The sequence below is a fragment of the Artemia franciscana genome, chromosome 19, assembly GCF_032884065.1.
Source record: "Artemia franciscana chromosome 19, ASM3288406v1, whole genome shotgun sequence".
Classification (NCBI taxonomy): Eukaryota; Metazoa; Arthropoda; class Branchiopoda; order Anostraca; family Artemiidae; genus Artemia; species Artemia franciscana.
In genome coordinates this window covers 30,323,253-30,598,428 of record NC_088881.1, presented here as the reverse complement: position 1 = coordinate 30,598,428, position 275,176 = coordinate 30,323,253, and the positions used below count along the sequence as shown (strand labels likewise).

General features: G+C 35.0%; 4 protein-coding genes and 1 long non-coding RNA gene across 8 annotated transcripts; 1 reads left to right on the top strand and 4 right to left on the bottom strand.

Annotated features, from left to right (window-relative positions):
- Window positions 1–53,748: 53,748 nt before the first annotated feature.
- LOC136039545 (uncharacterized) lies at window positions 53,749–109,654 on the bottom strand. 2 transcript variants are annotated; one of them, XM_065723370.1, is made up of 4 exons: window positions 109,558–109,654; window positions 77,234–80,284; window positions 62,220–62,430; window positions 53,749–56,151 (listed from the first exon to the last, which is right to left on the bottom strand). In XM_065723370.1, exons 2-4 carry the CDS (start codon window positions 80,061–80,063, stop codon window positions 55,806–55,808), a joined length of 3,387 nt encoding a protein of 1,128 aa, XP_065579442.1. In that variant the 5' UTR covers window positions 80,064–80,284; window positions 109,558–109,654; the 3' UTR covers window positions 53,749–55,805. The 2 variants fall into 2 exon arrangements, with proteins under 2 accessions (XP_065579442.1, XP_065579443.1); XM_065723371.1 differs by having other exon boundaries at window positions 109,597–109,649.
- LOC136039122 (craniofacial development protein 2-like) lies at window positions 103,952–104,512 on the bottom strand. Its single transcript, XM_065722606.1, has one exon. It carries the CDS (start codon window positions 104,510–104,512, stop codon window positions 103,952–103,954), a length of 561 nt encoding a protein of 186 aa, XP_065578678.1.
- A 5,951-nt stretch (window positions 109,655–115,605) lies between the features above and the next one.
- LOC136039544 (mutS protein homolog 5-like) lies at window positions 115,606–232,639 on the bottom strand. 3 transcript variants are annotated; one of them, XM_065723366.1, is made up of 20 exons: window positions 232,539–232,639; window positions 219,680–219,922; window positions 218,330–218,478; window positions 203,141–203,316; window positions 200,793–201,045; window positions 196,135–196,296; window positions 191,085–191,223; window positions 175,519–175,653; window positions 171,974–172,106; window positions 166,008–166,083; window positions 153,885–153,996; window positions 147,584–147,629; window positions 143,515–143,653; window positions 137,778–137,858; window positions 132,663–132,813; window positions 128,617–128,766; window positions 123,037–123,249; window positions 121,655–121,792; window positions 118,967–119,040; window positions 115,606–115,841 (listed from the first exon to the last, which is right to left on the bottom strand). In XM_065723366.1, the coding sequence occupies exons 2-20, from the start codon at window positions 219,866–219,868 to the stop codon at window positions 115,664–115,666; spliced, it is 2,694 nt and encodes an 897-aa protein (XP_065579438.1). In that variant the 5' UTR covers window positions 219,869–219,922; window positions 232,539–232,639; the 3' UTR covers window positions 115,606–115,663. The 3 variants fall into 3 exon arrangements, with proteins under 3 accessions (XP_065579438.1, XP_065579440.1, XP_065579439.1); XM_065723368.1 differs by having other exon boundaries at window positions 115,606–115,789; XM_065723367.1 differs by lacking the exon at window positions 232,539–232,639 and adding an exon at window positions 232,322–232,437.
- A 51-nt stretch (window positions 232,640–232,690) lies between these two features.
- On the top strand, window positions 232,691–257,075 carry LOC136039541 (ras-like protein). The gene is made up of 6 exons (XM_065723365.1): window positions 232,691–232,797; window positions 238,968–239,016; window positions 242,554–242,667; window positions 249,094–249,236; window positions 251,218–251,378; window positions 256,545–257,075. Exons 1-6 carry the CDS (start codon window positions 232,767–232,769, stop codon window positions 256,614–256,616), a joined length of 570 nt encoding a protein of 189 aa, XP_065579437.1. The 5' UTR covers window positions 232,691–232,766; the 3' UTR covers window positions 256,617–257,075.
- An 877-nt stretch (window positions 257,076–257,952) lies between these two features.
- On the bottom strand, window positions 257,953–258,874 carry LOC136039543 (uncharacterized). The gene is made up of 3 exons (XR_010620478.1): window positions 258,788–258,874; window positions 258,318–258,554; window positions 257,953–258,082 (listed from the first exon to the last, which is right to left on the bottom strand). It is a non-coding gene; the product is annotated as an uncharacterized LOC136039543 (long non-coding RNA).
- Between the last annotated feature and the right edge of the window lie 16,302 nt (window positions 258,875–275,176).

Sequence of the window (275,176 nt, the reverse complement as noted above, 5' to 3'; positions counted from 1 at the left end):
CAGGAAAAGTTAAACTTCCTCTATTGGCTGCACCACCAGAGCCATTGAAGACTTTCCTTACTGGAACTACGTCAGAATCTAAGCGTTTTTTTTATCACAAATCAGAAAACATAACTCATGTTTCCAAATGACGTCGTTTGGAGCCCAAATCGAAGATCCAGATCAATTTATGTCTACTGTCAAAGTAAAAGGGCAAATTTATTATAGAGCAGGGTCCCTTCTACCATTCTCAGGCGATAATCATAAATTTTTACAATTGTACTTCATCAGTGATAGAAATTCTGAATTGAATGCACGTTGCGAAATTTCTCCCAACGTTGAAAGGACAATCGTTTCCCAATTGCAACATCTTTTCCACGAAAATAATAGTTTAGTGCGTCTTTTCAAAACAGCCATCGATTTGATGCCTACTGATACGCATAAAATTGTTTTTTCCGCTGACAAAACGCGCCCTGGCCAACATGTGCGTAGATACAATGCTCCAAATATCGACAAAGTAGCAATCGTTATGGTCGGTGATCAGTTTTTACCTCTAGATATTATTCTTCATAAGCGAAACGCTCAGTTGTTAAGAATTGCTGAAACTCATCGATGCTACGATGCCCTACAACATCCTATCATTTTTTGGGATGGGGCCGATGGCTATCACTTTAATATTAAATTGATGAATCCAGCCACTAACAAAGAAATGAATAAGAAATGCAGTGCAATGCATTATTATTCCTATAGACTAATGATTCGGCAGGATGAAGAAAATTATATTTTAAAATGCCGTCAATTGTTTCACCAATACGTCGTTGATATGTATGCTAAAATTGAATCAGAACGTTTGCTATATATCCGCCTGAATGAGACCCAGCTCCGCTCTGATCAATACATTCATTTGCCAGATGCAGTTGTAAATGACGGTAATACCACAAACGTTGGAATATTAACAATTTTACCTTCGTCATATGCTGGCAGTCCCCGTCATATGCATGAATATGCTCAAGATGCTATTGCGTATGTTTGTCTCTATGGTCGTCCACATTTATTTATTACATTTACATGTAATCAATCTTGGGACGAGATACAGCAGCTTTTACTTCAAGGACAATCGGCGGTTCATAGACATGACATTACGGCCCGTGTCTTCCGGCAAAAGTTGAAATCACTGATAAACTACATAGTAAAATTTGAAGTGTTTGGGTCAGTGCAATGCTGGATGTACTCAGTGGAATGGCAAAAACGAGGTTTGCCACAAGCACATATACTAATCTGGCTACAGAAAAAAAATTACTTCGAACGAAATTGGTGATGTGATTTCCGCTGAAATACCTGATGAAAATGTCGATAAGGGGTTAAATGATATTATTGTAAAAAATATGATACATGGACCATGCGGTGCACTGAACGAAAATTCACCATGCATGGCCAAAGGAAGGTGCACAAAGCAATATCCTCGACTTTTAGTATCCAACACCATTTCTGGCAATGATGGTTACCCAAAATATAGAAGAAGATCTACTGAAGATGGCGGCAAAACAGCAATAATAAAGAAGCGTAACGGTACCACCATCGAAGTAGATAACCAGTGGGTTGTTCCATATTCCCCATTATTATCAAAAACATTTAATGCACACATAAACGTTGAATACTGCAACTCCGTAAAGGCAATCAAATACATATGTAAATACGTCAACAAAGGCAGTGACATGGCAGTTTTTGGCTTGCAGCCCGAAATCAAAGATATCGACGAAATCGTACAATATCAGGCTGGAAGATACATTAGCAGTAATGAAGCTGTTTGGCGAATTCTTTCATTTCCGATACATGAACGTAGTCCAGCTGTTGTTCACTTAGCGGTACATTTACAGAATGGTCAACGTGTTTATTTCTCGGAAACCAACGTGCAACAAAGAGCCCTGAATCCACCGGATACAAAGTTAACCGCTTTCTTTTCGCTTTGCAAAAATGATTCTTTTGCAAAAAAAAAACTGCTGTATACTGAAGTGCCTTTGTATTACACGTGGAATACTAAAAATAAAGTATTTGAACGTCCAAAACAGGGTAAGTCAGTCGACGGCCAACCTACCATCTTCAAAGATACCACGATAGGAAGACTCTACACCGTTCACCCCAATCAACATGAATACTTCTTTCTAAGCCTGCTTTTGGTGAATGTACCCGGTCCGACATCCTTTGAGTATTTGAGAACTGTAAACGGTACTATACATGACACTTACCGTAGTGCATGCCAAGCTCTGAATTTATTGGAGAATGACCAACACTGGGATAACTGCATCAATGACGCGTGCGAAACGTCAACCCCAAGTCAAATTCGTGCATTGTTTGGCATCATTTTAACAACTTGCTCTCCATAGCTCCTACAGAGTTATGGGAAAAATATAAGACAAAAACGTCCGAAGATATACTCCATCGAAAACAGTTAGAGACGTCAGATATGACTTTTGATTTTATATCAGAAATTTATAACTACACTTTAGTTATTATAGAAGATTTGTGCGTACGTATGGCAAACAAACCTCTTCAGGATTTGGGAATGCCTTCACCTAACCGTATCGCTGCTGTTTCGACATGTGTAGAATTGGATTGTAAACAAAGTTACAGTACGAGTGATCTATTGTCGTAGGTACAAAATAACATTTCCAAGTTAACGTCGGAACAAAAAGACATTTATGATACGATAATGCATTGTGTCGATAACAACGTTGGTGAAATTTTCTTTTTGGATGCGCCTGGAGGTACTGGTAAAACGTTTGTGATAAAACTGATTCTGGCATCAATTCGATCAAAAAATGATATAGCGTTGGCAACTGCGTCGTCCGGAATAGCCGCAATATTGCTGCCTGGTGGAAGAAATGGTCATTCCGCTTTGAAATTGCCTCTGAATTTGCATTCTACAGAAACTCCTACGTGCAATATTTCCAAATCATCTGGGATGGGTAAAGTATCGCAGCAATGCAAACTTATTATTTGGGATGAGTGCACAATGGCACACAAAAAATCGCTCGAGGCTCTGGATCAATGCTTGAAAGATTTGCGAGGGAAGTCGAAACCCTTTGGCAGCACATTAATATTGCTTGCGGGAGATTTCAGGCAAACATTACCTATAATACCTAGATCAACTCCTGCAGACGAAATGAATGCTTGCCTGAAAAATTCTAATTTATGGGCACACGTAAAAACATTAAAATTAACTACAAATATGCGTGTCCGATTGCAAAACGATGACTCTGGTCAAACATTTTCAGATTAATTGCTGGCAATTGGAAACGGAAAGCTCCCAGTAGACTCAATTTCAGGACGTATACAACTACCTGCTGATTTCTGTCATTTAGTGACGTCCAAAAATGAATTGATTGAAAAAGTATTTCCGAATATTCTAAAAAATTATAAAAATAATAAATGGCTAAGTGAAAGAGCGATTCTCGCACCCAAAAATATAGACGTCCACGAAATCAACAATATTGTTTTGACCAAGATTCGAGACCAGGCAGTCCTTTACAAGTCAGTCGACACAGTTTTGGAACCAAATGAAGCGGTTAATTATCCATCTGAATTTTTAAATTCCGTGGATCTTTCAGGGTTTCCACCACACGTGCTACAACTAAAAATAGGCGTACCAATAATACTTTTAAGAAATATCAACCCACCAAAGCTTTGCAATGGCATGCGACTTGCCGTAAAAAAAAAGCAATGGATAAGGAATGAGCAGTTCTTCCACCAGGCAGCAATGTTGCGGCTATTCCGGACGACGCAACTGCCAACGCTATATCATTTTTTAATCGAATTGATGCCAGAATCAGTTTTATCACACACGTTTTACCAGTACCTCCTGGCGCATCCAAAAAGAAAATTTCACCAGCGTTGTTATCGACACAATGCATTATCGTATCATAAATGTCTTTTTGTTCCGACGTTAACTTGGAAATGTTATTTTGTACATACGACAATAGATCACTCGTACTGTAACTTTGTTCACGATCCAATTCTACACATGTCGAAACAGCTGCGATACGGTTAGGTGAAGGCATTCCCAAATCCTGAAGAGGTTTGTTTGCCATACGTACGCACAAATCTTCTATAATAACTAAAGTGTAGTTATAAATTTCTGATGTAAAATCAAAAGTAATATCTGACGTCTCTAACTGTTTTCGATGGAGTATATCTTCGGACATTTTTGACTTATATTTTTCCCATAACTCTGTAGGAGCTGATGAAGAGCAAGTTGTTAAAATGATGCCAAACAATGCACGAATTTGACTTGGAGTTGATGTTTCGGACGCGTCATTGATGCAGTTATCCCAGTGTTGGTCATTCTCCAATAAATTCAGAGCTTGGCATGTACTACGGTAAGTGTCATGTATAGTACCGTTTACAGTTCTCAAATACTCAAATGATGTCGGACCGGGTACATTCACCAAAAGCAGGCGTAGAAAGAAGCATTCATGTTGATTGGGGTGAACGGTGTAGAGTCTTCCTATCGTGGTATCTTTGAAGATGGTAGGTTGGCCGTCGACTGACTTACCCTGTTTTCGACGTTCAAATACTTTATTTTTAGTATTCTACGTGTAATACGAAGGCACTTCAGTATACAGCAGTTTTTTTGCAAAAGAATCATTTTTGCAAAGCGAAAAGAAAGCGGTTAACTTTGTATCCGGTGGATTCAGGGCTCTTTGTTGCACGTTGGTTTCCGACAAATAAACACGTTGACCATTCTGTAAATGTACCGCTAAGTGAACAACAGCTGGACTACGTTCATGTATCGGAAATGAAATAATTCGCCAAACAGCTTCATTACTGCTTATGTATCTTCCAGCCTGATATTGTACGATTTCGTCGATATCTTTGATTTCGGGCTGCAAGCCAAAACTGCCATGTCACTGCCTTTGTTGACGTATTTACATATGTATTTGATTGCCTTTACGGAGTTACAGTATTCAACGTTTATGTGTGCATTAAATGTTTTTGATAATAACGGGGAATATGGAACAGCCCACTGGTTATCTACTTCGATGGTGGTACCGTTACGCTTCTTTATTATTGCTGTTTTACCGCCATCTTCAGTAGACCTTCTTCTATATTGTGAGTAACCATCATTGCCAGTAATTGTCTTTGATACTAAAAGTCGCGGATATTGCTTTGTGCACCTTTCTTTGGCCATGCATGGTGAATTTTCGTTCAGTGCACCGCAAGGTCCATGTATCGTATTTTTTACAATAATATCATGTAACCCCTTATCGACATTTTCATCAGGTATTTCAGCGGAAATCACATCATAAATTTCGTTCGAAGTAATTTTTTTATGTAGCCAGATTAGTATATAAGCGTGTGGCAAACCTCGTTTTTGCCATTCCACTGAGTACATCCAGCATCGCACTGACCCAAACACTTCAAGTTTTACTATGTAGTTTATCAGTGATTTCAACTTTTGCCGGAAGACACGGGCCGTAATGTCATGTCTATGAACCGCCGATTGTCCTTGAAGTAAAAGTTGCTGTATCTCGTCCCAAGATTGATTACATGTAAATGTAATAAATAAATCTGGACGACCATAGAGACGAACATACGCAATAGCATCTTGAGCATATTCATGCATATGACGGGGACTGCCAGCATTTGACGAAGGTAAAATTGTTAATCTTCCCACGTTTGTGGTATTACCGTCATTTACAACTGCATTTTGCAAATGCATGTATTGTTCAGAGCGGAGCTTGGTCTGATTCAGGCGGATATATAGCAAACGTTCTGATTCAATTTTAGCATACATATCAACGACGTATTGGTGAAACAATTGACGGCATTTTAAAATATAATTTTCTTCATCCTGCCGAATCATTAGTCTATAGGAATAATAATGCATTGCGCTGCATTTCTTATTCATTTCTTTGTTAGTGGCTGGATTCACCAATTTAATATTAAAGTGATAGCCGTCGGCTCCATCCCAAAAAATGATAGGATATTGTAGGGCATCGTAGCATCGATGAGTTTCAGCAATTCTTAACAACTGAGCGTTTCGCTTATGAAGAATAATATCTCGAGGTAAAAACTGATCACCGACCATAACGATTGCCACTTCGTCGATAGTTGGAGCATTGTATCTACGCACATGTTGGCCAGGAGGCGTTTTGTCAGCGGAAATAACAATTTTATGCGTATCAGTAGGCATCAAATCGATGGCTGTTTTGAACAGACGCACTAAATTATTATTTTCGTGGAAAAGATGTTGCAATTGGGAAACGATTGTCCTTTCAACTTTGGGAGAAATTTCGCAACGTGCATTCAATTCAGAATTTCTATCACTGATGAAGTACAATTGTAAAAATTTATGATTCTCGCCTGAGAATGGTAGAAGGGACCCTGCTCTATGATAAATTTGCCCTTTTACTTTGAAAGTAGACATAAATTGATCTGGATTTTCGATTTGGGCTCCAAACGACGTCATTTGGAAACATGAGTTATATTTTCTGATTTTTGACAAAAAACGCTTAGATTCTGACGTAGTTCCAGCAAGGAAAGTCTTCAATGGCTCTGGTGGTGCAGCCAATAGAGGAAGTTTAACTTTTCCTGAGGCGCAACACATTCCCATTGTTTCACCATTGAATTTCAAGGCCTTGCAATAGGGACAAATTTTAGACATAGTCCCGATTTGAACACATCTACTCAAGCTATAATCATCGACTGGGCTGTACCTGAATGCCAGGTGATAACTTTCAGGTTGCTGTGATTCCTCGGCACGCTTTATTTTCTTACTTTCTCTATCAGCAGCAAGCCTGATTTCTTGCTGTTCTTGTGATTCCTCGGCACGCCTTCTTTTTTCACTTTCTCTTTTAGCAGCAAGTCTGGTTTCATGTTGCTCTGGTAGTGCCTCGGCATGCCTTCTTTTTTCACTTTCTCTTTTAGCAGCAAGTCTGGTTTTGCGTTGCTCTGGTAGTTCCTCGGCACGCTTTCTGTTCTTTCTTTCTCTATCAGCCTCAAGCCTGTTTCCTTGCTGTTCTTTTGATTCCTCGGCACGCTTTCTTTTCTTACTTTCTCTATCAGCCTCAAGCCTGTTTCCTTGCTGTTCTTTTGATTCCTCGGCACGCTTTCTTTTCTTACTTTCTTTATCAGCAGCAAGTTTTTGGCATAGACTCTTTGAGCATCTTCCTCGGCTGTTGCCATTGTAAGTTCATCAGTCATTTTAAAGTTAAAAATTAATAGATTTCTACGTGAACGCATGTCTTAAATATCTTTAATGGCGTCACCGTCATAACAAAAATGACGACAACTAACTTCATGACGTCACCCGACAGACAGACACATCCACAGACAACTTATTTTTATATATATAGAAGATATATATATATATATATATATATATATATATATATATATTTCTGATATAAGCCCATGCTACCATTTTTTAAGGCCATTCTGAAGGCTTCTTAGCCCCTTCCCTTGCCTATAAAATGTCCTCTGTCATTCCTCTTTTGGAAATCTTAATCAAGAACCAGAATTTCTGTTTTATAGTTTTTAACCGTTTCCTTTGTTCGGCTGGTACACACCCAATGAAGTCCAAGAAAATAATCTTAACCAATTTTCCACGCAACGCCTTGAAAGGAAAAGACTATCAAAATATTTAAGTGCAGTCAAAAAACTCTTGATTGGATCAGACAGATCACATGACAGGATTAACAGACAGGAGAGTATTATACGTATATAATACTCTCATATGGCATGAGCTCTAGTAAAATTATAAGAATCAATAGATTAATTTAAAAGAAAAATCAGAGGCTTAATGTTGGTCGGCATTTAAAACAAGAACTTTGAGACACAAGGTCCTTTTAAATATCAAAATTCATAAGATCCGATGACCCACTCACAAGTTAAAAATACCTCGTTTTTCTAATTTTTCCTCTCCCTTCAGCCCCCCCCCCAGATGGTTGAATCGGGAAATCAACTTTATCAAGTCAATTTGTGCAGGTCCCTGACACGCCTACCAATATTCACTGTCCTAGCACGTCCAGAAATACCGAATTCCCCAAATCACTGGACCCCCCTAACTACCCAAAATAGAGTGGATCCAGTCCAGTTTCGTCAATCATGTATCTACGATATTTACTTATTCTACCCATCAAGTTTCATCCCGATATCTCCACTCTAAACGTTTTCCAAGATTAGCGGTTCCCCCCCCCCTCCAACTCTCAACCAGTGTCACCAGAACTGGTTTGGGTTTAAGATAAGAGATCTGAGACATGAGTTCCTTCTTAATATCAAATTCAAAATTCTTCACGAACTTTCATACGCTCTTAAGTTAAAAAACCTCAATTTATTCAGTTTTTCCGAATTAACACCCCCTCCAACTCCCCCAAAGAGAGAAAATCCATTTCGGCTATGTCAATCACGTATCTAGGGCTTGTGCTTATTCTTCCCACCAAGTTTCATCCTGATCACTCCACTCTAAGCGTTTTCCAAGATTTCCAGTCCCCCCCCCCCAAATCCACCTAATGACACTGGATCCGGTCGAGATTTAAAACGTGAGATCTGAGTTATGAGTTCCTTCTAATATGAAGTTTCATCCGATGACATTCTAGATCCGATCGCTCCTTCGTAAGTTAAAAATGCCTCATTTTTTCTAATTTTTCAGAATTAACCCTCCCCCCAATTCCCCAAAAGAGAGTGAATTCGTTCTGTTTATGTCAATCACGTATCTAGGACTTGTGCTTATTTTTCCCAGTAAGTTTCATCCCGATCCCTCCACTCTAAGCATTTTCCAAGATCCTAGGTTTCCCCCTCCAATGTCACCTGATCCGGTCGGAATTTAGTGTAAGAGCTCTGAGACATAATATCCTCCTAAATATTAAATTTTATTAAGATCCGATTTAATTTTTCAAAATTAACCGTCCTTCCCCCCCCCCCCACATGGTCGAGTAGCTGAAACAACTATTTCAAATTTAATCCGGTCTGGGCCCTGATACGCCTGCCAAATTTAATCGTCCTAGCTTGTCTGGAAGTGCCTAAACTAGCAAGACCGGGACTGACAGACCGACAGAATTTGCGATCACTGTATGTCACTTGGTAAATACCAAGTGCCATACAAAGTAATTTTTCTCTGGGAATGAAATATTTGGTTGAAGGTTGGCTTCAGTATGACTTATCAAACAGTTCGTGGTAACGAACTGTAGTAAGGAGCGACCCGGCTCAATAGTAAACGAAACTCTAAAAAACGGAGCATTTAGCATTTCGATGCTAAAAGATATATCAAAAGAATCGGATTTTTATGCTGATTTTAAAAATATAAGTTTCATCAAATTTAGTCTCTGTCATCAAAAGTTACGAGCCTGAGAAAATTTGCCTTATTTTGAAAAATAGGGGGAACACCCCCTAAAAGTCATAGGATCTTAACGAAAATCACACCATCGTATTCAGCGTATCAGAGAACCCTGTAGAACAAATTTAAAGGTCCAATTTACAAAAATGTGGGATTTCGTATTTTTTGCCAGAAAAGAAATCACGGGTGCGTGTTTATTTGTTGTTTTTTTCCAGGGGTCATCGTATCGACCAAGTGGTCCTAGAGTGTTGCAAGAGGGCTCATTCTAATGGAATTGAAAAGTTCTAGTGCCCTTTTTAAGTGACTAAAAAAACTGCAGGGCACCTAGGCTCCTACGCTAATTTTTTTCCCAAAGTCAACGGATCAAAATTTTGAGATAGCCATTTTGTTCTGCATAGTCGAAAACCGTAATAACTATGTCTTTGGGGATGACTTACCCCCCCCCCCCACAGTCCCTGGGGGAGGGGCTGCAAGTTACAAACTTTGACCAATGTTTACATATAGTAATGGTTATTGGGAAGTGTACCAACGTTTTCAGGGGGATTTTTTTGGTTTGGGTGTGGGGTTCAGGGGAGGGGGCTATATGGGAGGATCTTTCCTTGGAGGAATATTTCATGGGGGAAGAGAAATTCAATGATAAGGGCGCAGGATTTTCTAGCATTACTATTAAAAAAACAACAATGAAAATATAAACATGAAAAAGTTTTTTCAATTAAAAGTAAGGAGAAGCATTAAAACTTAAAACGAACAGAGATTATTACGCATATGAGGGGTTCTAAAAATACTTTAGCATAAAGAGCGAGGTATTTAGGAGGAGATAAATACTTCGCTCTTTATGCTAAATTATTTTTAGTAATTTCAACTATTTATTCTACGGCCTTTCTGTTTCAGGGGTTATTCTTAAAGAATTGAGACAAAACTTAAGATTTAGTGTGAAGACCGAGGTATTAACGAGGGGACAAACCCCCTCATATATATAATCAAAAATATAAGAATATAAAAGTTTGTTACGTAAGTTAATTCTTAAGCTACGTATATTTTTTACTAATAAAAACGTTCGTTAAAAATTAAAAGTTCTAGTTGCCTTTTTAAGTAACCGAAAAATTGGAGGGCAACTAGGCCTCCTTCCCCACCCCTTATTTCTCAAAATCGTCTGATTAAAACTAAGAGAAAGCCATTTAGCCAAAAAAGAATTAATATGCAAATTTCATTTTAATAATTTATGTACGGAGAGCCAAAATCAGACATGCATTAATTCAAAACTTTCAGAAATTAAATAAAAAAAACAAGTTTTTTGAAATGAAAGTAAGGAGCGACATTAAAACTTAAAACGAACAGAAATTACTCCGTATATGAAAGGGGCTTTTCCTCCTCGACACCCCGCTCCTTGCGCTAAAGTTTGATTCTTTCTCGTAAATCTACTTTTTAAAACAATTAAAAACTTTAGCGTAAAGAGCGGGGCGTCGAGAGGGAAAAGCCCCTTTCGTATACGGAGTAATTTCTGTTCGTTTTAAGTTTTAATTTCGCTCCTTACTTTCATTTCAAAAAACTTGTTTTTTTTATATTTAATTTTGGGAAAGGGTTATTTCCAGGTTTTGGGCAAGCCATGGGTGGAAGTATTTATAGGCCGTACTAAACTAAAGGAAAACTCGACTTTCTTAAAACTTGAGACTCCCCTCCCCCTAGCCCTATTTTAGGTATGGCTTGTGATATCAGAGCTCGATATGAGCCCTAATCCTTGTCATCCTTGGTCTTGCTTTCATTTGGATCCGTTGCTCCATTCACAAGTTATACTAAACTAAACTAAAAGCTTCACTGAGATCCATCAATCTCTCGCAAGCTACACTGAATTAAATGAAAAACTCAACTTTTAATTAAGCGTGGGTCTCCATCCCAGAACTCAATGCATACCATACTCCTAGGCATCTTTATTCAATTTTCATCGAATTCATCTCCATATGCAAGTTACAGTGAATTAAATAAAAAACTTGAATTTTTTTAACGCTTAAAGCCCCATCGCCCTAATTAAGCTCAATTATCCAAATAGTTCAATTTCAATACAAATCTGACTGGCGGTTCTCCCGCTATACTCGATTGCACAGACGGGAGGACAGACAGACAGATCTCAAAAACCTATCTTGATGGATATTTTCCACTATCCAAATAGATGATGATACCTGGATGATGATATGCCACTTTTTCCTTTTTTTGGATCCAATTAGCCAACATGGCTACCTAAGACGTTACAAAATCCGTCCGTCTGTCTGTCCGTCCGTCTGTGTAATCACGTATAGGGGGAGAAACGCTGGTCGGATTTGGATGAAAATTTTGATGGCCAGATTTGGTGCCAAGGATCATAAGACATATCAAGTTGAAAGATGAAGATCCTAGCTCAAATAAAACAGGGGGGAGAGAGCTTTATCTGCTAAAAACAGTTTTTCCTTTAATTCAGAGTAAATTGCGACTGGAGTGATGGATCTGAATGAGAATTGAACCAAAGAGACCTAAGACCATGACACATATCACGTTTTGAGATAAAGACCCTAGATCAAATTTAACAAGGGGGAATGGGTTTTAATTCCTGAAAAATTTAAGTTTTCTGTTTAATTTAGTATAACTTGCAAATTGAGTAAAGGATCAGAATGAAAACTAGACCAAAGATGCCAAGGATCTGGGCTCATATCAAGTTCTGGTATCACAAACCCTATCTCAAATAGGGCGAGGGGGGAGAGGGTTTCAAGTCTTAAGAAAGTTGAGTTTTCCTTTAATTTAGTAGGGCCTATAACTTATGAATGGAGTGACAAATCTGAAGTCAGATTCGTCTGAATACCTGAATTTGCTGGAACGAATTTGACAAAATACCATTGCATTGAATCCAGCTAGAATTGCCTAGACTTGTTTATTGCAGACAACATTTAAATGGGCAAAGATTCATAGCTTCAGTAGTTTTAGTTTTACCAATAATATGGTCCTGAAGATGATGAAATGGTAGAAATCTGGTTCAGTTGACGAGATGACAAAACTTAAACACTAATGTCAGAAATATAAGCCCAAATTGACTACAGTATGCAACATTTAGCACAAAACAAGGGATTTTAGCTCGCTGTCGACCAGTGAACTGTGAAATAATTTCAATTTTCTTTGTTCTATGACTTTTAAACAAAAATTAAACCAAGCGTTAATAATACTATAATCTTTTTTCGTCAAAAACAAATATCTTATTTCATATAATACCTTATTTCAGTTCGCATCTAGCATTCATTCAGTGCAGTCGCATTTCTCTAGCTCTGATAATTTATGACGTGTGATTTGACCAGTCAACAACTAATTGAATTTAAGCCAGATTAACTCTGTACCTGTTTGGAATAAATAACGAGTGAAATACTTTTGAACTTGTAATTGAAACTTGTTAGATAAATTTATAAACTTGTATATGGTTACGGCTTAAGGATTATTTATGGATTGTGGCTGTGAGTTAGTATTCAGCACTACTATCATCTGAGTCGTGCATTGAAATATTCGGATTACTTACAAATCACTGGATTACTAGCCCCACTCAAAGATAAGTTATTATTTATTCACATTGCATTCATTCAGCCAGAATCGATCATTTCATAATTGTACTTATTGAGAACTTCTCTGTGGATATACCTTTTTCACTTAATTGTTTTTGGACTGATGCCGAGCCGTGAGTGAAATTTACTTATCATGGACAATTGGAATACCAGTACGCTTTATTATTGCCCAGTTTTGAATTTTGCCCAGCACAATCTCGATGAGGGGTTGGACCATCAGTCTATTGTGAAATACGCTAGTGATTTTTTCCCGTATGAAGATGTTCTTGGAGCTAAGAAACTTTTATATAGCAATTGCTTCCCAGATGAGCCTATACCTCGTCGTTCGGGATCCAGTGCTAAGAATAGTTCATTGTCAGACCTTATCGCTACTCTTTCTCGCTGCTCTGCAGAAAATATTGATATTCCAGAGTTCGTGATCAAATCCCCCTCTGAAGTCCCTAGCATTCCGGCGTCAGCTTATTCTATCCTTACCGCCAAAGTCAACCAGTGCCTTGATCAGTTAAAATCGCTTGCTCACCTCAATAGTCCAACAACGTCTATTAATAGTTCTTTGGTCTCAGATAGTAAGGGTACCAATCACAAACCCTCGTACGCCGTTGTTCTTAAATATCCGCCTCCAGAACTAAGAGACCCCGTTTCTCGCAAGAAAAAGCTTGATTCTTTCGCCGGACATGACGGTATTGTGTCGGTAAAGTCCGATCCGGTAAGGAAAAGATGGGTTGTTGTTACGCGGGATAAAGTTTCCGCCAATTCTCTTGCCGCATCTGCTGTTGCGAGCTATCCAAATATTCTTGCTAAAGTGATTGATCGCAAACCTCTTGGAGTAATTAGGGGACTTCCCGATAGTGTTTCTAGCAGTATACTCATCTCCGTTATTCCTGGTCTTGTTGAGGCCAGCCAGATCGGCTCTTCTCATACATTCCGTTTAGAGTTCCTTGATTCCGCTGCACTAAAATCTGCCATCGCTACAGGTCTGCGCTTGGGTTACGAGTCTTTTAAAATATCGGAATACAAAGAATTGCCCAGACGGTGTCTCAGTTGCCAAAGTATCCATCATTCGTTAGCTCACTGCCCATGTGCCCCGAATGAGATGAAGTGCTCTAAATGTTCTGGATGCCATTCCAATACTAAAGACAATCCTTGCTTAGAGGCACCGAAATGTGCCAACTGCGGCGAAGCTCATGTTTCCTATAGTATGAATTGCCCAGTGATAAAACGCGCTCTGAACTCTGCTCCAAAATGAACCAAGCCACTATTTTAAGTTTTGCTTCTCTTAATATTAACGGCACAAAAGACAAAGACTTGTTAATTAATGAATTATTAGTCCATGACATAGTGTTCTTGCAAGAACATCTTTTGACCAAATCAAACGTTTCTAGCCTGAAGCGATCTTCTGTCCACCATTTCTTTTCGCAAGAGGCCAAGAAAACTAGAGGCCGCCCTTCCGGTGGCCTAGCAATTTTTTTCCGTTCCCCATCAAAGCCCTCTGTGATTCATTGTGATGATAGCATCTTAGCGATTCAATGTGACAGTACCGCCTTTATAAACGTTTACTTACCTTGCGATCGACGTTCTATAGCATCGTTCACATCTTTCGCTAAATGCTGCTCCAGTTTAAAGTCTCTACTCGAATGTTTACATTTGAAAGACCTAAATTGGGTTTTAGTACCTTAACTGTGACATTCTTGGTACCTCTGAAAGGCCAATCCTCTTGCTAGAATCACTTCCTAGCAGTTAAGAGCCTCCCATTCACGTATATTCATAACAGAGGCTGTTCAAAATCGAACCTGGATCACGTGATCTCTTCCAGTTCCAGCTTAATATCATCGATTGTCAGGGTGGACGAAGAGAAGATTGACGACAATCACCTTATTCTTAGCTGTAATTTGTCCTGTGAGCTACCTGGCAAAATACTTTCGGCTCAGCCGAAGTGGCATACGAAGTTGAATTGGGATCGTGCTAATGTCCCACTATACCTTGCTACGCTAACTGCTTTACTCTCGACCATAAAAGTGCCATATCACCTGCTGCAAACGTCAGTTTCCTCGCCTTCAAATAGAGTTGACCTAAATTTCTATTATTGTCAAATCGTCCATTGCCTTAAATCAGCTTCCAAAGCTGCAGTGCCTGTGGATAAAGTTAGGATTGGTACAAGAAAGCCTAATTGGAACGTTGATCCTGAAGTAAAACGTGCTAAGCAAAAAGCCAAATTTTGGCTACGTATGTGGATATCATGTGACCGACCATCTTCCGGAGCTGTTTTCTCTGTGAAACAAAAGTGTAAACTTGAATATAAGGCCAGTTTGAAGAGGGCACGCTTGAATGCATGGCCAGGCCCCACCGATAAGGCCTCCTGGAATAAGGTTATTAATAGTGAGAAATGTTCCCCATCTACCCTATCTTGTCTCCAGCTAGTTAATTTTGTTGATCATTATAAGCGTGTGTTCAGTGTATTTAATAGTTTTCTTCAGTCTTTTTATTATAAGTTGCTTAAACCGCTTTTACCATACCGTCTCCTGCAGGCTCATGTCCAGCCTGTAGCAATATCTGAAATTCGCCGGGCTTTAAGAAAAATTAAGCGTTCAAATAGCCTTGATGGTGACGGCCTTTCTTACCGATTTTTTGCTTATGATTGTCCTGCTCTACTTAACCATCTACAAATATTTTTCCAGTCTTGCTTAGCACAGTCGCTTGTTCCTGATAGTTTCCTTTGTGGCCGTGTAACGTCTATTCAAAAGCGAGGCAAGGACCCCACGTCATGTGTGAATTATCGTCCCATTACAGTATCGTGTTTCTTAAGTAAGTTGCTTGAACATTTGTTACTACCAGAAATTGAGTCGAATAGTGATTTTACGCCTTTTCAATTTGGTTTTCGGAAAAGTTTCGGTTGCTCCCATGCACATCATGTTTTAAGCCGACTCATGAAAGATGCCGTAAAAGCTAAAATGTCTTTATACTGTCTTAGTGTTGATATTTCTGGAGCTTTCGACAATATTTTGCACTCTCAGGCTCTATTTTCCCTTGCGTCTTCAGGTGTTAATCCTTCCGTACTAAATTTATTGTCCTCTTGGTATTCAAAGTCTAAAATTCAAGTCACCTGGAATGGCCAAATATCTGATCCGGTAAATATTAATAAGGGAGTTCGGCAAGGTGCCGTATTATCTCCTAGCATATTTAAATGCGTGCTTGCATCGTGCCTGCGTCCCCTTAGAAGTTCTGTTTTTTACGGTAATACTGGTTTGTCTTCTATTGCATATGCAGATGACGTTCTTCTTGTTGCCCGGGCTCGTCGTGGATTGCTTTCTAATTTTACTATATTAACCAATGAACTATCTAAGATTGGACTGTCAGTTAATGCGTCTAAATGCAAGTTTATTTGTTTTAATAGCCCTTATGCGGTCGCTCCATTCCTTACTGGGACTGCAGTTCTACCATGTTCTTCTTTCGTTAGTTGGCTTGGTCTGTGTTTCGGCCCAACACTTTCCGCTATCTGTTCATCCCTAGTGAATCAAGCCGTGAAAAACCTACGCGTCACTTACGGAAAAATATCCCCAAACAAAAGCCGTTACAACCGCAACGGTTTGTGCATGATTTATAACGCTTATTGCGCCCCTGTGCTTTTGTTTTTATCAGGCATGGCTCATCTGTTTCGTAAGAAAGATCGACATACTCTACGTACGGCTTATTTCAGATATTGCAAATTCCTCCTCGGGCTTTCTAGATGGCACCGAAACAAAAAAATAATTGCTCGATTTGGTTTAGTAGATGTGCCTTCTCGGATTCGGTCTTCCAGTGATGATTTATGTAAAAAGACTGTCAACTTTATTCACGTTTATGACCCTCTGCAGCCTTTTTTCCATATTGATACTGGTTGATTAGTCCATATTGTCTTTTGTTAGTTTGAATTTTGTTTTTCTTCGCTGTTTATCGTATTTGTTTTTGTTTATTTATTTATAATACTCCGTACTTTGTGTTTTTTATATTTTACGGGTAATAAAGTTCATTCATTCATTCATATCCAAAACTAGGGCATGGAGCTATATCTGAGTTTACTCTAAATCTAAAGGTGATGTTTTTTTTGTACATTACCAAAGCACACACACACAAAATTTTCGTGTCAAAGGTAAAGCATTTGAAAACAAGTACATTAAAAGTATCTTAAGTAATAAGTATTTCGTAATCTTACTTAAGTATCAAGTAATAAGTATACCCTAGAGTTTTTACTTAAGTACAAGTACAAGTAATGGAAAATTTTACTTAAGTAGTACTTCAAGTAAAAGTACTTCAAGTAAGTGACAGCACTGGTGTGGATGCGGCAGAGTATTATCTGTCAGAATAGTTTCCCCAGGATAGAAAGGAGGCAGCTTCTCCTCCAGTTATCGCACTACAATGCATCTCCTCTCTCGAAAAGCTTGATGAGTGTGTTTTTTCTCCATTTTTCAGGGACTTTCTCTGATTTCCTGATGTATGCAAAGAATGCGATCCACACCGTTATGCAAGTACCTTAGAGGTTTTGATCATTTCTCCTGATATCTTGTCGCTTCCTGGAGCTCTACCGTTCTTCATCTTGCGAACGGTTTGAACTATTTCTTCGGTCGATGGCTCTTCGGTATTGATTTGAAGGTCCAGGAAAGGGGTTGTGGGGATGTCTTCTATGTTCGGAGGACTATGTCTGTTGAGGATTTTCTCAAAATGTACAGCCCAAACTTCATAAATTTTGTCGGGGGCTGTGACCATCTTGCCATTTTCATCTTTAACTGGCCCGCTTATGTTTCGTCGTTTCCCAATGACTTCATTAGTAATTTTGTAAAAAGCTCTGGAATCAACGAGTTTTGCTGCTTCTTCTGCCGTAGCTGCCTTCTTTTCTAGAAGACCCGTTTATCACCCCTTGCGCTCTTCTTCACTAGCTTGTCTTGATGTCGGTATAAGTGATTTCTCAAGACCTTATCGCAGTCGTCTCCATCGTCTAGAAGATGTTTTAATTTCCGACGCTCTTCAATGAGGACCTATGTCTTATCGGATGACCATTCATCTTTGTGTCTTTTTTGTTTCCAAGCGTTTCTAGTGCTGTCTGGCTATAGGCATTTTTTAAGGAGTTCGAGAATGACTCCATAGTGCGTTCATTCTTGAAATCATGAGTGCATTTGAAAATGAGCAAATGAATACACAAATGAGTGAATTTGAAAATGAACAAATGAATACACAAATGAGTGAATATGAAAATGAGCAAATGAATACACAAATGAGTGAATTTGAAAATGAGCAAATGAATACACAAATGAGTGCATTTGAAAATGAGCAAATGAATACACAAATGAGTGAATTTGAAAATGAGCAAATGAATGCACAAATGAGTGAATTTGAAAATGAGCAAATGAATACACAAACGAGTGAATTTGAAAATGTGTAAATGAATTCACAAATGATTGAATTTGAAATTAGCAAATGAATAAACAAATGAGTGAATTTGAAAATGAGCAAATGAATACACAAATGAGTGAATTTGAAAATGAGCAAATGAATACACAAATGAGTGAATTTGAAAATGAGCAAATGAATACACAAATGAGTGAATTTGAAAATGAGCAAATGAATACACAAATGAGTGAATTTGAAAATGAGCAAATGAATACACAAATGAGTGAATTTGAAAATGAGCAAATGAATACACAAATGAGTGAAAGTGAAAATGATTTTTAGACGTCATATGCAAACCCTCAACACAAAAATACATACAACTTATTTTTATATATATAGAAGACTAGCTCTTAGGGTGGCTCTTCGCGCCACCCCAACACCTACTTGGTGGGGGCACTTCGCGCCCCCCAAGCCCCCCCCCCCGCGCACATAAGTCGTTATGTGCCATATTAGTTACGCACCATTGTAGCTGTGTCCCAACTGTGAATATAGATATATATATATATATATATATATATATATATATATATATATATATATATATATATATATATATATATATATATATATATATATATATATATATATATATATATATATATGTTTTTAACTACGTAAAACTTGCAAATATACAACATTCTTCGATGTCCCATTGTCTGTGCATATAAATAGATTGTCAGGTTTACCGACTCTTGAACATGTAACATAAAATTGTCCATGGGAAAAACAATCCGTATTCAGATCTATACCTCATTATTCTAATGATTGCCCTTGAGCTTTGTTGATGGTGATTGCTAATCGAACATTCCCTGTGTCCCCGTCGTCATTTATATATCCCCCTGTGCCCTCGGCGTCCCCGTTGTAGTTGTATCCCTGTGACCTGGTCATCATTTATATTCCCAGTATCCCGGTCGTCATTTGTGTTCCAGTGTCCCAGTCTGTAATTTATCTTTGAATGTCCCGGTCGTCATTTATATCTCCCGGTTGTTATTTGTGTCCTAGTCTGTAATTTCTCTTTGAGTGTCCCGGTCGTCATTTATATTCCATGTGTCCCGGTTTTTAGTTTTCTTTTTCTCCTTTATTTTTCAGTTGTTTTCCTTTTTTAGTTTTTTTTCTTTTTCAGTTTTTAGTTTTTTTTAGTTTTTTTAACACTTTTTGGTCTTTTTTTCTTTTTCTTTTTATTGTAGTTTTTACCTTTTTTAGTTTTTTTTTAGTTTTTAGTTTTTTACCTTTTTTTTATTTTTTTTTAGTTTTTTAGCTTTTTTGTTTTTTTTAGTATTTTAATTTTAATTTTTTTTGTAGTTTTTACCTTTTTTAGTTTTTTTCTTCTTTTGCATTAATACTAAAGCCAAGGTTCGAACCTGGAACCTCTCGTTCCTAGAACCTGGAACATAACGCTTTGCCAACTCAGCTACTTCGGCTTGAATACAATCTTTTTTGAATTGGTATATGATGAAATAATTCAGACGTCATATAATGACGTCACTCAACAGACAGACAGACAACTTATTTTTATATATATAGAAGAAGATATAATCTGGCGTAACAGACATAGTGTAACAGACATAACAGACAAACAACTTATTTATATATATATATAGATTTGCGCTTATGTATGACAAACAAACCTCTTCAGGATTAATTATCCATCTGAATTTTTAAATTCCCTGGATAGCCCAGGGTTTCCACCACACGTGCTACAACTAAATATAGGCGTACCAATAATACTGTTACGAAATATCAACCGCCCAAAGCTTTGCAATGGCACGCGACTTGCCGTAAAAAAAAACAAAAACAATGGAAAACATGATAGAGGCAACAATCTTGACAGGGCCTTTTGAGGGGGAGGCTGTTCTTATTCCTCGCATTCCCATGATTCCAAAGGATTTGCCTTTTTAATTTAAAAGATTATAATTCCCAATTCGATTAGCATTTGCAATCACCATCAACAAAGCTCAAGGGCAATAATTAGAAAAATGCAGTATAGATCTTAATACAGATTGTTCTTCCCATGGACAATTGTATGTTGCATGTTCGAGGGTCGGTAAACATGACAATCTATTTATATGCAGAGACAATGGGACAGCGAAGAACGTTGTATATTCGCACGTTTTACCTAGTTAATTTATATTGTATATGTATATCTACCTATCTATCTATCTATATAAAAATAATTTGTATGTATGTATGTTTGTTTGTTTGTAAAAAGAGCGTTTGCATATGACGTCATTATAAGTATATAAGGTTTTGTATATGCACAGACAATGGGAAAGTGAATACTGTTGTATATTCGCACGTTTTACGTAGTCAAAAACACATATATATCTATCTATATTCACAGGTGGGACACAGGGACACAACTACAATGGCGCGTAACGACTTGCGCGCGCGGGGGAGGGCCTTGGGGGGCGCGAAGCACCCCCCCCCCCCACCAGCTAGGTGTTAGTGTGGCGCGAAGCGCCAAACCAACAGCTAGTCTTCTATAGAAAACAGGACAAAAAACTATAAAATAGAGAAGAAAGAGGAAACTAAATAAAGAAGAAGAAAACTAAAAAAACTAAAAAAGGTAAAAAAACTAAAAAGAAAAAATTAAAGGTAAAAATAAACAGAGGAAAAAACTAAAAAAAAAACTAAGAGAAAAAAACTAAAAAAAGAAAAAAAACTAAAAAAGAAAAAAGCTAAAAAAGCTAAAAAAAAACTAAAAGAAAAAAAACAAAAAAAAGAAAACTAAAAAAAAATAAAAATAAAAAAAAGAAAAAACTAAAAGAGGAAAAAAAGAAAAATAAAGAAGAAAAAGAAAACTAAAAAAAGGAGAAAAAATAAAAAACATAAAAAACGGTAAAAAACTAAAAAGAAAAAAACTAAAAAAAGAAAAAAGAAAAAAAGAAAAAACTAAACAAGAAAAAAAAGAAAGAAACTAAAAAAGTAGTGTCAGATCAAAACAAGAAGTACACTATTAGAACCGCTTTCTCCTAAACCGCTATATAGGAAACTTACCTTCCCTTGGTTTGAAGAATGAGGAAAATCTATTAGCTTGGAAAAAGAAGAAGAAAATTTGCTTGAACTATGTTATCTGCATAAATACCGTCTTTTTTCTTTTCTTTTCCTTTACACCTAGCGAGGCACTTGAACATCGAAAAGGGCTTTTTAATGGCTCATTTAAAAGAAAATTGCCACATCTAGTGCGTTTTGTAATTAAGACAAATTGATCTTTAAAATATAATTCATTTTCTATGAATAATGCAGTTTTATGTACAAGATTGATGAATGACGTCATAATCTAAGATGTTAGCCAGATGGTCTATGACTATTCTAATTAAGAAAAAACCTAGGCTTTTTCCTGTTTTTTCTTATTAAATTACTAGCTGTTGGGGTGGCGCTTCGCGCCACCCCAACACCTAGTTGGTGGGGGCGCTTCGCGCCCCCCCCCCAAGCCCCCCCGCGCGCGTAAGTCGTTACGCGCCATAATAGTTACGCGCCATTGTAGTTGTGTCCCTATGTCCCACCTGTGAATATAGATAGATATATATATATATATATATATATATATATATATATATATATATATATATATATATATATATATATATATATATATATATGGTTTTAACTACGTAAAACTTGCGAATATACAACATTCTTTGCTGTCCCATTGTCTTTGCATATAAATAGATTGTCAGGTTTACCGACTCTTGAACATGCAACATATAATGGTCCATGGGAAAACAATCTGTATTCAGATCTATACCTCATGATTCTAATGATTGCCCTTGAGCTTTGTTGATGGTGATTGCTAATCGACCATTCCCTGTCCCGGTGTCCCGGTCGTCATTTATATCCCCCTGTTTCCCCCGGTGTCCCCGTTGTAGTTGTGTCCCTGTGTCCCGGTCGTCATTTATATTCCCTGTGTCCCGGTCGTCATTTGTATCCCGGTGTCCCGGTCTGTATATACATTCGTTTTTTAGTTTTGTTTTTCTCCTTTATTTTTTTCCTTTTTTTTTCTTTTTTAGTTTATTTAGATTTTTAGATTTTTTATTAGTTTTTAGTTTTTTTTTCTTTTTTTTGTAGTTTTTACCTTCTTTTTAGTTTTTTTTTTTTACTTATGTCCTGGTCGTCATTTATACTCCCTGTGTCCCGGTGCTTTGTTGATTGCTAATCGAACATTCCTTTTGTCCTGGTCGCTTTCTCTTTGAGTGTCGTCATTTATTTTTTTCTTTTTTAGTTCTTTTAGTTTTTACCTTTTTTAGTTTTTTTTAGTTTTTTAGATGAAAATTTTTTTTAGTTTTTTCCTTTTTTTTTTTTAGTTTTTTATTGGTTTTTACCTTTATTTTAGCTTATTTTTCAGTTTTTTCCTTTTTTTTAGTTTTTCTTTATTTTTTATTTTTTTTAGTTTTTTACCTTTTTTTAGTTTTTTTAGTTTTTTTAGTTTTTTTAGTTTTTTAGCTTTTTTACTTTTTTTATTAGTTTTTAGTTTTTTTTTGTAGTTTTTGCCTTTTTTTAGTTTTTTCAGTTTTTTTTGTAGTTTTTTATTGGTTTTTACCTTTATTTTAGCTTATTTTTCAGTTTTTTCCTTTTTTTTAGTTTTTTTTTAGTTTTTAGTTTTTTTAGTTTTTTACCTTTTTTTAGTTTTTTTAGTTTTTTTTAGTTTTTTAGCTTTTTTATTTTTTTTATTAGTTTTTAGTTTTTTTTTGTAGTTTTTGCCTTTTTTTAGTTTTTTTAGTTTTTTAGCTTTTTTATTAGTTTTTAGTTTTTTTTGTAGTTTTTGCCTTTTTTTAGTTTTTTTTCTTTTTAGTTTTTTTGTAGTTTTTACCTTCTTTTTAGTTTTGTTATTTTTGTTTTTACTTATGTCCTGGTCGTCATTTATACTCCCTGTGTCCCGGTGCTTTGTTGATTGCTAATCGAACATTCCTTTTGTCCTGGTCGCTTTCTCTTTGAGTGTCGTCATTTATTTTTTTCTTTTTTAGTTCTTTTAGTTTTTACCTTTTTTAGTTTTTTTTAGTTTTTTAGATGAAAATTTTTTTTAGTTTTTTCCTTTTTTTCTTTTTAGTTTTTTATTGGTTTTTACCTTTATTTTAGCTTATTTTTCAGTTTTTTCCTTTTTTTATTTTTTTTTATTTTTTTTTTTTTTAGTTTTTTACCTTTTTTTAGTTTTTTTAGTTTTTTTAGTTTTTTAGCTTTTTTACTTTTTTTATTAGTTTTTAGTTTTTTTTTGTAGTTTTTGCCTTTTTTTAGTTTTTTCAGTTTTTTTTTAGTTTTTTATTGGTTTTTACCTTTATTTTAGCTTATTTTTCAGTTTTTTCCTTTTTTTTAGTTTTTTTAGTTTTTAGTTTTTTTAGTTTTTTACCTTTTTTTAGTTTTTTTAGTTTTTTAGCTTTTTTATTTTTTTTATTAGTTTTTAGTTTTTTTTGTAGTTTTTGCCTTTTTTTAGTTTTTTTAGTTTTTTAGCTTTTTTATTAGTTTTTAGTTTTTTTTGTAGTTTTTGCCTTTTTTTAGTTTTTTTAGTTTTTTAGCTTTTTTATTTTTTTTATTAGTTTTTAGTTTTTTTTGTAGTTTTTGCCTTTTTTTAGTTTTTTTCAGTTTTCAGTTTTGTCACCTGATCCAGTTTTTTCAGGTGACGTCACCTGATCCATCCACAGATCCACACACAGACAACTTATTTTTATATATATATAGATTTGCAATGGTAAAGAACGAACTTTAAATAGTAAGAGAAAAAAAAACGATAAAAATTTTTAGAAAGGGCCATTAGCTTAATATCCACAGCATCCACACAAAGGATATATAATGAATTAATATTAAGGATATATAGAAGGATGTATAATTAATTGATATATAATATATATAATTAATTAATAAAAGGATATATAATTAATTAACATTATAATTAATATCCACAGCAAAGGTTTTGGCAGCCGTCAAAAAGTTTGCAATTAAACATCATTAAACAAGAAAAGGGTGCTTTAAATATCAGATACACACAGACGAATTCACAAAAGAATAAGAACCAGAACAGAAGTCGAATGTATCTCAATAAACATCTTATAGTAGGATTCGATACAAAAATTCATAATAAAACTTACATTCTTGCTATAGCTTTAATTACTAAATTACAAAATCAACAAGCTAATTTCTTCTACTCTCTGTCTCTTCTTCTTATATAGAAGAATACCAATTTCTTATGTCTGCAGTAAACCTGCTTTTAAGAAATACGAATTTTACAAACGTGGTTAAATAGAAAATTTGGGTTGCAGCGGTAGCTAGCAACCTAGTACAAGACAATCACGTCCCATTTTAAAAATAAAATTTTCCTTTACTCTTAAGACCAGAGTCAAATCAAAAGAAGAGCTACACAAATAAAACTGCCATTTACAATATCTCTCCATAGGAAACTCACTGTCTCTTGGGTTGAATAATGAAGAAACTTCACTAGCTTGAAAAACAAGAAAAGTGGCACCAAGCACGATATTCTGCATCGACTATAGTAAAGGACGAACTCTAACCCATAATGAATGAAAAATTATCATGGTCTCAGGTGTAGCTGCAATCTTATAGTAAAGAACCAACTGTAGCCTATAGTAACTTAGCTGCCATAGACTTTGCTACTTTATTCCCCGTGGTTAAACTTTATTTGTTCCAACGAGAAAAAGATGAAGGCTTTTTCAGGGTTGCAGGGGTAGCTAGTCTTGGTTGCAGTGGTAGCTAGTAACCTAGTATAAGACGATAGCCCATAGCTTCTAAAACTAGTCAGATCAAAAAAGAAGTACACTATTAGAACTGCCTTGTTCAATACCCTGATATACGAAAGAAACTTTCTAAGAAAGAAAGATATAAGAAAGAAAGCCAATAGAAGAAACTTTCTATTGGCTTGAATACCGAGGTTATAATACAAACCGAGCTCTAGCCCATTTTAATTGAAATTATGGTGGCAGTGGTAGCTGCAACCCAGTAAGAAATTAAACCATAGCAACAAAGCAAGCCATAGTAACAAAGATAATATACCCTAACTCCTAAAAAAAGGGTTACATCGAGAAACAAAGTAAACCACAAGAGCCGCCTGATCCAAAAACTCTATAAAAGATTGAAAGCGACCAAAATTAAGCCTTAGAAAATATGTACCATTTCCAAATATTCTAGAAATGGGAATTATTTCTCGCTTAACAGGTTTGTAAAACGTGTTAACACTTTCAACATACCTTTCAACTGCTTTGATTACAATGGCTGCCTAAAAATTTTGATGAAATGTTTTTCCAGATTGCTACCGGTAAAAACCATAAAAAAAGGCGAGGGAAACAGTTTGGTTGCTAACTTATCAAAACTTACGTTCTAAATTTATACGTCAATCCAGAGAGAATGTGTTATTAAATTTCTGGACTTTAGCCTATGTATCAACGAGTTTCCTCTGAGACATACAAATGCAGGCAAAATTATTTCCAATTTCCAACAGGAAAAGTCTGATGACTATTTTCATGGAAGAAATTGATTTTTCATTTTCAATGTCAACTGTTAAACATATGAGCCTTTTCGTCTATTTGTAGAAGCATCATTGTACAGGACATTGCCAATAATGTCAAATACTGCATTACTACAAATTCAACGTGACTTAGCAAATTTTAAAAAAGACCCAGTTCCGCACATCGAGGTAGAACTATTGGATTCGAACCTACTTGAATGTCATTTCATATTTAAAGGAACTGAAAATAGTTTGTATGCGGGTGGCTATTACCATGGAAAAATAGTTTTCCCACGTAATTATCCTTCCAAACCCCCAGCGATTTACATGATTACGCCAAATGGAAGGTTTTCAGTTAACCGAAGCATTTGTCTGGTGTCTATTAGTCACGAACATCCAAGTGAATGGTGGCCAAAATGGACACTTTCGTCTATGTTAGTGAGTATATTTAGTTTTATGCTGGATTATGATAACTGGATACATCTGGGGGGTCTTAGAACATCCAAAACGGAGAAAAAAAAATTTGCCGCCGCTAGTCTAGAGTTCAACCTGAATGATCCGGTAGTTAAAACTTTATTTCCAGATTTGTATGAAGAGATGGAAATAAAATTTGATGCACTACTACGAATTCAACGTGACTTAGAAAATTTCAAGAAAGACCCAGTTCTGCATATCGAGATAGAACGATTGGATTCGAACATACATGAATATCACTTCTTATTTAAAGGAACTGAAAATAGTTTGTATGCGGGTGGCTATTACCATGGAAAAATAATTTTTCCAAATGATTATCCTTTCAAACTCCCAGTGATTTACATGATTACACCAAATGGAAGGTTCTCAGTTAACCAAAGTATTTGTCTGATGTCTATTAGTCACGAACATCCAAGTGAAGGGTGGCAAAAATGGACGATTTCGTCTATGTTAATGAGTATATTTAGTTTTATGCTGGATTATAATAATACACGTCATGAAGGGGGTCTATGGACATCAGAAAGGGAGAAAAAGAAATTCGCTGCCGATAGCTTAAAGTTCAACCTGAATGATCCAGTAGTTAAAAAGTTATTCCCAGATTTGTGTAAGGAAATGAAGAAAATTGATGCAGCAAGAAGAAATAATGATACCTCCAAAAAGTTGACCATCAGATTTTTTGGTCGTAAGAACGGCCTGTCAGATACTTTCAAGAAAGATTCTTCCTATTTTTCTGGTATGTTTCGCTTAATTAAGCTATTTAAAACTAAGGAAAAATAAGTAAAAATACTAAAAAGCTCAAGTGAGGAAGAATCCCTACGTGCAGCTGATTAAGGAATGATGACAGTTATTTTGATCAATCTTAGTGATAAAAACTCTGTGAAAAGTAAATTGTAGCGATTTTAACAAGAGATTTTAGATATTTTGTCTTGGGTCCTAACGCAGCACCCTGTGTTTTCGTACAGGGCAATGATCAGGGATATCAGTCTCTCTGGAATGCTGTAGTGTCGGAGAATATTCCACAGCGACTCTCGGTGTATTGAGTCAAAGGCTTTTTCGAAATCCACACAGATAAGGTACATCCATTCGTTGCATTTCTCAATCGACATCCACAGGACATTACAAGGACTGAGCAGGAGCAAGATGGGCTGAAGGCGTGCTGCTCATCTCTCAAGTGATTATCTAGTGCTGTGTGGATACGGCAGAGTATTATCTGTGAGAATAGTTTCCCCAGGATAGAAAGGAGGCTGCTTCTCATCCAGTTATCGCACTTCAATGCATCTCCTTTCTTGAAAAGCTTGATGAGTGGGTTTATTCTCCATTCTTCAGGGACTTTCTCTGATTTCCTGATGTATACAAAGAATGCGATCCACACCGTTATGCAAGTACCTTAAGAGGTTTTGATCATTTCTCCTGATATCTTGTCGCTTCCTGGTGCCCTATCGTTCTTGATCTTGCGAAAGGCTTGAACTATTTCTTCGGTCGATGGCTCTTCTGTATTGGTTTGAAGGTCCAGAAAAGGGGTTGTGGGGATGTCTGCTATGTTCGGAGGACTATGTCTGTTGAGGATTTTCTCAAAATATACAGCCCAAACTTCATAAATTTTGTCGGGGGCTGTGACCATCTTGCCATTTTCATCTTTAACTGGCCCGCTTATGTTTCGTCGTTTCCCAATGACTTCATTAGGAATTTTGTAAAAAGCTCTGGAATCAACGAGTTTTGCTGTTTCTTCTGCCGTAGCTGCCTTCTTTTCTAGAAGACCCGTTTATCACCCCTTGCGCTCTTCTTCACTAGCTTGTCTTGACGTCGGTATACATGATTTCTCAAGACCTTATCGCAGTCGTCTCCATCGTCTAGAAGATGTTTTAATTTCCAACGCTCTTCAATGAGGACCTATGTTTTATCGGATGACCATTCATCTTTGGGTCGTTTTTGTTTCCAAGCGTTTCTAGTGCTGTCTGGCTATAGGTATTTTTTAATGTGTTCAAGAATGACTCCATAGTGCCTTCATTCTTGAAATCAAGAGACAATCTCTCAAACCTGTTTTTAAGCTGGATATTAAAGTTGTGACGAACCGTTGCATTTGATAGTTTTTCTGAATCGTAGACGGGCTTTTCTTTGTATTTTGACTTCTGTGTGGAATTCAGTTTGAGGAACCGTTTGCGATCACCATGGCATGGTCTGAGGCGACATTGGCTCCTCTGTGGGCCCTAACATCCTGGAGACCCGACTTCCACTTATTTTTTTTGTCAGTATATGGTCTATCTGATTATAAGTTCGACCATCCGACGAGTTCCATGAGTATTTGTGGATGTTTTTATGCTGAAAAAGAGTTCCACCGATGATGAGGTCATTAATTAGAGCAAAGTCAAATAACAGTAATCCATTCTCTTTGAATTTGCCAAGGCCTTGACTGCCAAAAACTTTAGGACAGTAGGACTTGTCGCTCCCCACTTTAGCAATGAAGTCGTCAAGAAAGCAAAAGAGATCATGGCTGGAGATGTCTTTGGCAACAGCTTGTAGGGTGTCGTAGAAACTGTCTTTTGTTCTAGCATCTGCGTCGTTAGTTGGTTGTACAGCATGCGACTACTGTTAGTTTTGCTTGTCGACCTGTGAACCGTGCCTCGATGATCTTCTCATTTATGGGTATCCATTTAGTTAGAACCTGGACGCAGATTAGAACAGCATTATGGCAACACCTGCTTCTTTTTTTTGTGCCACTGTGCAGGATTTTGAATCCATTTACCAGGGTTTAACTGCCTGCACCTGTCAAATGGACTTTTGACACAGCAAGGATGTCGAGGCCATATCTGTCCATCTCATTAATAACTTGTTCTGTTTTTGAAAGTTGGGTCATGGTCCTTTCGTTCCAAAAGCCAAGTTTCATTAGACAATTCGCTTTTAAAAATCGTGTTCGGGGGCGGTCCATAGTCGTCAGCTGGTTGCATATTCGGTATCATGTTGGCTCTAAAAAATAAATGGATCTATGGTAAATCTATTTTCCAGGGGAAGGCTACTAGTCTGCCGCCAAACCCTCCTTCTTTTTCCAGGCTTGAGACTGGCTGTATGATTACTGGTTAGATCCCGTAAAACGTATCCAGAGTAGAAACAGAGGGGCTCAAAATACACATTTTATTGATATGAAACTAAGGCATTTTGTTAAAAACTAAGTAAGAAGGGAAGTAAGGCTTTCAAGCCTTTCCTCTTTATATTCTTAAAAGAAGTATATTTTTGTAAAATCTTACATTCATTTTTAAACATTTAAAAAATTAGGTTAGGGGTGCTTCTGGAGGTTTTTAATCAGAAATATAGCGTTATCTTAGGAGTCTTTCATATAGAGGTTCATATAGGTAGTGAAAAAATTTCCTAACCAGTTATGAACGTTCTTACCTACTACAGCTTCTTTTCAGAGGCAATAAATAAACCACTGAAAATGTCTTCCTATGAAATCAAATCACTGAATCGACATTACAATCTACTAGAGAAATCTTTCTGGCTTAGAAGCTGACTTTGAAATTGTCCTAGATGCTTGAATTGTCTAGATGCTGAAATTGTCTAGCCCAATTAAAAAAAAGAAAAAAGTTTTTATTAACTGAAAGTAAGGAGCAACACGAACACTTAAAAAAACAGAGATTATTCATTGTGTTAGGGGGGCTACCCTCTTCTCCTCAACCCTCATTCTTTGTGCTAAAGTTTTAAGATTCTTTAAAAATACTTACCGTTCAAATCCAATGGCCTTGTGTTTGAGCAGTCTTATTAAAAAATTTTGACAAAACATTAAACTTCAGCGCAAAGAGCGAGGGTTGAGGATGGAGGAGCACTCTTAGCATAAAAAATAGTTTTCGCTCCTTTTAAATTTTCATGTTGCTTCTTACTTCAACAAAGTCATTTGTTGTTAGTGAATGCGACAAACCATGGATCTCTCCAGCTATGAAATCTATATATATAAAAATAAATTGTCTGTGTGTCTGTCTGACGTCACTGTCCGCATATGACGTCTGAATTATTTCATCACATACTAATTCAAAAACGAATGTATTCAAGCCGAAGTAGCTCAGTTATACAACTACCTGTGTTGGCGCAGTGGGTTTGACCTTAGCGTGGTAATACGGGACCCAGAGATCGAACCATGCTGCAGGAATGCACTACAGGGCCGAAGCAGGGACCTTAGTAGTCAAGAAGCGTCGTTAATCCGATACAAATACAAATACAGTAGCTCAGTTGGTAAAGCGTTATGTTCCAGGTTCTAGGTCCGAGAGGTTCCAGGTTCGAACCTTGGCTTTAGCATTAATACAAAAGAAGAAAAAAACTAAAAAAGGTAAAAAACTAAAAAAAAACTAAAAAAAAGGTAAAAACCTAAAAACTAAAAAAGTTAAAAAAAAATAAAAAAACTATAAAAAAGGTAAAAACTACAAAAAAACTAAAAAGAAAAAACTAAAAAGAAAAAAACTAAAAAAAAACTAAAAAAAACTAAAAGAAAAAAAACAAAAAAAAAGAAAACTAAAAAAAAAAAATAAAAAAAAACCAATAGAGGAAAAAATGAAAAATAAAGAAGAAAAGGAAAACTGAAAAAAGCAAATAAAAATTAAAAACATAAAAAACAGTAAAAAACTAAAAAGAAAAAACTAAAAAAGGAAAAAACTAAACAAGAAAAAAAAGAAAAAAAAGAAAAAACTAAAAAAAAGTAGTGTCAGATCAAAACAAGAAGTACACTATTAGAACCGTTTTCTCCTAAACCACTATATAGGAAACTTGCCTTCCCTTGCCTTGAAGAATGAGGAAAATCTATTAGCTTGGAAAAAAAAATTTGCTTGAACTATGTTATCTGCATAAATACCATCTTTTTTCTTTTCTTTTCCTTTACACCTAGCGAGGCACTTGAACATCGAAAAGGGCTTTTTAATGGCTCATTTAAAAGAAAATTGCCACATCTAGTGCGTTTTGTAATTAAGACAAATTGATCTTTAAAATATAATTGATTTTCTATGAATAATGCAGTTTTTATGTACAAGATTGATGAATGACGTCATAATCTAAGATGTTAGCCAGATGGTCTATGACTATTCTAATTAAGAAAAAACCTAGGCTTTTTCCTGTTTTTTCTTATTAAATCATTTGCAATGGTAAAGAACGAACTCTAAATAGTAAGAGAAAAAAAAACGATAAGAATTTTTAAAAAGGGCAATTAGCTTAATATCCACAGCATCCACACAAAGGATATATAAATAATTAATATGAAGGATATATAGAAGGATGTATAGTTAATTAATATATAATATATATAATCAATTAATAAAAGGATATATAATTAATTAACATTATAATTAATATCCACAGCAAAGGTTTTGGCAGCCGTTAAAAAGTTTGAAATTAAACAAAATTGAAGCAATTCCAATTTTAGTTAAATTTGCAATTAAACATTATTAAACAAGAAAAGGGTGCTTTAAATATTAGATACACACAGACGAATTCACAAAAGAATAAGAACCAGATGGAAGTCGAATGCATCTCAATAAACATCTTATAATAGGATTCGATACAGAAATTCATAATAAAGCTTACATTCTTGCTATAGCTTTAATTACTAAATTACAAAATCAACAAGCTAATTTCTTCTACTCTCTGTCTCTTCTTCTTATATAGAAGAATACCAATTTCTTATGTCTGCAGTAAACCTGCTTTTAAGAAATACGAATTTTACAAACGTGGTTAAATAGAAAATTTGGGTTGCAGCGGTAGCTAGCAACCTAGTACAAGACAATCACGTTCCATTTTAAAAATAAAATTTTCCTTTACTCCTAAGACCAGAGTCAAATCAAAAGAAGAGCTACACAAATAAAACCGCCATTTACAATATCTCTCCATAGGAAACTCACTGTCTCTTGGGTTGAATAATGAAGAAACTTCACTAGCTTGAAAAACAAGAAAAGTGGCACTGTAAACAAGAAAAGAACCAACTGTAGCCTATAGTAACATAGCTGCCATAGACTTTGCTACTTTATTCCCCGTGGTTAAACTTTTATTTGTTCCAACGAGAAAAAGATGAAGGCTTTTTCAGGGTTGCAGGGGTAGCTAGTCTTGGTTGCAGTGGTAGCTAGTAACCTAGTATAAGACGATAGCCCATAGCTTCTAAAACTAGTCAGATCAAAAAAGAAGTACACTATTAGAACTGCCTTGTTCAATACCCTGATATACGAAAGAAACTTTCTAAGAAAGAAAGATATAAGAAAGAAAGCCAATAGAAGAAACTTTCTATTGGCTTGAATACCGAGGTTATAATACAAACCGAGCTCTAGCCCATTTTAATTGAAATTATGGTGGCAGTGGTAGCTGCAACCCAGTAAGAAATTAAACCATAGCAACAAAGCAAGCCATAGTAACAAAGATAATATACCCTAACTCCTAAAAAAAGGGTTACATCGAGAAACAAAGTAAACCACAAGAGCCGCCTGATCCAAAAACTCTATAAAAGATTGAAAGCGACCAAAATTAAGCCTTAGAAAATATGTACCATTTCCAAATATTCTAGAAATGGGAATTATTTCTCGCTTAACAGGTTTGTAAAACGTGTTAACACTTTCAACATACCTTTCAACTGCTTTGAATACAATGGCTGCCTAAAAATATTGATGAAATGTTTTTCCAGATTGCTACCGGTAAAAACCATAAAAAAAGGCGAGGGAAACAGTTTGGTTGCTAACTTATCAAAACTTACGTTCTAAATTTATACGTCAATCCAGAGAGAATGTGTTATTAAATTTCTGGACTTTAGCCTATGTATCAACGAGTTTCCTCTGAGACATACAAATGCAGGCAAAATTATTTCCAATTTCCAACAGGAAAAGTCTGATGACTATTTTCATGGAAAGAATTGATTTTTCATTTTCAATGTCAACTGTTAAACATATGAGCCTTTTCGTCTATTTGTAGAAGCATCATTGTACAGGACATTGCCAATAATGTCAAATACTGCATTACTACAAATTCAACGTGACTTAGCAAATTTTAAAAAAGACCCAGTTCCGCACATCGAGGTAGAACTATTGGATTCGAACATACTTGAATGTCATTTCATATTTAAAGGAACTGAAAATAGTTTGTATGCGGGTGGCTATTACCATGGAAAAATAGTTTTCCCACGTAATTATCCTTCCAAACCCCCAGCGATTTACATGATTACGCCAAATGGAAGGTTTTCAGTTAACCGAAGCATTTGTCTGGTGTCTATTAGTCACGAACATCCAAGTGAATGGTGGCCAAAATGGACACTTTCGTCTATGTTAGTGAGTATATTTAGTTTTATGCTGGATTATGATAACTGGATACATCTGGGGGGTCTTAGGACATCCAAAACGGAGAAAAAAAAATTTGCCGCCGCTAGTCTAGAGTTCAACCTGAATGACCCGGTAGTTAAAACTTTATTTCCAGATTTGTATGAAGAGATGGAAATAAAATTTGATGCACTACTACGAATTCAACGTGACTTAGAAAATTTCAAGAAAGACCCAGTTCTGCATATCGAGATAGAACGATTGGATTCGAACATACATGAATATCACTTCTTATTTAAAGGAACTGAAAATAGTTTGTATGCGGGTGGCTATTACCATGGAAAAATAATTTTTCCAAATGATTATCCTTTCAAACTCCCAGTGATTTACATGATTACACCAAATGGAAGGTTCTCAGTTAACCAAAGTATTTGTCTGATGTCTATTAGTCACGAACATCCAAGTGAAGGGTGGCAAAAATGGACGATTTCGTCTATGTTAATGAGTATATTTAGTTTTATGCTGGATTATAATAATACACGTCATGAAGGGGGTCTATGGACATCAGAAAGGGAGAAAAAGAAATTCGCTGCCGATAGCTTAAAGTTCAACCTGAATGATCCAGTAGTTAAAAAGTTATTCCCAGATTTGTGTAAGGAAATGAAGAAAATTGATGCAGCAAGAAGAAATAATGGTACCTCCAAAAAGTTGACCATCAGATTTTTTGGTCGTAAGAACGGCCTGTCAGATACTTTCAAGAAAGATTCTTCCTATTTTTCTGGTATGTTTCGTTTAATTAAGCTATTTAAAATACTAAAAAGCTCAAGTGAGGAAGAATCCCCACGTGCAGCTGATTAAGGAATGATGACAGTTATTTTGATCAATCTTAGTGATAAAAACTCTGTGAAAAGTAAATTGTAGCGATTTTAACAAGAGATTTTAGATATTTTGTCTTGGGTCCTAACGCAGCACCCTGTGTTTTCGTACAGGGCAATGATCAGGGATATCAGTCTCTCTGGAATGCTGTAGTGTCGGAGAATATTCCACAGCAACTCTCGGTGTATTGAGTCAAAGGCTTTTTCGAAATCCACACAGATAAGGTACATCCATTCGTTGCATTTCTCAATCAACATCCACAGGACATTACAAGGACTGAGCAGGAGCAAGATGGCCTGAAGGCGTGCTGCTCATCTCTCAAGTGATTATCTAGTGCTGTGTGGATACGGCAGAGTATTATCTGTGAGAATAGTTTCCCCAGGATAGAAAGGAGGCTGCTTCTCATCCAGTTATCGCACTTCGATGCATCTCCTTTTTTGAAAAGCTTTATGAGTGTGTTTTTTCTCCATTCTTCAGGGACTTTCTCTGATTTCCATATGCATACGATCCACACCGTTATGCAAGCACCTAAAGAGGCTTTGATCATTTCTGCTGATATCTTGTCGCTTCCTGGTGCCCTATCGTTCTTGATCTTGCGAAAGGCTTGAACTATTTCTTCGGTCTATGGCTCTTCTGTATTGGTTTGAAGGTCCAGAAAAGGGGTTGTGGGGATGTCTGCTATGTTCGGAGGACTATGTCTGTTGAGGATTTTCTCAAAATATACAGCCCAAACTTCATAAATTTTGTCGGGGGCTGTGACCATCTTGCCATTTTCATCTTTAACTGGCCCGCTTATGTTTCGTCGTTTCCCAATGACTTCATTAGGAATTTTGTAAAAAGCTCTGGAATCAACGAGGTTTGCTGTTTCTTCTGCCGTAGCTGCCTTCTTTTCTAGAAGACCCGTTTATCACCCCTTGCGCTCTTCTTCACTAGCTTGTCTTGATGTCGGTATAAGTGATTTCTCAAGACCTTATCGCAGTCGTCTCCATCGTCTAGAAGATGTTTTAATTTCCGACGCTCTTCAATGAGGACCTATGTCTTATCGGATGACCATTCATCTTTGTGTCTTTTTTGTTTCCAAGCGTTTCTAGTGCTGTCTGGCTATAGGCATTTTTTAAGGAGTTCGAGAATGACTCCATAGTGCCTTCATTCTTGAAATCAAGAGACAATCTCTCAAACCTGTTTTTAAGCTGGATATTAAAGTTGTGACGAGCCGTTACATTTGATAGTTTTTCTGAATCGTAGACGGGCTTTTCCTTTGTATTTTGACTTCTGTGTGGAATTCAGTTTGAGGAACCGTTTGCGATCATCATGGCATGGTCTGAGGCGACATTGGCTCCTCTGTGGGCCCTAACATCCTGGAGACCCGACTTCCACGTTTTTTTTTGTCAGTATATGGTCTATCTGATTATAAGTTCGACCATCCGACGAGTTCCATGAGTATTTGTGGATGTTTTTATGCTGAAAAAGAGTTCCACCGATGATGAGGTCATTAATTAGAGCAAAGTCAAATAACAGCAATCCATTCTCTTTGAATTTGCCAAGGCCTTGACTGCCAAAAACTTTAGGACAGTAGGACTTGTCGCTCCCCACTTTAGCAATGAAGTCGTCAAGAAAGCAAAAGAGATCATGGCTGGAGATGTCTTTGGCAACAGCTTGTAGGGTGTCGTAGAAACTGTCTTTTGTTCTAGCATCTGCGTCGTTAGTTGGTTGTACAGCATGCGACTACTGTTAGTTTTGCTTGTCGACCTGTGAACCGCACCTCGATGATCCTCTCATTTATGGGTATCCATTTAGTTAGAACCTGGACGCAGATTAGAACAGCATTATGGCAACACCTGCTTCTTTTTTTTTGTGCCACTGTGCAGGATTTTGAATCCATTTACCAGGGTTTAACTGCCTGCACCTGTCAAATGGACTTTTGACACAGCAAGGATGTCGAGGCCATATCTGTCCATCTCATTAACAACTTGTTCTATTTTTGAAAGTTGGGTCATGGTCCTCACGTTCCAAAAGCCAAGTTTCATTAGACAATTCACTTGTAAAAATCCCGTCCAGGCACGGTCCAAATTCGTCGTCATGGTGTTCGGGGGCGGTCCATAGTCGTCAGCTGGTTGCATATTCGGTATCATGTTGGCTCTAAAAAATAAATGGATCTATGGTAAATCTATTTTCCAGGGGAAGGCTACTAGTCTGCCGCCAAACCCTCCTTCTTTTTCCAGGCTTGAGACTGGCTGTATGATTACTGGTTAGATCCCGTAAAACGTATCCAGAGTGGAAACAGAGGGGCTCAAAATACAGATTTTATTGATATGAAACTAAGGCATTGTGTTAAAAACTAAGTGAGACGGGAAATAAGGCTTTCAAGCCTTTCTTCTTTATATTCTTAAAAGAAGTATATTTTTGTAAAATCTTACATTCATTTTTAAACATTTAAAAAATTAGGTTAGGGGTGCTTCTGGAGGTTTTTAATCAGAAATATAGCGTTATCTTAGGAGTCTTTCACATAGGGGTTCATATAGGTAGTGAAAAAATTTCCTAACTAGTCATGAACGTTCTTCCCTACTACAGCTTCTTTTCAGAGGCAATAAATAAACCACTGAAAATGTCTTCCTATGAAATCAAATCACTGAATCGACATTACAATCTACTAGAGAAATCTTTCTGGCTTAGAAGCTGACTTTGAAATTGTCCTAGATGCTCCCGTTCGTTTCTAGCCCAATTAAAAAAAAGAAAAAAAGTTTTTATTAACTGAAAGTAAGGAGCAACACGAACACTTAAAAAAAACAGAGATTATTCATTGTGTTAAGGGGGCCACCCGCTTCTCCTCAACCCTCATTCTTTGTGCTAAAGTCTAAAGATTCTTTAAAAATACTTACCGTTCAAATCCAATGGCCTTGTGTTTGAGCAGTCTTATTAAAAAATTTTGACAAAACATTAAACTTCAGCGCAAAGAGCGAGGGTTGAGGATGGAGGAGCACTCTTAGCATAAAAAATAGTTTTCGCTCCTTTTAAATTTTCATGTTGCTTCTTACTTCAACAAAGTCATTTGTTGTTAGTGAATGCGACAAACCATGGATCTCTCCAGCTATGAAATCTATATATATAAAAATAAATTGTCTGTGTGTCTGTCTGACGTCACTGTCCGCATATGACGTCTGAATTATTTCATCACATACTAATTCAAAAACGAATGTATTCAAGCCGAAGTAGCTCAGTTATACAACTACCTGTGTTGGCGCAGTGGGTTTGACCTTAGCGTGGTAATACGGGACCCAGAGATCGAACCATGCTGCAGGAATGCACTACAGGGCCGAAGCAGGGACCTTAGTAGTCAAGAAGCGTCGTTAATCCGATACAAATACAAATACAGTAGCTCAGTTGGTAAAGCGTTATGTTCCAGGTTCTAGGTCCGAGAGGTTCCAGGTTCGAACCTTGGCTTTAGCATTAATACAAAAGAAGAAAAAAACTAAAAAAGCTAAAAAACTAAAAAAAAACTAAAAAAAAAGGTAAAAACCTAAAAACTAAAAAAGTAAAAAAAAAATAAAAAAACTAAAAAAAAGGTAAAAACTACAAAAAAACTAAAAAGAAAAAACTAAAAAGAAAAAAACTAAAAAAAAACTAAAAAAAACTAAAAGAAAAAAAACAAAAAAAAAGAAAACTAAAAAAAAAAATAAAAAAAAACCAAAAGAGGAAAAAATGAAAAATAAAGAAGAAAAGGAAAACTGAAAAAAGCAGAAAAAAATTAAAAACATAAAAAACAGTAAAAAACTAAAAAGAAAAAACTAAAAAAGGAAAAAACTAAACAAGAAAAAAAAGAAAAAAAAGAAAAAACTAAAAAAAAGTAGTGTCAGATCAAAACAAGAAGTACACTATTAGAACCGTTTTCTCCTAAACCACTATATAGGAAACTTGCCTTCCCTTGCCTTGAAGAATGAGGAAAATCTATTAGCTTGGAAAAAAAAATTTGCTTGAACTATGTTATCTGCATAAATACCATCTTTTTTCTTTTCTTTTCCTTTACACCTAGCGAGGCACTTGAACATCGAAAAGGGCTTTTTAATGGCTCATTTAAAAGAAAATTGCCACATCTAGTGCGTTTTGTAATTAAGACAAATTGATCTTTAAAATATAATTGATTTTCTATGAATAATGCAGTTTTTATGTACAAGATTGATGAATGACGTCATAATCTAAGATGTTAGCCAGATGGTCTATGACTATTCTAATTATGAAAAAACCTAGGCTTTTTCCTGTTTTTTCTTATTAAATCATTTGCAATGGTAAAGAACGAACTCTAAATAGTAAGAGAAAAAAAACGATAAGAATTTTTAAAAAGGGCAATTAGCTTAATATCCACAGTATCCACACAAAGGATATATAAATAATTAATATGAAGGATATATAGAAGGATGTATAGTTAATTAATATATAATATATATAATCAATTAATAAAAGGATATATAATTAATTAACATTATAATTAATATCCACAGCAAAGGTTTTGGCAGCCGTCAAAAAGTTTGAAATTAAACAAAATTGAAGCAATTCCAATTTTAGTTAAATTTGCAATTAAACATTATTAAACAAGAAAAGGGTGCTTTAAATATTAGATACACACAGACGAATTCACAAAAGAATAAGAACCAGATGGAAGTCGAATGCATCTCAATAAACATCTTATAATAGGATTCGATACAAAAATTCATAATAAAGCTTACATTCTTGCTATAGCTTTAATTACTAAATTACAAAATCAACAAGCTAATTTCTTCTACTCTCTGTCTCTTCTTCTTATATAGAAGAATACCAATTTCTTATGTCTGCAGTAAACCTGCTTTTAAGAAATACGAATTTTACAAACGTGGTTAAATAGAAAATTTGGGTTGCAGCGGTAGCTAGCAACCTAGTACAAGACAATCACGTCCCATTTTAAAAATAAAATTTTCCTTTACTCCTAAGACCAGAGTCAAATCAAAAGAAGAGCTACACAAATAAAACCGCCATTTACAATATCTCTCCATAGGAAACTCACTGTCTCTTGGGTTGAATAATGAAGAAACTTCACTAGCTTGAAAAACAAGAAAAGTGGCACTGTAAACAAGAAAAGAACCAACTGTAGCCTATAGTAACATAGCTGCCATAGACTTTGCTACTTTATTCCCCGTGGTTAAACTTTTATTTGTTCCAACGAGAAAAAGATGAAGGCTTTTTCAGGGTTGCAGGGGTAGCTAGTCTTGGTTGCAGTGGTAGCTAGTAACCTAGTATAAGACGATAGCCCATAGCTTCTAAAACTAGTCAGATCAAAAAAGAAGTACACTATTAGAACTGCCTTGTTCAATACCCTGATATACGAAAGAAACTTTCTAAGAAAGAAAGATATAAGAAAGAAAGCCAATAGAAGAAACTTTCTATTGGCTTGAATACCGAGGTTATAATACAAACCGAGCTCTAGCCCATTTTAATTGAAATTATGGTGGCAGTGGTAGCTGCAACCCAGTAAGAAATTAAACCATAGCAACAAAGCAAGCCATAGTAACAAAGATAATATACCCTAACTCCTAAAAAAAGGGTTACATCGAGAAACAAAGTAAACCACAAGAGCCGCCTGATCCAAAAACTCTATAAAAGATTGAAAGCGACCAAAATTAAGCCTTAGAAAATATGTACCATTTCCAAATATTCTAGAAATGGGAATTATTTCTCGCTTAACAGGTTTTTAAAACGTGTTAACACTTTCAACATACCTTTCAACTGCTTTGAATACAATGGCTGCCTAAAAATTTTGATGAAATGTTTTTCCAGATTGCTACCGGTAAAAACCATAAAAAAAGGCGAGGGAAACAGTTTGGTTGCTAACTTATCAAAACTTACGTTCTAAATTTATACGTCATCGCAGAGAGAATGTGTTATTAAATTTCTGGACTTTAGCCTATGTATCAACGAGTTTCCTCTGAGACATACAAATGCAGGCAAAATTATTTCCAATTTCCAACAGGAAAAGTCTGATGACTATTTTCATGGAAGAAATTGATTTTTCATTTTCAATGTCAACTGTTAAACATATGAGCCTTTTCGTCTATTTGTAGAAGCATCATTGTACAGGACATTGCCAATAATGTCAAATACTGCATTACTACAAATTCAACGTGACTTAGCAAATTTTAAAAAAGACCCAGTTCCGCACATCGAGGTAGAACTATTGGATTCGAACATACTTGAATGTCATTTCATATTTAAAGGAACTGAAAATAGTTTGTATGCGGGTGGCTATTACCATGGAAAAATAGTTTTCCCACGTAATTATCCTTCCAAACCCCCAGCGATTTACATGATTACGCCAAATGGAAGGTTTCCAGTTAACCGAAGCATTTGTCTGGTGTCTATTAGTCACGAACATCCAAGTGAATGGTGGCCAAAACGGACACTTTCGTCTATGTTAGTGAGTATATTTAGTTTTATGCTGGATTATGATAACTGGATACATCTGGGGGGTCTTAGGACATCCAAAACGGAGAAAAAAAAATTTGCCGCCGCTAGTCTAGAGTTCAACCTGAATGACCCGGTAGTTAAAACTTTATTTCCAGATTTGTATGAAGAGATGGAAATAAAATTTGATGCACTACTACGAATTCAACGTGACTTAGAAAATTTCAAGAAAGACCCAGTTCTGCATATCGAGATAGAACGATTGGATTCGAACATACATGAATATCACTTCTTATTTAAAGGAACTGAAAATAGTTTGTATGCGGGTGGCTATTACCATGGAAAAATAATTTTTCCAAATGATTATCCTTTCAAACTCCCAGTGATTTACATGATTACACCAAATGGAAGGTTCTCAGTTAACCAAAGTATTTGTCTGATGTCTATTAGTCACGAACATCCAAGTGAAGGGTGGCAAAAATGGACGATTTCGTCTATGTTAATGAGTATATTTAGTTTTATGCTGGATTATAATAATACACGTCATGAAGGGGGTCTATGGACATCAGAAAGGGAGAAAAAGAAATTCGCTGCCGATAGCTTAAAGTTCAACCTGAATGATCCAGTAGTTAAAAAGTTATTCCCAGATTTGTGTAAGGAAATGAAGAAAATTGATGCAGCAAGAAGAAATAATGGTACCTCCAAAAAGTTGACCATCAGATTTTTTGGTCGTAAGAACGGCCTGTCAGATACTTTCAAGAAAGATTCTTCCTATTTTTCTGGTATGTTTCGTTTAATTAAGCTATTTAAAATACTAAAAAGCTCAAGTGAGGAAGAATCCCCACGTGCAGCTGATTAAGGAATGATGACAGTTATTTTGATCAATCTTAGTGATAAAAACTCTGTGAAAAGTAAATTGTAGCGATTTTAACAAGAGATTTTAGATATTTTGTCTTGGGTCCTAACGCAGCACCCTGTGTTTTCGTACAGGGCAATGATCAGGGATATCAGTCTATCTGAAATGTCGGAGAATATTCCACAGCGACTCTCGGTGTATTGAGTCAAAGGCTTTTTCGAAATCCACACAGATAAGGTACATCCATTCGTTGCATTTCTCAATCGACATGCACAGGACATTACAAGGACTGAGCAGGAGCAAGATCGGCTGAAGCCGTGTTGGTCATCTCTCAAGTGATTATCTAGCGCTGTTTGGATCAGGAGTACTCCAAATTTTTACTTAAGTATCAAGTATTAAGTAGTCATTGTTTTTTTACTTAAATATCAAGTAATAAGTACTGTCCAAATTCTTACTTAAGTATCAAATATCAAGAACTTGCCAAAATTGTAATTAAGTAATACTTCAAGTATTTATTCCATGTATATATATATATATACATATATATATATATATATATATATATATATATATATATATATATATATATATATATATATATATATATTTCTGATTTAACCCCATGCTACCATTTTTTAAAGCCATTCTGAAGGCTTCTTAGCCCCTTCCCTTGCCTATAAAATGTCCTCTGTCATTCCTCTCTTGGAAATCTTAATCAAGAACCAGAATTTCTGTTTTATAGTTTTTAACCGTTTCCTTTGTTCGGCTGGTACACACCCAATGAAGTCCAAGAAAATAATCTTAACCAATTTTCCACACAACGGCTTGAAAGGAAAAGACTATCAAAATATTTAAGTGCAGTAAAAAAACTCTTGATTGGATCAGACAGATCACATGACAGGATTAACAGACAGGAGAGTATTATACGTATATAATACTCTCATATGGCATGAGCTCTAGCAAAATTATAAGAATCAATAGATTAATTTAAAAAGAAAAATCAGAGGCTTAATGTTGGTCGGCATTTAAAATAAGAGCTTTGAGACACAAGGTCCTTTTAAATATCAAAATTCATAAGATCCGATGACCCACTCACAAGTTAAAAATACCTCGTTTTTCTAATTTTTCCTGTCCCTTCAGCCCCCCCCCAGATGGTTGAATCGGAGAAATCAACTTTATCAAATCAATTTGTGCAGGCCCCTGACACGCCTACCAATATTCACTGTCCTAGCACGTCCAGAAGTACCGAATTCCCCAAATCACTGGACCCCCCCCCCTAACTACCCAAAATAGAGTGGATCCAGTCCAGTTTCGTCAATCAAGTATCTACGACATTTACTTATTCTACCCATCAAGTTTCATCCCGATCTCTCCACTCTAAACGTTTTCCAAGATTAGCGGTTCCCCCCCTCCAACTCTCACCCAGTGTCACCAGAACTGGTTTGGGTTTAAAATAAGAGATCTGAGACATGAGTTTCTTCTTAATATCAAATTCAAAATTCCTCACGAACGTTCATACGCTCTTAAGTTAAAATACCTCAATTTTTTCAGTTTTTCCGAATTAACACCCCCTCCAACTCCCCCAAAGAGAGAAAATCCATTTCGGCTATGTCAATCACGTATCTAGGACTTGTGCTTATTCTTCCCACCAAGTTTCATCCTGATCACTCCGCTCTAGGCGTTTTCCAAGATTTCCGGTCCCCCCCCCCAAATCCCCCTAATGACACTGGATCCAGTTGGGATTTCAAACGTGAGATCTGAGTTATGAGTTCCTTCTAATATGAAATTTCATCCGATGAAATTCAAGATCCGATCACTCCTCCGTAAGTTAAAAATCCCTCATTTTTTCTAATTTTTCAGAATTAACCCTCCCCCCAATTCCCCAAAAGAGAGTGAATTAGTTCTGTTTATGTCGATCACGTATCTACAACATGTGCTTATTTTTTCCCACTAAGTTTCATCCCGATCTCTCCGCTCTAAGCATTTTCCAAGATTTTAGGTTTCCCCCTCCAATGTCACCTGATCCGGTAGGAATTTAGTGTAAGAGCTCTGAGACATGATATTCTCCTAAATATCAAATTTTATTAAGATCCGATTTAATTTTTCCCAATTAACCGTCCTCCCCCCCCCCCCACATGGTCGAGTAGCGGAAACAACTATTTCAAATTTAATCCGGTCTGGGCCCTGATACGCCTGCCAGATTTCATCGTCCTAGCTTGTCTGGAAGTGCCTAAACTAGCAAGACCGGGACTGACAGACCGACAGAATTTGCGATCACTGTATGTCACTTGGTAAATACCAAGTGCCATACAAAGTAATTTTTCTCTGGGAATGGAATATTTGGTTGAAGGTTGGCTTCAGTATGACTTATCAAACAGTTCGTGGTAACGAACTGTAGTAAGGAGCGACCCGGCTCAATAGTAAACGAAACTCTAAAAAACGGAGCATTTAGCATTTCGATGCTAAAATATATATCAAAAGAATCGGATTTTTATGCTGATTTTAAATATATAAGTTTCATCAAATTTAGTCTCTGTCATCAAAAGTTACGAGCCTGAGAAAATTTGCCTTATTTTGAAAAATAGGGGGAACACCCCCTAAAAGTCATAGGATCTTAACGAAAATCACACCATCGCATTTAGCGTATCAGAGAACCCTGTAGAACAAATTTCAAGGTCCAATTTACAAAAATGTGGGATTTCGTATTTTTTGCCAGAAGACAAATCACGGGTGCGTGTTTATTTGTTTGATTTTTTTTCCCAGGGGTCATCGTATCGACCAAGTGGTCCTAGAGTGTTGCAAGAGGGCTCATTCTAACGGAATTGAAAAGTTCTAGTGCCCTTTTTAAGTGACTAAAAAAACTGCAGGGCACCTAGGCTCCTACGCTAATTTTTTTCCCAAAGTCATCAGATCAAAATTTTTAGATAGCCATTTTGTTCTGCATAGTCGAAAACCGTAATAACTACGTCTTTAGGGATGACTTACCCCCCCCCCCACAGTCCCTGGGGGAGGGGCTGCAAGTTACAAACTTTGACCAATGTTTACATACAGTAATGGTTATTGGGAAGTGTACCGACGTTTTCAGGGGGATTTTTTTGGTTTGGGTGTGGGGTTCAGGGGAGGGGACTATATGGGAGGATCTTTCCTTGGAGAAATATTTCATGGGGGAAGAGAAATTCAATGAAAAGGGTGCAGGATTTTCTAGCATTACTATTAAAAAAAAACAATGAAAATATAAACATGAAAAAGTTTCTTCAATTGAAATAAAGGAGTAGCATTAAAACTTAAAACGAACAGAGATTATTACGCATATGAGGGGTTCTAAAAATACTTTAGCATAAAGAGCGAGGTATTTAGGAGAAGATACATACTTCGCTCTTTATGCTAAAGTATTTTTAGTAATTTCAACTATTTATTCTACGGCCTTTCTGTTTCAGGGGTTATTCTTAAAGAATTGGGACACAACTTAAGATTTAGTGTGAAGAGCGAGGTAATAACGAGGGGACAAACCCCCTCATATATATAATCAAAAATATAAGAATATAAAAGTTTGTTACGTAAGTTAATTCTTAAGTTACGTATATTTTTTACAAATAAAAACGTTCGCAAAAAATTAAAAGTTCTAGTTGCCTTTTTAAGTAACCAAAAAATTGGAGGGCAACTAGGCCTCCTTCCCCACCCCTTATTTCTCAAAATCGTCTGATTAAAACTAAGAGAAAGCCATTTAGCCAAAAAAGAATTAATATGCAAATTTTATTTTAATAATTTATGTACGGAGAGCCAAAATCAGACATGCATTAATTCAAAAACTTTCAGAAATTAAATAAAAAAAAAAACAAGTTTTTTGAAATGAAAGTAAGGAGCGACATTAAAACTTAAAACGAACAGAAATTACTCCGTATATGAAAGGGGCTTTTCCTCCTCGACACCCCGCTCCTTGCGCTAAAGTTTGATTCTTTCTCGCAAATCTACTTTTTAAACAATAAAAAACTTTAGCGTAAAGAGCGGGGCGTCGAGAGGGAAAAGCCCCTTTCATATACGGAGTAATTTCTGTTCGTTTTAAGTTTTAATTTCGCTCCTTACTTTCATTTCAAAAAACTTGTTTTTTTTATATTTAATTTTGGGAAAGGGTTATTTCCAGGCTTTGGGCAAGCCATAGGTGGAAGTATTTATAGGCCGTACTAAACTGAAGGAAAACTCGACTTTCTTAAAACTTGAGACTACCCTCCCCCTAGCCCTATTTTAGGTATGGCTTGTGATATCAGAGCTTGATATGAGCCCTAATCCTTGTCATCCTTGGTCTTGCTTTCATTTGGATCCGTTGCTCCATTCACAAGTTATACTAAACTAAACCAAAAGCTTCACTGAGATCCATCAATCTCTCGCAAGCTACACTGAATTAAATGAAAAACTCAACTTTTAATTAAGCGTGGGTCTCCATCCCAGAACTCAATGCATACCATACTTCTAGGCATCTTTATTCAATTTTCATCAAATTCATCTCCATATGCAAGTTACAGTGAATTAAATAAAAAACTTGAATTTTTTTTAACGCTTAAAGCCCCATCGCCCTAATTAAGCTCAATTATCCAAATAGTTCAGTTTCAATACAAATCTGACTGGCGGTTCTCCCGCTATACTCGATTGCACAGACGGGAGGATAGACAGACAGATCTCAAAAACCTATCTTGATGGATATTTTCCACTATCCAAATAGATGATGATACCTGGATGATGATATGCCACTTTTTCCTTTTTTTGGATCCAATTAACCAACATGGCTACCTAAGACGTTGCAAAATCCGTCTGTCTGTCCGTCCGTCTGTGTAATCACGTATAGGGGGAGAAACGCTGGTTGGATTTGGATGAAAATTTTGATGGCCAGATTTGGTGCCAAGGATCATGAGACACATCAAGTTGAAAGATGAAGACCCTAGCTCAAATAAAACAGGGGGGAGAGGGCTTTACCTGCTAAAAACAGTTTTTCGTTTAATTCAGAGTAAATTGCGACTGGAGTGATGGATCTGAATGAGAATTGAACCAAAGAGACCTAAGACCATGACACATATCAAGTTTTGAGATAAAGACCCTAGCTCAAATTTAACAAGGGGGAATGGGTTTTAATTCCTGAAAAATTTAAGTTTTCTGTTTAATTTAGTATAACTTGCAAATGGAGTAACGGATCAGAATGAAAACTAGACCAAAGATGCCTAAGATCAGGGCTCATATCAAGTTCTGGTATCACAAACCCTATCTCAAATAGGGCGAGGGGGGAGAGGGTTTCAAGTCTTAAGAAAGTTGAGTTTTCCTTTAATTTAGTAGGGCCTATAACTTATGAATGGAGTGACAAATCTGAAGTCAGATTCGTCTGAATACCTGAATTTGCTGGAACGAATTTGACAAAATACCATTGCATTGAATCCAGCTAGAATTGTCTAGACTTGTTTATTGCAGACAACATTTAAATGGGCAAAGATTCATAGCTTCAGTAGTTTTACCAATAATATGGTCCTGAAGATGATGAAATGGTAGAAATCTGGTTCAGTTGACGAGATGACAAAGCTTAAACACTAATATCAGAAATATAAGCCCAAATTGACTACAGTATGCAACATTTAGCACAAAACAAGGGATTTTAGCTCGCTGTCGACCAGTGAACTGTGAAATAATTTCAATTTTCTTTGTTCTATGACTTTTAAACAAAAATTAAACCAAGCGTTAATCATACTATAATCTTTTTCCGTCAAAAACAAATACCTTATTTCATATCCAAAAATAGGGCATAGAGCTATATCTGAGTTTACTCTAAATCTAAAGGTGATGTTTTCTTGTACATTGCCAAAGCACACACACACACAATTTTCGTGTCAAAGGTAAAGTATCTGAAAACAAGTACATTAAAAGTATCTTAAGTAATAAGAATTTCGTAATCTTACTTAAGTATCAAGTAATAAGTATACCCTAGAGTTTTTACTTAAGTACAAGTAATGGAAAATTTTACTTAAGTAGTACTTCAAGTAAAAGTACTTCAAGTAAGTGACAGCACTGGTGTGGATGCGGCAGAGTATTATCTGTCAGAATAGTTTCCCCAGGATAGAAAGGAGGCAGCTTCTCCTCCAGTTATCGCACTACAATGCATCTCCTCTCTCGAAAAGCTTGATGAGTGTGTTTTTTCTCCATTTTTCAGGGACTTTCTCTGATTTCCTGATGTATGCAAAGAATGCGATCCACACCGTTATGCAAGTAACTCAAGAGGTTTTGATCATTTCTCCTGATATCTTGTCGCTTCCTGGAGCTCTACCGTTCTTCATCTTGCGAACGGTTTGAACTATTTCTTCGGTCGATGGCTCTTCTGTATTGATTTGAAGGTCCTGGAAAGGGGTTGTGGGGATGTCTGCTATGTTCGGAGGACTATGTCTGTTGAGGGTTTTCTCAAAATGTACAGCCCAAACCTCATAAATTTTGTCGGGAGCTGTGACCATCTTGCCATTTTCATCTTTAACTGGCCCGCTTATGTTTCGTCGTTTCCCAATGACTTCATTAGTAATTTTGTAAAAAGCTCTGGAATCAACGAGTTTTGCTGCTTCTTCTGCCGTAGCTGCCTTCTTTTCTAGAAGACCCGTTTATCACCCCTTCTGCTCTTCTTCACTAGCTTGTCTTGATGTCGGTATAAATGATTTCTCAAGACCTTATCGCAGTCGTCTCCATCATCTAGATGTTTTAATTTCCGACGCTCTTCAATGAGGACCTATGTGTTATCGGATGACCATTCATCTTTGGGTCTTTTTTTCCAAGCGTTTCTAGTGCTGTCTGGCTATAGGCATTTATTTAAGGAGTTTGAGAATGACTCCATAGTGCGTTCATTCTTGAAATCAAGAGACAATCTCTCAAACCAGTCTGTAAGCTGGATATTAAAGTTGTGACGAACCGTTGCATTTGATAGTTTTTTTGAATCGTAGACGGGCTTTCCTTTGTATTTTGACTTCTGTGTGGAATTCAGCTTGAGGAACCGTTTGCGATCATCATGGCATGGTCTGAGGCGACATTGGCGTTTTTATGCTGAAAAAGAGTTCCACCGATGATGAGGTCATTTATTAGATCAAAGTCAAATAACAGTGATCCATTCTCGTTGAATTTGCCATGGCCTTGACTGCCAAAACTTTAGGACAGTAGGACTTGTCGCTCCCCACTTTAGCAATGAAGTCGTCAAGAAAGCAAACGAGATCATGGCTGGGGATGTCTTTGGCAACAGCTTTTAGGGTGTTGTAGAAGCATGTGACTACTGTTAGTTTGGCTTGTCGACCTGTGAACAGTGCCTCGATGATCCTCTCATTTATGGGTGTCCATTTAGTTAGAGCTCTGGACGCAGATTTGGACAGCATTATGCCAACACCTGCATCTTTCTTTTTTTGGTGCCACTGTGCAGGATTTTGAATCCCATTACTAGGGTTTAACTACCTGCACCTGTCAAACGGAGTTTTGACACAGCAAGGATGTCGAGGCCATATCTGTCCATCTCATTAACAACTTGTTCTGTTTTTGAAAGTTGGGTCATGGTCCTTTCGTTCCAAAAGCCAAGTTTCATTAGACAATTCGCTTTTAAAAATCGTGTCCGGGGGCGGTACAAATTCGTCGTCATGGTGTTCGGGGGCGGTCCATAGTCGTCAGCTGGTTGCATATTCGGTATCATGTTCGCTCTAAAAAATAAATAGATCTATGGTAAATCTATTTTCCAGGGGAAGGCTGCTAGTCTGCCGCCAAACCCTCCTTCTTTTTCAAGGCTTGAGACTGGCTGTATGATTGATTACTGGTTAGATCCCGTAAAACGTATCCAGAGTGGAAATAGAGGGGCTCAAAATACAGATTTTATTGATGTGAAACTAAGGCATTGTGTTAAAAACTAAGTAAGAAGGTAAGTAAGGCTTTCAAGCCTTTCCTCTTTATATTCTTAAAAGAAGTATATTTTTGTAAAATCTTACATTCATTTTTAAACATTTCCAAAATTAGGTTAGGGGTGCTCCTGGAGGTTTTTAATCAGAAATATAGCGTTATCTTAGGAGTTTTTCATATAGGGGTTCATATAGGTAGTGAAAAAATCACTTAACCAGTCATGAACGTTCTTCCCTACTACAGCTTCTTTTCAGAGGCAATAAACAACCCTCATTCTTTGTGCTAAAGTCTTAAAGTTCTTTAAAAATACTTATCGTTCAAATGCAATGAGCTTTGTGTTTGAGCAGTCTTATTAAAGAATTGTGACAAAACATTAAACTTCAGCGCGAAGAGCGAGGGTTGAGGATGGAGGTGCACTCTTAGTATAGGAAATAGTTTTCACTCCTTTTAAACTTTCATATTGCTTCTAATTTCAACAAAATCCTTTATTGTTAGTGAATGCGACAAATCATGGATCTCTCCAGCTATGAAATCACTAATAAAAGAGGGGTCTCGCCTCTACTTCTGTGGAGATATTCCACGGCAAGTAATTGCAAAATTAAGCAGTCTCTTTGGTAAAGGAAGCTAAATCTCGCTACGATCGTGAAACCATACCTTACCAGTTACTTTCTTCAGACCCAAAAAACTGGCACAATGCTGTGAGAAAAAGTGGCCAGCCATGCTCCTGACAGCAGTGAAAAGATCAGCAATGAAGATGGGTCTTTAATTAGTGTATACTACCTATCCAACCCATTGCGGCTGATGAAAAGTCAGCGATACTTGAGAAATATGATCCTGAGAGCGACAAGATTGTCAGTGAGTTCAACGTTTGTAAGGAATAGTTTCCCCAGGATAGAAAGGAGGCAGCTTCTCCTCCAGTTATCGCACTACAATGCATCTCCTCTCTCGAAAAGCTTGATGAGTGTGTTTTTTCTCCATTTTTCAGGGACTTTCTCTGATTTCCTGATGTATGCAAAGAATGCGATCCACACCATTATGCAAGTACCTTAAGAGGTTTTGATCATTTCTCCTGATATCTTGTCGCTTCCTGGAGCTCTACCGTTCTTCATCTTGCGAACGGTTTGAACTATTTCTTCGGTCGATGGCTCTTCGGTATTTATTTGAAGGTCAAGGAAAGGGGTTGTGGGAATGTCTGCTGTGTTCGACAGACTAGGTCTGTTGAAGAATTTCTCAAAATGTACAGCCCAAACTTCATAAATTTTGTCGGGGGCTGTGACCACCTTGCCATTTTCATCTTTAACTGGCCCGCTTATGTTTCGTCGTTTCCCAATGACTTCATTAGTAATTTCATTAGCTTCTAATTTCAACAAAATCATTTGTTGTTAGTGAATGCGACAAACCATGGGTCTCTCCAGCTATGAAATCACTAATAAAAGAGGGGTCTCGCCTCTACTTCTGTGGAGATATTCCACGGCAAGTAATTGCAAAATTAAGCAGTCTCTTTGGTAAAGGAAGCTAAATCTCGCTACGATCGTGAAACCATACCTTACCAGTTACTTTCTTCAGACCCAAAAAACTGGCACAATGCTGGGGAAAAAGGGGCCAGCAATGCTCCTGACAGCAGTGTAAAGATCAGCAATGAAGATGAGTCTTTAATTAGTGTATACTACCTATCCAACCCATTGCGGCTGATGAAAAGTCAGCGATACTTGAGAAATATGATCCTGAGAGCGACAAGATTGTCAGTGAGTTCAACGTTTGTCAGAATAGTTTCCCCAGGATAGAAAGGAGGCAGCTTCTCCTCCAGTTATTGCACCACAATGCATCTCCTCTCTCGATACTTGAGAAATATGATCCTGAGACCGACAAGATTGTCAGTGAGTTCAACGTTTGCAAGGAATAGTTTCCCCAGGATAGAAAGGAGGCAGCTTCTCCTCCAGTTATCGCACTACAATGCATCTCCTCTCTCGAAAAGCTTGATGATTGTGTTTTTTCTCCATTTTTCAGGGACTTTCTGAGATATTCGACGGCAAGTAATTGCAAAATTAACTACGGAATTACGGAAGATTAAACCGAATACATCTTCATACCCTGGTGAATTACCTGTCAAATTGCTTCGTGAATAGGCACCTTTCATAGCATTACCACTGTCATCATCTTAAACGTGTGTTTTACTTCCGGCTATTTCCCGTCACAGTGGAAATGGGCCTATATCACAGTTATCCCTAAAAAGCGCCCCCTTATTGCATGCGACGATCTCAGCCTGTTCTGACTTACACCTTGTTTGGCGAAAGTAACGGAGGCCTTCATACTCAGGTTTTTTCTGAAGCAAATTCATGGGCGTATTGATAAATTCCAGTACCGTGGGCTCCCCAAGTGTAGCACTACAATCTACCTAGAAAGGATGTTTGACTGCGTCCTCCAATGGCTCGAAAAGGGTAGCTGTTTCGTCGACATTTGCGCAGTGGATTTCAGAAAGGCCTTTGACCTAATCCACCACCTGACTGCAGGCATGAATCTCCAGGAAATGGGTGCCAAACGACGCACCCTTGGCCTTCTACTCTACTTCTTAATTGGCCGAAAACAACAAGTTTTTGCACTCCACGAAAACGATTCGGATTCATCATGGTCAGATACTTCTTGCGGGGCCTCACGAGGCACAAAATTAGCTAGAATAATTTTCCTGGCTGTAATTAACTCCCTGCTTAGTTATCACGACCACTGTTACAAGTTTGTAGATGATCTTTCCATAGTGCTCGCTTACCTAGCCGAAAACACCATCATAACGAAGCAGTTTTCAGACCAGTTAACAGTTATCAGCTAAAGACCGAAAGCTCAAGTCATGACCTTACCATCAACGTATCCAAGTCGAAGATAATTCGTTTCAACCATCTGAAGCGGAACAGATATGCCTCTAGTCTCTTTCCCGATTGCGAACGAAATGAAAATCTTAGGAGTAACTTTCACTAGTGACTGTAGTTTCAGTGCCGATATTGACTCAACCGTCCGCAAGCCTTCAGATACTTACCAAAACGAGGCGTTTTGGGTGTGATACTGAACGGCTTCTCCATGCCTACTTGTCATGTTCGCCCGTTGCTCGAGTACGCGTGCCCGGTGTGGGGTCCATCTGCTATCCGCACGGGGTACCTATTACGCGACATAGTCCATCCAGAAAAGAGCAACAAGGATTATACTTCGAAACCACAACATACCCTATGATCAAGCCCTCGCGAAACTGAATTTATCTCCACTTGAAGTCTGGCTTGAACACGCGATTCTGCAATTTGGAAAATCCGTCCTAGCCAATACGAGCCACCGATCAGTATTACCCGAACCAGCCCCTCCTAACAGTCGAACTCGGTTACAAAATAGACTTCTACCCTCTAAAGTACGAACTAATTGTTACACCAACTCATTTGTGCCTATCTTCACATCGATTTTCAATGCTGACCTGTAGTGTGTGATTTTTGTTTATATGTATTCTCTGCGAAATCTCTCTAGAAGACCTTCCTTCCCATGGAAAATCCTCTTCCCTCCAAAAATTCCGTATATTTCCAAATAAAAAAAGTACATGTAAACAACAGAAAAATTGCACAACTTACAGCTCACTATCCAGGGACTGTGGGAGTCATGTCATCCCCAGGGGCATAATTAATGTTCCTTTCAACTATACTGAATCAAATGGCTAACTCCAAATTTTCATCGGATGTCTTTGGAGAAAATTTGGCGTGGGAGGCCGGCTGGATATCCTTTAATCTTTTTGGTCACTTAAAAAGGGCACTATAACATTTGAATTCCGTTTGCAAGAGCCCTCTCCCGATTTTCACGCATTCACGCTATTTTTTCTGGCAAAAAATACGAAATTTTACATTTTTGTACATAGGAGCTTGAAACCTCTACAATAGAGTTCTCTACTATACTGAATTTGATGATAGACTTTTCGGGGGTGTTTCCACCCTATTTCAAAAATGAAGCCTATAAGCCCATCCAAAGCAAGCAGTACTACCACCACATTTTTTTTTTTTTTAGAGGAGAGGGGGTAAGGATACCTGGTAGTGAGTAAGTAGGCTTTTCTAAATGGTGATAATTAAACCCTGTAAGTTTATAAGCTTCGGATTTGTTGTTAATTTACCAAAACCTTTTTCTATGAAAAACTTTTTTGGGAAGACTTACTTGACATCAAATTTAAGGAATACTACGATAACTAACACTTTATTCAAAATGCAAAAATAATCACTATGTTTTCCTGGCATATGTGAAGAAGGACTAAAGACTTTTTCCCGACACATCTATCTATAATTGAAATATCAAAACATTGCAATAAGAATTTAGTTTTAGTCTTAAAGGGAAAAGGCAGTTGCCCTTTCTCTTCATCTTATTGACGCCCTTTGGCACTTTCTAATTAAAATGAGAGCTTGGTACCACTGAAAACAAACTTTGCGAAGACAATAATAGAAATTATAATTTTATTCAAATTATTGATAGCTCTTAGAAGGGTCAGAATAGCTTTCTTGGAAAATCTTGTAAATTTTCTGAAGAAAATTGAAAATCTGGCGCTGTTCTTTTTTCTATTATAAGAATCAGAACGAATTTTTTGAAATTGAAATTTAGTTTTGTTATTATAAATTACATAAAAGTGCATAGAAAACAACTTAGAATAAATGAATTATTAGACAGACATACTTGAAAGGGAATAAAAAGTAAATCTTTTGCATAACAGATTTCAATATCTAGATAAAAAAAAAAAAACTATAAACCTAAAAAGCGAATATAAACGAAACTTAAAGCAAGCCTCGAATGAATCAGCTTTAAAATCGCTTCAAAAGTAAAAAAAGATAATCTTCATTTGACAAAAAGATGTAGAAAGAACTGTGAAAGCTAAAGAAATATATATATATATATATATATATATATATATAAACAAGATACATATAAACAAGACCATTGGGAGCCCAACTGGTGTGGGGCAGTAATGCTTCCCCTTCACCCCTATACAACATCTCTAAATCGAAAAAATAGTCTTAATTTTTAGATTTTTTTTTTGAAAAACAAAAAAAAACAAAAATCTTCATTAATATTCATTTATTTTTATCGTTTCTTGAAGAAAAAGTGCAGTTAATTCTCTCTTCTGAAATTTTTAGCTCATAGTTTTAAGGAAATCTAGGGGGTGGTAGAGAATGAGGGGGGGGGGGGGGGGGTTCTAGGATGCATTTCAAGTAGAAGATAGTCTCAAATTTAATAAACATGAATGTGATGCAAATTTTTTTTGTTATATGCGTTTAATTCAGAAGAGAGCTGTAATGTAAAAAAATATAAAAATAATTATAAATAATAAACTCGGCAAAATTAGTGTCTGGCATAGAGCCATATCCAGGAATTAGGGGGGGGGGATATATTCAAACTGAAAGCGAACATAATTTACAATATTAGTGCAAAACTCCTCTTCTAAACTAGCTATGATAACAGTACAATTCATCCCTTCTTATGAACATTTTAGTTCAAGCTTTATTTCTAATATCAATGCATTTTTTAGAGCAAAACTGTCAATTTTATTATTTGTTTTCGAAAGTGGAAGGCAATTCACAATCTTGATTTGAAAACAGTATTCAATTACGGTTTCAATATTGTACCATGCAAAAAAAGCCTCCCGTCTGTTAAAATTAAAAAAGAAGAACAATTCCTGCAAGATCTCAGGGCTCATGCCCCTGTTTGCTTAAATGCATAATATCATACGAGGCTGAAAATTTTTTACAAAATTATTCTAAAATTCATCATACTTTTTGTCAAGGTAATGCTATAAAAAAGTATTACTTTCAACTGGTATGTTTCAAAAAGCGATATATATATATATATATATATATATATATATATATATATATATATATATATATATATATATATATATATATATATTTAGCGATTTCACTTCCTATAGATTGCTTACAAGGTCACAGAAAAAAAAACTTCCTACCCCTTTGAAAATATCAATATCTACCACTAAATGCACTGGAATAAAAAAACGCAAAGTACTCCTTTTTCCCTAGAAAGAACATAAATTTTATTCAAATTCTTAAACAAGTTTTCTTTTCAAATTGTATATTTCACTGCACTCTTTTGTAAACAATTAATTTAAAGGTCAGAAACAAAGAAAAAAAGTAAAAAGTAACAAAAAAACGAAAAAAAAAACACTTTCTTTTACTCATACGTTTATTAGAAGGTACTTTTGATTGAAAACCAAATTCTACATAACCGATCACAGTTTACTATCCTTATGCTTAGTTGCCAAACTCAATTTCACAAATTCCTTAGGTTTCTTTTCTGCAAGTTTTACTTCGTTTAAATAAGGCACATTTAATACATTACCACTACTGACACTAGCTAATCCATCAGAATCATCATCTGAACTATCATCGTCCATAAAATTATACTCAAAATTCGGAATGTTTACAGGAGAACAAGAGGAGCTCTTTGAGAGAAGTTTTATCTTCTTCTTCTTAACTAAACTTTCAGAAAGCGATAAATCTTCCAATTTCTTTTTCATATTGGCTGTCTTGTTGGGATTTCCAAACTGATTTGTTCCTTTTTGGATTTGCTTGGAGCTAAATAAAAAGGAAGAAAATAAGTCACTGACTTTATGAACACCCCCTTTTTTCAGGTACAGAAAAATACCTCAAAATGGAGAAATTTCGGTATAATACAAAATAAAAATTCTAGAGAAAATATTTTAAAAACAGCAAGCTTAGAATTTAAATTGATCACTCTCTTTTTGAGCACAGTTTAATTTTGTCTCGTTTTCGCTTAAATTTACTAGAATCTTTTGAATGAAACGAAGGACTTGGGAGTTATGAGAACGCTAGCCTATGAATATGAAGATCAAATTAAGCTTGCACGACTTTTAGACATGTCCCCACCCCAAAAAAGGATTTCTAATTTATCCCTGTTTTGGTTAATAATAAGAAACAAAAACTTCTTGATAAGTTGAAATCCAGTTTCCTTAATAAAATAAAAAAAAATAAAGTAAAACAAGAGCTAAGAGCTCATAAGGCACTTGTGACGAGGTCGAAAGAGCCAAGAACCAAGAGCTCATATGGCATGAGCTCTAGCGAAATTCTAAGAATCAACAGATTGGTTTAAAAGGAAAATCAGAGGCTTAGTGCCGGTCAGGATTTAAAATAAGAGCTCTGAGACAAAAGGTCCTTCTAACTATCAAAATTCATTAAGATCTGATCATCCATTCGCAAGTTAAAAATGCCTTATTTTTTCTAATTTTTCCTCTCCCTTCAGCATCCCAGATGGTCGAATCCACGACCATGACAAGTCAATTTGTGCAGGTCCCTGATACGCCTACTAATGTTCATCGTCCTAGCACGTCCAGCAGCACCGAACTCGTGTAAGCACTGGGTCCCCCTAGCTCCCCCAAAGAGAGCGGATCCAGTCCAGTTACGTCAATCACGTATCTACGACATTTGCTTATTCAACCCACCAAATTTCATCCCGATCATTCCACTCTAAGCATTTTCCAAGATTTCCAGTTTCCCCCTCCAACTCCCCCCCCCCCAATTTCGCAAACTCTGATCGGGATTTCAAATTAGAGCTATGAGACATGAGCTCCTTCTAAATATTAAATTTAATTAAGATTCAGTCACCCGTTCTTAAGTTAAAATACCTAAATTTTTCAATTTTTCTGAATTAACCCCCCCCCCACACCCCCCAAAGAGAGAAGATTCAGTTCGTTTATTACAACCACGTATCTAGGACTTGTGGTTAATCTCCCCACCAAGTTTCATCCCGATCTCTCCACTCTAAGCGTTTACCAAGATTTCCCATTTGCCCCTCCAACTCCCCCTAATGTCACCAGATACGGTCTGGATTTAAAAAAGAGCTCTGAAACACGAGGTCCTTCTAAATGTCAAATTTCATTAAGATCCGATCAACCATTCGTAAGTTAAAAATGCCTCATTTTTTTAATTTTTCCAAATTAACCCCCCCCCCACTCCCCCAAAGAAAGCGGATCCATTTTGGTTATATCAATCACGTATCTAGGACTTGTGCTCATTTTTACCACCAAGTTTCATCCCGATCTCTCCACTCCAAGCGTTTTCCAAGATTTCCGGTCCTCCCCCACTCTCCCAATGACACTGGATCCGATGGGGATTTAAAATAAGAGATCTGGGTTACAAGTCCTTCTAAATATCAAATCTCATTAAGATCCGATCACTCCTTCTTAAGTTAAAAATACCTCATTTTTTCTAATTTTTCAGAATTAAGCCTCCCTCCCAACTTCCCCAAAGAGAGCAGATCCGTTCCAGTTATGTCAATCACGTATCTAGGACTTGTGCTTGTTTTTCAACCAAGTTTCATCCCGATCCCACCACTCTAAGCGTTTTTCTAGATTTCAGCTTTCCCCTCCAACTCCCCCCAATGTCACCAGATCCGGTCGGAATTTAAAATAAAAACTCTGAGACACGACATCCTTCTAAATATCAAATTTTATCAAGATCCGATCACCCGTTCGTAAGTTAAAAATACCTCATTTTTTCTAATTTTTCTGAATTAACCGTTCCCCCGCTCCACCCCCCTCCCCCAGATGGTCGAATCGGGGAACCGACTATTTCTAAATTTATCTGGTCTGGTCCCTGATACGCCTGCCAAATTTCATCGTCCTAGCTTATCTGGAAGTGACCAAACTAGCAAAACCGGGACAGACAGACCGACAAACCGACAGAAATTGTGATCGCTATTTGTCACTTGGTAAATATCAAGTGCCATAAAAAAGGCTATATGAAATGAGTTCAAAATTTCAAACCAAATAATGCAAAATGAGTATTACAAAGAAGAAGGAAGGTTGAAGGGAGATTCATTTATTTAACATACTAACTACGTGCAAAAGAAGGTTCTTCTACATCTATCTGCCAAAAAAAATAAAAATGGAGTAAATATAGAGTACAAAAAAGAGCAAAAAAAAATAAGTTAATAGAAAACAAAACTACAAAAAAGAACATCTAATCATATACATTTAATAATAATAACAAAGTATTAGAATATCTAATCATAAACAAAAGTCTGAAGACTAAAACTAGGGCGTCAAACAACATCACTCATCAACCACTAGACGTGCTCTAATCTGTCCCAGAAACCTCCACCTTATGGGGACGATAATAAATAACAAAAATAGCGATAAAGAAAAAAAAAACAACAAAATGATACAAACAAAGAAAGAAAATCTTACAATTACAGAATTAATGTTAAAGAGGGCAGTACCGAAACTTGGGCTCCCCATTGGTATTTTCCCTATTTACCCATTGACTCTGTAATAAGTGCAACTTTTGATTTTCTTTGGGGGGAGAGGAACGTGCCCAAAGCACAACCCCCTTGGATCTTCCCCTAGAACTACTTGAATTCAGATTGTTGATTAGTCATAATTACATGGTTTAAAATTGAACGTGATCTACATGGCGATGAAAAAAAAAATTGTATTGATAAGTAAAATAGGATTGACTCTTGAATCCAGAATATTTTTCAGCTCAGGTTTTATTGCAACAGCTTCAGGTTAATATGCAACAAAATTTTGTTGTTTTTTTTTCTTTTCTTTTTTAATCCCTGTAGACTGCAATGATTACAGCCAGCTGGTAATTGCCAGTATTTTACATACTGACATGTTTTTGCCCTTCAAAACATATATACATAAATGTTTTACCCTGTCATGTATTTGAATCAGAACTTTCGTCTATTTCAATTTCGTCTGTTTCGATTATCGTCTATCTCGATTATCTCAAAGTCTTGATCGGATGTCTTTGGGGCAGCTAAGAAGGGAGTAGGAGAGGGCTGGCTGCCCTCAATCGCTTCTAACTTTTTAAAGGACTTATTTGTACTTAGTTGCAGCAGGACCAGGCGTTCCCACCTCACCCGGCATCTAAACAAAGCTCCTAAATGGTGGTCTCCCATGATGACTGGTCGTGTGCTAGTTCTTCGGCGAACCTCAGCCAGTATTTGTCCCATCTGTGGCCAACTTTGGGAAAACCACCAATTTCTAAACTGCCTTCCTTTTCTTCTACACCATGTTGGTAGGGGTTCAGCGAGCAGTATTTGTTTAATGAGGCGACCGTAAGGGCGTCGTAAAGCGTGTCTGATCCACCAGAGCCAGCGGATTTCGTCATTAGAAATCTGGTCTGAGAACCGGGTGCGCAAGATTGATCGCAAGCAACGGTGGTCGAAGACTTCCAGAGCGCATCCCTGAGCTGCTTTGATGGGCCAGGATTTGACACCACAAAGAACTGCCGTCACTGTCGAACTATACAAGCTTAGCTTTGTTCTTAAGCTAATCTCTTGACGAGTCCAAAGATGTCGGTGGAGTTGAGAAAAGACAGCTTGAGCTCTAGATGTTCTTCTGTAGGCATCTTGATCACATCCTCCTTTCGAATCCATATCAAACCTTAGACGAAGCTGTGAACCTTTTCAAATGAACAAATACAACGTAGAGACAATAGGGAAAATTTCAAGACAGTGGAAATTATTTCTGTAGATATTTCGGCCCTATGTCCAAGGGCCGTCTTCAGCACAATACAAGAATAAGAGAGAAACTATATATATATATATATAAAAGAACTTACATCAAATTGTGAGGATTAAAAACTGAATAATTAAAAACACTTTTTAACACTTTTTTTAAAAATAGCCCTAGCATCCTTACTTCAACGAAGTTCAACCAGGACTGGCGAAAAGAATGAAATGAGAATATAAGCTCATTCAAACTGAAGAGAATAAAATGATTAGATGCAATTTCTTAAAGCTAATCTTGCTTGTTTAGCAGCCTGTCTCAAAGGCCTTTTCGTAGTTGGTTCAGTACTATTATAAATCGGTTTAGTAAAATATTTTGTTAGATCATTTTTAATTAAATTTGAGTATAAAGAATTTAGTGAGTATTCCCCCAAGTCCCTGTTCAAAGAAATATTATTATTTATTTTGAGATTAATTTCGATTGATTCTCGAACCACCTGTTGCATGATCAAACGAAGGGCAAAATCTGATCCGAGCATCCTCTGTCAGGCCAGAACCCGATCTGGTTTTCCCGTGTTCTCTTATTTCTCGCTGTTTTTAATCTCCGTAGTAGAATGATGGCGAATAATTTGGTTGCAATGTCGATAAGAGATATGCCTCTATAATTGGCACACTGCCTTATCGCCCTTTTTCTGTAAATGAGAAGTGAGATTTTCGAATCTTTTGGAAACCTCTTGGTTTTCCATATTTTCATAAATAGCAGCAGCAGCTGGCTTGCAAGTAAGCGGAAGGAAGCTTTGTACATTTTCTTCCGAAGTTTCTACGACAACTTGGGGTCGGGATGGCTTAATCTCATTAGAAGGCCGGAAAATACACGATATGGAAAACTTTTAAAACCTTAAAATTTTAAAAACTAATAAAACTTAGATAAAAACTTTGAAAGAAGCTTTTGTGTGATAGGCTAGCCTTTTTATTATAATGCTCTTGTGTTTAAACCTACCACTACTTAGGATAATTGTTGTTCTTTTTGTATATTTTTTAATAATAGAAAGAAAATTTTATTTACAGGATGTTCGTTTTTAATACATTATTTCGATCCGACACGATTTTCGAGGGATTCCAGGCTATCTTTCGAAATGCCCATAAATTTTTTTCCACAATAAATTTTTACCATTAAGATCAACCGAGATCATAGTTACCATTTCTGAATGAGCTTCACATAATATTTTTCCCTCACTTGACGGTTTTTTCCATCAAAAAAGCGTTTTAAAATTTTAGGTTTCTATGGAACGGGGTTCGTTCTTTACTAGGTTTCTGCAGTCACTGCACCCATGATACATGTTAATATTATTTTATAAGCGGATTAATATGGGGCCTTCAAGAGGCTAATTCAATTTAATGCTTACAACATCATGATGAAACTTTATTTCTAAAACTATTAGAAACTTCGAAACTTAAAAACCAACTAGAGTTAGATGAAGGTTTACAAAAATATATAAAAAACTAGGCTTTTTATCACAATTGTCTTCTTTCCAAACCGTTTGGGTTAATTTATGTTCCATTTGTATCTATTTTTATATGAAAAACCAACTCTACTTATTTCATGTTTGTTTTTAGAACTTGCTTACTTGTACTTACTGCAGGACCAGACGTGAACATCTGACCCAGCATCTTAAAGACACCACAGGGTTGGCTCCTATTTGTCGTGATCTTATGCCAGCTCTTCAGCAAACCGGAGCCAGCAAGTCTCCCACTTTACACCAAACTTTCAAAATCCACCAATGGTATTGAGGTTGTTCTTGACAGTTGCCCTATTGACCACCAGGAAGCCTGAGCAGATATGACAAAGGAGCAGCTAGCAGCACTCGCTTGATGATGCGGTCACTGTTAGATTGGCTTGATGACGTCATTGGTCATTGGCTTGATGACGCAATCTTCTTTTTTTGACAACCGTGACTGTAGGCTCGATGTTACAGCAGCGGTGACGCTTTTTTTTTAATATAAGACAACTATTGCAGGGGCTTCAAAAGGTTGAGCAAGATGTACTATATGTTTTCTCAACTATATGTTGAGAAAAACTCAACAAGGAAAAAAAGAAGAAAAATAAAAACTCAGTAAGAAAAAAAAAAGGAAAATAAAAAATCAGCAAGGAAAAAGGAAGGTGGCATACTCAGCTAAAAGTGCATCTGGAACAATTTTCTTTTCCAGTGAATGTCTTGATAAGTCCATCAGACTGTGCTGTAACGGCGGAGTTGCACTGGATAAATAAGATAGGCCAGAAACTTCACTTTCACTTGCATATGCCATATCACCTGAAGTAACACCGTTGCCAAATCGCCAAAGGTTTGCATCCATATCGCAAAAGGCATCGTTATCATCAACTGCAACATAGAAAATCATTAACACCCAAAATCAAAGGTGTCCTTAAAGATTGTTAATTGACAATCGTACTTAAGGATTGTTTTTGACTTGTGAAATGTTGATATATTGATACTTGGGAGATAACACTAGAAATATTCTGTAATTTTGAGTAAAATATTCGATAAAATTGTTGTGCAAGCAATTCAACGATTTTTTTGTGCCCGTGTCAAGACGACCCCATGTTCTCTATTTTTTTTTTTTACGTTTTTCTTTTACCAGTTTTTTTTCATCATCATCGTTATTGTCAAGATATTAATACGAGTTAATGTCGATATATCCAGCTTCACGGGCTCTGCTCCTCTTTGATGGTTAAAGTTTTTTGTTGTATTAAGTTGATCAAATAAAACAGTTTAAAAAACTCGAAGCGTAAGAAAAATTACATTGAGAAAAAGCGAAAACAGCGTACATCTTCCATGGACAGAATGCCCATGGAATTTTCTCTTCTAAGTTCCAAATACAAAGGTTTATTCTATAAGGCTTTCTAAGGGTATAGTGGAAAAGAGTTTAAGACGACATGGACACTTCCTGCGGAGGATGACAGATTACCAAAGATCATCCTTTCCGACCAACCATCTAGGGTCAAACGATAAGCAGGTCATTCCCGCATAGCATTGAAACAGGTCGTAAGAAAGGATTTGAGAGAAATTTGAACTTCTTTGGAGGGTGAAAAGAGGGGGCTTAAAATAGTTTGGGATGGAGCTGGAACATAAGCAGCTCTGTTGGCATCCAGCGCCTTTTTTCTGCAGTGAGTTGTAAGTAGCAGTAGTAACATATGACTCTAAACCAGATTTTTAGTGAGAAAAACGGTTATAATTGAAATAAAACAGTGGAACAAATAAAATAGTAAAGATCTGAATATTTCGACTTCATCTCCGGAAGCATTTATCAACAGGATAAAATTACGTTAAATTAAATGCAACATATAAATAAAAATACAAACAAAAACAGACACAGAAAAAAAATTCATCGAATCTAACTTCATCGAAGGTAGAGAACATCAGCTACAGCTACTGCAACAATGTTAAAGTACCAAGGAAAATAAATTAAAATCCTATTCCTGAAATTAGTTAAGTGGGAAGTTACACAACAATATTCATCTTTTAAAATTAAGGAAACCTGGGAATTTAATTTTTAAGAAAAAGAATTCCATATGCAGTTACGTAGTACACTTAGCGGACGCCAAGCTTAAAAATAAAGAAGATGTGTGAAAATCAACAGAAAATAAGCAAAAAAAACATATCATCATAGAACTCTAGAAACTGTAACTTTCCTGATTACTATAGTACTGATTGCAAAATATTTTCATTTTGATGACCTTGGTAATTCAGTATGCATTAAAGAATACTTGTAAGTCCATCAACATTGATTTATATAACGCTAATCCATAGAAGATATATCTGGTTGGCTAGTTCAGATAGAAAATTCTCATCATATATTTAAACTCCAACATATTTTTTTTTGGAGTCAACACAGTAGCATTGACTTTGTTAAGAGCACTATGCCTCTTATGTATTCTTTTATATTCTATCTCCTTTCCCCCTATTATTCGGTATTGAACGGATAATCGTGGAAATTTTAGAAAGGGTTCATTCGATCAGAAATTAAAAATTCTATTGTGACTGATAATACAAATTACAATTTTTGCTTTCTCTGATTCAAAATAAACGATTTTAAACTATTTTCTTCTTTGTAGTAGTAATTTTGCTTTTATACCTTTTCATCTTTTTTTCATCTATTTCTTTCACTTTTCAAGTGTAGAAAGTAGCACTTTCTAGTGATATATTTGATATAGTTGATAAGGGCCATAATATTCTGTTCCATTCTATTTATTTATATACTTAATTTCTTGTCTAACCATAATATATAGAGGATAGTAAGTTCAAAAAAACACAACTTAGGAACAATAAGGAGTTTTTTATTTATTCTTTTTCAAGACAGTGGAATTCAATTCAGTGGATATTTCGGCCCTACGTCCAAGGGCTGTCTTCAGCACAACATTAGAAAAAAATATGTATATATATTAAAACTTAAATGTGACAATTAAAACTAAAAAGTTTTTAAAAACTTTTTAAAACAGCCGTAGCATCCTTACTTCAACCAAGTTCAACCAGGACAGTGGAATTGAATTCCACTGTCTTGGAAAAATTTCCCTATTGTTCCCAAGTTGTGTTTGTTTGGTATGGAAAGGCAGTGTGGTCTTCGTCGCTATTTACGGATAGTAAATTTATTTACTTCGACATTTTAAAGCCCATATTAATTTCTCAAACATGAAAACAAATCTCCAAGTAGCAAATTCTACTTGAAAATCAATAAATTAATTAAAATAAAACGAAAAAAACAACAGAATGCGGGTTCAAATGTGAAAAAACAGCACCAAAAGAAATTAATATAGTCTTTCCCTAATACATTCAGAATGCCCTTGCAGTAAAAGTCTATTAGTATTCAGTAAAATCCAAGAACACAATAAGAAAATGTTTTCAAAATACAGAGGGCGGGGTGGGCAATACTCCAATGGTGATGCTATTGACAATTTGCGATTACATTTAGGTGCAACCCTAAGTATGTTAATAGGTAGCAATATTTTCATGAAATGAAAATAACCTGGCTGCAAATAGACTCAAGCACAGAGAGGGGTGGCTGAATACCAACAAGTTAAGTCCAGTGGCGGATCCAGGTGGGGAGAGCCCCCCCCCCTATACATAGTGATAGATTTGGGATTGGGGCTGCTTGTTTGGGTTGGCTGTAGGATGAAAGTTTTTTTGTAATTGGTTTTTAAAAGTTCAGTTATTTATGAGTTTTTAATTGTTAAGATTGTTTTTATTACAACCAAATTAGAAACAAAGTTTCAGTTACTTTGTGGAGTCTGTATCAGATTTTACTGATGACACATACTGCCTAAAAGTATTTGATTAAATTTAGATGTTACGATGGAATTTGTCCGTATTACCATAAAAGCCAACTGGGAGGCAAAAATCTTCATTTCGTAACAACAAAGAGGAGAGATTTTAAATCCTAACTTCTTTGAGCTATCGAAATGGTATTTCAGGATTGTTCTGTCACAACGAGGCGAGAAAAAAATCTTTAAACTACTTTTACTGTTAAGATTATTTTTCGAGTCTTTCTTTGGCAAAGAGGGGAAGAAATTGATATCTTTAATTGTTTTGCCGGTCATAAAATTTAGGTTTGCTTTTGTTTTGCGAAGCAGGGTGGTTTTAAAAACATTGTTCTTTTTCAGGGGATTTATGCAATAGAAAGTAAATGTATGACTTTAACTTTTTTGACTTGACTTTTATTAACATAATAAACAGAAATATAAAACAGAACAGTTATAATTCACTATGCTAGGGAAAATTTTAAGTTTTGCTAACGCGTAGCGATTAACTATAAAATCATTCCTAAATGCATCCTAAATAAACAATAATTATAATAATAATGATAAAAACTACATAAATATTTATAGAAGCATCCTGGACTAATTAAAATAATAATAATAAAAACAAAAAAAAAGACAATCACCTTCTCTCAAACACCCCCAGGGTAAAAACCACCATCAAAATACAACTCCATCCACCCCAACCCCTTCAATCCGCTCCTCCCTCCAGGCCTAATACCCACTTACGCCCCCCCCAAATACTCCTTTAACTTGTTTAAACTGTCGGAGATGATCAACCGCTCTAACGCTCACTGGAAGCGAATTCTATACGGAAGGGTCAAGATACTTCAAAGTAAAACCAGATCTCACACTACTTTCAATATCCACAACCAAGTTATTACATCTTCTTGTATCATGCTCATGAACAGAACTTCTGAGACAGTAAAACTCATTAAAGTTTCCGGGACCAATTTATGTAGAAAATATAACTAAAGAGAAGCACGTGAAGTGCAATATTAGAAGTGCGAAAACGTTATTAGTTTAAGTTTTGGATTTCGGCGAGCAAATGGTGACCACTTTACTGCCTATTTTTATCTAATTAAAGCTTTGCGTTATATGACATATCGCCTCCTCTGTTCATTCTAAAACATTAAAATAAAGACCAAAGTCTTTAGAAATATCTGAACTTTTATAAAATAAATGTCCACTTAAAACGAAGTATATGAGTCGAACTACTCCTTCAAAGGTCGGACTAGTCTTTTAAGATAAATAGATTTTTGAAAAATTGTTTATAAAAGAAGGCAAGCAGTTATGTGTTATTTTTTTATAAATCCGGTATACATGATTCTCTGAATTCTCAGTTTGAATCAGCAGAATCAAATTTTGTTTTAACATTCACAAACGAAATGATGAAAAAAAGTGGAAATTCACACCACTTGTATTAACCACTGAAACGGAATGCAACAAGAATATTACTTCAGAATTTCTCACTTTCTCAATACTAAACATTCACAAAATATAGCTATGTCTTTGTACAGAGGTTGCATATATTTGTCCATAGAATGGTATAAACTACTATATATATCAGGATGTTTATACTTATTTTGATACATGCCATCCAATCATGTTTCTACGAATAGTTGCTAATAAATCAAAATTTTTACAGGACAATTCTCTTACTTAATGCTAAATGCTAAAATAATTTCCAATGAAAGAATTTCTTTGTAGCGGAATTTCTTAATGCCTAATGCTAAAAGAAATTCAAATTTGTATTTTTCTGCAATAAATACAACGTTTGAATTGAATATCTGAAAATCTCAAGATTAAAACAAAATTAATTAGAAATCTACCACAGCTTGAAACCCTGAGAATTTAAATCACCCTCTATACCTATCAAATACAAAAATAACCAACATATAACTATTTGTTTTTTAAGGATACTTTGACTCATATGCTTAGTTTGAAGCACACACCAACATGCATCCTTCCTTCTTAGAGTTATATTTTCCTGAGATTTTTTTTCTTTATTCGAGTGTTTTAGGATGAATAAAAGAGAAAATACTAACGAAGAGCTCCAAACTACAGGAATAGACATTATAAACGTTCACCGAACTACTGAGGTAGACATCGAATGTGTAATAAATAGATATGGCAGCAGTGGAAATAAAGAAATAGACTTTTACTTTTAAAATTGTAATTTCTGTAATTTAAGAAAAATATATCAAGCTTTTAAAAGTGGAAAGAAACGCTACGTTTTTATGAAAAGGAAAATTTTGATTAGTAAATTTTTGAGATTTCGTCCAAGTTGACACTTGTTTATTATAACTCGATTAAAAAAAAATGGTTAGGGTTTTAAGTTAATGCTTTATTACCTATAGTTTAAACCTTCGTTTTAAATGAATTCTATGTATTTCTATCTCTTTGTTCAATTTTGTCGCTGCAAACCTTAACGAACTAGTACTTAATCTTTAATACACCTTTTACGAATATACAAGTTGTATCTCAATCCTCATTTCCTACTCTTCATTACTATCACAATACTAAGCGATGGGATGAGGTTAGGCGACATGCTAAATGGATTGACCTATACAAATAGTCATAATGAATAAATAACCCCAAAACATGGTTCAAGACTAATTTCTTTGACAATACAAAGATTAGCTCACTCGCTATAGTGATCAGAAGTGCAAAGGCGAAAAATCATGCAGAAATTATCACTTTTTTTTTTTACAGATGATGAACAGCTTTTTATTTTTCTATGGCGGGGTGGCTTTTATAACTTACTATTTTTGTATCAGTAATTTTCCATCATTTTAATTCCAATAGATTTATTAGAACTTTAACCCAGACCAGATTTTAGATTAAATTTACGACCATACTACCTATCTACAACGCATAATTGTCGAGGTTCCCTTTAAATCGCTTGTACTTGTTTGTTCGCAAGTTTACCGAAGCAGCCTATTATGAGCCCCCCCCCCCCCGCTAAGAAAAATCCTGGATCCACCCCTGCTTAATTCCTGCCTTTTGTATATGAATTAAATAAAAAAAAACAGGTTTTTTTTAACTGAAAGTAAGGAGCAATATTAAAACTTAAAACGAACAGAAATTACTCCGTATATAAAAGGGACTGTTCCCTCCTCAATGCCCCGCTCTTTACGCTAAAGTTTGACTCTTTCTCTCAACTCTACTTTTTAAAACAGTAAAAAACTTTAGCGTAAAGAGCGGGGCGTTGAGGAGGGAACAGCCCCTTTTATATACGGAGTAATTTCTGTTCGTTTTAAGTTTAGATATCGCTCCTTACTTTCAGTTAAAAAAACTTGTTTTTTTTAAATTTAATTTCTGAACGTTTTTAAATTAAGGTGTGTTTTGATTTTGGCTCTCTGCACATGAATAATTAAAACGAAATTTGCATATTAATTTATTTTTATGGCTAAATGGCTTTCTCATAGTTTTGATCGGACGATTTTGAGAAAAAAGAGCGGGGGAGTAGGCATAGTTACCCTCCAGCTTTTCGGTTATTTAAAAAAGCAACTAGAACATTAAATTTTTTACGAACGTTTTTATTAGTAAAAATACAAGTAACTTACGAATTAGCTTACGAAACGAACGTCTATATTTGTATGTTTTTATTGCGTATATGAGGGGGTTCACCACCTCGCTCTTTACACTAAAGCGAAAATTTTGTCCTAATTCCTTAAGAATGACCCCTGAATCACAGAGACCGTAGAATAAATGGTTGAAATTAATATAGTTACTATAGCGTAAAGAGCAAGGTATTAGGAGGAGGTGAACCGCTCATATGCGTAATAATTTCTGTTCTATTTAAATTTTAATGCTGCTCCTTACTTTCAGTTGAAAAAAACTTTTTCATATTTTTTTCTTTGTTCTTTAAAAAAATGCTAAAAAATCTTGCACCCCCTTCGTGGAATTTTCTTCCCCCATGCAAAATTCCTCCATGGAAAGATCCCCCCGGACAACCCCCTCCCCCCAACCAAAAAATCCCCCTGAAAGCATCTGTACAATTCCCAATAACCATTACTATGTGTAAACACTGGTCAAAGTTTGTAACTTGCAGCCCCTCCCACGGGGACTTTGGTGAAGTAAGTCGTCCCAAAGACATAGTTATTAGGTTTTTTCGACTATGCTGAAAAAAATGGCTATCTCAGAATTTTGATCCGGTGACTTTGGGAAAAAATGAGCGTGGGAGGGGGCCTAGGTGCCCCCCAATTTTTTGGTCACTTAAAAAGGGCACTAGAACTTTTCATTTCCGTTAGAATGAGCCCTCACACGACATTCTAGGACCAATGGGTCGATATGATCACCTCTGGGGAAAAAAACAACAACAAAAAAACAAACAAATAAACACGCATCCGTGATCTGTCTTGTGGCAAAAAGTGCGAAATTCCACATTTTTGTAGATAGATGCTTGAAACTTCTACTGTAGGGTTCTCTGATACGCTGAATCTAATGGTGTGATTTTCGTAAAGATGCAATGACTTTTAAGGGGTGTTTCCCCTATTTTCTAAAAGAAGGCAAATTTTCTCAGGCTCGTAACTTTTGATGGGTAAGTCTAAACTTAACCAAACTTATGTATTTAAAATCAGCATCAAAATGCGATTCTTTTGATGTAACTATTGTTATAAAAATTCCGTTTTTTAGAGTTTCGGTTACTATTAAGCCGGGTCGCTCCTTACTACAGTTCGTTACCACGAACCGTTTGATATGTTCTGATACTATAATCGCTTACAAGACGCCCAAAAAAGAGGAACAAAAAAAGTATTAAGAATAACACAAAACCAAACAACATTTTTTTTAACTAGAGATTTAGCCAGTTATCCACCTACTGATAGCTACCAACGTTTAGTTTAACCTTTTCTTTATAATTTATTTTTGTTCTTTGCTTTTTTTAAGCAAATTTTTATATTGCCTCTTGTTCTCAAGTTTAGGGCTATTCCCTCCTAGCCCCTCTCTAGTGGCACTCATGGTCAAGTTAGTTCCACATTGGGGAGAGGAAAGTGAAAAACAAAGTGAAACTCAGCCAAAGGCTCATTCATCATTTATGTCATCTCATTTTCGCAAAAGAACCTAAGAAAAATTGTCTTCTTTTCCTAAGGAAAAGCCATAAAATAACAGCTCTTCCATTTTTTTGTAACATCAATTTTAAATATTTGATTTGTTTAGATGTGAATCAGAAGAGATGTGGCCGAATTCTGACCTTATTTTCATGCCATCAAGTGTAGACGTTTGATCTTTTGTAAGACATGAAGACCAGAAATTATGTCTCCAAATTCTGACCAATGGTGTGAGGCCTTATTTTCATATAATCAATTTTAGATGTTTAATGTTTTGTTCGATGTTAACACCAGAAAGGGGTGCTCTAAATGTCGGCCAATGTTGTTAGGCCTTATTTTCGTATTATCAATTTTGGATGTTTAACCCTTTGATTGATGGGAACACTAGAGGGATGTGGACAAATGTTGACCAATGTCGTTTGGTCTTTTCTTCATAATACCGGTTTAAGATATTTCATCTTAAATTAGATGTGAACACCAGGAGGGATGTGGCCAGATTTTGGCCAATGTCGTTTGGCCTTAATGTCGCACTTTTTTATATGTGAATACCAAATGGCGCCTGGTATTGCCTGGCATGACCTGTTGCCAGGGTCATATGACCTGTTACAAGAGCTAAAAGGTCATATGGCACTTGTGACGAGGTCGGAAAATCCAAGAGCCGAGAGCTCATATGGAATGAGCTCTAGCAAAATTCTAAGAGCCAATAGAGGGACTTAAAAGAAAAATCAGAGGCTTAATGCCGGTCGAGAGTTAAAATAAGAGCTCTGAGACACTCAGAGCTCAGAGCTGAGAGCTCTTTCTCTCAGATTGATTTAAAAGGAGATTGATTTAAAAGGAAAATCAGAGGCTTAATACCGGTCGGGATTTAAAATAAGAGCTCTGAGACAGGAGGTCATTCTAAATATCAAAATTCATTAAGATCCAATCACCCACTTGTAAGTTAAAATTAATCATTTTTTCTAATTTTTCCTCTCCCTTCAGCCCCCCCCCCCCGATGGTCGAATCGACTTTATCAAGTCAATTTGTGCAGGTCCCTGACACGCCTACCAATTTTCATCGTCCTGGCACGTCCAGAAGCACCCAACTCGCCAAATCACTGGACCCCCAACTACCCCCACCCCAAAGAGAGCGGATTCAGTCCGGTTACGTCAATCACGTATCTACGATATCTGCTTATTTTACCCACCAAATTTCATCCCGATCACTCTAAGAGTTTTCCAAGATTTAAGGTTCCCCCTGCAACTTCCGTCAATGTCACCAGATCTAATAGGGATTTAAAATAAGAGCTCTGAGACATGAGTTCCTTCTAAATATCAAATTTAATTCAGATCCGGCCACCCTTAATAAAATTAAAAATACCTCAATTTTTCTAATTTTTCCGAATTAACACGCCCCCCCCCCTCAAAGAGAGCGGAATCAGTCCTGTTATGTCAATCACGTATCTAGGACTTGTGCTTATTCTTCCCACCAAGTTTCATCCCGATCTCTCCACTCTAAGCGTTTTCCAAGATTTCCCGTTTTCCCCTCCAACTCCCCCAATATCACCGGATACGTTCGAGATTTAAAATAAACGCTCTGAGACATGAGGTCCTTCTAAATATCAAATTTCACTAAGATCCGATCACCAATTCGTAAGTTAAAAATACATAATTTCTTCAATTTTTCCTCTCGCTCGACCCCCCCCCCAAGATGGTTGAATCGGGGAAATGACTGTTATCAGGTCAATCTGTGCAGGTCCCTGACACACCTATCAATTTTTATCGTCCTAGCACGTCCAGAAGCACCGAACTCGCCAAACCACTGGAAATTCCCCCAAGTTCCCCAAAGAGAGCGGATCCGCCATCAAGTTTCATCCAGATCTCTCCACTCTAGACGTTTTCCAATATTTCAGGTTTCCAAGATTTCTGCCCCCCCCCCCTCCAACCCCCTATATCACCGGATCTGACTTTGATCTTTCTAGATATCAAGTTTCATTAAGATCCAATCACCCATTCGTAAAATAAAGATACCTCAATTTTCACGTTTTCCAAGATTTACGGTTTCCCCCTCCAACTCCCCCAATGTCACCAGATCTGGTAGGGATTTAAAATAAGAGCTCTGAAGCAAAAGATCCTTCTAAATATCAAATTTCATTAAGATCTGATCACCCGTTCGTAAGTTATAAATAACTCATTTTTTCTAATTTTCTCGAATCCCCCCCAACTCCCCCAAAGAGAGCAGATCCGGTCCGGTTATGTCAGTCACGTATCTTGGAATTATACTTATTCTTTCCACCAAGTTTCATCCTGATCTCTCTACTCTAAGCGATTTCCAAGATTCCTCCCCCAAATGACACTGGATCCAGTCGAAATTTAAAATAACAGATCTGAGTTACGAGGTCCTTTTAAATATGAAATTTCATTAAGATCCAATCACTCCTTCGTAAGTTAAAAAAACCTCATTTTTTCTAATTTCTCAGAATTAACCCTGCCCCCAACTCTCCCAAAGAGAGAGGATCCGTTCCGGTTATGTCAATCACGTATCTAGGACTTGTGCTTATTTTTTCCACCGAGTTTCATTCGAATCCCTCCACTCTAAGCGTTTTCAAGATTTTAAGTTTCCCTCTCCGACTCCCCCCCATGTCACCAGATCCGGTCAGGGTTTAAAATAAGAGCTCTGATTTCAAATTTCATTAAGATCCGATCACCCGTTCGTAAGTTAAAAACACCTAATTTTCTGAATTAAAAACTTTTCTGAATTAACCGTCCCCCCACTCCCCCTCCCAGATGGTCGAGTCGGGGAAAAAACTATTTCTAATTTAATCTGGTCGGGTTCCTGATAAGCCTGCCAAACTTCATCGTCCTAGCTTATCTGGAAGTGCCTAAACTAGCAAAAGCGGGACAGACAGACCGACAGAATTTGCGATCGCTATATGTCATATGGTAAATACCAAGTGCCATAAAAATTACGAATTTATGGTAAAACTAAGACCCTAGTTACTCGTCAAAGAGTGGTGTATCGAATACCGTCTGATTAAGGTAATTATTTTGACAGAAGAACCACACAAATTTTGAAAAACGTCTGCAACAACATAAGGAACATGTAAAAAAAGGCTTTAAATTGCAATTCTACAAAGGCTTTAAATTCTTGTAATTCGGTTCTAAGCAGCCTTGCAATTTTGAAAACCTTACATATAACTACACCTTACATATATACATATATATGTAGGGTACATACATATATATATGTATATATATATGTATACATATATATGTATATATATATATATATATATATATATATATATATATATATGTATTAGTACCTGTAGGGTAATACATATAACTTTTTGAAAACACTGCCCTCATTAGTAATAATTTGGGTGGCCTATTAAACAAAATGTTCGGAGTGACAATAGAAACAAAAGTTAAGTTAAATAATAATACTTTTTAAAATAGAGATTTAGAAGAATACTTACCCAACAGATTATACAAAAGTTTAATGAAAAAAAAAATATCACATTATATAGCAAAAGCAATAGTTAATGACAATGAACTTGTATCAAAAATATTTTTTAGGTTAGTTGCCAAAAAAGCAAGGATTGCATTAAAAATATGCTCTTGATTTGTTTTATTGGAATAAATTGCCTTGTTTAGTGGTTTTGTTCGGTCGGTCTTGGTTGAACTTCCCTAAAGCGATGATGAAGATTCGCTGATGACTGCTCTTAGCTCTAGAGCCGAAATATCCATTTACAAAAGAAATTCACGGTTTTAAAATATTTTTTATTTGTTTTGCCTTTTGTTACTTGTGTTACCTGGATAAGGCACCAGTTGGCATGGTGCCAACATACCAGTGCGTTCAAATGTTGGCCAAATGAACGATCTATAAAAAGGTTACAGAAATATTCAATCTTTAGTAAATTAAATAAAAAAAAACAAGTTTTTTTACATGAAAGTAAGGAGCAACATTAAAACTTAAACGAACAGAAATTACTCCGTATATAAAAGGGGCTGTTCCCTCCTTAATGCCCCGCTCTTGACTCTATTTTTAAAAAGTAAGAAACTTTAGCGTAAAGAGCGGGGCGTTGAGGAGGAAAAGCTCCTTTCATATACGGAGTAATTTCTGTTCGTTTTAAGTTTTAATGTTGCTCCTTACTTTCATTAAAAAAAAACTTGTTTTTTATTTAATTTCTGGACGTTTTTGAATTAATACATGTTTTGGTCTTGGCTCTCCGTACATAAATAATTAAAACGAAATTTGCATATTAATTAATTGCAATTAATCGGAAGATTTTGAGAAAAAAGGAGCGAGGGAGGAGGCCTAGTTGCCATCCAATTTTTTGATTACTTAAAAAAGCAACTAGAACTTTTAATTTTTTACAAACGTTTCACTGGTAAAAAATATACGTAACTTACGAATTAAATTACGTAACGAACTTCTATATTCGTATGTTTTTGTTGCGTGTATGAGGGGGTTCAACCCTCGTCGATACCTCGGTCTTTACCCTAAAGCTTAAATTTTGTCCTAACCCCAAAGACATAGTTATAAGGTTTTTCGACTACGGTGAATAAAATCTCAGAATTTTGATCCAGTGACTTTTGGGAAAAAATGAGCGTGGGAGGGGGCCTAGGTGCCCTCCAATTGTTTGGTCACTTAAAAGGGGCAGTAGAAATTTTAATTTCCGTTAGAATGAGCTCTCTCACAAGATTCTAGGACCACTGGGTCGATACGATGACCCCTGGGAAAAAAAAACAAACAAAAAAACAAACAAATAAACATGCATCCGTGATCTGTGTTCTGGCAAAAAAAAAAAGCGAAATTCCACATTTTTGTACATAGGAGCTTGAAACTTCTACAATAAGGTTCTCTGATACGCTAAATCTGATGGTGTGATTTTCGTTAAGATTGTATGACTTTTAGAGGGTGTTTCCCCCAATTTTCTAAAATGATGCAAAGTTTCGCAGGCTCGTAGCTTTTAATGGGTATAACTGATCTTGATGAAACTTATATATTTAAAATCAGCATTAAAAGGCGATTCTTTTGATGTAACTATTGGTATCAAAATTCCATTTTTTAGAGTATCGGTTACTATTGAGCCGGGTCGCTCCTTACTACAGTTCGTTACCACGAACTGTTTGAAAAAATGATTTCAACAGAAGACGAGTTTATTATTTAGAAAAATTAAGAAAGTATTTATTGTATGTTATTACAGTAAGTAAGCTGTAGTCACTATAGCAGCAAATATTAAGTATGCCATAATAGCTCGTAGTAAGTTATGGTTTTTGGCTTAGAAGCGTACAAAGCTATTGCATAACGATACAGACGAATTGCTGGTGCATCAAAAGCCGGCTTGAAATGCAAACCTGGCATGATATAATATTGTCTGGCATTAGCGTGGTATTATGTGCCACAAAACACAAGTAAGGACTATCAAATTACTCTTAAATTCCTGAACAATGTTTATTATCCTATATATCCAAAAGCTAACTTTTTGATATTGATGAGTTTACTTTATCTCATAATGGATCCTCGATACAGTAATCATAATTCTGGTGCTTACCAGCCCCTGCAGCGGGACCAGCGTTTTCCGCCTTACCTGCCATCTGAAATTCAGATTTTTATCGGAATTTATTTAACCGCAAGCTCCTCACGCCCATGGCGGATGAGGTTGCAGTCACAATACTGCCCTCTATAAAAAAAGGATTGACGACAATAAGATTTGAGGCTCGTTCCAAAGGATACATAATTGCAAAAGCAGCACCTCATCCACTCAGCTAGGGTCATTCCAAAACTCTGATCACGTTACAAAACTAGGAGTTATGTATTGATTGTAGATACAAAGATTTGACCTAAATGAGGAGTTTGATTTGAACTCGTTATTAACTAAACTCAAAACATATAGAAAGTAAACTCTCCTTTTTCGCGGGCCAGGGAACGCAGACCACATTACCAATGCGCATCACGCTCTGGCATTATGAAATTATTAATGCAAAGCCAGGGAATTTTTAGACCCAAGTCCAAGAAAGTCAATCCCCTTAAAGTTCAGCTGAGCGCGATTTTTATACAGAAGAAACAAGACGTTTATAAGGTACCAAGCAAGTGACATACTATGTTATCCAACGTTTACCCTCCAACGAAACACACAAGAGCTTTATAAAGTGTTTAGTATTCAGTTCTACGTCAGTTCAGTCATTTGTTACTGTTCGTTTTAAGTTTTAATGTTGCTCCTTACTTTCATTTAAAAAAAAACTTTTTTTTTAATTTAAGTTCTGGACGTTTTAGAATTAATGCATGTTTTGGTCTTGGCTCTCCGAACATAAATAATTAAAACGAAATTTGCATATTAATTAATTGCAATGAATCGGAAGATTTTGAGAAAAAAAGGAGCGAGGGAGGAGGCCTAGTTGCCCTCCAATTTTTTGATTACTTAAAAAAGCAACTAGAACTTTTAATTTTTTACAAATGTTTTCATTGGTGAAAAATATACGTAACTTACCAATTAAATTACGTAACGAACTTCTATATTCGTATGTTTTTCTTGCGTGTATGAGGGGGTTTAACCCTCGTCGATACCTCACTCTTTACCCTAAAGACTAAATTTCGTCCCAATTCCTTAAGAATGACCTCCGAATCACAAAGGTCGTAGAATAAATAGCTGAAATTACTAAAAATACTTTAGCGTAAAGAGTGAGGTGTAACGAGGAAGTAAACCCCTCTTTGAACACTTTTGTTACTACAGTCACCACACCTTTACTACCAGCTATCATGACCTAGAGACAACATAATAATAGAAAAAATGGCAAATAAAATAGATAATATAGAATTAAAAGAAATACTTACATGTTCTATTTTTCACAACATCTAAGAGGCACCTCATATAATCTTGTTTTGCTTTCCCCTTCTTTGGCTTTTTCAAATTTTCTTTACCTATTTCTGGTTCAGGCTTTTTCCTGTTCTTTTTTTGAGTTGTAGCGCTTCTATTTGTTTTCTTATTTCTAGTAGGTTTTGGGTTCTCAGCTTTTGAAGATGTACTTTCCTGTTTTAAAGCTTTTTTTGAAGTTTTAGAAGTTGCCTTTTCAGAATTTGAACCAATTTTTGGGTTTTGCTTAACTATTTTACCCTTTTCCTTTTTAGAAATCTTGCTATTAAATTCTTTACTCTTTGCAATGGTTTTTCTAACTTTATTTAGTTTTATTCTCTTTACTTTATTTGTTTCTACCTTTTGGTTCAGTTCCTTTCGCTTTGCAAATACTATCAGCTCGTTTTCAACTTTTTTCCTCTCTGCTTCCTTTCTCAGCAGCTCTTTAGCAGATTTTGGTTGCCATGTAACATTTTGAGACACATCATTCCAGCAGGATATATCAACTTCTTCTTCTGGTTTTGACTTAACACTACCACAATAAACTGGAGGAAGGGGTGTGCATCCCAAAAATCCAAAGTCTTCAAAATCATCATTATCTGAAACACAACCAACAGCAATAGATGGCTCACTAACAGAAGAAGAAGAAGAAGGAGATAATGTACAGACCAATGGACTTTGAAAAGGCTTCAAAATAGGTTTTACTAAGACTCTTGCACTAGACATATGTGAAATCATTAAAGGTGAGAGTCCATTTGATTGCAATAATACTGACGATGTTGAATCATAAGTTGTTTTCTGCTCTTTTTCTGCTGTTTTTCTGCTTGTTGTTTTCTGCTGTTTAGTCTCTACAGAACTGAAGCGTGGCGTGGCCTTATTGCAGCTAGGTAATTTCTTTGTCGAACTTATACTTTCATTTGAAAAAGATTTTAATAACAAGTCGGATTTTTCTTTAATGGTGCTTTTTTTAACAGTTTTGATTTCAGACTTGGAGGGATTAGTGGAAATATTACGTCTTTTTCTAGGAGAAACTCTACACGTAGTTTGAAGTGAAGGCATTACTGACTTTTTCATCTTTACCTCCTTGTTAGTTCTACAAGAGGCATTTGAATTAACCTGTTTAGAAGTATTAACTGCAGAAATACTAACGGGAATGCAATTAGACAACCTTTTATAAGAAATAACTTTTGAGGGTGTCATTCCAAAAGAAGAAAATACAACTTGCACATATGGATTACGTGACCTTGTCTCCCTCACAAACGTCTGGGTATCACCCAAAGCACACAAAGGATCGGGCGCATGACTAGGTTTTGCAACTTTCTTAGAGTCTTGCTCAACGCTACGCTTTTGGGTTTGGCTAGTCCTTGTTTTTGCAATCCTTTTTGCAGCCGAACCTCCTATCTCCTTTTGTTGGTGAGTATCAGATGGCGTTTTCAAACTATCTAAATTCTCAACGATGTCTAAAATCGGGGAAACACTGGAGATATCAAGTTTGGAACTTTTTGTAGATTCTTTTCTGAAACTTCGGCTTTTTGTCTGGTTACATTTTGTTGCATATTTTTCTCTCGTTTTGATCTTGAGACTATCAGTGGATATTTTTAGGTTGTTAAGTCTTGTTAATGGTCTTCGAACAGCATTCGAAGTTAAAGAAGCACAGGGTGTATCAGACAGTTTTGAAGATTTCATTGGTTGTTGCTCGACACTCAAACTTTTAGTATGGCCAACATCGATTTTTACGACTTCTTTTAGAGTACGTCTTCCTCTCCCCTTTATCTTAGAGCTATCAGGAGACACTTTTAAACGATTTGATTCTTTAACGGTATCAAAAACGGAGAAGGGGTTAAGCGACTCACCAGATTTTGCACTTTTTGGTGCAAGACTGTGACTGGGTGTATCAGCCAATTTGGAAGTGTTCATCAGTTGTTGCTGGACATTAAAACATTTAGTGTGGCTGACATTCGTCTTTACAATATCTTTTAGAGCACGTCTTCCTGTCCCCTTTTTCCTAGGACTATCAGCTAATACTTTGAAACGATCTGATTCTCCAACAGCATCCAAAATGGAAGAGAAATTAGGTGTATCATCATATTTTGCATTTTCTGGTGCAAGACTATAACTGGGTGTACCAGAAAACTTGGAATTTTTCATCAGTTGTTGCTGAACATTCAAATTCTTAGTGTGGCTAACATTTGTCTTTACAATATCTTTTAAGTGTCTTCCTCTCCTCTTTGTTTTTTGACTGTCAGCTAACACTTTGACATGATTTGACCCTTTAATTGGACTTTCAGCATTATCTAAAATAGAAGAGATGTCAGGTGTGTCACCACATTTCGCATTTTCTGGTGATTTTGGTGCAAGAGTATCACTCTTATTTTGGTTGAGTTTTGCTTTTGCAATATCCACATATTTTCCTGTTCCACTTTTTTCATGATAATCAGTAGATATTTTCAAAATATTTGATTTTCTAATAGGACTTTCATATTCAATTTTGTCCGTAAAGGAATCTTCAGCTGAAATGCAAGTATCCAATAGTGTTTCATCATCAGAAGAAAACATCATATAATCTTCTTCTTGTCTAGGAAAATTATTTACAAATAATGTATCTAGGCAAATTCTTAGTTCTTCCTTCTTTCCCTGATATACATTTAGACAAGCCGTAGCACTGGAAACTCCTTTATCTTTAAGACCTTTTGATATGGGTGACTCATGACTCTTCTCTATCTTTTTGCATTTTTCAAACTTCTTTTTTGCCAAAGTCTTTGCTGCCCTACTCTGGCTTCCTCGAGACCTATTCTTTGAGATTTTATTCATTTTGGGAAACCTTGACGGACAAATTTATGCAACTAAAACTTGTAGCTTGACAAAAGCCTTTTCCAAGGCTTTCTGAAAGCCTTCTTGAAATTTATCTGAATAAAATCAACAGCTAAGGCTTCAAAGCTGAAGCAGGTAGCCTCTTTCTAGATGGAAAGAAATACAAGCATTTCTCAAGACCCTTTTCAGCAGAAGTCTGCAGAGGATTCATTCACCAATACCTGAAAAGAAAAGACAGAGCTCAAAAATAACACAGGGAGAGATAAAGCAACAGTCAAGAATATTCATACTTCAGCTAAATTTTGTGTTGAGGGGGAGGGTGCGTAAAAAAGACAGAAAGAGCAGATCAATTGTATAAAAATAGGAGAATATACATGAAAAAAAAACCAGAAAAATAGAAAAAAAAAGATCCTATGATATCCCCATTTATCATTTCCTTATCTTAGATCCACACATTACAATGGTAGCATCTTCCTGTGCTTATTCAGTTTCTATCTAATGAAATTCTACCCAGTTTTTTATAACTTTGGGTTGTGATGTTGTAATCCTATCAAACAAAATGCAAACTTTCATTTGGTGTTTTCTTTCCTCAGAATCATCTTCCCCCCCTCCCCGTCTTAAGGATCAGATTTACATTAGCCTATGTCACTAATCTATTCAAAAAGTAACTTGGTCTTATAAAGCAAAGCTTTAACTGAATGATTATATGGTCATTTTGGTTTGCTCAATAGAATAAAACCAGAAGAATGGTTTTTCTTATTATAATACACTAATCTTCCAAATTCTCAAGAAGATGGTAATTATAGTGATAAGCTTCAAATAACTTTTCATATTTCGTCTCTTTCATATTCAGCAAGCACTAGTGGCACTGATAAGGGCCCTAGAGAACCCACGGCACAGAAGAGACGACCCTCTGGAGGCCCAGTCCCTAGGAAAAATATTATCAATAATGATTTATGAAAACATAAACATAATAAATATTAAAGTAGCCTACCAAAGACACCAAAATGAAAATATTATTTAGTCTCCCTCTGGAGGCCCAGTCCCTAGGAAAAATATTATCGATAATGATTTATGAAAAAACAAACATAATAAATATTAAAGTAGCCTACCAAAGACACCAAAATGAAAATATTTTTTAGTCCCCCTCTGGAGGCCCAGTCCCTAGGAGAAATATTATCGATAATGATTTATGAAAAAAATAAACATAATAGCCTACCAAAGACACCAAAAAGAAAATATTATTTAGCCCCCCCCCCCAGCTCCATCATAGGTCTATTTATACACGAAAACCAGGATTTTGTGAGATTTTTCATTTTCTTTAAGATTTTTTTCATAGAGTAAAGTTTCTCCTTGTTGCCACAATGAATCGTGAAGAGAAACAAGTGGAACCATTTCCTGTTTCATAGGCAGCGCAATAGCACTGCCCAAGTACAGAGCAATGTGGCCACAAAATATATTTTTTGAAACCAGGGCTCTTGTATAAACTTCAAATAGGACTCATTCAATTGAAAATTGAAAGGCTAGTGCCCTTGAATAATCAAAAGTGATTGGAGGGTAACCAGACCCTGCCATGACCATCGTTTCCCTAAACAAATCCAATCAAAATTTTGAGGTAGCCATTTGTTCAGCATAGTTGAAAGGTCCGGAAATTATTTTTTGAGGATGACAACCCCCATAGCCCTCAGGAAAGCTCATTGGATTGATAATCAGAAGTTCTAGCAGCCTTTTTAAGAGTCAAAGTGATCAGAGGGCAGCTAACCCTCCACATCTTATTTTCCTGAATGCTTCTGATGGAAATTAGAGATAGCCATTTGTTCAAAAATAGTATAAAGATCACATACCAAGGCCTTTGGGGTTGACACGACCCCCCAGAGTACGGAGGGTTAAGGTTGTAAGTTATGTCCCAGGGGAAATAAGATTTTTGTAGAAGAGGCTGTCATGTGACCGTTAGAGAAGGATCATTTGATTGGGAATGTATAGTTCTAGTTCTCTTTCAAGAGTGAAACGTAATGGGGGACATCTATCCCCTCTCCCTGATATTCTCTTTTCCTCGAAGGCATTTCATCGAAATTGTGAGATAGATGATTTGGAACCAATAGTGCAAATAACAAAAATGGATGATTTTGGGGTTGACATAATCGCCCAAGGGAAAGGGTTGTATGTCATGCCCCAGGGCATATAAGACTTTTGTGGAACGGGTGGTCACATAAACTTTGGATCAGATAGGGCTCATTTTATTAGAAGTCGGAAGTTTTGTGCCCTTTTTAAGATTCAAAAGTGAATGTAGGGAAATAAGTCCCCCCAAGCTTATCATTCCCCAAAACATATGCAATGACAACTTTAAGAGAGCTATTTTGTTCAGCATTGTTGAAAGGTCCAGTGACTATGTCTTTGGGGATATCCCCCCCCCCCTGAGTCCTCAGGGCAAAGGCTGTAGGTTAGGTATTTTGTTCATTGTTTACATATAGTACATGTTATTGAGTATGTATATATGCAACTTTCTATCCAAGAAGATAAAGGGCATCCAGGTGAGCCTTTCATAGAATGTTGGGGGGGGGGGGGTATTGAACTAAATCATAACATTTTATGTGCATACACAATGTCAAAAGACCATATTTCCAGAATTGGTGTGGGTATTAAGTTGGAACTTTCAGGGAATGCTTAAAGTGGAAGATCATCTGATAAAAAAGCAATATGTGCACACTACTGTTAATACTGCTATCCATTCTAAATATATTGCTACTACTACTACTGCTACTTCAACTACTACTTCTTTTGCAACTCATTGTAATGGCTAAGAGCATTCAGATAAAAATTTCAAGAAGTATACGAATATACAGGTTATCATATCAGCAATATCATAGCAATGACTAATAGCATTAAGTTAAAACTTCCAGGACTTGATGAGAGGGATGTTCTACTGACCAAAGGTAATATATTAATACTACTGCTGCTACTAGTACTACCACTATTACTATTATTACTATTACCAGTAATAACAATACTACTACTGCGACTAGAATTACGACTATGCCTAAGGGTATGAATGTGAAATCTTCAAAAAAATTTGAGGAGGGAAGGTGAACTGAATCACAAAACGCTGTCTGTATGCAGGTCGTCAAATGGGTGTAAGAGCAATATCTTAGAAATAGTTTGGTGAATGAAGTTAAAACTAACAGGGCTTGTTGATGTAGAACTAACCAAAAGAAAGCATTTGCATCCTAATGCTTCTGCTCAGGCTACCACTACTGCTACTATTATTGCTAATTCTACTACTACTACTACTGCCACTAGAGCTAAGGCTACTATTAATTATACTGCTTTAATGCTACTACTACTAAAGGTATTAAGGCAAAAAATATAGGATATATTGAAACTGTATGGAACTAAATCAAAATGAACTATGTTCACACAGGTCATCAATAGAAAGTATCAGAAATACTAGCTGAATGAATTAAGTTGAGACTTTTAGCAGGTTTTGAAGGGGATTCTGAAGAAACCAAAGGTATGAAGAAACCAAAACTATGTGCATACTGCTACTAATGCTACTATAACTATTGTTACAATGCAAGCTACGGGTGTTAAGGTGAAGTTTTTAAGGAATACTTAGGCTCATGTTGAACTAAATCAAAACAAACTATGAGCATGTTGACTTTCAAAAATGTAACAAAGAATGGCTTACAGCGTTAAGTTAGACCTTTATGGGTAAGGTGTGCCAGATTTTATACTAGCCAGAAGGCACTGTGTATACTATTAATGCTACTACAACGGTTAATGTAACTAATGATGCTAAGGGTACTAAGGTGAAACTTTTAGGGAACGTTTAGGAGGAGTTTCAATTAAACAAAAATTATGTATGCATACAGGTCTTCAAAAGGGCATATAAGTAATATTATAAGCAGCGCCACTCTATAATAGCTATAATATTATTGAAACTTACGAAGGACCTAATTCGTTTCAAAATTAAAAGTTCTAGTGCCCTTTTAAAGAGTAAAAGAGATTGGAGGGCTAGCAGCCTTTATCTTTAAACGAAGTCCCTTCGTTTTCCAAACACACCAAGTCAAAATTTTGAAAAAGCAACTTTGTTCAGCGTAGTAGAACAGTCTAGCAACTATGACTCTAGGGATATTGGGCATGTCAATCCCACGCAATTATGCAATTGGCCCATTATGCTTTAAACTTAAATGTTGCATTAAAACTCAATCAAAAGGTATTGTGCATATGGCTGCCCATAAAACACCTCAGTAATATATAGAGACCAACTGGGGGTATTAAGATGAAACTTTTGGGGCTAATGCTACTACACTTCTACTTTTGCAATTTAAATACACAAAAAGGGTGTAAGTGTATTCAGGTTGTCAAATAGCGTAGATAGGATCTTTTGGAAATGGAATTGAGTTTTATTTTTTAGGTAAACCTGAGGAGGTATAAAATTAATTAAAAAGAAAAACTATTTATTTCAGCATTAAAAATTGTTGAAAAAGCTTCTCCAACATACAAATAGTAAGTCAAACAATGGATTCTTATAGAAAAAGACCAAAAAGATGTAAAATATTTTTTTTCCGTCAAAAAGGCTATGTCAAAAAAGATGAACAGAAATTACTTTAAGAAACTTTTCCCACAAAGCAAGTTTTTCAAAGAAAAGTAAAGAGCTCCATTATGCAAAAAATGAGCATAAACAAAGTCAAATGATCTTCCAAGAGCAAAATTATCACAAATCACTATCAATAAATAAATGAAACTCAAAACGAACAGAAATAAGAATAGATAGGCAAGTCAAACTCAAAACAAGCAAGAATTAACATGAGTAGGACTGATGACCATGCCTTTTCAAGACCAGAACATAGTTTGCACTGTGATGTATGTGAATCTTTCCCCTTGTGGTGTCTTTAAGTCCAATTCATGTGAGGAGTAACTCAGGACTGAAGAGAGGTAAAATATGAGAAGTGCAAAAATAACTGATCAAATGGTGGCCACTTTACTGTCTATTTTCATTGAATTATAGCTCTGAATTCTATGATATATCACCTCCTTTGTTCGTCCTAGAAAAATAAAATAAAGGCCAAACTCTTTAGAATTTTAATAAAGGTTCATATAAGTATATACTTAAAACTAAGTATATGAGTCAAAATACTCCTTCAAAGGTTGGAGTAATCATTTACAAGGAACAGATTTTTTGAAAACTATTTATAAAAGAAGGCAGATAATTATGTGTTGTTTTTTTTTTTTTTTTAGCTGGTATAGATGGGTCTCTGAATTCTCAGTTTGAATCATTGGAATGGCATCGGTTTTTTTTAAAGCATTTACTAATAAAATTTTGATGAAAAGTCAAAATTCACACAACTTGAGTTAATCACAGGAACAGCATGCAACTGCACTACGTCTTCAGAATTTCTCACCTTCTCAACATCGACCAGTCACAAAATATAGTTATGTTTTGTAAAGGGGTAGCATATATTTGTCCATAAAATTGTCTAAACTGCTATATATACTGCTGGGGATTTTGATATTTATTTTGATACATCCCATCAAATCATATTTCCACAATTAGTTGTCTGTAAATCAAAATTTTTACAGGACGATTCTCTTAATGCTAAATCTGAATTAAATTTCAAGTTTTATATTTCTGCTCAACAGACATATCGAAATTTAAACTTTGAATTGAAAATATGAAAATCTCAAGATTTAAAAAAAAAAAAAAATAATTAGAAATCTACCACAGCTTGAAACCCTGAGAATTGAAATCACCAATCTATACCTATCAAATACAAAAATAACAAACACATGATTATTGTTTTTTTAAGGAGCATTTTGACTCACATACTTAGTTTGAAGCACATACCTAGATGCATCTTTATTAGAGTTAATTTATTTTCTGACAATTTTGGTCTTTATTCAAATATTTTAGGAAGAATAGAAGAGGAAATACTAACAAAGGGCTCCAAACTGACAGGACTAGCCATTATAATATGGCATTCATATAGCCATATAGTCATATAGCCATTCATCAAAATATTGAGATAGACATCAACCATACAAAAAACAAAAAAAAATATGGCAGTTGTGGAAACACAAAAATAGACCTTTCTTATAAAATTGTGAATTCTGCAACTTAACCGAAATATATAGAACTTTACAAAGTGGAAAGATATGCTACGTTGTTATGAAAAGTAAAATTTAACTTATGAAAACTTTTACTTATGAAAAGTAAAAGTTGTTATGATTAGTAAATTTTTGAGATTTTGTCAGAGTTGACAATATTTATTAAAACACTATTTTTAAAAAGAAATAGTGATTAGTAAATGCTTTATTGCTTAAGCTTAAAACCCTTGTTTTAAACTTCTTTGCATTTCTATCTCTTCATTCAGTTTTTCTTGTTACACCCCCAAAAGAACTAGTATTTAATGTTTATTTATGTTTCATGAATATACAAGTTATATCTTTATCCTTATTTGCTACTCTTCATTACTATCATAGTTTTTAAGGGATGCCATAAAGATAAGGGGCATGCTAAATGGTTTGACGTATACAAATTGTCACAAAGAGTGCATGACCCCAAAAGATGGTTCAAGACTAATCTTTTTTTGACAATAAAAAGCTTAACTCACTTGCTAAAGCAGTCAGAAGTGCAAAGGCAAAAAATTATGCAGAAAATATTAAATATCATATTTTTTTTGGTAGATGGTGAACAGCTTTTATTTTATGGTGGGGTGTTTCTTATAAATTACTATTTTTTGTATCAGTATTCTTTTTTTACCATTTTAATTTGAATAGATCCATTAGAACTTTAACCCTCAACAGATTTTAGATTAAATTTACAACCATTTCTACTACCTACCTACAACACATGACTGTCCAGGTTCCTTTTAAATTGCAGGTATTTCTTTATTCATAAGTTTATCAAAGCAGCCTATTATGCACCCCCCTGCCCTAAAGAAAATCCTGGATCCATCTCTGTATCATTAAGAATTTGTGGTTTGACAAGTAAGAAGGGAGTAAGAATTGGTTGAAGTTTTCACATGAATGTATTAGAGTAAATGTTTTTGTCCAAAATGCCCTGTACCTTGATGAAGGGAAATAAAAAGAACAAGTTGGAGGTGATTTTAAATAAACTGGTAATTTTACGAAATGAGGTTATTTTGATTGAGGAAAATTTTATACATGGGCAGGATTTTTCTGAAGGGGGGCGTCTGAGCAGGGAATTAGCTGACACAGTAAATACTTATGCAACTAAAAGAAACTTTAGTTAAAAACCTAATTCGAAACTTGACTTTTCAACGAGTTTGCCATAATTGTTGAAAAATCAGATATGATTGAAAAATGGACTGAAGAGAGGTGGGGACAGAAATCAAATGAAATTTAAATATATTTACAGCTAAAATAAATGTAAGTTTTCAGGAAAGTTTGAAGAAAACACAATAAATTCATTCAGATTAGGCAGTTGATACTTTTAAATCAATGGAATATATAAAGATTAATGCTGAAATAGTTTTTTAGAAGCAAGGCCATATCCAGAGGTGGTCTAACTCCTCTGAAATTTTTGTCAGAGTTGTAAAAACACAACAAAAATGTGAATAGTCGGATTTTTTATGGGAGTTTTTCGTACCCCCCCCCCCTTGCAGATTGGGATAATATGTGGTACTTGTAAGCACCACAATGACTTTCAGAGCCTTGACTAAGCCCTAGACTTTATTTTCTTCTTTTGTGACAGAAGCAATTGTACTCCTTACAAAATCGCACATGCATGAATGGGTTAGAAAATTCATACACATGGGGTTCTCCTTTTATCTTTTGGTCCAGACTGATCTTCACAGTAAAAGGGAGTTTTTGTTAATTTTGAAGAAAATCTTACCATAGTTTTAGCATAAACTAGAGAGGGAAATTTCAATAGCAAGGACAGCTAACAAGCTAAGAACAAGGTAAAGCAAAAAATACTCCCCACAGAAAGAGTTCAGTTTTATTTGGTATATCTTTGCCTTAGTGCAACTTTGCAACCCTCATGGATTTTGACAAAACTATGACACTCCTATTGTACTATAAATCAAAGTTTAAAAAAAAGAAAAATTAAAAAAAAAGAAAAAAGAAAAAAAAAGAAAAAAAGTTAAAATTCTTGCAGCTCCTTAGCACCTTTTAAGAAGGGTTCTAACAATTTTTTTTTTTTTATTTATCCCTATAGATAAATACAACAAGAATTTGTGGTTTAGAAAAGAGCAAATTGCAGTTTCTGGAGCACACAACGGCATCAATTTAGGGGTAGTGGGGTGGGTATTGGCCTGCTGGATTTGAAATGTGCTTTTTTTTGTATTTTCATTGAAAAATGAAAAAAAAATTCTCCCTTCCTATATTTAAGTACCTAAAATCAAATATTTGCACAAGTACCTGAGTACCTAAAATAAAATATTTGCAGAACAAGAGATAACTAAAATACCAATGGCAAGTATCTAAAAACATTTTCCCATGTTTCAATTTGGGTTATACATTCCTGACTGTTTCATTCACTTAGACTAGCTTGATAAATTTACAAAGTAGATTAAAACCACTGGTTTTGCCTAGTGTTGTAATTATGGAATTTCAGTAGGCAATGTTCTAGCATTGCCTTTGGTAAAGGATAATAAGGTTACAACATATTCCATTTGTTTTGTTAAAGGGCATCCAGGTGAGCCTTTCATAGAATGTTGGGGGGGGGGGTTATTGAACTAAATCATAACATTTTATGTGCATACACAATGTCAAAAGACCATATTTCCAGAATTGGTGTGGGTATTAAGTTGGAACTTTCAGGGAATGCTTAAAGTGGAAGATCATCTGATAAAAAAGCAATATGTGCACACTACTGTTAATACTGCTATCCATTCTAAATATATTGCTACTACTACTACTGCTACTTCAACTACTACTTCTTTTGCAACTCATTGTAATGGCTAAGAGCATTCAGATAAAAATTTCAAGAAGTATACGAATATACAGGTTATCATATCAGCAATATCATAGCAATGACTAATAGCATTAAGTTAAAACTTCCAGGACTTGATGAGAGGGATGTTCTACTGACCAAAGGTAATATATTAATACTACTGCTGCTACTAGTACTACCACTATTACTATTATTACTATTACCAGTAATAACAATACTACTACTGCGACTAGAATTACGACTATGCCTAAGGGTATGAATGTGAAATCTTCAAAAAAATTTGAGGAGGGAAGGTGAACTGAATCACAAAACGCTGTCTGTATGCAGGTCGTCAAATGGGTGTAAGAGCAATATCTTAGAAATAGTTTGGTGAATGAAGTTAAAACTAACAGGGCTTGTTGATGTAGAACTAACCAAAAGAAAGCATTTGCATCCTAATGCTTCTGCTCAGGCTACCACTACTGCTACTATTATTGCTAATTCTACTACTACTACTACTGCCACTAGAGCTAAGGCTACTATTAATTATACTGCTTTAATGCTACTACTACTAAAGGTATTAAGGCAAAAAATATAGGATATATTGAAACTGTATGGAACTAAATCAAAATGAACTATGTTCACACAGGTCATCAATAGAAAGTATCAGAAATACTAGCTGAATGAATTAAGTTGAGACTTTTAGCAGGTTTTGAAGGGGATTCTGAAGAAACCAAAGGTATGAAGAAACCAAAACTATGTGCATACTGCTACTAATGCTACTATAACTATTGTTACAATGCAAGCTACGGGTGTTAAGGTGAAGTTTTTAAGGAATACTTAGGCTCATGTTGAACTAAATCAAAACAAACTATGAGCATGTTGACTTTCAAAAATGTAACAAAGAATGGCTTACAGCGTTAAGTTAGACCTTTATGGGTAAGGTGTGCTAGATTTTATACTAGCCAGAAGGCACTGTGTATACTATTAATGCTACAACAACGGTTAATGTAACTAATGATGCTAAGGGTACTAAGGTGAAACTTTTAGGGAACGTTTAGGAGGAGTTTCAATTAAACAAAAATTATGTATGCATACAGGTCTTCAAAAGGGCATATAAGTAATATTATAAGCAGCGCCACTCTATAATAGCTATAATATTATTGAAACTTACGAAGGACCTAATTCGTTTCAAAATTAAAAGTTCTAGTGCCCTTTTAAAGAGTAAAAGAGATTGGAGGGCAAGCAGCCTTTATCTTTAAACGAAGTCCCTTCGTTTTCCAAACACACCAAGTCAAAATTTTGAAAAAGCAACTTTGTTCAGCGTAGTAGAACAGTCTAGCAACTATGACTCTAGGGATATTGGGCATGTCAATCCCACACAATTATGCAATTGGCCCATTATGCTTTAAACTTAAATGTTGCATTAAAACTCAATCAAAAGGTATTGTGCATATGGCTGCCCATAAAACACCTCAGTAATATATAGAGACCAACTGGGGGTATTAAGATGAAACTTTTGGGGCTAATGCTACTACACTTCTACTTTTGCAATTTAAATACACAAAAAGGGTGTAAGTGTATTCAGGTTGTCAAATAGCGTAGATAGGATCTTTTGGAAATGGAATTAAGTTTTATTTTTTAGGTAAACCTGAGGAGGTATAAATTAATTAAAAAGAAAAACTATTTATTTCAGCATTAAAAATTGTTGAAAAAGCTTCTCCAACATACAAATAGTAAGTCAAACAATGGATTCTTATAGAAAAAGACCAAAAAGATGTAAAATATTTTTTTTCCGTCAAAAAGGCTATGTCAAAAAAGATGAACAGAAATTACTTTAAGAAGCTTTTCCCACAAAGCAAGTTTTTCAAAGAAAAGTAAAGAGCTCCATTATGCAAAAAATGAGCATAAACAAAGTCAAATGATCTTCCAAGAGCAAAATTATCACAAATCACTATCAATAAATAAATGAAACTCAAAACGAACAGAAATAACAATAGATAGGCAAGTCAAACTCTAAACAAGCAAGAATTAACACGAGTAGGACTGATGACCATGCCTTTTCAAGACCAGAACATAGTTTGCACTGTGATGTATGTGAATCTTTCCCCTTGTGGTGTCTTTAAGTCCAATTCATGTGAGGAGTAACTCAGGACTGAAGAGAGGTAAAATATGAGAAGTGCAAAAATAACTGATCAAATGGTGGCCACTTTACTGTCTATTTTCATTGAATTATAGCTCTGAATTCTATGATATATCACCTCCTTTGTTCGTCCTAGAAAAATAAAATAAAGGCCAAACTCTTTAGAATTTTAATAAAGGTTCATATAAGTATATACTTAAAACTAAGTATATGAGTCAAAATACTCCTTCAAAGGTTGGAGTAATCATTTACAAGGAACAGATTTTTTGAAAACTATTTATAAAAGAAGGCAGATAATTATGTGTTGTTTTTTTTTTTTTTTTTAGCTGGTATAGATGGGTCTCTGAATTCTCAGTTTGAATCAGTGGAATGGCATCGGTTTTTTTTAAAGCATTTACTAATAAAATTTTGATGAAAAGTCAAAATTCACACAACTTGAGTTAATCACAGGAACAGAATGCAACTGCACTACGTCTTCAGAATTTCTCACCTTCTCAACATCGACCAGTCACAAAATATAGTTATGTTTTGTAAAGGGGTAGCATATATTTGTCCATAAAATTGTCTAAACTGCTATATATACTGCTGGGGATTTTGATATTTATTTTGATACATCCCATCAAATCATATTTCCACAATTAGTTGTCTGTAAATCAAAATTTTTACAGGACGATTCTCTTACTTAATGCTAAATCTGAATTAAATTTCAAGTTTTATATTTCTGCTCAACAGACATATCGAAATTTAAACTTTGAATAGAAAATATGAAAATCTCAAGATTTAAAAAAAAAAAAAATAATTAGAAATCTACCACAGCTTGAAACCCTGAGAATTGAAATCACCAATCTATACCTATCAAATACAAAAATAACAAACACATGATTATTGTTTTTTTAAGGAGCATTTTGACTCACATACTTAGTTTGAAGCACATACCTAGATGCATCTTTATTAGAGTTAATTTATTTTCTGACAATTTTGGTCTTTATTCAAATATTTTAGGAAGAATAGAAGAGGAAATACTAACAAAGGGCTCCAAACTGACAGGACTAGCCATTATAATATGGCATTCATATAGCCATATAGTCATATAGCCATTCATCAAAATATTGAGATAGACATCAACCATACAAAAAACAAAAAAAAATATGGCAGTTGTGGAAACACAAAAATAGACCTTTCTTATAAAATTGTGAATTCTGCAACTTAACCGAAATATATAGAACTTTACAAAGTGGAAAGATATGCTACGTTGTTATGAAAAGTAAAATTTAACTTATGAAAACTTTTACTTATGAAAAGTAAAAGTTGTTATGATTAGTAAATTTTTGAGATTTTGTCAGAGTTGACAATATTTATTAAAACACTATTTTTAAAAAGAAATAGTGATTAGTAAATGCTTTATTGCTTAAGCTTAAAACCCTTGTTTTAAACTTCTTTGCATTTCTATCTCTTCATTCAGTTTTTCTTGTTACACCCCCAAAAGAACTAGTATTTAATGTTTATTTATGTTTCATGAATATACAAGTTATATCTTTATCCTTATTTGCTACTCTTCATTACTATCATAGTTTTTAAGGGATGCCATAAAGATAAGGGGCATGCTAAATGGTTTGACGTATACAAATTGTCACAAAGAGTGCATGACCCCAAAAGATGGTTCAAGACTAATCTTTTTTTGACAATAAAAAGCTTAACTCACTTGCTAAAGCAGTCAGAAGTGCAAAGGCAAAAAATTATGCAGAAAATATTAAATATCATATTTTTTTTGGTAGATGGTGAACAGCTTTTATTTTATGGTGGGGTGTTTCTTATAAATTACTATTTTTTGTATCAGTATTCTTTTTTTACCATTTTAATTTGAATAGATCCATTAGAACTTTAACCCTCAACAGATTTTAGATTAAATTTACAACCATTTCTACTACCTACCTACAACACATGACTGTCCAGGTTCCTTTTAAATTGCAGGTATTTCTTTATTCATAAGTTTATCAAAGCAGCCTATTATGCACCCCCCTGCCCTAAAGAAAATCCTGGATCCATCTCTGTATCATTAAGAATTTGTGGTTTGACAAGTAAGAAGGGAGTAAGAATTGGTTGAAGTTTTCACATGAATGTATTAGAGTAAATGTTTTTGTCCAAAATGCCCTGTACCTTGATGAAGGGAAATAAAAAGAACAAGTTGGAGGTGATTTTAAATAAACTGGTAATTTTACGAAATGAGGTTATTTTGATTGAGGAAAATTTTATACATGGGCAGGATTTTTCTGAAGGGGGGCGTCTGAGCAGGGAATTAGCTGACACAGTAAATACTTATGCAACTAAAAGAAACTTTAGTTAAAAACCTAATTCGAAACTTGACTTTTCAACGAGTTTGCCATAATTGTTGAAAAATCAGATATGATTGAAAAATGGACTGAAGAGAGGTGGGGACAGAAATCAAATGAAATTTAAATATATTTACAGCTAAAATAAATGTAAGTTTTCAGGAAAGTTTGAAGAAAACACAATAAATTCATTCAGATTAGGCAGTTGATACTTTTAAATCAATGGAATATATAAAGATTAATGCTGAAATAGTTTTTTAGAAGCAAGGCCATATCCAGAGGTGGTCTAACTCCTCTGAAATTTTTGTCAGAGTTGTAAAAACACAACAAAAATGTGAATAGTCGGATTTTTTATGGGAGTTTTTCGTACCCCCCCCCCCCTTGCAGATTGGGATAATATGTGGTACTTGTAAGCACGACAATGACTTTCAGAGCCTTGACTAAGCCCTAGACTTTATTTTCTTCTTTTGTGACAGAAGCAATTGTACTCCTTACAAAATCGCACATGCATGAATGGGTTAGAAAATTCATACACATGGGGTTCTCCTTTTATCTTTTGGTCCAGACTGATCTTCACAGTAAAAGGGAGTTTTTGTTAATTTTGAAGAAAATCTTACCATAGTTTTAGCATAAACTAGAGAGGGAAATTTCAATAGCAAGGACAGCTAACAAGCTAAGAACAAGGTAAAGCAAAAAATACTCCCCACAGAAAGAGTTCAGTTTTATTTGGTATATCTTTGCCTTAGTGCAACTTTGCAACCCTCATGGATTTTGACAAAACTATGACACTCCTATTGTACTATAAATCAAAGTTTAAAAAAAAGAAAAATTAAAAAAAAAGAAAAAAGAAAAAAAAAAGAAAAAAAGTTAAAATTCTTGCAGCTCCTTAGCACCTTTTAAGAAGGGTTCTAATTTTTTTTTTTTTTTATTTATCCCTATAGATAAATACAACAAGAATTTGTGGTTTAGAAAAGAGCAAATTGCAGTTTCTGGAGCACACAACGGCATCAATTTAGGGGTAGTGGGGTGGGTATTGGCCTGCTGGATTTGAAATGTGCTTTTTTTTGTATTTTCATTGAAAAATGAAAAAAAAATTCTCCCTTCCTATATTTAAGTACCTAAAATCAAATATTTGCACAAGTACCTGAGTACCTAAAATAAAATATTTGCAGAACAAGAGATAACTAAAATACCAATGGCAAGTATCTAAAAACATTTTCCCATGTTTCAATTTGGGTTATACATTCCTGACTGTTTCATTCACTTAGACTAGCTTGATAAATTTACAAAGTAGATTAAAACCACTGGTTTTGCCTAGTGTTGTAATTATGGAATTTCAGTAGGCAATGCTCTAGCATTGCCTTTGGTAAAGGATAATAAGGTTACAACATATTCCATTTGTTTTGTTAAAGGGCATCCAGGTGAGCCTTTCATAGAATGTTGGGGGGGGGGGGGTATTGAACTAAATCATAACATTTTATGTGCATACACAATGTCAAAAGACCATATTTCCAGAATTGGTGTGGGTATTAAGTTGGAACTTTCAGGGAATGCTTAAAGTGGAAGATCATCTGATAAAAAAGCAATATGTGCACACTACTGTTAATACTGCTATCCATTCTAAATATATTGCTACTACTACTACTGCTACTTCAACTACTACTTCTTTTGCAACTCATTGTAATGGCTAAGAGCATTCAGATAAAAATTTCAAGAAGTATACGAATATACAGGTTATCATATCAGCAATATCATAGCAATGACTAATAGCATTAAGTTAAAACTTCCAGGACTTGATGAGAGGGATGTTCTACTGACCAAAGGTAATATATTAATACTACTGCTGCTACTAGTACTACCACTATTACTATTATTACTATTACCAGTAATAACAATACTACTACTGCGACTAGAATTACGACTATGCCTAAGGGTATGAATGTGAAATCTTCAAAAAAATTTGAGGAGGGAAGGTGAACTGAATCACAAAACGCTGTCTGTATGCAGGTCGTCAAATGGGTGTAAGAGCAATATCTTAGAAATAGTTTGGTGAATGAAGTTAAAACTAACAGGGCTTGTTGATGTAGAACTAACCAAAAGAAAGCATTTGCATCCTAATGCTTCTGCTCAGGCTACCACTACTGCTACTATTATTGCTAATTCTACTACTACTACTACTGCCACTAGAGCTAAGGCTACTATTAATTATACTGCTTTAATGCTACTACTACTAAAGGTATTAAGGCAAAAAATATAGGATATATTGAAACTGTATGGAACTAAATCAAAATGAACTATGTTCACACAGGTCATCAATAGAAAGTATCAGAAATACTAGCTGAATGAATTAAATTGAGACTTTTAGCAGGTTTTGAAGGGGATTCTGAAGAAACCAAAGGTATGAAGAAACCAAAACTATGTGCATACTGCTACTAATGCTACTATAACTATTGTTACAATGCAAGCTACGGGTGTTAAGGTGAAGTTTTTAAGGAATACTTAGGCTCATGTTGAACTAAATCAAAACAAACTAATGTAACAAAGAATGGCTTACAGCGTTAAGTTAGACCTTTATGGGTAAGGTGTGCCAGATTTTATACTAGCCAGAAGGCACTGTGTATACTATTAATGCTACTACAACGGTTAATGTAACTAATGATGCTAAGGGTACTAAGGTGAAACTTTTAGGGAACGTTTAGGAGGAGTTTCAATTAAACAAAAATTATGTATGCATACAGGTCTTCAAAAGGGCATATAAGTAATATTATAAGCAGCGCCACTCTATAATAGCTATAATATTATTGAAACTTACGAAGGACCTAATTCGTTTCAAAATTAAAAGTTCTAGTGCCCTTTTAAAGAGTAAAAGAGATTGGAGGGCAAGCAGCCTTTATCTTTAAACGAAGTCCCTTCATTTTCCAAACACACCAAGTCAAAATTTTGAAAAAGCAACTTTGTTCAGCGTAGTAGAACAGTCTAGCAACTATGACTCTAGGGATATTGGGCATGTCAATCCCACACAATTATGCAATTGGCCCATTATGCTTTAAACTTAAATGTTGCATTAAAACTCAATCAAAAGGTATTGTGCATATGGCTGCCCATAAAACACCTCAGTAATATATAGAGACCAACTGGGGGTATTAAGATGAAACTTTTGGGGCTAATGCTACTACACTTCTACTTTTGCAATTTAAATACACAAAAAGGGTGTAAGTGTATTCAGGTTGTCAAATAGCGTAGATAGGATCTTTTGGAAATGGAATTAAGTTTTATTTTTTAGGTAAACCTGAGGAGGTATAAATTAATTAAAAAGAAAAACTATTTATTTCAGCATTAAAAATTGTTGAAAAAGCTTCTCCAACATACAAATAGTAAGTCAAACAATGGATTCTTATAGAAAAAGACCAAAAAGATGTAAAATATTTTTTTTCCGTCAAAAAGGCTATGTCAAAAAAGATGAACAGAAATTACTTTAAGAAGCTTTTCCCACAAAGCAAGTTTTTCAAAGAAAAGTAAAGAGCTCCATTATGCAAAAAATGAGCATAAACAAAGTCAAATGATCTTCCAAGAGCAAAATTATCACAAATCACTATCAATAAATAAATGAAACTCAAAACGAACAGAAATAACAATAGATAGGCAAGTCAAACTCAAAACAAGCAAGAATTAACACGAGTAGGACTGATGACCATGCCTTTTCAAGACCAGAACATAGTTTGCACTGTGATGTATGTGAATCTTTCCCCTTGTGGTGTCTTTAAGTCCAATTCATGTGAGGAGTAACTCAGGACTGAAGAGAGGTAAAATATGAGAAGTGCAAAAATAACTGATCAAATGGTGGCCACTTTACTGTCTATTTTCATTGAATTATAGCTCTGAATTCTATGATATATCACCTCCTTTGTTCGTCCTAGAAAAATAAAATAAAGGCCAAACTCTTTAGAATTTTAATAAAGGTTCATATAAGTATATACTTAAAACTAAGTATATGTGTCAAAATACTCCTTCAAAGGTTGGAGTAATCATTTACAAGGAACAGATTTTTTGAAAACTATTTATAAAAGAAGGCAGATAATTATGTGTTGTTGTTTTTTTTTTTTTTTAGCTGGTATAGATGGGTCTCTGAATTCTCAGTTTGAATCAGTGGAATGGCATCGGTTTTTTTTAAAGCATTTACTAATAAAATTTTGATGAAAAGTCAAAATTCACACAACTTGAGTTAATCACAGGAACAGAATGCAACTGCACTACGTCTTCAGAATTTCTCACCTTCTCAACATCGACCAGTCACAAAATATAGTTATGTTTTGTAAAGGGGTAGCATATATTTGTCCATAAAATTGTCTAAACTGCTATATATACTGCTGGGGATTTTGATATTTATTTTGATACATCCCATCAAATCATATTTCCACAATTAGTTGTCTGTAAATCAAAATTTTTACAGGACGATTCTCTTACTTAATGCTAAATCTGAATTAAATTTCAAGTTTTATATTTCTGCTCAACAGACATATCGAAATTTAAACTTTGAATTGAAAATATGAAAATCTCAAGATTTAAAAAAAAAAAATAATTAGAAATCTACCACAGCTTGAAACCCTGAGAATTGAAATCACCAATCTATACCTATCAAATACAAAAATAACAAACACATGATTATTGTTTTTTTAAGGAGCATTTTGACTCACATACTTAGTTTGAAGCACATACCTAGATGCATCTTTATTAGAGTTAATTTATTTTCTGACAATTTTGGTCTTTATTCAAATATTTTAGGAAGAATAGAAGAGGAAATACTAACAAAGGGCTCCAAACTGACAGGACTAGCCATTATAATATGGCATTCATATAGCCATATAGTCATATAGCCATTCATCAAAATATTGAGATAGACATCAACCATGCAAAAAACAAAAAAAAATATGGCAGTTGTGGAAACACAAAAATAGACCTTTCTTATAAAATTGTGAATTCTGCAACTTAACCGAAATATATAGAACTTTACAAAGTGGAAAGATATGCTACGTTGTTATGAAAAGTAAAATTTAACTTATGAAAACTTTTACTTATGAAAAGTAAAAGTTGTTATGATTAGTAAATTTTTGAGATTTTGTCAGAGTTGACAATATTTATTAAAACACTATTTTTAAAAAGAAATAGTGATTAGTAAATGCTTTATTGCTTAAGCTTAAAACCCTTGTTTTAAACTTCTTTGCATTTCTATCTCTTCATTCAGTTTTTCTTGTTACACCCCCAAAAGAACTAGTATTTAATGTTTATTTATGTTTCATGAATATACAAGTTATATCTTTATCCTTATTTGCTACTCTTCATTACTATCATAGTTTTTAAGGGATGCCATAAAGATAAGGGGCATGCTAAATGGTTTGACGTATACAAATTGTCACAAAGAGTGCATGACCCCAAAAGATGGTTCAAGACTAATCTTTTTTTGACAATAAAAAGCTTAACTCACTTGCTAAAGCAGTCAGAAGTGCAAAGGCAAAAAATTATGCAGAAAATATTAAATATCATATTTTTTTTGGTAGATGGTGAACAGCTTTTATTTTATGGTGGGGTGTTTCTTATAAATTACTATTTTTTGTATCAGTATTCTTTTTTTTACCATTTTAATTTGAATAGATCCATTAGAACTTTAACCCTCAACAGATTTTAGATTAAATTTACAACCATTTCTACTACCTACCTACAACACATGACTGTCCAGGTTCCTTTTAAATTGCAGGTATTTCTTTATTCATAAGTTTATCAAAGCAGCCTATTATGCACCCCCCTGCCCTAAAGAAAATCCTGGATCCATCTCTGTATCATTAAGAATTTGTGGTTTGACAAGTAAGAAGGGAGTAAGAATTGGTTGAAGTTTTCACATGAATGTATTAGAGTAAATGTTTTTGTCCAAAATGCCCTGTACCTTGATGAAGGGAAATAAAAAGAACAAGTTGGAGGTGATTTTAAATAAACTGGTAATTTTACGAAATGAGGTTATTTTGATTGAGGAAAATTTTATACATGGGCAGGATTTTTCTGAAGGGGGGCGTCTGAGCAGGGAATTAGCTGACACAGTAAATACTTATGCAACTAAAAGAAACTTTAGTTAAAAACCTAATTCGAAACTTGACTTTTCAACGAGTTTGCCATAATTGTTGAAAAATCAGATATGATTGAAAAATGGACTGAAGAGAGGTGGGGACAGAAATCAAATGAAATTTAAATATATTTACAGCTAAAATAAATGTAAGTTTTCAGGAAAGTTTGAAGAAAACACAATAAATTCATTCAGATTAGGCAGTTGATACTTTTAAATCAATGGAATATATAAAGATTAATGCTGAAATAGTTTTTTAGAAGCAAGGCCATATCCAGAGGTGGTCTAACTCCTCTGAAATTTTTGTCAGAGTTGTAAAAACACAACAAAAATGTGAATAGTCGGATTTTTTATGGGAGTTTTTCGTACCCCCCCCCCTTGCAGATTGGGATAATATGTGGTACTTGTAAGCACCACAATGACTTTCAGAGCCTTGACTAAGCCCTAGACTTTATTTTCTTCTTTTGTGACAGAAGCAATTGTACTCCTTACAAAATCGCACATGCATGAATGGGTTAGAAAATTCATACACATGGGGTTCTCCTTTTATCTTTTGGTCCAGACTGATCTTCACAGTAAAAGGGAGTTTTTGTTAATTTTGAAGAAAATCTTACCATAGTTTTAGCATAAACTAGAGAGGGAAATTTCAATGGCAAGGACAGCTAACAAGCTAAGAACAAGGTAAAGCAAAAAATACTCCCCACAGAAAGAGTTCAGTTTTATTTGGTATATCTTTGCCTTAGTGCAACTTTGCAACCCTCATGGATTTTGACAAAACTATGACACTCCTATTGTACTATAAATCAAAGTTTAAAAAAAAGAAAAATTAAAAAAAAAGAAAAAAGAAAAAAAAAAGAAAAAAAGTTAAAATTCTTGCAGCTCCTTAGCACCTTTTAAGAAGGGTTCTAAATTTTTTTTTTTTTTTATTTATCCCTATAGATAAATACAACAAGAATTTGTGGTTTAGAAAAGAACAAATTGCAGTTTCTGGAGCACACAATGGCATCAATTTAGGGGTAGTGGGGTGGGTATTGGCCTGCTGGATTTGAAATGTGCTTTTTTTTGTATTTTCATTGAAAAATGAAAAAAAAATTCTCCCTTCCTATATTTAAGTACCTAAAATCAAATATTTGCACAAGTACCTGAGTACCTAAAATAAAATATTTGCAGAACAAGAGATAACTAAAATACCAATGGCAAGTATCTAAAAACATTTTCCCATGTTTCAATTTGGGTTATACATTCCTGACTGTTTCATTCACTTAGACTAGCTTGATAAATTTACAAAGTAGATTAAAACCACTGGTTTTGCCTAGTGTTGTAATTATGGAATTTCAGTAGGCAATGCTCTAGCATTGCCTTTGGTAAAGGATAATAAGGTTACAACATATTCCATTTGTTTTGTTTTTCTTAGAGGCACTACATATGTAAGGGATGGTTGTAAAACTTTGAGGGGCTCATTTGATCTGAGATTGGATGTTCTAGTGTCATTTACAAGAATCAAAAGTAATTAGAGGGCAACCATCCCTCCACGCACCCTTTTCCTCCAAATGCATAAAAAAAAATTAGATAGCCAATTTTGTTTAAAATAGTCAAAAAACAAATAAAAAAGCCTTTGGGGTTGAGTAAACTCCCCTCAGCCCCCAGGGCAGGGGTTGTAAGTTTTGCAAGTTGCCCATTGTTAACTTGTGGGTTTATGGAAGGGCTGGTTATTTAAACTTCGAATAGGGCTCACTTGGTTGAAAATCAAAAATTTTAGTGCCCTGTTTAAGAGTCAAAAGTGATTAATGGGCAAGAAGCCCCACCCTAATGCCCTTATTTCCCCAAAATATATCCAATAAAAATTTTGAGATAGCCATTCTGTTCAAAATAGGCAAAAAGTCAAATAACTCAAGCCAAGTGGTCAAGACAGCAAAACAGATAATAACAAAAGCTTCACAAAGTTGAACAGATGTGTTCATTGCAATATTGGAGTAATCCAGTTAAGAAACAATCCAGTTAAGGGAGCATATTCACCAGTTGAGCTCCTTACAAGCAGAAAAACATGGTTGATGACCCCAGTGTTGTCATAACAAATGCAGCTGAAAATAATCACAAAGGATATTTATCAGCAGAAAGTTGAGGCAGCCAGAGCACTAATACTTGGTATGTCTGGGAGACAGCAGCAGGAGCCACCTACATCCCAGGTTAGAACCAACCACAATCATGTCAGCACAAACGCCAATATATTCATTGAAGGTCAGCTATTTCAACCAGTACACAGAACATGACATATACACAAATGGAACAGAAATGGTGATGGTGTAATGTCTGTCCTAGTGCTGGAATGCATAGATAGATAGATACATGTTTATTTACGACAAGAATTATACCATTTAAACAAACAGACAAATGCCTAATGGCATACTTAAGCGCGTGGTATATCACCCAAAAGAAAAAAAAACCCTAACAAAAGAAAAAACCGTCATTATTTTGGCTTAAACTAATTTGCACAGTAGCAATGAGGCCGGACTACCAAATATTATGAGGAAGAAGAAAGGGAAATATTGAGTCAACACAGTGAGCTCTCTCCTTACCCAGGAATAGCCCCTGTAACAACAGCACAAGTACCACCACCTGATAGAAGAATCCAAAGTAAATATATGACTTTATATTATTGACTTACCAATAAAGTGAATATACCATCTGACACCTTTTTTATGCTCTTTATGAATATAATAATTGCTTCTATTGCAAATTCAAATTTAAGCACTTTTTGACCTTGACTTAATGCTCCTGCTGAAATGCTTCTGGCGTCAAGAGTGATGCTACATGGTGCCTCCATTTGGACCAGTCTCTTGCAAGGATGTGGACATTCTCCTGAATATTTGCCATGACTAAGAAGGCACCTGTCGTGTCCTTCCATCTGGTTGGGGGGCGACCTCTTGGGCGTTTCCCGCCATGCAGCACGGGATCAAAGTCAAAAATCGTTCGTGAGGGAGTGTCGGGGGGCATGCGAAGGAGATGTCCATACCAGCGCAGTGTTCGTTGGGCGAGTTGGACTGAGAGGGGCGTTTGACCAGTTAACGCCAGGAGGTTCTTGTTGCTAACAAAATCGTGCCAACATAGTCCTTCAATGCAGCGAAGGTGTTTTGTTTGAGCTATATTTATGGTGCAAAGCACAGACTGAGTGGCTGGCTAAGTTTTGGCTCTGTAAAGAAGCACGGATCCCACCGAAGCATTGTACATGCGCATCTTGGTCCTACGGCTGATAGAAGGTTTCCTCCAAAGGGCGCTTAGTCTTCCCACTACTGCTGAGGCTTTGGCAATTCGGTGCATTAGATCTTTAAGGATTGATCCGTAATTTGAGAGGATAGAGCCAAGGTATGTAAATTCCTCAACAATCTCAGCTGGTTTGTCACCGACCATTAGGACTGGCGGGGGACGCGGCGAATTACGGGGTTCAACAAACATCACTTTTGTCTTCTGCCAATTAATTGACAGCCCTATCTTTAAGGCTTCATCAGCAAGAACTTGTAGGGCTTCTGTGAGCTTCGATGGTGAATCGGAGACAAGAGCAACATCATCAGCATAGTCAGCGTCTGAAAGTACTCTGTCACCATAATGCAGCCCAAACTGGAGGCGGTTTATGGTCTGAGTCATAATGTAGTGAATGACACAATTAAATAGTTTTGGGGCAGCAGCACAACCCTGACAGACTCCAGTATTGATTTCAAAAGATGAGCTGCATCTGCCATTGACTTGCATGCAGCTCTCAGTCCCTTTGTGGAGCCTCTCGAAAAGGTTGCAGTACTTTGCTGGTATTCCCATTGTTTTCAATATGAGCCAGAGTGATTGCTGGTCGACAGAATCGAAAGCAGCCTTGAAATCCACAAAGGCAACATATGCTTTTTGTTGAAATTCTCGAGTCTTTTCTATCAGCTGCTGCATTGTGAATATTTGCTCCATGGTGGACCTTCCTGGCATGAAGCCAGCCTGTTGGATTCTTTGTTGGCTTCTGAGGAAAGTGGTACAGCGGTCCAGGAGGGTCATAACAAAGAGCTTCCCGGGCATAGAAAGGAGTGTGATGCCACGATAGTTAGAGCAGATTCTGCGACTGCCTTTCCGTTTCCAGAGAGGCGGAATGAATTCCCGCTCGCCAGTCTTTTGGAATCCATTCTGTACGAAATACTATGGAAAACAGTACTTGGAGCAAGAGAAGGGTCGCTGCCCCACCATATTTCAGCAGTTCTGCAGGGATACCACAGACTCCTGGTCACTTTTCTGGGCTTTCAGGCGTAGTCTAAGGTTAGAAACGACAAGCCTGTGGTTGGTGTTTCCCAATTCTGCACTTCTGTAAGTTCAGCAATTAGTTATAGAGGAACGCCAGTGTCAGGACACGATTATGTAGTCTAACATCTTTCTTGTTCATCCATCATTGCTATACCAGGTATATTTGTGAACTTCTTTCCTTTGAAAAAGGGTGTTGGTGATCACGAGATTGTGCATGTTGCACAGCTGAAGGAGCCTTAGCCTATTGTTGTTCAAGCAGTTGGGTGTTGTAGGTCCTAGAACACTGTTCCACACACCATCTGTATCTCTGACAGTGCTGTTGAAGTCTCCAAGAAGGATTAAAACATCATGAGGGGATACTTTTGCTAGGATGCTAGACAGCTGGGTGTAAAAACGATCTTTCACCTCATCTGAGGCTTGGTTTGTTGGGGCGTAGCAGACAATGATGGTCCATTTTCCATGTTTGTGCTGGATTTGTGCTGTTAGTATCCTGTCTGAAATTTGCTCGTAAGAAAGGAGGCACCTCCTGGTCCAAGAGTCTAGCACAAGTGCGACTCCATTAGTTTTGGTTCTCTGGTCACCTGGCCAGATTAGGTGATAGCCTTCACTGATGTTTTCAGAGTCATTTCCTATAAGGCGAGCTTCAGTTATGCCTGCTACAGTCACGCCAAAACGCTTGAGTTCTAGCGCAAGCATTGACTTTGCTCCAGGGAAGTTAAGGGTCAGAACTAAGCATCAGCACTGTTTCTGTTTTTGAGAAAAACAGAAACAGAAAAAAACAGTTAGAAAAAAAACAGAACAGAAACAGAAACAGGTCAAACAAAAACAGGTGACCTGTTTCTGTAATCTGTTCTGTTTTTCGAAAAAACAGAAAACAGCTGTTTAAAAATAAAAAACAGCTGTTTTAACAGCTGTTTTTCCTTACTTCTTCTATTTCTAATAGGAAAGAAAACATCTTCTTGTTAAATCCTTTTAGTCACGTACAAAAGATGAGCAACTTCGTGCAATTCAACACACTAGCGTATTTTTAGGGGGGGGGGGCGAAATTTGTCATAAAATGTGTCCAATCGGGTGATACCAACACTATATTCCTTTCAAGCTTAAATGTCATTTATAATTGACAATTTACCCTAGTTGCTCTTAGACCATTGCTTTAGCGGTAAACCATTGCTCAAAGCATATACCAACACTATATTCACCGCTTAAAGCACGGATGCTTTCAAGCCGAGGCTACTTAGACTGCTGCTTGCTAATATATACCAGACAGACACAGAGTCATCCCATCTAGCTTATGTCCACCACTTAAGTTAGAGGCTATTTAGACCGTCGCTATAGCGGTAACCCATTGCTCTAAGCAAATACCAACGCTCTATAATGCTCTATGGTTAGACCATTGCTCAAGTGGTAATAACCCTCCGCTACACACCTATCAAGGTGCCTAGGTTCACCGCTTAAAGTACGGATGCCTTCAAGCCGTGGCTTGTTGGGCCGCTGTTCTAGCGGTAACCCATTGCTCTAAGTAAATACCAACGCTATATTCCTCTTTTATATGGGATTTCATTGAGCCCATGTTTGCTGCTTAAAGCACGAATCCTTAAAGCCGTCAATGGTTAGACCGTTGCTCAAGCGGTAATAGCCATCTGCTACACATATACCAACAGTAGAGACATTGTCATATGGGGTTCCCATCTAGCCCATGTCCACTGTATAGCATTCAAGCTTCTCTCTCTTTCTCTATCTCTCTCTTTCGCTCAGATTTACCCCGGCGTGAATTAGCATGAGAGGTTGACTCTAGTTGAGCATTGTGGAGTGACATGCATGAGAGGAAAATTTTCAAGTAGTCAACCCGTAGTCAACCCGCTTGTGTTCCGCAAGGAGAACCTCCAACAGGTTGACTCTATTTCGGCATTGTCAAGGGACATACATGCATGGAGAGGTGCAGCATAAATGGGAGACAGTCACAACGGCAATCAAAGGGGTAAAATTAACCTTGACTGGGTTGCCCACTTAATTGGACAATCTGTCTTAGCTTTTTTCTACAATTGGCCATGACTTTGACTTTTCCCACAAGTATTCCCTTTTTGTTTAAATTCAAAAATCAATGGTATCATGGTATCATGCCCGCTAGATATGCCTTTCGGTACGGTAGGTACGGGTAGGTATCATGCGTTTCGGTATCATGCCCGCTAGATAGCGCGGCATTTGAAAAAAAAACAGAAAAAAAAACAGAAAACAGATAAAAAAAAAACAGAAACGGAAAAAAACAGATAAAAAAAAAAAACAGAACAGAAACAGAAACAGGTCAAACAAAAACAGGTAGCCTGTTTCTGTTTTCTGTTTTTTGTAAAAACAGAAACAGAAACAGGCAGAAACAGGCAAGAAAAAACAGAAACAGAAACAGAAAACAGAAACAGTGCCGATGCATAGTCAGAACATTCCAGGTGGCCAGGCAAAGACCACCTTGGTCAATAAGGTTCAAATGATGGTCAAATTTCGGTCCGGGGACATGCTGAAGTCTTGAAGGGTAAAAAGAAGATTGATCATCCGAGGCAATAACATCACTATTCATTGCAATTAGGTTCAGGTGGAGGGTTGCAAGCCCAGCCGACCCTAGACCTGGGACCTGATTAGCTAGAGTCTAACCATTGAGTGTCCCTGGGGTGGGCTTCACCCACCTTGTGAGGTCAAGGCCACCCTTTACGTAGAGCGTTTAGTTAGGGGATTCCCCCATATCCAGTGGTACATGGTCAGCAGACCAAGGTCTGCTTCATTCTGCTTTTTGACCTAACCTAACCTAAACTTATTATAAATAATTTTGGCATGGAGAAAATATAGTTTTATTTTGTCAAAAATGACCAAGAAAAGAGCACTAAGAACATATAGCATTATTTGTCAGAAAACAACCGGTAACTCATATTTTAATTGAAAATTCATCATTTTTAAGAGCTCAAAAAGTGCTTAAATTTGAATTTGCAATAGAAGTGATTATTATATTCATAAAGAGCATAAAAAAGGCATCAAGTGATTCATTCACTTCATTGGTAAGTCATTAATATGAACAGTCATATATTTACTAATTCTAACCCTCCAATAAACTTTTCAAGCCACCTATTTGTTTGAGCTAGAGCATAGATTGCAACAATGACAACCATCTCTAGCCAGTTTGCTTATGATCCAAACCCTTTCTACATCAGAAGGAAGATGAAATATATTGCTTTGGTAGCTTGCATTCATTGATGATGTGCTTTATTTATAGGTAGTGGATCTCCATTCAATGATTATATTTAAATTTGATCTGATGAGGGAATCTGTTATAGGGGGTGGTGAAGTGCAATGTCAGAAAAGCAACCAGGATATTTAAGAAATTTTATTTTCTAGTGTAGTTCATGAATTCATAATCTTAAATATGTATTGATGTATAGAAAAAGAATTAAAATATTTGCTAAAAATATACTATGGTATAAGCCTAGGGTTCCAGCTGTACATAAGGAAACATTTAGAAGACAATTCTGTGCAGAATAATCATAGTTAACACATTTTGCAGGGATAGAACCTTTATGTTCACTTCTTTCACTGTTGTACAATTATTTTTTAACAAAATTCTGAAAAATAAACATTGATTCTACTGTATTTTTTTTATTTTCAAATGATTTATATGTAATAAACACTATCAGTGCCACTTAATGATTCCTCACAAAACATATCAATAGAAGAATACTGATAAATTAGGTTAAGCTAGGTAAGATGGCAGTTGGGTGTTTGTTTACAAACAATTTTTATGACTTAGTAAATAGACACAAATATTTGGTAATGTGATAGAAAAACTGGATTTACAAGGAAAATGGTGAAGATAAAGGTTCTCTCCCTGCAAATATGTTAACTAGGATTATTCTACATATTATGAAGTAAGAATTGTTTTCTTAACAAGTTCCCTTATGTGCAGCTGGAACCCTAGGCTAATACCATGGTATGCTTTCAACAAATACTTTATCTCTGTTCTATCCTAACCAAAATAATAGAAAAAAAAAGATCATCTTTAAGATTCTATAATGAATGAACAAACTTTATTACCTGTAAAAGTATAAAAAACAAAAAGTATGGAGTATTATAAATAAACAAACACAAAAACAATAAACAGCAGAGAAAAAAAAATCAAACTAACAAAAGACAACATGGACTAATTAACCAGTATCAATATGGAAAAAAGACTGCAGAGGGTCATGAACGTGAATAAAGTTGATAGTCTTTTTACATAAATCATCACTGGAAGACCAAATTCAAGAAGGCACATCTATTAAACCAAATTGAGCAATTATTTTTCGTTTTGGTGCCATCTAGGAAGCTGGAGGAGGAATTTGTAATATCTGAAATAAGCCATACATAGAGTACATTGATCTTTCTTATGAGACAGATGTGCTGTGTCTGATAAAAACAAAAGCATTATAAATCATGCACAAACTGTTGCAATTGTAACAGCTTTTGTTTGGGGATATTTTTCCACAAGTGATGTGTAGGTTTTTCATGGCCTGATTCACTAGGGATGAACAGGTAGTGGAAAGTGTTGGGCTGAAACACAGATCAAGCCAACTAACTAAAGAAGAACATGGTAGAACTGCAGTCCCAGCAACAAATGGAGCAACCACATAAGGGCTATTAAAACAAATAAATTCACATTTAGATGCATTAACTGACAGTCTAATCTTAAATAGTTCATTGGTTGACATAGTAAAATTAGAAAGCAATCCACAGCAAGTCTGGGCAACAAGAAGAATATAATCTGCATATGCAATAGAAGACAAACCAATATTACAGTAAAAAACAGAACTTCTAAGGGGATGCAGGCACAATGCAAGCATGCATTTAAATATACAAGGAGACAATACAGCACCTTGCCAAACTCCCTTATTAATTTTCACTGGGTCAGATATTTGGCTATTCTAGGTAACTTGAATTTTAGACTTTGAATACCAAGAAGACAATAAACTTAGTACAGAAGTATTAACCCCTGAAGATGCAAGGGAAAATAGAGCCTGAGAGTGCACAATATTGTTGAAAGCTCCAGAAATATAAACAGTAAGACAGTATAAAGACATTTTAGTTTTTATGGCATCTTTCATGAGTTGGCTTAAAACATGATGTGCATGGGAGCAACCAAAACTTTTCTGAAAACCAAATTGAAAAGGCATAAAATCACAATTCAACTCAATTTCTGGTAGTAACAAATATTCAAGCAACTTACTTAAAAAACACAATACTGTAATGGGATGATAATTTACACATCATGCAGGGTCCTTGCCTTGCTTTTGAATAGCCTAGATGTTACATGGCCACAAAGGAAACTATCAGGAACAAGCAGCTGTGCTAAGCAAGACTGGAAAAATATTTGTAGATGGTTAAGTAGAGTAGAACAATCATAAGCAAAAAATTGGTAAGAAAGGCTGTCACCATCAAGGCTATTTGAATACATCATTTTTCTCAAAGCCTGGCAAATTTCAGATATTGCTACAGGCTGGATAAAACTGAACTTGTTAGCAAAAGAGGGAGAAGGAGTGGAGGTGGGAACTTTAAAATACCTTCCAAGGATATACTTTAGCCTGTAGATCCATCCCTGAAAGTTTCATTTTCCTAACCTAACCCCTTTCTGAGATAGCAAGAAGTCACTCAACTAGAATTTTTCCCAAAATAATAATTACATTCTTAAAAAACAAAAAAAAAGGCATTGAGTGGTAACCTATGCTTACCTAGCCTAATTCATAGCTCAATAATATCTCCAAGCTTACACGATTTAAGTTTCCTCCATACAATTTTTCAAAAATTAAGCGCCAAGCAGTGCTATCAACAGCACTGCCGAACTGAAACATTTATTGGTGTTTCCGCTTTTTTCTAACAATTAGCTAAACCACTAATTCCGTCAATTTTTTTTCGCATTTTTGAAATAAAAATCTTTGAATGTCTTACACAATGAATTATTTCTAATCTGCATCACATAGTGCATGATCGCATCTTCTTTTTAGGCCCTTTTATTGCAAGAAAGAGATGAGCTGAAATATAAATGCCGGTGCATTGAAATTGTTCCCAACAATGTCTAGAAATTGATGTGCACTTAACGATTTGAGGGCGATATTCATAAGCTGTCTGGCCAAGACAGCCTAGTTAACTATATGAAATTTATGACTAGTAGAGAACTGCTAGTTCAAAATTTAAGAATAGACAAGAATTGTCCAGACTTGAAAGGTGAATCCAGTCCTTTATTGAAAGAAAACTCTACTGATGATGTTTAGCACTATACTAAAGTCATTGCACTAATGATGTCAAAGACCATAAAAAAAGCAGAAAAACCAACACACAAGATTCTTATTGCTACGATCATGATTTAAGAACGTAACAGCTCTATATCATGTATATTCAAAGGCTATTCAATTCATTAAGACTGGAGAACTAGTAAATATTCTCGGAGATAAGCACTAATGAGTCAATGAAAAAAGGCAAAACAGTTGCGGCTGCTGTTATACCCCAGATAAACATAATTAAAAGGCTTCCAAATCTCTCGTCAACACTGTTAGCAGAAACCGAAGTTTCGACACACATCGAGCAAACAAATAAATGATAGATAAAACTTATAAATAAAACCTACTTTGAAGTACCAAAGAACGACAATTTCTTCCTTATATGTGCGCTACTACTGAAGAAGAAGAAGATCCACCTCCAGCGCAACCCTAGCTATTAAGGAATCAGGGGCAATCATCAACTTCTTGCAATAAGAGCAACAAAAATCTTTCCTCTGAATCAGAACAGAACCATTACACTAAAATATCTTAAGACAAGAAGAGTTATAAGACCAGTAAAATCATTCCAGCCCTAATTCAGCAAAAACAAATCGCTCCTTGCTCAATGTAATTAAACATGATGCAGTTGTCTTAAAAAGGGTGAAATTCGAAATAAGACATCGAATTAAGACATAACACATTTTTACTTTGATACCAAATATGTTAAAATGTAGAAGAAATTCTACTTGTTTGAGTGCAAGGCAAATAAAACAAAAATGCAAATTTCCTAAGAGTAGATCTAAAAAAAAGAAGATCGGTACAGATTCTCGTCAATGGTGCTCATGATTCTACCAAAATAAGATCAGATAAAAATCATTCTACAGTGTTGCCGCTGTCGATATTTTAAGGACAAAGGAAGCTTTAAATGCCAAGAATGTCAAGATCAATTTTTTTCCACCTGGCTCTATCTTGGGTTTTTACATATCTGAAAAACAGGAATATCGAAATATAGCGCCCCTCCAGATCACCTCCTCCGAATATTTACATATTTTATTCGCCCAATTCTGGAATATGCAGCTCCTGTATGGTATTTTGGACTGACGGCTGAGCGCCAGGCTCGAAAGAGTTCAGAAAACAGCTCTAATGATAGTTTCGAAGCAGGCAGAAATGTTGTATGAAGAGCTGCTGACAAAGTTTAAAATACGAACTCTGGATAAAAGAAGAGAGAAACTCTGCATGGATTTCGGACGAAAATCTTTGATCCACCCAATCTGCAAAACCCTTTCCCCCCCTCAATCCACAACAAAACGACTCCCGCGCAGGGTGGCAGTGCCTGTTGACAAACTTCAGCCGGTACGCTGTGCCCACCAGCGGTTAGCGAAGAGTTTTATACCTAGCTTTGTAAAAATGTATAACGAAAGTTAGGAGGATTGATGTGTTTTGTTTTCTTTGTTTTGTTTTTAATTTTGCGTCGCTTTTTAATGTGACTATACCATAAGAAATTTGGCAGTGCCATGAAAATTTTGGTGAAAATAAAATCTTATCTATCTATCTATCTAACTGTAGATCAAACTTAAAGCCAAACAGGGTTGGTGATATTTCAATATCACCAAACCATCTATGAGTCATTTTTGTTACAGTTGTAGGAGCCATGTCTGTATTTATTTCTTATTTTCGGAAGCAAAAAAAAAAATCAATAAACAAATTAACTCATAGCTAAGATTTTTAGGTATTATACACTTCTTTCCCATTCTTATTTTTTGACAATATATTTGGGTTAGCCTATATTTAAAAATTATTTTACCCATCCAATCACTGAATTTTTTACCCAGTTTACTACCAACTGGTGTTTTTTTTTTCCTTTTAATATATACATTTTTTAATACATACATGGTTGTGTAGTTATCAACTTAGCCAATTTAAGGAAATTAATTTAATTTTTAGTGTCTTTAATACTTTTAAGTAAATAGATTTTCACTAGACTCCAAGAAAACGTCAGCAGAAAAAAATCTCAAAATGCTTCTACAGATGTCTCAGATGAGTATTAAGAACAAAATAAGGCGTTGTTGCTGTCGATTTTAACCGATTAATCGATTTTATCGATTAAATTGACCGTTTTAATCGATTTTGTCGATTTTAGTGCATCTCGATTGTTTTGCAATTGTCAATTTAATAAAAAGTCGATTTTCAGTAAATGTGCCCGGATTTGGCGCCCTCGTGACCATTGATGCACAAGTATTATTACTAAAGCAGTACTTGACTGAAAAAAACTTAAATCCCAACATCATGGTCTATTTGTTGAATCGTAGGCAAGTCATGTTCAATAAATCTTTACATAAATACAGTGAAGTCTAAAAGCAACAAATAAACAACATAAAATAACATGTCGTTACAAATGGTTACATTTCTTGCACTTAGACAAGCTTTAAGTTCAACAATAGTAAAAATTTAGCAAAAAGAGTAAGAGATGTAATGTCCAAAAAAGGTAGTGGCAATTACAGGATATTTTACACTCGTCTTATGTTTGAATGTCACTCTTGACTTTCACTTGAAAAATTGTTTTTTTTTTAAATTTAATATGTCTGCAATTTACGATAAATAAACTCGAGTTTTTCTCTTATTCCCAAAAATGATGGCGCACAGTTTCTAGATACTATTAGCTAAAATTTGTGGCATTAGTCGGCATATCGAAATTTTAAAAATTGTAGGACCTGAGTTTTTATCCTGAGATTCTATGATAAATTGTTAGTAATGGAAGCACTGAATGCATTATCTAGTGTTTTTATATATAAAAGAAATTTAATTTGGTCATTGATAAAGCTTTTAAATTTGAAATTACTATTACTTTGAGCAAATACTGTAAATTACAATTATTAATAACAGAAGCTCATTATAAGTACATGGTATTAGTTTCGAAGACAATAAGTTGAACTTAACTGAGTCCGGAAGAGTTATTAAGCTATTCCTGCGATGTTTTGTTTAGAGCTATATTATAAGAAAAGAAGAAAACAAAAAAACTATGAAACCTTTTCAAAGGCTTTGGATTTTCAGATAAATCAAAACCAGAAGTTTAGATCATAAATGTCACTACAGGTACAGACCTCAGAAATATCAAAATTAAATGTGAAATGATAGCTTCAATCCACTCTTAAAGGTTTTATAGTGGTTTTTCATGATCCGTACAAGGGCTTTTTTTTAGGTTCCAGCTAAAATCTCAAGTTTTGTTACCTGGCTAATTGATTTCAATAAAATAAAATAATTTATAAATTAAAGTCATGCTGCTAAATCAGAAAACAGGGAAAAGTATTTTAGGTTGCGTAAGTGTAAAGTCATACTAAATCATGTATAAATGCAAAAAATTTGTATCCAGTTATTTTCATTACTTACATTAAAAAAATAAAAATAAACAATGCACTCTACCCACTTCGCTCTATAATTAGGCGGCGCTATTGCGCTACTTGCAATATAAACCATTAAACCACGTTAGGAATTCAGCAAAAATCGCCAATTCGAAAAAAAAATGACAAAAGTACCAGTATACTGAAATTTGTGGCGGCTACTGCTCAGTATCCCCGGCGCATCGCCTCAAATTTAGTACAAAATTTAGAAATAATAGCTTCAAAGCAAATTTTAAATACCTTTCTTGCTCTGACAATCATATATTTGGCTGAGAAATTTCTTTAAACTTGTTATTTTGCTCTTCCTCCTTCTATACGTGCACGGACAAACCGATGTACCTTTTTTACGTCTATGTTTAACAGTGCACTATTTTTCTTTTTAATGTTTTTGTGAATTATGCAATTGTACAATAGCTACGAATTTGTTTGATAAACAGCTATATATTTCTCTCTTAGCGGTAAGAATGAAAGAGACATAGTTATAGCCAAAATATTGGTTAAAATCAACTTAGTTATGGAGCTTCAGGCTTTGGGATGTAATTTTCAAGCGATAATTTCGACTGGACCTATGCCACGTAGTTCTTAAGTTTAAACATGCGCGCCAACTATGTAGATGAAAGTAACCAAAAATGAAATCACCAATGCGATAAAAACTAATTGTAACAATTAGCCTGCATCAGTTTAACATGACAGAGAAATCAGATGCTTTTTGCAGAGATTCAAATGTAGACTGTTCTTGTAGACTGTAGCTGCTCTTTGTAGACTGTGTTCGGGCACGATCTGTCATTGGAGGCTAGGTGTTGAGAAGATTTTTTAAGTGTATGAATAACTGGATCCCATAATTCACTGATTTAGTCTCAATCGTTGGGGCAAACGAAAAGCAGGTCGTCCGCAAATGGGGTGCGAGTATGGCGTAACAGCTACGAGCATGCGTAGCTCTGTCGGCCTCATGCGTCACGGTGCTGTAGTGAGTTAGTAGTATTATAGTAGTATTAGTATACCAGAAGAGCTTGCGCCTGAATGTGTCAGTAATGCCCTGAATATATAGTAACCAAAGGTGTATTTCACATTCTTCACTAGATGGCACGCTGCACCTTGTGCTCGTCTTATTGAGCCTTCTTAATGACTACATTTGGATTACACGGAGAGGGTAACCATTTCAAAACAAAAAATCTTCAATTTTACCTAAATGAGCTATCACTTAATGCATTCTAAATGCATTTTCTATCTTCTTCAAATTCCCTTTCCATAAATAAGTCCCTGCTTGAAATGTTTGCTCTTGAAACAAGCTACTTTAGCACGAAACATGAAGATGTAAGGGCTACTAATATACCCCCCCCCCAAGGCCCTATCCAGTTTTCTTCTGGGGGGGTACAAAAGAACTTTCGGGGAGGGGGTTACGAAAAAAAACTTTAAAAAACACATTAAAAATTCGTTGATGTTCGTTTTGTTACGCTTTTACAAATCGGACAAACATTTCGAAGGGGAGTGGTTCAAGCCCCCTATCCCCCTGGATAAGGCCTTGCCTCTATCCCTTATTTATGAGATTTAACACGTTTTGGATAGCATCTCCTTTCAGAAAATGTGTCATTTGGCATCGTATAGCTTATAAAAAAAATTTATGTGACCTAGTTCAGTTATCTCTTCCAGTTTAAAAAAAAAATGCTGTAGCTTTGTCAATTAAAGAATTTGTCACCAAGTTTTAATAGTGGCGTGGTAGTAAGAGTAATGACTAAGACGCTTATCGTTAGTGGCGGGTTTTCTGTAAATAAAGGTATCAAATCTCTTTTCCTTATGCAGACTGAGGATATTAGGAACGCGAAGATCTTTATTTACTCCAAATAAAAACATAAGTATTAAAACTAAATCAGTTAAAATTAAAAAAATATTTTAAAATTAAAATTTAAAACTTAAAAATGTATGAAATCAACGATGATAAGATAAAAAATTCTAATAAAATAACAAAAAGAAAAAAGAACATTTCCTTAATCTCCTAGTGGTTCTTTTAAAAAAAGATAGCTAACGGTTTGATTAGAATCCTACTTTTACAACACCCATTCTGTTTTTTATTTCTACTGCAATTTACTTAAAAGTGGAATAGACAACTAACATAGTATAAAACAAAAGAACACGGATAATATTTAATCTCATTAAAAAAGGACGAAATACAAAGAAAGGAAAAACTATCTAGAGGTGTAGTTAAGTGCCGCAGTGCGATTTTGTGACATGGATCGTGATCTTGGCGTTGATCCCGAAGTTCTAGGCGTTGTAAACCTTATCTGAACATCCAATAATGACAGCAGAAAATTCTGAAAATCAGATCTTTCAACTTCGAATGCTGACCGTATGATGTTGTCGTAGCTTAAAACGATAAATATGTACCTTAGTGTTACAATTAAATGCTTGAAACAATAGTATAATAAATTTATTCTGCTGAACAATTCTTTTCCTTCACAAGACAAACATAATTGAGAACTGACAAAATTTCGATTCAGAAACTAGCTGACGGCATGGACTATTTGACGGAAATCTGTTATCTTTTGCAATCAATAAAACATACAGGAACCCTTCCTGATAGCACCCCTCCTCAACTACCTCACCTCTATTTTGCCGGTAAGAACATGAATATAATTTTTAATGTTATTAAAAAAATAATCTGTAATAAGAGGGAAACTGACACTTCGCAATATCCACATTACAGTCGTCGACGAAAAATATTCCTCGAAATAAACGGAAATAAGAGGATAATTTCTAATCCCTCTTCCCCCAAAATAACTTCCTTTATAGTTATCTGAAGGATCACTGAAATAAAAAAAAACTTAGGCATAAAAAAGATGAAGATTCTGCCATCCCCCCCACACACACATGAGAACCACTGGCCTTCCTCTAAGATAGCGATCCACAATTCATACACATTCACAGGAGATTTTAGTAAGCCTCATATGAATCAAATCAGTAAAATGAAGCTTTAAAAAATTGTCCATATTAACCGTTTATTTTGTATAAGAAACCCACTTTTAAGAAACGAATGCATGTGGAATTACAGCGTTCAAAATTAAGAGGATCAATAATTAGTTTTTTGGTAATTCTGGTTCCACCGGGTATCTCCGAACTTTCACTCAGTAGATTTTTAGCCCTATTTGAGCCAAACTAACTGTTTCATGTCACAAAAAATGCATAAAATTCCACCTTACTGAGGTAGTAATATCTTTTATTGCTTAAAAAGGGCACTATAACTGTCAATTTTCGTTCAAATGAACTCTCTACCGATATTTTAGAATCATTAGTTCGACACGATCCACCCTGTCAAAGAAAAGAAAAACACAATAAGCCCTAACCCTGAATCAAATTGATTAATCTGAGGATACTAAATACTGACAGAATAATTTTTTCAATTTTATGATTTTAATCGTCCATAGATAAACCCTGGAGTGAAATCTGAGAAAAATTTCGACTTCTAAAAATTACCATTGGGCTTTAATCAAAATTATTATAACAGGGGCCCGGTTAAGGCTAAAAAATTCTATATTCTGGTTCTATTGAAATAATGTATATTCTGGCGCAACTGAAAGAATTTCTATCTACAAGGTGTGGATGTGTAAATCAAAATTATGGTTCTTTTTACTTGGTAACAACAGGCAAAGCAAAAAAAGCATCAAAACGATAATTTCAGAAAAAAAAGACGAAATATCAGACTTTGGAATTATAGGATAGAGTTTTTACTTACTGAGAATTTTTCTCATTTTAATCCGGAATGCTTAGTATCTGTAGATATTTTAATATCGGAAAAACTAATGTAAATTTCTATTCTAGACTGAGACAGATCTGACCAAATTGGCAAAGTTGGCGAAATGATTCTCCAGTATGGACAGAAGGTTAAATCAGAATGGAATGGAAGACAAGTGTTCAGTCAGCATCTAGTGACCTAATATAGCAAAAACCTTTTAGCAGTGGTAGTAGGTATAGAATGTAGAATCGAGCAAACTAAATGTTTATAAAATAAAACAATAATATATATATATATATATATATATATATATATATGTATATATATATATATATATATATATATATATATATATATATATATATATATATATATATATATATATATATATATGTATATATATATATATATATATATATATATATATATATATATATATAATATAATTATTATATAATAATATAAGCCTAAACAACAACAAAAAAAGAGAAAAACGTTCATATTTCGACAAAATTTTGTTTTAAAAATTTCATCAAAAAACAATTCCGTATCTCCAAGATAAACATGTCCGTGCTTCACAAAAGAAATATATTATTTTGAAATTCCTCTGAATAATAGAGGACAAACCCCCCGAAAAATATAAAAAATAATAATAACACAAGTCCATAGGCTACTCAATTTTTTTTTTATTATTTGAAATACCTTTGAATAATAGAAACCAAATAGAAAAAAAAAACAAGTCTGCATCTTCACAAAAAAAACGCATCCGTACAAAAAAAAAAAAAAACGTGTTATTTTGACATTCATCTGAATCATAAGGGCCAAAAGACAAAAAAAAAAACAAGTCTGTATCTCCACAGAAAAAAACATCTTAGCTCAAAAACAAGATCGTACCTTCACATAAAAATAAGTACAAACTCCACAAAAAATATTTATTATTTTGATATACCTTTGAATAATAGAAGCCAAAGAGACAAAAAATAAAACAAACAAAAAAGACAAGAAAAAAACACGTCTTTATCCTCGCAAAAATTCCGTATCTCCGTATCTTCGCAAAAAAAGAAACAAGTCCGTATCACACAAAACATGTTTTTATTTTGACATACTTTTAAATGGAAGCTAAATCGAAAATAAATTATTACTTTGACATACTTTTGAAAAGAAAAAAGCCCGTATCTCTACAACAAAAAAAGTCTCCACAAAAAATAGGTCCGTATCACCAAAAAAAAAAAAAAAAAAAAAAAAAAAAAACAAGTCCGTGATCCATAAAAGTTTTTTTATTATTATTTTGAAATAACTTTGAATAATAGATGCCAAGCTGAAAAAAAAGAAGAAAAAAGTGCATCTTCGCCAAAAAAATCTCCACCCAAAAAACAGTCCCGTATCTCGTCAATAGTGACGAACACCACACTGCCTTTCATTTGTTTTGCTGAAGACGGCCCTTGGATAGGGGGGGATAGGGGTCGAAATGTTCATTTAAAGTTGCATTCCACTGTCTTATACAAAACATTTCCCTATTGTTCTACTTTTTGTTTAATCCATATCCCCCCCCCCCAAAAAAAAAAAAAAAACTCCGTACTAATAAAATCTATCGTCTTTGCATACGTTTGAATAATTGAAGCCAAACCAACCATAAAAAAAAAACCCACGAAAAAAAGTACTTATCTCGACAAAAATTTCTCCGCAAAATACAGTTCAGTATCTCCACAAAACAAACAGGTCCGTACTCCAGAAAAAAACAAACACTGTTTAGACATACCTTTGAATAACAGAAGCCAAACCATCGTCAACAGCGTTTGGAATAGGATTGTTCTCCCTGAGAGCGCAGGATATCTGTTATGAATAAACAAAATGTGTTTTAGCTTAAATGAGAGACTGTAAATACCCCAAAAACATTCCAACGGCAGAAAAAAATAAGGAGGGGAGTCCGTAATACCTTAGGTGCCTTAACCTTGTCCAAAAGGACACTCACAAAAATTAGAAATATCAGGCGGAAATACTTGCAAAATAGTTAGGATTGTGCACGCATGTATAATATAGAAAAATATAAAAATGCGGTACTTATTAATTAAATGAAACACCAGCCAAGAATTGAAGTTCTGTTAATCCTAATGAAATATAATCTTCATATAAACTTTAGTTTATATAAGACTATAATTTAAGCTATACATTTGCAGATTAGTAAAGTATTTGCAGAGCACCCCTAACCTAACCTAGCACCCCCCACTTTGTGAATATATAGCACAATTACACAAGTCCAATGCATTCTGTCACCCGTCATTTGCCTAATTGGCTATGAACCAAAGCGTAATTCTCGAGTTGTGTATCGTTTAATTAACGAGTATCAAAAATGCCTACATAGACTTGTATATAACCAGTGTTTTACTTGAATTTTATTAATTAGATTTATGATTAGATAACAGACTTAAAAATTAGACAAACTAATGAAGAAAAAAGCTGCATTTTCACATTTTTTTACAGTTTTTTTTTTTTAATTAGACATGTCATCCTCTGATAAAATTAAATTTCTTTGATATCCATTTTTCATGCTGCTTATCACTACACTTCAGTAATTTTTTTTTTTAATATTGGATATTATAAAATATAACCGCCATTTAATTGTTTCAGGTTCACACACATCGTACTCGAGCTAATCACAAAATAAAGCACCAAGCTACTGAATAAAATATAGAGTACTCAAATTTAAAAGACAAAAAAAAGGAAACAGAAAAAAAATGAGAAAATAAAACCTAACAACCGGAAGAAAGGCTCGTAGGGGTCAGATAGAATATGAAATCTCCAAGTCTCGGTTATTTGTGCACTTGTGATAAAGAAAGCATAATCAGAAAGTAAAATACGACAAAGATGTGGGTTTAATCTATACGGCAATTTGGTTGCTGTTCAAAACTGTTTAAACTGTTTAAACAGTTTAAACTGTTTTCTGGAAAATTGACTCAAGTTCAATTTCTATGATAATAGTAAGTTCCAGAACCTTGTTAATGATCATTAAAAAAATGTTTTCAAAAAAAGAAGTTCTTTAAAGAATAGAGAGTAAAACTATATTAAAACTTAAAACGAGAAGAAATTATGTCATATAGAAGTTAAATGCTAGAATGAACAGAAATTGTTGTGAATGAATCAATGAAACCTCAAACCGAAAAGAAACTAAAATGAATAATCCCATCAAAGAGAAAGATGACAGACAGTGCTATAGACGAACAAGTGAATCCTAACGTGAACAAGAGCTGAATTAAATGATTAAGCTGAACTTAGAATGAACAAAATTATCAAGAACAATAACAGATCTTCAGCCCCACTAAACCCATTAAACACCGGAGCGTCATTTGCGCTTTACAGAAAACCACATGAATTTTGAACAGTGAAAAATATTCCTTAGATTACATTTATAACTTTCTGTTCAAATGTACTATTTTAGATGGATACTTTCAATTATTAATTAAAAAAAAGGTTTTTTCAAAAAAGAACCTTTTTAAAGAAAAGTAAAGAGCCATATTAAAACCCAAGATGAGCAAAAATAAGGCCTATAATTAAGACTTAAGTTAATTAAGTAATTAAAGTATTTAAGCAATTAAGACTAGAAACGACCAGAAATTACTATCGATGAATTGATTAAACCCAAAACAAATAGAAATTAAAATAAATTACTACGTAAGCCATACAGATATTAGAATAAACGAGGAAAAGAGTAGGATAAAATAGAGAAGGACCAGAGAGAGGAGAAAACGACCAGAAACTATTATCGATGAATTGACTGAACCGAAAACGAATAAAAAAATACCCAAAAACTATATCAGCAATAAAGATGTTAGGATAGAGGAGGAATAGATTAGGATAGAACAGAGGAGGACGAGAGACAGGAGAAAACGAACAGAAATTATTATCGATGAATTGAATGAACCCAAAACGAATAGAAAAAAGACAACAAAACTATATCAGCAATAAAGATGTTAGGATAGAGGAGGAATAGGGTAGGATAGAATACAGGAGGAAGAAAGACAGGAGAAAACAACCAGAAATTATTACCAATGAATTGACTGAACACAAAACGAATAGAAAAAACAACAACAAAAACTCAGTAATAAAGATGTTAGGACAGAGGAGGAATAGAGTAGGATAAAATAGAGGAGGACCAGAGAGAGGAGAAAACGACCAGAAATTATAATCGATGAATTGATTGAACCCAAAAACGCATAGAACTATAAAAATAACTATATCAGCCATAAAGATATTAGAATAGAGGAGGAACAGAGTAGGATAGAATAGAGGAGGAGTCTTTTGTGGCTTACAAGCGCAAGGTGGCTTAATGGTTTACCCCTGAAAAATTTCTCCCACAGAAAATTCCCCCATGGGGAGTTCCCCCACGTGAAATATCCAAATTTGTGACAGAAGTGTCACGAATTTAGCAGCCATTAAAATAAGAACTTACTTCTCTAACTCGGTCCAGACAGTCTTGTGGGATACCCATCCTGATTGCAATGTTCAACGCGTAACTAAAGTCTTGTTTACCATCAATGACCTTGAATAGAGGTATAATCTCGCCTGATTCTTCCATAAAATCCATCCTCTAGAAAAAGAGCAGTTATAAATAAAAGAATTTCTTGATGTTCAAAGGACAGTGAAACTGAAATCTGATTGGAGTTGGTTTAGCTGAACATACACAAACATAGAGGCCTACATCTTCAAAACTTGGGAAAGTCGGCAATTAAACTTTTAATGAGAAACATCTCCATAAGAGGCTATGCAGTATTGCCAGCAGTACACACCAAATTAAGAAACACAAACGAAAAAATAGCGAAAAAATAAGCTAAAACATATGACACCAAATAGCTTAAGAAGTTTAGCTGTCTTTGGGAATCGAAAAAATGCTTACGTAGGAATTTTTAACTGGTGAAAAGCGGTGCCAAATTTAACTAATTAATTTTACTTATTTATTTCCACGGTTCAATTTAGCAACACTGGCAAAAATGTGATACTCCCCTGAAAACATAACAATTTTGATACAACCAAATGAAAAATCTTTCAAAAACACTATTTTGAGGCATGAACAAGACCTGGACATAAATAGGTAAAGGGAGTAATTTTTTTCTTTAATGTCCTTGGTACATTAAATAGGAGCAGAAAATTAACTGGTTTCAGCAGCCATGGAGCCGATGGGATGGGAATCTGGCGTTAAATAAATTCCAATGAGATGCCTACGGATGCCCTAAGCGCCAAAAGTGGCATAGGAGGAACTATTGATTTGATTTTTTTTTATTTCCGATGGGAAAAACTACAGTCTAAGTGAAGCACTCAGTTTTAATTATTATTAAATTCGTGCTATATACCATAAGTACATCACTTTACTTACTTCAAAGCGCTTACGGAAGCCCCGCCACGATTGGTACAAAAAATACAGACGGTTTTTAAAATCATGAAAATATATAACATAATTGTTTTTAATAATTTAAAAATGAAATTAAATTAAAAATAGATTAGTGGTCAGAACTGTTTTGAAAATGTATGCAAATATTTCCTTGTACTAAACTGTTTTTCCATTTAAAACAAATGAAAAGCAAAAACATATAAATGAGTAAAATACCTAAGCAAGACGACGAAAAATGAATAGAAATGTAATTTTACACTCAAAATTGTTCTACAAAATTTTAGGAAACTAAAATATAGAAAAAAGAAAAGCGAATTTTAAGAGAACAATAGTAGAAAAAATAAAGAACCAAGTAAAGAATGAAGAAAAGGAACGAAGAGAAAATGATGAAGAAAAAGAAGAACAACTTTTGATTAAAACAAAATAAGACACAGTAAAAAAGTTACCTTGAATCCAAGATTAGCTGATGTATCTAATAGGTGGTCAATGTCATGAAAGTGAGTTGATGCAACAACAATAGGAGATTCTGGCTGAACCTGTAGCCAATGGTTGATCGCTGACACAAATAAAGATTTACCATCCACTTCCGATGTGCCAATACCAAATTCATCAATAAGCACTAAAGAATTCGAAGTAGCATTTTTAACTGCATAAACCATCTAGAAAAGGACAAACAATTCAAATATTTGAAATTAAAATTTTTCTTAATTCAAAAACTTGCGTTACATGTAAAACCATGCAAGGAAATAAAATATTTTTAATCAACCAAAAGTTTTTGGTTAATTTCCCATTTTGTCTGTATACAGAAATAAGCAAATATTAGTTTTAAGAGTTATTGCATAGCTAACTTAATAACTCTTTCAAAACTAATATTTTTATTAAAACTGTAATACAAACTCGTACTACAAGCAGACTCAAAAAATTCTATATATCCTATTTCTAAGCCTTTTTATAACTGACCCCCCTCTCCCTAAATATGCTTGGGTATGCCCCCCCCCCCCCCCAAGTGTACATTTGATTGTTCACTTTAATATCAGCTTTTTACTTAAATCTTGCAAAACTATCCTTAAGTGATGATGGAGATAATGATAATAAGAGTATAACATGAAGAAAGATAGAGGATAAAATTACTGGTTGAAACCTATGATTGAAACCTTTCTATATGTCACATTTGTAAGTCTGTCTTATAATTAACATCCCCCTCTCCCCATTTACGTTTTGGTATCATCTTCATGACTTGATTTGTTTTGTAGATGAATCTTCAAAAAACCAGTCCAATGTTTGAAACATTACCCTAAATTTATGAGTATAACAAGTTATGAACAAAGGCTCACCTGGTAAGTCCTAAGAAAAAAAAGTTTAGGAGATATTTCAGTTATTCAGAATAACATCACCGGTTGATTCATTAGCCTCCTCCTCAATTTTCGTACCCAAATAAATTCATTTTAAACAGGGTTCCTTTATAACAGGGTAATCTCTGACAAATGAATCATATGTTCGTCATTTCGATAGAACTCGATGTTTGGAAAAAGATAAAATTGTTAAACGTTCCCGTTAAAACCACCATAACCATTAATACCACCATAACCATTAATACCGTTAAAATGACGAAAAATAGAGCACCGTTATATTGTTAAAAATATGCACCATTAGCACGTTAAAACGTTCTTTCAATACCGTTAAAACTATTAGGGAAAATAGGATACCGTAGGGACTATTGCCTTTGAGCCATTCATAACAAAAGTATATTTTGCTTTAATCCACTTCATCACTTTTCTAATCAATTTTCTAACCATTAAATCTCATATTCTTGATTTCATAGGGTATACTTCAACTGGATGTCCCCACTATACACAAAATTACCTTTAATACCGTTAAAAATGTGAGGAAAATAGAATACAGTTAAATGTTCTTGTTAAAAACACCATTATCTTTAATACCGTTAAAAATATCAGGTAAAATAGAATACTATTGACTGGCATCGTTACCGAGTTAAGAAATTACTGTTAATACAGTTAAAAATGTTAGGGAAAAGCTCTCACAAAAGCCCTGAGGTTGATAGGCTGTCTTAAGTACTTCGTGTACACTTGAGAAGATGTATTAGTCTCTGTCTTATGCTGGTCTGGGATCCTTTATTTTTTCAAAAGTCCAAGACGTTTCAATATCCCAAGAGTTTTTACATCCCAAAGGTTGGAAACATGAAATTAAGTGATACAGAATTAATTTACTCAGGCATGAAGGATGGGTCATATAGACAGGGAGTAGTAGGGGTCATTATTCACAAGGAAGCTGCTAAACCTTGATTAGGTTGGGAAGGTATTAATAATAGAATTGTAGGTGCTCATTTTACGACCAAAAAGCGTAAGCTTTCAGTCATACTTGTATTTGCCCCTGTAGAATCGACTGATAGGGATAGCAATCCCCACCAGTGGAGATAGTAATGACTCATGATTAATTTGAATTACAGCTACATGAACAAGACAGAATCCTTGATAGAAATATTGTTATTTTTTAAGGAGATTTTAATAGGCAGACTGGTAAAAAGATGGATAGATGGTATCCTAACGTAAGAAATGTATATAAGAAACGCATATAAGAATTATGATAAGAGAGAGCACGGACGTGCCACGTGGCGAAGAGGGAGGGAGGAGACGCCCACCCAGATGGCTTAGGCCAGTTGATAAAAAAAGATTATACAGGAAATGGCTGATGGATATATACGACATAAGATCAATGTAAAAAGATAGTCTCATTAGAAAAAAATCAGTTTTAATAAAAATATCGCCTAAGTTACTCAGTGAAAACTCCCCCAACGAATTGGCTATAATACCCCTACTAATGATCGTAGCACTTAGGGCATTAGCGCGGTTTTTGTAGGATGCAAATTACTTAGTATGAGACGTTTTAGACTTTTAAGCGTTTTAAGAGTCTTAAGACAAGAATAGTGTGGTTTAAGGAAGGGCAGAGGATCAAATTTTTACTCTTAGATCAGTAACCGAGAATTACCTGATTCATCAGACCCCTTTAGACCTCAGTTTTATAACTTATGAGCAAGCGTTTGATCCAGCCGATAAAAGAGCTTTAGCTAAGGTCCTATCCTTGCAAGGTATACAAGATAAAAACATTAAAATGATTAGTTCTGTGTGCGAGAATAACACTACGGAGTTTAATGTAGGGAATGAGGTAAATAGCTTTGCACTGAATCAGCAGCCAAGCAGCGTTGTGTTCTATTCTCGTTTATATGGGTCATTATGGTGGACTTTGTCCAATGGAGTATGGCAAAAGCTATGGGAGAGCATGGAATGGTATGAAAAAGTAAGACTCTCCTAGACGTTGATTATGCTGATGATTTGAATATCCTAGGAGAAAATGTTAGGAAAATGAATAATTTTTTGGGATTTTGAGAGTTCAAGGTTGAAAATTAATGTTTAGAAGACTAGTTCACCATGAATAGAAATGAGAAAGGTGAAAAGGTTATATTGGGTAAAGAGAAGATCGATCAAGTGGATTGCTTCACTTACCTTGGTAATAATATTAGTAAATATGGTGGATGTATTGAAGATGTTAAAAGTAGAATAACTGGGTCCCAGAGTAGTCTTTTTATCATAGTTGAAAATAAATTAGGCAAATAGGAAGATAAGTCGGTGAACCACGATTAGAATAGAGGAAGCTACAGTGAAGACAGGGGTCAAGACCTGGTTCGTAACGTAGGCGATCCGAAAGACAAAGGATAATTTTCTAGGTGTTTTCCAGAGGAATTGTTTACGGATTATTCTGATCAACTCATCTGACTGACCGTAACAGTAAGCTGTGCGAAACATGAAGTTCTCTCCTACTTTCTAGGGCTATAATAAGTGAGGGGTTGAGATGACTAGGACGTATTCTAGAGATGAAGGAGTACAGATTACCAAAGATGGTCCTTTTCGATCAACCTTCTTGGACAAAACAAAAAGCAGGTTGTCCCAGAATGGGGTGGGAGGAGGTCATAAGGAAGGATTTAGGAGAAATTCTTGTAAGGGCGTATACAGGGAGGCTTTGAATAGATTAAGATTGAGGAAGAGGGCAAGTAGCTTTCACTGCCGCAGGCGGCATGGTGCTACAGTGAGTTAATAGTAGTAGTAGCATTGTCCGTCAGCCATTCATGAGAAAACCTTTCTTTATTCCATACCACTTTTCTTACGGTACAGAATCTTCGAATTGACAAAGCCATTGAGCAGGTGGACTTCAGAAACACCCTGTATTTAAGCGAAGATTCAGCTATTTATATTTTGAAATTAATATCGGAATTCAAGCTGGGTAAGCGTAGCAATAGAAAACAGATTAGATATCTCGAATAGCTTGTTTCCAGCGCGCCAGCTTATTCACTAATCACTTGGGAGGGGAAAATAGGGAGAGTGTCTGCCTAAATTTTTACATTTTTATGTTTGTTTGAAATTTTTATTAATCTAATTTAAAAAAATTAGACTGAGCTCACGCCAAGAAAGGGAAGAGAGCTTTTTTAATAAGCATATTCAAAAAAAGGTAAATAAACCTGCACACAATTAAACGTCCTTCAAGGCACAGAAGCCATGGCTATATAAGTATTTGACGTTATTTATTGCAAATTACATGGAGGATACAAATACTGGGATTAACTTGATTAATTGGGATTGACTGGATTAGCCACCAGTGTGACTCTGAAACACACTGTTTCTTCAATTCTACTAACATAGGTTTAGTAAATGGTTAATGGTAAATGGTTAATGGTTAATGGTAAATAAGTAAATGGTTAATGGTAAATAAGTAAATGGTTAATGGTTAATGGTAAATAAGTAAATGGTTAATGCTTTTATATTCGGTCTACTCAGACTTTAGATGTGAAAAAATGAGCTCTGCCAAGTGACAAAGACGGTTGAAAATGCAATCCGTTATCATGCGAACTATAAACACATCAGAAACCAACAAAAGGAAACTGATTAAAAAAGAAACTCAAGTTTTGTTCATGAGAAAAAACCACAACATAAAAGCAACCAATTCTATCCAGCCCCATTTACACTGTAGCAAGGATATAAAAACTGATTTTGCCGAAAGGGCATTATAGTTATGATTGTTTTTAACTTTAATTGAGTGTTTTGAATAGGTTCTGAGACCACACTGGCTATACATGACAACCGAAAAACTGAAGAAGGACACAAAAGAGGAAAGCTAAAAGACAAAAAAGACTTATAAAGAATAAAAGACCAAAATAGACTTAAAGACTAAAAAACTAAAAAGAATAAAAGACCAATAAAAAACAACTAAAAGAACTAACGAAGATAATTTAAGCCAGCGAATAAACCAAATATATTTAGCAAAGACTTCCACTAAGCTGACTTAAATGCTACAGAAACATTTAATCTTGGATGTAATCTTAACGGATGCTAAAAAAATGGCTCGCATTTTCACTTCCGCTAAGGTTAGTTGCATATATTACTTCGAATTTGTACCAAAATAGGCATAGGCTACTTTATGGTATATAAAGGGTGTTTAAATAAGAATGTCGGATTTGAATAGGTATGTAAAGGGTGTTTAAAAAAGAATGTCAGATTTGAATTTATTAGTAAGCGAATTTATGATTACACACCCAAAAATTGGAAACCTGACCCAACCTGGAAGACAAAAGCAGTCTAAAAAAATAACGTTAAAAATACAAACATTAACATTACAATGCTACAACGTTAAGCATACATACGCTAACAATTAAACATAAGAAACAGTGTTGCCAACAACAACAAACACTATAACAAACTTTTCAAATCAGGGGTTCTTTTTGAAACACCCCTTAGATCATTGGATATATAGAAATACAAATTGGGTATACACTAATAACTTCTAAAATCGGCCTACAAATCTTTTCTAGTTAAATTTAATTTTCACACTGAACAGTAGGAATGACTGCCACCCAGGCTGGTATTATAATCCTAACAGCTAAGAGATAAGCCTGGTTAATGGTTAAAGACAGTATAAACTACACTGTGTTACTCTAATAACTATAACAAATAGCTCACCTGATTTAAGTCTTTAGCAAAGGACGAGAATCCAGAAGATACTGATTCAAAATCATTTAGTCGACTGTAAATAGCATCAAACGTTGTGAGGTGGGCCTCCCGCGCAGGTACACAACTTCCAATGTGAGCCAAAAAAACTATAACACCAATCTGTAAATTTTTTAAGAATCAGACACCTTATAAGACTTGAGCCATCGGGAACTTATATGGGAAGATAGGGATCTCAAACTTCTAGCACCACTTACAGTTCAGAGTTTTGCAACTTCATTAAAACTAGAAAACCGATTATTTGATGTGATTAATCTAAATGCAATTGAGTTAAAACTGAGATTTCTCTGTAAGATATAAATCTGCACGAAGTAGTCCTAAGAATAGTTTAGAAAAATCTTGGCGGTTAATCAGGTCAGTTTATTTTAAGCTGGTAGGCCTACTGGGGGCAGAATTATGCTTTCTTTACCCTTCCCTAAATTTTAAGGCACCTGAAAAGACAAATAAAAGCAGTTTTTGGGAAAGAAAAGTCGCCAAGCGTTAGATGGCGTTGGTAGTTTTTCTCTTGGACACCAGTACCAGTTTCCACTCTTATATGTTTACTAGACTAACTGGTTCAACTTATCTACGTCAGGTGGTGAACTGACCCAAAGATTATAGGAGCCTCTTCAAAGGAGAAACCTTGACAATTTCACAAGGTGTAATCTGGATTAGAACCCATACATAGGTAGCTTTCACAACGACTAGAAAAAATTGACTACTTGTGCAGGAAACTTATACGTATGGCAATCTCACTTTTCAAACAGCAAATTTCGTGGCATCGTCTTTCTTCACAATATGCTGCTAATATGATCTAAGGAACATTTCCTTTCCATGGCTTTAATAATCTTTAAGCCCATATAGGGGCAATTAAGCCTTAAGCTCTCCTATACAAGCACTTCATTTTATTTTCCAGCCTCTACATTTTCTTCCCAAGAGTTTAACAATATTTAAGCACTAGCAGGGGCATCTTCCGTCAGTTTTATATTCTAAGCCCTAAGCCCTTCCATCTAAGCACTTTCACTATATTTTATTTTCCAGCCTTTATATTTTCTATCCACGATTATAATAATCCCTAAGGAATTGCAGTGGCATCTTCGATCAGCTTTATCTTCTAAGCCCTAAACCCTTCTATCTAAACGCTTTCATTATATTTTATGTTCCATCCTCTATATTTTCTATCCACAACTGGAATGATCTTTAAGCACCTGCAGGGGGGTCTTCTTAGTCCTCGAAGTGCTAAGCCCTTCTATCTTAGCACTTTCATTTAAATTTATTTTCCAATCTCTATATTTTCTATCTACAATTATAATAATTTCTAAGCACTTGCAGAGATACCTTCCATCAGCTTTAACTTCTAAGCCCTTCTATCTAAACCCTTTCATTTTGTTTTATTTTTTAGTCTCTATATTTTTATTCACGATTAAAATAATCTCTAAGCACTTGCAGGAGCGTCTTCCATCAGCTTTATCTTCTATGCCCTAAGTCCTTCTATCTAAGTACTTTCATTTTATTTTCCAGTCTCTGTATTTTCTTTCCACGAATAGTAATCTCAAAGCACTTGTAGGGGTATCTTCCATAGGCTTTACCTTCTAGGCCCTTCTACTCTAAGATTATTATTCTCTAAAATTAATCATAAGATTAATTTTAATTAGTTAATTAAAATTAACTATTCTAAGATTATAATAACCTCTAAGCACTTGCAGGGGTATCTTCCATCAGCTTTATCTTCTAAGCTCTTTTATCTACGCATTTTGATTTTGTTTTATTTTCCAGTCTCTATATTTTCATCCACGACTGTAAAAATCTCTAAGCACTTGTAGGCACATCTTACATCACCTTTATCTTTGTCTCAGCCCCCTTTTATTCATGATTAAGTTACCTACTTTCTTAACGGAGCAGGTTGTCTGTTGCCAGAGGTGCCATTTGGACCAAATTTTGGGGTGGGCATGGGGCATTTGACAGAACTTGAGACTTTTATCATGAATCTAACCTACTTTCAAAGTTTACAATGATTAATAGCAAATAGCGTAATTACCCCAAGGGTCGTCAGGTAATTACGCTCTTTGGCTAATAAGCGCGCAGTTAGTTCAAATCATTTGAACAGAATGGATTATGTTGGAAATAATGGATAATTCTAGCCGGAAAAGGGTCCTTTGTGGTGGAAGCTTGGGCCCTACTGGAAAACCTGGGGTGGGCATTTGCCCCCCCCCCCAAATGGCGCCTCTGTCTGTTGCATGCCATCTCCTCCTGTAGCAAGACTTCAACACCACTCTATTTTTCTTAGTTAGGAAACACATGACTTGCAGCCAATTTAATGAAACATTACAAGTCCTATGGTATATTTAACTGACATATTAGTCATTTTGTAGTCATCGAGTTGTTTTGTACTTATTTTTCAAAATCTTGCCAACTGACTCCTCAAATTTTAAATCCGCAATAAAATATAAGGCATTCGTATTGTACTTTACGTAAGTTTATTTAACTATCATTGGTGTATCTTTAGTGTTTGTGCAATATCATTTCTGATAATAATGACTTTTAAAGAGAAATTGAGATATTCTAAAAGAAATACTGAAATCATGGAGAATGTAAATGCGGCAAATTAACTGTCATACGTTAATTTCATATAGTAAATTAACTGTCATATGCCATACTCATACTTTTATTAGTGTAGGAATAGAAGGAAAATTTTCAAACTTTAAGGGGATCTAGATCAATTTTTCAACGGAGGCCCAAATAAAATTATGAGTTTGAACATTGGCATTAGATGGTGAATCTATTTGGTTATTATACTTTATTGTTATACAATATTTGAGTGACATAAATATAAATTAATGCCTCAATTCCTCCCAATACAAGAAGGAGGATGATAGTAGAATAGCTGTCTCTAGAGAAGTATATGTTAAAATAGGATAGAGTAGCAGGAAAGTTTAATTCAAACCACTGGTGGTTCTATATGTTACATATCTGGTCGTTTAATCAGTCACTGGTTGTTTTATTAAAATCACAAATAAAACTGTATTTTGTTATATTGTGCAACAAATTTTTAAACCATACTATCATATCTTATTATTTCTTATTATTAATTGTGCACCATTTGTAGCTACTCTGAAATTGATGCACATTCATGTAATTTTTAGATCAGAATAGTTTTTAATCTTAAAATCAGCTTCGCATTTTTAGTAAAAAAATTTGCAACAGTGTTGGGCCAAAAATCAGTGGATTTGCTAAATTGTACGCTAAATTAAGAAAAATCAATAAAACAAAGTCATGGGTTGTCATTATTCAATATTATATGTTTCAAAAATAATCTCTCGAGAGAAAAAGGGGCAATTTTGTCAAAACAGCAATAAATATTTGAGTAATATGAAAATAAAAAAAATACCCGGAAAATAATTTTTTTTTTATGGTGCTCCCCTGCTCAGCGAAGAGAATTAAAACACCACTTTCAGACATTTAAATGTCTAATCTTTTTAATGCAATGTGACAACAGTGCATTATTCTTATCTGTTTAATGTTGCTCCTTACTTTCAATTGAAAAACTTTTTTTTGCTTATTTTTTGATCGTCTTTTACATAATACCAGAAAATCTGGCTCAACCTCCACGGAAAAATCTCTCGTTCCCACGGATATGTCCTCTAGACAATTCAATCCTGGTGAAAATATACCCCGGACAATTACCCTTAAATCTTCACCCGTAAAATTGAGTCGGCAAAGAAAAAGCAAGACAAGAGAAGAACTTCGAATAATAATTCTGTTCAATTTCCCAAGAGTAAAATTTCCCCTGAAAAATTCACCCCTAAAAACTTCCCTCCCCGTGAAAAATTCTCCCGTGGAAAATCGCTCCCACTATTTTTTATAGAAATGCTAGTGGCTAACCAAGCAGCTTCACTAAAAAAATTTACTGCAGTCGAGTTAAACAAACTTAGTTTTTTGTTACCTTGATTTTAAAATTTTTCTTGATGTTCGAAAAGTAAGTGTTAACAAGACACAAAAAGTTATATTATATATCTTACTTGTCTAATATAAACTGATTTGCCAGAGGCATTTGGACCGGTGAGAATATGAAGTCGAGGTTGTGAGTTTCCCATGTCAGTGTCGTTTGGAACAACCGAGTCAATAGCTAGTTCCTGAAGAAGATTACGACCATCCATAATTTTCAGCCGGCTGAAAGGAAATGAAGAAAAAATAAATAAGGAAATGGGGAAGAAATAAAAAAAAAATTGAAAAGAAAAAGGAGGAAATTCTTGCAGATAGATGAACTTTTTTTGGAACAAAAGCAAATAAAGAAACGAATTGCCTTTCTACCCTGCTAAAAAGAAAACGTTAGTTGCCCTAAACAAAAAGAAATCTATGTATTTTAGTCATACCCCCCAGCAACCGTCCTTTGCGGATAGATAAACAAATTCATGATTCAAACGCAATTAAACCAAGTTGATAATATCTCAAGCGGCACTTTGAACTTTTTTTCCTTCATTTTGATTTCAGAAGATAAATGGCGTAGGGAGGTAGTTTTACTTACCTTGGTAGTATTATTAGTAAAGACGGTGGGAGTAGTGCGGATGTTAAAAATAGAAATGCCATGGTTCAGGTTTTTTTACACGGCTAAAAAACAATTGGAAGAATAGAAAGATAAGAATGCAAACCAAGATTAGAATATTGGAAGCTACAGTGATGACAGTGGTCATCACTAAATTACTAGCCTAGTAAATTTAACCCCTGAAATTGTAAATTTCAAGTAAATTTCTACTAATAGAAAATTGAACACCTGGAAAAGGTCGGACTAGGAAAATTTTATCCAAAAAGATGCAGCGTTTGGAAAATTCAACCAGTATAAAATTTGAATTTGTTACGAGGTAAAACGTAACACCAAGAATTTTAACTTTTAATCCTGAACAGTGATACTGACATCTTCAATAGATGGTAATTGACGCTTTCGGGAACGACAATCTAATTACAATACTTATATACTGGCTTGTTGTTAATTTAACGCTATCAAAGTCGCGCGCCATTGTAGAAGATATCAGTGAGAGTGAAGTTTGAGTTGATTTCAAGAAAATGCCCTACTAACCTACATTATTATGACAAGGAATGCGGAATTTACTCGAGCACAAAAAAAAATTTTTGGCTCAGCACACTCTATATTAACGAAACTTAAACAGTTCGGTTCAGTTGATTTAATTACAAAATTATATAACACATGATATCAATATAAGTGACCGCCCCAGGAAAGACATTAAAGCACCTAATACTGGGCGACTATATATTTAACAATAACTTAACAACAACAACAACAACAAAACTCTTAACAAACAAACAAACAAAACAAAAATAAGTGAAAAACGAAATAAAACAAATAAATTGTGACCAATCACTCCCATTAAAATAAAAAAAAATATACAAAAAGAATAATAATGACAAAAAACGAAAAACAAAAAAAAAGAAAAAAGAAGAAGAAAAATGACGTAATACGACGTAAACTAACGTAACTTGCCAGATTTAATTTTTTTATATTTTTTTTATTGGGTAAGATTTCAAGGAGTATATTAAGCGGTAAAAAGAGCTTATAGTGCTTGAAAATAAGTTTGAATAAAATCAAATAAAGGAACCCGAGGGGATTTGGCCATTAGCAGAAGTAATATGATTGGCTGTATGGGTAAACTGTCGTGATCTTCAGACTTTCTTTTCGAAAATCTATCTGTATAACCTGAAACTTTGAATGACCTGGATCCATGGAGTGGCTTCCTCCGAAACAAGGTTAGCTGAGCTGAAACTGAGATTTGCAAAAGAGGCTGCCACTGACAGATTATGTCAGTAATTCTTTTATCCATTAATGCTAGATAGGATAGATCTTCGAATGCTTCCTGCCGAAAGTAAAGAGCAAATAAAGTATCTATACAAGGTGCTCTTGTTTCAAATTTGAATTTAAGCTGCTCAAATTTTGTGATCTTTTATTTGTAGATATGATAAAATTGATGTTACGTAATCACTTAATAACATCATATGCAAACAAAAATTGTAAGTAACAAAACCCTAACAGCTGTGCGAATTTCGAAAGTTCTGCGAGTTCAGGGCAAAATTAATTAAAAATAATTTATATTCAGAATACTATAAAGCTTGAATTAGGAATACAAGGAGAGGAGAGCTTCTGATAGGCGCCAGAGAAAATTCACTGAGTGAATAGTTTCATTTACCTAGGTAGTATTATTAGTAAGTAAAGTAAAATAAAACAGGAATATTATTTTTTGCAATTAAAAAACTTCAGAAAAACAAGAAGAAAAGTCTTAATCTAAGATTAGGATAGTAAAATCTATGGTAAAAAGAAATGTTAAGAATGTTTATGAAAATGGGTGCTTCGAAAAGATGAGGAAAATGCGTCAGATACATTCTAGGCGATCTTGCGACACCATACGGATCAATTTCTGTTAGTGCCTGTTTGAATCACCCTTATCAGTGATTACATAATCATCATAACCATAATTTCACCTATTCATCAGTTCTGTTAAAGCCTGTCATAATCACCATTATCAGTGGTTAGATAACCATCATCACCATCCTTTCACCTATTCACCAGTTCTATTGAGGCCTATTTTAATCACCATCATCACTGGTTACATAACCATCATCATCACCATTTCACCTGCTCATCAGATCTATTAGAGCCTATTTTAATCACCATCACCAGTGGTTATACAACCATCATCACATCTATTTAATCAGCATCATCAGTGGTTTACTTTTATAATTAGTTCAGGTCAAAAAACGATCGATCTTTTCTTTGAGAAAAGTTAATTTTCTCATTATTTCTTTATAAAGAATATAATCATTATTACACGTGATTCCTATTGATGGCAACAAACTGGGAGATGAGAGAGCATCTGACTAGACCAATAGTGTCGCTGAACTCGTCTAGTGCGAATTCTAGAAAAAAATAAATAAAAAAACAAGTTTTTTTTAAATGAAAGTAAGGAGTGACATTAAAACTTAAAACGAACAGAAATTATTCTGTATATGAAAGGGGCTTTTCCTCCTCAACGCCTTGCTCTTTACGCTAAAGTTTAACTCTTTCTCTTAACTCTATTTCTTAAAACAGTAAAAAACTTTAGCGTAAAGAGCGGGGCGTTGAGGAGGAAAAGCCCCTTTCATATACAGAGTATTTTCTGTTCGTTTTAAGTTTTAATGTCACTCCTTACTTTCATTTGAAAAAAACTTTTTTTTTTTATTTAATTTCTAGACGTTTTTTAATTAATGCATGTTTTGATCTTGGCTCACTGCGCATAAATAATTAAAACGAAATTTGCAAATTAATTTATTTTTTTGCTAAATGGCTTTCTCATAGTTTTAATCGAAAGATTTTGAGAAAAAAGGAGTGAGGGAGGAAGCCTAGCTGCCCTCCAATTTTTGGATTACTCAAAAAGGCAACTAGAACCTTTAATTTTTTTACGAACATTTTCAGTAGTAAAAAATTTACGTAATTTACGAATTAACTTACGTAATGAACTTCTATACTCGTATGCTTTTATTACGTATATGCGGGAGTTCACCCCTCGCCGATACCTCGCTCTTTACACTAAAGCTTAAATTCTGTCCCAATTCCTTAAGAATGACCCCTGAATCACAAAGGCCATAGAATAAATAGTTGAAATTACTAAAAATACTTTAGCGTAAAGAGCGAGGTATTGCGAGGAGGTACAACCCTCATATGCGCAATAATTTCTGCTCGTTTTAAGTTTTAATGCTGCTCCTCACTTTCAGTAGAAAAAAAGTTTTCATATTTATTTTTTCACATTTTTTAAAATAATGCTAAAAAATCCGGCGCCCCCTTCATTGAAAGTCTCATCCTCCATAAGAAGTTTTTCCATGGAAAGATCCTCCCACGTCGCCCCCACCTCAACTCTCCCTTCAAGCCAAAATAAATCCCCCTGAAAACGTCCGTACACTTCCCAGCAACCATTACTATATGTAAACACAGGTCAAAGTTTGTAACTTGCGACCCCTCCCACAGTGACTGCGGGGGGAGTATGTCGTCCCCAAGGACATAGTTATTAGGTTTTTCGAATATGGTGAATAAAATGGCTATGTCAGAATTTTGATCCGGTGACTTTGGAGAAAAAGAGCGTAGGAGGGGGCCTAGGTCCCCTCCAATTTTTTTGTTCACTTGAAAAGAGAACTAGAACTTTTAATTTTCGTTAGAATGAGCCCTCTTGCGACATTCTTGAACCACTGCGTCGATAAGACCCAGGGAAAAAAACACAAACAAAAAAACAAATAAACACGCATCCGTGATTTTTCTTCTTGCAAAAAATGCTAAATTCCACATTTTTGCAGATAGGAGCTTGAAACTTCTTCAATAAGGTTCTCTGATACGCTGAGTCTGATGGTGTGATTCGTTCGTTAAGACTGTATGACTTTTAGGGGGTGTTTTCCCCTATTTTCTAAAATAAGGCAAATTAGCCTCATTTTCGTATTCAGGGTCGTAACTTTTGATAGGTAAGACTAATCTTGATGAAAGTTATATATTTAAAATCAGCATTAAAATGAGAGTTTTTTATGTAATTATTGGCATCAAAATTCTATTTTTTAGAGTTACGGTTACTATTGAGCCGGGTCGCTCCTTACTACAGTTCGTTACAACGAATTGTTTGATTAACCCGAAATTATAAACGTTATCTATTTTATACCTAATAAAAACATTTTGCTGGGGATCAAAAATGTATGGCCTGACATAGGCATAGCTATGCTGTCCAGTAACAAAACATATTACTACAATTCTAAATGTTAAGCACATGATGGATAATGAAAGAACAGAAACCTTAACATTTTATAGCGAATCCTTATGGCAATATGCCAATAGCATCAATTGAATGTTTGCGTCTAAAAACTAGTTTTTGGAAATGAATAGAAAAAAATAGGCACTAGAGTTAATTTTAGCTAAGAGGGAGAGAGAGAGAGAGAAAAAAAAGAGAGAGAGAAAAAGAGAGAGAGAGAAAAAAAGAGAGAGAGAGAGAGAGAGAGAGAGAGAGAGAGAGAGAGAGAGAGAGAGAGAGAGAGAGAGAGAGAGAGACAGAAAGAGATAGAGGGGGAGAGAGGAGAGACAGAGAGCAAAGCGAGGGATTGAGTGAACTTCTTACCAGCATTCACCTTCTTTTCTTGGAAGGAATTGAGGCATTACTAAATGATGTTCTTCTGCTGCAATGGCTAACGATATATAGCTAGAATTCAAAATTTGGCTGATGAGATTCATATGAAAAGTGAAAAACATTTCAGCTTGGGACTACGCAATACATTGTAATGTCTGAATTAATTAGTATCGGTATCCCCCCCCCAAAAAAATAGACAGCTGAGAACAGATCAAACGCAATGAAATATTAAACGTAGATAACGGTTAAACGGTACATATTTGGAAACCATAAAGTTTATTTGAATAATACTTATCCTTAGAGGACCATTTAACTAAAAAGCCAAAAAGTCTTTTATTAAAACTGACAGTTAACATCTTTTCAGCTTACTGCTAGTTCCAAAATAACTTGCTGCAGCAACAAGCCGCCTGAGGCCAACACAACTACGCACGCTCCTCTTCCATCCTAATCTACTCAAAGCCTCCCTCTTCACAACTTTCAAGGAAGTTTTTATTTTTCTTAAATCTTTCTTTACGACATCCTCCTATGACAAAGACGGATAATCTGCTTTCCGTTTAGCCCTAGGCGGTTGACCGAAAAGGACAATCATCGGCAATCTGTCATCCTTCATTCGCAGAACGTGCCCTAGCCATCTCAACCTTTTCCTCATTATAACCCAAGAAAGCGGAATTAAACTGAACTTTTTACGCAGTTTCCTGTTTGAAATACGTTCAGTCAGCGGTATACCCAAAGCAAACCGTAGGGAATTTCTCTGGAAAACATCTAGCAAATCTTCTTCCGTTTTTAGGAGCATATATGCTTCAGAACCATATTTGACAACAGTCATCTGTAGTCACAGTCACTGTAGCTTCCAATATTCTAATCTTAGTTCGCACACTTATCTTCCTATTTTTCCAAACTTTTTCAACTGTGTAAAAACATCCTGAGCCTTGTTTATTCTCAGCTTAACATTGTTTATTTTCACTGATTTCTTATGCGGTTGTAAATAAGCCCTCCCCCTTTTTTTCTGAAAACAAACTATTCTGCATTGAATATTCCAACGACGGGTCTCTATGCACTGACTGCATATGTAAAAGTTTTTTTTTTTAAATCATAGGAAATGGAAGGGGAACCATTTTTGAGGTAAATAGGCAATGAGGTAGTCAGTTAAAAACCTTTTCTAAAATAAAAAGGCAGAGGAAGAGCCTTTTCTCAGGTAAATAGGTAATTCTTAGACTATTGTATTTCTTAATGACTCTCAATTAAATCCTTAAAAATTACATTATAAATTAAATTATCAACGTACAAATACATATAAAGCTATCAATATAGTTTTTTTCTGTGGGGTGGGGGAGCTGGAGGAGGATGGCGGATTGATATTCGGTGGATTATGATGTAGGGAATTGAGGATTGATTCGGTTTGAAATACATTTTGAACGAGGGTATATTTGTTTTCCAATGCCTGCTGGACTGCCCCTTTGAACAGCCTTTGGGTTGGGCTCTTAGGCAGCCCAGAAGAGTATTATGTTGTTATGTATCTTGTAAATATTTTTTCAATATTAAAAATAATAAAAACGTGTTGATATTAGAAAATGAGCTAGTCAGGTAATCGTTTTTTTCTGAAAATAAGCCAGGGAAGGGTTTTTTCCTGAGGTAACCCAATGAAGTAGTTAAGTAAAAACTTTTATAAAAGTGTTCTATTCCATACTTATGAATGCTTTTGTCAGTCTGTCCTAATCGTTTTCATAGAGTGGTTTTTTAATTCATAGGAGTTAGGAAGATAAATTTTTTTGAGGTTGAACAGTCTTGAGTAACAAACATACTGATTTAGAAAAAATGAGGTAGATGGGTAATTGTTTTTCTGAAAATAAGACAAGGGATGGATTTTCCTTCAAGTAAATATGTAATGAAGTAGTTAATTAAAAATTTTATGAAAGTGTTCTACCGCATGCCCAAGAATCCTTTTGTGAGTCTGATCGCAGTTGCAAGGCGGTTTTTAAATCATAAGAGGTAGCGAGGGGAATTTTACTGAGGATCAATAGATAATCAGGCAATTTGATAAAACTGTTTTCTGAAAATGAACTATTCTACGCTTAATATCCCTATGACCAGTTTTTATGCACCAACCACGAATTTAGAGGCATTTTTAATTTATAAAAATCAGGGGAAGATGATGGGTCTGATTAAACGAAGAAGAAGAAGACGTTCTTAGTTAAGTAATAAGCTAGTTAAGAAAAACTGCTTTAAAAATGTCATATCTTACACCTGATAATACTTAACTAGGTCCTAATGAAGAGACCTGATTTTTAAAAGTATTTTTAATTTACAGGAGGCAGGGGAAACAGCTATTTCTGAGAAAAATTGCCAATCAAGTAGCTAGATAAAATGTGTACAACAATCAAGATCAAACTGCCTTCCAATTATACAAACAACAAAAGGCCATATAACGAAGAAATATTTGAATTTAGAGAAATTTAGACAGTAAAATTTAGACAAAACTACAGCGATATTTCGACTTTACATCTAAGAGCCGTCTTCAGAAAAACAAATAAAAAAACGGATTAACCTTACAATAAAACACGTGAAAATTAAAACTAACAACAAAGTAGTCTTAACGTCATTGCTTAAAGCAAGTTCAGTCAGAACTGAGAAAAAACGAGGAAATTCATTCAGACAAAAAAAATCAGGAGTAAGTTATTAATATCTGGCTTTTAAAAAAGTCTGGCTTTTTGGAAGCCAGGACTTTCTGACCTGATCTTTTCGACCTGAAAGCCAAGTCTGCCTTTATAGGTCTTTTTGAAGCAACTTCACTAGAATTAATTAAAGGTTTTCAATGTAATATATGGGATTATTTTTGATTAAACTTCTGTATATGGTAGATAACTTCGAAGACCACACTGCCTTTCCATGACGAAAGTAAAACAGTTCAAAATAGGGATGATACCTTTTTATTGACAGTGAAATATAAAATTATTTAACTGGATATTTCGAACACATATACAGTGTTCATCATCAGCAGTAAAATTAAAAGACATGAATAAAAATAAACAGAATTTATACCTAATAAACTAATTACATATAGTTTATTGCTCTTATTTTTTTTCAATGCAACAGCCGAGGCAAATCTCCTTGACCTTTTCGGTTCCGGTTCATTAGATTTAACTGACGTATTACGTGGACAGAGGTCATAGCTCTTAGGTGAAGTGATATTTACTTTATTTGACCTCAGTAAATTATCATAAATTGAGTTCAATCCAAATTCACCTGTATCTCTGTTTATGGAATTATTCTTGAATAGAATTTTTTTTAATTTCGATTGTTTCCCTGAAAGTTTGCTTTAAACCTTGGTCCCTAGAAATCGGCTGTTGCATTGAAAAAAATAAGAGCAATAAACTATATGTAATTAGTTTATTAGGTATAAATTCTGTTTATTTTTATTCATGTCTTTTAATTTTACTGCTGATGATGAACACTGTATATGTGTTCGAAATATCCAGTTAAATAATTTTATATTTCACTGTCAATAAAAAGGTATCATCCCTATTTTGAACTGTTTTACTTTCTGTATATGGTATTGAGTGATTCTTCTCCTAAGTCTTTATTTAAAGCAGTATCATTATTAGACTCAAGTTTAGGTTCTATTAGCACTCGAACAATTTGTTTAATATCCAAATGATTACTAATTAGGTTATTATTTTCAAAAAGTATTGAATGGCTATGGTTTTAAAAAATGTGGCTGCTCAGAACTGAATCAAAAGAACCAGAAACATAATTGGAATTTAAAGTCTTTCTACCCATATGTTGTTATAGACATTTTAAAGCATTTTGACGTTTTTAAACGACAGCAATGTTAGCAGATCCTAACGAAATTTAGAAAAACACCAACAATAAACTGAGTTAGGCATAAACTTTTCTGCAAATAAGGCAGGGGAGAATATTTTTTGAGGTAATGATGTAGTTAGGCAATGGCAATGAGGTAGTTATGTAAATCTATTATCTGAAAGGCTTCTAAATCAGCAGTTCTTTTTTTCAACGATAGTCCTTCTCAGCCTGAACACCTCCTACTGGGTAGCGAGTCAATTACCGTTTCATCTCATGTCGTGTATCTGGGTTTACCCATTGGCCGTAACCTTAATGAAACTCGTCTACTGCTCGTCAAACACGTCGAGAAAAAACTCCGCACCGCGTATGGGTCTATCGTCGCCAGCAGACTCCTCGTATGCCGAAACTATCTCGCCAATATGTATAACGCTGTCGCACTGCCGCATATTTTATATATCGCGCCATTTTGGAATTTATTAACTGACACCCAAAAACGCAAGCTCCGGTCCCTTTATTTTAGGTTCACGAAGTTCCTGCTGCGATGCCCCTTGTGGACGAGAAATACTTATATGATTGATAAACATAGGATTGCAGACCCCAGTATCGCGGTAAACCGGTTGATTTCTAATTTCCAGGCAAAATGGAACCACCCCTAGCTTAAACATTTCTACAGTTCTTGATTATGTATTTTTCCATCTTGTGTCTTAAATTTCTCTCCGTTTTTCTTTTCTTTTTTTTCTTTTCTTTTATTTGTTTTTTCATTGTACTCCGTTTTGTTCCATGTGAAAAATACGGGTAATAAATATTTTAATTACTTACTTACTATCCTGCATCTAATAGTCCAATTGGGCATTGATTTATTTACAGAGTTGTTTTTAATTCATTGAGTGCAGGGGGAGATTAGTCATGATTAAGCATAAGCCGTATCGGTACATCGAAGCAAAAACATACATCATCTATGATGTAAAAATGCACAAAAATGTAAATTTTGCAAAAATGCATTTTGTCAAAAAATTTTGACAAAAATGCAGCATCATTATTACGCACAAGTTGTTATATCGTTAATTTCTTTCAGGCATAAGTTGTTGCATTGTTGCAGTTGCCGCACTGCATTGTCGCAGCATAATTGTTTCTTGTTTTACACATGATTCCTCTCTAACTGCTTTCCCAACAACTTTGGAGGCTTAAATAATACAAAGAAAAGAAGTGCGAGAAAACAAAAAACATAATAAAAAAAAAGAAAAACGAAGAAAAAAGAAAAACCACAAAAAGAGGTAAGACGAAGAAAAACGAAAAAAGAAGAAAAGATAAAAAAACAAAAAAGGAGAAGAAAAGCGAAAGAAGAAAACGAAAAACGAAGAAAAAAGAAAAAAAACAAAAAACGACAATTAATAAAAACCGAAAAAAGAAAAACGAAGAAAAAATGAAAAAAGAAACATAATAAAAAAGAAAAATTAAAAATGAAGGAACAAACGAAAAAGAAGTATAAAAACAAAAAAGAAAAACAAAGAAAAAAGAAAAAAAGGGGTATAATAAGACAGAATAGAGACATTGATTACCATTCTAAAAGGGCAACCAGATTTATGGCACTAATCAATGTTCCTAGCTGCTTTCTCAATAACTTTGGAAGCTTAAAGAATACAAAGAAGCACAACAAAAATGAAAAAAGTATAATAAAAAACCAATAAAAGAAAAACGGAGAAAAACGAAAGAACGAGAAAGGAAGTATAACTAAAATCAAAAAAAGAAGACATTAGACAAAGAAAAAGGAAAAAAAGTACAGTAAAAAAAAACAAAATAGAAAAACAAAGAAAAAACAGAAAAAAGTATAACAAAAACGAAAGAAGAAGACTAAAAACGAAGAAACAAATAAAAAAGAAAAAACGGAAAAAGATGTATAATAAAAAAGAATAGAGACATAACTTACCAGTCTAAAAGGGCAACCAGATTTATGGCCTTAATCAATGTTCCTGAATGTTCCCGAATGGCAGCACATAGTTTCTTGCACAAGCGGGTCTCCAAATCCAAAATGAACACATGGATGTCACCAATCGACTCGTCAAGTTCTATTAACAAAAACGTACCAATAAATTGCTGAGGGTGCACGAGAGGGAAACAACTTTATAAGTCGGTACCCCATTAAGAATGGTGGCACTGAAATAGTAATTGTTGTTTTGGAGTGGGCCTCAATAGTGACTTTTTCTCCTTTCTTTTCTCCTAAAGGAGAGTCACTCAAGTCACCCGCACCCTTTACCCTCTGCAAAAATTTTATTTTTTTAGCGCCGGAACTTATTCAAAATTGCGAATTTAAAAAAAAACATATGCGTCATGTACATTGAATATGAACATAAACATATATATGAACACACACACACACACACACACACACACACACACACACACATATATATACATATATATATATATATATATATATATATATATATATATATATATATATATATATATATATATATATATATAAATATATGTGTGTGTGTTCATAAATACGAAATATGAACATAAACATACATATGTGTCAACATATATATCAAACATACGCGTGGTTACAGCACCAATTACATAACCCTTGCGCAATTTGGTGAGGTGAGCTATGAAAAAATTTTCAAATAATTTAGAACAGCAGCTTTATGTTTATGATCAATCTGAAAAAAAACATGACAAGACAGAGCATTAGCAGACGATGCTTATGAGTATACAATATAGCGTCAATATAGGCTGCTCAATCAGAAATATCGGCTGTTCAATATAGGCTACTTAAAGCAAAGGTTTTTCCTCCTCATGTTATAACCAGAAAAGAGAATTATTCCACAAATCGATACCCTTCAGCTGGGTACTGCAAAGATTTTTTTTTGCGTCAGAGAACCAATAAAGTCGAAATTATGGGTAAAATAAAAATATGCGTGATTAGAGAGCAAATAACGTTACTCTTGCGTAATTTGGTAGGGTAGCTATGCACAATTTTCAAGAAATTTAGAGCAATAGTGTTCTAATTTTTATGACCAGTCTGATAAAATATATTAAGACAGAGTATTGGCAGACGATAGCTGGGAGGGAACTAGTCTCAAATCAGATGATATTGGCTACTCAACATAGGCTACTTGAAGTAAAGGTCTTTCCTCCCAAAAAAGAGAATTATTCCTTCACCTGAGTACTGCAAAGATTGTAATATATTAGCGTCCGAGAATCAATATATTCAAAAGTATGGATGAAATTTAAAAATATGCGTGATAAAAGCACCAGTAACGTAACCCATACGTATTATGGTGAGTTGAGCTATGCAGAGTCTTCAAGCAATTCAGAACAGCAATTTTCTTATCTTCGTGATGAATCTGACAAAAAAACTTATATACAAAATATTAAAAGCTATAATACAGAAATAATATGAAAATACGAAATATTAATACAAAAGTAAATAAATATTGTAAAAATCAACATAAATGTAAAAAAATAAACATGAACATAAAAAAACATAAAAATAATAAATGTAAAAAGGTTTAGTACGTATCGTACTTACCTGTTGGTACTTAATTATCCTTAAATTGCAGAGAATAGATGGGTAGGTTTCTACACTTTCCTTGTTCCTGGACGGACTTGATATTTAAATAAGTGACCTTGACACATTTCCTATCGATAAAAGCCTATGCTGCGAAATACGATCCGAGATGGCTGGAAAGTTATATCACTGCTTCCAAATGTGATGCTCACGCAAGAGAGAATGCGCTTCGTAGCTCTAGCAGCACCAATAGCGCTAAAGTTAAAAGTTGCTCCCACTTTGGAATAGTTAAGGCCGTGATTTTATGAACTTGAAAACATCGAGCTTCTAAATTGAAATTAGGTTAGCCTTCTGTCTTTTAATTCTCTAGAGACCGTCGATTGTCAAAACTTCAAATAGCACCAATTATAAAGTCTTGTGAAAGGTTTTGATAGACAGCTTCCTTTGGCGAGATGCTTCAGCCGATAAATATTAATATATTTGGCTGCGTCTTGCAAAGAATGGTTACCGACAAAGGGAGAAGAGCAAATGAGCAAAAGAGCACTATCATTCTCAAGTACAAAATGCCCATGTATATGAAGTTGTGACGGCATGCATAGAGTGCATTTTAAAATTTATTGTTTTTTACACTTTTTTCCTAGGGATGGGCTATTTAAAATACCTCAGTTGGTTAATTCGAAACTAAACACCAAACTTAGTTGAAAGCTTTCTTCGAGGATTCTTAGAAAACCAAAATTTTCTTAAGAATTAAATTGAAAAAAAATTAACTGAAAGTAAGGAGTGACATTAAAACTTAAAACGAACAGAAATTACTTCGTATATGAAAGGACTGCTTCCTCGTGAACGCCCCACTCTTTACGCTATAGTTTCTTACTGTTTTAAAAATAGAGTTAAGAGAAAGAGTCAGACTTAAGCGTGAAGAGCGGGGCGTTGATGAGGAAGCAGCCCCTTTCATATTTGGAGTAATTTCTGTTCGTTTTATGTTTTAATGTCACTCCTTACTTTAAGTCAAAAAACACTTGTTTTTATTTAATTTAATATCTGAACGTTTTTGAATCAATGCATGTTTTGATTTATGCTCTCCGGAGATGAATAATTAAAACGAAATTCGGCAATTTTTTTTTTTTGGCTAAATGGCTTTCTTATAGTTTTGATCGAATGATTTTGAGAAAAAAAGAGCGGGGATGGAGGTCTAAAAATAAATCTGAAAAGGTTTTTTTTACTGAAAGTGAGGAGCAGCATCAAAACTTAAAACAAACAGAAATTATTACGCACATGAAGGGTTTACCTCCTCGTATTACCTTGGTCTTTACGCTAATGTATTTTCAGTAATTTGAACTGTTTATACTACGGCCTTTGTGGTTCAGGGGTCATTCTTATGGACTTGGGACAAATTTAAGCTTTAATGAAAAGAGCGAGGTATCGACGAGGGGTAAACCCCCTCATATTCGCAATAAAAACATACGAATATAGAAGTTCATTACGTAAGTTAATTCGTAAGTTACGTATATTTTTTATTAATGAAAACTTTCGTAAAAAATTATAAATTCTAGTTGCCTTTTTAAGTAATCAAAAAATTGGAGGGCAGCTAGGCCTCCTCCCTCGCTCATTTTTTCTCAAAATCTTCCAATTAAAACTATAAGAAAGCCATTTAGCCAAAAAAAAATTAATATGCAAATTTCGTTTTAATTATTTATGTGCGGAGAGCCAAGATCAAAACATGCATTAATTCAAAACCGTCCAGAAATTAAATAAAAAAACAAGTTTTTTTTTAATGAAAGTAAGGAGCGACTTGTAAACTTAAAACGAACAGAAATTACTCCGTATATGAAAGGGGCTTTTTCTCCTCAACGCCTCGCTCTTTACGGTAAAGTTTTTCACTGTTTTAAAAAGTAGAGTTAAGAAAAAGAGTCAAACTTTAGCGTAAAGAGCGAGGCGTTGAGGAGGAAAAGCCCCTTTCACATACAGAGTAATTTCTGTTCGTTTTAAGTTTTAACGTCGTTCCTTACTTTCATTTAAAAAAACTTGTTTTTTCTAATTTGATTTTTATTTAAAAATGGCCTGATTTTTTTTGCCCTCTCTATGACAAATTCCCATCTTATAATCCGGCGCGTACAAACCTTTTTTTTCCAGTTGGGCGGACAAATCCTGATTAGTAGCTTCATAGTCTCAGATGTTATTTGACACAACATATGCAGAAGAAAAACTGAACCGTACATTTTTGTCTAATCCAAAAAAACTTAAAAGTTTAAAAAAATTTCAGTTCAGTTCAGTCAGTTCAGCTCCAGGAGCTTCAGAAGTTGTTACTACTAAGGCAATTAACTAAAGCTTTGCACTCAAAAATAAAAGGCAATGAATACACCAAGTTATTATTTTTTTTTTTTTGATGCTTAATGCTTTTTTAAGACCAAAAATGTAAGTTTCACCATATTTTTTCAGTACTCTGAAAAGAAACAGAGCTATAGAGAATTTTACCTACCTTTGCACCTAGCACTTTTGTAGAAGGCTTGTCCATTGGCAGTGAACTGAAAAAGAGAGTTTTCAAATTCCTTGAAAATAGAACACACATAAGCATTATAATTAAAACCACACCACTAGTTGACTAATCCCAATGGCGTAGCCACTAAGGGTATGTACCACACTTCACTCTACACTAGTGCCGAGTAACTTAGCCCAACTCTACCGAATATTTACTCATCTAGGTCCTGAACAATGGTAATAATTGGGGGAGGGATGTCGATGAGGACGTTGCATCCTCTTAGATTTCGAAAAATATTTCTTTGTGTTCCTCTAAAAATCGAAAAGCCCACACCCTCCTATGAGTTTTCAAAAAGCTTTCCCCCTCCCCCACCACAATTTCGTGCATTAGCACCACTAGTGCTGACTAGAACTTTTGAGATTTGATTTTCAGGTTAGTGGAGGCAGCTACACTGGTTATAGTATTGACAACACTGGTTATAGTATTATACTGGTTATAGTATTGACAAAGAATTTACCAAAAAAAAATGTTACTAACCAAAAAGAATCTACCTAACTACAGTAAATTTTAAAGCTCAGAGGACATCAAAACAAGAACACCCCCTCCAGATAAGATACATCTTGGGTCTATTCATAACTGAAAAATGCGATTTTCTAAGATTTTTCGTTTAGCCATTTCAAATCTATGAGTAAGAACATCTTCAGTGTTGCCATGTTGGATCGTGAAAATGAAAAAGTGCAACTGATTGGTTAGATCTGACAGTGATTTTTGTCTGTACAGATTAAAAAATAACACTCTGCTGATTCCCATACATATTTATACCTTAATACCTTACCTTATTACATACCTTAACACCTTATTATACCTTAATAGAAAAACTTAACCTTCTTAGCTGATTAGTGCCATATATGTGTAGCTCGTTTATTGCCGATTTTCACTCGCGTTTTTTTTTTCATTAAAAGAAGTTTTTCAATTGAAATTAAGGATCAACATTAAAACTTAAGACGAGCAGAAATTATTATCTATACAGGGGAGTCGCCACCTCGTAAATAACCTCCCTCTTTACTCAAAAGTTCGAATTTTGTCACAATCCTTTAAAAATGGCTACCGAATCCCAAAGGCCGTTTAATAAGAATAAAAAGCTCTTTTAAAAGTATTAAAAAAATTTAGCATAAACAGCGGGGTATTGACGAGGAGGCGACTCCCCTCATATACGTGATGATTTCTGTTCGTTTTAAGTTTTAATGTTGCTCCTCAGTTTCAGCTGAAAGAAACTTTTTTTTTAGTTATGATCCTTTTTTAAATAATGCTAGGAAATACGGCTCCCCCTCCGTGGAAAATCCCTTCCCCCATTAAAAATTACTCCATGGAAAAATACTCTCATTAACTCCCCGCCATCCACCAGAAAAATCCCACCTGAAAACGTAACTATGCTTCCCAAAAACTAATACTATGTGTAAACGAGCTTCCAGCCCTTCCCCCGGGGACTATGGGGGGGGGGGTAAGGCATCCTCAAAGACATAGTTATTAGGTATTTCATCTGTGCGGAAAAAGGATATCTCAAAATTTTGATCGGGTGACTTTCGGAAAAAATGAGCGTAAGAGGGGGGCTAGTAGCCGTCCGATTATTTGGTCACTTAGAAAGGACACTAGAACTTTTGATTTCCGGTCAAATGAGCCATCTCCTGATCTTTTGCGATCACTGGTTTAATATAGAGTACTCTTGGGGAAAATAAGAAAAAGAAAAAAAAAACAAACAAATAAACATGCATTCTTTTGATGTATCTACTGTTATGGAGACTCAATTTTTTAGAGTTGCGGTTCCTATTGAGCCGCATCGCTCCTTACTTACAGGTCATTATCATGAACAGTTTGATTCGGCGTCAACTACAACCGAAAACAGCATAAATGCATATGGAGATCTTTTTCATTCATAAAAGAATTCCAATTTTTGAAAAGAGACATGATTGTGTAAGTTTCCACTTAAACACTTAAGCAATTTGATTTTGTCTCTTATACTACAGAATTAAGTAAAAAACACCCAACTAAGCTATCACTTCTAATTTTGTATTTGCTCGCTCTTGCCTTGCTTTTTATACTATTAATTACCCTACTTAATTTACCAAAATTTTTGATATGTCATGGCCGTATATACATATACAGGTTTTTCAAAGAAATTTCCTTTTTTCAGACGATTTTGATAAAATGGCAGTGCGTTCTTTACCAGTTTTATGTGTATGATTGGTTTTTAACCTTTTTTCTGATGTTGGTTTTTTGTTTTGACTTCGAAGTACGAATTCGACCCAGCCGTGCTTGTGAGTTGTGATAGCTATTTTCTGAAACAAATCTCTCATCTTATTTTCAATGTCCTTGATCCTTTAATAATTTCGAACCATTTAAAAAAACCATAACTAAATGCATAAGATAATCAGAAATAGATTTATATAGAAGAAATTTGAATCTGCTAAATCATACAAGTACGCAAAGGAGCATATTTCGGTTGAAATTTAAAAATTATATTTATGGCTTATCCTAAACTATTTTCAGTAATTACCGTTATGAGACAGAGGACTATACTTCCAATGAATTCATTTTGCACGAATTTTTAGGGACACTGGATTGAACATTACAGGAAGTATTAAAACCTAATGATTGAATATATTAATCCCTCCATAAAAGTCATGAATTGACCAGTAGGATTACTAGGCATCACAATAAACTACAACCCGTTAAGGGCCATACGAAAAAAATTTGTAAACTCATTCGTGTCATATTTTGTAAGTGTATTAACAAGTGACCTTTTTTTCTCTTTGTCTAAATTCTCTTTGTCTTTGTCTAAATTCTCTTTGTTTTTCCTCTGATTGTAAAAGTGGCATAGCTTAGCGTTCATTTTTAGAGCTAAGATAGCTATTTCAATAAACGAACACGAATACGAAGACACCAGAGCAATTCGCTTTTCAAAGCTCAAGCACACACCCCCTGATAAAGAACGTATCCATGATTTCTTTTCGGGGGGGGGGGGGGGGGTACAAAATCCTTTAGAAAACGATTCAAAATTTTTTGCATATTCATTATTGTTACGTTTTTACAAGTCAGACAAAGATTTCAAGGGGAAGGGGGTCAAACCCCCTGACCTCCCTCCGCTGGATACGGCCTTACCCCTCATTGTTTATAAATAATGTTAAGTTTGAATCCAGTAAGTTCTATTGCTTAAGATAAAAATTCTATAAAAGTTTTGAAGAAAATTTCTTCATATTTGACTTTGTATATCTGTAAAAATATTTAAAGAAATTCTATAAATATTTTGGAGCCAGAGAGCTGGGGCACGAACCCAAATAATATCTTGTATCCCGAAAGAGTTCTTAGATCTAGTAGAATAAAAAGGTGTTATTTTAAACAAGTAATATTAGCAAAAAGTATTTAGCAAGAAAGTCTCATCTAAGAGTAATCTCTGAGATTCCATACAAGGAAAACGATATAAAGAAAATTTTGGCACCGTTCTTCTACGTGCCTCGTCAGAATTTTGATGGAGATGGCGTTACCGTCAACGACGGGCTCTGCTATTTCCTCCAAAAAAGGACTCTTGATCTTGGCCTTCGGTATAGGTTGTTGCTCTTGTTACGGCCTTTGGTCCATTTAGGACTTTGAAAAAAGGTCCCCAGCTTTCCCTCCCACAAGAATCGAATCCTTGACCAGGTAAATTATTCGTAGATATGTTCTAAGACCACACTGGCTATAAAAACCGTTTGATAAGCAATCAAATGTATTAACATAAATCAGGTTAGTACACTGGCTGCGTCAATCATTAGAGGCAGAATTTTTACCCAATCTAATTTTTGAAATCTTTCTTTTTTCAATTAGTCCAAGCTCTCAACTTTTCCATCACAGTCCACCAAGTTAATTTTAATTCAAATTGGTTGACCGACAAGTCGACTGGACTCGCAGGCAAACAAGCGACCTAAGTCTAGTAGGGGGGCCTGCCCGTCTAGAGTCTCAGGCAGTTCTGTTTTTTTTTCTGCTGGCTGAAAACCGCCTTCGTTTCTTAATTATTTTTATATTTTTCATATTTTTTTTTCGTTTTTTTTTATCAAACAAAATTCCTCCCCAAAAAGCTTCATATTCCGGGGAGTCTTAGTTTGAACAAATTCTCTGACCCAAACAACATCCCAAACCTTATTCTAAAACTATTTGCAGAATAATGCTCTAAAATAATAATGCACTAAAACAAAGCAATTGGAATTTAGATTTAGATATTTCACACCATAAATTAGCTACTACTTCGCCCCAGCCACAACTGTCTATATTTTACAAGATCTCTACCAGCCAAGCACCTACGGTGGAGAACCTAGACCTTACCCCCTTCTTCCAAATCACAATAATTTACAATAATGCATACAACTTTTTATTTCGCCAATTGCACATTTTTGGCATTTTTCAAGTACGAGAACCCCCTGAAATGCTACACTTACTCAGAAGTAAGTTTCAGGGTACAGGCCAGGATTTGCCAACAGACCCATTTGGCTCATGATTAGGGACGCAAAATGCCAGGGGGTGCAGTAAATTATCACTAAGTGATTTTTTCCTTAACAAAAACTTTACTGATGTGACTTATCGCCAAAGAGCCAGGTGCACTCCGCCACCACGCTGCCTATTCACACAAAAGTGATTTTTAAACCACACAGGAATTCCGTGGCCACTTCTAAACTGTCAGATGTCTCCCAAGAATGGCAGTTGAGAGTTCAATTTCACCTTTCTCTTTCAGTACTTTTGGCTCATCGGTTACATTCTGTTCCACTATCCCTGAAAATCTTGCTAAAACGAAGGGACAAAAACTGGCCCATACGTACATCCGATCAGTAAACGTACATACGTATATAATGCGATATGTATATACGTATTAAATCCGATCCGTGCGTATATCTCTGATTTTTCTAACTTAACCAAAATCTTGAACTAACAAATTTACTGTCGACATTCCATGCTAGAATTTCAGATCATTTTCTGTAAAATATATATATATATATATATATATATATATATATATATATATATATATATATATATATATATATATATATATATATATATATATATATCTATATTGAATGGTTTCGGTTGGATGTCTGGGGGGTTTGGGGCGTTTGCTTTCATGACTTTTGTTTTAAGCTTACTGATCATGAGACCAGCTTTCTTTGATATACGTGAGACATCGTTGACCATCTGCTAGAGCTCAGCCGACGAGCTACTCATGAAACCCACATCGTCTGCGAAATCAAGGTCTGTCAGGTTAATCGAGTTGTTTTCTCTCTGACAGACGACAAACCCTTTGTGGTTGCAAAGCGAATTCACCATTTTCCGGTCTAATGTAATTGAGCAGAGCAGGCGAAAGAAAGAACCCCTGTTGACCCTTGAATCAGCGTCAAGTTCCGTTGTTTCGCCGTCGGCATTTCGGACTCTCGTAACTGTAGACCCATAGGGTCCTTTGAGTATCTCGATCAGTTTTGTTGGAACACCATCTTCCACCATGATCTTCCAGAGCTCGGTTCCGATGAGGGAGTCAAAAGTGGCAACAAAATCGATGAATGCAATGAGAGCAGACAATTAAAATCTCTCTCTCTCTGCTATAGAATAAGGCGGAGGGTAAGAATATATATTTTTGACAGCTCCTGCCAGGTCTCAAACTTGCTTGCTTGTTCTGGTCTTGTCAACTTGTCATTAGAATATTTGGTACTCACCAAAGTAATACATTATTATTAATTTTTTATATTCTTAATTTATTAGTCTTGTATTCTAAACATACAGGATGGCTCTAAACAAACGTAGTGAATCTAAATTTGACTAAATTACTATTATTTTGAATCTGCTTGGTTTCAATACCCTCTTCCTGCTGGGTAGCGCTACACTGGGTAATTTTTCATTCTCACTAAAAGCATATTAAAGTGCCAGAGTTGCCTCTCCTAAAGATCCCTATATCCTTTGTAGGAAATTGGGAAATACTTCAAGCATATCGATAATATACCTTCAAAGAAGAAGAGAAGCTTTAAAAGTTTACCGGCTGATCGGATTCTACCACTAGAACTGAAAATTGCGGACTAGTTACATTATTCAAGGATTTTGAATTCAACTCTATTTCTATTAACGCCTTTGAAACGTTAAGCAAGGTTAGAAATTTTTATTTTTATTTATCTATAGCCCAGACATAAAAAAGCATAAAGGTGGAACAACAATAAGAAAGAAGAAAAAACGAAAGAGAAAATGTTGTACTGAACGAAAAAATAAATTAGAGAATATGGGTTCTTACCATAAACTGATATCCTAAAATCATCAAGGAACCAGGCGAATTTAAAGTTTCATCGTAGGGAATGCCCAGAAGGAAACCAAGTTCTGGGTAATAAGCTACTCTACATTCAGACCTAAAATTAAACAACAATTTAAAATTAAGGAATTAAGTAATCTATCAATCAATCCTAAAATGTGCAATATCTATATATATCGAATACACATATAGTACACTCAATCTAAATTAATTTTAGGGGTTATCTCAAACAAATTGCAATAGTTTTGATTTTGTTATCATTAAAACCGGAAAAAGTTCTCTACAACATAGGAAAAAATCGGCCGAAATTCGTCTAGGTGAAATTGACGTTATTTTGTCTTTTCTTCTAAAATAACGACTTAAAAAAATAAAATAAAATACTTGCACTTTGAAAAAGTCGGTGATAGGAGAATCTGGTATGTAGATCACGAATGTGGAATCAGTTCTGTGTTTCGACCATCCCTGAGGCACTTTCCCCTCTTTTCCCCCCATACAGACACGCGGGAGATAAAGCGTGCATTAATATACCTTGGATATTGCACGAAGTCGGATCCAGGCAGAGAAAATATGCAATTCCTATGCCGAAATGGACTCATTTCGGTGTTTTGACCATCCCTGAGTCGTCTACCCCTTCCCTCTCTCCGCACAGATACATGCGAGACAAAGCGTGCATTAATATACGCTGGATATTGCACGAAGTCGGATTCACGCAGAAAAATATACACTTCCTACGGGGAAATGCTAGGAAAAAGTCGTCTCCTAGTATCTTACATAATTTGTTCCCGACCCCAAACAAACCTAGTCAAACTAATGGTTTTGCACACATCTCAAAATTGTCCCGAAGCCCATAAGAAAATGACATCAAAATTTTAGAAACCAACAAGGATAATTACGAATTGCTAAATTCACTAACCAAACATGAAAACTTGCATGAAAATGCCATCAATAGCATTGCAAGCGGATATGCAATTGTACAAGCTTTACGCTCACGCGTTGTCATTTCTCCCTTACTACTTAAAGTGGCTCTCCAAATATATCATCAGTATTCTTCCAAATTCTTGATATATATCTCGAGTTCGCTGGGGTTTTGCTCCTCCTATGCTGAAATTTTGAGGTTTGATAAAAATGCTGCCGTATGTTATGGAACCGAACTGCAAGGAATTACTTCAGACAGTCTGGTCCTACACGTGATGAACAACGTCTCACAACATATGCACTCTCGATGGTAGAAACTCCTTTCGTGACATGGGTATGATAGCTGCTGTAACCTCAGGGTTAAATTCACATTAGAAAGTATCCCTAGGCACAAGGCTAGTGCTGAGAAGATAAACGCAACTGGAAGAATCCAAATCGTCTATGGAAAGCCAAACGATTAAATCCTTTTGGCAATGTGTTATGATCTTCTTCATCCAGGGTTCGAAGAAGATATGATTCCAACATTAGATGTTCTTTGGCTTACGTCATGGCATATCAAGCAACTAAGCCAGGTTGGAGTGGAACCATGCAAATATATCCTTTCTACACGGACATTCACTGCCCATCAGGGTGAACGGTATGAATTTACTCCGGTCGTGACCAGTCGTTGTGGTGGAAGCTCATGAAGATTATTGCTGCAGAAGGACCTGGAAGTAGCGTTGCAAAAGTAGTAGTTAGACTAGGAGGACTCAATACCCTCAAGAGTTTTGTCGGTGCCATTGGATCTTTGACAGATGGAACGGGACTGAAAGAAATCTTTGAATTGATGTACGCTTCCGATACAGTTCCTCATCTTCAAAGTGGTATGGCTATTTATCCAGAATTTCGAGGCCGAATCGTTGTAGACACAGCACTTCACTCGATTCTGGTAAATGAACTTGTAGACGAGGATTCAGATGCACAACTTGTATTGAATGCAGAACTTGCATTGAATATGGTTGAGCTTAGTGAAATCAAAGACCTATATGAGAAAGTAATGGATGAATCAGCTTCCTTTAAACATATACCCCAGTCTTCAAGTCTCGTGAAAGTCAAAAGCTTGTCTATCGGCTCAAAAATCAGAGAAAAGTCACAAGACTCAAACAAGACAACTTTGGATACAGTACATGTACGTGGTTGCCATTCTTCAAAATTTCCTCAGAGCTGAACTTACAGGTCAGTAGAAACTTCAGTTGCAAACAGTTTCCGACATGCTCCTTTACCTCCAAGGAGCTGGTCACAATAACTAAATGAAGTAGACGAGACTGCCCCTACAGCAGATGTGCTCACGTTAATCTCCTGATGCAAGAACTGACGGACGTTTCGTGTCACACAAGCAACCAACCCATAGAATCTGGTGTTTCAAGGCAGCAGAGGGACTGCAAAGACAAATAAATTGTTATTGACTTTGTCGAGCAATCGTCTCCTTTTGAGGGTGATCTGCTATCGCTTCGAAGCTTTGCTACTCGCATAACTGCTACAGAAAACATGAACGCCGACAAAGCAGTGGAAGTCAGAAAGAAGATTCTTGACGGATAGGTGGGGAAAATCTCTGAAGGAGCATTCCTTCAAACGGAAGGATCAGACAATTTTTACGACAGTGAGGCAAAGAATGGGCGAGAAATCCACCTTTCGGACCCTTCATTACTGTTTTGATGTCTCCTAACTATATCCAACAGACTGAACATAGACGAAGAACCTCCATTTAAGCATGAACTTTGCTCCTATCCTGCAGGATTCTGGCACGTTTCGAAAGCCAAATAAACCAGAGATAGCAAGAGCTATCAAGCGACTTTCAGAAATTTATACAACTGGGGTAAACATAGTCTGAATCGCACCTATGTCTTAGACAGGGGTAATTTTCTTCGAAAGACTCTCTCGGCGAAGAAAGAAACATATTCGGGGACCTTAGACTAATACTGGGACTATGTTTCGGCCAAATATCCAGATGCCATTAATATGGCGTTGCTACGACATTGCTGCTTCGACAAAAAATATGACTCATCTCAATCGAAACCGTGTCACTGAACGGGAAGTACTGTTTAGCCCATTAATGAGACTGGCCACCAAAAAAGAGGAACTTTTTTTCGTGCAAAATGAATAAAGCTCGTTTCGTCAATGTACTATCTGATTATTTACGAGGCAAAGGTCTGAGAACTATCCGAGCTAAAGCTAATGCTGACTTGCTTGTTGTGCTTACAGCAGTTGAGTGTTTTAAGTCTTTGGAGAGTGTAGTTACCGGTAACGATACCGATTTGTTGGTGCTGTTACTTTATAATTGTATTCCTGAGCACCACAAGGTCTACCTGCACAGTGAGCCTAAGCCAAAAACTTAAGGTGCAACTTAGGACATCGAAGCCATTGTTAAGAAGATTAGGACTGAAACCTGCTTCTTTTGATCATGCAATTCTTGGCAGTGACACAACTTCCCGTCTACGCTGACCAGACAAAGGGATTGTGCTTGAACGGCTCAGAGAAAACAAACAGTTTAGGGATAATGCTTCAACGTTCTCCAGAGTTAACGCTTGAAAAGAAAGATTACAGCAGCGGGAGAGGCTGCACTTCCTATATTGTACGGTGGAAAATGTACTGACAATCTTGACAGTTACCGACACCGAATCTTTCATCAGAAAGTAGCAACGTCTACAACTTTCGTCCATCTCTAAAATATACCTCCCACTTAAGCAGCAGCGAAATTTCACTGTTTCCAAACCTATCTCCAAGTACAAGATTGGATTAGGCTCCAGAGCCCTACGCTCGTTCCTGAGAATTGGGGATGGAGACTTAAGAACGGCACGCTGTGCCCTATCCTCACGGATCTTCCAGTGACACCAAAAAATCCTCATGGTCTTAAAGTATGGTTGTAAAGGGTCCTGTGATAATGACCAGTGCAGCTGTTATCAAAATGGCATGGAATGCAACATTGCTTGCAAATCATGCAAAGGAACTAGTTGCTTTAACATTCAGGTCCAAATCGAATATGAAGAAGAAATGTGATTAATTAAATAAATGTGATGAATCTCTAATCCCTTTGCAATTTTAAATTATCTGTGAATTTTTTTTTGTTCAAAATAAAATCAATGATTTAGCTAGTTGTGAGAAGTTGTTTGTTGGATTCTAAGAGCTCGAGGTGGTCACGTTTAGGATAGAAGGTGGGGGGGGTATATTGACATGGGCACGACTACTTTTATGTATTAGCAGCCCAATTTTTTCCTGTATGAGTTCAACTTGGCGTAATATTGCTATCAGACCTATATCGACGCTTGATTTATGGGCAGGAGGAGGGTACTGATCGTAATCTTTCAAAACAAAAACAAAGTGCATATTCGTCATCTACGTAGCAAATTTGCCTGTTATCAATTTTCTATACGTGCAAGTTAAATTGTTTTAAAAGGCCGTCATTTTAGAAGAAAAGATGAGAAACAGTCAATTTCGCCTCGTGCGACTTTATCCGATTTTTATATGTTGTATTGATTTTTTTTTCCAGTTCAAACTGCACCAAAGAAAAACTATTGCAATTTTTTTTAGGTTAAACCTTAGATTGACGGTACTAATAATTGAATGTGTGTGTTATGTGTGTCGGCCCTTTATGCATTATTTAAAAAAAAAACGAGTTTTTTCAACTGAAAACAGGCAGGTGCGTAATTTGCTATGGAGCAGAGGAGACTACTGCCCTCTCCTTTTTTTTATTTAATATTTGTCGGTTTTTGAAATCATTCCAGGAAATCCCTTTTCTCTCATGCAACCTTTCTACTGGAATAATCCCCCAGGAACTTTCCTCCCCGCAGAAAGTTCTCCCCTTAGCAATCCTTTCAATATGCTAAATTAAATTGTTGTCTTAAAACTTTGATCAGGCTTCTTTGGAAAACCCCCCCCCCCCGTCCCCACAGAAAATTACCCAAAAAATTACCGTATATTTATCAATGAAAAATACTCTATGTGAACAATATGAGCAATGTGGGCGAGGGAGGCAGACTAGGTGCCCTCCAATCTTTTTGGTCACTTAAAAGGGCACTAGAATTTTGACTTTTTTTTTAGTGAGCTCTCTTCCGATCTTCTACGACCATTCGTACAATAAAATCACACCCGGAAAAAAACAACAACAAAATTAACAAATAAACCGTGATCTTTTCTCTACCTAAAAACACAAAATTCCTTATTTTCCTAGACAGGAACTTGAAACCTCTACAGAAGGATTCTTTGATACGCTGAACCTGATTAAGATTCTTTGACTTTTTCGAAAATCAGGCAATGTTTCTCAGGCTCGTAGCTTTTGATGGGTAACATTAAGCTCAATGAACTGCATATATTTGAAATCAGCTTAAAACGCCAAATATTTTGATGCATCAATTGTTATTGAAAGTCCATTTCTTAGGGTTTTGGTTACTATTGGGCCAAGTCACTCTTTACTTACAGTTTGTTACCATAATACGTTTGACTACACTGTTCATCCAATCGAAAAAAAACTTTAAGAAGTTGTTGAGCACACTCCTTCGAAGGCTTCAGATATAAAACATCCCTCCCAAAGGCCCTATCAATACTTTCGCATGGATGAAAATAGAGACCTCTCAACAAAACTAACTGTAAAACAATTCACATTTTGGGATATTAAATTAAAAAGTTCAATAATAATGAATTTCATCACCTAATAGACACAAATCCGGAACTATAGATTACATTTTTCAGTAAATCTCTTAATTTGGTATTCAAAAATACTTTTCGAATTTGAAAATAACATTGTTATTTTACATATAGGAAAAACATTCCGCAACGAGGCGAATTCCACGATGGGGTTGTAATTCTCCAGGAGAGAAATTTTCCACGAGGGGGATCTTCTGGGGGGAGAATGGTCCGAGAGTGGAATTTTCCAGGGAAATTGTTTAGATATTTTTAGATTTAAAAATGCAACCAGTATTAATGCACAAATAAAACAAAATTCTTCGATGTTCTTTTAAAACAAAATGTTTAAGTAGCCAGTCAATATTAAAAAGTTCAGAAATCAGTTACAAAAAATCGCAAAAACAAAAATCAAAAGTGGCAGTTCAGATATTTCAAGGTCAACATATTTAGGTATAAAGCAACTTCAAGCGATAAAATTAGAGGTTAAACGAATAAAATATTATTATAGGCGCACCAAAATTATGTAATCTAACATTCTGAGCAAACAATGAATCCCATCTAGCACTGTCCTGCGAAGTCATCTAATTAAGAAATCTAATTAAATTAATCTAATTAAATCTAATTAAGAAAATCTAATTAAATCTAATTAAGAAAATCTATAAAAAAAATATTTGTTGCATCTGCTTCACCTTATTTCTGTATAACTCTTCTTAACATTCGACTAGACAAACAGTTCTACTTTCCACAAAAGAGTGCACAGGGCTGCCATACGGTATGCATATTAACAGGAGTAGATCCAGAGAGGAGGGGTCGAAGGGGAAAGTGCCCCTTTCCAAAAAGTCGAAAGTTCCAATAGTTACAGGGGTGAAGGTGTGAAAAATCCTGATGGGAAAGTCCACGTTTTGCTAGTTCCCCAGACAGCCGGGGCTTGTTTTCACTTTTTTCTAAATGCGCTTTAACAAGAAAAATTATGTTGTGTTAAGAAACGTTCCGCAGATGAAGGATAACAGACAACCAAACAGTGTCCTTTCCGGCAAACCATCTAGGGTCAAACAAAAAGCAGCTAGTGCCCAAATGGGTACACTTGTTTCAACCTTAGAAACAATGGCAATAACTAGATAAAATAAAATATGAGTAAAATCAGAGGCACCATTTAGGGGGGGGTCAGGGGTGGGCAAATGTCCACCCCAGATTTTCCAGGGGGGCCCAAGCTTCCACCAAAAAGGGCCCTTTGCCGGCCATAATAATCCATTATATCCAGCATAATCCATTCTGTCCAATTGATTTGAAATTACTGCACGCCTATTAACCAAAGAGCGTGATTACTTGACGACCCTTGTGGTAATTACGCTATTTGCTATTAATTATTGTAAACTTTGAAAGTAGGTAAGATACATAATAAAATTCTCAAGTTCTGTCAAATGCCCATTTCCTAGATGATTACGCGACACGAAGTGAGTCGGGGGGGGGGGGGGGGGCCAAGATGGAGTTTATGCCCAACCCAAGATTTGGTCTAAATGGCGCCTCTGAGTAAAATATGACATAAAAACTAATTAAGATGTTTGCATTTAACTATTTGAGTGCCACCTTTGAAGCTTCCACTAGATGGTTGCAGCCTTCCACTGGTACCATTATTTATGTATTAAGTCTTCTATGGTTGCAAGTTTTCATTTATTCGGTTTTTTCTGTGTGAAAGTTTCTGAATCCCGTTGCAGAACCAAAATAGCATCGATATTGGTTGCCATGATTTTCAATGAAGTAAATTGCTCCTTTTGGGTAGGAATAAAGTTTAAACGCAAGACAGTGGAGGAAAAATACGTTTTGACCTTGGAGAAATTTCCACATAATTTTCACTTACACCCTAATCGTCAGAAACATCAGCTTAATCACACACAAAAATCCCCCCGAATTCTCCTTACACAGATACCCGAGACACTCCTTGAAGGGAAAAATAAGAGAGAAAATCAGAATTTCCATTTGGAAGTATTTTTGGGTTTAAGTTACTTTGGGTTACTTTCCGCGCCTCAGAATCAGTTTCAAACAGTTCGTGGTAACGAACTGTAGTAAGGAGCGACCCGGCTCAATAGTAACCAAAACTCTAAAAAATTGAATTTTGATATCAATAGCTACATCAATAGAATCGCATTTTAATGCTGATTTTAAATATATAAGTTTCATCAAGTTTAGTCTTACCCATCCAAAGTTACGAGCCTGAGAAAATTTGCCTTATTTAGGAAAATAGGGGGAAACACCCCCTAAAAGTTGTAGGATCTTAACGAAAATGACACCAACAGATTCAGCGTATCAGAGAACCCTACTGTAGAAGTTTCAAGCTCCTATCTACAAAAATGTGGAATTTTGTATTTTTTGCCAGAAGACAAATCACGGGTGCGTGTTTATTTGTTTTTTTTTTTGTTTCTTTCTTTTCCCCAGGGGTCATCGTATCGACCAAGTGGTCCTAGAATGTCGCAAGAGGGCTCATTCTAACGGAAAAGAAAAGTTCTAGTGCCCTTTTTAAGTGACCAAAAAAATTGGAGGCCATCTAGGCCCCCTCCCACGCTCATTTTTTTCCCAAAGTCAACGGATCAAAATTTTGAGATAGCCATTTTGTTCAACATAGTCGAAAACCATAATAACTATGTCTTTGGGGATGACTTACTCCCCCACAATCCCTGGGGGAGGGGCTGCAAGTTACAAACTTTGACCAGTGTTTACATATAGTAATGGTTATTGGGAAGTGTGCAGACGTTTTCAGAGGGATTTATTTTGTTTGGGGGTGGGGCTGAGGAGAGGGGGCTATGTTGGAGGATCTTTCCTTGGAGGAATCTGTCATGGGGGAAGAAAAATTCAATGATAAGGGCGCAGGATTCTCTAGCATTACTATAAGAAAACAATGAAAATTAACATGAAAACGTTTTTCCAAATGAAAGGAAGAAGTAGCATTGAAACTTAAAACGAACAGAGATTATTACGCATATGAGGGGTTCTAAAAATACTTTAGCATAAAGAGCGAGGTATTTAGGAGGAGATAAATACCTTGCTCTTTATGCTAAAGTATTTTTAGTAATTTCAACTATTTATTCTACGGCATTTCTGATTCAGGGGTCATTCTTAAAGAATTGGGACAAAACTTAGGATTTAGTGTAAAGAGCAAGGTATTAACGAGGGTACAAAACCCCTCGTATACATAATAAAAATATAAGGTTATGAAAGTTTGTTACGTAAGTTAATTCTTAAGTTACGTATATTTTTTACTAATAAAAACGTTCGTTAAAAATTAAAAGTTCTAGTTGCCTTTTTAAGTAACCGAAAACTTGGAGGGCAACTAGGCCTCCTTCTCCACCCCTTATTTCTCAATATCGTCTGATCAAAACTAAGAGAAAGCCATTTAGCCAAAAAAGAATTAATATACAAATTTCATTTTAATAATTTATGTGCGGAGAGCCAAAACCAAACATGCATTAATTCAAAAACGTTCAGAAATTAAATAAAAAAAAAATATTTTTTTTAGCTGAAAGTAAGGAGCGACATTAAAACTTAAAACGAACAGAAATTAATCCGTATATGAAATGAGTTGTCCCCTCCGCAATCCCTCGCTCTTTACGCTAAAGTTTGACTCTTTGCCACAATTCTACTTTTTAAAACAATTAAAAGCTTTAGCGGAAAGAGCGAGGGATTGCGGAGGGGACAACTCATTTCATATACGGATTAATTTCTGTTCGTTTTAAGTTTTAATTTCGCTCCTTACTTTCAGCTAAAAAAATTACTTTTTTTTTATTTAATTTACCTTCATGGAACGGGGGGAGGGATGGGATAAAGCACGCAGATCATTATTTGACGGATTCCTGCGACTAAAAGATCATTTTATATCAATAAAGTACAGTGCTACCCAATATGAGGTAACAAAGGAATGTTTTTTACTATTTTCCTGATTTCTACCTTAAGAGGACTGTTATCTGAGGGGTTGCTGAGTATAACATCTTGAAAACTACTACTTTAATCGAGGTCAGAACTTCTGATCAATCAGTTATAAAAAGGAGCGGTTAAAATTCAGGTGAATTAATCAAAAAAACATTTTGATTTTAAGGCACAATCTAAAGCAAATTCCTGTTCCTACTCGTCTTTGTCGTCGTCTTCATTTGGCCTTGTTGCAGAATTACCACATAACACTCATTCAATTTCCCCGCAGGCAAAGCTGCAGGACAAACCGTTCCGACAGAAGCTGCATCTGAGAGACTCGCACCTGCTGGTGCACTGGCACGACTCCATCCTCAGCAGGTTCTTCAGTGCTGGCGAAGCATCTGTCATAGTGGGAAGATACATATTCCGTGACGAAAAGGGGCATAAACCCGACTCTTCGGGCTTTAGCAAATTGGACGTGTCTTGACACTTCGTTATTTGACACTAATAGAACCTGTAAAAGTGCTACTTTGAGACACCCAAAGTCAGAAGAAGCCGCTCAGCGTGAATTTGTACTTTCAAGCCGCATTTTAAATTCTAAATTCTGGCACCCGGGCATCTTTCAAGGTCTTCTCATTGCTTTTCCCTTTGTATATGTGGAGCAAAAATTTCTCTCCAGCTTCGGTGATATCCTGGTGGTTAGATCCTGGTGTCATGAAGATCTTGCAAACATCATCTAACACGATACTAATCACAGTCAATTGTTTATCATGCAACTTTATCAAACAATGACTTTACCAAAAATATCGGATGACCGTGGAAACTAGATGGCGTCTAACTGAAGAATGTCTGACCGTGATTGGATACCGTCTTGAGACATTTCATAAATTGGATATTAAGCTGAAGAACCTAGTTGGGGAAGGTAATACCCGAAAGCTGGCAATTTAATATATAGTATGTATGGGGAAAGCAACCCTAAGGAATTGAATAGATTTTTTGTTTGGTGCTGAAGCATTTGGAACTTGTTACCTGAAGTTCAGCTCAATTTGGTGAGTTCATCTTTGGCAAAAATACAAGCAATAATAACAATAAAATGCAATTTATAATAAAATAATATATTATTATGTGTCGTTCTAAAGATAATGTAGGTGGAAAGCTCGCATTTAGTCAAGTTTAAACTAGTAACAGTGCGAGTACATATAGTAAAGTATCAAAGACATTAAAAAAAACATTTTCTTGTCCAGGGACTCTCATCTTAGGTCTAGTCAGACCCAAAAACCATTTTTTGCCTCTTTCAAAATTATAAATTATTTTAGAGAAGTACCACATTTTCGTCTGTGTTGCCAAGTTGAATTATGAAAACAAACCAACAAAACTAGTTAGTTACATTTGGCAGCGCTTTTCGTCAAAAGGAAAGCAACACCTCCTTAAGCTATTTGGTGCAACATGCTTTTGACTAATTTCGGAGATTTTTACCCCTGTATCGTTTTTTATTATTATTATATTATTCGGCACCGGTTATCAAGGTGCTTAGTGCCACTTGGAGCTTTTAGCTAATTTCGGTGATTTTTCGCCCCGTTTCTTTTTTTTATTTGGTACCCGCTATTAAGTCATTTGATGCCACTTGCTGCTTCAGCTAACTTTGGTGATTTTTCACCCTTATTTTTTTTTTATTTGCTACCCACTAGAAAGTTACTTAATGCCGCTTGGCGTAATTCCCCATCCCCCTTTTTCCAATTTGGCACCCGCTACTAAAGTACTTGGTAACGCGTAAAACTTTTAACAAATTTTGGTGATTTATCATCCTCCTTTTTTTTCATTTATTACCAGCTAGAAAGCTACTTAATGTCACTTGGCGTGATTTCCCCCTTTTTTTCAATTTGGCACCCACTACTAAGGTACTTGATATCGCTTGGCACTTTTAGCAAATTTTGGTGATTTTTCATCCTCCCTTTTTTCGATTTGGCAACCGCTACTAAGGGTGCCGCTTGGCACTTTTACCAAGTTTTCGTGAGTTTTTACCCCCGTTTGTTTTCTTTATCTAATGTCCGCTACTAAGTTAGTTGGTGCCGTTTGGCCCTTTTAGCTCATTTTGGTAATTTTTCACCCCATTTCTTTTCTAATTGGTGCCCCTTACTAACTATGACTTCGCGGTAAACCCTATGACTCTTACCCTATGAAACGTACAAATTAGGAGAAAGCCGGAGTTCAGTTATTAGTGAAAAAAAGACCTCATATCTTCAAAACTATCAAATTAAGAAAAAGCAAGATCTTAAAAATTACATAATTCAACATTAAATGACTGAAATCATATAATACATGAATAAATATAGTAACATAAGAAAAACATTACATTTATACAATTACATAATTTAACTTTACGTAATAGGCAAATATTTGGCTAAAATTACAAAATTTAACAATTCAATCTTACCTAATGGGCAAAATCTGGGTTAAAATTACACAATTAAATAATTTAAAAATAGCTAATGGGCAAAAATTTCCCTAAAGTTACACAATTTAACCTTACCTAATGGGCAAGGATTTCTCTAAAATTGCACAATTAAATAATTTAACTTTACCTAATTGACAAAGATTTGGCTAAACTTACACAATTACATAACTTAACCTTACCTAATGGGCAGAGATTTGGCTTCCTCAACATTGACTTTCGAAAGGAATCCAGGCAGTTCATTGTGTTTTTTTCTCACTATAAAAAAAAAACATCTCTTAAATTCTTTAAAAAGCTTAAAATATTTGGTTTATCACCCAAGAAAACTAAGAAAATAATTTGTTTAATCAAGATCACAAAAGAAAAGATTTAGAGGTACTTCTACGAGACAAGTTTTTGATTCTTTAGCATAATTTTAGTAAAAATTAAAACCATTAAATTCACGGACAAAACAGCATTACAAAGAAAAACTAAAAAAAAAAATCACAAAAGTTTAAAACTAATTGAAATTATAGCTATAAGTTTATTTGGATTCAGTCTGAAGTTTTCTGAGAGCGTTCGGATTGTTTAGTTTTCAAACGTTTTGTATTTTTAAGTTAAATTAAACTTTTATAGAAATTTAGGTACTGTGGATGTTTATAAAACTAACATAAATATAAACTGGATGTTTGAAGGATAAACATATAATCCTTTTTTCTAATAAAATAGTTAGAGTTAAGTTAGTATGCAGAACATATGCAACGTAATTCAAAAAAGATATACAAAAATATGCCAATAGTCCCTACTTGATAGAAGTAGTTCTTAGATATCCGGCCCAATAAAATACAAAAGTAAAATAAAGGATTAAAAAATAGGCAAAATAATTAACTGAATGATTTTGTTGGACAACACTAGATAGGCCTAGACAGGCCAAGCTTATTTACAAACCGAACACAGTGGTGGAGAATAGTTGCTGAAATTTCAACAACTTTTAAACAAATTATCTAATACTCAGGGTTACCAAAGCTTTTTGAGACAAAAGGGTCAAAATGAGGGAAAAGGGACATTTTTAGTTTCCTTGAGATAACTGATGGTTCAGCTTCGTTTGAACTCAAAATCAAGACTACTAGCTGATTGAATCCATCTTTTTTTAGCCATTCAGTCATGCGTTTGTCAAGCTTAAATTTCTGGACAGGGTTGCCGTTTTACGGCAATGGCATGATTTATTTTGTAAAAAAAGCATGCCATTGAAACAGAAAAAGAATTCCCCAATTAGCTGAAAAATATGAACCAGGAAAGCGTAAACACTGTTTTTTAACATAACTACATTCGGCCAAATTTATACTTTTAAACTAAATTAATAATTAGCAAAATTATTAACTAATTAACTAAACTAATCCGAGTGAATCCAAATTTGAATCTAACCTTATTTAAAAGTATTGCAAGTGACTTTTTTGACCACAAGTGACCCGTAGCTACATAAGAAGGGAAAGCGTCAGAAAAGCACTGATGTGTCCTTTAGGCAATCATACCCCTGAAATCATACCCCTGAATCATACCCCAATCATACCCCTGAAACGTGAATCCCGCCAGTTAAATCTGATAAGTTCAAACGATCAGTATTACATAGAAGTCAGGTCAAATCTACATTAGACAAAAACTGAGATACATTGTCATAAAATTCATAAAAACTTTATCTATTGGGAAAGGGACAAGTTATTCACAAGAAGCAGCATTTTTGTCAAAGGAGGAAGATAAAGAAGAAATTTACAAAATCAAAATAATTTCTTTGGATTCTATTTAGATTAAATAAAAAAAACAAGTTTTTTAACTGCAAGTAAGGAGCGACATTAAAACTTAAAACGAACAGAAATTATTCCGTATATGAAAGAGGTTGTTCCCTCCACAACACTTCGCTCTTTACGCTAAAATATAAATCTTTCTCACAACAAAAGGAATGAGGAGGAGGCCTAGTTGCCCCCCCCCCCAATTTTTGGTTACTTAAAAATGCAACTAGAACTTTTTATTTTTTTCACGGACATTTTTATTAGTAATAAATATACGTAACTTACGAATTAACTTAGGTAAAGAACTTCTATATTTGTATGTTTTTATTACGTAAATGAGGGGGTTCACCCCCTTGACAATACCTCACTCTTTACACTAAACCTTGAATTTTGTCCCATTCTTTTAAGAATGACCCCTGAATCACAAAGACCGTAGAATAAATAGTTGAAATCACTAAAAATATTTTAGCGTAAAGAGCGAGGTGTTGTGGAGGAGATGAACCGCCTTATTTACGTAATAATTTCTATTCTGTTTAGGTTTTAATGCTGCTCCTTACTTCAAGCTGAATTTGTTTTTTATTTATTTTCTTCGTGTTTTTTTTTAAATAATGCTAAAAAATCTTGCAGCCCCTTCATGAAAATTCTCTTCACTCATGATAAATTCCTCTATGAAGAGATCCTCCCGCGTAACTCCCTACCCCAGCCCACCTCCCCCCTCAACACGAAAAAGTCCCCCTGAAAACACCTGTACACTTCCCAATAACCCTTACTATATGTAAACAACGGTGAAAGTTTGTAACTTGCAGCTCCTCCCCCGGGGACTGTGGGGGATTGAGTCGTCCAGAAAGACATAATTATTAGATTTCTCGACTATGCTGAACAAAATGGCTATCTCAGAATCTTGATCCAGTGACTTTGGGAAAAAATGAGCGTGGGAGGGGGCCTAGGTGCCCTTAATTTTTTTGGTCTCTTAAAAAGGGCACTAAAACTTTTAATTTCTGTTAGAATGAACGTTCTCATGACATTGTAAGACCACTGGGTTAATACGATCACCCCAGAAAAAAAAAATAAAATACGCATCCGTGATCTGTCTTCTGGCAAAAAAATAAAAAATTACACATTTTTGAAAAAGGAGCTTCGAACTTCTACAGCAAGGTTCTCTGATACGATGAATTTGATGGTATGGTTTTAGTTAAGATTAAATGACTTTTAGGGCAAATTTTCTCAGGCTCGTAACTTTTGTTGGATAAGACTAAACTTGATGAAACTTATAAAGTTAAAATCAGCATAAAAATTCGATTCTTTTGGTGTAACTATTGGCTTTAAAATTCCGTTTTTTAGTGTTTTGGTTACTATAGAGCCGGGTTGCTCCTTCGTTACCACGTTCGTTACCACGAACTGTTTGATTACCTGTTTTAAGAATAGGGGATAGATTTGAAGCATAAAAATAGATTGGCGTTCATAAATGGCTTCCAATCTATAAGCAAAAAGCTTCTAAACAAATAAAAAAAGCTTTTTCCCCAAAAAGTAAAAAATTACAGAAAAACGGTCGGGACTACCCATAAGCCCCCTGACATACAACAATAAGGTGTTGTTTGGGCTTTACTGAAAAAAAAGATATTCTTGACATCAATTATAATTATTTATTTTTAACCCATTTCATATAAAAATTATGACGGTCGCAAAACGAAAATATGGAGAATAAAAAAGAATCATCTTTTCAAAGGTAAAACGAGGAAAAAAGTGAAAATATTTAAAATTAAGGTTATGACACACATGAAAAAGTTATAGCGAAAGTTACAAAAGTTAAGTATGTTTCATACAAAAGCTAGGACATTAGCGGAACAAAAAAAAGTTAAGAGTGAAAAAAATCATTTTTTCAAAGGTCAAACGAGGAAGAAGTGAAAATATTTAAAGTTAAGATGATGACGTACATACAAAAGTTACGGCGAAATTTATACAAGTAATGACGTACGTTTCATACAAAAGCTATGATGCGGGCGGGATGAAAAAATGGAGAGTAAAAAAAAAAAAATTTTCGAAGATCAAACGAGGAAAAAGAGAAAATACTTAAAGTTAAAGTTATGACGTACATACAAAAGATGTGACGAAAGTTACAGAAGTTAAGTACATTTCATACAAAAGCTATGACGCTTGTGGAACGAAAAAATGGGGAGTGAAGCAAATAAACTTTTTAAAGATCAAACGAGGAAGTATAGAAATATTTAAAATTAAGATTTTCCTTCAACTTTACTGGATACAGCATATGTTCAACAGGCTGCTAAGTGAAATGATTTTTTTTTCTTTTTTTAAGTCAAAAATTTATGATTGCAGCAATTGGTATTTATTGAAGCGAATTCTTGGGTAACGGACAATAAAAAATTAAAGGCTATGAGGGATAGTTTAATAAGGCAGTCACAGACCCATTCATGTTTGGGGTGATTTTTACGCGCTTGAAGAGATTTCTGTTCGGGGTGTTAAATTTTATTGTCACTCTTTATTCCTATTTTAAGAAACTTGCAACTACTATTCCTACTGAGGACTCAGTGTAGCACCAAACCACCTGCGGTCAACGTAGCTGAACAAGCTTCTCCTTCACCCCAGCCTATTCAAACCTTCCCTCTTTACACCCTACTAAAAACTCCTAATTCGTTTGAATCGATCCTTATGATCTCTTCCTACCTTATTCAGAGATGATCTGCTTTACGTTTGGCCCTAGATAGTTGGCCGAAAAAGGATGATCTTTGGCTATCTGTCACCCTTCATCCGCAAAACTTGCTGTAAAGAAACAAACCTGCTTTTTCAGAGTTATTTGGAACTAGTTTTGCTTTTATTTTCATGTGATATTTTATTTTAATATATCCCAAAGCTGCTCAGTATCCTGTTTTCAGGAGCCGTCTTGGCTGAGTGGATTGGTGCGCCGTTTTCAGGATCCTTTGTCTGAAAGGGTGAGGGTTCGAATCCTAGTGAAATCAATTATTTAGTCTGGGACGGGGTCAATGGCATGACCCTGTAAGCTCAGCCAGAGTCGACCCAACTCTAAATGGGTACCTGGAGAAATCTGGGGAAGGTAAACAGGAAGGGTGTGCGAAAGCACAGGATGGTTGGCCCCCAGGCCCCCATTGCACTTCCTGGCTGAAGGGCCAAGAAACGGAGATCAGCATCGCCGGTAGGGACTGTAAAGTCTAATGCCGTATTCCTCACCTTTTTTATCCCAAAGCTAAGAGGGGTCATTTTTAATTATGGGCCCAGTTTTTCAATTTCAGTACAAAATTTTGATTTTGCCCTTCCTAGAACTGACTGACATCAACCTAGAACTTCCTTAAACTGGGATCGCAGCGATCGCATGAGACCGTGCCCATTTTATATGTCCAATTGTATATAGAAAAAACTTCGCATTATGATTTCAGTTAAATTTAACATATCCAACTTCCTACAAAATTGTATTTGAAACGCCTATGTCTTGAAACAGGCTATTTAAATAATGTGCTCCTTTGTCTCTGTTAACTTGATTGGGTTTTTTCTGAAATTGTTATTTTAATATACAGAAGATGTATCACTTTACGATAAAAATATATATTAAATGAACGTTACCTCTTATATTTTACTTATGATAAACATAATTTTATTTACTAGTGCAAACGTAAAGTTGAGAGGTAAATACAAAAATATTTTAGAATAGAATTTCTCCACGAGATACAGCCTGCATTTTCGGTTTGGTCACCGCCTTATTAATTATGCTTTAAGCCAATTTGTCATTTATACTAACTGTAAATAGGACTATAAGTTACAGTTGTACTATTCAGTAAAGGTTCTTGTGGCCAAGGCAACATCATGATTAGCCCCCCCCCCCTGTTTCCCAAAAATTTTCAGACCATATTTTATCACATTTTCATTTATTATCATAATTTTGCTAACTGTGCCCTCCACTTCACTTTAATAAAAATAAAAAATTACAAATATTTTATATATTATAATAAAATAATAAAAAAAATTAGCAAAATTACAAATTGAATATAAGCACTCGATTATTTATTTGAAATCCTGCATCCCTGAAATTCCTGCACCCAGGGGAAGCACCCCCTCGGCCTTCCCCCCTAAAACCGTTTCTTCAACTATGATGCTTCCAATTGATTCATTTTTCGGGCTAACTAAAACTTTGAGAAATTTCAGGCTGATCTTCAAAACGTGAGACAATTTCTTTTGCTAAAATTGTAAAGAATTCTCAAGCTGGACCAAGCAAGAGTTACTAATTCTGAATCAATCTTAAGAAGTTTTTCTTACTATTTAGAATCTTTAAGAAATCATTTTGACTAAAGACTGTGCTTAATTACTTACAAGGTTATACCTACCCAATGCAACCCTGATATTGTACGACTTACATTCATCCAAAGTAGCATCAATTCCAGGCTTCACAGTAAATTGTTCAAGATCTTTTGTTTTGTCAAAATCAATAATGTGTTGAATGGCTCGGGCTACACGATACGGCTCGTTTGTTGCTCCAAGCTCAGACAGCTGAAAAAACATCTGATTGAGAAATCTGGCAAACTTTCTGAAATCACTAGACAATTTCGAAAACCCCCTCCTACTCCCATAGCATACAGACTTCAATCTTTGCAAAGGACTTTAAAGTAAAACGAATCTTCTCCATAACTTTTTTTTGAATGTACAGTTCTAGCCATAATTTTACTTATCTTGTTTAATACAAAATAATTTTATTAACGAAACCAAAAATATACACGATATTATTTTTAAAATAAAAATATGTTCATCTTACTCGTAATAAATGCACAGCTTTAATCCTAAGCACATTTATTAGAAACTAAACTTATTAGATATAAATAAAAAGAAATTTAATATATCAAATCAATCTAACAGCTTAAACACTTTAAAAGGTATGTTTCAAGAATTAAGTTTTGGACACGTTTTCTAAATAATATATTTTCTGCAAAAACTTTAAATACTCCAACAATTAAAGCAAAACTTAATTGTTAGTCAAGTCCTTTGGTATTTTTTACACTCCAACGTTAGCAGAGTAGGGACCTTTAGGGTCTAACCAAATGAGTATAAAATGGATATTATTTTACTGAAGTAAATGGACATACTGAAGTATTAACTTCGCCCTTTAAACTAATAATGGCTTTAAATTAATAAAAAGTTTTAATTTAAATAATTTAATGTTATTCAACTCATCAAAGTTTTAATTAGCTATACACAAGCAAAAATAGTATATCCTGTGAAGATACAGAGGGCGGGAACTATAAATGACTGGTACTGATCAATCCTATGGACCTCTCCGCTGAGTTCTAAGAAATTCAAGGTATAATATAGGGTCTTTATCAGGTTTAAATCTTTAAAAAGACGCTTCAAAAATAGAGACTCTGTCAAAAAGAGACCCGTCTTATAACAAGACACTTTAAAAAAAAGAAGCTAACTACAAAAATATCGGTAAATAACAACTATAAATAAAACACATAAAAATACCATTAAAATGCGCTTTATTTAATCTAAGGAATGTAGCAGTGTTGTAAGTATGCCCTTAGACTTAGTAACCATGTTTAGAAAGATAACTGAGGATAATCAGTTATGCAATAAATTAAAAAAAAAGAAAATGTTTATATGTACTGGTCGATTCAAGTATATGGAAAACCCCAAATATTTTTCGTCTAAAGATCTCTTCGTCTAAAAATTACCGAATAAAAAGACGCTTCGTCTAATATTTTCGTCTAAAAATTACCGTGCCTCACTTCTTAGCAATAACGGCAAGTGTTCCAGGAAGTTTAACCAAACTTTTAAAGATGAGATTAGGTTTGCACTACCCAACCTTAAAAATGCAAACTTTCGATTTCGACTTTTAAATCTTCAATTTTTTGAGAGCCTATGAGAGGATTTCTCCTTTCTATTTTAAACAATTTTTAGGGCACGCTAATTGCCTTAAATTATCGTTTATTTTCTCTACTTTATAGTGGACATTTATATCAGTCGAATGGAGGTTTCTTCATTCGACTTTAGGGCAAGATCATTTTTTTCCTTTTATATCATTTGCTACTCTTTCATTTTACATTTTTGTTTATTAATTTTTTATTATCTTCTCTTCTTACTTTACCGTCTAGAAACTTCCAACTATACCTTGAGTTTATGCAGTGCAATAAGTATATTTTCCAAAATTGAATCCTTTCCTCTTGTTTTTTGTTGCATTTAAAATTTAAAAAGAGTGTCAGCACTAGGCCTCTGAAGGGGGGGATTTGTAAGTGCTTGGGCAAAATATTAACAATTTTATAAAATGCCCGTCACGTTTACCTTACTTTACCTTTAACATAAAAGAATTGTCAATTCTTTCAAAAAGAAAAATAATATCAAAAGATTAACAAAATAAGAAAATTTAAAAGCAAAAAAAGAAGCTGCCCTATTTATCATTAACAAATAAGAAAATCTAAAAGCAAAAAAGAGAGAAAAAAACGAATCCCGCAGCGGCAAAATGTAACTCATCTTTATTTTTAAGTAAACATACATAGAATGTATGTGTATCCTTGGATATACTTCTGGATGAAAATCTATCTTTCAAACGGCATACTGAGTCAATGAGATTAAAGGTTTCTCGAGGCCTTGGAATTATTCGAAAGCTGAAGCGAGTCTTTCCTTTCTCTATCCTTCGTCTATTATATTTCTCTCTTATTTACCCTTATTTATGCTACTGCTCGTCAGTGTGGATGTCAACATTTCCATCTGTACTTACACCTTTACATAATCTCCAACTGAAAGCAGCAAAAGTTCTTCAGTCTACCACCCATATTTCTGTTGAACTTCTGAAGATTAAAGATATTCATACATTACACCTCTCTTTCATTGCGTTTCAGTATTTCCGTGGAGACCTTCCATCAAGTTTTTCCGGGCTTTTTGAAATTGTTCGAAATGTCAGTCCTTATGAAACTAGAAACAAGGATGATGTGCTAGTGCCATCCACCCCTGCAGTGCGCTCGGACTTTGGTCTGATAGTTGCTGTCGGACGTGCCTGGAATTCCATTCCTGTTGGGATTCGACGGTCCTGTACCATAGGATCCTTCAAGAAACGGTTGAAGAATTTTTTAATCAAAAAAAAAATAAATTAAATTATAATATTGATCAGTTATTTATATTGTTTAGTTATCAAGATTTAATTTATTTATTTAATTATTTAGATTGAATTTATTTATTTAGATTTGGGTGGTGTGAGTGTTGGATCCTCGATGTATATATATTTTTTTTTTTTTATTTTTTTTTTGTAAGTAGGTGGTGCGGAGACCGGTTGTACTCGGGTGAGGATTGGTGAGTAGACTGTAAATATATTTTAAGTGTGAATGTAATTAATAGTTATTTATGTTTTGTTTTGTTGTTTTTTTTTCCCAAATAACGGGCCATTGAGCCCTTTGGGATATTTTTTGTTTATAAATGGATGGATATTGGTAATAAAAGGAACTTGAACTTGAATGCACCCAGTGGTGGTTCTAGACCAGGGTAGGAGAGGCGCAGCTACCCCTCCCCAGTTTTTCTGATATCTGACATTAAATTTCTTAAATTTCGCATTTTAGCATGGTATTCCTTGTTCTCCCGCCCCCAGAATATGAGGCCTAAAACTACTACTGACTGCACCGAATCTAACCTTCCGTATTACTTAATCCTATAAGCTTTGCCTCAACATCCCTATAGTAGCGAAAATAGGAGACTTTCCCAACTGAGATGAGGGGAGGGGGTGAAACAAGGAAAGGAACATTTTTATATCACACCTTTCACATAAGATACGAATATCATCAGGATTACTCACAAAGGGTTTATTTGTGAAAATTCCCTATATAATTAACAAAGAGACTTAGTTCAGCATAACCTATCCAAAGAAAAATACTTCTATAAATATCTTAAAAATTTGGAGGCACCAGAAAAGACACTTTACCTTTTTAAATATTTCTATATCCTGCGGAAGTTTTTGTGAGAGATGAATAATACTTGCTAGACTAGAAGTTGTTTGGTACAGCGTAGTCCATTCCTGAAGACTTGGGTTGCAATAGTCAAGCTTTGCCAGAATTCTCTATTATAACAAAGAAAATAAATAAAGCTGACAAAATATTTTAACCCGGTATATTGCCTTGAAAATATCATATGTTAATATATAAATATATATATATATATATATATGTATATATGTATGTATATATATATATATATATATATATATATATATATATATATATATATATATATATATATATATATATATATATATATATATATATATATATATATATATATATCTATATATATAAAAATAAGTTGTCTGTCTGTCTGTGGATGGATCAGGTGACGTCACCTGAAAAAACTGGATCAGGTGACGTCAAAACTGAAAAAACTAAAAAAAGGCAAAAACTACAAAAAAAACTAAAAACTAATAAAAAAAATAAAAAAGCTAAAAAACTAAAAAAACTAAAAAAAGGCAAAAACTACAAAAAAACTAAAAACTAATAAAAAAGCTAAAAAACTAAAAAAACTAAAAAAAGGCAAAAACTACAAAAAAACTAAAAACTAATAAAAAAAATAAAAAAGCTAAAAAACTAAAAAAACTAAAAAAACTAAAAAAAGGTAAAAAACTAAAAAAACTAAAAACTAAAAAAAAATAAAAAAAAGGAAAAAACTGAAAAATAAGCTAAAATAAAGGTAAAAACCAATAAAAAACTAAAAAAAAAACTGAAAAAACTAAAAAAAGGCAAAAACTACAAAAAAAAACTAAAAACTAATAAAAAAAGTAAAAAAGCTAAAAAACTAAAAAAACTAAAAAAACTAAAAAAAGGTAAAAAACTAGAAAAAAAGGAAAAAACTAAAAAAAATTTTCATCTAAAAAACTAAAAAAACTAAAAAAGGTAAAAACTAAAAGAACTAAAAAAGAAATAAATAAATGACGAAACTCAAAGAGAAAGCGACCAGGACAAAAGGAATGTTCGATTAGCAATCAACAAAGCACCGGGACACAGGGAGTATAAATGACGACCAGGACATAAGTAAAAAAAAAAACTATCTATATACATAAAAATAAGTTGTCTGTGGATCTGTGGATCGTGGATCAGGTGACGTCACCTGAAAAAACTGGATCAGGTGACGTCAAAACTGAAAAAACTAAAAAAAGGCAAAAACTACAAAAAAAACTAAAAACTAATAAAAAAAATAAAAAAGCTAAAAAACTAAAAAAAACTAAAAAAAGGCAAAAACTACAAAAAAAACTAAAAACTAATAAAAAAGCTAAAAAACTAAAAAAACTAAAAAAAAGGCAAAAACTACAAAAAAAACTAAAAACTAATAAAAAAAATAAAAAAGCTAAAAAACTAAAAAAACTAAAAAAACTAAAAAAAGGTAAAAAACTAAAAAAACTAAAAACTAAAAAAAACTAAAAAAAGAAAAAAACTGAAAAATAAGCTAAAATAAAGGTAAAAACCAATAAAAAACTAAAAAAAACTGAAAAAACTAAAAAAAGGCAAAAACTACAAAAAAACTAAAAACTAATAAAAAAAGTAAAAAAGCTAAAAAACTAAAAAAACTAAAAAAACTAAAAAACTAAAAAAAGGGAAAAAACTAAAAAAAAATAAAAAATAAAAAAAAAATAAAAAAAAAGGAGAAAACTGAAAAATAAGCTAACATAAAGGTAAAAACCAACAAAAAACTAAAACGAAAAAAAGGAAAAAACTAAAAAAAATTTTCATCTAAAAAACTAAAAAAAACTAAAAAAGGTAAAAACTAAAAGAACTAAAAAAGAAAAAAATAAATGACGACACTCAAAGAGAAAGCGACCAGGACAAAAGGAATGTTCGATTAGCAATCAACAAAGCACCGGGACACAGGGAGTATAAATGACGACCAGGACATAAGTAAAAAAAAAATTAACAAAACTAAAAAGAAGGTAAAAACTAGAAAAAAACTAAAAAGAAAAAAAAAACAAAAAACTAATAAAAAAACTGAAAAATCTAAAAATCTAAATAAACTAAAAAAGAAAAAAAGGAAAAAAATAAAGGAGAAAAACAAAACTAAAAAACGAATGTATATACAGACCGGTACACCGGGATACAAATGACAAGTTTTACGTAGTTAAAACCATATATATATATATATATATATATATATATATATATATATATATATATATATATATATATCTATATTCACAGGTGGGACATAGGGACACAACTACAATGGCGCGTAACTATTATGGCGCGTAACGACTTACGCGCGCGGGGGGGGGCGCGAAGCGCCCCCACCAACTAGGTGTTGGGGTGGCGCGAAGCGCCACCCCAACAGCTAGTATATATATATATATATATATATATATATATATATATATATATATATATATATATATATATATATATATATATATATATATATATATATATATATATATATATATATATATATATATACACTAGCTGTTGGGGTGGCCCTTCGCGCCATCCAAACACCTAGTTGGTGGGGCGCTTCGCGCCCCCCCCCAAGCCCCCCCGCGCGCGTAAGTCGTTACACGCCATAGTAGTTACGCGCCATTGTAGTTGTGTCCCTGTGTCCCACCTGTGAATATAGATAGATTTATATATGTGTTTCAAACTACGTAAAAATTGCGAATGTACAACATTCTTGGCTTTCCCATTGTCTGTGCATATACAAAGCCGTATGTACTAATAATGACGTCATATGCAAACGCTCTTTTTACAAACAAACAAACATGCATACACACAACTCGTTTTTATATAGATAGATAGATAGATGGATACAATACAAATTAACTGCGTAAAACTTGCGAATATACAACATTCTTCGCTGTCCAATTGTCGCTGCATATAAATAGATTGTCAGGTTTACCGACCCTCGAACATGCAACGTACAATTGTCCATGGGAAAAACAATCAGTATTAAAATCTATACCACATTTTTCTAATGATTGACCTTGAGCTTTGTTAATGGTGATTGCAAATGCTAATCGAATTGGGAATTGCAATCTTTTAAATTGAAAAGGCAGATCCGTTGGAATCATGGGAATGCGAGGAATAAGAACAGCCTCACCCTCAAAAGGCCCTGTCAAGATTGTGGCCTCTATTAGGTTTTCCATTGTTTTTTTACGGCAAGTCGCGTGCCATTGCAAAGCTTTGGTGGGTTGATATTTCTTAAAAGTATTATTGGTACGCCTATTTTTAGTTGTAGCACGTGTGGTGGAAACCCTGAAAGATCTATGGAATTTAAAAATTCAGATGGATAATTAACCGCTTCATTTGGTTCCAAAACTGTGTCGACTGACTTGTAAAGGACTGCCTGGTCTCGAATCTTGGTCAAAACAATATTGTTGATTTCGTGGACGTCTATATTTTTGGGTGCGAGAATCGCTCTTTCACTTAGCCATTTATTATTTTTATAATTTTTTAGAATATTCGGAAATACTTTTTCAATCAATTCATTTTTGGACGTCACTAAATTACAGAAATCAGCAGGTAGTTGTATACGTCCTGAAATTGAGTCTACTGGGAGCTTTCCGTTTCCAATTGCCAGCAATTGATCTGAAAATGTTTGACCAGAGTCATCGTTTTGCAATCGGACACGCATATTTGTAGTTAATTTTATTATTTTTACGTGTGCCCATAAATTAGAATTTTTCAGGCAAGCATTCATTTCGTCTGCAGGAGTTGATCTAGGTATTATAGGTAATGTTTGCCTGAAATCTCCCGCAAGCAATATTAATGTGCTGCCAAAGGGTTTCAAATTCCCTCTTAAATCTTTCAAGCATTGATCCAGAGCCTCGAGCGATTTTTTGTGTGCCATTGTGCACTCATCCCAAATAATAAGTTTGCATTGCTGCAATACTTTACCCATCCCAGATGATTTGGAAATATTTCACGTGGGAGTTTCGGTAGAATGCAAATTCAGAGGCAATTTCAAAGCGGAATGAGCAGTTCTTCCACCAGGCAGCAATGTTGCGGCTATTCCGGACGACGCAATTGCCAACGCTATATCATTTTTTGATCGAATTGATGCCAGAATCAGTTTTATCACAAACGTTTTACCAGTACCTCCTGGCGCATCCGAAAAGAAAATTTCTCCAACGTTGTTATCGACACAATGCATTATCGTATCATAAATGTCTTTTTGTTCCGACGTTAACTTGGAAATGTTATTTTGTACATACGAAAATAGATCACTCGTACTGTAACTTTGTTCACGATCCAATTCTACACATGTCGAAACAGCAGCGATACGGTTAGGTGAAGGCATTCCCAAATCCTGAAGAGGTTTGTTTGCCATACGTACGCACAAATCTTCTATAATAACTAAAGTGTAGTTATAAATTTTTGATGTAAAATCAAAACTCATATCTGACGTCTCTAACTGTTTTCGATGGAGTATATCTTCGGACATTTTTGACTTATATTTTTCCCATAACTCTGTAGGAGCTGATGGAGAGCAAGTTGTTAAAATGATGCCAAACAATGCACGAATTTGACTTGGGGTTGACGTTTCGCACGCGTCATTGATGCAGTTATCCCAGTGTTGGTCATTCTCCAATAAATTCAGAGCTTGGCATGCACTACGGTAAGTGTCATGTATAGTACCGTTTACAGTTCTCAAATACTCAAAGGATGTCGGACCGGGTACATTCACCAAAAGCAGGCGTAGAAAGAAGCATTCATGTTGATTGGGGTGAACGGTGTAGAGTCTTCCTATCGCGGTATCTTTGAAGATGGTAGGTTGGCCGTCGACTGACTTACCCTGTTTTCGACGTTCAAATCTTTATTTTTAAAATTCCACGTGTAATACGAAGGCACTTCAGTATACAGCAGTTTTTTTGCAAAAGAATCATTTTTGCAAATCGAAAAAAAAGCTGTTAATGTTGTATCTGGTGGATTCAGGGCTCTTTGTTGCACGTTGGTTTCCGTGAAATAAACACGTTGACCATTCTGTAAATGTACCGCTAAGTGAACAACAGCTGGACTACGTTCATGTATCGGAAATGAAAGAATTCGCCAAACAGCTTCATTACTGCTTATGTATCTTCCAGCCTGATATTGTAAGATTTCGTCGAAATCTTTGATTTCGGGCTGCAAGCCAAAAACTGCCATGTCACTGCCTTTGTTGACGTATTTACATATGTATTTGATTGCCTTTACGGAGTTACAGTATTCAAGGTTTATGTGTGCATTAAATGTTTTTGATAATAATGGGGAATATGGAACAACCCACTGGTTATCTACTTCGATGGTGGTACCGTTACGCTTCTTTATTATTGCTGTTTTACCGCCATCTTCAGTAGATCTTCTTCTATATTGTGGGTAACCATCATTGCCAGTAATTGTGTTTGATACTAAAAGTCGAGGATATTACTTTGTGCACCTTCCTTTGGCCATGCATGGTGAATTTTCGTTCAGTGCACCGCAAGGTCCATGTATCATATTTTTTACAATAATATCATGTAACCCCTTATTGACATTTCTATCAGGTATTTCAGCGGAAATCACATCATCAATTTCGTTCGAAGTAATTTTTTTATGTAGCCAGATTAGTATATGTGCGTGTGGCAAACCTCGTTTTTGCCATTCCACTGAGTACATCCAGCATCGCACTCACCCAAACACTTCAAGTTTTACTATATAGTTTATCAGTGATCTCAACTTTTGCCGGAAGACACGGGCCGTAATGTCATGCCTATGAACCGCCGATTGTCCTTGAAGTAAAAGCTGCAGTATCTCGTCCCAAGATTGATTACATGTAAATGTAATAAATAAATCTGGACGACCATAGAGATCGTAGCATCGATGAGTTTCAGCAATTCTTAACAACTGAGCGTTTCGCTTATGAAGAATAATATCTCGAGGTAAAAACTGATCACCGACCATAACGATTGTCACTTTGTCGATAGTTGGAGAATTGTATCTACGCACATGTTGGCCAGGAGGCGTTTTGTCAGCGGAAATAACAATTTTATGCGTATCAGTAGGCATCAAATCGACGGCTGTTTTGAACAGACGCACTAAATTATTATTTTCGTGGAAAAGATGTTGCAATTGGGAAACGATTGTCCTTTCAACGTTGGGAGAAATTTTGCAACGTGCATTCAATTCAGAATTTCTATCACTGATGAAGTACAATTGTAAAAATTTATGATTCTCGCCTGAAAATGGTAGAAGGGACCCTGCTCTATGACAAATTTGCCCTTTTACTTTGAAAGTAGACATAAATTGATCTGGATTTTCGATTTGGGCTCCAAACGACGTCATTTGGAAACATGTTGTATTTTCTGATTTGTGACAAAAAACGCTTAGATTCTGACGTAGTTCCAGTAAGGAATGTCTTCAATGGCTCTGGTGGTGCAGCCAATAGAGGAAGTTTAACTTTTCCTGAGGCGCAACACATTCCCATTGTTTCACCATTGAATTGCAAGGCCTTGCAATAGGGACAAATTTTAGACATTGTCCCGATTTGAACACATCTACTCAAGCTATAATCATCGACTGGGCTTTACCTGAATGCCAGGCGATAACTTTCAGGTTGCTCTGATTCCTCGGCACGCTTTCTTTTCTTACTTTCTCTATCAGCAGCAAGCCTGATTTCTTGCTGTTCTTGTGATTCCTCGGCACGCTTTCTTTTCTTACTTTCTCTATCAGCAGCAAGCCTGATTTCTTGCTGTTGTTGTGATTCCTCGGCACGCCTTCTCTTTTCACTTTCTCTTTTAGCAGCAAGTCTGCTTTCGCGTTGCTCTGGTAGTTCCTCGGCACGCTTTCTGTTCTTTCTTTCTCTATCAGCCTCAAGCCTGTTTCCTTGCTGTTCTTTTGATTCCTCGGCACGCTTTCTGTTCTTTCTTTCTCTATCAGCCTCAAGCCTGTTTCCTTGCTGTTCTTTTGATTCCTCGGCACGCTTTCTTTTCTGACTTTCTCTATCAGCAGCAAGTTTTTTGGCATAGACTCTTTGAGAATCTTCATCGGCTTTTGCCATTGTAAGTTCATCAGTCATTTTAAAGCTAAACATTAATAGATTTCTACGTGAACATATATGTCTTAAATATCTTTAATGGCGTCACCGTCATAGCAAAAATGACGACAACTAACTTCATGACGTCAGTCGACCCAGAAACATGACGTCACCTGACAGACAGACACAGAGACAGACAACTTATTTTTATATATATAGATATATATATATAATAGCTGTTATATATATATATACCACCCCAACACCTAGTTGGTGGGGGCGCTTCGCGCCCCCCCCCAAGCCCCCCCGCGCGCGTAAGTCGTTACGCGCCATAATAGTTACGCGCCATTGTAGTTGTGTCCCTATGTCCCACCTGTGAATATAGATAGATAGATATATATATATATATATATATATATATATATATATATATATATATATATATATATATATATATATATATATATATGGTTTTAACTACGTAAAACTTGCGAATATACAACATTCTTTGCTGTCCCATTGTCTTTGCATATAAATAGATTGTCAGGTTTACCGACTCTTGAACATGCAACATATAATGGTCCATGGGAAAACAATCTGTATTCAGATCTATACCTCATGATTCTAATGATTGCCCTTGAGCTTTGTTGATGGTGATTGCTAATCGACCATTCCCTGTCCCGGTGTCCCGGTCGCCATTTATATCCCCCTGTTTCCCCCGGTGTCCCCGTTGTAGTTGTGTCCCTGTGTCCCGGTCGTCATTTATATTCCCTGTGTCCCGGTCGTCATTTGTATCCCGGTGTCCCGGTCTGTATATACATTCATTTTTTAGTTTTGTTTTTCTCCTTTATTTTTTTCTTTTTTTTCTTTTTTAGTTTATTTAGATTTTTAGATTTTTTAGATTTTTTAGTTTTTTTATTAGTTTTTAGTTTTTTTTCTTTTTAGTTTTTTTGTAGTTTTTACCTTCTTTTTAGTTTTGTTAGTTTTTTTTTTTTACTTATGTCCTGGTCGTCATTTATGCTCCCTGTGTCCCGGTGCTTTGTTGATTGCTAATCGAACATTCCTTTTGTCCTGGTCGCTTTCTCTTTGAGTGTCGTCATTTATTTTTTTCTTTTTTAGTTCTTTTAGTTTTTACCTTTTTTAGTTTTTTTTAGTTTTTTTAGATGAAAATTTTTTTTAGTTTTTTCCTTTTTTTCTTTTTAGTTTTTTATTGGTTTTTACCTTTATTTTAGCTTATTTTTCAGTTTTTTCCTTTTTTTATTTTTTTTTTTTTTATTTTTTTTTTAGTTTTTTACCTTTTTTTAGTTTTTTTAGTTTTTTAGCTTTTTTACTTTTTTTTATTAGTTTTTAGTTTTTTTGTAGTTTTTGCCTTTTTTTAGTTTTTTCAGTTTTTTTTTAGTTTTTTATTGGTTTTTACCTTTATTTTAGCTTATTTTTCAGTTTTTTCCTTTTTTTAGTTTTTTTTAGTTTTAAGTTTTTTTAGTTTTTTACCTTTTTTTAGTTTTTTTTAGTTTTTTTAGTTTTTTAGCTTTTTTATTTTTTTTATTAGTTTTTAGTTTTTTTTGTAGTTTTTGCCTTTTTTTAGTTTTTTTAGTTTTTTAGCTTTTTTATTATTTTTTAGTTTTTTTGTAGTTTTCGCCTTTTTTTTAGTTTTTTTAGTTTTTTAGCTTTTTTATTTTTTTATTAGTTTTTAGTTTTTTTTGTAGTTAGTTTTTTTTAGTTTTTTACCTTTTTTTAGTTTTTTTAGTTTTTTTTAGTTTTTTAGCTTTTTTATTTTTTTTATTAGTTTTTAGTTTTTTTTGTAGTTTTTGCCTTTTTTTAGTTTTTTTAGTTTTTTAGCTTTTTTATTAGTTTTTAGTTTTTTTGTAGTTTTTGCCTTTTTTTAGTTTTTTTAGTTTTTTAGCTTTTTTATTTTTTTTATTAGTTTTTAGTTTTTTTTGTAGTTTTTGCCTTTTTTTAGTTTTTTCAGTTTTGACGTCACTTGATCCACAGATCCACAGATCCACACACAGACAACTTATTTTTATATATATAGATATATATATATATATATATATATATATATATATATATATATATATATATATATATATATATATATATATATATATATATATATATATATATATATATATATATATATATATATATATATATATATATATATATATATATATATATATATATATAAATAAATAAATAGCGCATTCCTGAAGACTTGGGCTGCAATAATCAAGTTTTGCTCTTAAAAATTTCTCTTCAAAAAAAAAAATTAGTAATAGTTTATGAATTCGCAGCACAAAGTGATTTCCTTGCGACAGACGAGATTGTACCTCAGTCCCCGTAATTTTCAAGCAGAGCTTTATCCGTTACAATGTCACAAGGTGACAGAAAAGAAAAATTTTATATGGTTATAGTTTTTGAAGTGACCGGGTTGGGCTTGGGATTCTTCAAAGCATTTGATCTATTTTGAGTCTAGATATTGGTACTAGATATAATATAATATTATATCTAGATATAATATTATATCTTATAAATACAGATATAATATTGATCGTAATTTATCTTTTAAATTTTTATCCATCCATTTGTTCATTGTCTTAGGCAAAATATTTTTTTACTGATTACAATGGTGTTGTCTATTCCCAAAGACTTGAGTTGCAATAACCTAGCTTTACCACAATTTCCAACTAAAGTAAAGAAAAGAAATAATATTAGCACAATAAATGTATCTTAACCCTGTAGAAATCATATTTAAAAATTTTATTCAATATTATAATGTATGAATATTAAATAAGCCCCAGTATATAATATATGTTATATATTTATGTACTATATAGCAAAAACATATGCAAGAGGCCTTGCCTTTTCCCTGGGGGCGGGGTCACTTGGACTATAATATAACTTTTTAATTTTCATAGGATGGATATAAATTCGTTGAAAAGTGTGTTTTACTTTCACAATAAACAGAACTGAACACAACAGTTATCTAAAATTCAAGAAGTATATACGATTATAAAGTTGATGTGCTAGGAAATTTAAATTCACATTTTCTTTATAAACAATAGTCCCACATAATTTTTATTGTACGAAAGTAGATGACATCAATGAGGCACCAACCAACAATAAAAAAAAAACTAGTGGTAGTTGACGATAGATGACAATAATCGATAAAACAGGTGAAATAAATCACACAGGGCTTAAGGAAGGCATAAGTGATATAAGTCCTAAATAAGACCAAAATGAAAAATAAGGCCGGTAAGGCTGTGGGCTCATGAGTACTTTTTTAAGAGAAAAATTTCTTAAAGATTATAACCACAATAAACTTTTATTAATGAGTATGTAAAGTTTAAGGTATTAAAAAAAAATACAAAAGAACTTTTCTTAAAAATTATTACCCAACCCTTCGAAGACCTCGAATTGCTGATGGCACTGTTTTACAGAAATGTTTTCGTTTTCTACCTTCAGGAAGAAATGACTTGGCTGGGATGTATTTGCTTGATAAATTCCACATCAACTATTACAATTTAGCTTTAGACTGATGATCAGTATGATCAAAGTATGACTGAATACACATTACCCTGCTGATTCTCCATTTGGGAGCAGCTTAGCAAACAGTTTTGGGTAATTATCCTGGTAATAAGTTTTAATAATAGTTTTGTAATTATTAAAAGATAATGATCAGCAGGATCAAAGTATGACTGAGTAGATATTACCCTGCTAATTCTTCCTTTGATAACAGCTTAGCAAACAATTTTTGGTAATTATCCTGGTAATAAAGAGCAATAATAATTTTGGTACTCTTGGTAATTGGTATTTTTTAATGACCAGCAGGATCGAAGTTCTTCCTTTCTGAACGGCTTAGCAAACAATTTTTTTATAATTATCCTGGTATTAAATGGTAGCAATAATTTTGGTACTTTGGTAATTAATATTTGGCAATGATCAGCGTGATCAAAGTATGACTGAGAACACATTACCCTTTAATTATTCCTTTCAGAATGGCTTAGCAAACAGTGTTCTAAAATTATCCTGGTAATTAATGGTAGTAACAGTTTTGGTACTTTGGTAATTGTTTTGCGAGAGCAACACTTTTTGGTTTTGTCATGTTTTTTTTCTGTTCCTAGCACCCTGATCTCAGCTTATTCCTAGTAAGTGGTTAGGGTCTAACCTCTGCAGTTTTTACGGAAAGTGTGGACCTTAGGCCGGATTGATCAAAATGACTTAGCATTTTTAAAGCTTCGTAGAACTCTTGCCTGGGGCCAAAAAGGAAGGTTTTTGCTTGTCCTTGAGCCAGAGGCTGTGTGAAGTGAAGTGGAGTTTTATAGCCTATGTTAGAGAGAACTATCTGAAGTTATGCAGTCAAGCTTTCGTTTCATCAAACCATGTTTCTGCTTTCGAGGGCAAAAGCCCCATTCTAGCAGGCAAGCAGGCAGGCACCAGTTTCAAATTGAAGATGGACTAAAATCTCTAAGTGTTAAATATATACGGCTGTCTCTCTCAGCTACGGCTGTCTCTCTGAACTAGCAACAGCTCCCTATCCTCGCGGTACGGAGTTTTTATTTCAGTGTCCGTGGTGCCGGAAAGAAATGAAAATATCGGAGGCAGATTATTTGTGAAAGCACCTCTGAAATTGTTGATTGATTTTTTTTTTTTGTCAGTTCAATTTCTTTTCTTGTCAGTTCTTCGTTGTTTGCTTTGTTTATGTTTGTTAGAATTTATTTATTTCTTTCCCTTTTCTTTCTTTATTACTCCATCAGTGTTGCATTTTATATTTATGATGGATGATAAATTTATATATATAAAATTAAATAAAAAAACAAGTTTTTTAACTGCAAGTAAGGAGCGACTTTAAAACTTAAACGAACAGAAATAATTCCGTATATCAAAAGGGGTTGTCCCCTCCTCAATGCCTCGCTCTTTATGCTAAAGTTTGACTCTTTCTCACAGCTCTACTTTTTAAAACATTAAAAAACTTCAGCGTAAAGAGCGAGGCGTTGACGAGGGGATAATCCCTTTCATATACGGAATAATTTCTGTTCGTTTCAAGTTTTGATGTCGCTCCTTACTTGCAGTTAGAAAAACTTTTTTTTATTTATGAAAGCTTTTTAATTAATGGATGTTTTGATTTTGGCTCAGACATGAATAACTGAAACGAAATTTGCATAATAATTTTTTTTTGGCTAAATGGCTTTCTCATAGCTTTGATCGGACGATTTTGATAAAGAAAGGGGGTGAGGAAGGAGACCAAGTTGCACTCCAATTTTTGGTTACTTAAAATGGCAACTAGAACATTTTCTTTCAGAAAATTTTTATCAGTAATAAATATATGTAACTTACAAATTAACATACATAACGAACTTCTATATTTGTATATTTTTATCACGTATCTGAGGGGTTCGCCCCCCTCGTCAATACATCGCCTTTTATACTAAAGCTTGAATTTTGTCCCAATTCTTTAAGAATGACCCCTGAATCACAAAGGCCTTAAAATAAATAGTTGAAATTACTAAAAATGCTTTAGCGTAACGAGTGAGGTATTGTGGAGAAGACGAACCCCCTTATATACGTAATAATTTCTGTTCGTTTTAGGTTCTAACGCTGCTTCTTACTTCCAGCTGAAATTTTTTTTCTCATTGTCTTTTTTTAAATAATGCTAGAAAATCCTGTGCCCCCTTCTTAGAAAGTTTCTTTCCTCACGATAAATTCCTCCATGGAAAGATCCTCCCACGTAGTCTCCTCGCCCCGATCCCCCTCTTAACGTGAAAAAGTCCCCCGAAAATGTCTATACACTTCCCAATAACCATTACTATATGTAAACATTGGTTAAAGTTTGTAACTTGCATCCCCTCCCCCGGGGACTGTGGTGATTAAGTCGTCCTGAAAGACATAATTATTAGGTTTTTCGACAATGCTGAACAAACTGGCTATCTCAAACTTTGATCCGGTGACTTTGGGAAAGGAATTGGAGGGCCTAGGTGCCCTCCAATTTTTTTGGTCACTTAAAAAGGGGAATAGAACTTTTAATTTCCGTTATAATGAGACCTCTCGCGACATTCTAGGACCACTAGGTCGATACGGTCACCCCTGGGGAAAAGCAAAAAAAACAACAAATAAACACACATCCGTGATCTTTCTTCTGGGATAAAATACAAAATTCCACATTTTTGTAGATAGGAGCTTGGAACGTCTACAGTAAGGTTCTCTTATAAGCTAAATCTATGGTGTGATTTTTGGTAAGATTCTATGACTTTTAGGGGGTGTTTCCCCCTTTTTTTCTAAAACAAGGTAAATTTTTTCAGGCTCGTAACTTTACATGGGTAAAATTAAACTTAATGAAACTTATATATTTAGAATCAGCATCAAAATGCGTTTCTTTTTATGTAACTATTGGTATCAAAATTCTATTTTTTTTAGTTTTGGTTACTATTGAGCCGGGTCGCTTCTTACTAGTTCGTTACCACGAACAGTTTCATATATATATATATATATATATATATATATATATATATATATATATATATATATATATATATATATATATATATATATATATATATTATATATATATATTTTACTCTGCTGATTATACTTTTCAGAACGGCTTAGCCAACAGTTTTTGGGAATTTTCTCCTAAGTGTGAAAATGCCAGATACGACCTTTAGGTATGACAAACACAAAACTTACCAAACAGCTCGGCAAACAGTTTATGGTAATTATACAGGTAATAAATGGCAATAATAGTTTTGGTATTTTGGTAATTAGTATTTGGTAATTTTGAGCAGGATTAAAGTATAACTGAACAAACATCACCCTGCTGATTCTTCCTTTCAGAACAGCTTAGTCAGAACAGTTTTTGATATTTAATGGTCGGTAATGATCAGAAGGTAAAAGTAAAACTAATAACATTACCGTGCTGATTATCCCTTTAAATACAGCTTAGCCAACAGTTTTTGGTAGTTATCTCATAAGTGTGAAAGTGCCAGATACGACCTTTAGGTGTGAGACACATAAAGCTTAGTAAACAGCTTAGCAAATGTTTACGATAATTATCCTGGTAATAAATGGGAATAATAGTTTGAATATTTTGGTAATTAGTATTTGGTAATGATCAGAAGGTAAAAGTAAAACTAAATAACATTACCGTGCTGATTATCCCTTTAAATACAGCTTATCCAACAGTTTTTGGTAGTTATCTCATAAGTGTGAAAGTGCCAGATACGACCTTTAGGTGTGAGACACATAAAGCTTAGTAAACAGCTTAGCAAATGTTTACGATAATTATCCTGGTAATAAATGGCAATAATAGTTTGAATATTTTGGTAATTAGTATTTGGTAATGATCAGAAGGTAAAAGTAAAACTAAATAACATTACCGTGCTGATTATCCCTTTAAATACAGCTTAGCCAACAGTTTTTGGTAGTTATCTCATAAGTGTGAAAGTGCCAGATACGACCTTTAGGTGTGAGACACATAAAGCTTAGTAAACAGCTTAGCAAATGTTTACGATAATTATCCTGGTAATAAATGGCAATAATAGTTTGAATATTTTGGTAATTAGTATTTGGTAATGATCAGAAGGTCAAAGTAAAACTGAATACACATTACCCAGCTGATTATCCCTTTGGAAACAGCTTAGACAAGAGTTTTTGGTAATTCTCTCATGAGTGTGAAAATTCCAGATACGACCTTTAGGTATGACAAACAAAAAACTTAGCAAACAGTTTATGATAGTTATCCTGGTAATAAATGGTAATAATAGTTTTGGTATTTGATAATTAGTATTTGGCAATGTTCAACAGGATCAAAGTATAATTGAACACATATTATCCTGCTGATTCTTCCTTTCAGAACGGCTCAGTAAAAAGTTTTTGATAATTAATATATGGTAACGATTAGAAGGTCAAAGTAAAACTGAATATACATTGCTTTGTTAATTATTCCTTTGAAAACAGCTTAGCCAACAGTTTTTGGTAATTATCCTGGTAATAAATGGCAATAATAGTTTTTGGGTTTGGGTAATTAGTATTTGGTGATAATCAGCAGGATAACTCAAAGCAAATTATAAGTGAACACACGTTACCTTGCAGATTCTTTCTTTCAGAACGGCTTAGCAAACAGTTTTTAGTAATCAATATTTGGTAAATGATCAGAAGGTCAAAGTAAAACTGAATACAAATTATCCTGCTGATTATTCCTTTGAGGATAGGTTAGCCAGCAGTATTTGGTAATTATGTCTTAAGTGTCAAAATGCCAGACACGACCTTTTGGTGTGACAAACATAAAACTTAGCAAACAGCTTAGCGAATAGTTTTTGATAATTATCCTGGTAATAAAAGGTAATAATAATTTTGGTATTTTGGTAATTAGTATTATAGTTATATTTTGGTAATTAAATTATAACTGAATACACATTACCTTGCTGATTCTTTCTTTGAATACAGCTTAGTAAAAAGTTTTTGGCAATTACCTAATAAGTGTGAATCCTCAGATACAACTTTTAGGACTGATAAAGACAAAATACTCACATTAATCTTCCTCACCCGCTGCAAAGTTTCTGTTAATGTAGTAAGTATATCATTATGACGAGGATTACGGAAAAAGCTAATAGCTTTAAATCTTCTCTCCAGCTCTTCAATATCCCTTGTTGGACGCAAGAAAATTGACCTAAAAATGGCTATTATAGTTTATCTGTAATATAATCGTAAAATAATTAATACAATTATGTTCAACAAACGATATTTATTTAACAAAACTTTCACAATTTTTTATATTCACTGTTAGAATAGTTAAATAGAGCTTTTGATATTGTGATTTTAGTATATTTCAACAGAGTTTTAATATATCTGTGAAGCCTGAATAAAGTAAACAAAGATTTGACCTTTTCTTTGTAAGTTTCAGCACTCACTTTTAATGTTTTCCGGCATTAACGATATTACGCGTTAATAAAAATTTACCTTTAATACAATCAGTTCAGTTCAGTTCATTCAGGCTTATTTTAAAATAATTCATAACAGTCATAACCAACATAATGTCTCGTTTCTATGCAAAAATGCATGCTGAAAAGTAAATCGTAAAGTAATTTAATACAATAATATTTAATAAAGCATATTTATTTAACACAACTTCCACATTTTTTTTATATTAACTGTTAGATTCATTTAAATACAGCTTTGATATTGTGACTTTTGTGTATTCTGGTAAACTTTTAATATATCCGTAAAGCCTGAATAAAGTAAACACAGATTTGACCTTCTGCACTCATTTTTAATTTTTTCAAACATTAACGTAATTATACGTTATTATAATTTATGTCTAATATAAATGTAAAATAATTTAATACAATACGCACGTTTAATAAAGCATATTTACTTAAGAAACCTTCACATTATTTTTATATTAAATGTTAGATTTATTTAAATGCAGATTTCGTATTGTCATTTTAGTATATTCGAGTAAATTTAAATATAACTGTGAAGCCATAGTAAAAGTAAACGAAGATTTGACTTTTCTTTGTAAGTATCTGCACTCATTTTTAATGTTTTCAAATACTATCAATATTATACGTTATTAGAATTTACCTTTAATAGAATCGTAAAATAATTTAATACAAATGGTTGAATAATGTATACTCGTTTAACAAAACTTCTCCATTTTTTCATATTAACTGTTAGACTCATTTAAATACAGCTTTGGTATTGAGATTTTAGTATATTCTAGTAGAATTTTAATATATCTGTGAAACCTGAAAAAAGATTTGACCTTTTCTTTCTAAGTTTCTGCAGTCATTTTTCCAGTCACGTTATTATAACTTATGTTTCATAGAATCGTAAAATAACTTAATACAATTACGTATGTTTAATATAACGTCCCAAACAACTCTCAGTAATTTATTACCTATAGAAATCAGGCTAATACTTCTATAATTACCTAGTACCTAGCATATCCTTTCACATACAGGGGTTTAATTACAGTTTTCGTAAAATCGCAAGATACTTCTCCTTTTTTAGAAATCATATTCTTAAAAATCACTAACTAATTTCTAACCTCACAACCATCGTATTTAAGAAACTCATTTAGCACTCTATTAGTACCTGGGGCCTAATTATTTTTTAATACTTTAATCCATACGATTGAATGACTAATAACGAAGCTGACATGGTCAGCAAATTAGTCAAGGTTCTACCAACAAAATAATCTACAACAGACTAAGATTTCATAAAGTCTGCGAAAGACTCATAATACATCTTGATACAACACAATACAACGTCCCAAACAACTCACAGCAATTTATTACCTATGAGTACCAGGCTAATGCTTCCATAATTACTTAGTACCTAAAATCACTTTTTATACAGGGGTTTAATTACAGTTTTCCTAAAATCACTAGTTACTTCCATCTTTTCAAAAATCATAATCATAATCTTCAGTAACTAATTTCTAACCTCACAACCACCATATTAAAAAAACTCATTTATCACATTATCAACATCCGGGGCTTTACTATTTTCAATCCTTTAATCCATACAGTCGAATGACTATTAACGAAGTTGGACATGGTCAGCAACTTAGTCAAGGTTCTACCTGCGAAATAAACTGCAACAGACCAAGATTTCATAAAATCTGCGAAAGACTCACAATACATTTTGATACAACACAATACAACGTCCCAAACAACTCACAGTAATTTGTTACCTATAGAAACCAGGCTAATGCTTCTATAATTACCAAATACCTAAGATCACCTTTTTTATACAGGAGTTTATTTAAAGTTTTCATAAATTCGCAAAGTACTTCCCTTTTTCAAAAATCATATTCGTAGTCTTCAGTAACTAATTTTTAACCTCACAACCACCATACTTAAGAAACTCATTTACCACTCTACCAGTACCTGGTTCTAAATGGTTCTACATTTTGATACAACTCAATACAGCGTCCCAAACAACTCACAGTAATTTGTCTCCATATAGAAAGGGGTTTAATTACAGTTTTCCTAAAACCGACAATACATCCTGATATAACACAATACAATCCAACACAATACAATGTCCCAAACGACTCAAGAGTGTTGCATAAACAAACACGAAAGACCTCCCAAAAGCAATTGGTTTGCCATGCTAACGATAGCTAGGGCTTCTTACACAGGAGCATCACTAGTAAAAAAAAACCTGGATCCACCATTAAGAGCTGGAGAGTAAAGCGAAGAGTTTGCGGCCTATGATGCATCTTCTAGTCACAAAGGCCAGATCACTATTCGTTGTTTCTTATTGATCTAACCTTTTATTGAAGCAGCCACGATCTTTCTACATCATCCCCATATATTGGGGATCCCCATCATCCCCATATGTCCCCATATACTCGACGTAGATAACTTCGAAAACCACACTGCCTTTCCATGACGAAAGTAAGACAGTTCAAAATAGGGATGAAACCTTTTAATTGACATAAACAGATATAAAATTTTTTAACTGGATATTTCGAACACATATACAGTGTTCATCATGAGTTTTACTGCTGATGATGAACACTGTATATGTGTTCGAAATATCCAGTTAAAATTTTTTATATCTGTTCACTGTCAATTAAAAGGTTTCATCCCTATTTTGAACTGTTTTACTTTCTACATCAAAATTCGGTTCAACATTCTACATCAGGAATTAGGGTCAAAATTCCATAGCAGGACGACATCAGGAACAGCAATACAATAAACGAAGACAAAGGTCAGCAGCAAAAACGTGGGAAGAGTTATATGCCAATATTAAGGATAATTTTTTATTTACCCACGTATTTTCAGGGAAGAATTATTGTTTCAATTCTCTCTTATTTCAATTGCCTCGGGAACAAATTATTTAATTGCCATCTTCAACTCGAACTGATTTGCTAAAATGAACGAAATACTTTCCAAATCAAAGCCTCGACGAATATTTTGGCTATATCATACAGCTTTCGTTAGCAAAGAATACAAAAATAAATAGTTGCACATAATACATCCGAATCAAAATTTGACATTAAAAGTTCGACATGAAATGATTTATATGACAGGATACACACACACACACACACACAAACACACTCACAGACACAAACACACCGGGACACAAAAGAAACAGCCGAGGAAGCTGCTCAAAGAGTTCATGCCAAAAGGCTTGCGGCTAATAGAGAAAGTAAGAAAAGAAAGCGTGCCGAGGAATCACAACAACAGCGTGAAAACGGGCTTGCGGCTAATAGAGTAAGTATGAAAAGAAAGCGTGCCGAAGAATCACAACAACAGCGTGAAAACAGGCTTGCGTCTCAAAGAGAAATCACCAAAAGAAAGCGTGCCGAGGAATCACAACAACAGCGTGAAAACAGGCTTGCGTCTCAAAGAGAAATCACCAAAAGAAAGCGTGCCGAGGAATCACAAGAGCAAAATGAAAATTATCGCCTGGCATTCAGGTACAGCCCAGTCGATGATTATAGCTTGAGTAGATGTGTTCAAATCGGGACTATGTCTTAAATTTGTCCCTATTGCAAGGCCTTGAAATTTAATGGTGAAACAATGGGAATGTGTTGCGCCTCAGGAAAAGTTAAACTCGCTGCACCACCAGAGCCATTGAAGACTTTATGACGTTACAGACTGGGACACCGGGACACAAATGACGACCGGGACACCAGGAAACAAGGAATATAAATGACGACCGGGACACTCAAAGAGAAATTACAGACCGGGGCACCGGGACACAAATGACGACCGGGACACCAGGAAACAAGGAATATAAAAGACGACCGAGACACTCAAAGAGAAATTACAGACCGGGACACCGGGACACAAATGACGACCGGGAAACAGGGAATATAAATAACGACCGGGACACTCAAAGAGAAATTACAGACCGAGACACTGGGACACAAATGACGACCGGGACACGACTACAACGGGGACGCCGGAAGGGCACAGGGGGGATATATAAATGACGACGGGGACACAGGGAATATTCGATTAGCAATCACCATCAACAAGGCTCAAGGGCAATCATTAGAAAAATGCGGTATAGATCTGAATACGGATTGTTTTCCCATGGACAATTATATGTTGCATGTTCAAGAGTCGGTAAACCTGACAATCTATTTATATGCACAGACAATGGGACAGCGAAGAATATTGTATATTCGCACGTTTTACGTAGTTAAAACATTGTATATATATATATATATATATATATATATATATATATATATATATATATATATATATATATATATATATATATATATATATATATATACAGGTGGGACACAGTGACACAACTACAATGGCACGTAACTAATATGGCGCGTAACAACTTGCGCGCGCCGGGGGGGGGGGGGCTTGGGGGGGGCGAAGCGCCACACAAACAGCTAGTATATATATATATATATATATATATATATATATATATATATATATATATATATATATATATATATATATGTGTATATAATATATTTATATATATATATATATATATATATGTATATATATATATATATATATATATATATATATATATATATATATATATATATATATATATATATATATACGTAATTATACACTACCTGAGCATCGAACTACCAACGGTTGACCTGCATTTGTTCATTGCTTCGAATAAACTGAAGCCTTCCTTCAGAAAACTAGATTTGTACGCCGATGGATGAAAATCTTGCATAAATATTTTCAGCCCCTTGATTGTATCTGGATCAATTCTCAATAGATTTTTCCTGAAAAGAGTAAATACAAGACCTTAAAATCAATTGGTATCATGGGGCTGTGGCAGTTACATTTGGCATATAAATATAGTAGCCATTTATCCCTCACCCTCCCCCTTCTCTACCGCTCTTCTCCCTACTAGACTGATTAGTGGCCTGACGATTAGGCTTATGTATGGAAACGAAAATTAGTGACGGGACGATACCAACAATTTTCTCAAATTCATTCTAATCCCGCTTTTAGCTATATGTCTCGATTCCAATACAATTTCCAATTTTTATGAATATCTGGCATAAACATCTTCTGTCTTTTTGTTGTATCTGGATCAATTCTCAACAGATTTTTCAAAAAAAAAAAAAAAAAAGAATGGGTAATGTAACAAGCGGAGTTATATTTATGGAGATGTAGCGGTATCTTTTATCTTCTCTCCCTGTCTCCCTTCCTTCGCATTACTAGACTAATGAGTGGCCGAAAGATTAGGCTCATGTTTGAAACTATATATATTAGTGATAGTCTAGGAAAATTGTGAAAAAAAAGGGTCAACCTCAAGCAAATCGCTATACATTCGTCCACTACCAGACCCAAAATATGTGCCAATTCATAATCCAAAGAGTTTACCGGTCTCGCTCTTTCACAAATTTGAGTTTTTTTTAGGTTGAATTTGAGGCTGAGGCAAAAAATGTTGATTGAGTAAATACCAGCAAATGTGATTAGATATGTTGATTCTACGCTTTTTTATTGCTAATGAACATGAAAGTAAATGTTTAAAATCAAAACAAATGTTTGGGGCTTAAAGCTTTGAGAGAGAGCGAGATTGGGGGAGAGGTTTTAGGAAAATTGCGAAAAAAAGGGGTCAACCTCAAACAAATTGCTATACAAATGATTCTTTCAGTACACGACCAAAAAATATGTGCCAATTCCAAATAGTTTACCACTCTTGCTCTTTCACAAATTTGAGGCTTTTTAGGTTGAATTTGGGGTTGAGGCAGAAATTGTTGATTGAGTAAATACCAGCAAACGTGATTAGATTTCATTTCTACGTTTTTATTGCTGATGAACATGAGACTAAATGTTTAAAGTTAAAAGAACTGATTGGGGCATAAAGCTCTGAGAAAGTGAGGTTTGGGGAGAGGTTTAGCCTGCAGGTATATAATTAAACTTGGCCTATGGCAAAACATTTGGAGCCTCGCGCCTTAGTAACAGGACTGAGTCCAGGTAAAATCCAGTATGCCTGAAGCCTCAGTTTTGTGAAAGTGAGTAAGAATGAGGAGGAGGAAGGAAAGTTGAAACGCACATTTGGCAACAACAAGAAAACATTCTGTCAGAAAGCTTCCTTTAGCTGAGACAAAACTCTAGTTCCAAAAAGAGATCAATATTCTCAGATATAATGCAACACAGGGATCAGTTACAAAAGGCAGATAAAAATCCCAGTAACATGAGATTCATTGGATAGTGACGAACATATTCAAAAATTTGGTCTTCTTCTTCACTACCATCGTCTTTAATGTTTCTGGCATCAATTGTTCAGCAGTTAGAACAGCTTGTTCCTTTACAATTACCACAAGCCCAGATAGATTTTAAGCCATACTTTTTACAAGAACATCGCAGCGTCAAACATTCACTCTTACCATTACATTGAAACACTGAGAGAAGGGAAGGCAGTGCCTTCCCGGTGAAGCATTTCGCTCAAATAAACTTGTCTCGTAGCAAGATGAGCAGAAGCCTATAGCAGCTGAGAGTATCAACTAGACTTTGGCTTCCTTGCTGATGATGAACCTTCACTGGGAGTCTTACTTAAAGAGGAGATTTAATGGCCCTAGGTTGAGTGGCTTGCACGATGCTTTGGCCAATGGTAGCTATTTATTTTAGTATCTTTGCCAACGAAGAAGTTCTCCAGGAAGAACTTCAGTCTGTGGCAGGTAGTTCAAATTTTCTTAAAGGTTTTTCAGGTTGTCCGTCTTAACATATTCAGTCATATCTGAAGTGATACATTTTATGTCACTTTTCAACAACTCAGCAGCCACACTAATAATGCTCATTTTCTTCTGGTTTTCGTCACTATCATTTGGTTGTACGTAAAAGTTTCACTTTATAGTATGAGCCACGTACCTTAATGTGACAACACTAGCCTTACCATCGATCTCTGCAATGACCAATCCATCACCAAAACTCTCCTTGACGATCTTCTTCGTTAAAATTGACTATACACGGGCTCTTCCAAATCACCGAGAAACTAACTCTTCATGTTGACCAAATCACAAACTTATTAACTGTTCGTCATCTTTCACTTCAAAGAACCGCATTAACTCTTCAAATGCTTGATTTTGATTCATGTTTACTTACCAACCTCTCTTTTTTCGAGTCTGTTAGTCGGATTTCCTTCATGTTTTAAAAAGATTTTCCTTCTTGTCAGATGCAAAGTTGCAGTAACATGATTTATGGTATACAGCATCTGCTGTATGCATATCCAAATTCGTTGCTGAAATTCGGCCATGAAATTTCTCAGACCAGTGATCATTTCGTTTTGGACAAAGTCCCCCAGCGTCTCACCGAACTCTGTTGTGCGGGCGCAAAAGCTGATCTCCTTCTTGTGAGTATTTTCAAAAATCACTCTGCTCGAACAAAATAAACAATCGGTTTTGAAACTCAAATTTTTCTATCAGGCGATTTGAACTCCTCCTCTTGGACTCATTTTGCTTGACTAAGAATCGCAAGTGCTGGTCAATGGCCCTTGCATTTGTGTAAGAACTTCGACAAGACTTGTGAAAACAATCTCCCACAACAGCCGTCACATTAGTCCGTTTTTGCTTTTTACTTCATTAGTCTGTGCTTCTCGTTCCTGCTTCAGTCACAACGACTTTCTCGTCCATTTCGAATATTTCTTTCTTACAGAATAAACAAATCATCTGCACTATATTTCTACCTCGTAAAAAGACGTAACGTGTCAATTGACGCGAAACGAAAACAAAACTAATTTTAAAATTTTCAGGTATTTTTCTAGTTGGAATTTAAAGATTAAAATTATCACTCAGACACCATAAATACTTTTGAAGTATAAATGATGATTTTAGCGATTGTGTTAAAATTTTTCGGAGTTATTCAAGTTTCAATTGACTAATAATATTTTTTGTTAAAACCAAAAAAAAAAAAACTACATTTTATACAACTATATCTGCACGCTTTTTATGATGTTAAAAATTCTATTTTGATCTTTGTATGCAAGATGATTCTCTTGGACGATTTTCGAAAAAGTCAGCCTTTTATGTACCTCAAATTTGCCTCAGATTCTACCTCACTCTCTCCATCCTCAATCCAAATACCTCACAACAGCCGTCACATCAGTTCGTTAGCACTTTTTACTTGATTCGTTTATGGTTCTCGCTCCTGCTTCAGTCAAAACAACTTTCTCGTCCACTTCGAGCATTTTTTTTGTATTACAGATTAAACAAATCATCGTTCTAGACTAGAATTCCACCCCATAAAATGAAGTAACAAGTTACTTTAAGCGAAAGGAAAACCAAACTAATTTTAAAATTTTCAAGTATTTTTCTAGCTTGAATTATCACTAAGATTATTACTCAAACACCATAAAATTATCACTCAGACACCATAAATATTTTTGCAGCTTATGCAATAACTTTAGCGAATCTGTTAAAACTTGCGTATATAATTTCTGAGACCACACTGGCTAATTATGATAAAACATAAAATCGCGAAGAAAGGAAGAAAACGAGGGCAATAAGCAGCCAGTGAAAAAGTTGAAAAATTATGCAATTCGGTAAATACCCTCCGCTTGACCGTTCTCAGTGCAGAATAAAACTGATAAAAATATAAAAAACCAAACCTTAAAACAAAACACAAAACTAAAATATGATGACCCTTTCTTAGTAACGGTGAAAGGTTAACTGACACTAGAGATCCTTTTCTAAGTCCCATTTATGATGAAATTATTAGTTCTGATATTTTTCACATACATCCACAAAATTGTGTTGTGCCATCAAATAGAATCTCTGATAATAATCTACGTGGAAAGCGATGAGCCTTTAAGACGAAATTGTGAAATGTCATTTAGACTGGTGTTTTTAGTCACAAAAAACGGTTGTTGCAATCCCTAGTAGCTTTCGTAGCTTACGTTCCACTGGGAAGAGTTGTGACGTTACTAAGGGCTTAATCTTTGTAAGCTTCAACTGTATCCATCTCTCTTTACCTGTAGTAGATTTCCAATACGTTTTACTTCACTAGAAATTGACATAACTGTGATTTACTGAAGATTTAATTCACAAAGTCGAAATTACTTTTCTGTTGTTTCAGTTATTGCGCCAACATCACCCGGGACGAAAAAGTAAGTTTCAAGTGATTTTTAGTAACTTCTTGTCAAACCTGGAATCCATCCATTATTTAATTCAATATTTAATTAACTCTTAATATAATAATTAATTCAATATTTTATTTAGTTCTCTAAAGTAGGCAATCAGAATAAATACCTTAATTATATTAGGAAACTTACATGCTAACAATCCTTATAGATTCCACTCTATACCTTCTTCCTTCCATTGCTCGCTCAATATCTTTACTGTTTCGCCATCTGTCTAGAACGTACACAATAGCTCCAGCAGCTTGGATAGAGGCGCTTGGTGTGCCTGAAGAGGGGACAAATTGTGGCAAGACTGAGACAAGTTTTAATAAAGCTTCTTCAGATGAGGTTGGGCCCTCACCGTCAAGTCTACTCTGAGCAATTCTACTTATCGCCTTGTCCAGATCTATGGCAAAATATAAAGGTTTATTAGAGGATAATTGAACATTGGTAGAGAGAATGCAAGTTTCGGGTGTGTTTAAGCAAATTGTTGTTACAATCAAATCTGATTTTAGCATTGGTACCAAATTAGACTTGTTTCTAGCAACAGTGTTCACGAAACTATAATTTAGCCTAATCAGTAAACGTTAGGTGAGGGTTTGAGAATTTATGGCAAGAATGTATCTCTTCGAATATTTGATCCTTGATCCCCCTATAACAATACATTGAACCCCCCTCCCCGCTAAACGTTAGAACATTTTTATACCATAAAATTTGGTTTTCAAATTATAGCTTTTTTCTATATTAACTTGGTCTCAACATTCCTACTATATTTTTTACAATTTTGGGTCAGGCAAATTCTGACGAAAATCACAAAATGTAACTGAAGCAAATCTATGCTTTTATAGTTTTTTCTATGTCTTAGAGTTTTTAGAGTAATGTATTGAATTCTGGTTCCATCCGTTCTTCTCGGGATATCGATTCTTGCCTTTTCTTTGCTTCTTTTTCCTTTAGCCTCACAATCCTTCTAAAAACCTGAACAGAGACCCAACATCAGTAGCCTTATATCTTTAGAGATATTTCATTAGGGCATTAATCTTTGGCGAGCTAGCTAGCTGATTTTTCTCAAGCCAGTGGCAATTCTTATTATATTTTATCTTCGCGGAATGTCTATTCTTACCTTTCTTTAATCATACATTTATCCAGAAAACCAAACAAGGATTTGTGAGGAGATTAGAGGAATTTTAGATATTAGTGATTCTTGGGTTGTTGGTCGAGCGACAATTTTTTAGAACTAGTGGCAATGCCGCTTTTCCTTTACTGTTTCACCTTTCGATCTTTGCGAAAATCCAAACAAAGCTGTGAATTAAATAGCTTTATGCTTATGGGAAATGTTCTCTAGACTAGTAGTACTTCTGGCAATTTTTCAAATGATTTGTTTCTCATAACAGGGACATCTCTGGTTACAACTAGCACCCCCACCCTTACGCCCATTATTTTCCTTTAACACATCCAATCAGAATTTTTGGATAACCGTTTTGTTTAGCATAGTTGAAAGGTACAGTAACTATGTCTTTGGGGATATCAACCCCTCCCTATACCCCCTCGGGGTATATCTACCCCGAGGGAAATGGCTGTAAGTTATGTGATTCGTCAATTGTTCACATATAGTTATAGTTTATGTCCAAATGTTACACGACATCTAAACATTAATGACGTAACAACAGCAAACAAATGACGTAACTGCAAACAAATAGTTATTTTAGTTTTGGCACAATTACCTTGCAACCAATCATTACCAGTATTTTCAGTTAGTTCCAGTGGATTTATCAGAAAATCCACTCCACTTGGGAAAAGGACCTCTTCTTAAAAAAAATAAAATCCCCTGTAATATGTTGTCTTAGTATATAGAATCACTAACAGGGCAACACTAGGGTTTCACAGTTCCTATTCAGCATTTTCTACTATACAGACAAGGGTATTGGACAAGGTTATTCTAATTGTATGATTTTTTTTTTTTCAATCTAATACTATTTTTAGAAATTATGGGCTGTTTTATTTCTTATTATGGGATGCGATCATCTCGTACTAGGTTGCCACTACGGCTGCAACCCTGATGACTCAACCTTTGGTTACTACTTACTATGGTTTACCTTTCAATACGTTGCAGTGATTGCAACCACTAGGGATTTTCACTCACCGGGCATTTTGATCCAGAATACGTTATTTTTTTACTTTTTGTTACAATGGTATACGGTTCATCGTATACTTTCCAAAATGTGTAATTCGATTTTGGTTACTATGAGTTGTAGCTCACCTTTTGCATTATCACAACCAGCTATTCCGATCCTTTTTTTAAAAGTATTATAAATTATAGTTCTTATTATACGAACAAGAGTCAACACCCTGCATACCATGGTTGCGGCGGTAGCTGCAACCATGCATTTGAATAACATACAATTACTATACACTCATTATATAATAACATACTATCATCATAAAATCTAATTATAAGTTACACTTCAAACATACATAATAAAATATATAAGAAATAATCTTACTAAAAGCGTTGTTAGGAAGAACTTCGATTTTTATACGATTTTTAGAAGTTTCTCTGCTAATCTGAGATTCTCTTTGTGAATCACGACTTTCTTCAGGCATTTCGAATGCAGCAGATGCATAGCTGCTCAGAACTTTTTGTATATTTACGTCTTCTTTATAAGATCTCAAAATAGTACTGGAAAAGAAATTGAAATTAATTGTTTGTTATAAAATAAGAGCTTAAATTAAATAATTGTGTTGCGAGAGCAACACTTTGGTTTTGTCCCGTTTTTTTTTGTTTTTTTTTTTTTTTCCTATGCCGCCGATCTCAGCTTATTCCTGGAAACTGGTAAGGGTCTAACCTGTGCGGTTTTTACGGAAAGTGTGGACCTCAGGCCGGATTGATGAATATGACATTACATTATGGAAAGCTCCGTAGAACTCTTGCCTGGGGCCAAAAAGGATGGTTTTTGCTTGTCCTCGAGCCAGAGCCTATGGTGTGCGAAGTGAAGTGGAGTTATATAGCCTATGTCAGAGAGGAGTATCTGAAGTTGTGCAGCCAAGCTTTCGTTTCATCAAACCATGTTTCTGCTTTGGAGTGGAAAGCTCCGTTCTAGCAGGCAAGCAGGCAGGCACCAGTTTCAAATTGAAGATGGACTAAAATCTATAAGTGTTAAATATATGCGGTAGTTCCCCGGCCCCACAGTCAATATATCTTCTTTGAGTGATAAATAGAAAAATTTACAGAAACAAAAAAGTGCGATTTTCCCACGGGTCCGAAAGTGCTGCCATCTATTGTTTCTAGCCATTTCTGTTCGTGATTTCAGCTGACTTTACCATTCTTTTTTTTCTACTTGGGATTGCAAAAGAGAAATGGTATCACATATACCTCTTAAACTTTAAAAGTTCTCTCATTGCTAAAGAAATTAGAGCTTATTCTTTGCTCCTTTCTAAGTGGTGGTGTTAGAAAGTTGGCCTCCGGCAAAAAAGTCAACTTTTGAACTAAGACAGATAGAATTTTTTTTTCAATGACAATCGATAGACCTTGATGAGCTGATCAAAGTATATGTCATCCATTTTTTGTTACAAAAATTCCTTCATGACATACACCAGTTTGAAAGTTTCAAGGGGTTGACAACTTCAGTGGTAAGGTACACACTTGAACCAAAAATAGGCCGATACCAATTGTGAGATATGTAGGGGACTTCCAAGCAACAGTCGATTATTAGCTTATAATCATCTTTGGCAATGAGGGGTTTGCAAATTTTGCTGATTGGTGTACCTATTATCTGTTTCTGGTGTAATTGATGGTAAGAACAACTTGGTTCCCGATTGTAAGACATGTAGGGGAGTTGTAAGTAATAATCGGCTGTTAGGCTACAATGACTTCAGCGACAAGGGGTTTGGAACTTTTGCTAGTTGGTGTACCCGTTATTTGTTTCCGGTGAACTTGGATGTATATCCCGGGAGAGGGACTTGTAAGTAAGAATCGGTTGCTAGAGGAGGCTCACGAGGGGCTACAAATTTGTGCAAATTGGTACACATCTATGGAATCAGGGACCCATAAATTTCCTGTAATGACTCGCCATCCAATAATAAGCGATCCTGGATGGCGAGTCATTACAGGAAATTTATGGGTCCCTGATGGTATTTTGATCCTGAAAAGTTACAGATAGCTTTATAATACCAACTAGATTACATAAGATAATGTTCCAAGTTTCCATCCGTCACGATGTCTACGATTGAAAAGGATAAAGTTCAACCGGCTGCAAAGTGACATTTAGGGGCCTAGTAAGTAATAATCGGCTGTTAGGTTACAATCATTTTCAGAGATGAGGAGTTTGCAACTTTTGCTTGTTGGTGTACCCATTATTTGTTTCCGGTTGAACTTGATGTCTATCTCGGGAGAGGGACTTGTAAGTAAAAATCGGTTCACTTTAGGCTAGAAATTTGTCCAAATTGGTGCACATTGTATTCGATCCCTGTAAATCTGTCGGTAAGAAAGTTCATATCGATGGTCTATCAATCACTGTAACCTAGAATTAAGATGTTACGCAACGGGTACAAACGATAATACAAAACAATGAGGTAGTTTCGTAATAATTATTAGAATGTCATCTATGGTATTTTGATCCTGAAAAGCTCCGGATAGTTTTATAATTAATACCAACTAGATTATACAAGATATTGTTCCTAGTTTTCATCCGTTACGATGTCTACGATTGAAAAAGATAATGTTCAACTGGCTGCAAAGTCAATTTAGTCCTTTCTTTCAATATTCTTTTGTTGTTGTTTTTTCAACGCTGGGGTGTGATCATGTGATTACTGATTGCGTTCTTCTTTGAACATACTGTTTTAAAAGCTTCGATAGGCTGACAACTTCAGCATTTAACCGATAGCGAAGAAACAAAACCAAAGTGTTGCTCTCGCAACACTTTAATCGGCAAAGCCGGACAAAGGTTGCCGCAACACTTCACGTTGCCCAGGCAACGTAGGTCTAGTTGTTTTTGCTTAGGGGAAAAAATAATAAAGTCCATAAGGAAATATAACACAAAACTAAAAGATAAGATATAACACTGGTTTTGATGTTAATACACAAATTCTTTGGCAAAAACATATTTCCAGGATTATTTTGATGTCCACTTATTTGCTTGACTGACTATAAAAGGGACTGAGCATGAAGTCTCCCTTAAATGGCCACTAGAGACATCTAGTGGCATCGCAGTGACATCTAGCAGACATTACATTGATACCCTCTATAGGGGTTGGAGTAGCCCTTCGGTACTATTGAGCCTTACACTCCGCTCCTAATGTGAAGTAACCCGTACCCTATCATGACTTGTATGCTATTTTCGGTAAATATTTTGCTATTCATATTATTTACTTACTAATAAAGTAAACTTTCCACAAGATGCCATTTTTTATGCTCTTTCTGAATATAATAATCGCTTTTCTCACAAATTCACTTTTTAGCTCTTTTGGGACCCTTGAAAATAATACTATTCTATGTTTCTTGAATGTAAAAAAAAGGGTTATAACATTTATCTCAAACTTGCTATTTCATTGAACATCCATTGATTGTGAATTATAAGACTGATTTGTCAAGATTGAGTTGAATAAAAAAGATTCAAAACAAATCTGCCATGTTTTCTTCTTATTCTGTAAGGCCACTTAAAAACTGGCGTTTCACCTATATGTGAAAAAATACCAAAACTGACAGAAGAAACATGGCGGATGGAAAAATGGAGAAATTATTTTGAATTTTTTATCCAACTTAATCGTGATAAACCAATGCTTGTGTAGTATTTAAATTTATAAAAACGAATTGGTAATCTTATAGTAAGTTTGAAACCAACGTTTTATGCCATTTTTATGCCCAAAAAACAGAAATTCTTGGCACTTTCAAAGGTTCAAAAAGGGCTTAAATTTGATTAGGGGAGAGAAGCGATTATTATCAAATAGTTTGTGGTAACGAACTATTTGGTTCGTTATTAGGGGGACTTTTTCGCGTAGGGGAGGGGGTTACGTCGGAGGATCTTTCCATGGAGGAATTTATCATGAGGGAAGAGAATTTCCATGAAGGGGGCGCAGGATTTTCTAGCATTATTAAAAAAAAAACAACGAGAAAAAAAATTCAACTGGAAGTAATGAGCAGCATTAAAACTTAAAACGAACATAGAATATTACGCATATAAGGGGGTTCGTCTCCTCCACAATGCCTTGCTCTTTACGCTAAAGTATTTTCAGTAATTTCGACTATTTATTCTACGGCCTTTGTGATTCAGGGGTCATTCTTAAAGATTTGGGAAAAAATTCAAGCTTTAGTGTAAAGAGCGAGGTGGTTAACGAGGGAGCGAACCCCCTCATATACGTAATAAAAATACACAAATGTAGAAGTTCGTTACGTAAGTTAATTCGTGAGGTACGTAAGTTTTTTACTAACAAAAATGTTCGTAAAAAAATCTAGTTGCACTCTTAAGTATCCAAAAATTGGAGGGCAACCAGGCCTCCTCCCCCACCCCTTTTTTTTATCAAAAATGTTCGATAAAAACTATGAGAAAGCCATTTAGCAAAAAAAAAATGCACATTTCGTTTTAATTATTCATGTGCGGTGAGCGAAAATCCATACACGCATTAATTCAAAAGCGTTCAGAAATTTAAGAAAAACAATTTTTTTAACTGCAAGTAAGGAGCGACATTAAAACTTAAAATGAACAGAAATTATTCCGTATATGAAAGTGGTTGTCCCCTTCTCAACGCCTCACTCTTTACGCTAAGGTTTTTTGTTTTTTTTAAGTAGAGTTGTGACAAAGAGTCAAAGTTAGAGTAAAGACTTAGCGCTCTTTACGCTAAAGTTTGACTCTTTCTCTCAACTCTAATTTTTATAACAGTGAAAAACTTTAGCGGAAAGAGCGGGGCGTTGATAAGGAAGCAGCCCCTTTCATATACGAAGTAATTTCTGTTCGTTTTAAGTTTTAATGTCGCTCCTTACTTTCAGCTAAAACAACTTGTTTTTTATTTAATTTCTAAAGGTTTTTGAATTAATGCATGTTTTGATTTTGGCTCTCCACAGATGAATAAATAAAACGAAAATTTGCATTTTTTTTTTTTTTTTTGGCTAAATGGCTTTCTCATAGTTTTGATCGAATGATTTTGAGAAAAAAAGGAGCGGGGGAGGAGGCCTAGTTGTCCTCCGGTTTTTTGGTTACTTAAAAAGGCAACTAGAAATTTTAATTTCTTACGAATGTTTTTATTAGTTAAAGATATATATAACTTACAAATTAGCTTACGTAACGAGCTTTTGTATTCTCAAGTTTTTATTACGTATATGAGGGGGTTCAACCCCTGGTCACTACCTCGCTCTTTACATTAAAGCTTAAATTTTGTCCCAATTCCTTTAGAATGACCCCTGAATCACAAAAACCATACAATAAATAGTTGAAATTACTAAAAAATACTTTAGCGTAAAGAGCGAGGTATTAGGAGGAGGTGAGCCCCTCAAATGCGTAATAATTTCTGTTCGTTTTAAGTTTTAATGCTGCTCCTTACTTCCAGTTGAAGAAACTTTTTCATATCTATTTTTTCATTTTTTTAAATAATGCTAGAAAATCTTGCGCTCCCTTCATGGAAATTTTCTTCCCCCATGACAAATTCCTCGATTAGTGTTCCCCCAACATATCCCCCTCTTCTCAACCCCTCCCGACAACCAAAAAATCCCTCTGAAAACGTCTGTCCCAGTAACCATTACTATATGTAAGCACTGGTCAAAGTTTGTAACTTGTAGCCCCTCCCACGGGGACTTTGGGGAGTAAGTCGTCCTCAAAGACATGGCTATAAGGTTTTTTGATTACGCTGAATAAAAAGGCTATCTCAGAATTTTGATCCAGTGACTTTGGGAAAATAATTAGCGTGGGAGGGGGCCTAGGTGCCCTCCAATTTTTTTGGTCAGTTAAAAAGGGCACTAGAACTTTTCATTTCCGTTAGAATGGGCTCTCTCGCAAGAATCTAGGACCACTGGGTCGATACGATCACCCCTGGGAAAAAAAAACAAACAAATAAACACGCATCCGTGATCTGCCTTCTGGCAAAAAATACAAAATTCCACATTTTTGTAGATAGGAGCTTGAAACTTCTACAATAGGGTTCTCGATACGCTGAATCTGATGGTTTCAATGGTTTCAAATAGAATCTGACTTTTAGGGGATGTTTCCCCCTATTTTCTAAAATAAGGTAAATTTTCTCAGGCTTGTAACTTTTGATGGGTAAGACCAAACTTGATGAAACTTATATATTTAAAATCAGCATTAAAATGCGATTCTTTTGATGTAGCTGTTGGTATCAAAATCCATTTTTTTGAGTTTTGGTTACTAATGAGCCGGGTCGCTCCTTACTACAGTTCGTTACCAGGAACTGTTTGATATACGTCTCAACTTAAGAGATTAATTCTCCAAAAGCAGAATCGGGGCTATAACTCTCCAAGCCTGTGCCTAGACTAGGAAAAACATATGGACGCAATTAAATCTAAAAAGACTTACAACTCCAGGTATCTACTAGGTATCTCCTCTCATACCCGTCTCAACTTAGGAGATTAATTCTCCTAAAGCAAAATCAGGGCCATAATTCGTCTAGCCGGGGTCTAGTCTAGGAAAACATATGGACGCAATAAAATCTGGAAAGACTTACAACTCCAAGTATCTACCAGGTATCTCCTCTAATACCCGGCTCAACTTAGGAGATTAATTCTCCCAAAGCAAAATCAGGGCCATAATCCGTCTAGTCTGGGTCTAGTCTAGGAAAACATATGGATGCAATAAAATCTGGAAAGACTTACAACTCCAGGTATCTACCAGGTATCTCCTCTCATACCCGTCTCAACTTAAAAGATTAATTCTCCTAAAGCAAAATCAGAGCCATAATTCGTCTAGCCTGGGTCTAGTCTAGGAAAACATATGGACGCAATTAAATCTGAAAAGACTTACAACTCCAGGTATCTACTAGGTATCTCCTCTCATAGCCGTCTCAACTTAGGAGATTAATTCTCCCAAAGCAAAATCAGGGCCATAATTCGTATAGCCTGGGTATAGTCTAGGAAAACATATAGAAGCAATAAAATCTGGAAAGACTTACAACTCCAGGTATTTCCTCTCATACCCGTCTCAACTTAGGAGATTAATTCTCCTAAAGCAAAATCAAGGCCATAATTCGTCTAGCCTGGGTCTAGTCTAGGAAAACATATGGACGCAATAAAATCTGGAAAGACTTACAACTCCAAGTATCTACCAGGTATCTCCTCTAATACCCGGCTCAACTTAGGAGATTAATTCTCCCAAAGCAAAATCAGGGCCATAATTCGTCGAGCCTGGGTCTAGTCTAGGAAAACATATGGACGCAATTAAACCTGAAAAAACTTACAACTCCAGGTATCTACTAGGTATCTCCACTCATACTCGTCTCAACTTAGGAGATTAATTCTCCCCAAGCAAAATCAGGTCCACAATTCGTCTAGCCCGGGGTCTAGTCTAGGAAGACATATGGGCGCAATAAAATCTGGAAAGACTTACAGCACCAAGTATCTACCAAGTATCTCCTCTAATACCCGGCTCAACTTAGGAGATTAATTCTCCCAAAACAAAATCAGGGCCATAATTCGTCTAGCCTGGGTCTAGTCTAGGAAAACATATGGATGCAATAAAATCTGGAAAGACTTACAACTCCAGGTATCTACCAGGTATCTCCTCTCATACCCGTCTCAACTTAGGAGATTAATTCTCCTAAAGCAAAATCAGGGCCATAATTCGTCTAGCCTGGGTCTAATCTAGGAAAACATATGGACGCAATTAAATCTGAAAAGACTTACAACTCCAGGTATCTACTGGGTATCTTCTCTCATACCCGTCTCAACTTAGGAGATTAATTCTCCTAAAGCAAAATCAGGGCCATGATTCGTCTAGCCTGGGTCTAGTCTAGGAATACGTATGGATGCAATAAAATCTGGAAAGACTTACAACTCCAAGTATCTCCTCTCATACCCGTCTCAACTTAGGAGATTAATTCTCCCAAAGCAAAATCAGGACCATAATTCGTCTAGCCTGGGTCTAGTCTGGGAAAACATATAGAAGCAATAAAATCTGGAAAGGCTTACAACTCCAGGTATCTACCAGGTATCTCCCCTCATGCCCGTCTCAGCTTAGGAGATTAATTCTCCTAAAGCAAAATCAGGGCCATAATTCGTCTAGCCTGGGTCTAGTCTAGGAAAACATATGGACGCAATAAAATCTGGAAAGACTTACAACTCCAAGTATCTACCAGGTATCTCCTCTAATACCCGGCTCAACTTAGGAGATTAATTCTCCCAAAGCAAAATCAGGGCCATAAATTCGTCTAGCCTGGGTCTAGTCTAGGAAAACATATAGAAGCAATAAAATCTGGAAAGGCTTACAACTCCAGGTATCTCCTCTCATACCCGTCTCAGCTTAGGAGATTAATTCTCCTAAAGCAAAATCAGGGCCATAATTCGTCTAGCCTGGGTCTAGTCTAGGAAAACATATGGACGCAATAAAATCTAGAAAAACTTACTATTCAATTACAAAACTGAGACTTACTATTCAATTACAAAACTGAACTGTAAAGCATGGCGGCGTGATAATCTTGTAAACCGGGTAGGTGTGAAATTTGACATTCTGATCAGTTCGGGGTCGATCACCATATGAAGAAAACAACTGACTTCGGTAAATAAATTTGCTGTTATTAAGTCATCCAAAAGACAAGAAAAACTGTACGGACTGGAAAATGAGTCATACTCTTGGTGCCAATCTTTTATAAATTAGTTAACTGGCTTATAGGATGGATCAGATAAATATAATTATTTAAAAAGGTAAGTCACCAACGTTCCAATACCTCCTTTATCAGATTCAAACTAGGACCTGATCGGCATTATGTCATATAATTTGTTTCAGCAACACCTTCTACATGTTCGGAACGACCTATATGATGCGATATGATATAGATACAATAATATTATATTATATGATACATGAAATCACCACCAAAAGTTTACAAGACAACGGTCGACAGAGGACCAAAAAGGTAAGAAAAGGAAAAACAACAGAATAAGGTTGAACAGGAATATATGCAGTTAAATGAGCCAAATTAAATCGATACTCGAATCAAAAATTGAACAAAAGTCAGCCCCCAGAGTATAAACTTATATGCTAACCATAAAGAAATGGGCAATCTCTTCTATTTTCTTCTCTTTATTTTCATTATGCTAACAAATGTAGTAGTCTATGACTACGGCTATAGTAGTCTGATGATCTTCAGTAAATTTAGATTCCTTGAACACAACTAAACGGGCTAACTCAAATCGATATTCGACTAAGAAATTCTACTTAAGTCTGCCCCTTGGAGTCTATACTTATATGGCCAACCGTAAAGAAATGGACAATAATCCCAAATTTATTTGTCATTCTCGTCATGCTAACAATTGTAGTAGTCTATTACTGCTGCTATAGAAGTCTGATGGTCTTCGATACAGTAGACTCCCTCAACTAAATAGGTCAACTCGACATCAATATTCGAACAAGAAATTCAACTTAAGTCTGTCCCCTGGAGTCTAAACTTATATATCTAACAATGAACAAATGGGCGGTATTCTCCTTTTTCTTATTTATATTTTCATTGTGCTAGAAATCATAGTAGTCTGATGGTCTTCGACGTTTTTCATAGGTCCATAATTCTGGCAGCCTATCGGATATTGACCATGTGATTTGTTCCCAGTTTATTACATCTTCAACAGTGCACTTCCACGAAGATGAGCAGGATATTGATCACCTTCCATAATCACTCTACTTTCCGATTAGAACAAATAGTACAGCCCAGGCAGATTCCCCTGCCTCTAAATGATTTGTTCGGAGCAACTGGATAAAGGCTAATATGTCACTATATATTTCAACCCTGGCCATACTTCTTGGTTCTTTACGTGTACCAGCTTAAAGTTCCCTTACTTGTTCCAGCTAAATGTTCGCTCTACAAAAAGCAATTATCATCTGAATCAGTAATACAACCGAATTGTGTGGTGTTTAAAACATTTTCAGGAGGTTGCCGTTCCTCAGGAGCGAGTAAGAAGAAGTACAAGAAAACCAATATGGTCGTGTGACCCTGAATTGAGAATCGTAGAAAATAAGGCCAAATTGTGACTGCGAATATGGATTGTTAATGGTCGACCACAATCTGGAAATGTATTTGAAATAAAACAAAAAACTAAGCGTGTGTTTAAAAAACGTCTGCGATCTAAAAAAAAGCCGATAAAGCCGATATAAAGGGTTAGATTGCCCTACCAACAAGAATGAATGGGACAAAGTAATTAATTCATCTAAATCAGATTACTCATTAAATCTTGATTGCCCCATCTCGCCAGCTGCGTGGTCTAGCCATTATTCAGTTATATTTTCCAAAGTGAATTATGCAGTGCACGCATTTTACTCAAAGTTGCTTGATTCGATTCTCCCGTCTTCCTTGACTCAGGCACAAGTTCTACCCGTTTCTTTTGATGCTGTAATAGCCTCCGTTGAGAAATTGAAATCAAGCGCTGTTGATGTTGACGGAATTAGTGTTTATCATCTTAAAAGTAAATTGTCCGTCTTTGTTTTTGTATTTACAGTTGTTTTTCCAAATGTGTATTTGTTGTTCTTTTGTTCCTGATAGCTTTTTGTGTGGAACTGTCACTTCCGTTCTTAAGCAAGGTAAGAGATCTAAGTAAAATCCTTGAATATATCCTGCTCCCTTTCATAAATTTCAATGCTAATTTTGGGGAGAACCAGCTCGGTTTTCAGTCTGGCATCAGTTGCCAGCACGTTCACCGTGCTCTGGCTTGATTTTTTAAAGATGCTTCTGCTAAAGGGTATGGTCTTCATATTTGTGCCCTTGATCTTTCTAAGGCTTTCGATAGTATTTTACACAATCAGGCTCTTTATTCTCTTTATAGTCACGGCATTAACCTTTCGCTGATCTTTCTTCTTAAGTTCTGGTATGGTAAATCCTTTCTTCGAATTAAAACTAATGGTACCCTTTCTTCTTTTATTGTCCCTGTTCATCGAGGTGTACAGCAGGGCGGAGTATTATCTCAGAGTGTTTTTAAATTTTGTATTTCTTGTATTCTGGAGAATACATCTTCTATGTGTTTTGTTGGGGTATCTGATATTTCATACCTTGCTTATGCTGATTATATTCTTCTAATTAGCCGGTCTAAACTCAGACTATCGCAGATGGTTAATAAAATTTCTTATTCTTTTACTAAAATCAGTCTTTCGCTTAATGTTGGTAAATGTTAGTATCTTTCTGTCAATTCTTCATCCCCTCCTAAACCTCTAAGCTTTTTTCCATCCCTCATGTAGATTCGGTGCGGTGGTTGGGTATTAAACTTGCCGTCCTTCCGGTGTGCCGTCCGGGATGCTAAAACGAGGATCCATGTCGGTTACTCTAAAACTGTAGCTAATCGAGGAAAGCTATATTTTACTTTTTCAGATCATTCTGTTCTTTGCCTTTCTGGGCTTTATCCTATACTTAGGAATAGGGATTTTAGTGATATTCGGGTGGCCTATTCCCGTTTTTGTAGATATCTTCCTCTTTGGTATAGGAATAGAAAATTCATAGACAAGTTTCACCTCCCGAATATTACTGAAAAGCTGACTGGTTTACACAAAAGGATTTCGGAAACAGCGTATCGGAGATTGTCGCCTCATCATGGCTTAATTTGTTTTTTTATTAAAATTACTTATTCAATGTTATTTTTGTTTAACTGTTTTTGGTGATTTATTGTTCTTTGTTTGTTTTTTTTTGTGTAATGTTATTGTTAATTTTCGCTTGTGTTTACTGCACTATTTATATTTTTATGAAAGTGGGTTATAAATACATATAGTAACTCCCTGAACTAAACTCAATGGGCTAACTCAACATCGATACTGGAATAAGAAATTCAAGTCAAGCCTCTCCCTGGAGTCTAAACGTGTATGTCTAGCAATAAATACATGGGCAGTATTCTCTGTTTTCTTCTGTTTATTTTCATTACACTAGCAATTATAGCAGTATGATGGTCTTCGACACAGTAGACTCCCTGAACTAAACTCAACATCGGTAGTCGAATAAGAAATTCAAGTCGAGTCTCTCTCTGGAGTCTAAACATATATGTCTAACAATAAAGAAATGGGCGGTATTCTCTATTCTCTTCTCTTTACTCTTATTATGCTAGCAATTATAGTAGTTTGATAGTCTTCGATACAGTAGACTCTGATGCCCTGTGTTACATTCAAATGGATGTGGAGGGAAGTGAAAAATAAGAAATGCAATGTTGGTGATACTGTTCGAAAAAATTTTGAACAGGGTAACTACTTATAGTCTATTGAACTTTTTAAGTCTCCAGAATCTTAGACACTGCACCCATAACGCATCGTCTACAAGCCACGAAAGATGATAAGATTCTTGGTGGTTTCTACGATTATGAATTACAAAAAGTTAAAAACACAGGAATGTATCAGATCGAAAAGATATTAAAGCCTCATACTAATAGGGCAAGAGGCAGTTTCTTGTTAATTTAAGTAAGATATAAGACTGATTGTTATTCGTAGATATCTTCTGAAGACGTACACAATACCCAACGATTTCTATGTGACGTTTATGTCAATGTCTCTGACCCCCTCTACAATGATTTGAATAAGATAAGAAATATTTGGACAAAACTCCCCTCGCCATCAAATTCAACGAGGAAAAATATGAGGTTACTCTTGTCGATTGTATTCTCAAAAACACATATGGCGTTCTAAGATAGGGGACGCTGTATGAGATTAAAGTAAGACCCTTTTCTCTCCGATGAAGACTTGGTGACGAATTTTGACACTAATGATTACCCCTCTGCCACCATATCCTACCAGGAATACAACAATACAACAATTAAAAGAATAACAGTGTGGAGTTAGTATGGTTAGGCGATAATTTGATTAGCCCATATATCGATTTTTACTTTCGATAGTCGGTATTTGATATATCGATATATCAAATCAGTTTTTTTTTTTTTTTACTTAGATTAACTCATTTTCTTTAGATTAACTCATGGAACTGAGAAAGTTCAGTGAAGAAAATTATAAATATAGAGCTGTTTTTCAAACTTAGAATAATGTAAAATCAGACAATGAAAACAAACTTTGACTACGTAAATGAATGTCACCAAAATCCAAAATTGAAATTAACCAGGACAGAGAAAAATTAACTACTAGCTATTTTTGGCTATTTAAAACGGCAACACATCAATGCTTTTCCCTGAGAGTTGCTTCCGCCTTTCAGTGATTAACTGAGCAGCCTTGGAAAACACTCTTAGAAGGGACCGAGTTGTCAACAAAAAAATTGCGAATCGAAAAAAGTGTGGTTTTACATTCAACTATTCAACAGAACAGAGGAAAATTTATGTTTAATCCATTTGAAAACGAAAGAATTTTCATCAATGAGGATTTACGTAAGTTCTCAGGTTTTAAAATTGTATCAACTCCTTACGCTCTCCAATTAAGTTCCCACTTCCTTTAAATCTTTTCTTAAAACGTCTTACCATCCTTTCAAGGAAGCCCTAATCTTCATTAGGCTTCCAATGATGGTACTTAGTGTCATCATCCCAGCGTTGTCAATGCTTTCAAGTGAACTGTACAAGTTGCCCGACTAAAAGTATGCCACAAGAGGGTAATTTGTACCATTTGAACAGCAGGTTAAAAATTTGCCATAACAAGAAGACAATTTTCTATGAGCTTAAACCTGAACAAATATCGGAGGAAGAAAGAAGCAAGTAAAACTTAAATGTATAGGAAAATTTGAATTGTATAAAAATATTCCAATTCACCGGATTGTACCAGGGCCTCTAAAATGTACCATAAACAGTACAATTGACCGCGTTGGCAACCATGGTCATCACAACCAATAAACTTTCCTTTTTTGGCTAGAGAGTTTAAGATACATCTTTAACTTTCCTCTATTTTTACCATCGCTAAACTGTGGAGGAGGGCCCTAAGATAAAGGAGGTGAGGATATTGGCCTATGCGGGCAATGATCAGATAAACCCGGATTTCAAACTCCTTTTCATAATGCTGAGGTTAACGTCTCTTTACTAGTTAAATCGACCCCAAACAATATTCTTGTCATGCTAAGAACAACTTTTTAAAGTTGAAGAAGTTTTTTACGATCCTTGGAAGTTGGCATCTGCTTTAATCAAAGAGGGATTGCATAATTCAAGTTTAATTCACATTAAGTAATTCCAAAATTCCTTTTAAAAATTTGAAATTGCTTGTCTTTCAATCATATAGACACAAAAAAAAAAAACAACGAGTCTGAACATACCAAGAAAACCTGCATGCATCAACCGTGGTTTCCAAACACTTCGTACAGCAAACCGAACGTTTTTTTCATAATGTTTATTTATATTACTTATTTATTATTTATTTACATATTATTATTTATATATATATTATTATAATCTTTTTTTTCATAATGTTTATTAGACTGAAGAACAGTGACTATTTATGCAATACTAACTTTCAGACTTTAGGAATTTTCAGAAGTAAATCTACAGCACAAAAATATATTTCCCAGTTCATACTTATACCTCCCTGTTCTCCTCCCTAACCATTACGCAAACAGAAAAAAATTTTCAGGGACGATCTACCTCACCAAATTGAGATTTTGGTATGGGGTTTTTAGGCTGCAACCTCCCGTCATTCCCTACTTGTAAGACTAAAGAGATTCTGCGAGCCCCAGAAAAATGCAAATAAAAGGTACAAATTAGCCAAAGAATCTGGCTTAAGTAGTGCAAGCCCCTCTACCGAGCCTACACTCCAAGATTACCAAGATAACTACCAAAATTACCAAGACAAAAATTACCAAGAAGAACTATTTCCATTGTTAAGAAAACATGTTATTATCCAAATCTCATTATTGTTTTATTTTAGTTGCAGTAAGCCTAAAAAACAAAAATTTGCCAGTAAGAACTCTTCACAGAGCCAAGTCACTTCTGGCTAGACTAGCACAGATGTTCACGTCCCACCTCCAACCCCACACATTCACAGATTTACTCTTCACTCCCTCCCATGAAACATCCACCTTCTTTAAATATTTATTTATATGAAGAGGTATATACGTGCATATACTTAACTTATATACGATATATATATATATATATATATATATATATATATATATATATATATATATATATATATATATATATATATATATATATATATATATATATATATATATATATATATATATATATATATATATATATATATATATATATATATATATATATATATATATATATATATATATATATATATAATCATTTATTTTCATTTATTTATATTTGTATTATTATAAAAATATTTATTAATAAGTATTTTATTACAGCTTAATTCTGCGGCATTCAAGGTTCATATTAAAAGACATCGAAATTTATCCTTATATTTGGCCTGTGTCCAAGGGGTTCTCCAAATCTGCCCCATGAAGTGGGGGCGTATAATTCTAATCTTTGGCCACTGTTGGTCCTTCCTCTTGATTTTTACCATTATTATAACTATTTCAAAAATAGCTTCCTCCTTTCAGCATTTCCTGAGAATATCGTTCCACATCGGGTTTAAATTCCCCACCTCTTCGAAACAGAATATCAGGTAGCCTACCTTGGAGCTATCTCAAGCAAAGCCATCTCAAGATATGGAAATTCAGGGGAAACATCAGGAACTTCTTGATAAACTAGCAACTCCTCTGTTTCGATACAATATACAGCAATACCAACCATGCCTCCACGGTATATCACACATAGTACTTTCTGAAAAAAAAACAATAAAAAAAACAAACTTATTTAGGCAACTGACAGCTGTGTTGGGATAGGCACCAGCAGTTTAGGGGGGGAATGGGCAGAGAGCTCACTTGCCCTGGGCAGAGAAATTTTAGGGGCGCAAAATTTCAGAAAAATAATCTAACGGTAATAATGGTATTGTCATTTTGAAATTTATTTTTATTAAATGAAATAGGGGTGCATTTAACAAAGGAAAGTAATCATTAATTTATTAATAAAATAATAAAATACAAATAAACTAAAACATATTTAAACAATAATAATTAAATTAAGATGATAATAATAAAAAACATATTATGAGTTGATTAATAAAATAAAGATAAATAAAAATAATTAAATAATAATAACAATTAAATTGGGATAATAATAATTCAACAATAATTTATTAATTAATTAATAAACTGAAAAGGTTTTGTAACTAAATGAAAGCTTTGTTAAAATTGGCCTGAAAATATTTCAGGGACAGATGGAGAGGGGGTACTAAACCCAATTTTACACCAGGCACAAGAGAGGCCCGAGCCGCCACTGGGTGTAGGATAATACAACTTCACAAGCCAAAGTTATAGCCAGAATTTCAGTATATTTGTGTGTAAATTTGTGGGTATTTTGATTTACTTTTTGCTATCTTGAAACAGTCCTGATCATTGAAATTATTTTGTTCTTGCACAAAAATAGGATATTTTGGTTTCAAATATAAGATTTTGAACTATAAGTCAAACATATAAAAGCCCTCTGGTATTTCTTCTAAATACTATGAACATCGTTGTTATACATCTGTATTTCAGAACAGTCAATATAAAATATGGATTTTAACAAAATTAATGCTTAGATACTACTACTAGCAACTCATCACAGCCCCAAGCCGTCTGAGGCCAACACAGCTATGCACACGCCCTCACTCTTTACAAACCTCCCCCTCAAGAAGTTCTTATTTCCCTTAAAAATTTCCTTACAACTTCCTCCCACCTCAAACAAAGACAATCTGCTTTCCGTTTAAGCCTAGACAGTTAGCTGAAAGGATAATCTGTCAACCTTCATCTGCAAAATGTGCCCAAGCCATCTCAACCTTTCTCTCATATAGCCCAAGAGAGCGAAATTGAACCGCACTTTCGCACAGCTTATTTCTACTGTTTTAATTACTTAGATAAGATCTTCAATGATTGTTAAATACCTCTTCCTCACTATCTTCATCACAGTTTGCAAGCTGAAAGTTAGACTGCCCATTAACCTGGTCAGAACCATCGATTGGTGTACAATTGGGATCAATCATAGACGAAGAAGGTACATTTTGAGTTGTGCTATGTGAAGATAAGGTGCCATTACTGCAAAAATTTGACTTTTTGCATGAACTGCCCTCCATTTTCAATGGTCAAGAGTCTCTTGAAGACCAGTTGATTATGATTCAGGCTTTAAACTGAAATAAAAAATTAACTGAAATACTGGTGTAGCATTTGAACACTTTTGAGACACTGGTGTAGCAATGCTTTTTGTCGTAACAATGCTCAATGTATACTGGTTAATCTCTATCAAGCCCAGCTTTAGTCACAAAGAGAGCTCGCCTCAAAGCATGTGTGTATCATTATTATAATTAATATAGAGGGGCCAAGGCATTTGAAGATCACCATTTGCATATTGTGCTTCGTTTTGACCCACCGAGACAACTGATGGAAAAACTTCTATCTTAACCAGCAGGGTATTAGACACAGTTCTTAACCCCATTATATCCAACAGCGCAATTAGGGCAGCCAAACGATAACTACCCACATATGTAATAGGCGGTATCGACGTTAGCCAATTGTCGTATGTTGGTGATATTTTACTCTTTTTGGATAATTTAATATCGATACAAAATGCAATTAATATATTACAATTACATCTACGCGAGATGGAATTGGAGAGTGAACCAACAAAAACAGAATTTCTAGTGGCAAGTGATAATGATTTCCAACTTCATTCAATCAGGATGGGGTTACAGGAAATTTTTAATTAAGAATTTATTCAATAACACCGTCTGTATTGTAAAAGTTAGAGAAATGTATGACCTGCTAGTAAGGAAAAGAGTTCGTTTTGATAATCAAACATTTGCTAAACTTTATAGTTAAATACACGCACCTCGTGTATTTTTCATCGTTTCATTTTCGAAGTTATTAACTAAAAGTGACAAAAAGAGCATCATCATCATTTATTTATAAACTGAATTTAACACAAACCAAAACAAGCAGAAAAAACCGGGTCCCCACATACAGGCTTGTGAAGGGATCCATTAACCGTTTTTAAACTACAAACTGAATATTTATTTATACTTAATAAGCCCAAACCAAAACAAGCAGGAAAAACCGGGTCCCCACATACAGGCTTGTGGAGGGATCCATTAACCGTTTATAAACTATAAACTGAATATTTATTTATACTTAATAAGCCCAAACCAAAACAAGCAGGAAAAACCGGGTCCCCACATACAGGCTTGTGGAGGGATCCATTAACCGTTTATAAACTACAAACTGAATATTTATTTATGTGTAATAAGCCCAAACCAAAACAAGCAGGAAAAACCGGGTTCCCACATACAGGCTTGTGGAGGGATCCATTAAACGTTTACTTTGCAATGTCCATTACAAAATTATGTCTATTTCTACTTGTTTGCCCTTGATACTGTGAAATTCTTAAAGGATGACAAGATTACAGAAGTGGTGTCAATTCACGAAAATTTAAGCAGTTGTGGGGGAGGGATGTATTTTTCAAACCCTGAGGTTGGGTTAATTTATTATTTCCCACATGTACTTTAAATGAGAACACCTTCCATAAAGGCTATTTTTAGAAATCCAAGGAGGAAGGGGCAGCGGAATCCATGTTAGGGACACGGCCATATCCAGGTGGTACCGGTTTTTTAGTCCCAACGACCCCTCCCCCTCTGAAAAAAAAACAACTCATAAACACTAAATATAAATCCAAAGACAATAAAAATATTGATCATTTTTTTTTTGTTTTACAAAAAATTAGAGAGTAAAACAGGTTTTATTTTAACAGAGCAGTGGAACAAAACAAAAGACAAAAAAAAACAACAAAACTTAAATAACAAAAAACAAATCTGAATATTCTGATTCAGGGAGTCTTCTCAAACAGAAAAAAAAGTAAGGAAAAAGAAACAATTTTTTTTTTATAAGATCATTTATAGTAAACGACAACTATCACACAAGACAGAGATAAAAGAACAAACAACGAAAAACAAACCAATAAAAACGACTTACATTTTAAACACTTCCAAAACTACAAATACACTTATTGTCTGACTAACCACCAAAAAGACAAAATAGTGTCTCTATCGCACACAGTTAATTCTCCTTTTTATCTGACTTTACAGATGAGAGTTAACTGTGTGTACTGGAGACATTCATTTGTCTTGTTAGAAAATACCCCCCCCCCTTAATTAACACAACTGGTTACTGTAGTGCCACTATGGGAAACAGGTTCTATTTTGATTGTTGTAACGCAACTTAAACTTTGCTTAAACATATATTTATATATATTGCATCGACCTACAGAGGGTCGTAAACGTGAATAAAGTTGATAGTCTTTTTACATAAATCATCATTGGAAGAGCGAATCCGAGAAGGCATATATATATATATATATATATATATATATATATATATATATATATATATATATATATGAATGAATTAATGAATGAATGAACTTTATTACCTGTAAAAGTATAAAAACACAAAGGATGGAGTATTATAAATAAACAAAAACAAAAACGATTAACAGAGAAAAAAATTCAACCTAAAGAAGACAACATGGACTAATTAACCAGTATCAATATGGAAAAAAGGCTGCAGAGGGTCGTAGACGTGAATAAAGTTGATAGTCTTTTTACATAAAAATCATCACTGGAAGAGCGAATCCGAGAAGCCACATCAATTAAACCAAATCGAGCAATTATTTTTTGTTCGGTGCCATCTAGGAAGCCGGAGGAGGAATTTGGAATATCTGAAATAAGCCGCACGTAGAGTATGGCGATCTGGGAAGATAATTTTGTAAACCGAGATTAGAATATTGGAAGCTACAGTGATGACAGCGGTCAAATATGGCTCTGAAGCATGGGCGCTCCAAAAAGCAGATGAAAATTTACTAGATGTTTTCCAGAGAAATTACCTACGGATCGTTCTGGGTATTTGGCTGACGGACCGTATTTCAAACAGAAGGTTGTACAAAAAATACGATTCAATCCTTCTTTCTAGGGCTATAATGAAAGAAAGATTGAGATGACTAGGCCACATTCTGCAGATGAAGGATGAAAGATTGCCAATGATTGTCCTTTTTGGCCAACCGTCTGGGTTTAAACAGAAAGCAGGTCGTCCTTGTCTGTTTGGGAGGGTGTCACAAATAAGAATTTAAGGAAATGGGAACTTCGTGGGAGGGTATAAAGAGGAAGGCCTAGAACATATTGGGTTGGAGGAGGAGTGTGCGTAGCTATGTTGGCCTCAGGCAGCTTGGTGCTGTGGTGAGTTATTAGTAGTAGTGGTAGTAGTTTATAATATAATAACATACAGCATGTATAACACAATTAGATTTTTGAAAACAATACTGGCAGGATGGAAATGAAATTATATTTTCATTTACATATATTGTCACTTTTTGAAGCATAATCTTTTCAAGTAGTTAAGAAACAGACCACATATCATGTGCCAGCATGGAAGGCAAGGAGCTAAGTTTCAGCTCAAAAATCAAGACCATTAAGGTCATTCTAAATAGATGGTAAGTCAGAAGCTCTAGCAGCTTTACCAACTAGTTGTGAATTATCTTTTTAGTGAGTGTGTGTCAGCCTAGGAGTCTAACTCCACATAAGGAAACATGTTAAGAAAATAATTTTTACTTCATAATGTGCGGAATAATCATAGTTAACACACTTTGCAAGAGGAAAACCTGTATCTTCACTTCTTTCTTCATTTTTCTAAGATAAGATAAGACAAGATAAGAGTTCGATCCCGAACTCTCCTCCCTTATCCTTTGCTACCCCCCTCCCCACATACAGAAGTCCTATTTCCTCCCTCCTCACAGTATGCTGCCCTATACCCTCCCTACTCTGCCACAAACCAGCAATTTCTTGACGGACATGAATCACTATTCCCAACCAGGCCCCCTTTCCCAGCACCTTACGAAACCCCTCCCCCAGCCCATTCGTTTTATCCCTCGTGCCTACCCTGTCAACGTGACTCAGGTCTGAGACTTTTTGCATTCAATAATTGTCTTGTAATGAATCCTAATTGTTCTCCTCGTGCTTCATCCATATCATTGCCCGTCCCCCCACCCCCAAATCCCCAAAACAAATCCTTCTCTTACTCTAATAATTCATCTATAGATGTTGACTCTAATAGTCATCCCATAAAAGTCAAATGTGCTCCCTCGGTCCCTTGTTCTGACTACATTAATCTGGCCCCCGCTAAGAATCCCACCACACCCCCTGTACCCATTTGTAATTTAAATAAAGTTAAGTGTAAAAATGGTACCTTTGTAGGTCGTTTTAAATTTCCCACACTTTTGTTAAGCAACGCTGAAAGTTTTAACTTTGAAAAACTTAATGAATTAGACTCCTTTTCTAAAATATATAGATCAGACATAATCGCTATTACTGAAGTACACGCTCAAAATACACACATGTTAAAAATGCATAATTTCACCCAGTTTATTAAACTCAGACCCGAAACCCACCCCCTGGGTAACAAAGGGGGTGGAATTCTTTTCTTTGCCCGTAATGATTTTTATCCTTCAGAAATATTAGTTCCTTGTCTTACTCCCTTTGATGAAATTTTGTGGGTTTGTGTTCGACCTAAGGTCTTACCACGTCCTTTCAATTTGATTATCCTGTGTTGTTTTTACTACTCTCCTGGGCAGAGAGCGGCTGAAAAAATTAATTTTATTGAAAAATTGCATGGTAGCGCCGACTATGTACTATCCAAATACCCAAATGCTGGAATTTTCCTCTTAGGTGATGCAAATGAATTAAAACTTGAGTCTACATGTAATACTCTTCGTTTAAAATAAATTGTAAAAGTCCCTACTACCAAAGGCAATTCTACTCTTGATTTATAATGCACCAATATGTCAAATTTCTACAGACCTGTCACCATTCTTCCCCCTCTCGGAGGTAGTTACCACTTTAGCCTACTCCTATCTCCACTAGCTACAGTTAAATATTCCTTTACTATTACTGAAACCGTCTTTAGACCTCTAATTGACTCAGGACTCTACAATTTTGGCTCTTGGATCACTAGTGAAAATTGGTCCCCTGTTTACCAAACAAATGATGTCGACTTCAAGGCTTTGTCCCTCCAAAATTTATTGAGGAGTAATTATGAAGCCATTTTCCGGTGAAAAAAATTAAAATATGCTCTACCGATAAACCTTACATTACTGCGACTTTTAAAAAAATAATAAGGAAAAAAATCAATTTGTTCAGGCAAGGACATATCACACAGGCTAATGATCTAAGAAAGTTCCTGAAGAGAAAATTGAGAAAGGCAGCTTCTGAGTATTACAATAGTAAGGTTAAGGATTTGTATTCTAACAAACCAAAACAATGGTACAGGAAAATTAAAGAGATTTGCGGAAAAAACCCTGTTGAAGTTAATTTTCATCTCCATGAGCCCCCTTACAAGATAGCGAACGATTTGAACCTGCATGTTGCGTCCATAGTACAAAGTCTCCCCCCTTTCACTTGCTTAGGTCAAACTATTCCTCCCTCCACCTCTTTCCCCCAAATTTCTCCCTCTGATGTCATAAATAAAATCCAAAAGCTCAAAAAATCAAGTACTTGCCCATTAGACATCCCAATTGACTTGATTAAAGCCTTTTCAGACACAATTACTGGACCTTTATCTGATATTCTTAACCAAATTACAAAATCTGGTAAATTCCCAAGTTGCTGGAAACTAGGTTTTATAACACCCATCCCAAAGAAATCTTCCAGTCTGACTATAACCAACATGCATCCTATTACAGTCACTCCAGTTTTTTCTAAGCTTTACGAAGGGTTCCTTTGTGACTGGCTTAAAATTGAAATTATACCACACATTGACATCCGACAGTTTGGTAATTTAAGAAAAACCTCCACCACCCATTATCTTGTACACTTGATTCGCACGATCCTAAGTGAACTAGAGAAACCAAATGTTTGGCTAAATCTGGTTTTAGTCGATTTCCAAAAAGCGTTTGACTTAGTTGACCACACTATCCTAATTCGTTTACTACATGATAACTTTGAAATTGACCCACTTTTAGTAAATATTGTTATATCGTTCCCTTCAGACACATTAAAAGTTGTAAAATACAAAAATACCTTCTCTAACGCCCTCCCTAGGTACTGTGGAATACCTCAAGGAACCTTATTGGGACCACTATTATTTCTTGTCATGATTAACGAAATTGGCAAGGAATTCCCCCCAAGATGGAAATATGTGAGTGATTTGTTGATCCTTGAAGTATGTCATATGAATATTAAGTGTCCTCGTTGAAATCCTAACCCAATGTTCAGATGAATCTAAGAATCTAAATATGACAGTAAATCCCACTAAATCACAGATAATGACAATCAACTTCTTGAAATCTATCCTGCTTTTCGCGATCCGATCCCAAGCAAAATGCTAGTGAAACATGTTAAGATTCTTGGTGTCACAATTTCTAATGATCTTAAGTGGGACACACATGTTTCCAACATTGTTAAACAAGCAAATGTTTCACTATCCATTTTTAAGCTACTAAACAAATTTAATTGTCCTGAGATACATTCCCTCCGTGTTTACTTATCCTTTATCAGGCCATTATTGGAATATGCGTGTCTGGTCAGGCATTCGCAACTTTCAAATGAACTTAGTGACAAAATCGAGTCGGTCCAAAAGCGTTCGCTCAGGATCATTTACAAAGAAGGCAAAATTCCATACTCCTTCCTCCTTAAAGCTGCACGCACTACCACCTTAAAAGAAAGGAGGGGAAAAATTTGCCTGCTTTTCCCTAAATCAGTCATTTCCAAACCCCGTACTGAGGACTTACTCCCTGATTTTCACAATCCCATTAGACTCCGACTCCCCCGGTCAGCCTCCTTAGCAATCCCAACTTACTCTCCAGTCCATGCTGCTACAGAAAGGTTTCGCAAAAGTTTTATACTCTTTATTCTGAAACACCTTAATAATAATTCGTGATTATGAACTTGCCAAATTCCCCTTTTCCTCTATTGCCGTTTTTATTCTTTTTTGATTTACTGCAATGTTTTTGTAATTTAATTGTTAAGTTTACTGATTTGCCCTTTATCTTTGATGATTTTGCTTTTTTAATTCCTTTTAATTTTAAGTGTTTGACTTAATGTACTGTTTTGAATTTTTTTTTTCTTAGCTTTTACTGACATATAAAGCGAATTCGGCTCTATAGAGCTTGTGATAGTCTTTTGAAAATAAATATTATCTTATCTTAAGTGTCACAAAAACAACTAATACAAAAAACATACTTTCGAAATGGATCATGATAAGACCTAGTATGGAAATCTGTAGAGGCTAAACTAGTTTTGAAAGATTAGACTGTGATTGTTGCAACTTTTTCTGATGGAAGTGTGTTCCGAGTCTTCTACACTTGGCTAGATAAAAAGTTTTGGCCTAATCTTTTTTGTGAACATGGTGGGTATGTTTTGTGTTGGTGTTGATAGGTACAACTGTATTCTGTAAAAGTGAAGAAGTGAGTTGGAGTTGTATTATCAATGCAAAATATATTTATCAGGTCAGCTCTACCATGTTAGAGCTGAAGACTAGGCAACTGTAGTCTCTGCATTCTCTAGTGGTATGGTAGATGTCTCAGATAAGGTATGAGTTTGGTGACCCTATATTGCATTTTCTCAACTTTTTCTTTGTCTCTTGTTAACAGAATACTATACTGATGGACAATACTCAAGTATTGGACATACAGTGGATACATAAAGTGAAACCAATGAACAAAGATTAACCTTAGAAAATGTATGCTTTAGCCATAATAATTAGTAATTTGGCTTATGTGTGATATTTGATACACGTTTATCAAATTTGAGATTCGAATCTGTTGGACATGACCTGTCAAGAAATGAATAAGGAATTTTGGAATCCATTTTTATTCAGATTAAAACACAAGCTAAAACTTTGATTGTTGGTAATATATACCGTTCTCCTAGAGGGTCTGTTCCCTCTTTCTTTCAGATTCTTGATGATGTCTTGGAAATAATCCAACTTCATTCAAGTGAACTTGTCATTATGGGCGACTTTAACCTTAATTTATGTGACTGGAGGTCATCCTTGTCCTTGGATTTCCTTTCAACAATGCTTGCTTGTGGAACACTTCCTTTTGCATGCATTCCAACTCGCATAACTAACACTACCGCTTCTTTGCTTGAAAATGTTTATTCATCTTTGACCTTGATGAAAAATTCTATATTGACGAGTGATATATCAGACCATTTTCCTGTTTTTCTATGGATGGTTTTTTCGATTTGTTGCCTAGGAGCTGGTTTTTCCTCTTTAAATATAATGATCAGGGCTTGCATATTCTTAGGTCACAGTTGGCAGGTCGTTCATAGAATATTTCTGAAAATGAATCTGACATAGATTCTTTGTTTAATTTGATTTATGATTCTTTGAAAGAAGTCACCTTGGATACATGTGATGCATCCCAGTCGAATCTGGCATAAAAACGAACAGCCCCTTTGAATCCTTGGATGACTCCTGGACTCCTTAAAAGTTGGAGGAAGAAAAATAATCTTTGGAAGGCTTAAAAGTACTCTAAGCAATTTTCGCGTGATTCTTGGCATCAACTTTTCAAAGCTTATAGAAGAGTTTACAATTCACTTTGCCGAAAAGCTAAATTGTTATTTATTATAAAAAATTCTCTGTGTGCAGTAAAGACATTAGGAAGAGATGGCAAGTAATCAATTCTGTTATCAGGCCATCTTTTCTGCCTCCTTTTTCCCTTCAAGTGTTGTGATTGACGGCAAAAATGTAGAGGGTGAGCTAAAAGTTCAAGATGCATTTACTTCCTATTTTGCTAATATCAGCAAAACTACAGCCTCTTCTATAAGTCATTCTTCTTCTCTACCTGATTTGAGGTCTTGTGTTGGACTGCCTTGTTCTAAATCAATGGCATTGGAACCTGCCTCTGAAGCTGAAATAGCCGAAATTGTCAATGGTTCGAGGGTTTCTTCATCCTCTGGCCCGGACTGTATTCCAACTAAGGTTGTTAAGTTCATTTTTCCTGTCATTGTGTGTGCCCTCACGAGACTTGTCAATCTTTCTTTTGAAAATGGTGTCTTCCCAAGTGCTCTAAAGCGTGCTTGTGTTATTATCCTTTTTAAAGGTGAATCAAGGAATGATCCTACAAATCATCATCCCTTATCTCTTTTATCAGTGTTTAGTAAACTTTTTGAAAAAGCCATGCTTTCTCGAATTCTTGATTTTCTTAATTAAAAACACTTTTTTCATGATTTCCAGTTTGGTTGTAGGGCAAAGCACTCAACTGAGCATGCATGTGTAACTTCCTTGAATTATTTGAATTCAGCTCTTGACTCTGGTTTGATACCTACTGCTCTTTTTCTTGATGTTCGAAAAGCATTTGATTCATTGACACGCAAGATTCTTCTTTTGAAACTTTCTCATATTGGTACAAGAAGGAATGGTTATTCATGGTTTCTATCATATATATCTGGTTGAGTCATCTTGGTTGATCTGCACTTTTCTAACCCTTATGGAATAGAGTTTGGCATTCCACAAGGATCTGTCATTGGGCTAATACTCTTTTTAATCTATCTCAACAACCTTATGCAGTTAAAACTTAAAACCTACCATCTGCTGTCACCTTTGTCAACCAGCGTCCGTCACTAATTGTGAGAGGAGTTTGTCCTTACCAGATACACTTATTACTTCTGCTGATGACAGTTCTCTTGGCACAAGTGAGTCTGATCTTCATTCAAGGATTATAGCCCTTTTTGAAAGAGTTATCCAGTGGCTTGATGTAAATTATCTTGCCTAAAATGTTGGAAAGTCATGTTTTCTCATTTTCTCCAGAGTCTCAAAGGCTTGCCCTGACTTAAATAAAATACATGTATCAAGAGGCTCTCTAAGTAGACCTAAGGACCATATAATTTATAAATTCGATTCCTAAGCATCTTGCTGGACGAAAATCTGTCGTTCAAGCATCATATTGATCTGATCAAAAATGAAAGTCTCCAGGAGTCTTGGAATCCTCAGAAAGCTCAAATACATTTTTCCAGGGTTGATTCTTAGAATCTTGTTCTTAGCCTAGTTCAGTCTTATGTTTCATATTGTTCTGTTATTTGGATGTCAACTTTTCCCTTGTCTCTGAAGCCATTTTCAAAAACTTTATGATAAAGCAAGGACTCTTATTCAGGAAACTAACCAGTTTTCACTTAAACCCTTGGTTGATTTGAAATCTCTCTATTTTCTTTCTTGTTCTTCTTCATTTTTTTACAGTTGAATGGCTATCTTCCTGCTGTCCTATGTAATAATATATCTTTTGTTTCTGATCAATTGACTTATCATCTGTGCACTTCCAACAATTCACTGGTTCTTCACGCTCAGTCAGTGAGGTCTGACTTCAACCCTCAGATAGCTTGCAACAGGATCTGGAACACACTCCCAGAGTTCATACAAAGCTGCCACTTGTTTGGTAAGTTTGAAAATTATGTTAGAGATTTTCTAACTAGTAAATAATTTTGTTTGTCTATTTTTTTTATTCTGGTTTCCCTTTGAGTTAATGTCTCTGGATTGAGTTGGGTATTTAATTGAGATGGTGAAATCATATGCTACCCCCTGCCTAGCTTGTCATTTTTGGGGATTATTAAGGTGGGCAACTCAATTTTGCTTTTGAATTTTGTTTATATTGTTAGTGTTGGTGTTTTTTTCTCCCCTGTTCTTTCCCAGCCGTGGAGCCTTATGGGGGAGATTGTCTTGAAGTATTTTTTTCTTTATGAATTTTATTGTTAAATAAAGAACTCAGAGCTCAGAAAGCACACCCCTTGGTCTTGAAACACATTCCACACTTGAGATTGACTTACCATCAACAAAGTAATGGTAATGTTGAGAGAGTCTGAGCAAATAATGCACATCATTGCACATGCTTTTGTTAATGAGCATAGAATTTGCAGTACACCGTAAGTGCAGAACATTCAAATCCTCTAGAAGAAAACAATTCTCATATTCATTCATAACTGACCTATAAACTTTCACTTCATCTGTGAATATCTTTAAGGTCAAATTCCTAACAACACACAGCAAATCATTGATTAAAAGGCAGAAGAGCTCCAGCCCAAGACAACTGCATGGCAGACTCAACTTATGACAGACATTGGTGATGACAAAGCATCACCTATCACAACCTCTTGAGTTCAATATGTAAGATAATGTGTTATCCATACTTCTATAGTTGACATTATAGATACTGTATAGTTGACATTTATTCATCAGAAGTGGCATGGAAATTTTGCAGATGCTTTGGAAAAGACAACATAAGTACAATCAAATAAAATATTATTATCTGCCATCAATTAAAAATCCTTGATCACCTTCAGAAGTTTTATGCTACTAGGACTCTTCTTGTATAATGGGCCATTGATTGATTTTTCCAAGATGAAGAATATGTGAGTGGTCCAGCAAGCACCAATTCAAGTTGGCATAACTATGTGTTTGAAATATGAAATGGCATAACTATGAAAATCCATCAATATCCAGCACCTTTCCAGGATCAAGATTTTGGAGAGTTTGATAAACCTTCTGGACTGTAAAATCTGAATAATTAAATTATCTTTTTAAATCTGGAAGAGTAAGTTGAGCATGTGTTTCCCTGTGTGTTAGCATGAAAACTGAACCAAACACCTTATTGAAAAGTTCTGATTTTATATAATTATCATCTGTATGTCAAAGAATTTCAGGATCTATAAAGGAAGTGGATGATAGGGATTGTGATGCTTGATTCCTTCTCACATACTTCTAAAGTCTTTTTGGGCAACTTTAAACTGATTCAATATCATTTAACTCAACCCCTAATGATTTAGGTAAACAATTGTTATAATGTTATATTGGGATAAAAGGTACAATTCTGGGTGTACATTTGCACATTGGGGGAGGGGTATATAGTCTGTTAGTATATAGGTTTAATGTCATTCAGAAAAATATATAATTTTTTTTGAAAAACTGGAAAAACAAGGAAAGAAGTGAAGATAAAGGTTCTCCCTATGCAAAATGCGTTATCTATGATTATTTTGCATATAAAGAAGCAGGAATTGTTTTCTTAACATATTTCCTTATGTAGAGCTTAGGCTCCTAAGCTTTTACCAATGAGTGTAGTCTTATAGAACATTTTGCCTGTTATTTATGAAGAACTTGAAGAGGATTGGTCTGAGAATAAAACCCTGAGGAACAGATACAATGGCCAGCAATAAAGTTGAATATTAGGCTATCAAATACTGCAAGTAAATACATCATATGCAAGTTTAGGAGCCTTATTACAACACTAATAAGAGAAAGACTTTGACCAAAAAATTTGTAGGCCAACCAGAATAGGCACTATCTATGTAGACCCTACTGGGTGCATTACCCTATTAGTGCTTTCTTTCTTAAAATCAGTAGCCTACAAGAATAGCAATTGACCTCGTCAGATTGAAACACTATAAAATTCTGAAAAAAAAACTGTAAGCATTTTAAACTGTCCTTTTAAATTGTTTTCAGTTTGTTATAGTGTTTGCAATTTCCTTTGAGAAGGCCAGCCACTACACTAGTAGGCCTACCTTAAAATATCTTTTCTTATTGTTCCTTCTTCCCATGGACATTTATTCTCTTCTCATATTTCCATTTTCTTTAGATAGCAACGTTATGTTAAATACTTTATTCTGTAGGTCTATGTTTTATTTAATGGATGATGCTCTTTTTTGTAAATAGGGCTTTAGTAAATTTTCATAGCATAAGTCTATCAAAATTATAGATTCTATGTCTAAAGGTTCCCACCTAGGATGATGTCAATGTTGTACTACTGAGCAGCTTCAAAATTCCAATTCAAAATTAGCCCTGCCCTACATGTTTAAATATATTCTATGCTTACGCCATCTACTTAATTATTGTTAAATTAATCAGTCAATTTAGATGGCTGTCTAGTTTATGCCAATCATCACAATCATTAAAAAATATAAACACTTTTGTCTATTTTATTTGGGATGTTCTGATTATTCTCTAGGAATGACTGAATATAAACTCGTTGTTGTAGGCGGTAAGATTTCCTTGTTCGTACCCTCTGCTTGGAAGTGGTAGATGTTCTAACAGAAAGGCTATCTGAAAGGGTAATGGTTGGCTATCTTCACGAAGCTAAGGAGTTTAGTCACTTATGTAGGCCATAGTTTACATTGTAGCTTCAGTTGGTGAAGAAAAATAAAATGTGTAGGGCTTATATTCATGGACTATTCAGGTGGCTAAGAAATAAACTTACCTTGACTTTCAATATTACATCCTGAATCCAAATTTAACATGCAAATGCATGGAAAATAACACTACCACCCCTATATATTCCAGTACAGGGTATATGTGTGCACATTAGGGTGTGGAGGTAAAGTTCACGCTAACCATGATAGTCAGAATTGCATACTGAATCCAAATTTAACATTCATTTGCATCAGAAAGGAATTTTATATCCACCTCCCTATTGTACAAATATAGACAGGGGTAGGGGTAAATTTCATTTCCAACTCAAATGAATAATAAATTTGGATTCAGCATGCAATTCTGACTGTAGAAGTAAGTTTATTTCTTATCTACTGGAATTTTCTGTTAGCCTAATATCTACCCAACCCATAGGCATAATTTTTGTGACAAGTATTAAGGCTTGCTGCTATTGGTAATAATAAATAAATAAATTAAACATTGAAATGGCTATAGGCTATTGGTCTAAGTTGGGCAGGGGAAAGTATATTCATCTCTAAAAATTCTCCTTCAAAATATAGGTTACATTTCCTTTTCTCAAATAATTTTCTTAGCTAGCCTAGAAGATTATGTAAATATTAAGCAGTCCATATGTCTGACCTACAAATTAAGTGAGCATGCTCTTTCTGAATATAATAATTGTATTGTATCAGATTGACAATGCTTCTTGACTACTCAGGTCCCTGCAGTACATTACTGTAGCATGATTTGATCTCTGGGTCCCATATTACCAAGCTAAGGTCAAATCCACTGCACCACCTCAGGGTTGAATATAATAATTGCTTTTGTTGACAGTTCAGTTTAAATCTAACCTCTTTAACTTTACTCAAATATATAGGCCTAGCCTATATTATACATTTCCTGTATGTTATATGATTCTTGATTTAGTAAATATTTCTGTTAACAGAGTATTCAGATAATTAAGAAACAAACTTGCATCAGAGTTTCATCCTAAATTCTAATATGGAATTAGATTCCATTACAAATTCAATATTAATCTAACCTGTCCTTTCCAGCCTTGTCCAAATAGAGAAGAGAAGAGGATCTTATCTATTTAAAGTTTTTAAGCTTCAAAATATTTGAACAAAGATCTTAGGCTGTAAGTTATCAGTATCAGGCAAGATATGTCTCTGCTATTTGTAGGGCAATTTTCATCCATAAATGTCAGGCTGTTATTAAAAAAAAAAAATCAAAATAGCATCAGTAAAGGGCAACTCCAGATGCTTTTTGTAGTGTCCTGTATTGATGGAAGAGTTTTTACTAACTAGAAAATGGATATAGCTGGAGATGGAAAATTGCAAAGTATTCCAGTTTTGCTGTAAAGGACCAAGATGTTTCTTTCCATTCCATGCCTCAAAGCATACAGTGGTGTGATCTATCTAATTTCTATGTTGTTTTCTTCAGATGCTGATGAGTATAGTTCTCTGATGCTTTGCAACTATATTTGAAAGAGAAATGACATCCTGACGTAGAATTAATTAGGCTTATTGTTATTCAATTTTTAAAAAGGAATTTGTCTTTTTGAATGCCTGCAGAAGAATTTTCTTTGAAGAAGGGTGCCATTATGGATGTTTTGAAATGATATAAGGCAAAAATGTTTTTAATTTCATATGCAGATTGGTGTTGAGTAGATTGTTTCTACTCCCAAACATGAGAAAGAGCTTGCTGCATACCTAAAAAAAAATGCTCACTCCCAAATCATGGGCTGACTCCCTATACAACAAGAAAGTTAGCTATCAATAGACAATAGCATGGAAGGTTGAATTCCTGTCAAGCTGGGAACTGAATGACAGAGCAGAAGTGGAAATAAAAGGATTCATCATGTGGAATGTCAGTTTGTTCATCAAAAAACTAAAATACAGGCCAGGCTTATGCTGTCAGGTGTAATGCCATTATAATTGACTCCTTCCTTCAAAATCTTTTAACAGATGTATTGCAAGTATCATTTTCCTCCTGGTTGAATCTGGAACTGCAACAAAACAGGAGTACCCATAGTTGTGCAGGCCCCAAAGGTGATTGTTAAAAAGGGTGCAAAATAGGTGGCACATATGCTGGCAAAAAGAGGGGGAAATATCATTATGCTATGTTTTGTATGTGCAATTGATTAGACAATTTCTCTGTTGTTTCTTTTTCCAAGAGTCAAAGCTTGAGAGAGAATGTATCAAGATAGACCACCAGGATGCATTGGATCTGCCCATTGCAGTGGATGGATGAATTACCTTAGAAAATTTCCTTTGTTCCATAGAACACTCTAAAATACTTTAAGCTCAGCTAAAAAGACCTTGTTTGACAATCATAAAAACCATCTTTTAGCAGAAGTAATTTCCTTGTGCAAAGATAATGATATCCACCACATAACTTTTCCTCCCCATTACTCCTACCATATCCAACCCCTTGACATTTCAGTGTATTCACCATTGAAAGCTGCCATCAGGGATTCATTTGACATTTGAATACAGTTAAAGCCTAGTCAGGGAATTTCAATACATGAAATTGCAAAGTTGTATGAGTATCCCTTTCTGGGAATGCTTAATCCTCAGAATGTCACAGCTGGTTTTGAGAAGGCAGGAATTTGACCTTAAAATTTGAATATATCCACAGAAGCCAGTTTTCTGAACCAAGCTTGACAGAATGTCCTGGATCCTTCCAATATGGATGACTCTCACCTTGGTTCATTTTGTGCTTCATATCCTGTCTTGACTGAGATAAGGCTTGCTAAGAAAAAGAAAAGCTGTTAAAAAAAAGTCAAAGGTTCTTTTTGTTGCCAACAAAACTAGAGATATCATTTTAGACATATATATGCTGTCCAACAACAAGTCAGATGATGAATATTTGCTTAGTGGACTTTTCAGTGAGCATGAAACTGATGAAGAATTTTCTTGTAGAAATCCTATACATGTAAAAATTTGCAGTGGGACAGAAGTAAAACTCTGCTGTTCACTGTTTTGGTGAAATTGAAGAAAAAAGTAACAGTGCAACAAAAATAAACTACCTGCACAAGTCTGGTGGAAAGTGCATCTTCCCTGAATGTTGAGGTTGTACAGAAATTAACTTTCCTAACATTATCATGAAGCTTCCTACAGTAGTTTGTGTGGGAGGAACTGGGTAAATAGCCAAAACTCTTGTATTTGGCTGTGATTCAGTTCAATTTCCAATAAATTAAATTTAATGTTACATTTAACTTGTATATTATCTTAACTAAATATCATTTTTGTCTGAATACATTATTACAAGTATTAATTAATGAATGTTTTGAAATGCCCCATGTTTGTCTGAAGTCACCCATAGTTAGGGTAGCTTCAAACACTTGAAGACGTCTTTACCCTTTTTTGTATTTTGGGGTAGCCCAAAATACTTTTTTGGGTCTTACCAAGAAAACAACTTGTAGTAAGTCATTGAAAAAAAAATCACCTTGAAAAGTGAATAATTAAGCTTTCTATACATGTAAAAGAAGGTTTGTATCTTTAGAAATATGCCTTGTAGGGGTCGAAAACCTCAAAAACCTCAAAACATACAGTTTTGCTTCCTGTCCCTCCCATATTCTATATTTCTCATACATTTACTGATTCTCTTTTTTTTTCTTTTTTTTTGTCAATTTGGTATACAGATAAACCAGTTTTAACAAGATTTATGCTAACACAAGTATATAAGCTGTATCTAAAATAAGAGAAAATTGTACCATCTTTGAGGGTCTGAAAAGGGCTGAAAATTGAATTTGCAACAGAAATTAATGTCCTATTTTGATTCAAAATGAAATTCTGATTCTTGAGATATGTTTGTTTCTGAGCTATCTGAATACCCAGTTACTATAAAGATTTGCCCTTTATTTTCTCAATGTCAGTTGAATTTACAGGTAAACCCATTTTAACAAGAGTAATGATAATGAAGGTATATAAGTTAGTTGATTCTGGGGTGCCTGCTGATACAATTCTGCTTGACTTTTCTAAAGCTTTTGGCAGTTTGTCATAAGTGACTTGCAATCAAGCTACAGTCAGTCTTTGAAGAGAATTTGATCTACAGTAGTTTGAAGAGAAATCCCTGCTCTGGTCCCTTTTTTTTCTTCACCAGTTATCTCAGTATGTTCAGTTATTTGATGTATCTGTTAGCTGTATTTTTTCTTCTTCTAAGCAAATTCTAAGTGGAAATCTTCTGGGAAGTGTATTACCTTACCTTAATTACCTTAATCCATCTGAGAGCTTTAAGGTCTTAAAGGCACAAGCTACGATTTCGGTGATAAATTTCTTTATTTGATTCATTGGTTTAGGAGCATTATTGCCTACGTTGTGACTCGGCCTATACTATTGGGTCATACACTATTTAATATCTTTATCAATGATACTTAAACACCTTAAATTGCACTTACTAGCAATGTGGATGAATCCAGTGTACACCAGTTAGTGATGATGGGGCCATAGTACATCTGCTACATCCCATTGAGTTAGCCATGGTTTTGTCACCCAGTCCTTGTTAAGGCTCAAAGCTTCTCAGACAAACCTCATCATGCAACAATCTGGTCCTTCTACAGAACAATCTTAGACTGCTTGGACAATGGGCTGAGCCTTAGCTTCTTGAATTGAATGATGTCAAGTACCAAGTTATTTACTTTGCCAAGATGAATCCTTGTTGCTGTTATTTTATTCTGGGCCACCCAATCTCCTCTGTAAAGGATGAGGGAGATTCTTGAATCACCATTGATAAAAAATTAAAATTCATTACCTGTACCAAGAACTGTGCTGCTGGTGCTAGTTTAACTCTGGGTCTGATTGAGCATACCCTTTCCAGTTGTTCATCAAAAGTCACTAGTCTTCTGTATAAGCAACTAGTTTCCCCTGAGCTTAAAGCTGTATTGCCTCTAGCCTCCCTGTATTTTGAAAAAGATATAAAAGCTCTGAAAGATGTGCCACCAAAGTGGTATCTGGCATGCATGAGCTTTCTTACCCTGCAAGACTATCTAAGCTGAAACTTGCAACACTTGTATAGAGGAGAAACAGAGGTCATGCCATTCTAACATACAAGTTAATGAAGGGAAGCACTCTTTCACCATTATTTCCAATTGCTGGTCCTAATTTAAGAACCTAAGGCTATTGGCTGAAACTTGTTAAGCAATCTTGCTAACCAGAAGTACTCAATTCTTTTCCTTCAGAATTGTCAACAGTTAGAATAAACTCTCTGAAGACACAGCTACTGCTGAATCCTGTGACATTTCATATGAAGGCTGGATGCTGAGTGGTCCTTGACAGAATGTAAACTTCACTAGGAAGTTACTGATCATTGCACTGCACTGGGTCACTAAATAACATAGTAAACAACTATAATCATCAACTCTGGAACTTCTCAAGGAGAAATTGTTAGTTTGCTCTGCTGCATGTAAATTTAGACAGAACAACGATTCCCTATCTCAACCATCAGACAAAGGTGGAAAAAGATGTAAGTGCTCCCTAGAACATGTATAAACATAAGCAACATTATATTTTTTCACAAGTAGACAAGTCAAATTTCTCTTGAGTGCAAAACTTGGCTTTACCTTTGTGACACTAACTTTTAAAGAATCTAATCTTAAATTAATTTATTCCAATACATTTATAAAAATGAGTAATTAGTTGTATAATGCTATTATTAGATGTTTTTAGAAATCACAAGTTGGTTTCAAAGGCATTTTGAGAAGGTTTCTGCCAAAATATGTGTTCCAGGGTAATATACATTGGACCACTGATGGTGGATTAAATAGGAGGAGCTGTTTGTATATGCTGATAATTTAGTAACCAACAATACTGAGTTTGATTTTACTATATAAATTTATATACAGTTGTTTGCTCCAAGCTGCAATTTAAAGTAATGTTGTTTTAGGAAAGTCTTTTTTGTGAAACATTCAAGCTGTGAATATTCATGTCGTCCAGGCTCCCGTTTATTTTTGTGTGTATTTTCCAAAATGACATTCTGATTCAATGTTGTTATTCTTTTCAGCTGGAGGTGTTGGTAAAAGTGCCCTTACAATCCAGTTGATTCAAAATCAGTAAGTTATTCAAGATTAATCAATTCTATTTGTTTTAATTTTAGATTTTTTATTGGACAAACTTTAATTTTATTTGGTACTCTGTTCTTGACTTTTGGGGAGAGTATTTCAAAAAGTTTTTTTTTTTAATGAAATACTAATAAAAAAGTACAATAAAAAAAACAATAATGACTCAGATTGAGTCTCATATTTTTGGCTACGGCAATTTAAGATTAATAAAGAATTATAAGGCCAATTTGGTGTGAAACAAATTTCATATGATAATTTTTATGTGAGCTGAGAATAAAGAGATAGATTTGGTTAACTGTTACAATAAAAGTAAATCCTTTTTTTTTACTTTGCTCTTGAATTAACAGAAAATATTAAGCTTAATGGATGCTTAGTGTTGTAAATGGTAAAATTGGTCATTTTATATATTTTACCTGGTAGTTAACAATTTCTGTAAAGTTGGTATTTTAAAGAAACTTGTAGTTTATCTTAGTCAAAAGCCCCCCCCCCCCCCAATGAAGCTTTCAGAAATCAGTTTCCCAGTGTAAAACGAAAATGTTTAGCCAATTATCTCATTGTTTTTTGGCAAGCTAATGAACAAGTGGTATATTGGTCTTGTTTTTGGTGTTTTATCTTGGTAATTATTGCTGGTAACATTAATTAATATTTTAATATTTATTTTGGTATTAACAATCATTGGATTTATTTGATTTAACAATTTGAATGCTGAAGAGCATTAGCAATTGATTATGTGATGTTTAGTGTTATGAATGGTGAAAGTGAAATTGGTTATTTTATATATTTTTCCTTGAAATTTACAACCTTTGTAAAGTTGATATTTTACCAGTATTTTATAAAAACTTGAAGTTTATTGTAGTCAATATCCCCCCCCCATAAAGTTTTTCTGAAATTTGGCAGGCGTATCAGGAACCAGACAACTTCGACCATCTGGTGGGGGGGGGAGTGGGGGAACAGTTAAATCTGAAAAATTAGAAAAAATGAGGTATTTTTTACTTACAAACGAGTGTTCGGATCTTAATGAAATTTGATGTTTGGAAGGGTATCGTGTCTCAGAGCTCTTATTTTAAATCCCGACCGGATCCGGTGGTATTGGGGGAGTTTGGGGGGACCTAAAATCTTGGAAAACGCTTAGAATGGAGGGATCGGGATGAAACTTGGTGGGAAAATATGCACAAGCCCTAGATATGTGGTTGACGTAACCGGAACGAATCCGCCCTCTTTGGAGGAGTGGGGGGAGGGTTAATTCTGAAAAATTAGAGAAAATGAGGCATTTTTAACTTTGCGAAGGAGCCTTCAGATCTTAATAAAACTTCATATTTAGAAGTACCTCGTAACTCAAATCTCTTATTTTAAATCCCGACTGTATCCAGTATCATTGGGGTGTGGGCGGAAATCTTGGAAAACGCTTAAAGTGGAGAGATCAGGATGAAACTTGGTGGGAAGAATAAGCACACGTCCGAGATACGTGACTGACATAACCGGACCGGATCCGCTCTCTTTGGTTGAGGGGGGGGGGTGTAATTCGGAAATATTACAAAAATGAGGTATTTGTAACTTACAAACGGGTGATCAGATATTAATGAAATTTGATATTTAGAAGGATCTTGTGCTTTAGAACTCTCATTTAAAATCCCGATCAGATCCGGTGACATTGGGAGGAGTTGAAGGGGGAAGCTGGAATTCTTGGAAAACATGAAAACCAAGGTATCTTACGAATCGGTGATCGGATCTTAATGAAACTTGATGTATAGAAGAATCTTATGTCTCAGATGCTCCACTTTCAATTCGAATCGGATCTGGGGACATAAGAGGGTTGGAGGGAGAAAAAAAATCTTGGAAAGCGCATAGAGTGGAGAGACCGGGATGAAATTTAATGGGAAGATTAAACACAAGTTATAGGTACGTGATTGACATAATTGAAACGGATCCGTTCTCTTTGAGGGAGCTGGGGGTTGTTAATTTGGAAAAATTAATGAATTTTTAATATTTAGAAGGACCTCGTGTCTCAGAGCCCTTATTTTAAATCCCGACCGGCATTAAGCCTCTGATTTTCCTTTTAAATCAATCTATTGATTCTTAGAGTGACACACACTTTGAGTGAGACAAATGTTGTATAAAAAGTTTAATGTAAATGAAGCAGGATATTTATATACAATTCAGTTTTCAATATGCCCCTTTTCAAAGATATCATAGTTGATAAAAGTTTGGAATAGTATTAAGATAAGTATGTAAAGCAAGATTAGAATATTGGAAGCTACAGTGATGACAGTGTTCAAGTATGGTTCTGAAACGTGAATGCTCCAAAAGATGTAGGTGGATTTGTTAGATGTTTTCAAGAAGAATTGGCTATAGATTCTTTTAGGTACGTGTCTGACTTGCTGTATTTTAAACAGTAAGCTGTAGGGAAAACATGGTTTTATCCTGCTTTCTAGGGCTTTAGTAAGAACAAAGTTGAGATGGCTGCAACACGATCTGTAGATGAAGGATGACAGATTGCCAAAGAAAGTCCTTTTTAGTTAACTACACAGGACCAAACAAAAAGAAGGTCGTCCACAAAAGGGGAAAGAGAGGAATTTTGTAAGGAAGTATTTAATGGAAATTGGAACTTCTTGGAGGGTTGTAAAGAGGTAGGCTTTGAACAGATTGGGAGAGAGAAGAAGCTTGCGTAAATTATGTATAAATCATGGTATAGTTTGAGAGAGGTAGAAGTAAAACGTATTGTTCTATTTCAACAAATGTAAAAGTTGACCTTTTTATGTACCATTGCCTAAGTTAGAAAAAGATATTCTTTTCTGGATTATTGTGTATATCTAAAAAAAAAAGAATCCAAAAATGAGTAGAAACTAACTAGGAATCGAAATTTCTCTGAGGGAAGTAAACCGTGGAACTCCACTGAGGCCCCAAGCCTTATGTATCATTACACGTGATATTTTCCCAAGTTTGGTGAATTTTAAAAGCTAATACTTTACTCAAAACGCAAATCCTATGCAAAAAAAAGTATGTTGCTTTAGGATTAGAAATTCCTTAAGTATCCTGCAGAAAATAAATAAAAGACTAACGGATAAGACTCCGGATGGTCTTTCACCAGTCATACCTTTAAATTTGCATGCAATTTAAGTTGTCTAAAAAACTTCAGCAAAACTTAGAAAATTATTTGCGTCAAGAATTATAAGTAAATCATAATATAAATTGGAGAAATTCAGTTATTTCTTTTTAATGTATGGAAGGTTTTTGATGTTAACCTAAATCATGTAAAAAAAAAAAAAATCCTAAAATGTTTCATTTTTCTGTTGGTACAATAATCATACATTGTATTATGTTTTCAGTAAAGTGTTTGTTCTTTGAAATTCCCCAAATATTGGGAAATATTTTATGTTAGTTTCATGTTGCATAGGATATAAAGTAATAATTTTTGTTCATTTTAACTTTCAACTTTGCTCTTTACAATTATAATATTTAGATCCATGTGAAAAGCATATTTTGGTTAATGTTAATTGAGTTTAGTTGTATCTTCTTTCTTTTTCCCAGTTTTGTAGATGAATATGACCCAACAATCGAAGATTCTTATCGAAAGCAAGTTGTAATTGATGGCGAAACCTGTCTTCTTGATATTCTTGACACAGCTGGTCAAGAAGAATATAGGTAAAGTGTAATATAGTATTTTTGTGTAATTGTATAAATATAAACGTAATTGTATAAATATGTAATTATAGTAAGTATAGAGTGTATAGTGTAATTATATTTATATAATGTGTAGTATTGGTAAATTGTTTTTCAGGTAGTTATTTAATATCTAATCCCTATCATGATTGGTTTTGTTTTGCTCTAATAGAAGGGGAAATTAGTGATAATTAATAATAAAATTTATTATATAGTTATTAGTAATTATAAATTAAATGTAAAAAGTTTGTGGTAACAAACTGAAATATGGAATGGTAATAGTAACTGTAACTCTAAACAAAGTGTTTTCAATATCAATGTTTATCAAATAAATCAGATCATGTTGATTCCAAATATTTAGGATCATTTGGTTTAAAGTTAATTGTCAAAAGTTACAAATTTGAGTGAAACTGCCTAATTTTCATCGGATCGTGGTCACTAAATATGTAGCACAATTAAGTTTAAAGTTACTTGCCAGAAGTTACAAATATGAGAAAAGTTGCATAATTTTGGAAAAAAGGGAAACACCCATGAGATGCGAAGTGATTTTGATGAAAATTAAACTATCAAATTGAGCATACCAGAAAGCTCATTTGCTTAGTTTTCTAAAAAGGAATCACTTGTGGATTGTATGGAGCTATTTGTTCTAGAATATCAGGTGAGGGCTCATCAAAACGGAAATAGAAATATCTATCTGTTTACAATTACCGAAAAATCATATGTTTAGCTTCCGTTTTAGTTTCAAGGATTAATTAATTGTGTTAATACAAAATCCAGGGCCGTCCTAGCATGCTGGATTTGAAATGCTTTGTCCATGAGGATAGGGGTTTGGATCCTGGTGTGACTAGTTATTTGGGAGTAATGGGGGTCAGTGGCGTGACTCTCTAAGCTCAGCCAGAGTCAAGCCAGCTCTAAATAGTTGTCTGGAGAAGTCTAGTGAAGGTAAAAAGGAAGGGTGCTCAAACATAGGATGGCTGTGCTTAACTTTTTGACTTTTTTTTTTCCTTATTGGCTCTTTTTCTTGAAGATTGGCTTTTATTCTCAATTACTTTGGAAGGTTAGTTTTCAGTTCTATATATTTTGTGCATTGAAGACGACTTGACAGCAATCCCTGCTGAAATACCTGCTTTGTCTTGTTGTTATTCACAAGCTGAAAATTATCCTCTTTGCTGTTCTGTGCTTATGTTTCTCCATTTGTTTTAATATTATTTTGTTTTTATCCTTTTTTTATATCAGGTATAGCCAGTGTAGTCTTAGAACTTATCTTGGGCTTAATTGTAGCCTACTTGAAGGACTTTTAAGCCGAATCGCACACATAGCAATTTATGCAGCTGGAGAAAGACACTTCATGTGGATAAAATAACTCTGCGGATTCTCCTGTTAGGGTCATTAGAGATCCGAAGTATTTGAACTGTTGGACATCCTTGATTTGGATTCCATTCAAGGTGATTGGTGTGAGGTCCAAGCAGGTACGCATATTCTTGGTTTTCTCAAGGCTGATATGGAAGCCGGTTGATAGAGCCCTCTTGGTGGCGTCATTGAGCATTGACTGTGCCTATGCGATAGTTGGGGCCAGAATGTCAACATCATAAGTATAATATAGGTCTGTGACTGAGAAAGAAGAGTTTACTGCAATACCCTGATACTTATTGAGAACTTTCAGAATCTAGTCAATAATAGAATTGAACAATACTTGTAAAAGGACGCAACCATGGTGAACATCTTCTTTGATCAGAAATAGGTGCAAAGGTTCACCATTTGCTCTGATTCTTGCCTTCATTCTAATATAGTACGCTTCCAGTAATCTAATTATTTTGTCAAGTTCTCCGTCCTCCTGCATAGGTTCCCAGATGGCGTCGCTTTGTACCGAGTCAGATACCATGATAAAATCTATGAATATCTGAATTGTTTCTTGCTTATGTTTGAAGTGGTGTTTGAGAATCTGCTGTAGACTAAAAATCTAGTCACAGCATCCCGTGCCTGTCCTGAAACCTGCTTGGTTAGGTCTTGTTCATAAATTTCTCACGTCTCTGAATCTATTCAACAAAATAATTGCGAATAGTTTTGCAGCAGTGGGAATCAGGGATATTCCTTGATAGTTTTTATATTTTGAATGGTCACCCTTTTTGAATCTTGAGATAATAGTTCATGTTTTCCACTCGTCAGGAATGTACTCTTTCTCCCAGACATCTACAACTAAGCTATGCAGCTCATCCACCGCCAAGTCATGGAGTGATTTTAGGAGCTCAGCCGAAATTTCTCCTATTCCTGGGCTTTTGTGGTTACTCTGTCGTTTCTTTGTTTGCATGATTTCTTCCATGCTGGGCGAGTCGGTGCAAACTCCCTCATAGGCCTTGTCACCTGGTGGGTTCTGACTAGGTTCAAAATGTTGGGTGGTCAGGCTTCAGCAGCTCTTGGATATGAGTTTGCCATCCCTTGATGCAGTCTCTACTACTCGTTAGATGCTTTCCGTCAGTTGCCCTCAGAGAGGGAACAGTAATTTGCTTCTATTTGCCTGTGCGCTCTCCAAGTAAATGGTACAGCTTCCATGTATCACTACGTGAGGCAGCGTTTTCCATATTGGTAGCAACATTTGGCCAGTATTTCTGTTTCTCAGTCCTGGCAGACCTGTGGCATAGCCGCTGACCACACCCAGAGTCTTAACGGCAGATTCTTTCACGTTGTCTCTGAAGCTTTTCCACTTCTGTTCCATTCCCATTTCCGGTCTTACAGGGTTGTTAGAATGACGATAATTCTCTGTAGTGTTTCGCATTGTAGTAAACCAGTTCGAGAGCTCAAGGACGAAGGATTCTCAGTAGTCAGATATCTTCAGTTTAGCGACGTCTGTTTTCTGGCTGGTCATACAAGTCTTCTTTGGACTGGTTCTGTGCTCCAGTTTTGTTTTCAGGAGAAAGTGGTTTGACCCATTTCTGGATCCTGTGTTGGGTCTTTTGACATTCGTGGATCTTCCGCCATGGACTTCTATTGGCAGGATATAAGCAGATAGTCAATTTGAGTTTTCGCCCTTCCATCTCGGGATTCCCATGTATATATATGGCACGATCTGCTTCAAATGTAGTAAAAGGCAATGTATAGATAAAACACCTGCAATTACCTATTAACGTCTTTTTTGCACCTGTAAATGCTTTCATTAAGGTACTTTAACATAAAGATCTAGGGTTGATGAGGGAGCAATCCTCCTCATATATCAAATAATTTCTATTCGATTTTAATTGTAATGTCGCTCTACGTTTTCATGTGTAGAAACTTATTATTTCTATTTTTATTTAGTGAAGTCTATCTACTGAAATTATTTACTGAAAGAAAATATTTAATAGGCCTAGTTATTCTTTAATCTGACAGAGAAAGGAAACTAATAAAAGTAATAAAAAGTTCCCCTTTTTAGTTTTATAGGCTAAAACGAGAAACATAATCAGATTTTCCTAGCGTGTGTGAATGTTGCAATTTTTTTTAAATACTTACAGATTTACTAACAATTTTGTTTTTAGGTGGGCCTGTTACAGGTTGTCAATGCTGTATCTAGGGGGGCTAGTAGAAACGTAACAAAAATAAATATTAGAAAAAACGATGTATTTGGTAAAATTCTAGTTAATTGACTTCTTTCTATCTCGGAAAGGGTTTAGTTTAGGAAAATGAAACTTTCAGGGATGTGTCTACAGGCTAAAGTATGTCCTGGGAGGGTATTTTAAAGTACCCACCTCCACTCCTTCTCCTAGAGGGCCCTGAAATTTGCCTACATGACAGGTCTAAACCTATTGAAATTTTGACAAAACAACATTTCACCTTAATTTTCAGTTACTAGTTGCTTTTTCTCTGCCTTTAGTTCTGAAAATGCAATTCCTGTTATTTGAGCAAAATTTTGAGCCATATTTGACTAGAATTTTGAGTCATAAATGTATTTGCATATCTTTAAAACCTTATATAATGGAATTGAGCAAAGTTATGAAGCTGAAAACAATTTTGTTGTACTTCAATTAAGCAGAAGATCTATTTTGCAAGGTTTCACTTTTATGACACATATATTTTTAAAGGTCATCAAAGGTCAGGGCCCTCTAGAAGGAGAAGGAGTGGAGGTAGTTGCTTCAAAATACCTTCCCGGGACATACTTTAGTCTGTAGATTCATCCCTGAAAGTTTCATTTTCCTAACCTAAACCCTTTCTGAGATAGCAAGAAGTCAATTAACTAGAATTTTACCGTGTATTTAAAAAAAAGATTGGTAGAGCCTCCCCCCTCGTAGAAAAAAATACTGGATACCCCCTTGCAGGCTGTTGTACCAAGTTCAAATATTGGTAGATAAATCAGCTTTACAAAAGTATAAAAATAAAACATTCGTGCTTGTTTAAGGATTAAATAAAAAAAAAACTAATTTTTTTAGCCGAAAGTAAGGAGCGACATTAAAACTTAAAACGAACAGAAATTACTCCGTATATGAAATGGGTTGTCCCCTCCGCAATTCCTCGCTCTTTACGCTAAAGCTTTTAATTGTTTTAAAAAGTAGAATTGTGGCAAAGAGTCAAACTTCAGCGTAAAGAGCGAGGGATTGCGGAGGGGACAACCCATTTCATATACGGAGTAATTTCTGTTCGTTTTAAGTTTTAATGTCGCTCCTTACTTTCGGCTAAAAAAATTAGTTTTTTTTATTTAATTTCTGAACGTTTTTTAATTAATGCATGTTTGGTTTTGGCTCTCCGCACATAAATTATTAAAATGAAATCGGTATATTAATTCTTTTTTTTGGCTAAATGGCTTTCTCTTAGTTTTGATCAGACGATTTTGAGAAATAAGGGGTGGAGAAGGAGGCCTAGCTGCCCTCCAATTTTTCGGTTACTTAAAAAAGCAACTAGAACTTTTAATTTTTAATGAACGTTTTTATTAGTAAAAAATACACGTAACTTAAGAATTAACTTACGTAACAAACTTTCATAACCTTATATTTTTATTATGTATACGAGGGGGTTTGTACCCTCGTTAATACCTCGCTCTTTACACTAAATCGTAAGTTTTGTCCCAATTCTTTAAGAATGACCCCTGAATCAGAAAGGCCGTAGAATAAATAGTTGAAATTACTAAAAATACTTTAGCATAAAGAGCAAGGTATTTATCTCCTCCTAAATACCTCGCTCTTTATGCTAAAGTATTTTTAGAACCCCTCATATGCGTAATTATCTCTGTTCGTTTTAAGTTTCAATGCTACTTCTTCCTTTCATTTGAAAAAACGTTTTCATGTTTATTTTTCATTGTTTTCTTATAGTAATACTAGAGAATCCTGCGCCCTTTTCATTGAATTTTTCTTCCCCCATGACAGATTCCTCCAAGGAAAGATCCTCCAACATAGCCCCCTCTCCTCAGCCCCACCCCCAAACAAAATAAAATCCCCCTGAAAACGTCTGTACACTTCCCAATAACCATTACTATATGTAAACACTGGTCAAAGTTTGTAACTTGCAGCCCCTCCCCCAGGAATTGTGGGGGAGTAAGTCATCCCCAAAGACATAGTTATTATGGTTTTCGACTATGCTGAACAAAATGGCTATCTCAAAATTTTGATCCGTTGACTTTGGGAAACAAATGAGCGTGGGAGGGGGCCTAGATGCCCTCCAATTTTTTTGGTCATTTAAAAGGGCACTAGAACTTTTCATTTCCGTTATAATGAGCCCTCTTGCGACATTCTAGGACCACTTGGTCGATACGATGACCCCTGGGGAAAAGAAAAAAAACAAACAAATAAACACGCACCCGTGATTTGTCTTCTGGCAAAAAATACAAAATTCCACATTTTTGTAGATAGGAGCTTGAAACTTCTATAGTAGGGTTCTCTGATACGCTGAATCTGATGGTGTCATTTTCGTTAAGATCCCACGACTTTTAGGGGGTGTTTCTCCCTATTTTCTTAAATAAGGCAAATTTTCTCAGGCTCGTAACTTTTGATGGGTAAGAGTAAACTTGATGAAACTTATATATTTAAAATCAGCATTAAAATGCGATTCTTTTGATGTAGCTATTGATATCAAAATTCAATTTTTTAGAGTTTTGGTTACTATTGAGCCGGGTCGCTCCTTACTACAGTTCGTTACCACGAACTGTTTGAAAAGTGCATGGAAAACGTCCTCGGATGATATGCTTCAACCTTTGGAGGCTTTGCAATGACAGAAACATTTTTTAAAGTTCATGTTGGAGCGATACATTGGTATCATCCATACCCGAACACAGAGAGGAAAACCATCCTCCTCCAAGATTGATTCACAGGACCCTTTCCCGCCAGAAAATTGAAAGATAGTGGTATAAAAAGTTTTGTGACGTTTCAGGTAAACTTGAAAATTAGAGTCCAGGAAAAATAAGAAGTAATTTTTCGCTTAAACCGTTTGAAATAGCCCTTTATTTTTTAGTGCCATGCGAGATCAGTACATGAGGACAGGTGAAGGATTCCTCCTTGTGTTTGCTGTAAATAATGCAAAATCATTTGAAGATATTAGTGCATATAGAGAACAAATCAAACGGGTTAAAGATGCAGAAGAAGTGCCAATGGTTTGTAAGTGATGTTACTTGATTTTTTTGGCTATATAGGGTATATCTATGTTATACGGGTTGGTTATATGTGATAAATATTGGTGTGTGTATTGTATGCCTTGGGGCTACCAGCTATTTGATAGGGTTTCCTATTGGCTACCACTCTTTGATCTCTAACGCCACAGTGCCACCACTGCCGGTACCGCTAGAGTCTAGTAACTTCATCGAGCGATTAAAAGGGTTTTACAATTTCCTCGCGTACTGGGGTTGCAACCAGTATTTGTGAAACGTGTACTGCCTTTTCAAGGGCCAAACCATTGGGCCCAAGGTGTCACAGTCTGTGTATTACAGAAAAATCTAACTATCTTTTTGAAGGGTAAACCTACCCTCCTATTGATATATTAATGTCAGTATTGCTCGCAAACTCTTTATTTACCCTACCTGGGTTCCAGGAAAAATAATCTCTCACAGTTGGAGAAAATATCACGCTTTTATTCATCCAAGTGTAAACTCTGACGAAATATGAACCCTGAACTTTATAAGCGAACTTTGCATTCTAGAAACAAACTAACTAAAAAAATCACTATATTCACACAAAGAAACCTGGTATGGGGTGGATCCTAGATTGACCCTGGCCGATCTGACAAATGAGGGCATCAAAACCACTAGCATTTTGAATAACATTATCTGTCAATGGTCAAGTCCCGACAAACAGAATAAGATTCTTAACTAAAAGTTTACTTATTGTGAGACCACTGACTTAGCTACGAGAATTTAGCTTGTCCTTTGAAATTATACTGTGTCCTTTGAAATTATACTGTGTCCTTGTCCTTGAAATTATACTGTGTCCTTGTCCTTTTAAATTATACTGTGTCCTTGTCCTTTGAAATTATACTGTGTCCTTTCCTTTGAACTTACACTATAAGCAACTGCAATCAAAAAAGGAAAGTGATGGTTTATAGAAAAATAAAAGGGGTAGCGCCCTAACAATTAGTATATATTTCCCTTTCCTTCTTTCCTTTTTCTTTCCCGTTTTATTAGATTGTGTGTTTATAACAATTTTTGTCAATTTAAAACATAAATTTTAGAATTAAAGAATTGTATATTTTGCTAAATTTAAATTTAATATTTTTTCAATGTCCTGTTTTTCTTCAGTTTTTTTTTTTTTTTTCTTATAAAGTACTATCATACTTCTCTGTGGTTTCACGCATCCAGAAAAAATTTGAGAAGGCTTCAGTACTAAAAGTTATTAGCAAGATTCGTCTAGACTTATTTATTTATGCAAATTTACGCAGCAATATGCAGAACCTATTAAGAAAATCCCAAAGGGCTTGTTGGGGTTGTGTCAAGTGGGTTGTGAGTCTTTTACAAGGAGGTTTTGAAAATTATATTTTTCTTGAAAATGAAAGAAGCAGCCCTTATCTTGGTTACTCGTGTAACTTAATCATATATTCACATGAAATGCTAGTGTCACTTCCAATGCAATTCCAGTGTTCTTTCCTAGTTGGTCAAGTTTATATAATATGAACAATATCAGTCGCCCACTTGCCCACAAGTTCTGTCGATATGGTCGGTCATAAATCTTTTAATCATTTTTGGGTTTCTAATGACATTCAATTGGCTCGCATTACTGATGGGCTTGTCTGAAAAAGTTATATTAGTTATAGTTATTCTAATTAGCCATTGTTCTTAAGTCTTTCATCATTTCCACCATGTTGATAGTTTATTTAATGATCTGAGACTTCACCTTTTTTGCAAATTTTGCAGGTCTAGAGGCTAGATAGTTTGAAACGTTATTTCTTCTTCTGAATCCTGGTAAGCTTTCAGTTTTCCAAAAATGGTGAGATTTTTCACCAGAACCCTGGCAATGTTTAAGGTTTACGGTGTTCTAGTGTAAGAAAAAAAATGTAAATGCTATTATAGCTTCAGATTTACAACTAAAGATTTCGTTGCTCAGCTAATCAACAATGCAGCTTTTATTTAGATTTGGATTTTATTTTTAGTGGTTGGAAATAAATGTGATTTGCCAACACGTGCAGTTGACATGAGCCAAGCAAGAGAAGTGGCAAGACAATATGGTATCCCTTTTGTAGAAACCTCGGCTAAAACTCGTATGGGTGTAGATGATGGTTTTTACACGTTAGTCAGAGAAATTAAAAAAGACGTAAGTATTTTTTTTTTCTTCTCTCTTCTTCACAATTTCTAATAGTAACAGGGTGGTGAATGTGTTCCGCCAACCTCATTCGCGTAACCCTCCAGTATCGGTATTTTAGCCATCTGTCTCAAGTTTGAACCCTTTTGTAGAAACCTCTGCTAAAAACTCGTATGGGTGTAGATGATGGTTTTTACACGTTAGTCAGAGAAATTTAAAAAAAACGTAGATACTTTTTTTTCTCTCTTCTTCACAAGTTCTAATAGTAACAGGGTGGTGAACGTGGTCCGCCAACCTCAATTGTGTAACCCTCTAGTATCGGTATTTTAGCCATCTGTCTCAAGTTTGAACCCTTTTGTAGAAACCTCTGCTAAAAACTCGTATGGGTGTAGATGATGGTTTTTACACGTTAGTCAGAGAAATTAGAAAAGACTTAGTTGTTTTTTTTTTCTCTCTTCTTCACAAGTTCTAATAGTAGCAGGGTGGTGAACGTTGTCCGCCAACTTCATTTGCGTAACCCTCCAGTATCGGTATTTTAGCCATCTGTTCCAAGTTTGAACCCTATTGTAGAAACTTCTGCCAAAACTTTTACACGTTAGTCAGAGAAATCAAAAAAGACGTTTTTTTTTCTCTTCTTCACAAGTTCTGATAGTAACTGCGAGATGGACTTTTAACCAGTCTCATTTGTGTTTACCCCTAGTATCGCCATTTTGGCTCTTTCGCAAGCATGAACCATCTATCTAAAAATTTAAGCCAATAGTAACGTGGAATTCTAATTTAATCATGGCTGTCAGTGTTGCTTTAACTAAAAGCATAAAATACCACTCCCTTTCAATAATTTGTGTAAGGGGAAAATTTCTCTGATTAGTTGAAACTGACGTTATGTCATCAGTTTCGTGTAATCAATGCTCACTCCACTCTATTGTTGGTACAAACTTGAGACAAGTGGAATAGTATTAATTCCCGTCATCTGTGCGCGTGCGCTTGGGAATGCGCAAGCGTACTGGTCCAAAGTAGCGATACTGGCGAGATACGTTTTTGAAATGACCTTAATGCGTGTTGGCCACTTCACCACGCTGGATAATTTAGAACAAATTATTCATATCCTTGTAAAGCTCCAGAAATTAGTGGCTTAAAACTATTTCATCCCCTTGCCAATTTTGTCTATGCTCGCAGTCATGGTCAATCCCCTTGGAGGACGCGTGTTATATGGAAGTTTTCTAAACATAAAAGAAAATTAAGAACTGCTAATTTTAATTGTAGTCTAATTTTATACACCAAAACGGATTAAATTTAGCAGTTTGCGTTTTTTCTTAATTGTTTTTGCAATTGTCACCTTTGGAACTTATAAAATAGTAAGAACTACAGAAGTATAAGTGAAATTTTCATCCCCTCCCCTTGCTCTTTGACTGAATTTATGCCTGCATTCGTGATTCGTGAAAGTAAAGTAGAGGGCACAGTTAATAAATGAAATAATTTATGAATTATTAATTAATCAATCAAATCATAATAATAATTAAAATAATAAGTTAAAAAATAAACTATTAAACAATTAATTGATCAAAAATAATTTTGTTAGTAAACGCAAGTTGTGTTAAAAATGGGCCTGAAAATTTTGTGGGAAACACGGGGGGCGCTAATAATGATTTTGCCCTCGGCGCAAGAGAGACCAGAATAGCCACTCAAAGCAAACCAAAGAAAAGGAACGAGAAAGCGATTTAAATGCTCCTCAATACTATAGCCATTAATATCTATTGGAAAGAGTGCAATTTACCAAAACTTGACCAATAACTTACCGCCAAATGGGACTAAATCGCTGTAAATTGTAAAATTGTTTGAAGTATGGTCATGTTATTTTTACAAAGGTGTCGTGTCCAAGGCTCAATTATTTACTCCTTTCTTGGAAATTTCATCTCCAGTAACATTTTAGACGTTTAGTCTTAAGAGACAGTGTAGTCCTAAAGGACTATACAGTTTTTCGAATAAATCAATTTAAATTGTTAGACATTGGGCTTGTTTTACGATTTTTTTTTTTTTTTTTTTTTTTTTTTTTTTTTTTTTTTTTTTTTTTTTTTTTTTGGTGCGTATAATTCGCCACTGTTTTTCAAGGGTCACCAGTTCCCGAAAATACAGGGCGGGGCAAAATTTATTTTAAATATAAAGAGGTGTTTTTAAAAATGCAGGGGCAATGGATTAATACTGGTCAGTGATATAACATTTAACCAACTTAATACTCAAGGAAACAATTTAAATAAGGCTACGGTTTAAAAGAGTAAAAGTAGTCTAGAAAAAGAAAAACCAGACTAGAGAAAAGAAAGGTAGAAAAAAGAAAAACCAAACTAGGATCAAAAAGCAAGCCATTGATCACTGATGTAAAATGCTCTCTAAAAAGTAAAAAAATCTCTAGAATGAACTACAATGGGAACTAGGACCCAAAATTCGTATGGTACCGGTTTGCCAGGTCGGCTTTTGAATCAGTCAGATGTAGTTTTCTGAACTCTAATAAGATTGATGCGTTTTTTATGGCTTTTTTTATGCTCGGAACCTAACAGCCAGCAAGTACATCTCATTAAAAAGATTGCACACAGTCAGAGGTTTAATGCAACACTTAAAAACAATATTTTCGCATGGAGACCAATAGTGAACGTAGTGCAAGTACCGATCTCCAATTTCTATGTGTTTGGCTGAGATTGCTATGCGTGGTTGGAGATCGGACGCTTTTCGTGCTTTTCCCTCAGTTTTCTCTAGGTTCCCATTTAGAGCTGATTCGACTCTGACTGAGCTTACATAGTCACGCCGCTGACCCCACGTCTCAAAAAAAGTAATCAGCGGCTCAAGGACTCGAACCCCTGTCCCAAAGGAGTTAGGAATACAAAACGGAAAGATAAAATGATAATTTATTTAGGTTATACAGGCTGTGTTAAATTACTTTAGAATAGTGTTGAGAATTTTACTCGTGATGTTGATAGTCTTAATAAACAAGGTGTAAGAGTGGGTCTCAATGTCAATGTAAGGAACAGAAAATATTGTAGATTAGGGACTGCTTGGGAAGTTCTATGACGAAAGATTTAGTTTACAGAAGCCAGTAGAATAGAAAAGGTATAATATATTTTACGTTCAAATTAAGAATCTATGGGAGGCTTTTTAGTCAAAATTTGGGGGCATTTGTGTCAACAATGATTTATGTTGCTGTGTGCGACGTAGGAGAAGAAAAAGGTAAGAGGAAGGTGTTTTTCTGTGAAATGATGGAGGTCTAATCACAATTCATTATGAATTAAGTGTTTCCATTCCGCTACGTATATTTACCACGAAGGAATGTTCACCATTGGTGCGAATGACCTGGATAGACAGTTTTGCTAGTTAGACTGCAGGGTGGAAAAATACTGTACTCCTCAGATTAGGTTGGATGAGAGTATAAGAATAGTCTAAAATTTCGGGGATTTCTGTGGAGGTGGTCGAAGCAGAAGTTTTTACTGGGTGGAATTGGGGGGGGGGGAGTCTTCAGTGCTTTCAGGCTGCCCAAAACTGCAATGAAGTGTGACCCTTTTGAGTTAGCTCTGCTGACTTATTGTAAGTTTTTATATGTTCCAAAATTGTTGCCTTTTTTCGCTGATTAAAAAAAAAGAAAGTTCAACATGTAAGAGATACACACAGAAAAATATTCAAAGAAAGGAATGTATGCTAGAAAAAAAGTAATATCGAAATAGAAGAAGGTAAAACGTTTGTATTGACTACCTCGTTCTCTTACAGTTACTTGAGTATCCTGGAGTCAGGACCCCCCAAAGAAGTATTACATTTTTTTTTTTAGTGAATATATATACTAATAATTACTGGTAAAATAAGTAGTAAATATGCAAAAGTAGTGAAATAAATTACTAGTAATTGTAAACTTTTGATGTGTATCGAATATTTATCTGGAAGTTTAAGCGGTAAATGATATCAGAGGATTTGTTGCAAGAGGGTGGGATGAGTGAGATTGGAGGATTTGTTGCAAGATGGGTGGTATCAGAATTTCTTACAAGAGTGTGGGGCGGGTGGTATCAGAGGATTTGTTGCAAGAGACTGGGGTAGGTGGTATCAGAAGATGTGTCGTAAGACTGTACGGTGGGTGGTATCAGAGGATTGGCTGCAACGCACTGGGGTGGGTGGTATCAGAGGACTTGTTGCAAGAGACTGGGGTAGGTGGTGTCAGAAGATTTGTTGCCTAGACTGTGCGTTGTGTGGTATCAGAGGATTTTTGCAAGAGATTGGGGTGGGTGATATCAGAGGATTAGTTGCAAGAGACTGGGGTAGGTGGTATCAGAAGATTTGTTTCAAGACTGTGCTGTGGGTGGTATTAGAGGATTTGTTGCAGGGGAGTGGAGTGGGTGGTATCAGAAGATTCGTTGCAAGGGGGTGGGAAGGTGGTATTAGAAGATTGGTTACAAGGGAGTGGAATTGGGTCGTATCAGAGGATTTGCTGCAAGAGTGAGGGGGTGATATTAGAAGCTTTGTTGCAAGAGGTGGGGTATCAGAGTGTTTGTTTCAAAGGGGTGGGATCCAAATTGTCAATTTTAAAAACAATTTCTTACTACAATTTAGAGAGGTAGGGTCTGCTCTTGCCACCACCACCCCCCCCTTCTTTGCAGCCACGTTTCTGTTTCGGAGTTTTGCATTACGGTGAAGACTTCTCAACTTATGAGATTTTTCATAAAAATGAAGATCTTGTTACATATTTCTGACTCTACTAAGCAGTAGTTTTTGTTATGGTTTGTCTGACATGGTTCGAGAAAAACGAATGGGACCATCACAAGCTCTGCTTATGGGGTTCGGCTAAAGACCTTTGTCTCCATACTGAAATTAGTAATTCGTCTAGTAATTGTTAATATTGAGATAGTTCTAATTGAGATGATATAAGGAGACAGCACTATGATATGATTCACCATGGGCTTTTTAAATGGTTCGTGGCCCGGCCTGTGTCGGTATATTTTGTTTAATTTTTCTGATGTTACTTCTTCTTTTTTAAATTCTGCTTCTTCTTTTCTTGTTTTCCTTTACTTTATCTGCTTCTTTTCTTCTTCTCCTTCCCGTTTTCTGCTGCTTTTCTCCTTCCCTTTTTCTTATTCTGTTCTTCTTATCCTTTTTCTCCTTCCCCTTTTCTCCTCCTTTCTTTTGCTGATCTCTTTTGTCTAATTTCAGAAAATGAAGAAAGGTAACAGTTCAAGACGCGGGCGAAGCGGACGGAAGCAGCTTAAGTGCTCAATACTTTAATGCTTAGAAATAGTGAATCTATACAATCAGAATTTTTTTATGATTAATTTTACTATTCGACAAAGCACAAAGCCTAATTATCTGACAGACCAAACATCGTGTTTTTGTGATATTGTCAGTTTTTTTTTAGATTTGTTTTGCTATTACTTTGCTGTCTTTAATGATGCGGAGCAGAAATTCTTGATTAAATGTTCACAGTTGTGTTATTTCTAAATTTTTTGGGGGAAGAATTATGCTCCTCTTTTTACTTCATCATTTTTTATTCCACTTTAATCAAATTCGAAACAAAAATGTGTTTGATTCAGAAGTTTCTCTTTTACTTATTGAAATTAGGCTGTAATGGGTTGTATATTTTTTTTTTTAATTATTATTTAGTATAGGTTGAGATTGTGAAGGTGAGACTAAACTTAATCAAATTTGTGTGCCATGGAAAAATGAATTATACAGTTGAACATCGAATTTGAAGAAATTAATGGTTGACTATAATTTATTGAGTTATGCACGAAAGGAAGCCCTTCCACGCTTCTGTGAACTTAATTAAAAAATGGCACTGTAATAATTAAATATGTTACGAAAGTACATCCTCACCTTACATTCCCAAACGCTTTTAGTGGGATAAGAGTGCAACTTAGCAAAATGTTTATAAAAGGATTAGCAAGAAACTACAACCCTGTATGGGTGTGAAGCTAGGTATATACGCCAGGGGTGCACCCAACAAGTTGTAGATTCTGACTCTGTAGATTCTAACCCTAGGTGCTTCTGACTCAAATTTTGAAATAATTTGTTTTATTCCCTCCTGAATGAAACAAATTCTACTTGCGGGCCTGGTTAAATAGTTAATTTTAAACATGAGGTAAAAAAGTTTTTGTATGGGGGTGTATCCAGGATTTTGTTCGGGGGGGGGGTACAAAAAACGCATCAAAATTTATTTATACGCATTTTGTTACGTTTTTACGAGTTGGATAAAAATTTCGGTGGGGCTCAAACCCCCCCCCCTGGATACGGCCTTGTTTTTTTATGATCAGGAATTGAAAATAGAAGTCAGAACTAGGGCCACCTCCTGATATATAATTTCGTTCCGCTGATAAAGAGAATTTTGTTCTAGGATTGTGGTATGTGAATTACTACAAGGATTTACATTAAAACGCAAATCAACATTTGAAGTAACTCAACTAAATCGATGAAACGTTTGCGGATAAGTAATATTTCCTTAGAAAAAATAAAACTGAAAGATCGAATTTACCTCCGATTTAACAAAAAATTTTGTGTAATTAGAAACTGGTAATTTGTGCATCTTCAAATATTAAATTAAAAAACGTACTTTTTTCTTCGTCTTTTTGCGAATTACTACAAGGATTTACATTAAAACGCAAATCAACATTTGAAGTAACTCAACTAAATCGATGAAACGTTTGCGGATAAGTAATATTTCCTTAGAAAAAATAAAACTGAAAGATCGAATTTACCTCCGATTTAACAAGAAATTTTATGTAATTAGAAACTGGTAATTTGTGCATCTTCAAATATTAAATTAAAAAACGTACTTTTTTTCTTCGTCTTTTTGCGAATCTTATGCGAATTACTACAAGGATTTACATTAAAATGTAAATCAACATTTGAAGTAACTCAACTAAATCGATTAAACGTTTGCGGATAAATAATATTTCCTTTGAAAAATTAAAACTGAAAGATCGAATTTACCTCCGATTTAACAAGAAATTTTGTGTAATTAGAAACACGTAATAGAAACTGGTAATTTGTGCATCTTCAAATATTAAATTAAAAAACGTACTTTTTTTCTTCGTCTTTTTGCGAATTACTACAAGGATTTACATTAAAACGCAAATCAACATTTGAAGTAACTCAACTAAATCGATGAAACGTTTGCGGATAAGTAATATTTCCTTAGAAAAATTAAAGCTGAAAGATCGAATTTACCTCCGATTTAACAAAAAATTTTGTGTAGTTAGAAACTGGTAATTTGTGCATCTTCAAATATTAAATTAAAAAACGTACTTTTTTTTCGTCTTTTTGCGAATCTTATGCGAATTACTACAAGGATTTACATTAAAATGTAAATCAACATTTGAAGTAACTCAACTAAATCGATTAAACGTTTGCGGATAAATAATATTTCCTTTGAAAAATTAAAACTGAAAGATCGAATTTACCTCCGATTTAACAAGAAATTTTGTGTAATTAGAAACACGTAATAGAAACTGGTAATTTGTGCATCTTCCAATATTAAATTAAAAAACGTACTTTTTTTCTTCGTCTTTTTGCGAATTACTACAAGGATTTACATTAAAAATCAAATCAACATTTGAAGTAACTCAACTAAATCGATGAAACGTTTGCGGATAAGTAACATTTCCTTAGAAAAATTAAAGCTGAAAGATCGAATTTACCTCCGATTTAACAAAAAAATTTTGTGTAGTTAGAAACTGGTAATTTGTGCATCTTCAAATATTAAATTAAAAAACGTACTTTTTTTTCGTCTTTTTGCGAATCTTATGCGAATTACTACAAGGATTTACATTAAAATGTAAATCAACATTTGAAGTAACTCAACTAAATCGATTAAACGTTTGCGGATAAATAATATTTCCTTTGAAAAATTAAACCTGAAAGATCGAATTTACCTCCGATTTAACAAGAAATTTTGTGTAATTAGAAACACGTAATAGAAACTGGTAATTTGGGCATCTTCAAATATTAAATTAAAAAACGTACTTTTTTTCTTCGTCTTTTTGCGAATTACTACAAGGATTTACATTAAAACGCAAATCAACATTTGAAGTAACTCAACTAAATCGATGAAACGTTTGCGGATAAGTAATATTTCCTTAGAAAAATTAAAGCTGAAAGATCGAATTTACCTCCGATTTAACAAAAAAAATTTGTGTAGTTAGAAACTGGTAATTTGTGCATCTTCAAATATTAAATTAAAAAACGTACTTTTTTTTCGTCTTTTTGCGAATCTTATGCGAATTACTACAAGGATTTACATTAAAATGTAAATCAACATTTGAAGTAACTCAACTAAATCGATTAAACGTTTGCGGATAAATAATATCTCCTTTGAAAAATTAAACCTGAAAGATCGAATTTACCTCCGATTTAACAAGAAATTTTGTGTAATTAGAAACACGTAATAGAAACTGGTAATTTGGGCATCTTCAAATATTAAATTAAAAAACGTACTTTTTTTCTTCGTCTTTTTGCGAATTACTACAAGGATTTACATTAAAACGCAAATCAACATTTGAAGTAACTCAACTAAATCGATGAAACGTTTGCGGATAAGTAATATTTCCTTAGAAAAATTAAAGCTGAAAGATCGAATTTACCTCCGATTTAACAAAAAAATTTTGTGTAGTTAGAAACTGGTAATTTGTGCATCTTCAAATATTAAATTAAAAAACGTACTTTTTTTCTTCGTCTTTTTGCGAATCTTATGCGAATTACTACAAGGATTTACATTAAAACGCAAATCAACATTTGAAGTAACTCAACTAAATCGATGAAACGTTTGCGGATAAGTAATATTTCCTTAGAAAAATTTAAACTGAAAGATCGAATTTACCTCCGATTTAACAAAAAATTCTGCGTAATTAGAAACATGTAATAGAAACTGGTAATTTGTGCATCTTCAAATATTAAATTAAAAAACGTACTTTTTTTCTTCGTCTTTTTGCGAATCTTATGTGAATTACTACAAGGATTTACATTAAAACGCAAATCAACATTTGAAGTAACTCAACTAAATCGATGAAATGTTTGCGGATAAGTAATATTTCCTTAGAAAAATTAAAACTGAAAGATCGAATTTACCTCCGATTTAACAAAAAATTTTGTGTAATTAGAAACATGTAATAGAAACTGGTAATTTGTGCATCTTCAAATATTAAATTAAAAAACGTACTTTTTTTCTTCGTCTTTTTGCGAATCTTATGCGAATTACTACAAGGATTTACATTAAAACGCAAATCAACATTTGAAGTAACTCAACTAAATCGATGAAACGTTTGCGGATAAGTAATATTTCCTTAGAAAAAATAAAACTGAAAGATCGAATTTACCTCCGATTTAACAAAAAATTTTGTGTAATTAGAAACATGTAATAGAAACTGGTAATTTGTGCATCTTCAAATATTAAATTAAAAAACCTACTTTTTTTCTTCGTCTTTTTGCGAATCTTATGCGAATTACTACAAGGATTTACATTAAAACGCAAATCAACATTTGAAGTAACTCAACTAAATCGATGAAACGTTTGCGGATAAGTAATATTTCCTTAGAAAAATTAAAACTGGAAGATCGAATTTACCTCCGATTTAACAAAAAATTTTGTGTAGTTAGAAACTGATAATTTGTGCATCTTCAAATATTAAATTAAAAAACGTACTTTTTTTCTTCGTCTTTTTGCGAATCTTATGCGTTGTCCTTGCAGGCAAAGTGCAGTTCTCGTATTTAAGTTTTCTTCAAAATACAATGTGGTGGTCAGCGTTGCCAACGCTTTGAGGTAAATACTTCCAATTTCTGACCAAATTGTGCTCAAACGATACTTCGTAGCATAATTATAGCATTTTTTCATCAGTCTCGATTTCACAGAGAAAATACTTGAATAAACTGAAAGGCATGCAAATTTCTGTTTTTTCACTAATATTTTCGTTATTTTTTAAAAACCAATCTTGGGCATTGTTTCTTGTGTCATGATTAGTTTGAAACTCGCGAGGATTTGTTGTGTGTCATGTCGACGGTAATCCCTTTTCTTTTTCTTAAATCCCTAAGATGACTTGAGAAATTTCAAAAATTTGATAGAATAAAGCTTTATGTGGAAAATACAACAAAATGTGCTGCATTGTACCAGGACCTCTAAATTATGCCAAAAATAGTACTTTGTACCGTGTTGACAACGCTGGTGCAGATATTTGGGGTACGCTAAATAGTCGTAAAAATGGAAATTGTGAAATTAAATTTATGTGCGAGATAACAGGAAGAGTGAAGAACATAATATATTAATTAGATATATTAAATATATCAATTATATATTAATTGTGTTGCGGAGCAACACTACTGCTTTCGTAGTTTTTTTTTCACCGTGATCAGCGACCTGTAGCTCCGAAGTGGTAAGAGTTAAAAATTTGAGATTTTTCAGAGGGAAGGGAAACGTGAAACAGAGTAAAAAAGTTCCAGAGAAGTTCCTAAAATTTCTAACAGTTTTCCATAACAAAAAAATAAAACGGTTTTTTCTTAGAAACTGTGCGTTCGATGTTTGGCGTCAAGTTAAGACGACCCTAGCTTCGGAAATAAACTTGTTAGAAATACAGTTATGCTGAACTCATGTAGAACTTTCATTTGTCTCTTCAAGAACCGGAGCACAAAATTCCGTAGCTCTTACAGATTTCCCGGAAATAATTCCGGAAAAGTCCATCTCGTTCCGATTTTTTTTGGAATTTTCTCAAATTTTCGATTTTGATGTTTCTTATATTTTTATCGAGTAGTGCTATGAAAAGTATGCAAGAAGAAGTGAAGTGTTCTATATACCAAGTTGCTTCGTTCTCTAAGAAATAATTTCCGAAGTTTCGACGTTCTAGAGGTAACTTCTGTTCTGGACCAGCTAGGATTTTTTTCCAACGCGGTTCGACAGGTCTCGATCTCCTAACTACTGGAGCTTACAATAGTTTCTCCGAAATAAAATTCCTTCTTTGGTTTTTTTCTATTTGGAAGTTTTGTCATGCCCTCGGGGCAATTTAAATTTTTTGGTGAATTTGGTTTGTTTTATATTTTCCTAGTTTAGGCCATCAAAAGTTAAGCAGAAAACTATAAGACGTTATTTCCGTATCTCTTTCAGATTTCCCGGAAATAGCAACTGTGTCCCGTAGGGCACGTGTTGCTCCGCAACTGTGCCCTAAGGAACAGGGCACAGTTGCTGCAACACTTCCCGTTGCACAGGCAACGGAGGTCTAGTTAAAAACTGTATCTGGGTCTATTTTTGAATGCTTGATTTTGCTTTATTTTTTACCCTCCTCATTTACAGAGTGTCTTTTTTACAATTAATTATTAACAATTAAAACAATTACTCATTAATTTCCTTGCAAAACAAGTCTAGCTCTCGTGTTGCAATCGGGCTACCCAGTTTGGCTCTCGTATTCAAGTGGACCGCCAAGTGTGGCTCTCGTGTTCCAGTGTGGCTCGCGTTGCGAAATATAGTACGTAGGGCAAGTGAAATATTTTTCTCGCAACATCATAGAAAATCAAGCTGCCAGCTAACTATTATTTTTGTTATATTTGAAAAGTAAAGAAGAGCGTAAAAGTTAGAAGTATTTAATTGTTATCTATAATAACAGTGTCATTATTGTGAAAGTAATAAAATGTCATCTTGGCTAGTTCTTTTGCCAGTTTTATGTGAAAAAGTCTTGTAAGGTCATTTTTCAAAATCTGGGAGGGGGCATTTTTGTGGAATTACAAAAGAGGGTACTTTAAAAAATCCACAATTGGCGCCTATGCTTTCTGCTGACCCAACAATAATTGCTATAACTACTATTTTCATATTTTGTGAAATCTTTACTTTTGGCATGAAAGGTATTCGTAACTTCACGTAACTCTGGCTAAATAAAAATGTTTTACCTTATCAATCGGTTCGTGGCCTTTTTCCAGGCTCAAAATTAATATGCATATGTGGAGGAGGACTACTGTTCCCCTATCAGAGAGATTATAGGTCCTTCTCTACCAAGAAAATTATAAACCCCTGAGTGCTTTATTAATTAATCACATTGTTTTTATTCATTTCATATTATTTTAAAAAAATTTCCATGGAAAGTTTCAAAGGACGCTTACTTTCAGAAGTCACGTACACGAGGGGACGTGTGGTGAAAGTGTGCGGAAATGTACTGAACTTTGCGGGGATTTCGCCATGCATGACCGAACCGTGCCATCAGCGGGTAGAAAGTGGGCAATTTGTCGGAAAGGTTGTCAAAACTTCACATTGGGACATATCTCTCTTGTTTGGGGACGTGTCCAGAATTTAATTTTCATCAAGTTTGTTTACTACTAAAGGAATTACCTATCTTAAACCTTTATGTGTTGGTTAATGGCATTTTCGTATTGTCTCCTGTATTTTTTTTGGGGGGGGGTCCTTTCCTTATGTTATGTTGTCGCAGCTAAAGCAAAACAAAATTGTTTATTTAATAATGCTCCGTTTGTTCTGAAGTTGACTGGATTTTTTTTTTTTTTTTTTTTTTAGTTTGTTTTAAATTGGATGACAAAATTTGAAAGGTATGTCAACTCTGGGTAATCCCTTCGTAATTAATCGGTTAACGATTTACTAATAGTGATGGTGTCACCGTGGTAAACATTGCTCTTTTCCTTTTTTGTTTTTTTTACCAGGGTATTAAATAAAAATTCATCTGACGAGATTTAGTAGTTTTCAGATAGATTTTGAGGAGATATGTACGGAAAAATTCTATGGCCAAAGGCGTTTGCAAATTTTCCAAAACAAGAACTGGTAAATTATATCTTATGATTTATACGTTGAAAATTTTTTAATTGAGTGCTTCCGAGAGGATGGGCCCTGGAGACCTCGGAGCCCTTGTCCTTTCTTCAATATGAACTTATATTTAGTCAATTGAGATTTTACTAGGCCTCTTACTGCCTCATCCCCCCCCCCTGCCAGTTTATTTCAGGTAGATAGGATATAGATTATGATTATTTTATAGTGTAAATTTAGTCGTGTTGTTTTATAGTTGAAGATATTATATTTTTGTTCTCCTTTCTCCCTTAGTAGTTTTAGAGGTCCAAATAGCTTGGTTATTTTAGGCTTTTGATCTAATTGTATGCTCTTGACTTAGCAATTGTAATTTTGTTACTGTCATTTTCGGTTGTTTAAACACTGTCTTTTTCTTTTCTAAACTGTTTTACTTCCATCACAAATCTAGATATAAGCTGTAGCTCTATGTGCAGCCAATTCCTTGCAATAAGTCTTGGGCTTACCACTTCTGTTAACTATTATAAATTTTTTTTAGCTATAAATATTAATTAAAATATTTCTTACTTTAAATATTTATGTTTAATATAAAATAAATAATATGAGGAATAGACAAATTAATATAATACATTATTAATTATATAATTAAAAAATAATTTACAATAAAATATAAATATTTAAATAGCCTAACATAATTTCTTGTATCTATATGCGGTATTTTGCTATAAATTTTTCGTATAGCAATGACAACTTAAAGTGTTCAGTTCTTTATTTCTTAGAATGTTATTACACTTTGTTTTACAAAATGTTATTTCTTTTTTACACGAAAAATTAATCGTCTGTGTGCTTTCTCTGAGCGAAGCCTTCTTGCTGAAGTCTTAGAACAGGGACGGAAATATATACCCGAAGCCTCCATGACTGCTAGGGAGGGAGAGAAGGTGTATATGCGCAATTTGATATCCCAGCCTTGTTTTACTGAGTAAAATGCTGTTTGGAGACTGGCTGCGATGAGATCCAATCTGCTCATTTCAAATTATATTGGAGCTTAATATATTTCGAGTTGTTTTAGAAAAACTTGTTTTGTTCGACGTCTGTGTCGATCTGTCCTTTGGTTTGGCATATAGTCAAAATTATACGTAGCAATTTTTAGTTTAAATAAGGTTTTTTCTAATGTATTATTTCAGTTTGGTATTGCTGTGGACATGGTTAGCGTGATGATAATGATCATTAACGTGTCCTTTGCCCAAGTGAGATGGTCTAATTATGATTCTCATAGCTAAATTGTGTTGTTGTAACTTTTGGCTAGTAGTGTTTAATTTGGCTATAATTTGTTTAATGAGATTATCGCAAAATATTTGAATTTTTATTTCATGGGTCTCTCTTAAGTGAATTTGATACTCTTTTTAGAAAAGAATCCCATGTAGTATTGTCTTAAATTGCATTTTGGATTAGGTGAAACATTTTCCACAATTTTTTTCCAAACTTGTGGAAAATAATTATGCTGAAAAGGAAAAAGGTTAGGAAAAGTAATTTTAAGCAAGTGTTGAGATTTTCATATAAATTGCAGTTTTGCGGGAGTCGAATTCAGTTTTGGCAGCCAGATTGACCGGCTCAGTGCTCCTCGCGGAGCTTTTTATCGTTATCCCCCCCTAACTTCACCATCATCATTTATGTTGACAAAAATGCACTCAAATTATTTATTTATACTCACAACACAAAATTCATCCATCCCAACTTTAGTTGGAAAGAAGAAGATGCTTCAATCTACTACAAAATACTCCTTGAACAGTGTATACTTTGGTCTGGTTTGATGGGGATTTTCAGTGATGAAATATTGACGATACTGAGGAGCGAGGGGACTTTCGGGAACTAATCCGCTTGGCGTCTCTGAACCAGAATAACGAGAATTGCTTTCAAACTGAAATTCAGAAGAATTTTCTTTTTTTTGCATCATTTGTGGTTCGTCATAAAGTGGAAAAGCAATTGCCCCATAATACTAAGAGCTCAAGTAACTTTTGCTTTGCTCAACAATCGCTAGTATGAATGAGAAGTGGAACTTGGTGACATATTTAAAAATGATTTATATCAGGCATTGATTGTTGAAAGTCAAAAAATGGGTGGCAAGGCCGTATCTAGGGGGGGTATAGGGTTTGACCCCATCCCCCAAAATTTTTGTCCGACTCGTAAAAATGTAACAAAAATGAATATGAACAAATGTGTTTTATACCCATCCCGCCCCCGAACCAAAATTCTGGATATGACCCTGTTCGGTGGTAATTACTTCGGCCTTTAAAAAACGAAAGCTTGGCCATAATTGGGAAAACCTTAATTGTGATCACCTATAAAAAGCTTTAGGTTTAATAGAGAGTAGAAGGGGTTTGTATAAGAATTATCTGAGTGATAGGTCGTATGAAAACAAACGGAATGTAAAGAAAGTGGAGAAAGCATTAAAATATGAACTAAGGAGATGTGAAGTGGAGGCGATGGATAAAATTGCTGAGGAGTCCCAGTTAAAGATAGAAATGGGGCCACAATAAGTGATAAGGAAAAAGTTAAAGAAAGATGGGTGGAACATTTTGAGAATGTGCTAAACCGAGATACAGTTGCAGGAAAAGATATAGATGAAAATGAAAAAGTTTGTGATACCTTGGATGTGAAGGAAGATTTGTTTAGTGAGGAAGAATTAGCGACAGTACTAAAAGGATTTAAAAATAATAAGGCCCCAGGTGATGATAGTATGATTAATGAGTTTCTTAAATATGGTGGCTATGAGGTTAGGAATAAGCTACTGAAGATTATGAACATGATTTTTGAAAAAGGGGAAGTACCCAATGATTTAGGAAAACCTTAATTAAACCACTGTATAAGAAAGGTGACAAGAGTGAGTGTCGTAATTATCGAGGCATTAGTCTGGTCTCTGTAGGTAGCAAATTACTGAGTAATATGATACTTTTTAGACTGAGACATGCTGTAGATAAAGTTTTAAGGGAAGAACAATGCGGTTTTAGAAAAGGTAGAGGATGTGTCGACCATGTTTTCACTCTTAGGTTAATAATTGAGAAGTCCCTTCGTTGTCAAACACCTTTGGTCCTCAGTTTTATCGATTATGAGCAAGCTTTCGATTCTGTTGATAGAACAGCGTTAACAAAGGTCTTGTCGTTATATGGTATACCTAAAAAATACATTAAAGTGATTTGCGCTATGTACGAGAATAATACTGCTGCCGTTAAGGTAGGAAATGAGGTTAGCAACTGGTTTTGTATTAAATCAGGAGTTAAGCAGGGTTGTGTTCTATCCCCCTTTATATGGATCATTTTGATGGACTTCGTCTTAAGGAGCACAGGAAAGGCAATTGGAGACCATGGAATCAAATGGAGAGGAAGAACGCTCCTGGACTTAGATTATGCTGATGATTTAAGCATATTAGATGAAAGTGTGAGCAATATGAATGAATTTTTAGAGGTTTTACGAGTTCAGGGTGCTAAAATAGGCTTGAAAATTAATGTTAAGAAGACTAAGTCACTAAGGTTAGGAATAAGTGAAGATGAACAGGTGACATTAGGTAACGAAAAGATTGATCAGGTTGGGAGCTTCAGTTACATTGGTAGTATTATTAGTAAAGATGGTGGGAGCAGTGAAGATGTTAAAAGTAGAATAGCTAAGGCCCAGGGTGTTTTTTCACAGTTATAAAAAGTTTGGAAGAATAGAAAGATAAGTCTACAAACCAAGATTAGAATATTGGAAGCTACAGTGATGACAGTGGTCAAATATGGCTCTGAAGCATGGGCACTCCGAAAAGCAGATGAAAATTTACTAGATGTTTTCCAGAGAAATTGCCTACGGATTGTTCTGGGTACCCGGCTGACTGACCGTATTTCAAACAGTAGGTTGTACGAAAAGTGTGGTTCAATCCCGCTTTCTGGGGCTATAATGAAAGAAAGGTTGAGATGGCTAGGCCACGTTCTACGGATGAAGGATGACAGATTATCGAAGATTGTCCTTTTTGGCCAACCGTCTGGGGCTACACGGAAAGCAAGTCGTCCTTGTCTGGGTTGGGAGGATGTCATAAATAAAGATTTAAAGGAAATGGGAACTTCCTGGGAGGGTGTAAAGAGGGAGGCTTTAAATAGATTAGGTTGGAGGAGGAGCGTGCGTAGCTGTGTTGGCCTCAGGTGGCTTGGTGCTGCAGTGAGTTATTAGTAGTAGTAGTAGTATAGTTATGAAAAAATGCAGGCAATAATTGAAACTTAAAATAGTATTTAGACTGGCCCTTTGTCATATCATCTTCTGTTGTGTTTTAATTAATTGTTTTGCGAGAGAAACACTTTGATTTTTTCGTGGTTTCTTCTTTTTTTTCTAGCACGCCGATTTCAGCTTATTCCTAGAAAGTGGTAAGGGTCTAACCTCTGTGGTTTTTACGGAAAGTGTGGACCTTAGGCCGGATTCATGAATATGACTTGCATTTTGGAAAGCTTCGTAGAACTCTTGTCTGGGGCCAAAAATTTATTGTTTCTACCCATTTCAGTTCGTGATTTCAGCTGAGTTTCTCATTCAGTTTTTATGGCACTTGGTATTAAACAAGTTACATATAGCGATCGCAAATTCTGTCGGTCCCGGTTTTGCTACTTTAGGCACTTCCAGGTAAGCTAGGACGATAAAATTTGGCAGGCGCATCAGGGACCGGACCAGATTAAATTAGAAATAGTCGTTTTCCCGATTTGACCATCTCATCCGGGGGGGGGGGGGGTGATTGAGGGCCGGTTAAATCGGAAAAAAAAAAAAAATAAACTTACAAACGGGTGATCGGAACTTAATGAAATTTGATGTTGGGAAGGATATCGTGTCTCAGAGCTCTTATTTAAAATCCCAACCGGATCCAGTGTCATTGGGGGGAGTTGGGGGGAACCTGAAATCTTGGAAAACACTTATAATGGAGGGATCGGGATGAAACTTGGTAGGAAAAATAAGCACAAGTCCTAGATACGTGATTGATATAACTGGAGCAGATCGGCTCTCTTTGGGGGGGGGGAGAGTTAATAATAAAAAATTAGAAAAAATGGTTTATTTTTAACTTACGAAGGAGTGATCGGATCTTAATGAAATTTGATGTTTGGAAGGATATCTTGTCTCAAAGCTCTTATTTTAAATCCCGACCGGACCTGGTGACTTTGGGGGGAGTTGTGGGGGACCTAAAATCTTGGAAAACGCTTAGAGTGGAGAGATCTGGATGAAAATTGGTGGGAAAAATAAGCACAAGTCCTAGATATGTGTTGACATAACTAGACCGGGTCCACTCTCTTTGGGGGTGGGGGGTAATTCTGAAAAATTAGAAAAAATGAGTTAATTTTAGCTTGCGAAGGAGTTATAAGATCTTAATGAAATTTGATGTTTGGAAAACATCGTGTCTCAGAGCTCTTATTTGAAATCCCGGCCGGATCCGGTGACATTGGGGGGTACCTAAAATCTTGGGAAACCTTTAGAGTGGAGGGGTCTGGATGAAACTCGGTGGGAAAAATAATCACAAGTCCTAGATACGTGATTGGCATAACCAGAACGGATCCACTCTCTTCGGGGGAGTTGTGGGGAGGATTAATTCTGAAAAATTAGAAAAAATGAGGTATTTTTAACTTACGAAGGAGTGATCGGATCTTAATGAAATTTTATCTTTGGAAGGATATTGTGTCTTAGAGCTCTTTTTTAAAATGCCAACCGGATCCAGTGTCATTGGGGGGAGTTGGGGGAACCTAAAATCTTGGAAAACACTTATAGTGGAGGGATCGGGATGAAACTTGGTAGGAAAAATAAGCACAAGTCCTAGATACGTGATTGATATAACTGGAACGAATCCGCTCTCTTTGGGGGGGGAGTTAATTATGAAAAATTAGAAAAAAATGGGTTATTTTTAACTTACGAAGGAGTGATCGGATCTTAATGAAATTTTATGTTTGGAAGGATATTGTGTCTTAGAGCTCTTATTTAAAATCCCAACCGGATCCAGTGCCGTTGGGGGGAACGTAAAATCTTGGAAACACTTATAGTGGAGGGATCGGGATTAAACTTGGTAGGAATAATAAGCACAAGTCCTAGATACGTGATTGATAAACTGGAACGGATCAGCTCTCTTTGGGGGGGGGGGGGGGGGGTAATTATGAAAAATTAGAAAAAATGTGTTATTTTTAACTTACAAAGGTGTGTTCGGATCTTAATGAAATTTGATGTTTGGAAGGATATCTTGTCTCAAAGCTCTTGTTTTAAATTCCGACCGGACCTGGTGACTTTGGGGGGAGTTGTGGGAGTAGAAGCGCTAGATTAACACATATCGAAAACTAGGTCAAATTGAAATTTCAAACTAGATTTCAATTTATAATCCTTAGCTAGCTAAGTGTTATCTAATTGAACAAGTAATTATCAATACTGATGATTTGTATTTTATTCTTTCTTTCAAAAATTCTTTCTCTCTTTTTGAATTTTTAGAAATTTATATTAAAAGTGTTAAATACGATTTGGGGAACGATGCGATTAAGGATTTTCAAATACTTTTCTGTAGTATTATAAGTCACAAGTTTATCAAATAATTTCTTTTCTTCGAAAAATTTTGCACCAAATCTTTCGCTTTCACTAGATTTTTGGTTAGCTAAATTCGTCCAATTATTCTGATTAAATTCTTCCGAATGAAAAATCCAATAAACATTCACCAACTTATCCAGGATAAAACAATAAGGCGGAGCTTTCAGACACCTTTTAAATATATAAGCTGCCATTGGGCATAAGTCTTAACACATGTGTAGGTATTGACATCTATCAACAAAGTATTTCCTATACCAGTAATTCATTATCCGAACAAATTGGATGTGCTTTGAAGTGTTGGATCGGAAGGAGAAGTACAACAAAAAGCAGAAGACAAGGAAGCGGGAGAAGCAGAATAGCCAGACAAGTTTTTCTATTAAAAGTAAGGAGAAACACTAAAACTTAAGACAAACAAAATTATTGCATATCTAAGGGGGATTGCCCCGCCTGAATATCTTGCTCTTGATGCTAAGGTTCTGACTTATTGTTCTAATTATTTAAGAATGACTTCTGAAACCCAAGGTCCGTTTATTTAGAATAATAAAATATTTAAAATTTTTACAAGAAACTTTAGCGCAAAGAGCAAAGTATTGATAAGAAGGCAAAGCCCCTCATTTGCGTAATAATTTCTGTTCGTTTTAAGTTTTAATGTTGCTCTTTACTTTGAGTTGAAAAAACTGGTTTTTTTAATGAGTTTCTAATCATTTTTGAAGTAGTACCGAGAAATTTTGCCCCCTCCATGGAAAATTCCCTTATTCCACACAAACATTCTCCATGGAAAGATCCTCCCATGTATCCCACACCCACCACTAACATCCTCCCCCCGAAAAATGTCTGTGCACTTCCCAATAACATATACTATATGTAAACAATGGGGAAAATTCATAGCGTGCAGCCCTTTTTCCGGGGACTATGGGGGGTCAAGTCATTCTTAAAGACTTAGCTATTAGATCTTTAGTTATTAGACCCGACTATGCTGAAAAATAACCATGACAAAATTTTGATTTGGCAACTTTGGAGAAAAAGGGGGCGTGGGAACTACTCACCCTTTAATATTTTTGGCCACTTAAAAAGAGCACTAGAGAACTTTTAATTCCGATCAAATAGAGCCCTCTCCCGATCTTCTAGGATCGATGGTTCGGCACAACCACCGCTGGGGAAAACAAAATACAGAAAAAAAACAAATAAACGCGCATCCGTGATCTTTCTTCTGGCAAAAAAAAATGCAAAATTCGACATTTTTGTATATAGGAGCTTGAAACCTCTACAGTAGGGTTCTCTGGTATGCTTGATCTGATATTGTGATTTCCATTAAGGTTGTTTGATGTTTTGGGGGTGTTTCCCTGCCCCCTCCCTTTTTTCAAATTTGGCAAATGTGCTCAGACTCGTAACTTTTGATGGGTGATATTAAAATTGACGAATTGTGTATAATTTGAATCAGCATCAAAAATGAATTCTTTTGATGTATTAACTGTTATCAAGACTCTGTTTCTTAGATTTTTGGTTGCTACTGAGCCGTATCACTCCTTATTCAAACTTGATTTAGCTTACTCCTATTCCTTTACTGTTCAAATACATAATATTAGTTTTTGTGTTTCAACGGGTGGAATGAACTGTTTTTTGTGAATAATTTTGTTGTTTTCTTGCATCCATGAGCCATTTTGTTTAAAAAAAACTCGCAACGTTGTTAAGTAATCGCAACGTTGTCAAAACAATCGCAAAAAATCGCAACGTTGTCAAAACAAAAAGTTCATATAGGAACTCAGAGTGCCACTCACGTGACTTTTATGCAAAAGAAAATCATCTTCTTAAAAGGCCAGGAGGTTTCAAGGCAATTATTACGAAAAGTTTACCCTTCCCGCCAAAATTTCAAGCATTCATTTATTTTAAATAGTGAATTACTGCTGTGTTATAAAGTGTAAAAATTCTGACTGAAAACCTGGCCAGTCATTTCGCAGGTTTCCAAAAAAATAAATCTGAAGCATCGCTATAGCATTGCGTTACCAGGAGTGTTCAAGAGTTCAAGACAAATATAGCTTCACTACAAACAAGAGTTTGGATACTGCCCTCCTTCTTAACTGTAAAAGTCTAAGGCCTACTACGTCATTGGTGCTTCACTGAAAATAAATTATATTACAAATATGTTATTTTCCAGTTATTGCGTCATGGAAAATGAAAAGAAAATTACGGTAAAATAAAATCTTGAACTGATGATTTTTCAACAGTTAATAGCATTATATATCAAACATTCATTTTGATTTCAGTCCTTAACATTTTTTCTATCATTGTAATTGTTCTGACATGCTTATGCTAGCTTGTGTGCTATTCTAGCCAATAAATCATATTATACTATATTTTATTTGTACTGTTCAAGACTATTCAAGACACATATAGTTTTCAGTAAAGTGCCAATGGCGCAGTAGGTCTTAAACTTTTACTGTGCGAGAAGGAGGCAAAACTCAAACTCTTATTTGTAGATATTTTTGTTTGTTTCAAACTTGAATTGCATATTCCATTTAAGTTTCCCTTGTTTTAAGATTTGTATTAGTACTTATTGTATGTTTGTTTGCTATGACTGATTATTTAATTTCTTTTCGTTTTGGGTTTTATTTATGTTTCAATAGCAAAATATTTTTGTTTGCTTTTAGCTTGATTTGCATATTCTACTTAAGCTTTACTCGTTTTAATATTTTTTTATTCATTTATTTTATTACCTGTTGTTTTTTTTTCGCTATGATTGTTTATTTCATGTCTGTTCGTTTTGGGTTTCATTTATTCTATAGTAATTTCTGGTTGTTTTGAATTTTAGTTATTATAGGTTTCTATTTCTTCTAAACTCAACTTTAAAATGGTCTTTTTTTTTAGAAAACTTCTTTTTTGGAAAGGTTTTTTTTTAGTTAATCTTTGAAGTGCCTACTGCATAGCATATCAAAAAATAATTTGATATAATTTGTGGAATTTCGCAGGGACTAGAACGAGATTAGGCCTGCACGTTTCCTTACCTGTAGGAAATTGCCTCACTTTACAAATTAACTTTGATCAGGCTTGTTGTAGCAAGTTCTGAAAGACTAACGTTATACTGAAAACTGATCTTACTCGGATTTTTAAGAAAATAGAAAATTTTATACTAAAATTCACTGATTCGGTGGCGTCTGAATGATTATTGAGAGCCTTATAAATTAGTCTTTCAACTTTTGCAGAGTGATTATTTTCTGCTCCTAACTATGTTTTGCTTCATAAATTTTGTGTTTTCAGTAAAGAGCTAGTTATTCAAAATTCTAAGAAATTTAGGAAAATATTACGAGTTTTGTTATTTTTACCAAAATCACAGATGTATATTACATGAATTTCGAAGCAATTATTTTCTTTTGTTTTAAGTTCCACCTTTCCTTACTTTCATCACAAAATTTTAATTCATGTTCATTTAATTCATTTGTATTCGTTTTTAGGTTTTAAAATACAGACAATAAATCTTACACAAAGATTTTTGTTTTGAGGCGATGAAACTAACGAAGTAACATGAAGTTTTTCTAAAATAGGGCATTGTATATACATAAGTTTCACTTCACATTCCTCGTTAAGCTTTCCCTATAATCTGGATTTTTTTCAAACGAAAGAGTCTAACGGTTGTATTATCTTCAGTATCTTTAAAGATTTGAAGATAAAAATGCCATTGTTTGTGAAACACTGTCCTATGTAAAATATATATAGATTTAGAAAAATGGAGGACATTAAATAAACTTTAGATGCGAAGTTAATTTGATTAACAAAAATTTATGTCATTCCAAAAAATTTGTAGCTTGTTAGAAGAAAGTATACTTTCACTACTTTTACTTCTTGTGCTTCAAAGTTTTAGGAGACATAAAATCATTGAAACTGTGGAAAAAAGTGAAAAAAGAAATAGATCAAAGAAGTCAAGATTTGACAATCTCAAGATAATACTAATGACCCTAAATCACGAGCCGGAAAGTTAAGTCTAAAAAAAATATTTTGGTGCCATATAATTAAAAAAAAAATGTTAAGTGGGCTTGAAAGAAGAAATTTAGAATAGGGGGATCGTAAACCTCCAGGTAAAGGGCTGGACACACGTAGCTTTTTTCAGCACCGATATAAGCAGTTTAGTAGGCAAACAATGACGGCAAAATTTAATGCGCTTTGCGCGAGATTTTCAAAACTAAACACCGTAGCCAGAAATAGTCAATTGCAGTTTATCAATAGTTGAGTGATTGTTCTTACCTTGATATTTAGTTCCTTTTTTATTATTATGAAGTTCTTTTGCTGTTAAATGTTAATTATAGTCGTGATTCCTTTCCCTACTCCTATTGAAGAAAATGAAAAAAATAAGGAATTCTTTTTTTGTGATCACAATGAAATTCGGGACCATTTTTTGCAAATCACTACCAAAAATTAAAAATTTCTCAAGCTCGTCACTCCAGTTTTCTTTGCAATTTGACACCGAAAAAAGCTACGTGTCTGACCCTTAAGGGTGTTCATCCTCTTATAT

Bases quoted from the DNA above. Each gene is read 5' to 3' on its own strand.
- LOC136039122 (XM_065722606.1), bottom strand. From the start codon at position 104,512: ATGCTTGCGCTAGAACTCAAGCGTTTTGGCGTGACTGTAGCAGGCATA.
- LOC136039541 (XM_065723365.1), top strand. From the start codon at position 232,767: ATGACTGAATATAAACTCGTTGTTGTAGGCG. The intron at 242,668-249,093 runs GTAAAGTGTAAT...TTTATTTTTTAG, and splicing joins GCTGGTCAAGAAGAATATAG to TGCCATGCGAGATCAGTACA. The intron at 249,237-251,217 runs GTAAGTGATGTT...TTTTATTTTTAG, and splicing joins AGAAGAAGTGCCAATGGTTT to TGGTTGGAAATAAATGTGAT.
- LOC136039544 (XM_065723366.1), bottom strand. From the start codon at position 219,868: ATGGAGGGCAGTTCATGCAAAAAGTCAAATTTTTGCAGTAATGGCACC. The intron at 132,814-137,777 runs GTAAGAAGTTCA...ATTTCCTTTCAG, and splicing joins AGAAAAGAAGGTGAATGCTG to CCGGCTGAAAATTATGGATG. The intron at 121,793-123,036 runs GTAACTTTTTTA...CTCTTTTTCTAG, and splicing joins CAGCTAATCTTGGATTCAAG to AGGATGGATTTTATGGAAGA.
- LOC136039545 (XM_065723370.1), bottom strand. From the start codon at position 80,063: ATGAATAAAATCTCAAAGAATAGGTCTCGAGGAAGCCAGAGTAGGGCA. The intron at 62,431-77,233 runs GTAAGTATTTCT...TCTATGTTGCAG, and splicing joins TGTTGTGAAAAATAGAACAT to TTGATGATAACGATGCCTTT. The intron at 56,152-62,219 runs GTATGCCACCTT...CTTTTTATTTAG, and splicing joins CCAGATGCACTTTTAGCTGA to CTCCAAGCAAATCCAAAAAG.